General features: G+C 46.3%; 3 protein-coding genes and 1 non-coding gene across 20 annotated transcripts in view; all 4 read right to left on the reverse strand.

Annotated features, from left to right (window-relative positions):
• Positions 1-657: 657 nt before the first annotated feature.
• Positions 658-55,764, reverse strand: LOC119433470 (ERI1 exoribonuclease 3). 4 transcript variants are annotated; one of them, XM_049659129.1, is made up of 8 exons: positions 55,679-55,764; positions 55,082-55,192; positions 54,859-55,009; positions 41,421-41,537; positions 37,976-38,121; positions 28,555-28,627; positions 19,647-19,743; positions 1,249-1,451 (listed from the first exon to the last, which is right to left on the reverse strand). In XM_049659129.1, exons 2-8 carry the CDS (start codon positions 55,165-55,167, stop codon positions 1,387-1,389), a joined length of 735 nt encoding a protein of 244 aa, XP_049515086.1. In that variant the 5' UTR covers positions 55,168-55,192; positions 55,679-55,764; the 3' UTR covers positions 1,249-1,386. The 4 variants fall into 4 exon arrangements, with proteins under 4 accessions (XP_049515083.1, XP_049515084.1, XP_049515085.1 ...); XM_049659126.1 differs by lacking the exon at positions 19,647-19,743 and having other exon boundaries at positions 658-1,451; XM_049659127.1 differs by lacking the exons at positions 19,647-19,743; positions 54,859-55,009; positions 55,082-55,192 and having other exon boundaries at positions 658-1,451; positions 55,679-55,752.
• Positions 15,904-16,102, reverse strand: LOC119434192 (U2 spliceosomal RNA). Its single transcript, XR_005188577.1, has one exon. It is a non-coding gene; the product is annotated as a U2 spliceosomal RNA (small nuclear RNA).
• Positions 55,765-96,990: 41,226 nt separating the features above from the next.
• Positions 96,991-242,075, reverse strand: LOC119433033 (histone-arginine methyltransferase CARMER). 8 transcript variants are annotated; one of them, XM_049658447.1, is made up of 15 exons: positions 241,796-242,075; positions 224,152-224,286; positions 215,845-215,948; positions 209,777-209,881; positions 207,382-207,492; positions 196,604-196,781; positions 196,455-196,545; positions 195,869-195,898; positions 175,112-175,193; positions 149,252-149,427; positions 137,080-137,390; positions 136,875-136,934; positions 121,563-121,724; positions 121,380-121,492; positions 96,991-100,108 (listed from the first exon to the last, which is right to left on the reverse strand). In XM_049658447.1, the coding sequence occupies exons 1-15, from the start codon at positions 241,926-241,928 to the stop codon at positions 99,998-100,000; spliced, it is 1,902 nt and encodes a 633-aa protein (XP_049514404.1). In that variant the 5' UTR covers positions 241,929-242,075; the 3' UTR covers positions 96,991-99,997. The 8 variants fall into 8 exon arrangements, with proteins under 8 accessions (XP_049514404.1, XP_049514407.1, XP_049514406.1 ...); XM_049658450.1 differs by having other exon boundaries at positions 136,871-136,934; XM_049658449.1 differs by having other exon boundaries at positions 96,991-100,114; positions 136,871-136,934; positions 241,796-242,074.
• A 7,401-nt stretch (positions 242,076-249,476) lies between these two features.
• Positions 249,477-288,358, reverse strand: part of LOC119433352 (dnaJ homolog subfamily C member 5) — a 163,394-nt gene continuing 124,512 nt past the window's right edge. For all 7 annotated transcript variants that reach the window (XM_049658454.1, XM_049658457.1, XM_049658455.1 and 4 more), the window contains 3 exons: positions 274,393-274,512; positions 259,161-259,223; positions 249,477-249,666 (listed from right to left, as the gene is read on the reverse strand). In XM_049658454.1, the coding sequence (XP_049514411.1) occupies positions 249,532-249,666; positions 259,161-259,223; positions 274,393-274,512 (318 nt within the window). In that variant the 3' untranslated portion in view covers positions 249,477-249,531. The remainder of the gene's footprint in view (positions 249,667-259,160; positions 259,224-274,392; positions 274,513-288,358) is intronic.

Here is a 288,358-nt window from a genome sequence, read left to right on the forward strand (position 1 = left end):
CGGGAAATTGTCAAAAAAATGCGCTTTTTGCGAGTGTGCAGACGATTGCCCGTCTTACATCTTAGTTGCAGTACTCAAATGCGTAAGGAAAGAAAAGGGGTTAAACAAAAGGGGGGGTTAAGTCGGCGTAGGGGGGGGGGGTTACAACCCCCGAATCCCCTCCCCCCCCCGTCGGTGCGCCACTGCCGACATTGTGTGCCTCACTTTATAATTACTTGCATAATTGCTTATGCTCGAATGTCAAATTGCGAATCGCCATTCGAAAACTAATAAGGTTTCCAACTCGCTACATTTTACATAGTTATTTTTTCCGCGTTTCAAGGTTGTGGCACAAAACGCTGAATGCGAAGTGAAGGCAGGCACGCGCGCAAGCGACAGCATCACTTTCAGATGGGATTTCAAAGAACGAATACTACTCTATTCAATGGCAGACTCGAAAAAGCGACCAAGTAAAAAAGCAGGTTCTGACCTTTGTTTGCAGTCTTTTACCGCTCTCTCCGGGCATAATAGGTCACATTCATGGGCACAAGATGGATGGCAATCTCTGGAAATGGTGAGCAAGCAGTGCGAAGAACCAGGGGTATCGAGGGTCTGTTGGGTAAAGTCGCACCCGCGGTCGAAGCCAGCAGACAATAAGACAAGTGAAAACTTAAGGAAAATTAAAGTTTTATTATAATCCAATCTGCTAGAGACAATAATCTTAGTAATGCAAATCAACGTGAAAGATGCGGTACGTCCGCATATGGCGTGCGAGGTCTCTCAACTCGGGCCCATATACACAATACTCGCCCTGCGAGTGCTACGTACGGCGTGCGTGACGCAGACTCTGCCACAGGCCATAGATGAAGACCACGAGTGTTTGCTGCGCAGGAATGGAGGAGGACGAGCTGTGCCGCCTGTTGTGCCCGCGCGGCCGCCTTGAGCTGCCGCGCGAGCCGTACAACGAGGTGTACCCAGGCGTGCTGCTGGGCGACGGTATGACGGCGCTGTGCGTGGGCCTGCTGCGACGGATGGGCGTGACGCACGTGCTGAACGCGGCATGTGGCCGCGACGCCTCGCTCTGCCTGGTGAACACGGGGCCCGCGCTGTACCGGGCGGCCGGCATACGCTTCCTGGGCATCGAGGCACTGGACGTGTCCGTGTTCCGGCTCGACCGCTTCTTCGACGAAGCGGCCGACTTCATCGAGCGTGCGCTGGCCGAGCCCGGGGGCCGCGTGTTCGTCCACTGCCACCAGGGGATCAGCCGCTCGGCGACGCTGGTGCTCGCCTTCCTCATGCTGCGCCGGCGGCTCAGCGCCCGCGAGGCGGTGCGGCTGGTGCGCGCGCGGCGCGAGATCGTGCCCAACCGCGGCTTCCTGCGGCAGCTCTGCCTCCTCGAACACCGGCTCACGCAAACCGGTGGCCACGGGACGCCAGCCAACCGACCAGCTGCGCCAGGTTGCGGCAGTCGTCTGCGTTAGATGAAAGCACGTGTGCACCCCAAACACAATTTACGCTGCCAACAGGGGAAAAACAAAGGTGACCTGGCGCATATGTACTTGACTCTATACTGCAGTATCGTTTCCCTCTGTACATTAAACTTAAGGTGCAAATTGTATCGACCATTCTGGTCCGAAGATGTTGTTATTCCGAAAGAGAGACGGGTGAGGGAAAAAAAAAAAAAAGGAAACTCCGGCATTTAAGCGTAGAATATAGGGTTCAATGTTCTTGGTTGAAACCAAAAAACAAGAAATATTTTTTCAGGAGTTCAGAGCGCTAAGGTAGCGATCACCGCGCAGCTGCGAGCCTAGATACGTTGCGATGCAAGGAGCCTCATAGGGGCCTGGCGAGATGAAGGTCATGCCTAGCGCCCATGGAGTTTATCTTACGTCTTTATTTGCTGCCGTGTTGCTTATTGCTGGCGATGATAAGCAGGGATGGGATGAGCAGAGGGTCCTTGCAGCCATCACGCTGCGGCCACTACGGCGGATGAATTGTGCAAGTTCAGTGATGCTAACGTGGGATCACGCCCATACATTGCGATTTCGTTTGTATTATTCGGTGCATCTCTGTACTGACATAATGTTACGAATAATGTCACATTCTTCTCGTGCTCGAACGTCGAATGCACGCGCCCAGTTCTTGCATATATAGTAACATAGCCGTATAGCAATGTCCCCTTCCTACGGCTACTTCCCGGAGACTTTCTTAATCTGTGTATTCGATGCAACTGTACAGTGTCCAAGAGCAGTATCTGCAGTCATACATGTTTCAGCTATTCCAGTAAACCAGGTATTCAAAAAACTGTAAGCTCGACGCGAAAAACATCCACCATAACCGTCGCTGAAGGCTTGCCTAGAAAAATTTATTTACTGTACAGAAAACAAAAAAAAAAAGGTATGCCGAATTATGTGAAAACAAAAGCCAAAAACGCTGAACCCTAATAAGTTATGCTAAAGTAATTCAAATTACACTACAGGAATAAAATATATGATGCCTTTGGAACCTTAAACGCAACTGGTACCACGGCAGGTGGAATCAAATTTTACTGACATATTATTGTAGTTATTCCGAAAGAGAGACGGGTGAGAAAAAAAAAGGAAAGTACGGCATTTAAGCGTAGAATATAGGGTTCAGTGTTCTTGGTTGAAACCAAAAAACAAGAAATATTTTTTCAGGAGTTTAGAGCGCTAAGGTAGCCCCAGGTCTATATATAAAGCTGCAGCGATAGAGTAAATGGTGAACAATCACAAATGTCGCATATTTGTATACTGTTTCAAAGGGCTGAAATAAAACAAGCTTTCTGGTGGAAAAGAAGGAATAGCAGTTTATGCTGGTCATTATACATTGCATTAATTTAGGATTTTTATGCTAGCTTGCGTGACCTTTGCCAGTCACGGTCCTGCACTTCGTTTGCACAATTTTTGCCTATCATTTGCTTGTGGCAGAATACCGGCTGTCCCTGTATTTTCACCCCCTCTGCATTTGTGTTCAAATACGTATGTATGAACTACAAACATCCTGTTGAACAATAAGTTAGGTTAACTGCATCAGTGATGTGATTGGCAGAGGCCATTTTGGAGCAGCTTCTTGGAGCAACCAAAAGTGCGCCTTGGAGCAGAAAAGCGCGCTTTTGAAGCATCTGAATGCATATTTCCAAATGGAAAAATTGCCTTTCAGAGAAGCAAGAGAGCTTACAGAAGGAGGAAGCCTAGTTTAACAGGAAACAAGCACATTTTTACCAAGAATCATTTAAAGTTGTGGCGCTAAAACATGTGAATCCCATGCATGATGACGAAGTAATGACGACGGTGGTGTGACGGCGATGGCATCATGGCAATGGGATGACAACTGTATGAAGAAGATGGTATGAAGAAAATTAGATGATGAAGCTGGGATGACGATAATACGACCACTACAGCATCACGATGATAGTATGACCACAAACCAATCTAATCTCTGCTTTAGCTTTCTAGTTTGCAGGAGGCTGGGCGCTAAACTGGCGAGAACTGTAGAAGTGCACATGGAGATGGAAATTTTGGGAACTCGACTACGGAAGAGCTTTAGGAGTGTGCAATGCTCGCTCGTTAAGCCAAACCAGCTGAAAACAGCAATATGGCAGCAGTGCAAGGAAGAGAAACAAGCTCAGTAGCATGTGCAACGAGTTGCCCCATTTAGCAAAATTCTCAGCCGTCATGTACCCAATTGACGAATCCACATGTATGTCACACTGCAAAAAGGCTTTGCTGTATCAGCAGAATGCTTTTTCATAAAGTGTTAGGAAAGTTGTCTGCTCTCACCTCCTAAGCGCCATTTCAGCAATGGCTCGAGCCAGCACATTCCAAGCACATAGCAGCCCGACTCTTGCACCCACATTTTACTTCCTCCATGTGCACACATGATGAGCGTGTATGACAAAGGTCACTTATTAGATAAGTTTGTTTTTTAAAGTAGCAGAAAACACCTTTTGGAGCAGCTTTGGAGCACATTATCAAAAATGTAGCAGGATTGGCCTTTTGGGGCAGTTTGGAGCAATTGGAGCAGCAATCACATCACTGCTGCATGCACACAAGCTACACCAATCAAATTTCATGACCTTGTTCTTTGGGAGTTGTAATAATGTCTCGTATTACATAACTACATCATTAAGGTCGTTTCTATTAGCTTCAATTAAGACAAAATACTGAAGAACGTCTTTTTTTTCCTTTTATGTGGCTAGCCGATTCGTCCGTCTGTCACCTATACGTCGAAAACTATCGTCATCAGCAAGGGCTCGAGCGTCGTCTTCTTCCACAGCTGGCTCGTTGGCGCCCCCTCGTGCCACTGCTCCCGCATTCGTCGTCGTCTTCCACAGCTGGCTCCGTTGCCGCTCATCATTCCAGCGTAGAATTTCACTTCTCTCTTCGTAATGTAGAGGCCGCATTTACGGTGGTATGAGCCATTGCTTAAGGGAGTATGAGCCATTCATTGTCTTACGTGATGGACAGATTTCATTTTCAAGAATCGTAAGTGGCAATACGACAACGGCGGACTGCGGGCATATACCGTCAGTGACGTCATTCACTCCGTCGCAGCCGAACGTGTGTGCAACCTCATTAAGAAACACATAGACCAATAACTGAGAAAGACTTTAATGTACCGTAGGCATTAACCCAGTGATAAACACCGGGGCCGCATATTTCAGCTTCGCTGGTTAACCATCTGTACGGAGTGCTTTGGCAGTGATATTTTTTTTTCTTTCTTTCTTTCGTCGCGAATATAAACGTCCGGCAACCTCTTAATAAAGGATCATCATCATCATCATCAGCCTATATTTATGTCCATTGCAGTACGAAGGCCTCTCCCTGCGAACTCCAATTACCTGTCTTGCGCTAGCTAATTAAAATTCATGCCTGCAAATTTCCAAACTTCATCACCCCACCTTTTCTGCCATCCTCGACTGTGCTTCTCTTCTCTTGGTATCCATTCTGTAACTCTAATGGTCCACCGGTTATCCATCCTACGCATTACATGGCGTGCCGAGCTCCATTTTTTTCTCTTAATGTCAATTAGAATATCAGGTATCCCCGTTTGCTCTCTGATCCACACCGCTGTCTTCTCGTCTCTTAACGTTCGGCCTAACATTTTTCGTTCCATCACTCTTTGTGCGGTCCTTAACTTGTTCTCGAGGGAAGAGAGAGAGAGAGAAATTTATTTACAGAAAGTTTCTGCCCCACATGTTGGCACCGGTAGAATGCAATGATTGTACACTTTTCTTTTTAACGACAGTGTTAAGCTCCCTGTCAGGATTTGGTAATGCCTACTGTATGCACTCCAACCCAATCTTATTAATTCTGTAAATTTCCTTCTATGATCAGAGTCCCGTGTGAGTAATTGACCTAGATAAATGTGCTCCTTTACAGACTCTAGAGGCTGACTGGCAATCCTGAATTCTTGTTCCCTTGCGAGGCTATTGAACATAATTTTATTAATCTATTGAACATTATCATTATTAATCTTCAACCCCACTCTTACACTTTCTCGGTTAAGGTCCTCAATCATTTGTTGTAATTTGTCCCCGAAGGTTGCCGAGATATTCGCCGTTGATCCTCACTCCTAAGCCTTCCCAGTCTAAGATCTTGAATACTTCTTCTAAGCATGCAGTGAATAGCATTAGAGAGATTGTGTCTCCTCGCCTGTCCCCTTTCTTGATAGGCAACTTTCTACTGTTCTTGTGGAGAACCAAGGTAGCTGTGGAATCCTTGTAGACATTTGCCAAGATATTCACATATGCCTCCTGTACTCCTTGATTACGCAATGCCTCTATGACTGCTGGTATTTCTACTGAATCAAATGGCTTTTCATAATCTAAGAACGCCATATAGAGAGGTTGATTGTACTCCGCAGATTTCTAGATTACCTGATTGATGACATGGATATGATCCATCGTAGAATATCCCTTCCTGAAGCCAGCCTGTTCTCTTGCTTGGCTGAAGTCAAGTAATGCCCTGATTCTATTGGAAATTATCTTAGTGAATATTTTATATAATACTGAAAGCAAGCTAATGGGTCTATAAATCTTCAATTCTTTAACGTCTCCCTTCTTATGGATTAGTATAATGTTGGCGTTCTTCCAGCTCTCTAGTACACTTGAAGTCGTGAGCCGTTGCGTATAAAGGGCCACAAGCTTTTCAAGCATGATATCTCCTCCATCTTTGATTAAATCGACTGTTATCACATCTTCTCCAACAGCTTTTCCCTTGGTCACGTCTTGCAAGGCCCTTCAAACTTCATCACTAGTTATAGGAGCCTCTGTATCCTGTTCATCACTACTTCGAATGAAAGTATATTGGCTGCTCTGAGCACTGTAGAGGTCAGTATAGAGTTCTTCAACTGTTTTTACTATGTCATCGAAATTGCTGATGATATTAACCTGCTTATCTTTCAGTGCACACATCTTGCCTTGTCCTATGCCAAGTTTTCTTCTCACTGATTTCATGCTGCGTCCATAATTTACTGCTTCCTCAATCTTTTCCACATTATAATTTCAAATATCCCTTACTTTCTTCTTGTTGATCAGTTTTGACAGTTCGATGAACTCTCTCGAGTTTGCCACTTTCATGCATTGTCGTTTCTTTATTAGGTCCTTTGTTACTTGGGCGAGCTTACTTACTGGTTGCCTTGGTGCCTTACCTCCCACTTCAATTGCTGCTTCTGAGATCAGCCTAGTTATGGTTTCATTCATTACATTTATGTTGTCTTTATCTTCCTGTTCTAAAGCTGCATATTTGTTTGCGAGCACCAGCCTGAATTGGTATGTTTTTACTCTTACTGCGTCTAGGTTGGCTTGTTTCTTCTTGATTAATTTTACACTCTCTCTCTTCAAATTGAGACAAATCCTAGACCTCACTAACCTATGGTCACTGCTCTTTACCCTACCTAACACTTCTACATCCTGCACTATGCTTGGATCGGCAGAGAGTATGAAATCTATTTCATTCCTTGTTTCTCCATTAGGGCTTTTCCAGGTCCACTTCCTGTTGCTGTGCTTCCTGAAGAAGGTATTCATTATTCGGAGCCTATTCCTTTCCGCGAGTTCTACCAATATCTCTCCTTTTGCTTGCTCACCAGCCTGCTTTTTCTCCACTTTTACATTGAAGTCGCCCATGACTACAGTATACTGAGTTTTCACCTTTCTCATTGCTAATTCAACATCTTCATAAAACTGTTCTATTTCTTCATAATCGTGACTAGAGGTTGGGGTGTAGGCTTGTACTACCTTCATTTTGTACCTTCTATTCAGCTTTATTACGACGACTGCTACCCTCTCATTAATGCTGTAGAATTCATCAATGTTGCCCGCTATGTTGTTATGGACTAGAAATCCTACCCAAATTCTCTCTTATCTGGAAGACCTCTGTAGCAGAGGATGTGGCCGTTATTCAGCACTGTATAAGCCTCACCAGTTCTTCTAACCTAAGGCCAATAATATCCTAGGGAATGCCTGATAATTCCTCAAATAGCCCTGCTAAGCTAGCCTCAGTCGAGAGGGAGAGCGTGTAGAACAATGCCAGGTTCAGTTTCCAGTGGCGGCCTGCCTGGACCCAGAGATTCTTAGCACCCTCTGCCGCGTCGCAGGTCTGACCGCCGCCTTGGTCAGGTGCTCCGCAGCCACTGGGGACTGAGGGCCACGGGTTAATTGTAGGAGTCATGAGGGAGGTAGCGGCCGAATACTGCAACAGGAAGGCCAATTCCTATTCTGGTGAGGGAGTGACTTTGTTGAAGCTTAGTGGGCCTTCTTAATTTGGTTGCACCTGGACTAGTAATGCTCCACTAGCTCTTGGAAATTTTTTTTTTTTTTTTTTTTGCCGGTGTCAGGCGCTACTCCATGCCTGAAAATGTAGTGGACTGGAGGAGGATTCGAACTTACGACCTTCAGATGAGAAGCCGTGTGTTCTACCTCTGCTCCACGCCACCACCTCTTTCATAATATTAGATGTTAATGCAACGGGCCTTATGTTGTCCATATGTAATCCTGCTCCTTGTTTAAGTAGGGGGGAGAATCTTAGCAAGCCTCCAATCTGGAGGACTCCGACTGTTCTTTAGGGAGTAGTTGATGATATTAAGTAGGTCCTGTGGAGACACATCAAATAATATTTTTAGCATGCTCGTTGTTATACCTGTATACCAGCAATGGTTTACAGAGATATTAACTAATCCACAAGGTTACCTTTATAAATAAATAATGAATGGCTTCATATTCTCCTGAGCCCTGAGTTTGTGAACAACCAGCTTAGTTCCTAATGTTCCCTTTGTGCTTTTACTAAACCATGCTTTAGAATAAAATGTGCAGAGCAATGATAGAAACTTTCAGTTGTTGTGAATACCAGGAAGTTAAAACTGTTTCACATTAATGATTAGAAGGCGGTACTTTATTCACAAACTATTCGAAAAAAAAATACAATATTAGATTCAATTTCTTTATGACACTATTTGATTTTATTCAATTTGCTTCAGGCACTGGTGTTTCATTTGTACTTGATTTGGTCTCAAAAACTCCTATTCCCACACCCCTAGAATTTTTTTAGAGCTACTTTATGGCTGAACATTGAACAGTGCTATGGTTAACCTCGAGAGAGAGCACAGACCCATGTACTAAATAGTGGACTACTGAGGGGGCATATAACAGATGACTAACCAACTATAACGCCACGATTTTTCCAGCCTCTTCAACAAGGAAGTATTTTTTTGATGCAGCATACATGAACTGATGGGCAATAAAACACAGCACTTATTAAGTCAGCATCACAAAGAAGTTGTTTCTGATATCCTGCTGTAACATAACAAAGGATATTCCATACGCATAACATTATGGGCAGCCACCTCTTGAAATCACATTCACAGTCATTTTGTCTTCTACATTAGTGTAGTAGTACGACCAATCTATGTATATGAAGTCAGATATAGACATTGAATTTATAATTGACACTGATTCAAAATCAAAAGTTGGTGTGACTACTATCTAGCCTTCCATGGAGCCCACTTGAGCCCTCTTTACTAAACCATGCTTTAGAATAAAATGTGCAGAGCAATGACAGAAACTTTCAGTTGTTGTGAATACCAGGAAGTTAAAACTGTTTCACATTAATGATTAGAAGGCGGTACTTTATTCACAAACTATTCGAAAAAAATACAATATTAGATTCAATTTCTTTATGACCCTATTTGATTTTATTCAATTTGCTTCAGGCACTAGTGTTTCATTTGTACTTGATTCGGTCTCAAAAACTCCTGTTCCCACACCCCTAGAATTTTTTTAGAGCTACTTTATGGCTGAACATTGAACAGTGCTATGGTTAACCTCGAGAGAGAGCACAGACCCATGTACTAAATAGTGGACTCCTGAGGGGGCATATAACAGATGACTAACCAACTATAACGCCACGATTTTTCCAGCCTCTTCAACAAGGAAGTATTTTTTTGATGCAGCATACATGAACTGATGGACAATAAAACACAGCACTTATTAAGTCAGCATTACAAAGAAGTTGTTTCTGATATCCTGCTGTAACATAACAAAGGATATTCCATACGCATAACATTATGGGCAGCCACCTCTTGAAATCACATTCACAGTCATTTTGTCTTCTACATTAGTGTAGTAGTACGACCAATCTATGTATATGAAGTCAGATATAGATATTGAATTTATAATTGACACTGATGCAAAATCAAAAGTTGGTGTGACTACTATCTAGCCTTCCATGGAGCCCACTTGAGCTCTCTTGCATCGCCTTTTGCTCACAAAAGGTATATAAATTTAAAGAGACATAAAAACTGTTTATAGTGAAGCCTTGATACATATAACAAACTCATATTTGCCACGATAGCAGTTGTAAATTTGCCAACATTGCAAATTTTGTTAGGTTGACACATGTGTTTTGTAGCAGTAAAAATGACTTCAAAGGTTTCTAAAACAATCCTGGTGAATAGCACCTTCTTAGTAAGTATTTATGAGCACAATCCCACAAGAAACATGACCATATATTGCAGTGTCAACAGCTCTGGCCAGAGCAACAGACGCGTGGCAGAAAGCAAACCTTACACATGCACCATATCTACACCCCATCTCACAAGTCATTTGCAGCACTGCCGAAGGTACGAGGCGTACACAGGTAATATCCTTGCGCAGCGGAATATACTTCCGAGCATACCTGTCTGACTAATGGTGGGATTAGAAGTTGTATTTTGCTTGGTACATGTTATGTTACAGTGATACATGACACATTAGGATCTTAGCGCATGCACGTTGTATACCGCGAAATACTGTGGTGGCGAGCAGACAACATGACTCGAATGCAGACATATCAAGGGGCATTCAGCCTTCTTATTGGCGAAGGAGCCCTGCAGCTTCTAGAGTGCTGCAAACGACCTGCGAGATGCAGTGCAGTGCTAGCAGCCGCAATCAGAAAGCATTGTGCATATACGTAAGTGTATTACCATCACAGCCCAACAATGCTGGACCACCATCACATTTACTTACAGCCATTTGACAACATACCCAGCGAATTTCATCGACATCCGTTGACATCGAAAAATCGCCGGAGTTGCCCTTAAGCGCGGCAGGTTTGTGATAAAACTCACAGTGCATGTCAAAACTACATTTACCGACGGACAAGCGGTACAGGCCATTTGGGGACAAACGACGCATCGCAGCAGGAGCAGGCGTCGCACGACGAAAAACGCGACTACAGCGCCAATAGTTCCAGTGAAAGCCGCTGCGGCCACGTCGGCCACTGGAAACGTTGGCCAGTGCATAAGGAGCTGTGAAACTGAAGAACGTTGGTTTGCTGATCGGCCGCTTGCGGCTTTGCTTGGAGGACATCGTGTTGCCAAGTGGCTTTGCCGAAAGTAGGAGTAGCGGCATTGTTACTTTGCGCAATTGGAAGTGAAGCCCTAGGCGGCAACTAGCCGTGATAGGCTAACCCGACGCGGAAGTGAATCCAAGTGGCGAAACTGCGTCGCTGCCGCCAACATCCTTGGTTAATGCAGACTGTCAAAGCTCAGATGATGATGGTGATGATTTAGTAGCAAAAACTGTCTAAACGGCTTTCGCTTAGCCTCAGGCCGCTTTGACGACAGAGTATTATGAATACCCTTGCGAATTTTTCGAGATCGCTTGTCGTTTCGAATGAGTTGAGGCTTAACAACAGAAATGATGATGATTTATTGGCATCACCTTTGAAATGGGTGAATGAAATGCTTTTCATTCAAGCATTTTTGTATACATCTCCTTAAGCGAAGCTGTTAAGGGCTAGGTCCCCCAGGATCACGTCCGCGGTGTATAAAAAAAAACTATATCATCAGCATTCGCTCGAGCGTCGTCTTTTTAATTGCACGGCCACTCCTCCCTCCTGGCCGGCGAGCCCCCGCTATCTCTCTTTTCTTGCACCACTCGACCTTTTTTTATGCCGCGTTCACCCCTGAGTAGAGTTGGCCCGGCTGCGAGGCTAGCACAGCAAGCCTGCTGGAAGCTGCGTCCGACTAGAGTTGAGCCCTGCTGGGAGGCTAGCGAGGCTAGGCCGGCGACGCTGCTTCTTTGCTGGATGGATGCTATGAGTGTCAAACGGGGTTGTGGGTTGCACCACCAAGCGTCCTTCCACCTCGAAGTCACCCAGTGGAGCCATATGAAAACGCCGGGTTGGCGGCGTTTTCAAACTTAGGATTGTAAGAAAGTGTGCGGTTTTCGCTGGATATTACGTTTCCTTCTTCATTACGTGACGTAGGTCACCCTGGCAACCACGTGAGCACGTTAGCGCTTGTGTGCGCGCCGCGATTGGCGTAGCCATCTTTAAACACTTTGACGGTACGGTGATCGCGACTGTGTACGTTCCCCCTGCAATGCCTACAAAAGACATTTATTTATTTATTTATTTATTTATTTATTTATTTATTTATTTATTTTACATACTTTCAAGGCCCGTAGGCGCTACAGAAAGGAGTGGTACATACAGAGAAAAAGAATGCAGAACAATGAGTAACATAATTGTTAGATGGCATGGAAAACAGCAGTCTTGAACCTCGATGTTTCTGTAATAGTGGCGACCGATGCGGGAAGGTGGTTCCAGTCATTGCAGGTGCGAGGTAAAAAAGAGTAATAGTACGCATTCGTACGACAAGATGGCATGAAAACTTTATGAATGTGATCGCTGCGGGATGAAACGTAAGAAGGAGGTGTTAAAAGTTTATCTTTTAATACCGGGTTGTGGTAAATCTTGTGGAAAAGGCAGAGGCGACTGTATGCACGACGTACTGAAAGATCCGGTAGGTTAAGGGTTTGCTTTATGAGTGTAACGCTAGCATGACGAGAGTGATTAGATAGAATAAAGCGGGACGCACGGTTCTGAATGGCTTCGAGGGAGAGGGTTAGTGATACTTGAGAGGGATCCCAGATGGCCGAGGCATATTCTAATTTTGATCGAACAAGTGTTTTGTAGAGCGTCAGTTTTAAAGATGCAGGAACGGCATAGAAGTTCCTGCGCAGACAGCCTAGCGTACGATTAGCGTTAGAAGTTATATATTCAACATGTTTGTGCCATGATAGATCGTGAGTGATATAAAGGCCGAGATACTTATAAAAATTAACTTGACAGAGAGGAGCGCTATTGAGAAAATACATGCGTGTATCAGTATTGTTAGTGCGGCGTGATATGCGCATATATTTACATTTATTTACGTTTAGTTTCATGTTCCATGTACTGCACCATATGGATAAATTGTTAAGGTCTTCTTGCAGTTTAGTGGAATCAGCGGGATCATTAATCTTATGATATATTACGCAGTCATCAGCAAATAGGTTAATTGAAGACGATTTGACGCAGTCAGGGAGGTCGTTAATATAAATTAGAAAGAGCAGAGGCCCGAGGACAGATCCCTGCGAGATCCCTGATGTAACCGATAAAAAAGCAGAGGAAGCGTTATTGGCAGTTACGTACTGGGTTCGATTGGAAAGAAAGTCTTTAATCCAAGCTAATACTAAAGGATCAATGTTAAGCTGGTCGAGTTTAAGGTTTAGTAGATCGTGCGTTACGGTATCAAAGGCCTTAGCATAGTCCAAGAAAATGCAGTCAACATCAAAGCTATTGTCAGATGCAGCAAAAAGATCATTAGTAAAGCAAGCTAATTGGGTTTCGCACGAGTACATTTTTCTGAAGCCATGTTGACAGGAATGAAAGAATGAATTGGTCTCTAAAAATTCAATAAGGTGAGAGTAAATGACGTGTTCCAAAAGTTTGCATGGGATGCTTGTCAATGAAATGGGACGGTAGTTCTCGGGAACATGCGCATTGCCTGACTTCGGGACTGGAACCACCTTACCTTTCTTCCAGTCACGCGAGAGCGAAGAATACTGCAATGACTGAGCAAATATCTTAGAAAGAATAACAGATGAAAACACTTCAGTGCATTTTAATATTTTTGAATTAATACTATCCGGCCCACTGGAAGACGAAATCTGCAGATTATCGATTAGCCGGTTAATACCAACCCAGTCAATTATTATGGGATCCATTACAGGAAAGTTCGAACTCGGTGCACTCGGTAGAATGGCGATGATATTAGTACTGAGGAAAGAGACAAACGCCTCATTCAAAACGCTGCAACATTGATTAGGTGGAATACTGGAGCTTTCAGAGTAAGTTAAATGTACAATGTTTGTTTTAGTGCCATTAACAGCACTCCAAAACTTGTGTGGACTCGTTTGAAGAAACGAGGGCAGTGTAACATTCAAGAAGGTAGTTTTAGCGTTGCTAGTCATTTGAATGTACTCAGTTTCCACTTGACGGTACGTTGACCAATGCGCGGGGAGATTTGTTTGCTTGGCCCGACGGAATAGCCGTTTCTTTTTGTTGCGCAGACGTTTAAGAGAGTTGTTGAACCATGGCGATCGACTGTTTGAGGGTATTCTTCTTTGAGGTACATAGCTGTCAATTAAAGATAATAGTTTATTTTTGCATCAAAGCGTTCATGATAGACATGTTCATCGTTCGGTTGGGTGATGCCCAACGACGATACGCCCATTCTCATTGCAGGGGCAATATTGACTACAGCAGACCCACCATAGTCACAGCTTCACTGGCTTCCATCTTCACAGTAGTGGAAGGGCTCTGAATTTTTTTTTTCTTACAGAACACCGTGGCACAGCTTACTCATCTGATACGACGGGTGGCCAATCGCCGCAATGGCCTCAAAGAGCACGACACCTTGTGAATGGTACAAGCTCTCCTTTACAGCCGCATTACATACGGAACTCCTTACCTCAACCTAAAGACAGCCGACAAACAAAAGCTAAACCTCCTAATATGAAAGACCACGAAGCTCGCCCTAGGACTGCCGACAACCACCTCCACTGACCGATTGCTTTGCATGGGAGTTCCCAACTGCTGGGAAGAACTCGCGGAAGCTCACCTCATCAACCAGATCGAGAGACTCAAGCTCACAACCACAGGCAGAGCAGTCCTCCGACGCACAGGATAGCAACCAACCTAGAACTCGATGGCGAACGTAAGGAAAAGATCACGTCGAAGCTCCGAGAATGTCTACAAGTTCATCAGATCCCTCGGAACATGCATCCAGAACACCATCGAGGCAGACGGCTCGCCAGGGTAAACGCCATCGGACACAAGCACCGTAACGACCCGCAGGCGTGCTACGTGGACGCAGCCAAGTATCCGGGCCGAAACGCCTTCGCCATCAGCATCACAAACTACAGGGGGATGACAGTGGCGTTGGCGACAATTCTCGCCAAATGCGCACACACAGCTGAGGAGGCCGCTATTGCACTCGCCACCCATACAAGCGAGGATGCCATAGTGGTCTTCACCAACTCTCAAACAGCAGCACGCAACTACATGAAGGACAGGATGGATCTCCATCAAAGCGATCAACATACTGAAACGTGGTGACACTCCTGTCCCATACACCTGCATCATGTGGGTTCCGAGACACGAGGGACTCAAGGGGAATGAAGCGGCACACACCGCGGCCCGCGCAAGCGTCAACTGCGCCTCCCCACACAAGATTATGGACATGTCCCACCCACCCAAATCAGTGGAGGAAATGGAAACAATACCACTAACTTATCAAGCACTACTGCAGCACTATCGGCTTGGACGCAGGGTATACCCTCCACCACATCCAAAACTAACGAGAAATGAAGGCACCGACTACAGGCGACTCCAGAGCAATACCTTCACCCACGGAAGCTTACTGCATCATTTCCACCTGACGCTATACAGCTACACCTGTCCACACTGCAACGTGCCAGACACCTTGGCGCACCTCCTACTGCAATGCAAGAGCATCCTAGCAAGCATCACAGTGACACAACCAGTAGCAGCAGACGCAGACCCAAACCTCCTCGCTGAAACGTCGGAGGCTCCGATCTCCAAGCCGGACCTGGTAGACCAGCACAAACTCGTTGCCCGGGCCCGGAGGGCGATCCAAGCCAGAGGGTTCCTGGAATAAGGGACCCTCCCACCTCAACTGACAAGTCACTGCTCCAAATAAAGGTTTATTCATTCATTCTTCCGCAAAGTTTCTCTACCTACATTGTACCATTAGATTACCTATGCCTGTAACATATCCGGTCATATCGATCTCTTCCCTGCTTTTTTCCCATTAATACTCTAAACGTCTCTTGCTTATCTCGAATGCTGACTGGTTGATGCTGCCGTCCACTTTAAATCCTAGCGCTTCTGGAACGTGTACGTTACCTCCGGGTCTCACTAGGTGAATCCATTTCTTCGCATTCCATTGCGCCGAGTGGTCTCCGGATTTTTGCTGCAGCATACACATGCATCATCTTGTTGCGAATATTTGATTTGGTATGTTTTACAGCGAAGCTGTATATCGCTAGTTTCCAGCGGAGCGATGTCCGTAGACCAAAAACTGTGGACTGATCTTGAAGATCGTGCAATACCAGGCCAACCCACAGCGGAGGTGAAACAGGCTCAAGCACCCTGCCAACTAGCAAAAATAAGTTTAATATCTTGGGTCCAACTAAAACCTGTATCAGATATTAAGCTGATAATAACAGATACCACACATTGATCCGCGTCGGCCACGTCTACGTTGCAGCATACATGTGTACGCCATCCCGCATATTCAAACTAGTGCCTACCAATCTGAGTGTCTTCCGACTCCTGACATCATGCTCTACGTAGGCTCCTTTTCTCAGTTCTGCTCTATGAAATGGGTAGGCCGCGTGTTGTACGGTCTGAAGAAGAACAGCGTGCCTTCCAAAAACGACGGCGTGAACAGAAAGGGTCTCCTTCCGCGCAGCAGCAGCGGAAGGAGACCACCGACGATGAGCGGGCAGCGGACGCCAAGCGTAAGCGTGCTGCTCGCCAGGACCGCGAGGCGGAAAGAAATGCGAACCGTCCATGTGGCCCCGATCCTGCAAACTTGGAACATTTCACCGGAGCAATGGTCAATCACCACATACACAGCTTCACTGGTCATCGACCTTCACCGAGTGGAATGGCACTGAATTTTTTTGTTGTTAGGCAACCAGCTCGAGCCTTAACCCTTTAATGACGACATATATAAATACCCCGAAAAAATGTGCATTTGCTATTTAAATGTGCAAAACACTGAGAATAAGTATAACCAATTAAAAAATATATTTTGCGGGCACTTTTTCAGCAATAGAGGGGAAACAGCAGGCAGAAAACTGGTAGTGGGCTTCACCTCAAGCCACCTATGGCTTCGTTTGGAATTTGTAGAGACAGCTCTCATCACATGTAAACCACAGGGGTACATTTTGCTTGCTTTACATAACGTCTATGACACTCCTGCTGCCGGACATCTTACATCGGTCTACCTCTCCTGACAGTGCTTTGAAAAGAAACTGGGTCACGTGGCAAACGTTTTTCTTCTCTTCCTCTGTTCCTACCCTATACCAGCAAATGACGCTCACAGCCTGTCATTCAGTGTTAGCCAAAGACCTTTAGCCACAAACTTCGTACTCAATACCAAAACTTCGTGGGAAGAAAAAATTTTTTCATGGTATGCTGCTCGTAGGCAACACTCGTCAATAAAGGGTTAAATAGCAGAGCACTGCCCCTTTGTGTTATCGTACAGATTTTCCCTTCTAATTTCTTTCCTCCCATTCTTGTAAATCTCCACGGTCATTTGTTTCCATTCTTTGCATCCAATTCACACTCTGTTTCTCTCACTTTCTCTCTGATGACTCCCCCTGGCTGTCTTTTTACACTTTCAATTACCCTATAACTTGGTTCCAAACTTTCTTGACCTCTTCCTCCATTTCACGTTTTTTTTCATTCCACGCTTTTCAGGTACAGATACTTGTGCACTTTAGCTGCCCATTTACTTTGATGAAATTACAAGCTAAAGAGAAATTAAAGTGGACGACAAAACAACATGCCACCAATGGAGGCCAAACCCAACATGCATTACGTGTAGCACTACCAATTCTGCTACGGCGATGGCTTGTTCTCACATTCAGATGCTTTGGTATGGTTGTGATAAACAGTGATAAAGGCACACTAAAGCCAAGGAGGTTATACTAAAACTTCTGGAGTGGCGGTCGCCCATACCCGCCTATGTGTCTAGGTGAAGCCTCGAGAACCGATCGGCGGCCATCTTGCTCAGGGCAAAAGGAGGCGGAAACTGCCTAGAACTGCCGCCACATCGTGAGCGCTTGCGCGTTCTATTACAAGTGATGAAAGGCCCCTTTTTTTTCTTAGGAGGTGAGGGAAGGGTGGAGTGGCTTTAATATACAGCGAATTTATTTTTTGCTTGACACTTTCCCTTTTAAGAGGGGTGAAATTCTATGACATGCAAGTAGGACAGTGGAATGTCAGTTTGCGTTATTTTTTTACACAGTTGACTCACTGCATGCTCCTAAAGGAGCACTGTATGAGGGATGGTTAAAAGGGAAAATAAAATTTAAAAGAAGGTGTGAGAAGAAATTATACAATGGTAGCGGATATAGACAATAGATAAGTCAATAATGCCATGAAGGAAGTAAAAAGGATGTTTACACCTTCGCCAGTGCTAGCTAAAAATGCATAGTACAATTATTGGTGACGCATAATGGAAATAATTTGCTTAAACGTGCTCTGAAGTATACACGTTACACTCACCAGAGAGTGCCCCAGCTCCGCAATAAAAAAGGTTTTTTAATAGACATGTCGTCAACCATTATTGCCGCAATCAGAGGCTTGTCTCGGCGTTGCACTATGTTCTTGATGAACTCGAATGATTCCGAAGTGAAGCCAGGGTTACCATTCACCCCTTGTACCATTCGCAAAGAGTGCGCTGGTTTGGCAGAGCATTGGTGAATTTAGCTCGCACATGATCATAAGCTCTTGGTGAATACTAGTACAGAATGAGCACAAATGCTCGAAGTTTGGGTGGATATTGCTTGTTCGTCTTTTCATGGACTCGTTCGAGCAGTTGCTGGATATCCGAAGAAAAGGATGCTTGGAAAACTTCCAAGCCTTTCTCCGACAAAGGGTTCTGCTCCTTCAGCTGGTCAACGAAGGCATGAGAAGCATCAATGTGCTTTGATAGTCTACGCTTGCTCTGCTGTAGTGTTTTCACTTTCTTTTTCGGCTGGTGCACCTCGCTTGCTGTTTCCTCAGCTTTCTGCCTGTACCACTCTTTCGTCGGTGAAGACTGCAGGGAGCAGACTTCAGCATCTCCATCAATAAGAGGTGCTTCAGTCGAAGGCATTTCTTGACTTTTCGGAGGGGCTCATTTTTTCTCCTACGTAAACAGAAGCAGTTCGCAATAACATCAGAAATTGTGGCAATTAAAGCGCAAATGTGCATATAAGTATAAGAAACTGAAAGCGCAGAGATGTATAGCCGGCGCTACATTTGCTACTTTAAAGAAACAAGCGTTCAGTTGTACGCATTGTACTCACTGGCTTCTGTAAGTGAGCTGGAAATGCTGGAAACACGGTAGGAATGCTACCCGCTCGTAGCCTTGTCGTTTGTCCTGTCCTGTCGAAGCAGTCGGCTTCAAAGTGCACAGAACGTCATTCTTCTTTAGCGCCCAACCATCCCGCCACACAGCACGCTCCCACGCATTGCAGTGTCTTTGGTGAACCTGAGTGTTTTATGACGCCCAGAAGCAAAAGGAACTTATGTTTACACGCGAATGCTTTTGCACTCAATAATAAGCGAAAAAAAAAAGAAAGTGTGCGAGCAAGCGCGAGCAAAGCCCGCTTACTTACACGTGAAAAGTTATCCCCGGCGTTTTCTCCACGAGATTCGTGCGGCCAAAAGCTGCGCCAGAGCCCACCATCGCCTTTAGGGTTGATCACAGTCATCTTGCAAAGACACCAGTGGCATCGCACTCACCAAATCTAGACGCACTCGCACAAAAACAACATGAACACCACACACGCCCGCAAACGCCATATTGCGCCCGTCCGCTTTGTACCCTGAGCAATATGGTGACGCGTCGGCGTCAGCCGCGGAGCACCGGCACCACTCCAGAAGTTTTAGCATAACCTCCTTGACTAAAGCTAGAGGCTTTGAAGCACATTGATATACACATCCTGCTGGCTTTGTGCACATTAAATATATGAAATGGCAAAAGGCTGCTGGTAAGGCGCCAAGAAGGAATGAAGCCTGGTAAAGCAAGTAGCCACTCACCGATGCCGCTATGGTGGCGTCCCAAATGAGGCAGCCCACAAAATCGCAGAGCATCCAGCAGGGTCTTGGGCCAGTGACCCGTGCACTCTGAGAATGCCTGCACCATTGTTGTATCGCCATGGAAATACAGCCATGTACTAGAGCAGCACCGCTTCATGTGAGGCTATGAACGCAGCCAGAAACACAGGTCAATTTGCATTCCCTGTACTTCAACCACTGCCATACTCACTGGATTTAAAGGAAAATGAGGTATTGCTTTACCTTGTTCTTAGGTCAGGAGTATGGTGGCCATGGCACCTCTGGTTCATGGGGAACCAAAACAGTTAAAGAATAGAACAGCAAGAAAATGGTGATAGGAGTGATAGACGTAAAATAGCCTTTCTGACATCGCACTGCATGACTTGGAAGTTAAGAGATCGCCCTGCATGGTTCTCTTCTTTCGTCTCATGCAATCTTGAGCTAGCACACTCACCATGCTTCCCCAACAAATCCAGCAGTCAACTCTACTAACAACCTGCTAACTGCAAAGATGACTGCCCTTACATTTGAACAAGGCAAGAATAGATAGCCATTTGCAGTAGCCTAGAACAATGAAAACTCTACATCTAGCAGGGTACACACAAGTTATTTCCATGAGGCCGACTGCTCAGCGAAGAGTATAGTGCTTCATAGTAGCCGTCAGGCTTCAACAGAAGACACAATTATAAAGTGCCCATAACTACTGCAGCCACACCTCTTACGGCTGAGTGCAACCCACCGGATTGGCTTTGATTTCGTGCACAGGAATTTGCCCCATTCGTATCAAAACAAACTGAGTTTTTACCATTCGATGACTAGGATGAAGGGACAGGGTTCTCACACAAAGTTGTTGGCCAGACAGCAAGCGAGGTAAATAGTGAACCACCACTAGTGCTAGTATTTTCTTCTACTTTGACAAACACCGATTGATTCATGGGGTATAGCATCCAAAAGCAACACTGGGGCTATGACAGATGCCACAGAGAAGGGCCCCAGATTAATTTCTCCATCTTGCAAAAGCAGCTTGTTTTCCCTTTGTTGTAGAGCAAGTACAAGGAAGAATTTTATTGGGGAGCGGCAAACTACAGGGAAACAATAGTTGAGCCATCTTCAATTTAACAAAACATTAAATTAGTATTTTTTCATTGACCTTAAATGACTCCACAAAATGCTAGATCATTTTCTTTCATCCTTTTCTTCTCAGGTGAAGTAATTTTGCTGTTCAGTTTTAAGTGACCAAAGTCTTGCACAAGGATTTCAGCAGCCTCCATGAACACAAGCACCAAGCAAAATCATTCTTCTACCCCGACACATTGCTGCCAACCCTGCTCTGCAATTCACACTAGGATAAGTACATGAGTTACACATCACAAAAGAGGCATGAGCTTCTGTGCAACAGCTGTACTTCATCTCGCAAGCTGGTTGCAGCACTGTGGAAGCTACATGAATTCTTAGCCAACAAGAAGGCCCCTCGAGATGTGCTCATCCGCGCCACGTCATCTGCTCAGCGTCTGCTTGCCATCCACTTACATGCTCCATGGTTGGTGGATTGACTGAAAAACGCCGTAACCATAAGCGGCATTTACATGCACGTGACAGCAGGCCTTCGCTTTACCTGTACACTTTCCCTGCAGTTACCTTGACCAACACCACCTAGACTTTTTTTCAAGGCCTCCGCAAGCCTACGTGACGTCATCAGTGTGAGATCTGCCTGGAAGCTGGCTTCACTCAAATGACCGGGACGCGTTCGCGTTTTGTCGTTCCGCGGCCCGGTTGCACTCGTAGCATTTTTTTTTCGGAGATTTACACCTAGAAGCAGGCCCGTGGCCAGGGGGGGGGGGGGCTAGGAGCCCCCCCCCCCCCCCCCATCGAAATTCGGATGGAGGGGGCTGTTTTACCCAGAATAGTGAAAATAGGGGTTTGTCAAGGACTTCAACAGGTGCCCCAACCCCCGAAAATTAATTTTTGGCTACGGGCCTGCCTAGAAGGAATTTTTGTTAGCAACAGGTGTAAATGTTATAGACCCCCGACAAAGCCTTCAGTTTTTAAAGGCATTGGAGGGTCTATTTTGCATGCTTTAGTAAATGCACCAGAAGACTTTTGTCAAAACAAGACTGCATGTTTTATTATATGAAATGCTTTTAAAAACAAACCAACAATGAAATAAAACCATTCAACGAGGATTCATGCAAAGTTTTTCACATACAATATTTTTATAAAAAGTAAAATAAAGCAGACATGACATTACCTGTAAAATCTTTTCAACACTTTGTTGACTTATTTTAAGTACATGTAGTTGAACACACACAGAATGGGTTAAATATGATTTACTTAAATCTTCAAATGATTCTTCCACATAACAGCTCGAGCGTCAAAAGAAAGGTAACGTTCACAGCAAAACGGAACTTGTGACAATACTTAAAAAAATTGTGGAGATAAAGCTTTTAAGAACATTTTTAAAATGATCTTGTTGAAAGTGTTGAAACTGGGAGCTCAAACGATTTGGCTTTGTAAACACAAAGGACACATTATCAGTCATGTGCGAGAGATTACGCCTGGAGTGTCTTCAGTTTCCGTTTAGCTGCTTTGGCTTCAGACAGCTTGTTGTTTTCTCGTTTGCAAAGGTTATTTAACAAAGTGTTTGCTGCTGCACTAAGTATGTACCCATCACTACATGCGGCATATGGCCATTGTCACAAACACCAAAGTCTTCATTCCACTCAAGGAAAAGTGTTGTCATTGAAACAAGCAGTTCTTTCTGCTTTTCACAGCCATAAAATTTGGCTGCATGTTTTTCACTTGTCAGTTTCTCGAGAACAATATTCATAATCAGTACGGCGTTCACAACGACAGCTTGGGGAAACTTAAGTCCACCTCTTGTGATGCTCGTTATGAGCTCGTCTGCCTCAATTGTGACAGTCTTACTCTCAACAACCAGGTTCTCTTGACAGAATGCACATGTAAGCTTCTTGAGTGCAGCATATGCGCAATAACCAGCGACATAAGTTATAGCTGGAAGTGTGTGCTGCTTTGCAGCAATGTCCTCTTCTCCAACTACAATCTGGAATTGCTTTAAAGCATCACGAAATTCATCAGTGGAGGCACATAGAAGAATCTCGTCACTCTCTGGCAGCTCGAGGACCTTCTGCAGCCTCAATTTGTGCTCCACTTCATACATCTGCCGTATGGAGATATGGTACTGTGCGCCACTTAACTGTCGGTACCTGCCAAACCTGTCCTCAAGGCAGTACTGGAATTTCCCCAGTAAAACGTACTTGAATCCAAGCTCTTTAAGGCAGTAGCTTGTCACCTGAACAAGAGCAAGAGACGTGTGACGCAATGCATTGTGCGTCTCATGAGTGAAATGACCAGTGTCATGCTTGAGGCTTTTCCAGTAGTCGAGCCAACTGACTATTTTGTTCAAAAACTCGACTTGGGGGCAACAAACTGCCTTTATGGGCTCTTGGAAGTCATCTCGAAGGCGCCTCCCTTTATCCGGCGTCTTAACATTCACTATGCGCCACCACATTACGACAGTGCTGATAAAATTGGCCGTGCTTTTGGCATGCTGCAGTCCTGCTGCTTGTGCACTGTTGAGAGCTGCGATTGTGAAAGTGTTAAACACCTTGAGAACAAGTTTCATGTTTTGTCGCTCTAAGTTCGAAGGTTTCAGTGCCTTCAAAGACAATGTTGGTGCAAGTCGTACAAGCTCATTTCTCTCTCTCTCATGAAGCTCTAGCAGCGTGTTGAATGAAGCTGTTAGCACGGACGGCTTGTCAGGTAGTCCATTGATGTCTGGAAAAAACATACATTTACCACTGTTACGCTGGTTAAGCCAATTGTTTCGTATGCATTTTAAAACATGAACAGAATCTAAAATAAAAAACAGTGGTCTTGATTGGTCTGATGGATGCTTGTAGACCGTATCAACCTTCCGTGGCTCTGAAAAAAATGACATTGCCTTCCCATTGATGGAGTTGTTGTCTGAAACAACCGCGATTACTCGAAATCCTGTAGCCTCCAGCCCATTAATGAGCTCACGAAGAAATTGATGCAGCTGTATTGCATCTATTTTCGCCACTGGAAGGATGTGCACTACGTCTTTGCTTGACGACAGGAGGCTTTGAATCATAAACACATATGCAGTTTTTGCTGCGTTTTGACTGTTTGTAGCCATTCCTACTAGACCACCACCTTTGTAGTCAATGTATGGCTGCAGATGAATTTCATCCATGACAAGCGTCACAGTTTTTTCGTGGTCATCCATTCCTACGGCCAGCCTCTTTGCATATGACAGAAATAAAGCATCTTGTTGCTCAGAGCATGGGTTCACACGGTATGACCCACAGACACGTCTAATTGTGTCGGGATGTGGAAGTTTCAACTTTGATGTGGACCTAATAAATCTGTAAGCATGTGGAGATATAGTGAACACAAGGCTAGCAAATACCAGCAAGTCCGCAGGGTATCTCGAAGTTCTGCTCAGTAAAATGCCGACTTGTTGTTTTACGAACTTGACAACTTCCACTTGCCACTCGTGTGGGAAACTTTGTGACGCTAGACAATCTGCAGGCGTTCTTCGCTGTTGGAGAAGTTTCCTGCCAAACTTTGCACAGCAGTAAGGACCTTGTCGATTTCCCGCAGATCACACAAACAAACAGGAAGCACGAGGGTCCCGAGCTTGTTAAGCTGCACGTCACCAACAAACACTTTCACGATCAAATCAGCTGACACTGTCACAGAAAACCGCACGGTTGGAGCTTCTTGAGAATCGAAGTTTAGGAAGAGGACTTTGTCGTGAGTAACAAGTTTTGTCCAGAAGGTGTTTGTCTGGAAACTTGTCAGAGCGGTGAGCAAGTCCTCAAAAGTATCATGTTATTCTTTTTCTTCTCTTCTTCGTGAGCTTCAACGGACTGCCTTATTGCCTCCTGTAGTGATTCTCCCTCTAGACGAAGCCGCTTCTCTTCAGGGCCTTCCCGGACAACAGTAGTGGGACGAGAAAGATACGAAGGGCAGTTTGGAAATAGGCTGGGCTTAGCACCAGACTTGAGTCGTCTCAGCTGGAGAGGAACTTCAAGTACTCGTCCGGTTTTCTCATCTCGATAGGTCGAAGTGGTCACGAAATCACTTGTAAGAAAGTGCTTCTCACACACCTGAAAAAAAAAAAAATGAAACAGAGCTTATAGCACAAAAATCAAGCAAGAAAAAGTTAGTGGACATTAGTCAACTACATATCACAAAATGTGGCTGTATTATTAGGCATTATCATAGTAACAATGCCTTGTTAGGCGGCCCAACAGGCGAGCGCTGTTTATTTAATCTAACTCTCATAGGATTCGATCAGGCGCTGCAGTCCGTTTAGAGCGACTCAGGTCATCAGCTAGGCGTGAGATTGCGAGGAAAGTATCTGTTTGTCAAGGTTGGTCGCGCGAAAACAAAAATTAGGCAAGCAGCACGATTACTAACACTGCGTGTCTCATGTCCTTCGTAAAATATGCTGCAAGTGCCTCGAAAGCTTAGCTCACAAATAATGAAAATTGAAAGGTTTTTAGTTGCGTAGCTGAGTGAGTTTACACATGCGTAGGCACCTGCGACAAGTGAAAGAACGCACTTACCACGGTGTATTTTGTGGGCGCAAAATCCTTGCGCGGGATCGCTCTCGTCCATGCGGTTCTTTGGTCGGCGTCCATCGGAAACCGATAGCTTTAGGTCCATGAGCATAGTTAGAGTTGCACCCCGGTGCACAGCAGCATCCAGGCATATTGCGTAGTTTACCCAACCATGCTCACACAGCACAAGAGAAAGAAAAAAACAGCGTGAGCGGTAACAATGCCACTAGCCTACAACCACAACAGCCAGCAGAGCGAGCGAGCACGTAAGATCAATGTGGCCAGACGCACTGTCATGCGCTGCCAACTTCGCTCGGCTGTGCACGAAAATGCTTAAAGCGTGAATAAATCAAGTAAATAAGTGCATCATTTGAAAGATAAAATATTGCAAAGCTCTTTTTGTTAGATAGTAGGTAATAATTTCTTTCAGTTTGCCTTCTGAAAACTTGTTTCGAAGCAAACGAGATTGTCTGTCTATTTGGCGAACAGAAGCCGCAAGCCATTCCGACTCCAGCCAGTCGAGCGTTGCTTTCTCACAGACCTCACAGCAGTGACGTCACGCTGTCGAGACGGAGGCTTGCCGAGGCCTTGAAAAAAAGTCTAGGTGGTGTTGCCTTGACCCCTCCTTAGCAAGCAGTATGGGTGAATACCCTTACAAATGCTCACCTGGACCACAGAATCTGCTCGGCGTCTACTTGGCATTTGCTCGCTACTGTCATCACGCACCACGCTAGAGCGGGGTAGTAAATTAATGACGCAGTGAGCAATTAGGCTTTTATAGCGTGCCACATCGTCAACGCATCACCAATGCTAATGCTGTGGCGTCATCTGCTAACTAGAAATCAAACCTGTTTTATGGCTCAGTGCAGTGTTTGCAGTCCTAGCAGCGTGAAAACAAACAGCTGATCTCAATAATTACGACAAAACATACCTAATAATTTGAACTCAGCTTGAGATAAAACTTGGCAATGACGGATTTTGCCGCTCGTTTCTTGCCTACAGGGCGGAGAGCCAGTAGCAAGCGCAAATTTGGATCGAAGCAGGTGGGCGGTGCTGTATCGGCACTGCCATGTTGCCAAGGTTAGGGTGGCTATTACGGTTACCGGCAATAACTGCCACAATTTTTCTCGGTATACGATGTGCACGCGCAAAGGTCCTAACATGTCACATATCGCTGTACCGTATCATGTAGCGAGCAAAAATAAAACTCTCTAGTGTAGCCACTAATCAGGCAGTTACACCCGTAACTTTATACCACTGTGCAAGGATATTGCCTGTGTACGCCTCGTACCTTCAGCAGTGCTGCAACCAGCTTGTGAGATGGAGTTATTTACCCTTTCCATGCCAATTGTTTTTGTTTTTTCTTTTTCTTTTTTCTTTTCTTTTTCAGCAAGCTATCAAAATTTCCCGAACTGATTTTTTTGTGAATCACTTTTGTTATTGCATTATATGCAGTTCATTTGTTATCTTCTGTTGTCTGTTACTGTCTTTTTTTTTTTCGTTTTTTGAGTGGAAAATAGGCAGGGCCAAGAAACAGTCTTCACGAAGCGTGACATTTCTCGGAACAAAAGTCAAGCGTGCTTTTGTTGTCCTTCTCGCGACGTGTCATTCCTGGCACTATGAGAAAAGAAAACTGCAAAGGCGTCAGCAGCAAAGTGCTTTCGTGAGTTGCCGTCACCAGCAAAGACGTCAGTCCCAAATGGCGCTTTGCAATCACCAGTACAAAGCTGAAGCTCCAAACATGGCTCACAAGAGCTTTCCAGGTTTGGCTTACTCCAGTCGTCTCGTCTCCCTGACATTCGTTCAAGGCAAGGAGGTTTAAAATTTGGTGGAGTGGAGGCTCTATATATATGCCAATGTTAAGGGGTGAAGCTTGGCTGAGCAGGCGGCGGCCATCTTGCCATAGGCAGGAACATCGAAGAGCCAAAACTTAATGTACGTGAGGAGGTCTTCCTGTCCTGTGCATATTTTTTTTAACTTGTAATAATTAAAGCACAGCATGCAAGTATCATGAAAAAGCATTTTTATATCAACAACTGGCTTTCCTAAAAGTGCATTAAGTGAATGGTATATTTGCTTTTGCAGCTGTGCCATATTAAAGGGCCATAGCCTTTAGTGATTCTTGAAGCTTTGAAAGCTTTGAAAGGTGAATAAACTGTTTGCATGAGGTCAATAAACAACCCAGAACACCACGATTCCATCACTAAAAAAGGTGGCCATTGTCCCTGCTGTTGCCTAACTCCACACCACTATTTTTAAAACCCCAGGAGCACCAGACTATTACTGCATTCCTGCCAACCGCACCCAGAAAAAAAGTTTTCTGTTTTTTCTGGCGTCACCTAGCAGCACAGCATTCACACCAAAATGATAAAATGATGGCCACTCATCTGTGGCGCTCAGTAAACGATAGGAAATCCCTGGACGAGTGAGACTCGTTGTTGGCAAGAAAAGGGTTAAAGGCCTCCCATGACGTGCAGCAGCTCTACAAGGTCACTGGCCTACCACTGATCAAGAAAACGTGGCAGTTTCGCCAAAAGGTGAAGCATCGATTGCAATAGCAAATTAGGATAGTAGTTTTATTGGCCATACAAGCGTAAACATTCGCCTACTAACTAAATTAACAGGCATGCTGTCAGGAGCGGACAGGCTGACATAAACGCACCTCACTCGATGAGCAGGGCCACTCGCTGTCAAAACGCTGGCAGGAGGAATTAACAATAACAGCAGCGAGCGAATTGACCTTTGTGCTGCCTCTCGCTTCAACATGAATTAGGTAGCGAGAACACAGCGCACACGAAGCTAAAAGCCCTCGGCGCACGTAGACTCTCTACTCATCGCAGATCGCTTTCAAGATCGGGACCGCGCAACCCCGCCACTGGCTCTGTAGTCATCGCAGATTGCTTTCAAGATAGGGCTCAGCCGCACCATACGCAGCTGCCGCCGGAGTAGAACCTACCCCCCCCCCCCCTTGTGCCTTGCGCGTAATGGAAGACAGCATGCTTCCTCCCCGCCTTCGTCCCTTGCGCACGCGCGATCAAGCCACCATCTTCAGCTCTCCCTTGCACGCTTTTACTCGCACCTACAGCACACGGCACGCGGCCACATTGGACTTTATGTAGAACATCACAGCGACGACGATGGCAGAAATGCACCTGGAGTGCTCATGTAATTGCTATCACAAAAAAAAAAAAGCTCTGGCAACTTTGGGACTCCTGCCCAGGCCAGGAAATGGAAGAAACCAGTGGTCCTCACCCTGGAGTGACAATATCCACTGAGCTCACCTTCTTTAAGTTGATCCATTGAGTCATGTATGGTGGCACTGGTATGCCCAGGTAGGCACACTGTGAGGGAAGCCTGCAAGCGTCGGCAAGAGTGAGTACCAGTCATTAAACAATGACAAAGGGAGTAGCGCCACTTCCTGGCATAGTAATTTTTGCGAACAATATTTACACATCTATCCCAACTCACACGCAAACGTACGCCCACTCTATCAGCAACGTATTAAAAATGTGTGAATGGGCGCATGCTTGAATCAATGTGCCAAAGCATGGGTGACAGCGACTACACCGACAGCACAAGAATTAATGGTCGAAGCTGAATGTTTTGCGACGGTCCACAGAAGTAAGCTAGTTACCAGCAATAACACATCTTTGCTAGAAGCTATTACAAAGTACAGAACAGCTACGTTCCAAGCCTTGTGCGCTGTTGGGCTGCTAAGCACAATGTCGCGGGATCGAATCCGGGCCATGGCGGCCGCATTTTGATGGGGACAAAATGTAAAAACACCCGTCTACTTAGATTTAGGTGCATGTTAAAGAACCCCTGGTTGTCCAAATTATTCCAGAGCCCCCCCCCCTACAGCGTGCCGATATCAGAGCGTGGTATTGGCACATAGCAGCCCCGTAATTTAATCAATTTTTTAAAGCGCTGCGTGCAGAAAGTACAAATCTATTGCAACTGAGCACGCCTGCGAGCAATTGGGTAGAAAATAATCAGATACTGACCACACCAACGAACTTCACTGAGTCAGAAACATGCCAAACTGCTGCTTCAAAGTATTTGCCAAATAAAGAGCAAAGAGCAAAACACACTGATCCTGATTCAGTTCATAAGAGGAAAGTTTGGATACCTTGGAATACATATTTATGCTCGCATTTAGAACAAGCACCATATACGCTGCTCGCATCATTTGGACAAAGCTGAATGAGCTCTGAAAGCGTTTTTACATGTCCTCTGAAGCTGTAGCCAAAGCTTCCTGTCGTCCACCCAGTCAGCATCTGAGATCTCCCGAAACAAAGGTTTCCTGAGCCGCACGGGTCATCACCTACATCCACTATAACCACGAAGGCAACAGAGGCAGTTGAGGCAAGCAATGGACGTGTCACCTCGTGATCAAACATGGCAGTGCCCACGGGATTGCCGCGAAAAGGGTCAATAGAAGTAAACATTAAAGAGCGAAATTCAGAGAAAAACGAAAGAAATCGCAGTCAAATTGCAAGCACCTGACTACAGTTATCACTCGATATGGGCAAAAATGCCTGAGGTGATCTGCTACGTTACAAAAGTGTTGGCGGCGCCACCGTCAAGGAGGAGGTGCAGGAGAGTGAGAAAAACGAAGCCATTCCACTCTGTGAATGTGGGCTACTGTCATATGTAAGAGGCCGCCTGCGACGCGAAAAGGAAGAAGAGCACGAAAAGCACGGCGCAGCCCGAACGGCACGAGCCCTCGAGGCGCGTGACCCGAGCTGTAATCAAGGGAAGAACGGCGCTGTCCGTGGATTATCGACGTGGCTCTGGGCCAGGAAGGTCGCATCATCAGCTACGCTCTGGCGACGGGAGACTTGAGGGGTCCGGCTGAGTCCATGACGTTGGCCGTCTAAGGTGTGGCCGTTGACCTCGGCGAAGTTCGAGCGAGGCTCCTGGGACTGGCTGCAGCCTCTCACGGCGGGACCGGGCACCCCAGAGAGGATCGCCCTTCTGCGGCAGACCTGCACGTTCAATAGTCCTCGGAACACTACGTCGGCACTCACGAAGAAGCTGCGACGCATCCCCACGTTAGGCCTATCCAGGTGGGCCTAGGCAATGCCGTGCCACGTCACCGACGAAGTGCGAGACGCAGGCATCGAAGATGAACAAAGCGACGGGACGACGGCAAGGCCAGCAACGCTTACAGTATCGACAAGAATACCGACTTCTTGGAAGAAGAGCCGACAAGCTTCGGACTGGGAAATACGTGCGACGACAAGCACAGTAAGACGACTCTTCTTTGTAGCACCGCAGACATAGGCCAGGGTTGCCTGACTTTTTGAGGATTAGACGCCACAGACTAACGTAGGCAGAAATTGGAACACGTTTAGTGTTTGCTAAGTAGTCTTAGGTAGTACAAGTGTTAGTATTTATTCACTGTGTTTTAGCGTGATCAAGGTTTGTTTAAAGTTTGGGGGTTTTGGTTATAATTAAAAATTTGTTTGCTGTGTCGCCACGCGTTCTTCACCCCCTTCTCTCATTACACCTGCACGCCCCCGAGATCGGTGAAAAAAACACACGACAGCTACCAGCGGAGTTGTAAAAGAACTACACAAAGATCACTGTGCGAGTAACTACAAAAATGAACGTTCATTGAGAACGCAGAACTTGTTCTCTGTTTCTTACTTCATGTCACTCACTTTGTGAGAATGGCAACGATACGCGCTATGGCCATTAGCGCTCAATCGGCGCAGCTAAACCAAGCAGCTGGCTAAGTCAGGAGCTGGGTAGCATTCAAAACCACATCACATTCACGCTTCACGACATCTCGAACGTTACCAATCACCATCAAATTGTTCTCAAACCAAAGTCTATTGCACACCGCAGAACTAAATCCGAAATGTCTGTCCAGAAAGTCCCCCTGAAATTTCGCATACGCACCCATGAGCTCGTCCAAGTTACTGGCGTGGTACTTGCGTTGCTTCGCCGCATTCTCCGCTTCGCCGCACCCGTCTTCCTGTCGAGCCCACCACTTACGGCCACCCTCTCGGACACAATCATAGAGTTTCCTACAACAATTACTAGAGGGATTTCTGGTGCTGCAATAGTTCAGCCACCATGGGAATGATGGGAAGTACATAAATTTGTCTGATCTGCGTGCTTGCAGATTCAGGTGTTCTTGTGGCTTTGTTTATTATGCTTTATATGCCTTCAATGACGTAAATTTCAGAGCAATCTATACTTTTAATGTGTAGAAGACACTGCGAACACACACAATCGTTACTAATTGCAACGGTTCAGCTTGTCGAGATGGCCAAATAGAAACGCGCGAAGCGTCTCAACGCACTGGCTTCCCCACAACAAATTCGTAAAGGTGTCTTATGTCGCTTCTCGATGCATGCATCCATGGCGTAATGGTTTCAATATCAGGCTTCTGCGCTAGAGGTCCTGAGTCACAATCCTGCTGTCCAACAATTTTAATAATGTTTACTTAGTTATTTATTATGCAGTACTTTGTTGAAGAGGATGAGTTTATAAAGTCGCGAAGCCGTTTGAAGCCAGCAAAACGAAGTTTAGGCAAATCCATGCACTTCCCATAATTCTCATGCTGGCTGAACCGCCCCCATTACAGCTTGTGTAGACACAGGCACCACAGTTCTCTCTAGTAATTATTTTATGAAACTCTATGGGCACGATCTCAACTGCTACTCGCCACCCGTCTCCTAGCTTTCCTCTTGCTACGTCAGGTGTCAGCACATGCCTTACTGGTTTGCCGCGCCTCCTCATAGAGGGTGGCATTATGTAGTATTGGGTGGTTTCTTAGCTTTCTTCTTGCTACGCCAGGTGTCAGCACATGCCTTACTGGTTTGCTTTGCCTACTCATACAGGGCGTGGGAGTTTTGAGGCATGGACATTGAAAAATGTATAGGAGGGTAGACATACAGCTCCGCTGTAAAACAAGCGCGGAGTGGGGGGGGCGGCAGAGATGGCACTACTTTTAAACACTGAGGGACTACTAGATGTCATTTGAAAGCACAGACAGTAAGCTTTTTAATGAAATATCGTTCAGATCTCCTTAATGCATTGCAGAAAGCACAGTGTGTCCATGAATATTGTCTAAAATGCGGAGCACGTGCCACCGGAGTGGGACCACCACCTTAATGCCTTCAAAGGCATTCTACCACCCTGCTCCACTGATCCCCCAGCCTCCTCTTGCTTAGTACTGTCCCCATGGCAGCTTCCAAATCGCAATGCTTCCTGTGCGTGTGGCTTAAGACATTAAGGTATGCCTCATAAAAATGAGTTCATTCATTTCCCTGGCTTGCATGCATACAGAGTTGAGGCACTATACTGCATGAGACGGTACCCAAGCCTGCATGTATGTTAGTTAAGAGGGCACTGATGCTGCAACTTGTTTCTTCTCACATTCTCCTTTAGCCGCACGTATACAAACATGACAGAAGTATCTTTGCTATGAAAGTGGGGGAAAATGCGAATACATTGACAGTCAACACAGTAAACAAAAATATGAAAGTGTCAATAACTGAAATGCATGTCAACCCGGGTAGTATGCAGCAGTTCAGGCAAGCATCAACTGAGTTGCTGCCCACCTATTGTTACTCGGTGCTTTCTAATTAAATTACGAGCTCTGGACCCTAGCAAAACAGCATATTGACGAACTATATAACATTAAATGCAATGTGCGGCCAGTGTTAGCGGGAACACGAGAGCCCCTGGCATCACTCTGCAGAATGACACCACCGTTGCCTCGTGAAGTCTTGCGGTGCAGGCACAATTAAAGCGACTTACAAAAAGCATGACCCATTGTCTGCTATGGCTCCTCCCCTTCACCGCGCACCTTGGTATCTCGATCATGTGCACTCGCGGTTCCGAGTTATCCATGCTGCATGTAGGCACATAAAATATGGGAGGAACTGTAGCAGACAACACGCCGGGAGCGCATATCACTTTGATTGTGCCTGTGCCACAAGATTTCACGAGGCGCCAGTAGTGGCGCTCCACGGTGCATTTCCACAGGCTCCCGTGTTCCCGCTAGCAGTGGCTGTGCCTTGTACATCGAAAACCCCTTTAAGATGCACTCCTTGTTGGGCTGCAATGGCACCAAATAATGGCACTATGCAACACTAATGTCTTTCTACTCAAACTTTCCACGTCATGACTGGAACAAAAACTAAATCTGTTACAACAGCTTTCTAGATGGAATAGAGTTTTGATGGCAAGCCAATATCTGCATTTTTGTGAACTGTCGAATTCACCAGGCAGTATTTTCCGTCATGTTAATTTTCAGACAGTAAAACACGTTGTGGGGCTAGTTGGTGTATAGCTTTCAAAAGATGAAGCGCCGACAGTAACAGCACATTAGGAAGGAACAAAGACAGGACAGGCGCTACTTGCAACTGTTTATTGTGGTGAAAGGTGGTTGAATATATAGCCATGGGGAGAGGGGGGGGGGACGAAAAAGGCGGAACACTGATTGTATGAATGCGCACGCGTGAGAACACTGAAGATATGCACGAAGAAAATGGCGAATCTAAAACTTATCTAAAAACACACTTTCATTTGTGTATATATTCAGAGACGGGGATCTGACACATGTTTCCCCTCTCTTCTTAATCTGGTTGGCCTCCAACAATTCACGTGCCACAGAGTCTTTACTTTTAAACAAGATTGTAGTATCTTGAAGCCTTGCTTCACATGCTTGTTTATTTTCATTGCCGCAGGCCTTGCAATGAAGAGGCAAGTTTGTGTGTAGACCTTGGACTACAGAAGCTCGCGAACGATGTCCAGAAAAGTCGGGAAAACTTTTTGAATGTATTTTTTACTGCAAAAACGCACAAGGATGATATACCGTTCAGATGTATTGTGAGTGAAAGAGGTTCCTGGCAAAACAACGTTAGCCGTTACCTTCTCAAGCAGCTTAACACCTTGATCATAGATGACCCATTCATGGTAAGGAATAGCCTTGACATCATAGCTTTTTTACGTGAGACTAAGTCGCTAGGATGCTTGTTTTCTATAGATGTTGTTGATCTTTTTTACTCTATTCCGCTAAAAGAACTGTTAGCAGCCGTCCTGAACTGCATTGAGATGAACGGGCAGGTGTCTTTTCAGAATACCGCGGGAATTTCTGTGGATAACTTCATAGCACTCCTGGAGTTTTATCTGTGTTCAACAGCTGTTTGTTTTCAAGGCCAGTTTTATGTGCAAAAGAAAGGAATTTGTATTGGCTCGTGTGTGGCTCCCGTACTGTGCAACATTTTCCTTGCGGACATCGACAGAACACTATCCATGGTGTTTGACGATGGCAAAGTGCTGAAGGTTTTTAGGTACGTTGATGATTTTTAAATTTTACTGACGGAACGTTCTCCCATAACTTACTCGCATACTGTGCAGGGCATTTTATCTGAATTTAAACGGCACGGCAAAGGCTTATACCCCTGTCACACGGGCACCCGCGAACTCCTTTGAACTCCGTCGTCTTTATCTCGAAGGAGATGCGCTCGCTGTCACACGGTCTCCCTTTCGCCAAGGGAGTTTAATGGACCTTTTCGCGAAGGGAGTTCGGCAATGACCATTACGGCTGGACGGAGTACTCTCGTTCCCAGATAGCTACAGCTGCGAAGAAAACCACGTTAATAATATCGTCGGAACTGGCTCACTTACAAATTTTAGCCTTGTTATTTCTTTTGCCTTTGGTTATACACCACGTAATTGGAGCTTTATATTTGTTTTTAAGGACATGAGCGCCTGTACTCTCCACACCATGCATCGCCATCCCGCATGGGAAACTGTCGTTCTGCCATTTTGTTTGTTTATCCGCGCGCGAGACGCACGTGTCCATTTTCGTCTGTTTATCCGCGTGCGAGCCGCACATGTCGTACGGAGAAACTGCGCTATGAGCGATCCCGGCGCCTCGTCTGCTTCGCTCGCACCGGCATCGGAGCGTCACAGCGGCAGCAACCCTTCGCAGCCACGGTCAACGTGGACGGAGGCGGAGACTTGGGTCTTGATCCGGCTGTGGGAGGACCACCTCCCGCAACTCCGAGGGGAGAAACATAACGCCAAAGTGTATGACGCCATTGTCGCAGCTCTTGCGCAGAGCGGCATCAAGAGAACTCGCCGGCAGGTGCAGACCAAGATCGACAACCTGACCCAGAGATACAGGTAAGCAACGTGCACTAAGCAGAGAACGAGAAAAGGGAGGCGCAGGAAAGCCCTAGTTTGGCGGTATTCGGAGATATGTAATAATAATTGAACATCGCAATACGAGCGCGCGGAGCCCTTTTATTTTATTTGCGGGGACGCGCCGTGCGGCGTTTTTCGTAGCTCGGGCGGGCGTGTTGGTTACTAAACATGCACAGCGCGAAATGAACAGGGACAAGACCGACACGCACACGGCGCCAAACTCGGGGCTTCTGCACAGCGCACCTCTACAGTTTCGTCTTATGCTCCCAAATAATGCCATATCAGATACATAAAATAGCTTGAGAATGCTTTGGATTTGTGCATAATTCTGAGTTCCATTTTCTATGAGCTGAATCAACAAATATGGCACATCAGCATGCGTAATAATCGCAGCTAGTTTCTGTGGCTTTGCTTTTATTTGCCTTTAAACTTTACCAAAATGAAACGGTAAATTTTTAAACTTCTTTCGCACACTAAACTATCCTTTCGTTGCATATGTGCACATGTTTTTCGTCCTTTCAAATAATTTTCTCCGTCTCTTTTTTTTTTTTTTTTTTTTGGTTTACACCATGGTGGCAAACATCACGGCAACCACGACGGCAGAAATACGCTTGAAGTGTAAATATACGGCACCCATACGCTTGCGTGTGACCCGCTTTCACGGAGCAAAACATCACTAACTTTTTTTAAGCACTTACCGAAAGAACAGGTGCGTTTTATACACCGGTGTGATTTATATTCATTTTTTTTTTAACTGCCGTTTTGAGGGGGATCCGTCTTACACAAAGGTGCAAATCGTAGACCGGAAAATACGGTAATGTTATTGCACCTATATTATCATAAATAATATAACAAACCTCCACCCAAAGGCACTGAGCGTCAGTGGTAAAGTTGATCCACTATAGCTCTCTTTAGCTTCACCTCGCACGCAAGAGTGAAAGTGGGACAAGGCAGTCCCACGGGCGAGGCGAGGAGTGAAACGAACGATAGGATGAGGAAAGCAGCGCAAACACTGCCAGCAGTGCCAGCACCGAAGCGCTGCACGGGTCTATCACTCCGCTCCGTTCGCAGTTTCACGCGGTGATGCCTTTTCTTTTTTTTTTTTTTCGTGCAGTTCTGCAAAACGGTACCATGTGTGCTCGCGCCGGTGTGTTATTTCTGAAATGGGGAGCTTGTCAGATCGACGCCGATCTACCATAGAAAGGAGGTCGCAATGTCGATATCAGAGTGCATCACTCACGAAATTCAAGAATTTTCAAGGAAGGAAAAAATTCCAGGACTTTCAAGGGCCTTGAAAATGCACTTTTCAATTTCAAGGGTTTTCAAGGATTTCAATGACCTGTACGCACCCTGTAATAGTTGATTACTAGAAGGAAAAAGAAAGGTAAAAGTTCAATTTTTTTAAATTTTGTACCGAAACTCCAGCACCTCTATGTCAGCATGACGTCACATATTTCGAAGTATTTTTTTTTTTCCTATTAAGGCCACATCGGCTCAGTAAAGGTTCCCAAAACATGTCATGTTAAATCTTTGGCTCCTTTAGAACACTATGTAGTTTCTTTTTACCCAAAAATAATTAACTGACTCCATTAAAATCTATGACGTCATGGCGAGCAGGTGTGGGAACTTTAAGGTGGTGATGCCACCAGTTTTCCTTTTTGTGCCTTTTCTGGCTTACCAAACCCTTTCTCATGGTAAGAGTGGCATTTCTGGTATTGTAGAAGGGTAATCCACTAGTACAGGTGAAAAAAAATTTCTCTATAGTGTCCCTTTAACAACAACTTTGTTCTTTTGGTGTCTAAGTGACTTTTTAGTGACTTTATTAGTGACCAAAAATAGGCAATGAATTGCCTAGGTAAATTTCTCAAGAGATTTTGGCTAAGTTGAATGCCTTGTCCCAATTGTATCCTGAGGGGAATACATGTGCACCTCCATTTGTCACTACTTCTACAGAATGAAGAGCTTATTCATGAGCGATCTAGGTACATCAAAGCTGCTAAGCAAAGCAACATCTTGAAATCTGGTATTTCTGGAAATCGGAGTTTATTCTGACTTTTCACATTTCTAACTACTGACTTGCCACTGCAGGTTATATTAGTAAATAAGATAATAATGAATATAGACAGAAACAATAAAAACAAATCAATTACTTGAAATGAAATCTAAAGTATGATCATCATCACTTGAGGTATTTCACTAAAGATGGAATAGTGACTTGGCAACTTTCAACAAAAAAAAAAGGAAAGTTACCAACACTGGCAGCCCATTTTGGAAATGTTAGTTGCTACGGAGTCTGCATTCTTGCAATTATCAAGCCATCAGAATGATTTTGGTGTTGCTACTTCTCTCGCCTTTATTAATTAAGCAAGCCCATATCACGCATGCGCTGAAAAGAATAAGCTTGGTTCCTACGTACGGAGGGATTTTACAATGTCATAAGAATATTGTTGAAATAAAAAAGTAGTCAGAACTCCCGTGTGACAGTCCTTATCTGAACACAGCAAGTTAAGTAGTAGACTACGGACTCACATTTTCTGCAGGTCCCAATCCCCAAAGGTGATGAACACTGTCCGGGCTTGGAGCAAGCCCTGCTCCTGCATCCAATCATCAAATTGGCTCAGCACTTGTTGCAGATGCGGCTGACCATCCACCATGTCTTGCACTATACCTGTTAGCTGCACACACACAGAATGTGACATTCAAACACGCTCTCCCACAGAAAGTGGGCCAGCAATGCTTCTTAAACAAGTTGCAAAACTGAGACATGAAAACATATGAGGAATTTTATTTGGCAATAATTCTACATATTTCTTTTGTATCAGCACAGCACTACAATAACGGAAAAGTGTCCCCAAAGCCTTTCCTTCCTTTTTCATATTTTGTAGTACAACACATACTTTAAGCACTGCCAGCTAAACACATGCTCCGCCCACAATCACTTGACCTGGCCGTACTTTTTCTTTTGCAGCTCATGACTCACTCATCTTGTTTCCATTGCTATGCCTGTCTCTGTCAACACTGCTGTTTCACTCAATCCCTGCAGCACCGCAGCAGCTAGAGCTTCTATAGTGAAAGACAAGGAGCTTGTACCAAAGAATCACAGCTAATAGATTTCTTCTTGTGTGTGATGTGCACCCAACACAAGAATGTTGAAGATAAAAAGTATGGGTGCCAGTCATACACAAACTTTTAAGATGGCAGATGCCCAAGGGGAGAAGCAAGGAACCATATTCGGAACTGCTGTGTCAGCTGATCGTTGATGCATGGAAAGCAAATCAAAGGAATGGCTAGAAATTGCAGTTGCAATGAATGCCTTTGATATAAAAGAGGACATGATTTTGAGAGCAGCTGTGCTTTAAAGGGCTTCTCACCATGCCCTGTTGTAAATTTCAGTTATACATTAGGAGTTGTAAACTGACCATCTAAGAAGTATCCTACCCCCAACAACATCTTAAAAAGGTTTAACAAACAGCAGTGATAGAGGTAAATGAGATTTAAAAGCAATGGTCCGAAGAAGTGAGCTACCCTTCCTGCATTGGCCCGAGGAAAGCAACATGCAAAAAACGAAAAGGTTTCTGCCTTTTTCCATATTGCAGCCAGTATCGCACTTGTGTCATGAGGCCTACCTCAGCTTTTTATCTCTCACTCATTTCTCTCTCATTGGGCATGTGCCTAAACAGAATACTCGGCTCTGGATGTGTGATATTTTTTGTGTGTGCCCATTATTAACATTATATGTGCCTACTATTAACATTATATGTGCCTACTATTAACATTATATGTGCCCATTATTAACATTATATGTGCCCATTATTAACTTTACCGGGTGCATGAGGTATTTGAGAACACAATGTTGGCTTCAGGCATAGAAGAATATCTCCAGCAAAAATAGACATATATTCACCAAACTTTGGGAAATACTTCTCGTACGGTTTATTTCCACAATTACTCAATGAATCCGCCATCCGCAGCAATAACCGATTCGATACAGCTTCGCAAACAGCTGCATGCATGGATCAGGTGGTCCTTAGAGACGTTGGCCTTTCAGACAGCAATGGCAGCCTTCAGCGAGTCTTTTGTATTATGTGGCTTTTTGTTGGCCTCTCTCTCAATGATGCCTCAGACATAGTAGTCGAGCGAATTTAAATCTGGAGAACTAGGGGGCCACAAGTTGGGAGTGACACGGTCGTAGAAGTTGTCAGCCAGCCACTCCTGGGTGACGCAGGCGGTGTGGGCGGGAGCCGAATCTTGCTGAAAGACATAAGGTCTTCTTTTCAAAACAGTCTCTATCCAGGGCTTCACAACGGTGGCAAGCACATTCCATGTACGCGGCAGCATTAAAGCAGAGTCCTTGTGCAAAAAAGTGGGGTGGCATGACGTCACCCTCATTGCTGACGGCGGCTAACACCATCACAGACGACGGAAATTTTGTGCGCATCACTGTAGGCACCTCATCAGCGCTTGCGCAAATCCACCTGTCATTGCGGTTAGCTTTTTGGTCTTTGTAAAAGTTCTTTTCATCTGAAAAAAAAAAAAGCAGCATTCCAGGCTCCTCAGGTCTCTTCAGCTTGCTCAGCAAGCGCTTGGACCGGAGAAGACGATTCTCCTGAGTTTTATTGGACATGAATTGCCCCCTCCTCATGACATAAGAATGGTACCTCAAGTCCTCGTGCACAGTGAGCCTGACAGTCGACTCTGCAACTTGGAGCTCCTTTGCAATGGTCCGCATTCACTTCCCTGGGTCGTCACTCATGATGACTTGCAGCCGCCGGAGAAAATCAAGGGTTCTGACAACGTCTGACCGCTGACTGTGCTTTTTCCTTTTCGCCACAGATGCCATGTCTCCGCCAGAACACATCAGTTCTGTCCGCACCTTGTAAACGAAAGACTTCGCTATATGTTCAGAAAGGTGGCAATTTCCAAGTCACTGTGGTGTGCGGCCAGGGTGACGAGGACTGCAGGGCGTTTCATTTCCTGCGTCAATCTGTACGCTTCCATCTTTGAACAAACTGCGCAGTATGAGTGATAAGGGGTCAACCAACAATAAGCCGCATGCCTAGATATATATGATGAGCCTGCTGGTGTCTATGGCGATAAGGAATAGTGTTCTCAAATACCTCACGCACCCGGTATACGTGCCCATTCTTCACCAATCCCGTAGAATTGATGTGACACAAGGAGTATGTAGCCTTACATATATAAAAGCGATAGTTTTAATTGCACACAGAACCACATTAAATTTAATAGCATTAAAGCAATAGCTTTCTTCCGCTACTTTGCCCACTTTGAATGGACACTGCCTCATCTCGTACAATAAAAACCACTGAGGAGTGAAGAGTGGAGAGAAAGCGCAGGTGCACAGGAGGAGGAGAGTGAAGCATCCGACTGGTAGGCACGGGTGCGCGAGAGATGTCACGCCCTAGGGGAGATGGAGGAGGGCGCGCTTCAGCTGCAAGTGCACCATCCGCAACAGCCACCTCCACGTCAAGCACGTGAGCACTTGATAGAAAGCCATTGCAAAGAAGTTGCAGCCAGGATACTAGAGATTGTGGGGGTTGTCATGGAGTTTCAACTGAGGTGTTGCAATTACAACAAGATACACTGTTTCATGGTAACATTTGGCATTGCAGTTTGCAGCGAGATTACCACTTTGTGTGCCTGCTGATGTACCCACAAGGTTTCGTGATTTACGGATGGCATGGGCATGTGCAGAAGTCTACACAAGAAAGCTATCGCTGACTTTGAAAATCATCTTCGATGGTTTTTGCCACAATGTTTTTCCAAATCATGAGCCTGGCATTCCAGCATAAAACAGTTACTTCTACATCCTTTTTGCAAAAGATTCCCCTACAATAAAGCAGGAGCATCCTGCGTGTGTAGTAGCACAGCAGCATTGAAAGCATATTTTTCAGTAAAAATGTAGTTAAGTTACAATCCATAATTTACAAGCAAAAAGGCAGCAGCAAGCGTTTACCTCTATGCAGAATGCAGTCAGCTGAGGGTGTGCCTGCGGCTGGACATATGTGTGGAAAGTGGCCTCTGTCTCAAAGGTGCGGCCATTAACCTTGAGCACTGGAAACTCGATGATTTCCTGCAAGAACGTTAAGGACATGAGAAACAGAAGCCAGCTGTGCAGAACAACTTGACTGGAAACAGGTACATTAAGTAGAAAGCAAACCAAGTCCTGGGAATGCATTGTAGCACATAAGCAGCAGCTGCCTTTGTGATGTTGCTGTTACATGCAAGACACACCAGTCATAGCACAGTTCCATGTAGCCATTCTCCTGAAACACTTTTCATGAAATGCAAAGACTTAACAAATTGTTGACGGCAAGAAAAGTTGTTGGCTTCACAAGAGCATGTGCCTATGCCTTCTCAACCTGACAAACATCAAATAAGTTCACTTTTGTTCATTGATTCATTCATTCATAAGTTGTTCACAATGCAAAGGTACTGTGAAGGGGCACCACATAGAAAAGTTATTTGATGGCTTGGAGGCCCCTTTGCCAATGGCAACTTACATGTCATATGAAACATCAAGCTCAATACTTGGAGACATACACACACTGACTGCAAAAAATAAGTTGAAGGAACTATTTACAGTGACAATGGGTGCATAATGATTAATGGGTGTTTATGGCGCAAGGGCCAGAGAAGGCCAAAGAACACGAAAAAATGGTATCATGTAGTCGATGGTGTAGTCAAGATCAAAGGGTACATATATGCGATGTGGCTGTATAGTGGCCTAAAGACATTCGCTGTATAGTGTGAAAAATATATATGTAAACAAAGATATGACAATAATAAATAGGGTGTTAAATGATATGTTGGACGTAAATAGTAGATATACTACAAAGGGGTGATATACTAAAATGCGACATTGTCAGTAGCACGACTGCCTCATCAGGGCCCTTCGAAAGTAAAATCGGGAGGCGTGCGCTATACAAAACGCTGCCATCGCAACAACAGCCTCTCAAGAGAGGCCGTGCATCGAGTTCTTTGGGCTGATAACATGTAGCAAGCGATTTTCATTGAAAAAAATCAGCAGTCCCTCCCCTGTCGAGGAAATAGGGGTAAGCGAAGCTTGTCATGTGTTTCTTCGGTATTCCTCAGAACGAATTGCACTGACGAGTACCACGTTATGCTTGAACCACAAGCAGTCACACGCACTGCAGTTGGCGCCGAAGTTCCGGTTGAGAAACTCGCGTTGAAACCTGGCCGTCGCACTGGGGAAGTTGGCGCTAGTGTTGTCAAGGCGTGCACCACCGTTGTCGGGTTCCTGGGGGGCAAGACGACGCTGACGTTTCGCCTGGGCTTCAGAAGCCCTCACGCTAGAATCGTCACGAGTTCTCGGCACCGTTGCTCAAACACAGCCTGCATCTCGGTGGAACGCACCACGCGAGCCTTCCCATCCGGCTGCCGAAACTGATCTGAGGCGAGGGAAGCCATGCGGAGCACCCACTAACCCCCTTTCCTTCACTTTCCCTACCTGCTACACACCAAACGACCCTGATTGATCGCACACATCACGTGATCCGGCACCAGAGCAGATTTCCCCACACCTGCTCTTTCTTTCTTGTCCCTGGCTCATACCCGCATATCCAATGCGGGTATGCACCACACGTGAGTTTTTGCATGACAATAACACCACCAAAACTTGTGAGCCAATAAAGCTTCGCTTAAAATCTAAACTGATTTCATGCTGAATAACGGTAGCAAGGGATAAAGAAAGTAAGGGATATTCGAAATTATAACGTGGGAAAGATTGAGGAAGCCGTAAAATATGGACGCAGCATTAAATCAGTAAGAAGAAAGCTTGGCATAGGGCAAGGCAAGATGTATGCACTGAAAGATAAGCATGGTAATATCATCAGCAATTTCGATGACATAGTAAAAGCAGCGGAAGAATTCTATACTGAACTGCACAGTGCCCAAAACAGCCAAGCTATTTCCATTCGAAATAGTGATGAACCGGATACAGAGGCTCCTTCTATAACTAGCGATGAAGTTCGGATAGCCTTGAAAGACATGACCAGGAGAAAAGCTACTGGAGAAGATGAAATAACAGTAGATTTAATCAAAGATGGAGGAGATATCACGCTTGAAAAGCTTGCAGCCCTTTATACGCAATGCCTCACAACTTCAAGTGTACCAGAGAGCTGGAAGAACGCCAACATGATACTAATCCATAAGAAGGGAGACGTTAAAGAATTGAAGAATTATAGACCCATTAGCTTGCTTTCAGTATTGTATAAAATATTCACCAAGATAATTTCTAATAGAATCAGGGCAACACTTGACTTCAGCCAACCAAGAGAACAGGCTGGCTTCAGGAAGGGATATTCTACGATGGATCACATCCATGTCATCAATCAGGTAATCGAGAAATCTGCGGAGTACAATCAACCTCTCTATATGGCTTTCATAGACTACGAAAAAGCATTTGATTCAGTAGAGATACCAGCAGTCATAGAGGTATTGCGTAATCAAGGAGTACAGGAGGCATACATGAATATCTTAGCAAATATCTACAAGGATTCTACAGTTACCTTGGTTCTCCACAAGAAAAGTAGAAAGTTACCTATCAAGAAAGGGGTCCAGGCAAGGAGACACAATCTCTCCAATGCTATTCACTGCATGCTTAGAAGAAGTATTCAAGCTCTTAGACTGGGAAGGCTTAGGAGTGAGGATCAACGGCGAATATCTCAGCAACCTTCGGTTTGCAGATGACATTGTCCCATTCAGCAACAATGGAGACGAATTACAGCAAATGATTGAGGACCTTAATCGAGAAAGTGTAAGAATCGGGTTGAAGATGAATATGCAGAAGACAAAGATAATGTTCAATAGCCTGGCAAGAGAACAAAAATTCAGGATCGCCAGTCAACCCCTAGATTCTGTAAAGGAGTACGTTTATCTAGGTCAATTACTCACAGGGGACCCTGATCATGCGAAAGAAATTAACAGAAGAAGAAAATTGGGTTGGAGTGCATACGGCAGGCATTGCCAAATCCTGACTGGGAGCTTACCACTGTCGTTGAAAAGAAAAGTATACAATCATTGCATTCTACCGGTGCTAACATATGGGGCAGAAACTTGGAGGTTAACAAAGAAGCTCGAGAACAAGTTAAGGACCGTACAAAGAGCGATGGAACGAAAAATCTTAGGAGTAACGTTAAGAGACAGGAAGAGAGCAGTGTGGATCAGAGAACAAACGGGGATAGCCGATATTCTAGTTGACATTAAGCGGAAGATATGGAGCTGGGCAGGCCATGTAATGCGTAGGATGGATAACCGATGGACCATTAGGGTTACAGAATGGATACCAAGAGAAGGGAAGCGCAGTCGAGGTCGGCAGAAAACCAGATGGGATGATGAAGTTAGGAAATTTACAGGTGCAAGTTGGAATATGCTAGCGCAAGACAGGGGTAATTGGAGATCGCAGGAAGAGGCCTTCGTCCTGCAGTGGACATAAAATATAGGCGGATGATGATGGTATATACCATCCCCCCCCCCCCCTGCTAACCATTTTCTATTTCCAGCTTTAAGGAGAAAGCAATTATATTGACACTCCAGGCAAATTGTCGCGGTTGTCGTCGCCATGATGTTCCGCATTAAATCCAAAAGCCATGTACATGAGCGACCTATACCCTGTGGGTGCGGGAAAAAGCACGTAACAGTGAGCCGAAACGGATGGCGGCTTGATGGGCATTATTTCCCACGCGCTCAATATTCGGGTTAGTTGTAGGTCACGTAAACAAACGCGAATGGGAAGGAGAGCACGCGTCTTCTCCTCTAGCCCTGCCGTAGCTGTGAATGACTGTGCGCGGCTGACGCTTATGGGCCCGCATGCCATATCTAATTGTTGGTAATCATGGTTGGTGCAATGATAAAGGGCAACCAGGTATGGCTGCTAACTTCATGCGCTCTGTCTTCCTTGCTGGGCTGTCTATCTGCGCCCATAGTGTTGCAGAGTTAAGAGACATAGGTCATCGCAGATCACTCACAGAGGCCGTCAGTAGTGGACATAAAAATAGGCAGATAATGATGATGAATCTAATTTTCAGAGTTGCGGTGAATCGTGGCTGTATGAACCGTTCGCCTCCGCTGCCAGCATTCTTCACAATGCTTGCGTTGTGAAAGCGAGTGCTCGAGGTCATCCAGTGAGGTATTTACAGGCTTGCATGATACGTGCTTACTATGTCCCTATGCTTACTATTTTAATTTTAGGTGAATGTTTACTACAATTTATATGGCCACTATAGCCAACGTACAGACTCGTGTAAGGGCCACACTTTTCTGTCACGATTTTGACGAGCCTTTCATGGGACCGGGCCATTTGACCTCATTTTTTCAACTACGAGCATGAAATCCTCCGTTATCCTCCGCGATCGCTTCCTCTCGACATCCAGTAGCGACGCGCAAAAGTACGCTGCGCGAGACAATTCGCTGTTGAGCCCGATCAGAATTAGCGCACGGAATGCGATTGCTTCTCAGTTGGTAGCTAGGTAGGTCGTAAACTTTATTGAGGTCCTGAAGTAGTCACCCCCCATTTTCATGGAGGGAGGACCGTCTTTTTTTTAATATTGGCTGTCAAGTTATCGGTGCGGCCCTTACACGGGTGCAATCCTTACACGGATTTACACGGTAAGAATCGTCCTTCGTGTAATTGTCTTCTACTTCGCTATCACTAATACTGCTTCGCCTTCTCGGCCAAACTGCACTCTTTTTTTATTTTTTTAGTACTCTGAGTCCGAGTATAAGCGCTGCTGCGCATCACTTCTAAACTTCTATTTATTATGATTTTGAGTGAATCTGGCTTGGCATCATTTTGGTTACTGAGTGAATTCTATATACAAGGTGTTTCAGCGAACAGTTTCCAAAATTTTTAAAGGTGGCCTGTGGCAGTACAATTCTAGTTCATGAGCTCGTCTACTCAAAGAGGCGGGCATTACTTGCACAAAAACATTAAATGCATAATCGACTAATTAACAAAATTAACCAATTAAGTTTTAGCTTAATTTAGCTTAACAAAGGCACAATTGAGAAAGCCTGCATATGCCCATTATCGGTATACCTGTCCCACGAACCACTTCAAGTATATCTACGCTTACTAACACGACACCATTGCCATCTATTGACGTCGGTTCTACATGAGTGGCCGGACAGCAGTTTCACAAGTGCACTCCGCTGCCATCTACCCCACATAACATCAGGCTATGTCCTTCCATATCGCCCCGTCAAACCACCGTGGGTGATGATTCAACCTTCGCTATGCATGCACGTCCCCAGCATACTAAAGAAATCATTAGTTCCCGTTAGTGGACTACAACTACTTGCTCTGACATACATCTGGTCAGAATACCAGACCTATGTTCATGTTTACACAGACAGCTCCGCGTCACCAAAGGCATCGACAGCAGCTGTGGTGATACCAGCCCAGCAGATGACTCGAGGTTTCATTCTAGGTCACAATTCAACATCAACCGCTGCAGAGCTTGTGGCTATTCGGGAAGCGATTCGCCACATCTGCGGGGAAAGACCTCAAGAATGGTGCATTTTCACGGACTCAAAACCCGCGCTGCAAATTTTGGGATGCTACCTGCGCCACACTGCATATCAAGTTCTTGCACTGCAGATCACCGAGCTACTTTCATGCACTCAAGAAAAACACCACCCCATAGTGTTCCAATGGATCCCGGGACAATGTGGGCTCAATGGTAATGAGATGGCCGATGCTGAAGCAAAGCGCGCCCTCAGCAATGGCCTGCGAACTGTAGTGCCGTTCTCTAGACCAGACATCACATGCCTCCTGTCGAAATTAATGAGGAGTGCGACGTAAACATACTGGGCCCAGCCAGACGCTCGTCACGTCCGCCTTAAAAGGCTGGATCCCGATATGCAATTTCCTGTTCTGCGTGAAATTCCACGCCCTCATAAATGCCCGATACACAGACTGCGATTAGGCGTCTCTTTCACGCGCTGCACATCACTGGACGGACAGACTCCTCGGACTGTTCAGTGTGTGGTGTTATAGAGACTATAGACCATGTGCTCGTGGTGTACCCTGAGTATGCGCGCGAAAGACTGACACTGGCAGCTACCTTGAGACGTTTATACAATAGACCATTGTCGGAGGACCTCTTGCTAGTAGGCGCATGGCCACAGAGTTGGCAGACGATAGAGACAATGCGTGCTCTTTCACGTTTCTTAGGCGACACGGGCCTGGACTCACAATTGTGATAACATTTACGCAATGTGTCCTTTCACCTCGTTCCTCCCAATATCATCCCCCATTGTGACCCTCTTTCTTCCCCTCTTCCCCTTCCCTTACGTAGAGTAGCAGGCCAGATGTTCCATTTACCGGCCGACCTCTCTACATTTTCAAATCATTGAACTACTACTACTTCTTAGCTAATTACCTTACGGCCCATGTTGCAATTTACAAATTCTAGCCGTGGAGTGCGGATCCACCTTGAACTAAATCTCAGGCTGATAAGAGTCAAGATATTAATTCTCTAACTTTGTCGAGAAATACATTGGCGTACCAGTCACTTTCTCAACAAAACGTAGTGTTATGCATCAAAGCACAAAAGTATGAAAAGAACAAATTATGGGATTTTATGTGCCAAAACCACGATCTGATTATGAGGCACGCCGTAGTGGAGGACTCTGGAATAATTTAGACCATCTGGGGTTCTTTAACGTGCACCTAAATCTAAGTATACGAGTGTTCTAGCATTTCGCCCCATCGAAATGCAGCCATCGTGGCCGTGATTTGATCCCGCAACCTCATGCTTAGCAGTCCAACACCATTGCCATTAAGCAACTACGGCGGCTAAACACAAAAGTAACTGGAACGCCAATGCATTTCTCCGCAATTAATATCTCGAAACTGTTGCCATCCTGAGAATTAGTTCCTAGTGCATCCGCCTTGCGAATTCCACGGCTAGAATTTGTAAATTGCAACACGGGCCATAAGGTAATATGTTAAAAACCTAATTGGCGATTTTTTAATTTGTCGATTATGCATTTCAATTTTTTGTGCAAGTAATGTCCACCTCTTCGAGTAGACCAGCTCATGAACTGGAATTGTGCTATCTGCTGCAGGCAACCTTTAAAAATTTTTTGGAAGTGTTTGCTGAAACACTCCGCATTTATGGCCTCTTCATGCAAGAGGCGATGTTTCCATCCCTAATGCGTAAAAGTTGTAAATAATTACAAGAGCTTTTTTGTCTTTTATTTTGTCGCCAGTCGTTAGCATTGCCTACTGGAATGAGAATCAATATTGGGACACATATGACTCACGTGCTTTTCGCACGCCGTTGATAGAAGACTCTGCCGAAGGGGTCACTGAAGTCTGCAGGTTTTTTTTCAGGGTCAAAAAGGTATGCAAAGTAATCTGAAGTGAGGTGAACATAAATCAACATACTCATTCTCTAGGTATAGGCTATCCATTTAGTTGGCTACCTCCTTCTCTTTAAAATATATAATAAACTTTGTCCTGTGTATATATTAAAATATGTTGCGTCTGTGCATGGTGTTCTCAGCGGAAATTAAAAAGACAAACATGTTGAAGTGAAGAAACACGGATGAGGTAGCCGCCGCTGGTGCTTCTAATGCGCTTGTCCTCCTATTGTCAGGATTTGCCGAAATAAAGCGAAAGTATAAATTAAAAGCCGTGCACGCCCGCGCCAACAATGGTGCCGTAAGCTTTTAGCCATAACAAAAGTGAAAATGTGGAGGCAACGCAAGAAAATTATCAAATTATGTGGGTAACAGAGCTCGGGTAATGACATTTTAGAGGCAGGGGGGGGGGGGCTCAGCCCCCCCCCCCCTCGGGAAAAATCCGGAGGGGGCTCAAGCCCCAGAGCCCCCCCGTAGTTGGCACCTATGGTCGACTTGCTAGGTCCCTTCCCTAAGTCTACTTCCGGTCGTCGCTGGATTATTGTGTGTGTGGACTATTTGACCCGGTACACTGAGATGGCGGCGCTCGCTTCGGCTACAGCAGCAGACGTTTCATTGTTCCTGCTGTACTCAGTCATTCTCCGCCATGGTGCTCCACGCATTGTGATTGGTGATCGTGGACAGCAGTTTACTGCGGACGTTGTTGAAGAACTACTACGTTTTTGTGGATCTGATTACTGGCATTCGACTCCTTACCACCCGCAAACAAACGGACTCAATCGTACACTGACCAACATGCTTGCCATGTATGTCTCCACCGATCACAAAAACTGGGATTCAATCTTACCATTTGTTACGTACGCTTACAATACTGCCAAGCACGAACTCACCGGCTATGTACCTTTCATTCTTCTCTATGCTCGAAACCCCCAAAGCTTTATCGACACCATCCATCACTGGTCCCCACATGATGACTACTTATTAGGCCAGACTTTATGTCGTGCCGAAGAAGCACGTCGACTGGCCCCGCCTCAGGACTCTCTCCTCTCCAGATCGTGCCAAGGCTCGTTATGACGCTCGACATATGCTCGTCACATATGCTCCTGGGGACTTTGGCTTTGGACACCTGTGCGGAAAAAGGGGCTGTGCACGAAGTTTCTGTCTCGATACACTGGCCCATACATCATACTGAAACGACTGAGTGACGTGACCTACGTCATCGTAAGAGTGACTTCGCACAACCGGCGATCACGTAACACGCAAGTCGTGCACGTCGCCCGACTCAAACTGTACCACCATCGGGCTATGTAACTCACTCGGAGAACTTCATCTGCCCCCGGAGAAATTTTCACGCTGCTTTGTAACTCGCTCGGCGAGCTTCGTCCGCCCCTGGAGATATTGTCACACAGCACGGCGCAGCCGAAGGAAGAGGAAGTAGAAGTGTGCGTGAGGAGCTGGCAGCTGCCTGTTGGCCTTGGATGACCGTCCTGTCCCTTGTGCTACGCTATTCACCTTTCAAGCTGACACGAACAGACGACATACAACTATTCCAATATGGGCTTTATTTCTTGCGCGCCATCTGCCACCTGTAGCAGACGACACACGCTGCAGAACTGTTGTATTGAACGCAGCACCAATTTTGCGTCATGACGCAGAGAAGTGGTGAACTATGCTCCAGATGTGCCGGTTGGCACACCTACCCATCTAGCCACCGTACTGGAGACGTGCTGGCGTGCCTTGAAGGCACATGACCTTCTTCGCGGCTTCCGGAATCTGCGTGCAGCGCTCGCTCAATCATCTTGAAGGCTTGTATCATTGTTGTAGTTGGACTGGAGTGGCACGCACACTGCCGTGTGCCCAGTTAGGTCACACTTCCATGCTTCGTTACTTCGCACGCGCCTTCTTTTACCGTGACCGGGTTCGAAGCGCTCTTTGTAACAGTATAGCGATTTAGAAAACATTCATTACATCTTGGAGTGGTTTCAATAGGCAGGGTCAGAAAATCGTAAATGCACCGAGATGTGGTCATTATAACCGATAGATTGTTTTATCTGGGATCCTTATAGGTGGGTTCGACTGTATACCGTATTACCCTCACTTATGGAAAAAACTGCATTGCACAAACCGGTATATGCACAACTGACAGGTCATGGGAGCACATTAACAAAGTAAACAATGTGGAGGCTGGTGGTGTCCTTGCCCTCCATTAATAGAGATGCAACTGCCAACCCAGATTAAAATAAAAATTATCAGTCAAAGCAAGTGCAAATGAATCGCTTTATTATGGAAGCTAGAAACATAGCAGCATTTGGTGCCGCATGTATCAGTAAACCATCGATTTCATTATCAATACAGAAAGCTTGAATATGTTCGCACACATTGGACGGATAGCTTCTATAATCAGTGCGGCCTCAAAAATGTCTGCTTGCGGTTTCTCCGCTTTTGTTTATTTACCCACCAGTGTACACGTGTCCAATGACATTTGTCCTGGGACATTTTGAGGGGTATAAGCCTAGCTATGAAAACTAGAAATAAAACTGTTATTGGAAGTTAGCACTGTGTGTTGTCTAATGTGCCTTTCTGCGTCCCAGTCGTTGTGCCAAAAATGTAGATGAAGGCACATAGTCAAAAATCAAATACCTAGAGTTGCATTTTCTGTTCCCTTGCAAAGCGCAAAAAACAATTCTTTCACTTGTTTCTTTGTGCGAGTGCAAAGAGTGCTTTGTCCTTTTTTTTCATACTTTCACACTTATAATAGATACAATGCCGCAAAGCACACCAAGTTCAGCCGCCCTCAACCACTACTGAACTAAACTTTATCAACACTTCATGGGATGCATGGGTGACAAACTCCCATCAATGTTTTCATTCTAACGAAACAAATAGACTGTGTTGCATATTTATGCAAATCTTAAAGGGCCCCTCCCCAGGTCTGGGCATTGCAAACAAACAAGTGGGACACATAGATCACAAGGTGGTGTGCGTGTCTGCAAATTAAAAAAACCGCTGTTTGGCACGAAAACGGTTGAAATTCCAAACACAAGGCACTCTTTCTCTTAAGGGAGCCGTGCTTCAAACGAGAATCAAGGTCACATGCACAAATGCCTCCACACAAGACGCACTACTTGAAATGTCCCCAACCATGACACGTGACTTCAGTCAACTCCAGACATACACACACAAGCGGGGCACACACAAATTATACCGAGCCTTTTGTTAAGCAGAGCTACTGACTACTAGTAAGTATGATGGATGCCTTGAACGAATCATGGTTTCAGAGGCAGCATGCGCATACATACGTAGCGTAATTCGAATCTATTCTTTCTGCAGGAAGTGTTTACTTCCTTATTATCGTGCAGCCGAGGATGTGCGAAGGCGAGCTTTCTGGATCTCTTTTTCTTTCCCCCACACAGCCGGCGCAGCCGCTAATGCGCAAAAGTGAGTGCCATCTGGTGGTGCTGCAAGGAACCCAGCGGCGCACGTGCTCCGCTGTGATTAGTTGGCCTATTCGACAAGGGAACAGCCACGCCGCAGGCACGGTCACGAAACCCGATGAGGTTCGCAAAGAAACACTGCACTTCTTAAGAAAAGGAGACGAGGCTCATCACATGAGCATGCTGTGGTCCTTCGGCTCGGGTATGAGCAAAGGCAAGGAAAGAATGCTGCTTCGAGGAAAAGAGGGAGAGTCTCTCTATTGACAGTGATGCTCGTTTCCTGGCGGCATGGTAACAGGACAGTTCCAATTCCGTTTTATTCTTCCAATAATCAACAGATATGAAAAATTATTTCAGCCTAACGCTCCCAATACGGCGGCTTACAACTTGTAGTTTAAAGCAAAATTTGCAATGAGGCCTCTAAAGGAGCAATGACATGACATTTTCGACTTGTCATTTTTTTTTACATTAAATGAGGGTCCAAACCCTAGAAAAAAATACTGGCAAGTGTCATAGTGCCCCAATTTAGCGTAACACTTGTTTCTATGAATCAGTTTTGATACCCAGGAAGTGCAGGTGTCAATTGGCTCACACTGTTGCTGTTATTGTTATGGCTGTCACACACATGAGTGCAGCCAAATGAAATTTTCTATGTACTGCTATAAAAGCAACTGCATTCATACTAAAATTTTTATGTTTTGACAATATCTTAACGTTTCACTACCTACATTATAAAATTGCACAGACCCAAGGCAATGTTGGCATTCAAACGAAGCAATGCTTTTATGGTATGTTTAGGTTGGTTCTTAATGTGAGGCAAGGTCACTCTGAAGTACGTACACAGCATTCATTGAAGATGCAAATGCTTGACTGAAATACAGAAACTGTGAGTTGAAAGCCAATATGTTATTTTTTGCACAACTGCTGTCTCCAATTATACCAGTGGTGTCTTACAACCGAATTATACGAGTGGAGTTTTGAGAGTAGCAACTTTAGAGTGCGTATGCTCGAAGAGGGGGGCACAGAAACGAGGCCGATGCAAGCACACACAACCATTGCACATGCTTGCATGAGTTCTTCATTGTCTTTGTGCAAAGAAGGAGAGAAAGGATAAACATCTTTATTATATAAATCTAGGTTTGGAGAGTTTTGGGCCGCGACCTGGGCCCTCACGATCAGCTGTTGCTGATCCTCGAGGTCGAGGCTGGCCAAGGCTCTCTCCCAAAGCTCGTTGGTGGGTTAAGGGTCCGGAGGGAGTGCGCAGTGATGCCGGAAGGATGCTGAAGGCGGGCCGGTGCGTTTAGTAGTACAAGCCGCACCTGTGCATGCTTATAGCATGCAACCCATGAGCAATGGCATGGCCGATTGCACACCCAATGCGAGACATGATAGCAAACTGTTTGGGAGCATATTGAAAGACAATATTAGCTTGAGACCATAGGTGCCCTTCATGAAATAAGAAGATGCACATGTTTTGGGGTTTCTGACGATCAGTGGCACTACATCTTGTCTGTGTCATTGTCGTAGCATGGAATTACAATCAACGGGCAAACTGAACTAAATGCTGCTGTTTTTTGGTTTCCGTTTCTCTTTGCGCTTTTCTTTTTCTGAGCAGCAGGGGTATTCTGCAAGAGTCCACCGAGTGGACTGTCCACTTTGGCTGTCACCGATTGGCTCCAGCAGCACAAGCGAGAAGGAGCCCGCCAGTCTCCTTGGCGACAGCTGCTCGCTCAACCAAGGTCTGGTTTTGACAGACTACGTGGTATCAGGAAGGACACTTATATATAATTCAAGAAACTGCTATTCGTATTCAGCCACGGGCTCAAGCTAGTTTACTGCTCTTGCATGTATACACATACGACAACCAACAACCGCCAGCACCATTAGACCTTTAAGTTAGGTCCATTTGATTCGTCTGCACCACTGTGAACCAGTTCACGGTGGTTCACGAGAAGTTCAGAAATTGTGCAGCTTGATTTCTGTGGTGCAGGCACAGCGCGACACTCAAAACGAATGCCAAGGTGCAGACGCGGTACAGGCGTTATGTCCGACTAATGTGCACGGAGTGCGTAAGTTTGAGAGGTCCTGAACTGCAGATATGATCGAATTCTGGGGCGTAAATACACACCACACTTGCGTAGACACATCAGACGTGCATAAGCGGGGTTTTAACGGCGCTCGCACCCATGTGCTGTGTCGTCTGCTGTGCTGCTGCCGCGCACCTGTACGCCTGCACCAAGGCGGCACCAACAGCGGAGTGGGTGCAGCAAAATCATGAACCAGCCCTGCACCTTTTAAAACGAACGGCGTGATTCAGCAGGCGCCATTGCTGCACCGCTGAAACGAATGGCAAGGTGCAGCACCTCGTGAACTGGTTCATGCGGTGCAGGCGAATCGAACGTACCTCTAAAGGTACGTTCGATTGCAGTTCACGAGGTGCTGCATCCTGCTTCTCATCAGACGACATTTGCTGACGCATGTTCATGGCGCGACCCGGAAAACCACTGAAAAATGCTTCTGGAAAGGCTTTCAGTGGTGCCCTAGTGCACAGCTAAAGTTGATTACGCGCACCTGTGGTGTTGGAATTCCTTTCTCCGCGCTGCAGGTTGCCTCAAAGTCCAACACCAGAAAGTAATCGAAGGCCTGCTGGGGCAGTGTAGCGGCAGCCGAGAGGTACGTTGGCGACGCCAGACGGGACATTTGTCTCGCCGGCAATAGGCACCTACGGAATCGTGCATCATTGTACTTCCAATTGGAACAACCGCATCCGGGCGATGAAAGGCGAGGCACTGACCTGCTGCCGTCGGACCTCCGGGCCGCGTGCACGGTCTTTTGGAACAAAAGCGATGCGTACCGGGTGGCAGCACACCGTAGGGCCATTCGTTTCACACACACAACAGCAGACCTGCAACAGATGGTGCCTGGATAGCATGGTAGCATGCATCAGTAGCGCACCCAGGATCTCTGCCAGGGTTGACAGTTTGCCAATACCATCTAAACAGCACTAATTTCGATTTCTTCACGGGAAATTGTCAAAAAAATGCGCTTTTTGCGAGTGTGCAGACGATTGCGCGTCTTACATCTTAGTTGCAGCACTCAAATTCGTAAGGAAAGAAAAGGGGTTAAACAAAAGGGGGGGTTACTGGCATGCATGGATGTCCATCGACAGAATGAAAGGCTTCGAAGTTTGCGCTGTTTGTGCCTGCGGCTTGCTAGTTTCAGCTGAAGCCCAAACGCCCCCCTATGCAGCAGACGAGAGCGGTATGAATGAGCTTTACTTCCAGCCTTTTCCAGCACGACTGCCATATTCCGGAAGCTCCTCTAGAGCAGCAAACATACCAAAATACAATGAGTACGAGAGATTATTAAAATATATATATATATTATTTACCGAGCCTCAATCAGTGGTGTCCAAAAGACGTAGACAATAATGGTCGAGTGCACGGTCGAGTTCCAACTTCCAGCGTACTAGAAAAGTACACTAGTCGAGTGGGCAAACAGCGCTCTCCCGCTGAGGCGCCGCGTGTGGAAAAATTGTGCGAGGGCGCTGTGAGCGAACTGGAACTAAAACGTACGCTTGCGGACGCGCATAAGCTCGCGTCTACGGGCCTTGCGGTTGCCGCGCCTAGCGAGGAATGGCGGTTTTAATTGGCGGTTTGCATCCACCATGGAGGAAGGAAACCCCAGGAGAGGCCCTGGCCAGCACGAGCGTATTGGAGAAGGTGTGGCGGAAGTCACGTGCTGTTTTTCGCAAAGGAGCACTGGGATGGGTACCCCAAATGTCAACGTTGCCATGACAACCGCGCTCCTGAAGCTTCGCTGCTGCTCTCGGTCTCTCTGAAAAGTGAGATAAGATTTTTCCGCCGGTGTCTTTCCCGCAGCACCTTTTGTTCGCGAGAAAAGCTGACTTTGGAGTGTGGTGCGTAAGCTTGAAAGCTGTGTTTTGGGTCTGTGAGTGTGAGTGTCGGCCAGCAATAGATACACTCAAGCAATCACGGCGCGGGTCTTCGTCGTCTTCTTCAACGTGCCACGGAAAAACATAGGAGCGCGTCTGCTTCACTAAACCTGCTACAGAAGTGTCGTAAGCTTTGTTTTGACGCGCGTCGGCAGCACACACTTCCGGCCGCAAGTTCAAAGTTCGCGCCCATCTGCTCCGGCGAGCTGCAGAACCCCTGATTGGAGGCGCAAAGAGAGGTGGCACACCAACATGGCTGCACTTCCGGCTTCAAAAAAGTGACGTCAGGGCCTCTCCTGTTTTGTTTCCTTCCTCCATGGCATCCACAAATACGCGCGACAGCGCGCGCTCACTGGCCTCACTTGTTTACACCTTGGCAGACGCCCCTTCGTATTTCGTTGTTGGCAGTGCTTCAAAATGCTTCGATATCTATAAACGTAATTGTTATCTTTTTGGAGCTGTTAGATCAGCACAAAAAGTGAAGAAGAAGCACTTTCTTGCATGGTATAATTCTGCTTAACTGAGAGTTGAATGTACCGCGCCGTCGCCCACAACACAGAAAAAGAACCTCCCTAATCACGTGACACACTAGGTACTTTGTGGCGCTTTAGGGGAGCGACTAAATCCCCACCAAAACACACCAGTGTTGCCAGATCTCGTCTTGTGCGGTTCCTTAGATTTGCGAGGCGGAGATGTCCCTGGATGTCCCTAGTGAAGTCACGAGACTGCGTGACGCGCTCGCCTTCTTATCGCCTCCCCCTCCTCGTACGTGCGTGCGCCTGGTTTAAACGTTGGTGCACGCAGGAGATGAACGTGGGCGCAAGGTTTACACTTGCAGCTTATTCTGAAGAGAAATGAAACTATGTTGCATTTATTTATGAGAAATCTAAGTTAGCACGTGTTACGACAGGGTGGGTGAGCCGCAGCTAGGCGACTGGCCACGGCCGTATGGTGTTGAGCGATCGGGCAGTGACGAGACGCTCTCTCGCCTCGTTCTTGACGCCTTTTATGCGGTCCCCCCCCCCATTCTTAAAATTATTTTCTGTTACGTTAGTCACTGTCGCATTCTTCAACATTCACCTGATATTTGAACGGCGTGGCGGCACCTAGCATTCCTATATTTGTTTCTGCGTAGACTTCAAAGCCATTCACCTACCTGCCCTCCCACCTGTTTGTAGTGACGGTTTCTTAGTTTCCTGGCCCAGCCCACCCGTCCTTGACATATCTTGCTGTGCGTAAATCAGCGTTCTGTACGTCGTTCGATCTTGTCGATGCTCAACACATTTAGCAAAGGCAGTTGCTAAGCTTATGGTGGTGCAGTTTATTTTGCAATCAGCATGTCATCAGCACTGCATGGTTCCAGCTAGCAGGCTGACCTGAACCGATTATTGTAAAAATTTTGCACGTCTGAGAAAACTCGATCTCGGTTCCGTTTGTGCCTTTGCATATTTTTCATTTCATAGCAGGACACACTGCGCGACTTATCGATTCGCAAGTTCAAATAAAGTCAGCCTATAACCTGCATTGACAAACGCGCTGACGATCTACAGGTGCATTGCAACAGTCGCCTTACTTTTTGCAACAGTCGCCTTACTTTTTCGACCTGCCACGCGGACTTCCCGTAGCTCTCACCGACAACAGCTTACTGGTTCAAGAAAACGGAAAGATCAAGTTTCTAACGTGACTTTTTGGAATCCTGAGGTTAGTGGGCGCACAGATGTGAACAGATTGCGCAATTTGAGAACATAGAAAGAGCCTGAAGCTTTACCGCGGAGCGAACTAAATTTCTGGTCAAATAAACACACACACACAGGTTAATGCGACTAACCGATTCCTTATCACGCGCAATCGACCACTTACATAGACAAAAAGGGTCAACAATCGTCGCGATTCATCCAAATGATCGCACATGCCACACAAGACATAAGGCATCGCCATAGATGAAGTTGTTGACAGTCTTAACAATCCACCCGTGAAATCATGTGAGTGCTCGCGAGATAACGCTATCCTGGCTAAAACAAACAAACAAACAAAGTAAATATTATAAGCAGAACAATGCGCATAGGCGGGTCCATCATTAATCATATGGGCAACAGCGAATAAATATGCACAGTGAGTTTCACTTCGCCTGTTCAACTGGTCGACTTGACTAGGGATTTTCGGCCTCCATTCTGGGTACATGAAAGAGCTAATTTTGGTGAGCAGCCCAGAGTTGCCAGCATGATGTTTTCTATGCCGCTAACCTTGGGCGATGTTGTGGTCGGTATTTAGTCTCGCGCGCGCTTTAGGGGCAGTTGGAGACCAACTTAGGGAACCAACATCCGGGAACGCAGGATCACGTGGGTGCTGCCTTCTATTGGGGCTCTATTCTGGACACGCATGGCTACGGTGTCTAGAAGGGGGAGGTGAGAGCAACGGCGGCGGCGGAGTGTTGCAAGCAATCATGACAGCAGCGGCGGCGCTGCAGTCGACAGCAAGATCGCTCCCCGGGCGCGGAAGCACGGCGGTTGGTGCCGCGGCTGTCGAAGCGGGCGTTTCTGTTCCCATTTAGCGGTCGCATATTTGACATAACTAGCGTTAAGCTAATGCATATCGTGCCTTGTTAGTAGAGGAGACAATAAATGAATAGCAGCTATCCTCTGATGAGCGGTTAAGTGTTAAAATGCATTAGATTCGGGCACGTCACGGCCGGCACAAATATTTTTCGCTCGTCTCGGTCGCACGCGTTCTACGTGCTTTCCCAAATCGTCGGGAGTGAAAAAAAGAATGATTTCAGCTAATGCGAAGACGATTATGCTAGTGGTGTGGGTAAAAAAAAAGCTGCACCGATTTCTAGGCTCGCAGTGAAGAGCTCCTTAGGTCATATTACGGCGACGACTGCATCCTGCTCGTCAAATTGGTTATGGTTAAGACCAATATATGATGCTTTAGAAATCATTCCACATAGGAGTTAAGTAAACAAACTTACTTTAGTCGCTGATGAACAAGAACGGCGGGGACATGAAGAATACTCAAAAGGACGAAACAGCACTTGATTATATTATCCATTATACAGGGTGTCCCAACTATCATGCAACAAGATTTAAAAATATCCTAATGCCCCGTAGCTGGACAGAACCAAGGCAATGTTCTTTGCCGTCGCTTGTGGATACTCCGATTATTTTTTGCATTCCGCTTAATTACATAATCAGTCTTAATTAATCATCTTCTCCAATATTACAACGAGATGAAAAGTGTCAATGTGAAAATTGTAGAACAACTTAATAAACTACCGATACAACTTTCTTTTGCTCAATGCGTGCTACATAAAAGTGTTTTTCCGAGCGTGAAAGAAGCCAGCGAACACACGCAAAGTGCCTCGAGCGGCCAGTCTCGCGGCAATTTTGCGTGTATTCGCGGGCTTCTTTCACGCTCGGAAAAACACTTTTATGTAGCACGCATTGAGCAAAAGAAAGTTGTAACGGTGTTATTAGTTGTTATTGTAACGGTTATTAAGTTGTTCTACAATTTTCACATTGACACTTTTTATCTCATTGTAATATTGGAGAAGATGATTAATTAAGACTGATTATGTAATTAAGCGGAATGCAAAAAATAATCGGAGTATCCACAAGCGACGGCAAAGAACATTGCCTTGGTTCTGTCCAGCTACGGGGCATTAGGATATTTTTAAATCTTGTTGCATGATAGTTGGGGCACCCTTTAGATGATTCAACTGGGGTTCGAAGTGCAGCTCGGAGATCTTCCAAGTCCTGTTTAAGGCCTTATATGCACGGGGCCCGGGCCGCTGCCTCGCTTGAAGTGCCTCATCGTCATCAGGCACCGAGAAAATGGATGTTTTTTTTTCTTCTGCTTTTCTAGCAGAAACATAGCCTGTTATGCAGCCCGGCGCAAAACAGTGCGTCTGTCGTTTCATGCGACTTTCCATGGCTTCTTACGGCATGGCAACGTGTAAAACTATTGTCACCACAAGGAGGTGCAACTGCACAGCGTGAATGCAAACAGAAATGAGCCGGGGAGCTAAAAGAACTGAACAGAACCATGCAAACCGAGCGCACTCGCTAGCTCCGGCAGCAGCCAAACTACAGCGGAGGCATCTTAGTGTCGACGCGCCCGCCACCACTCGGCATCATGAATCACTGCAACACGCGCCGCGCTCTCCGACGGCTGCGTTGCTCCCACCTCCCCCTTCTAGCCACCGTAGCATGGCGGCTGCACGGCCGCCATTATCCGCCATCTTGGCTGTCTCATTGGCTGTCCAGAGGTCACGTGTTTTGAAATTTGTGCCGGGAAACGGAAGTTTTGCAAAATGCTATTTTGCGTTTTCGTCAGAATGACGAAACGTGACGTGGAGCTGCAAATTTTATCGACTAATACTTTTGCGTGGTCCTTAGCACCTATATTGCGACTTTAGCGCTTTAAAAAGAATGTGTACGGTAGCGTGCAGAAGCCCGTGGAATGCATCTGCAATTTCGCGAATATGTGGTGGCGTTTCAAGATAGCCGGCATGTCAGTTGTTGATTGGCTGAAAGAATATCCCGTGAAAAGCGTCACAGGAAGGGCCGTTTCGTAAACGTCAATTTGACGTTGCGTGACGTTGCACTGGGCCGCCATTGCACAGATTTTCCGCCATAATTTGGTAGTGCGACGAGCCGCGCGAATTATGGTAATGAGCGGCCATATGCAGTGTCAGTCGAGAGGCATGCGTATCGCCGCATTTTCCCTGTCATTTGGGGCCATGAAAATCTTTTGTTCACAACGCGTGCTCATAGCATTTGCATCGCTCTCGGGTGGTGTTGGCATTTGTGTTTTGAACCATCATTTCTATTAAAAACACGTTTATTTGAAATAACATTGGTTGAAACTAGCAAACTTTCTGCGACATTTCGCACTTTTCACTATTGTGTTTGTATTGTAATCAATATTAATGACTTTTCGCGTCATCAGAGGCTATGACAACGGTGACTTTTTAATTTACAAAAAGAAATGTACGCAAGACGGCGCCTTGAAGTTTCCTCTCGCGGTGCGAGTAAGCGGCGAAGTGCACAAGAGATGGCAGTGCCGGCGTTTGCGTCGCTCAAGCGTATAACTGTGGCGCGCGCAACGCTATCGATGATATTCGGCCGCTTCTCAGCCAGACGAGTCGGGCTGAGTCACTTGCGGATCACGAGATAGCGATAACGCGGCCTAGAGCGGGCGCAGTTCATCACTGGCAGGTCACGTATATTGTCTCAAGGTAGAAAGCAAGCGCGTGCGCGCCAATATACGATGACTCATTCCGTTTCCCGAGGACACGCATCCTAGCTAATGAAGCAGACGACAGCCTGTGCGCATGCAGACGACGGAAGCGAGAAACGATTTTGATCGAATAATCGTACGCTTTGAGCTAGCTGCTTTATTTTCACTGGGGAGGAAAACTGTTTTGCTTTATCAACCACGCTATGTTCAATGCCTACATTACAGTTTCTTAGGCGAAACGTCAAACTTGCGTCACGTTACGAAAGCGAAACGGGGCTATCGGCGCCATTTTGTAAGCGTCGCGCCTACGTCACGCCTCGAAGAAAATGGCGGAATGTCCAGAATAGCGGCTCCGAGCCGCTATTCTGGACATTCCGCCATTTTCTTCGAAGCGTGACGTACGCGCGACGCTTACAAAATGGCGCCGATAACCCCGATTTGCTTTCGTAACGTGACGCAAATTTGACGTTTCGCCTAAGAAACTGTAATGTAGGCATTGAACATAGCGTGGTTGATAAAGCAAAACAGTTTTCCTCCCCAGTGAAAATAAAGCAGCTAGCTCAAAGCGTACGATTATTCGATCAAAATCGTTTCTCGCTTCCGTCGTCTGCATGCGCGCAGGCTGTCGTCTGCTTCATTAGCTAGGATGCGTGTCCTCGGGAAACGGAATGAGTCACCGTACATTGGCGCCCACGCGCTTGCTTTCTACCTTGAGACAATATACGCGACTTGCCAGTGATGATCAGCGCACGCTCTAGGCCGCGTTATCGCTATCTCGTGATCCGCAAGTGACTCAGCCCTACTCGTCTGGCTGAGAAGCGGCCGAATATCATCGATAGCGTTGCGCGCGCCACAGGTATCCGCTTGAGTGACGCAAACGCCGGCACTGCGATCTCTTGTGCACTTCGCTGCTTACACTCGCACCGCGAGAGGAAACTTCAAGGCGCCGTCTTGCGTACATTTCTTTTTCTAAATTAAAAAGTCACCGTTGTCATAGCCTTTGATGACGCGAAAAGTCATTAATATTGATTACAATACAAACACAATAGTGAAAAGTGCGAAATGTCGCAGAAAGTTTGCTAGTTTCAACCAATATTATTTCAAATAAACGTGTTTTTAATAGAATTGATGGTTCAAAACACAAATGCCAACACCACCCGAGAGCGATGCAAATGCTATGAGCACGCGTTGTGAACATTAGATTTTCATGGCCCCAAATGACAGGGAAAATGCGGCGATACTACAGTGTACTACACTGTAGCGATACGCATGCCTCTCGACTGACACTGCATATGGCCGCTCATTACCATAATTCGCGCGGCTCGTCGCACCACAAATTATGGCGGAAAATCTGTGCAATGGTGGCCCAGCGCAACCTTTGACGTTTACGTCAATTTGACGACGTTTACGAAACGGCCCTTCCCGTGGCGCTCTTCACGGGATATTCTTTCAGCCAATCAACAACTGACATGCCGGCTATCTTGGAACGCCACCACATATTCGCGAAATTGCAGATGCATTCCACGGGCTTCTGCACGCTACCGTACACTTTCTTTTTAAAGCGCTAAAGTCGCAATATAGGTGCCAAGGACCACACAAAAGTATTAGTCGATAAAACTTGCAGCTCCACGTCACGTTTCGTCATTCTGACGAAAACGCAAAATTGCATTTTGCAAAACTTCCGTTTCCCGGCACAAATTTCAAAACACGTGACCTCTGGACAGCCAATGAGACAGCCAAGATGGCGGATGGGCTGGCGTGTTCGTTCACGGTAGAGAGGCTAGAAGGTTTGACCTAACCTTCTAGCCTCTCTAGTTCACGGCGTGAAGTTGGTTCTTTATTCTATGGCGTGATCGTTCTGTGGCCCGCGCCGACCGCGCGTTGTTCATTGCGTGTGTGATTGTGCTTGCGTTGCTTGTGTATTGGTTGTAGGTTCTGTGTTACTTGGCGGAAAGCCGTGATTAGTGCTTGTGTGGCACTGCGGCTTTGGCCTCAGTGAGCTCTGGCAATACAGAACGCGCGTTATGTAATCCGTGTTCCTTGACAATGCGGAGGTGGTGACGATTGAAATGTCGAAGTGGCGTCGCCGTGTCCGCCTTTGCATAACGGACGTCGAGGAATGTGCTGCTCTCTACAAGTCACAAAAATGTGACTGCGTCGACCGCCCACGGTTCAGCGCTGAATGTGTGGTTTGAGTACTGTGCTTGAAACGAGTGGTGCAGCTGTGGTGCCCTAATTTCGCACAATTGAGACGCGTGCTTTTGTGCAAAAAGGGCAACAAATCGTATCTTAACCCGCTGAGACGATGCTACAATGTCAACAATGCCGTGCATGTTTATTATGATGGCAGTCTCTACAGCAAGCAAGCGTGCACTGCAGCTATGCTGTGAATATAGCCTCAACTCGAATGTGGCGTTTGCAGAACCCTTATTTTTGTTTCTGCTTGCAAACAAGCTGTATGTTGTTAGGATTATCACTCACTGCTCACATGAGACATGGGAGTCCATCGTGTGGGTTGGGGCTCAGCACGAATGTGTGGTGAGGGGGTGTGGAGTTGGTGGCTGTGTCACGTGCCTCACCGAATTTTGTCATTGGAATAAGCTCAATGTAGAAGGACACACCCTATACCCAATGGCTCACTTTCACGGATATTGCCTTTCTTTCCTTGAAATTTCCAGCCTCAGGACGCGCCTCGCATTATATTCGGGTTCGTGACACATATAATCACAATAAGGAGAGACCAAAAGCTGCTCGTTGCATCATATTTGTGGTCGTGTTACTTACATGCAAATCCAGTACTTTCAGTGCCCATTGACTGACTGAGGGATGCAGGACTTTGGCAGCGGTAGTAGCACCAAAGCAGCTGCCCAAATGGTATACCCTATAGTGTGATTTCTTGTGCACATGGGTGTACTGCGAAAACACGTGAAAGGAATTCCACAGTTGCTGCAGCATCACATCTGGATCTGTGGATTACTGAGCGGTTGTTTGATCACATGTCTGAATTTCTGTTGTCACTGAGCAGTTCTTTGATCATTAGCTTAGGCTGTCTGTTTTCTACATATTATATTACAGCAATGGCGTCAGAGTGGCTGCAAAAATGGGATTTTGCTGTAAAATCTTAGGTTGGTTAGCTTTTCTGACTGTTACATTGCTCTATTTGCTGCAACTGCTGCCAAATGTTGCTTTACCATGTCTGGTGAATGCCTTAAACGTGAACCACATTTGGATGATGCTTGTGAAAGTATAATATACTCTTTGTATGTAAAGAAAACTATCACACCGGTAGGTGTGGTGGAGTCACTGATGAAATAGAAGTTGAAAAATGAAAGTTCTCGCAAAATTTGGAAGTGTTCATGGCGCTTGCCATAAAAAATGTGTAACAATCCAAGCAAACATAAAGATAACCTACCTATCCTGAAGAATATTAAAGTGATGCGTCAAGTTGTCAACTTAAAGCTTGATATACTAGTGCCGATCAAGGAAAGAGTTGAGATTATATAGAAGGATTCAGTGCAATTCATGTTTAATCAGCTTGGCAATCTTGTCAAAACGATCAAATAAAATTGTGACTTTTAAGAGATTGCCATGATAACGTGATGAGGTTGCTGGCATTATTTGGTGCTTGGGAAACAAAGCATCACAGATATGTGGTGATTGAGCTTCTCAAAAAAAAAAAAAAATAGGTGTGCCACTAAAGATATCTAATGAATTGAACACATAAACCACTGAAAGAAGTTGAGTGTGCAAAGGCAAATGGCTACAGCTATATATTTGTACAGTAATAGAAAAGTTGTAATCGGGCTGATGGTGCACAGGTGATGGATGTATATTGCATGTTCGAGGGCTTAATTTTTCATGAGCTACTCATTTTTGTTTGCATGTGCCTTAGTGAGTGGAATGCCTGACTGCAGACTCCCGTCATTATGTACAATTAATGAAAAGTAAAGTAAATTTTTCTATGGAACTCTTTTAGTAATTTCTGTTCAGTTGCAAATGACGCAGTTGTCCCTACTCTGCACTGAATAGTGAAGGGGGGGGGGGGGGTGAGCGCATGCAGGTACCCTATTTACTGGAGCTTTGGGGTGCCCTCACCATGGCTGCTCACATGCCCATTTTTCTGGCTGTAACAACCTAGAGACAGTGCACAGGTGTTTTTAACGTTCCAGGATTAAGTAAACTTGACGTCACTATGCACAAAATTTAAATTATGACAGCCCAAGATGGCAACTGCCATGAACTGAATATAAAATTGCCTATAAGCATGCATTGTGCAATTGAATGCCTGTGAATTCTGTAATGCCACTTTCATGAAATTGACTGGCATGGTTTGGTTGAAACTGAAAACATGTTCGATCCTCAGTTGTAGCAGACTCACTTCACTATAACATATTTGATAATGCAGGTGCAGATTGTGAAGGAATTGAAGCGGCTGTTACTCTTGATAAGAATCAGTCATGCTCATTAGAAATTATAGCTAAGGCTATATATACATTACTTCAGTTGAGATCAACTAATGTTGAGATAGAAGCTCAGCTGTGGCACATAGGTACAGGCGAATAAATTTAGAAAGAAAAATTCTGGCACAACCCATTTCACGATGATGCCGATGCTAATACGATAGCATTGAAACAATGTAGAGACATTGTATTGCCACCACAGAGATCAGTCATGTATGAGCCGGGCTCCTCTCACGAGTCCCTCTGGACTCCTCCGCCTGTTAGCAGGGTTGCCGCTAAGTCGGTGATTCAAATCTGCCCAGCACCTAAGAAATTTTTTTTTGTCATTGGTGAGCGGCCCGGCCCATACCTCGTGACCTATTTTTGTTTCAAACTGGGTGTCCTCAGCACAGCAGCCCCAGTGCTCTACCCATTTTACCATGGATTACCCAGTGACCCAAGTTTACTGAAAAATGGATAAAGACCCGGGCAGACAGGAAGATAGGATATTCCACACTTTTCAGGGTCTAAGAACGATAATTCTAGGCAATATACACAACTGGCCTGTTATGGATACGTTGCCGGCATTGCAGGAGAACAATTTACAATTTAGAGCTTCTATTGGTAAAACCACAACAATATACACAATTTTGATTTCACAAGAAACAGTAGTGCCATCTGGTTTATGTATTCATCTACGTCACAGGCTCCAGAAGGAGTATTGCGTGGAGGGGGGAGGGCATTGCATAACAAAGGAGCGAAAAAGTTATACAACGTTAGAAATATAAACAGCGACACAAGATCAACGCAATAAATTGAAAAGAACAGAAATTATAAAATCGTGAAGTAAAATTCTACCATTAGAAAGCTGGGTTATACAGTGAATAGTACGATTGCATAATTACATAAAAAAAAAGTTACATACACCAGAAATAGAAACCACTTGAACACTACCCAAACATACTGATTTTTTGTCTGGAGGTTACAGTATTGTTAATGTCAGCAATGTTATCGAGAAGACCATTCCAATGCCTAATGGCATGTGGCAAAGCAGACAAGTCAAAGGCATTAGTTCGACCAAAAATGTGCTGGACGCTAAGGCGATTGTGCAAGCACCTAGATGTGTGGGATGGACAAACAAGAGGCAAGGTGGACGACTGCTCACTATCAATTATTTTATGTAGCAGACAAAGTGACACTACATTCTGGCATGATTCCAAGGATGGTAGTGACAATGACAACATAATGTTAGATACGCTCAAATATTGGTTGCAATCCCACTGTGCAGCACAGTTTTGGCTATACTCAAGAATGTGGATTAGATATGCCTGGTGAGGTGACCAAATTGAGCCTGCCAATTCTAGTTGGGGCAAGAATAATGTTTGATATGCAAGCTTTCTTGTGAAGGAAGGAGCAGCATGAAGGTTGCATTTTTTGAATATTGATGATCAAAGCACTTGTGTATATGGAGGTTAATCGATAGTACATACAACACTGCCACAGTGCAGTCGAGACATTGTAGTAGTGAAAAAAATTCAGAGCACTTATCAAACAAGGACATGTATGCAAACAGCAACACAACACACATGGAGATGAGATGCAGTGTAACGATGCCCTTGTAGCCTACAATGTGTGGTTACTCAATATTTAGAAGCAATGGCACTACCACTAGGGCAACTAGAAGTGTTGTGCACGGGTGACGAGTTGACCGTAGTAGCAGCAGAAGGCACAGGCTGTGAACTTACGGGGCAATCAGCTGTTGCGACAACAATGAACTGTAGACTGCCTAGGTCGAAGGGAACACAGTACGTTGGCCTGTTGGCTCTTCACTGATGTTGCGTAAGGGCCTATAATTTGTGCAGAAAGCATGTGGCCATCCATGGCTCAATCACAGTTGTATGGTTGTGGGTGCCGATATTGCTCTTAAATTTTCCAAAAATGCGGGCATGACCAACTCAGTCTGCAGTTTCACCTTTTCTGTCAACACCAAAGAACACTGCCAATGGTGCAGTTTTTTGGTAGGCTTAACATCTTTTAAAAGCACCTTAAAAGAACATTGCCAAGAATTTCTCATTAAATTGACAAAACACAAAGAACAAACCAGCTTAGCTAGCCTCCCCATTTTGCAAACAGAATAGCAGCTCACTTTGAAGAAAATGGGCCCATATTGTCATCATGCTTACTGAGGGCATGCAAAGCGTGGAATGCCAGATTGGGAGTAGTACTGGGGCACTCCTGACAATTATCTCATGGTAGACATTGTCTTATAACACATGCTAAGCATGCATATATGCTACATGTTTTTAATGTGAGAAAAACTGCAAAGCTGGCCGGCAGCATATCGCAGCACCTTCGCCATCGGCGTCTGTCAAGCAAGGACTGGTTACGTAAATATTATTGCGTCGACGCTACCGAATAGGGCGGGCACAGAGGCGCCGCTCCAGGGCGCCGGTTCGCGAACTGGCCGTTGCCAAGACGCCGACGCGAATTGGATATTTCGAGCGTCTGCACAGCACGGATTTCACGGCGTTCTGCCACCACAGCTGCACCACTCGTTTCAAGCACAGAGCACAAACTGAGGCCTCATGGCGTTCTGCCACCACAGCTGCGCCATTCGTTTCAAGCACAGTACTTGAACCACACATTCGGCGCTGAACCGTGGGCGGTCGACGCTGTCACATTTTTATGACTTGTAGACAGGAGCACATCCCTCGACGTCCGTTATGCAAAGGTGGACGCGGTTCGCTGAACTGCGCTGCCGAGGGGCTACGCCACTTGGACATTTCAATCGTCACCACCTCCGCATTGTCAAGGAACACCGATCACACAACGCAGGTTCTGTATTGCCAGAGCTCACCGAGGCCAAAGCCGCACTGCCACACAACCATTACTCACGGCTTTCCACCAAGTAACACAGAACTTACAACCAATACACAAGCAACGCAAGCACAATCACACACGCAATGTTGAACAACGCGCGGTCGGCGCGGGCCAGAGAACGATCACATAGAATAAAGACGATCACGCCAAGTTGGTTCTTTATTCTATGATCACGCCGAGAACGAACACGCCTTCGCACGCCGTCGTCGCTTGGCGCCACCATCGCGCCTTCTCAAAAGCACGATTATAATCGTGCTTACTACTGGAACTACAGACTTGCACAGATGTCCCGCTTCTATGGGAGCAGCTTGCGCCCACTTTCGTTCAACCGGTGGCGCTTTTATAACCTGTTCGTCTGGAGAGTTTTCAGTTATTTGTACATGAGGAATGTTGATACAAAATGGAGGAAGCTGACCAGAAAACTGTCAATCAAATATTTGGACTGCAGGAGGGGTGCAAACCAGGAAACAGCGGTTAAGGAAAAGGTTAAGGAAACAGAGAGGGGTCTGTGGAAAACAGGGATGCAGACGAAATCAGCACTGGGCACATACCGAACTTTCAAGCAAGAAATTGCCAAAGAAAATATCTACGATAATTCTAGGGGAAGCTCTTTGTTGTTTGAAGCCAGGACGGGAGTATTGCGGACTAAGATGTACCGAGTCAAGTACCAAGGTATAGACACGTTGTGCTGTGCGTGTGGAGAAGAAGAGGAAACGGCTGAACACCTCATACTTTTCTGTAAGGGGCTTAACCCTACAGTGGAAGGCAACGGGGCTGATTTTTTCAAAGCATTGGGGTTTAGGGACAGTGAAGGCAAAATAGACTTTAAGCGGGTAGAAATAACCAAACAGAGGTTATCTGATTGGTGGATAAAATTAAGGCAGGGGTGAAATTTCACCCACCACAAAGTACAAATTATGTTAATAGCCATGGCTAGGTGGCGTAAGCCACCGCCCGATTTAAAGGGTACCTTCCTGCACATCAAGCAGCAGCGAATCAGCGGCCACCGAAATGGACAGTCCACTAGGTAGACTCTTACAGAATACTGCCCCTGGTCTACAGCCTGGTGTACTGAGCTGCAGCAAGACTATCAACATCCTCCTTCTTTGGGAGAAGCAATTTGTGGCATTCCCCCATCACACTCCAATTTCAACAAAAACTTCCTGGCACCATAACCACAAATATAAAAAAATGAGCCGGTCGTCACATTTTGCTTGAACACATGAGACATGGTCTGGTACAGGGCCCTGCTTTTGATACCCTGCAGTGGTAATCATCAAGAAGGCTTTGAATTATGTCAGTTTTGCCAGGCTTTGGGCCTTCCATCATGTCTAGCTCAATTAGTGCTGTAAAAACACCAGGCTCGGCATTCCCATTAGCAACAGATCTGGCAAGCCAATAAATACTTAGGCAAGACACAGTAATGAGAAACTGTGTACTGGATGGGTATTGCAACCGTTTGACTGCCGTGCTATACCAAAGTGATTTTCAACTGGGTCCTGACTCAGCTTTGAGGCCATTAGGTACTTGCAGCTAACATTCTTTGTCATGTAGGTCAGCAACGACAGAACGCTGGCAACTGCGACTGTCAGGCCAACAGCAGTAGATGCGGACAGGAAGCCACCTCGACCACCTGCATGCAGCTCCGACGTTCGGTCAGGCATGTCAAAAACGAAAGATGCTTTTCCAGAGAAGCAGATTCTGGCCGCAGAGCGTGGCTTGGAAATCTGGATGTCATTATTTCAATGATGTCTCAGATCATCTTGCAACAAAAATGCACCAAGAATTTATTTTCTAATATCCACACTGTTTACGATCGCTTGAAGATTGTGCTGGGGCGCTGTCACATCCAGGCTGTCGTTGCCATCCGCACGATCATCTTGGGAGGATGAATCATGAAAGTCGCGACGAGACAAACGCACCTTCTTCGTGCGTACAGCTGGGCACACTGCAGCGCGTTTTCTCTCTTGTCTTCTCTGACGCATTTCCTTTGAGAAGAAGGATGCCAAATCGGGCAGGAGCGTGGGCACCGCGGCGTCGGTCAGCGCAGGTTTACCTCGAGGAATCCTTACCTCCTCACCGTTGATGAAGTGAACATGGTGGCGCAAAATAAAATGCGCTTCAAAGTGCCTCTCCCACACAGTTGAAGTCTCGGAGAGTGGCTTATCTTAGCAATGAAGATTCCTTTCCCATTGTCTCCGCCTGTCATTGTGTTTAGGCACTCCAAAAAGAGACAACGTGCGCCCATTTACTTCTCTAAAACCAGGATACCCGCTCTTGCATCCGGGCGCATAGCAATGCGCATCGCTTTTTTTTTTTTTTTTTTCTTCTCTTACGTTATCCAAAAAGCGACAACAGGGCAGCATCGAACAGACAAATGGTCACGCTCGGCACTTTCAGTAGCTTCACTTGCAAAAACACGAGAAGCACGCTAGCTCGTAACACCAAGAACGATCGACGCGATAATGCGGTTGCAGCTACGCGGGCAACGCGGGCTCCAACCGGCACGGTCTCCTCGATGGATGGATGGATGGATGGATGAGGCTGAACCCTTTAAATCGGGCGGTGGCATACGCCACCTAGCCATGACTATTAACATAATTTGTACTTTGTGGTGGGTGAAATTTCACCCCAGCCTTAATTTTATCCTCGGGAAGAGCACACCAGCGCCCCTAGCGGGAGTCTTCGCTCTTGACTTCACGCTGCCTGTGCGCCCAGCCCTCCGCTCTTTCCACGAAATCGTGTGCCTAGGTGCCTAGGATCGAGTCACGTGAGGGATTTTAACACGAAAGTGTTTTATGCCGGGGTCCACCAAGACTTCACTGACGTATTTCCGTCACGGAAATACGTCATAGAACATAATACAAAGAAAGAAACCAGAAGAAAAAGTTCCACAAACATGCAAAATTTGGGAATCGAACCCACGACCTCTCGGTCCGCGACGAGAGATCGCCGAGCGTTTAACCCATTGCGCCACAAACGCATTTGCAGAGATCTACACAGACGCGCCTTATATATCTAACACTCCTCCGTGTACCCGCGCTCTTGTTCGGGGCGGTGCCGCCGCCTACGAGCAGAAAAGAGAAGTACTGCATTATGACACTAACGCGCACCGACAGTGAACGCTTCGGTGGTCTCACCACTACGACGCCTCGATGCCAGCATTCGAAGGGACGCTGGCATCAAGAAGCACTACCAACGCCACCTAGGTGGCGTTGGTAGTGGCGTTCACCGTACTCAGCACAGCGGAGCGCGGCCTCCGCAATTAGCTCTGAAAATGTTTCTGAAGTTGATCGCGGAGGCTGCAATTACGACGCGCTGTACGCGCTGATTTGACTCGGTGACGATTCAGTTACGTGCTTTGTCTTGCGCCTTGTATTAGTGTGTCAGTTACGTGCTTCGTCTTTCGCGTTGTGCTAGCGTGTGCAGCGTAGTGCAGCTTCCATATGCACGACGGTTGCTCATGGTCATCGACGTTGGTAGTCGTGATGGAGGAGACGTGCCACCAGGCGTCAGCGTGGGTGCATCAACGCCTAAGGGCGCTTTAGCCACAAAACACCAATAGACATTATATATCAATGTGCAATAAACATTACACTACTTCTGTGAAGACACGTTTCACTTTCGTGTTCTATGCCGATTCCTATATAAGAGGGATCAACCACATTTTTTTGTACGACATTTAGACGCACGCAGCTGCGGCGAAACTACAGTGTACTCTTCTAGTACACTGTAGGCGAAACGCATGTCAGTCCTGGCTATAGTGAGCTAGAATATACTCTAGTGGCACGATCGGAAGGCCGCGCCGCCTCTCTCGGCGGTCGGAAACGCCACGGACCGCCGCTACGGTTTCGCGTGGCGCTACTGCGCCTTTTCCTAGGGGAAGCGCGGACGGGGCATCGGAGCGGACGGTACGTGTGGGTATACAGCTGCCCGAGACTCGCGAGCCGCTGCGTCGGCAGCCACGAAGTGACGACTGCACGTTTACCGGTGTGTTCTCCAAAATTACTCGAGTGCCGTGCGGACATTTAGAATTGCGAGTACATGTACATGTACAGCTTCAACAATCTTGCCTTACTCAGTGTCAAAGGGCAACTGTGAGCCTGCAGTTCTCCATGCCCTTTTGCCCACTAATTCTGGCACCGAAATGTTTTCATTTGGTAAACAGCACCTAATTGACAAATTTGCAGAAAATGGCAACGTAGCTACCTCACAGACGTTGCTCACAGATAGTGCGCCAGATCATGCGTCATGTGTTACAGCTGCCAGTGATAACCGGCTGATGTTTTACATAGCAGCTGTACGTAGCTCGGAAGTGCATTCTAAAGACGGGCTGCGAAGAGTGCCTGAAACTTCTAATGCCAAAGAAGTCGGCTGAAAATTCGAACCTAGCACAGTTAACACGCATGAAGGACATTCGATGGAGGCGAAATGCGAAGACACCCGTTTCATCCTCCTCCCCCCTCCCCTGGGTGGATGCCTGGCAGGCGCTCCGCGTACGGGTTTGTACATATCTGCCACGCCTAGCACGCCACCCAGGGCGATCCCCCTCTTTCTCTTTACTCCTCTCCCCCCCTTTTTTTTTTCTTCAAGTGCAAATAAAGATTATTATTATTATTATTATTATTATTATTATTATTATTATTATTATTATTATTATTATTATTATTATTATTATTATAGATTTAGGTGCACGTTAAGAAACCCCAGGTGGTCCAAATTTCCGGAGTCCCCCACTACGGCGTGCCTCATCGTGGTTCTGGCACTTAAAGCCCCATAATTAAATTAACGCATGAAGGACAGTGGTGGCCTGCTTTACCCTTCTAGCCTGCTATATAAGTTTTTCTTGATCTAGAAAAAAGCTTTCACAACGTGTTTCAATTTGCTGAAGCTACACTCTGACAGCATACTGGACATCCTAAGCCAACCTAACGCGAAGCAGAAAAACCAGCTTGGTTGTCCTGACCATTCTGAGGGCATTGCAGCTGAGGTCACAGTTTTTACATCACCACTCAGCTGCACTTCCTAAGTGAAAGCCTAAACCAGAGTAATGATAAAAAACGCGAAGCACCCAACGCTTAAAGGTCAGTAGGTGTTGAGTTGCGCTCATGTCTATCTGATGTGTAATTTCTGCTGCGAATCGTTGGAATACTTTCGAAAAGCTGTTAAATAAGTTAAATAAAGAGATGTCCTTGTTTTCACGTTCGATGCTGCGCACTGTATCCTGTACAGTAACCTCCTACATAATAAGCCTTCACCACAACTATATTGAATTCAAAGCCAAACGCATATGTGCCTATATTGAGGAATTAATCGCGATCAGTGGGTAACGAAGGCTCTGAGTGCGGGTGCTAAATATGGAAAAAAATATATATACTGGTCGTCATGGTATATACAAACAGCTAAGCCACGCAGTGACTAACCTGACTATTTTATGTTTGCATTAACCAGAAAGCAAACGCGCGTTAGAACAGCAGCTGAAACTACCGAAGGAACCCTACAACGCGGCCGAAACTGCTAGGAAAGGTAGCGGTGGCGCCATCTCGCGGCGTCCGTGGAAAAAGAGGACGCCGGAGCCCGGCCGGTCGCACCACTAGAGTATATTCTAGTTCACTATAGTCCTGGCCATGGATGGATGGATGGATGGATGGATGGATGGATGGATGGATGGATGGATGAGGCTGAACCCTTTAAATCGGGCGGTGGCATACGCCACCTAGCCATGGCTATTAACATAATTTGTACTTTGTGGTGGGTGAAATTTCACCCCTGCCTTAATTTTATCCACCAATCAGATAACCTCTGTTTGGTTATTTCTACCCGCTTAAAGTCTATTTTGCCTTCACTGTCCCTAAACCCCAATGCTTTGAAAAAATCAGCCCCGTTGCCTTCCACTGTAGGGTTAAGCCCCTTACAGAAAAGTATGAGGTGTTCAGCCGTTTCCTCTTCTTTTCCACACGCACAGCACAACGTGTCTATACCTTGGTACTTGACTCGGTACATCTTAGTCCGCAATACTCCCGTCCTGGCTTCAAACAACAAAGAGCTTCCCCTAGAATTATCGTAGATATTTTCTTTGGCAATTTCTTGCTTGAAAGTTCGGTATGTGCCCAGTGCTGATTTCGTCTGCATCCCTGTTTTCCACAGACCCCTCTCTGTTTCCTTAACCTTTTTCTTAACCGCTGTTTCCTGGTTTGCACCCCTCCTGCAGTCCAAATATTTGATTGACAGTTTTCTGGTCAGCTTCCTCCATTTTGTATCAACATTCCTCATGTACAAATAACTGAAAACTCTCCTTGCCCACCGCTTTTCTGCCATCTCTCTCAATCGCTCCTCAAATTCTATCTTGCTGCTGGCTTCCCTGCCCTCGAATGACGTCCATCCCATGTCACCCTGTACCCCCTGATTTGGTGTATTTCCGTGTGCTCCTAGAGCCAGTCTACCTACCCCTCGCTGCTTAACTTCCAACCTTGCTCGAACCTCTGATCTCATGCACAGGACCGCATTGCCGAAAGTCAAACTAGGGACCATCACCCCTTTCCAAATCCCTCTCACCACTTCGTACCTATTGTAATTCCACAGTGCCCTATTTTTCATCACAGCTGCATTTCTGCTACCTTTAGCCGTCACATATTTTTCATGTTCCGTTAGGTACTCACCCCCATTGTTTATCCACACTCCAAGATATTTGTACTTATCCACCACCTCCAGCGTAACCTCCTGTATCCTATGCTCGCTGCCCTGATTATCATTAAAAGTCATGACTGCCGATTTTTCTTTACTAAACTTCAAACCTAAGCTATCTCCCTCTTTACCACAGATGTCCATTAATCTCTGCAAGTCTTCCTTGCTGTCAGCCATAAGTACAATGTCATCTGCATACATCAGTCCTGGTAATGACTGTTTAATCCATTCTCCCTGCTTGAAATAGGAAAGGTTGAAGCCAAGTCCGCTCCTCTCTAATTTTTTCTCTAATCCTTGTAAATACAGCATGAACAACAGAGGTGACAGAGGGCACCCCTGCCTAAGCCCCTGCTGTATCTCTATAGGCCCAGATACCTTGTTTTCCCATTTTATAAGCACCCTGTTACTTTTATAGATATCTTTTAAAAGATTTCTTACTCCATCTTCCACCTCTAGAGTGCCCAGTATGTCCCACAAATCTTTTTGGATTACACTGTCATAGGCTCCCTTGATATCCAGAAAGGCAAGCCATAGGGGCCTGTGTTCCTTTTCTGCTCTTTCAATACACTGTGTCAATGAGAACAGATTATCTTCTAACCTTCTTTGTTTTCGGAACCCATTTTGTAGTTCCCCCAGCACCTCCTCGCTCTCCACCCATGCCTGCAGTCTGTCCTTTATAATCTGCATCACCACCCTGTAAACCACTGACGTCACTGTTATGGGACGGTAGTTGTTTATGTCGGCTTTGTCCCCCTTTCCCTTATATATCATGCTCATCCTGCTCAGTCTCCACCCGTCAGGGGCTTTACCGTCCATTATCATTTTGCTCACTGCCTCTCTTAATGCTTTCTTAGATTTTGGGCCCAATGTCTTTATCAACATAATTGGGATGCCATCAGGACCTGTCGACGTGCTACTAGGAACCCTCTTCTCTGCCCTTTCCCACTCGCTTTGTGCCAGTGGAGCCACTGCACTGACTAGTCCATCCTCACCTGATTGAGCACATGCTATGTTTCGTTCTTTAAATTTTTCTGTCATCATTGTTCTTATATGTTCCATTGCCTCATCTCCCTCTAGTCGAACACCTTGAGCTGTAACTATAAACCTCTGCTCTAGGCTAGTCTTATAACTCAAGGAGTTGAGATGTTTCCAAAATTTCTTCGCTGCTTTTCTATCCTTTTTGTTTACTTCTGACAACCATTGGCTCCCCTTTCTTCTGATCTTCTCATTGATCAAATTGGATGCTTCCCTTCTACAGTTTAAGAAGTTGTTCCATTTTCTGCCTACATCAGCTTCTGGTTCACCCTTCTGCTTTGAATATCTGTGTTCCCTGGATGCTTCCTGGCGTTTCTCTATGGCCTTCTTAACCGCCATTAAAACTGACGCCAGCGCCGCCGCTCGGGCTATCGGAGAAGCTCATATTTGCGACCACGGCCGCCTGGGCGGGGTCCGCGGCGCGCGCCGGTCCAGGCGGCCGCCTGGGTAGTACACTGTAGCCTGGGCGGGGTCCGCGGCGCGCGCCAATCCAGGCGGCCGTGTTGCGACATTCGTGGAGCCGCCGCATCGCATAGCCTCCGCCGGGGAGTAAAAGCCCACTGCCCCCTTCTAGTACACTGTACTAGGGTGGCTAGAATTGGGAGGTGTGAAAAGCGGCCGCGGAAACCGGTCCCCAAAGCGCGCCGGTGCCGCAAGGGGCGCTGTACGCGGGGGCGCGGGGCGTGCGGGTATGCGCAATAGTCATGGCTAGGTGGCGTATGTCACCGCCCGATTTAAAGGGTTCAGCCTCATCCATCCATCCATCCATCCGGGGGCACTGTACGCGGGATTTATGGAAAACAGATGCAGACGAAATCAGCACTGGGAACATACAGAACTTTCAAGCACGAAATTGCCAAAGAAAATATCTACGATAATTCTAGGGGAAGCTCTTTGTTGTTTGAAGCCAGAACGGGAGTATTGTTGTTGTTGGAGCCAGGACGGGAGTAGAGTGGAGCAGACGGCGTACTGCGTAGCGCTGCTCGCGCCCGACGAATCTCGCTCGTGCTACTTTGTGCGCACCAGTTCTGAGTAATAAGTGTTTTTTTTTTTCTGAGCTTCTGCACTAACATATGGCACACTCTAATCGCGCAGCTTGTTCTTCTCGGATGCCCGTGAAAGCATGCGCGTCGAGAGGGGACGGAGTGAGACGTGGCGCGCACCAACGATAAACTGGATTTGATGACGCGGTTCGACACGGCACAAGAGCACCTGATTTAGAAGCGAAAGTGTATCAGAGAGCTACACATTCATTCGGATCGTGTTAGGCTCCTCCTTTCAGGTGCAGAAATGTCAGGACACGGATCTTTCTTTGCATTCCGCAATTTTGCAAACATTTAGCCAAGGGTTGAATGCACCACCTTTTTTTTTCTTTGCGGAAACATGTTCCGCTGAAAAAAAAAAAAAAACATCAATAGTGCAAATGAAAGAATATATTAGCTTATGCATTATAGTTACAGCTATAGAGAAATTAACCAAACTTTTATGTCAGGAAAAAGGTTTATTCCCGACTCTCTATTCAGAACATTTCCAGATAGCAACTTAGCATTAATTTTAAATCCAATGTACTTTAGTGTCATGCCGTTTTCCCCATTACAATTATGAATCGCTGCAACTAATTCAAACCATATTTTTAATGTTTAGTCCCATTGTTAAATGCTTGCCTGCTCCTTTGCAGAAACATGTATTTAGACCCGTTACATGCCACTGGTCTCAAAATTGTGTATACATTTTCTCTGCACACAGGAAAATTGAAATAAAAGAACTCCAGAGCCCTTCCACTATTGTGAAGATGGAAGCCAGCGAAGCTGTGACTATGGTGGGTCTGCTGTAGTGAATATTGCTATAGTGAATTTATATATTATCTTTATTGATTATCTTAATTGTTACGGGGGAAAAGACGTAAGCAATATATTTACAGGATATTTACAATAACTGTAGCGGCTGACAAGATGGTAGTTGTTGGTGTCGCCTAGCTCGCGAGATAAAGCGCATCGTCTTCTTTGGAGTAATCGTACACGTCTTCTTCATCAGCCAGTCACAATATTGAGCGTCTTCGGCATGTTCGTCAAAGAGCAAGGACACCGGTGTCTTGTTTTCGCCCGGCGCGATGGCCAAGAAGTGCGTTTGCTGCGTCATGTCCGCCCGCGACGCCGACGAGATCTCTCCCGCTCCTCTTCTCGGCGGCTCATGCCCACATATCCAGCAGCGCGGGTATGAGCCACACGTGATTTCTTTCTTAGCTTCTTCCTTTCTTTCGTGCTCTCTTTCTTTATTGTCCCTGGCTCATACCCACGCATATCCAGTGCGGGTATGCGCCACACGTGATTTTATTATCGTTAATCGTGACGTAACTGACGAGCATGTGATGTTATTGATCTCATGACCTATCAGTCATGTTACTCATCCGTTTTGACACCGGTGAGAGCAGCATTCCGGGCAAGTTGGTAATCCATTACTCAAGTATTACTTGAGTAATGGATGTAATGTAACGGAGTAATGGAATACAAGTATTACTTGTGTCCATTACTCAATAATAATTGAGTAATTAGACACCTGTATAAAGGCACAACTGGGGGGAAACCGCCACGCACATAGAGCCGAAATGCTGATGATGCTAGTTTTCTTTCTTTCTTTTTTTGTTTTTTACACGCGGACACGATCCTGGGGGATCGTGTCCGCGATAGCTTTGCTGTAAAACACATGCATGCAGGAACAAGTTTATTTGAACTTTGCAGAACTTTCCAAGAGAAGTTTACTTTATTCTCTTGGAGTTGCCTGTCAGATCTCGGTATTGCGCGAGCCCACTTTTGAAACACGTCTTTTCACGCCGGTGCTGGGAACAAATACTTTTTCGGCGGACGACCGGTACCCAGAATTCTTGTTGTTGTTGCCTCAAATTGCACTCAGGAACGAAGCACCAGCGTTCAGTTTTCTTCTTCGTTTTAGAGTGCATCTTTACTACAGCCAGAGCATGGAAGGACTCTGCTACAGCTCACAAATGCATGACCCACGTAAATAAAAATCACGTAACCGATTAAAAAAAAAAAAAAAAAAAAAAACGACGCAGCAGCAACCCCGTGATGCTGCCGCGGCGGTGGCGGCACGGCCCCGATGATGATGATTTATTTGCATCCCCTTTGAAACGGGGCGGCGACAAATAGTCACCTAGCCTGCTTGATTTAATCAGGTATACTATACATGTTCTTTATCTAGCATTTTTGTATACCTCTCATTATTATTTTTCTTTTTTAAAAATTTACCTTGTGCCGCTGCCTATGATTTTAAGAGATCAGGTCGTATCCATCTTTTCATTGCTTTTTTTCCACCAGTACTCCAATCGTCTCTTGCTGATCTCTACGGCTGATCTGTTTATGTTTCCTTCCACTTTGTGCCACTGCTTGCTGCAGGGCGCACCCCGCGCGCAACACTACATTTGCTAGTAGGTACAGCGTTTGACCGCTGACGCCACGCTGCGCCGCTCGCATGTACCGCGTTTCTAGGTGGTTCCGTTCACCGAGGGCGCTCGAACGCAATGATATGGTTTGCACGAATGCAACCCATGGAAGCGTGGCTGTATGGCTGAGTGGTTACGGCGCTCGCTTCGGGATCTTGAGTAACCCGCTCTGGCTACTTTTTTTGTAATATCACCCTTTTCCCCTTTTTTTTTTCTCTCACTGTTTGCCAGCGCGGTCGCTTGAACCCCGGCGCCACGGCGGCAGCCGTGGTGCCGGGCGCCGACGCGAAGCGGCGGTCGTTGGGGTGTTGCGCAGCGCAGCGTAGCAACACCCCAAATAAAAAAATACTGCTCCAGTCAGGTAGACTGCTCCCTCCCTGATAGTGAGATTATATTTGGATCATCAAAACAGTGATGCGTTTATAATACCACCGATCCCAACAGCAGGCTAACCACCAGCCCAGCGTTTTCTCCGTCAACGCCTCCTCCGTTCCAACGGCGGCGGCTCGAAACATGGTACGCGCGAGCGGCGCAGCGTGGCGCCAGCGGTCAAACGCTGTACCTACTAGCAAGTGGAAATACGCCACCCCGCGCCCCCTGCAGCAGCGCCCCTAGCGGCAGCGGCGCACCGGACCCTGTCTGGCAAGGGAAACGCGCCGCGCTTTTCACACTTCCCAATTCTAGCCACCCTAACTGTACCACGACCTAATGGAACTAGCCGCACTCGCTGGCGCGCGAGACTAAATACCGACCACACATCGCCCAAAGTTAGCGGTATAGAAAACATTATGCTGGCAACTCTGGGCTGCTCCCCAAAACTAGCTCTTTCATGTACCCAGAATGGAGGCCGAAATTCCCTAGTCAAGTCGACCAGTTGAAACTTGAACAGGCGAAGTGAAACTCGCTGTGCATTTTTTTTCGCTGCTGCCCATATGATTAACGATGGACCCGCCAATGCGCATTGTTCTGTTTATAATATTTTCTGTGTTTGTTTGTTTTAACCAGGATTGCGTTATTTCGCGAGCGCTCACATGAATTCACCCGTAGATTGTTGAGACTATCAACAACTTCATCTTCGGCGATGCCTTATGTCGTGTGTGGCATGTGCGATCATTTGGATGAATCGTCTTGGTGGCGACGATTGTTGACCCTTTTTGTGTATGTAAGTGGTCGATTGTGCGTAATAAGGAATCGGTTAGTCGCATTAACCTGTGTGTGTGTTTATTTGACCAGAAATTTAGTTAGCTCCGCCGTGATGTTTCAGGCTCTTTCTATGTTCTCAAATTGCGCAATCTGTTCACATCTGTGCGCCCACTAACCTCATGATTCCAAAAAGTCACGTTAGAAACATGATCTTTCCGTTTTCTTGAACCAGTAAGCTGTTCCCGGTTAGAGCTACGGGAAGTCCGCGTGGCAGGTCGAAAAAGTAAGGCGACTGTTGCAATGCACCTGTAGATCGTGAGCGCGTTTGTCAACGCAGATTATAGGCTGACTTTGTTTGAACTTGTGAATCGATAAGTCGCGCAGTGTGTGCTGCTATGAGATGCAGAATATGCAAATGCACAAACGGAACCGAGATCGAGTTTTCTCAGACGTGCAAAATTTTTACAATAATCGGTTCAGGTCAGCCTGCTAGCTCTAACCATGCAGTGCTGATGACATGCTGATTGCAAAATAAACTGCACCACCATAAGCTTAGCAACTGCCTTGCGGAATAGATAGCATTACATTTGCTAAATGTTTTGAGCATCGACAAGATCGAACGACCTACAGAACGCTGATTTACGCACAGCAAGATATGTCAAGGACGGGTGGGCTGGGCCAGGGAAGCTAAGAAACCGCCACAACAAACAGGTGGGAGGGCAGGTAGGTGAATGACTTTGAAGTCCACGCAGAAACAAATATAGGAATGCTAGGCGCCGCCACGCCATTCAAGAATCAGGTGAATGTTGAAGAGTGCGACAGTGACTAACGTAACAGAAAATAATTTTAAGAATGGGGGGGGGGGGGGGGGGGGGCGTATAAAAGGCGTCAAGAACGATTCGAGAGAGCGTCTCGTCACTGCCCGATCGCTCAGCACCAGACGGCCGTGGCCAGTCGCCTAGCTGAGGCTCACCTACCCTGTCGTTACACGTGCTAACTTAGATTTCTCATAAATAAATGCAACATAGTTTCATTTCTCTTCAGAATAAGCTGCAAGTGTAAACCATGCGCCCACGATCATCTCCTGTGTGCACACACGTTGAAATCTGGCGTACGCACGTACGAGGAGGGGGAGGCGATAAGAAGGCGAGCGCGCACGCAGTCGCGTGACTTCACTAGGGACATCTCCGCCTCGCAAATCTAGGGAACGCATGTGTCTGGCGCGTCATTGATCTGTGGCTAGGTAAGGCAAGGAAAATAAGTCGCAAAGCTTAAGTTTATTTATACGCAAAACGTTTTAGTTTTCGCGGCAAAGAATTAAAAAAATAAATCAATGCCTGTTACCTTAAGTTCACTTTCTTTTTTTTTCGATGCTCGCGGCAGCTAACGTTCGGTGTCAAAAGTATAGCGTGACGTCTGGTGACGTGTTTCCTGTTGCCAGTTTTTGCCGAGTGTCCCTTCTTCAAGTAATAGACAGCGCCAGAATATACACAGGACCAAACGACGAGTAACGAGACAGACACAGGGCGCACTAACAACTGAAGGTTTATTCACAAAAAGCGCAGAATATGTATACTGGCTGAACATGAATAAACACAAAAGGAAACTGTCACTTGCATCACATGGCCAAGCCTACTGCGCGCGAAATGGGGATCTAGTAAGGAATCTGATATCCTTATCCGAGAGTATGACGGAGGGCATGCTAACACAGGACTCATCCAACTTTTTTATTTCCAGGGCTTCAACAATCTCCCTTGTTAGTCTGTCTGCTGATTTGAACATGATGCTGGTATTTTCCATTAAGTAGCGCAGTCGCAGTCCCAGAATGAATGCCTAGATGTCCTGATATTGTCTTTGTTGTGTTGTACTATGTTCTTTCAATCTCTCATTTAGGCACCTTCCCGTTTGGCCTATGTAAGACGCACCGCAATTCAAAGGAATTGAATAGACCACGTTTTTCGCGCAGTGCACAGGCTTATCTCGATGATTCGTGGTACATACAGATGCCTTGCTTCCTTCATTAACCGCTCTGCACATTTTTGCGAGCTTTTCCGGTGCGGTAAAAACAACTTTAACTCCTGCCCTTTCCGCTACTTTCTTCAGGCTATGCGAAATAGAATGTATGTAGGGAATGGCGGACACATTCTTCGTGCCTTGTTGTGCTCCCGCATGGTTGGCGTTATTGCCTTGCTTCTTGAGTCTGAGCATCTTTTCTGCAACTGCAGAGAGCAATGTTCGCGGATACCCCGCTTCAGTTAGGCGACGTACTTGCTCGTCGAAACTTCTTCTCATGCGATGAACGCATGATTTCTTTAGGGCATTGTCAAAGGATGAGTGAACTATACCGCGCTTTACGAGCTTTGAATCAGAAGAATGAAACATCAAAATTGGTTTCTTTGCTCTAGGCTGGAACTCCCAGCAGACATGTTTGGATGAGAAACGCAGCCCTAAATCAAGAAAACGTAAATGACAGTCAACTGGAAGCTCGTAAGTTATTACTAAAGGTGCTAGGCACTCACTAAAGACTGAAATTATCTCGGAAGACTGCTTTTGCAGGTCTTCTTCGTCACATTCTAAGACCACTAAAAAATCATCAACAAATCTAAACACACGTACGTAGTACATGCATGGCTGATAGGCGCGCTGTTGCAACAGCCTGTCTAATTTCGCTAAAAAGATGTCACTCAGAACGGGAGCAATGCAAGATCCAATGCAGATGCCGTCCTTCTGTAAAAAAGTGTCTCCCTTCCATTCAACATGAGTAGAGCCAAGGTAGGTGCTTAGCAGCTCCAAGAACGAGCAGCATTTTGGAAGGCCACCATCCCGTAGCTGTCTATGCAGTCTGCTACGGTAGTTAGAAGGGCATTTTGTGGTATCGAATAATACAGATCTTTGATATCTATTGAAAAAGCATTCATCTGCATTCATCGGCTGCCGCATTTGTTGCTTCATGTTGCGCATTTGTTGCTTCAGAATGCGGCCGCCACATTCTCGCCCGAAACTTCACAGAGTGTCAAAGCCTTGACAAACACTGTGACAGTTTTTTCCATATGCAGACATGATTCGCTGTAAATTACCAACCCAAACGGAAGCGCCCAGGAATGAAATTGTGATAGTAGCACTGGTTTCATGAATTGATGTCAGCGCGAAGCGACGAGAACAAAGGGTGAGTAAGCGGGAGGGGGGGTTTGAACCCCCCCCCCCCCTCCCGCTTACTCACCCTTTGTAGCGTAGTAGTGACGGTGAAGCAAATAGTCGTAAAACTGTCAATGACGAAACTGATTCTTTATACGAAACTGAGTTCATTTATACGCAAAACGTTTTAGTTTTCGCGGCAAAGAATTAAAAAAATTAATAAATGCCTGTTAACTTAAGTTCACTTTCTTTTTTTTTTTTTCGATGCTCGCGGCAGCTAACGTTCGGTGTCAAAAGTATAGCGTGACGTAGGGTGACGTGTTTCCCGTTGCCAGTTTTTGCCGAGTGTCCCCTCTTGTTGAATTTCTTTCTCTATGGTCATACTATCAGATTACGTAAGCGTCGGTGACAACAGACAACGGATAGAAGCATCGATAACGTTCGAGAAACTTCGGATAAAACTTTAAATTCGGAAACATGCAGACGCGTCCTGTGCCTAGCGATAACGTTTGACATTTGTTAGTCGGTGAAAAGCGGTCACTGGTGAAAGATAAACATGTACACTTGTCAATATTCATCCTCACGTACCGTTTACACAAGTCTTATCCGGTGTCCCCCAGAGCACGGTCCTCGGGCCACTTCTGTTTTTAATATATATAAACGACTTACCCCTTCATGTATCATCGAAAATGCGCCTCTTCGCCGACGATTATATTCTATACTGCCCTATAACAGACTCGTCTGATATCTCTATCCTCCAGATACGATTTTCATCATAATGAAGAGTGGTGTAAAATTTGGCTAATGTCTCTCAACGTTAATAAAACTGTACTAATGTCATTTCACCGTCGTCGCAACTTTTCAAGTCCTGAATACACCATTAACAACTGCCCTACAAATCTCGGTGACTCGTTCAAATATTTCGGTGTTCATATTTCCCGCAACGTAACTTGGACCAATCATGTTAATCTAATTACTAATTCTGCAAAGCGTGTCTTGGGCTACATCCGTCGCAATCTCGCCCTTGCACCTTAATTCCTCTGTTCAGCTCTTGGCATACAACACACTCGTCCGTCCAAAACTCGAGTATGCAAGTGCAATATAGGACCTTTTCCAATTAAACCTAAATAAGACATTCGAAGTAGTCCAGAACCTACTAGATTCATCTAGAGTGATTATTCCTACAACTCTCTACAATCTACATGCCCTGGCTCACCGCTCTTTATCACAAGTTCTTGACCGCCTAAATACGAGCTCTTCGTTCCCATCCATCGCATGTCACGCAACACCCATCCGAACGCAGTCAGCCCTCCACGTTCCCACAAAACATTTCATCAGTCGTTCTTTATTCTTACTGCGCGTGACTGGAATCGCCTTCCCGGTCATATCGTTTCGATCACCGAACCTGCAGAATTCAAATCCACCATCGAAGAAATCGCACGCATCGACAGGTTAGCGTCGATGAGTGCGATTATCGTGTATACTGCTGCGCATTATTTTTTACTCATGCCTTGTATTTATTTGACCTGTATTCACCAATTTTTACTAATTATGTTGCATCCCCTGTACCCACCCCTCATGTAATGTCACGGGACCCTTAAGGTATAATAAATAAATCATAAGTCGTGATTACACAAATCTAATTCGACAGTTACACCTATAAGTGGTGTGATTAGATTTTTGATGGTGATAAAATACGGAGACTGCAACGCTATGTAGACTACCTCTGGACAGAGATTCAACAGTTCCAGCATTTGACAATCCAACGATTTCATGCAGTAAGGCCCATTAATCGTTGGGCACGGCTTCTTACAATACCTTATCCAGACACCTCCTCTCGCCTGCAGGTTAAATATAGCAAGCCAATTGTGTCCTATGAAACTGTCCTACTAAAACTGTCCAATGAAGGCAACAACAAAGCGCTGCGCGTTACAGAAAACCCAGATGCTAGGCAACCACAATCTTGTGCGCAACATATACGTTACAACACTGTCCTACTACGCCATATTTTCAGCGGGGGAGGGGGGGGGGGGGGGGGGGCACGCACTTGGGACAAGGGGAGAGTACTACTAGCACAGAAATTTCGAGGGGAGGGGGTGGGTGGGGGCACGTGACCGATGTGCCACCCCCTGACTGCGTACAACACCACAGGGCACACATCTAGCGAACTGGCTAAGCTCCCCGTTTTTTCCACTTTTTAAAGCAAAGCTTTCTTTGCCGCTTCCTTCGACTTTACCACTGATTCTGCTGCCGTCTTGAACGCCGCGTCGGGGCGGTGGTTCAGGGCGTGTATTTACATTTAAGGAGTATGGCAGAGAAGGCAATGAGAGAAACTTATTTGGACCTTTCCATCGCGTCGCATGTGAAAATTAGCCTCTTGACCGCTGCAATTATCTGCTTCAAAACACAGTGCACTTAAACAAATTTGCATGCCAATGTAAGCAATATCTGTAACCCTGAAACAATCACAAGATTCTAAGAGCATGTACTGGAGAATCCAAATGCAAGATAAACGGCCTTTAGAGCTCTACAAGATGACTTAAGACATTTAAAAGCACCTCAAATGTCTGGGTGCACAGACACTAAATTCTATGCAGGCCAAGGTATGAATGATATTTGCCACTGCTACACAGGAAACGATCAAAGATACGGATGTGATTCTCTTCAGCCCCAAAAGGACTAAGCTAGCACAGATACAGAACCCTGGGATTTAGAAGTTGCATTGGGGATATTAATATGCAAGAGGTACAGAGCTAAGAAAAAGGGGGCTGGGGAATTTGTGGAGAAGGTGTGCATCGGTCATTGAGTTTCCCGTTATTAAACAATATGGTGAGGAGGAGAAGGAACAACTATATTAAAAACACCAGTCAATGAACGTCAGGAGAGAAATCCTTCTCCCTCGTCACCCCTAGCCGTCGGCTGGAATACCTTGAGACACAGCAGCAGCAAGGGCTTGACCGATGATGTCCTGCTGGACGTTGGGGTGAGAAAAACTAATTCAGGGGCTTCACATCCAAGAGACTCCACGGAGGTGGTGGGGGCTTTGAATTAATTTTGACCATCTGCGGTTCCTGAACATGCACACAATGCACAGCACAGGAGCGTTTTTCCATTGCCAGTGATGCTACTGCGGACATAGGATTTGGAGCAATTTTTGGAGCACCCGAAATCTTATTTTGGAGCACTTTGGAGCAGGCAATTTGGCATTTTGGAGCAGCTTGGAGCAGCTAATATTTCACATCCTTAAGTATTTCGAAAAACCGAGTGGCAGTTTACATTCAAAGACTTGAATAATTCGTATGTTCTTACGAGAACCTTGGTAAACATTTCCATCCATTGCAGATCTCGTGGAGAAAAAGACTCCAAGGAACACAAACATTACTTCACTCAATAATGCAAAAATAAACGCCGTCATAGGAATAACCTCCTGCAGCCTTTCTTTTTTTTTCAACACAAGCAAACACAGAATACTGGATCAACAAAATTATATTTTATGAAATAACACTATAAATACAATGGTGTGATTGTCGAAATGTGGAACTACTGCCCCTATCTTATAGCATGGATGATAATAAAATATTGCACCTTAAATCATATATAGCACTCTTGTTCATATGCAGCCTCCATAAACGAAGTTCTAAAACTGCTGCAGCTTTTTGTTGATGTCTGCAAGTCTTCTCATGTTCTCAGCAAGAGCAGCATTTGCCTCGGCCAGAAGAACTTGGCCGCATTCAATATCCTCCATGTTTTTGTTATCCAGGCCTCCTTTGATGAGACCCTGTGCTCGCTGGAGCATTGCTTTTGATGACTCTAGGCGCCCTTCTAGGCAATGTTTCTCTTCTTCAAGCTTGACTTTCTTATGAGTGACCGAGTCAGCAGAGGCGTTCCGTTTCCGTCTTTCCTTATCCTCAGCCTCCAGCTGAAGGCGATCCAAGTATTTTTTGTGTGAATGTTTGGCAGCATTTATCAGTTCTTGTGTTACAGGAACCTGGGAAACATCACTGTCAAAACGTTTCAGGTAGCTCTTAACATGTCTGATGCCATTGAGGGTTACAATTCCAAGGTTTGCACGATTGTCTATGATGCGCTTGTTCTCACTAAATCCCCGTTCACACTCTGCATTTCCATGTGGCAGGGAGAGCAATGCACGTATAAATACAGAGAGCAATGGATACTGACCATCAGCGAGCACATCAGCCCAATAGCTGTCAATGTTGCTGTTGCTGGAAGCAGCACGTTCATCCATTGGCTTACAGTGAAGAGAATGCCACTCATCCACTAGAGATGTTACCTGCTTGCCGTTTATCATATGGGGCACACTGGCAACAACATACTTTATGGATTTAACAGTCTCTTCTACTGTTACAAGGCAGGGCAGGATCTAGGAAACGCAAATGAAAAAGCAGCTTGTTGTCAAGTGGCAGCTGCTTTAAAAGGTGTTGCGCTGTTGCAATGTAAAATGCTCGAGCCCGAACCCTGAACGATTTTTTTTCTTCAGGACTCCAACTGTGCATCTCTTGCTCAGTGTCCAATCCTATCTCTGGAGCCTGCTTCAGCCCTGTAGGAGCAGCCACATCCAGGCATTTAAGCTCGGCAGCAGTCGCATTCTGGTAGGCGTCATGTCTCATGAAGCGACTCAACAACTTCTTTAAAAGACTGACGGACTCGGAGTGCACAATGTGTATAAGGGGTTCTTACCTTTGGAAAAGTGCTTGAAATCTATTGAACAGCTCAGCTGTGTTCCTCAAGAAGAGCATCTTTGCGAGCAATTGCTTATCAGCAAGTGCTGCTGCCAATCGTCTTGGCAGTGCAGCACTTGATGGCCTGTTGTCAGCCGCATTGTGAAAATATGCCTTCAGTGCATCATATTGCTCGAGCACACGCTCTAGGCTGCACTGAAATGTAAGCCACCTGTTGTTCACATGTCTTAGAAAAATGTGTTCCGGAATACCAAGCTCCTTTTGCTGATTGGTAAATTGCGAAGACCGGACAGCATGTTTAAAAAAATAGTACACATCCATCACTAACAACTCGACATCTGCACCAAAAGCTGTAAGGCCTGTGCCAAAAGCATTGTGCACCTTGTGGAGGTTGCACTCTCCAATGTCCAGAATATTTCGGTGGACAGCATCTTTCAGTTTCTTCACACTTTTCATTGTGTTGGGGCCGTCACTGAAGAAGCAGAGTAGCTTTTCCTTGGGAAGCTCTGTTATACTCCTTTCGACACAGTCAATGATTATATCTGCTGTCGCACGACCCAGGTTGAAGGACTCCAGGTGTTCGATGACAACTTTCTGCTGCTTTCTTGAAAAGTAACGCACAAGCACGTCCAGTTGTTGAACTCTTTGTTCGGGTTTTGGCGTCTCATCGATTTGAATAGAGTAGTACACTTCTGGCCAGCTAAGTTCCTCAATGACTTTCTTCTTGAAGTGCGGCCCTAAGCCATCTGAAATCATGTAGGATACTTTGGTCCTTCCACAAGAAAACTTTCCTGCTATTTGAGAGTCATGAAACATTGGAGGAAAGATCTTCGCTGCCACGTCCGCGTAAGAAAATGGAATTCCTTTAACCGCCAAGGACATGGCAAATAATGCTTCAGCTCGAATGACACTGTCATTCAATGTGCTGACTCCAGCACTTCTACTGAAGCTGATTGTAGACTGGAGTGACTTCGGCCGGTTCAACTTTCCATCAGCATCGCAGTGTTTTTTTCTAGCTGTTAGGTGCATCTGGGACGAGGCATGTCTTTTTACAGCAGACGTCCCATGCTGTGCACAGGAGATCACCAGGTCACATATGACGCACTTAGCTTCAAAGCTTTTCAGACCCCTTTGACACCAAGACTTGACAATGTCGCCATTGCTGTCCACTTCCTCCAGCACAGACTCTTTGAAGCTCGTGAGTCTAGCTGCAGTGAAGAAAAAGAAGCTAATTAGTCACAGGCTGCCTGAAATCCAGAGCATTTGTAGCAACAGCATGTATTGGTCAACTTCACGAAGTAAGCACCACACTTTTATTGCAGTTCACATGTATGTTAATTAAATCGATAGTAAGTAATGCGCACTCTGGCAAACATGAACAGATATCAGCCGATCACTGAAAATACTGACTGTCATTGCACTGGCGTAATGAAGAGGGGAGTAAAGGCATCGCGTTTCTCTCACTTGAACACAACTCCGAATCTTTAAAAAATGAGATTTGCAGCACTACACGCAAGGAAAGGTACCATTCGTCTTGGCTCCTGATTTTGCAGCAGAGCTGTATATCTCTAGGCTTCCGTGCATTTTTGTTGTCCTTAAGCGAAAACTGTGGGCCGATCCCAGAGGTAGTAAAAACCATTAGGTGCAGAAAGCTTCAAGCATTTTGCACTTAATAATAGTAATAATAATAAGCCAGACAAGATCGAATTGCTTTACCCAGCTCATGCTAGAAAAATTTGGTTTGAAGTGCCACACCAATTCAAGTGACTCAAACACTCAACAACATCAGTCTAAGATTTAAATTTGGCCAAGAAACTAAGGCTGTAATAGCCAAACAGTGTACATCTCAGTAATCACAAAGTTATCATATACCAGCAATGAATTGGCATCCCTGGGACCAGGGTTCGATTCCTTCCTATACTGCGAAATGTTCTTTCGAAAGCCATGATTTGGCTTAGTTTGCAGAAGCCTCCTCGAGAAAAAAATATTGCATCACTCGCGTCATAACGTAAAAGATGCCATGTGATGACGTCATGACGGCATCGCGTGCTCTTATGATGCGACTCTTCATGACGTCATGTTATGGCGTCACCGCTTGGTCACGTGGCTTTTGTTACCATTCGTGTTCGCGTAGGACGGCAGACGCCGGATTTTTCGACTCATGCGCCAAATAATTCTTTCGCATTAATAATGACAGTGAATACGCGTACCCTTGCCTAACCATGAGTCCTATTTTGCACCATCGCTGGCCATCCACCTCGAGTGGAATGGCTCCTAAATTTGTTATTCTTATACCCTTGTAAGAAAGCGCTTTCAGTTCTGGGCTCGCGCAGCCGTTGCATGCGCCGCAGATAAATTGCGAGATAGTGCGCGCGAGCCGCCAATGCGCTCACCCGCGCGGAAAGCTAGCGCAGCCGCTACAGCCAGGCTACTGGAAGGAGACGTGCTACGCACGCGCACCTGCCGCGCCCACGCGTACCACGGGCAGAATGTTGGGGTGTGATAGAATTTCATCACTCCGGTGCTTCGCACGAAGCTCACTGCAACGGTCAACTTTCGTCTGGAGCGTTATAAACATGTGAGCGATTTTCCACGCGACGCCAACAAGCTAAGCGAATCGATGTTGCTTAACTTTATTGCTTCCCAACGAAGTGCGACGGCATACTTTTAATGAACAGCGCGAAGAAGCTGGACGCAGAACGGAATAGGAAAACACAAATCGAGAGCTGTGTTTTTCTCTTCCGTTCTGTGTCCAGTTTCTTCGCGCTGTTCATTACGCAACCTTATAGTACAGCTCTGAGTACGATGGCGCTCGGCACGAAGTAGTTACACTGTAAAGAGGTCGCCTGCTACCGTTATCAAACAGAGTAGTTACTGCAGACTCGCACTTAATTAACCGTGGATGCATAACACTGCTGACGCATTTGAGCAGCGATTTTCTTGCGCCCGGTGCGCGTACAATGCGATTTTGGGGATTGATCCCCGCTACACCACCGCATCTTCCACAGCTCTAACAACACGGAGTCCTGACGTATTATGCGCTTCCGTGTCAGCAAAATGAAACTTCTTGTTACTTTTAAACCGTTCCTATAGTCCACGGATACAGCAATCAAGTTTGTTCATGTTCCGTTTCGAGATTCAACAGTGACAGGCAAGCAAAACCACGTACGGCCATTCTATGGAAATACATAACATTAGGCAGTAGAATAGGGTACCCAAAGTTATGCATCATACGCTAAGCCTTTGGCCACGCACGGAATTTCTCGGAAATAGCGTACGAGCCCAAAGAACCCAAACCCAATTCTATTTCTTTCTATTGTCGTGGCAAACCGCGCCGCCTGCGCATGACGCAAACGTGCTCTTCCAACACAGGGAGGAGTGATGCGTAATCGGTGCCCCACAGACTTTATGCGAGATCGGCAAATAAATGCCCGTCCTGCACCACAAATGTATGACTCGAAGCACTTACGCGCCATGTTTAGATTTCCGAAACAAAGCGATTACAAGCTCGCGGCGACGGTTAGTTTCGTCGCTCGCCGCAACCGTCAACGAACATTATCGGAAAGTATAAGGGGCAACATACGTAGATTATAGAGCTTTAGTATACACAAACTAAAAACATTCGTTTTGATTAAATCCAGTTTCCTTTTCACATATGCAACACCTATTGAACACAAATCGCCTATTACTAAAATATTACCGGTCCTAGTTATTCGCGGCTTTGCAGTTATAAAAGTCCCACGTTAATTTTTTTTCTAATAAATGCAGGCGATTTGACAAGCATATTCGTCCTAGCAACGTACAACACACGCGATGACCGCGGTCTAATCGTAGCACTTCCAAATACAAACCTATCTAAAACGAAACTACGCAATAAGTGAGCACGGTGTAAGAATAAGGAGAGGTGCTGACACTCTCCCCCCAACGCGCGCGAAAGCGTCGCTCGCTCGCGTCCAGATTATGTTCGGCTTGGTTGCAGCTGGTTCGGCGCCGTCGTAGAGGGCGCTGCGGTATGCGGTCCCAGCCTCGGCGGCAAGGCGCGTGCTGCCGCTGCTTCGTCTTCCTGCTTGCATGTGCGGTTGCGCTGTTTTGAAGGCACGATTTTTGTTCGCGTTTGCTTCATGAGCTTGTGCTTGGGTATTGTCGCCACGGGCCCTCGGCGAAGGTGGCAGCGGCCTTCTGAGGAGCGGTTGAAATGGCTAGAAAGTGCTTCGTTCCGAACTGCAATTCTGGATACCTGACTTGTGCGGAGCGTGTGCCTTTATTCAAAGCGCCGTCCGACAGCGGTCGTCTAGAGCAGTGACGCCGTGCAAATCTGAGGGCAGACCGAACTCTAACGCCTAACGACCATGTCTGCACCAGCCATTTTTCAGAGGATACGATATCGATGGCATATTGTCACGACGTCGAAAGCTCGAGGGACAAACGAAACGCACTTGTCGGCAGAGGCAGTAACAAAAACGGACGGTTTTAAAATAGCTCGCGCTAGTCACTGCTTCTTCTTCTTCTTGCTATGTTTTTCATAAGTGCCGATGTGTCCTATGCCGTCGTCATCGCCGCGCTAGACACGTGGCAATATTACGCGGAGCGCTCGATAAAAGGATTCCCACCTTATTTCCAAACTGTCCAAAGAACCTCACACGGTCAAATAAACCTCGAAAGCCGCTGCGGAAGAGAGAACCTCCTGTGTGCCGCAGTAGTTTGTGCAAATTTTGCTGCATGTAAAAGATATATACTGGGTGGTTTACTATCATGCACCAAGATTGGAAAATATTTAAATGTCACGTAGCTGGATAGAACCAAGGTAATGTTGTCTGCCGTCGCTTGGAGATACTCAGATTATTTTTTTATTCCGCTTAATTACATAGTTATTTTCAAATTGAATAATCAACTCTTTTATTGCTATAATTGGATAAAAAGTATGAACAGGAGAATTGTACAGCAGCGTGGAAAACTCCCAATATAACTTTCTGTTGCTCAATACGTGATACATAAAAGTGTTTTCCGAGCGTGAACGAAACCCGCGAATACAGCAATATTGCCGCGCGACTGGCCGCTCGAGGCACTTTGCGTGTATTCGTGAGCTTCTTTCATGCTCGGAAAAACACTTCTACGTAGCGCGTATAGAGCAATACAAAGCTGTATCGGGAGTCTTTGATGTTGCTCTACAATTTTCTCATTGACACTTTTAATCTAATTATAATAATTGAGAAGTTAATCAATAAATACGACTAATTATCTAATTAGGCGGAATGTAAAAAATAACCGAGTATATCCAAGGGAAGGCAACAACATTACTATGGTTCTGTCCAGCTACGTGACATTTGCATATTTTGAAATATTTGTGCACCCTGTTAAATACTGCTGTTTTCTGTGCAGATGTGTGCCTGATTTTCAAATTTGTTCCATCCTGGCTACTGAATTTTTTTTACAATGCGCGTGCGGTGTATATTACACGCTTGCATGTTTTTATACATTTTTCCATTGTGGGAGTGTATGAGACCGCAAGCTTCTGGGATGGTTATCACCTATTAAAATTATCGAGCTGCTTCATGCACAAGTTTTTTTTCGTATTGTGCCTTTGCAAAAAAAAAAAAAATAAATAAAAGGTCTATGGGATTATTGTGTGGTGGGTGTAAGTGTACTTGTGGACAGGCTGTAGCATGCATTGTCAAACAGGCTTACGTTGGCACATTCTCATATGCAATTTAAGAAAAAAGAAAGTCACCTCTTTTTTTTTTAGATCTTGCAAGAGCCTCAATGGACGAAAGCCCAATGAATAATATACACGGTCTATGTTAAGTGGAATTGGAATAAAAAAGGCATTTGCTCAGGTTTTCATCAGTAAACTGTGGTAGTGATGCTCTAATTCATGATAGACGCCTGCCTTCGTCCCGCCTAATAAATTCCCATTTGAAAGAGTTTTTACATATAGCTGATGTGCATTCTCATCTTAAGTTCTAGCCATGAACAGCCACTTTGCTCTAGTGCATTGCATATCGGAAGCTTGCGCCGTTTCATTTCTTAATTTATATCGCGGCCACATTGAATTCGCGCAACGATGATTGAACGGTTTTCTGAGTGTGAATGGAAGCAGCGATAAGCATGAAATACATTTTCTGGTGCAGTCACTATTTTCTTCTGATTGAGGGGTAGCACGTGGGCTAACACTTTCATTTTTTTATGCTTGGATGAGTGGCTAGACCGGACGAAACAAATTGCGCGCGCGAGGGTAACTTCAGTGGGCTTTGAGCGCTGCCCGATTGATCCGTGTTCACGTCATCCACGCCCTGCACAAGGAACCATGTTAGCGAAGCCTGGTACACTTATCACTTTAATGTGAAATAACGATTTTTTTTTTCGCGCTTTCAGATTTACTCACTTCACTATGAACGAAAATTTAGCGGAGGCAGAGGAATGCCAAGCCGCCGGCGCCGCTAAGCTGGGACCGCTGGCCGCGGCGCCCTCTATCTGCTCGCAGCAGAGCTACTCGGTGCGCCCGCGCGCGGCCGAACATAATCTGGACGCTCGCTCGCGCGCAGTGTCAACACCTAAATATTCTTCCACCGTGTAAGTGAGCTAAAACAACAAAATAGCAATAACTCACCTTTCTTCATCGTGAGCAGATGTGGCAGGCAAGCGTTGCGACCTGCAATAGCGCCTTAGGGCTAACGAAAAAACTGACAACCAGAAGGTAGGTGACAACCAGCGGCCGAAGCCACGTGCGGGAAACTCAGAACAAGATCAGCTCTTCCGCGAGCTTCGCGCGCAACGAGAATATGCGCAGCATGTTCTTTGAGTGGAGGAAGGGATAATAAAAAACCTGGAACGCAACATAACGTCACCCCCCAGCCAACCTCCTCTGACACTTTTTTTTTCTCTCTCTCCCAGAGCTTTCTGGCAGTGCTTCCAGGAGGTTGTTTCGCGCATGCGCTGTATTTCCTGAGAAACAGAACCACCGCAATTTTTACAGCGAAGCTCTTAGCCCCTACTTCGTTATCTTTCGCGGCAATATCGTCGCCGCGAGGGAGCACCGGTGGCGAGCCGTACCACGCCCCCGCTGTACTACCTACTAGCCATTGTAAATTCTTCGTTGCCTGTGCTTACGTCGCACACGCAACGGAGAACGCGCGCTGCATGCTTTCTTGAACTGTGAAGGCGCTGTTTGTGGTTGCGGCAATACCGGCGGAAAAGCTGGTGCCTCTTATCTTTCGGGCCGTGCTCGTGAAGCTCAAAAAACAGCCAAAAAGAAAGCGGTTGGCTACAGATCCGACCGTCGGACGCCCCTCTATCTTTGAAGCACGCTAGGGTAGCCCTTTATTTCCCGCGCTTTGAAGCCACGAGCCTCAGCAGAAACCGCACTTTGCCGTCGAGCCGCCTTGCAAGGCAGACGCGCCGCGTCTGCGCCGTGCGTGGCGCTGTGGGTTAATCGGGACGCACGCGCTAGTGCTGTTTCGACTCCTGTTTACAACTAAAAGCTCGCCCTATCATCACGTTGCACGTTTTAATTTCCCGGTGGTGTAACTGTCGGCGATAGGCGCCGTCAAACCCGAGACTGTTTGGCGCAGTTAGGCGCAATTTTCGTTGATTGTAGCAGGATGGCGCAGTACATCCCATTTGGCGCACTTTGGCGCAGTTGGCGCAGAAGTGGGATCACTGCCATTGCACACCCATCAGAATGCAAGTCTAGAATCAAACCTTTGATCTTGTGCTTGCGAGACAGCGACAGTGCACCCGCGGGGGCCTCAGCACAGGTGGACATTTATTTGCTCGGCATCCCTAAGGTGGCAAGTCAAGCCACTTACAATCTGGCTATGGAGTATTTTGCACGCAGAGGGTGATAAACCGTGAGGAAGCACCCCCTGCTCATCACTGCCTTCACTGTCAAGTCCACATCACCGCAGCAGCTGGGCTGGAGACTTCACGTTTCTCGGCGGGAAACATTCAGGTTCACCAAGTGCAATAAATCTGGTTGCACAGCAGGCAGATACACACGGGTGTATTGGCGGAGGTCAAGTAATCAGCCGCACCAGAAGCAATGAGCCGAATGAGCAGATTTATTGCAAGATTTACTCGAGTTCAATGAGCTCTTGGCGCCCTACACGAGAATGCCACACACAGATTTTATACAAGATACTTCACAGTCTCTGCCAGAGACAAGAAGCATATCACAGGTTCAATCCTATCCATTCCAGTGGCCAGCTCTGCGTGAGCCCACGGAAACACAGTCCCCCCACTGCTGGAAGGGATACTCTTCCTTTGTCTACAGTACATTGAAAAATTAAAAGGACACAACAGCAATTCGTTCCTAGGGAAATAGAAGGATGCTAATTTACAAATGTTTACAGAATATGTGCCCAACACGCACACAAGCTTCCAGCAGTTACTATGCAAGAAATGCTGCTTAGTTAGGCCTGGCATGGCAAAACACGCATCAAATAACTTGACTTTTTATGCCACCTCCTTCAATAACACGTTTGCATGAATGTAACTCAAGGGGTACCTCTGATGGGAAAAAAAATATAATACTAAAAAGTTAGTGCAAATTAAAATACATACTTTACCCGTAAGTGCACACTCAAAAACCATTTTTTGCATTGCACGGTGCATGATCTGCTGCAGCACTGCAGCATGCACCGGTGAAACAAAAGATGTGTCATGCTGCGCTGCCATCAGGATCACAATGTGCTGCTACCCTAAAGAGCCGTATGAGCAGACGCTTACCGTGGTTCCTTGGAACATTAGCTTTACTGTGCAACCAGATGGTTGAGCTCACCATATCTTTCAACGTGAAATGGGAGGAGGGGGGACGTCTTGTATTTGGAGCATGGTCCCAAATACGGTGCAAGACCAAGCTGGTAATTTACTTGCACGGCAAACATGTTATATTAGTGCAAATATGATATTACACAATTTGGAGGCTGGCACATCTTCATTTCAGACACGCTTTTGGCAATTAGTTACATGGACTCGAACCAGGAAAAGAATAGATGCCATTCTTCTGATACACAATTCGTTCCAAGCATTTATCTGGCAGCTAGCAGTTAAAACACTGCCAGGCTAGTGTCCCAACTGGCCAGTAACACCATTGAATTTTATCTCCGAGGAGAAGCTGATACCACCTGCCTTTGGCATACTAGAATGCACAGCAGCATGAGCAATGAGCCAGCAGGCGATTAATCTCGATTCAGCAGCTGGCACATCCAGCTGCCGTGGGTTGAAGCAAGACACTGAAAGTGCACCAGAACCCAGAGAGAAAAGGAGGACACGGAAAAACATTTGAGCACTGTTCCACCATACCTGGGTCAACTGCCAAGAAAGAACACAGCAAACACCATACAAATAATGAAAAGGAAGCTACACAAGAAAGTGTAGAAAAAGACATGTACATACACATGTACACTTGATGGCTCACAGCCTCCTTAAAACAAGAAGCTGTAACACAGCATTAGCCAACTCTACAGCGCAGCTGTGATGCGTGCACGCATATACATACATGAACATGCACGCAAACACATTAACTGTGTCGGAGGTTCGTCCAATGTAGAGGAACACCGTGAGTACACAACAGGAGCCAAACAAGCAGCGAGACTGGTAAATGGGATAGAGCCTCTGACAACTACATGGAGGAGGGGAATAGTGGCATTGTGGTGCAGCAGCCAGCATGGGCAGGAGGTGTGTGCCACAGACAGCAAAGGGCAACTACACATTAGTAGTCCACACTTGTGAAGATACTGTTATGTTGCTATAAACAACACTGATTACGAGTACTTGCACCAGGGCACACACTGTAAACCATACCACTGGAGAGTTGTGAAGATGAGGTCTTCAGTCACTACGCAAAAATTTACTGATGCTGCTGTACCCATGTTTTCAGCTTCAAGCTAAACTGAACTCTCTATACTCAAACATTTACAAGGTGGCTATCTGTTCTAGATATTAAAACTGCAAAGATGGCCGTTTCCCTCTGGGTAAGAGACTATAATAAATGGAGAATGGCAGGCCTAAGAGCACCACTTAAGCTGGAGATGGTTCAACAATTGAAGATACGACCATCAGTGTACACCCAGAATGCCCATTTTATGTGCATAGCAAGGAGAGCGAGCCACCAGTACAAGCAAGTACAGTGGATCAGCTGCCAAAGCCACAGCACAAATGCACGCTTGGTGAACTCTGCAGCTGACAGGAACAGAGTAAGTGGCCCTTGTTGTGCACACACAGTGTATTCGTGTGCACACGCACACACACACTCACTCACTCACTCACTCACTGTGGCAGTGACCAACCACCCGTGTGATGCGAAGAGCACCACCATGGTGGCTGGTCCTGTGGTAGCACAACATCCAGCACTCAGAACAACAGAGCCCCAAGGGAACAAGCAGCACAGCCCTTGGGACCAGAGCTATGCAACAGTCAGTGATAACCCACACAGATACAGCACTCAGCAGGTTGACAAAAAGGGCAGGACGCACAGCCCACCATCCTTGGGAGATGCACAGCTTGTGGCAATACGGATAGCGCATCTTCTAAAGGCAGTCAAGTGGCATTAAACTTTAAAGCAGATATCGTGTTTCAGGAATCACGCTGCATGCTAGCATTTTGAAAAGCTGAATCTCCAAATGATGGTAACCATTCAGGCTCTAAAATTATGGAGCATGAATGCTCCACTTACAGACTGCTACAAGGTGTGCCCCACAGCCAATCCGTATTCATTAGTTACAAGAACAGTGCACCTGCGCTCGAGTGTGTGTGCGCAAAGGCTTATGCGCTGCACCTGTGGTGGGCCAATTATCACAGCTTCAAGACCACCTGTCCACAGCATGCCCCCCTGTGCTCTGCTGTGCTGAATGTAACCCCTGCAACGGCACCACTGCAGCACCGGGGGCCTGACAGTGGAAGCTATGGCCGACCAACCATGTGGAGAGCACGGCGGCAGCGCAGACAAGACGCCGATGAGGCAAAATTTTGAGCCTTGTTCCACGACAACCAGTTCAGCTGCCTTCCACGTGGTGCGAGCACCGACTGCCAGCAGAGAGTATGACGCTCAGTTCTTGTAGGTGCCGGTGGGCATCAGGATGTTGCCTGGTGTGACATAGTCTCCAATCATGAGGCTGCTATTTACAGGGAACTGGGATGTGCTGCTGCTGAGGAGCACCTGTTGCTGCACGAGGGGGAGAAAAAACACAACTGCTCAGTTATCATTCAAGCTATGACAGGGCAGATGCCCCATACTTTCAGAAAAGATAACGGAAACTCTCTATAAACAAGCACAACCAAGAACAAAAGCGGCAACCAGAGTATCCTCATCTAAAATACACGCGGAACTGTCCTAATGAGCTCATTCGCTGCAGTAGCCACAATATAAGAGGGCATCCGCAAAGTAACTTTTGATAAATTTTGATTTTTTTCAAGTGACACATGTCAATGTCAAGCAACCTTTTTAAGGAATTTGTTATTCACAGCACTAAGTTTTGTAATGCTAATCTCACACAAGTACCCTTTAAATGACCAAAAGATAAATATCTTCTTTCATGGAGGAACAAAAGAGACTAGGAGGGAGCATCATGTGACGATTTTGAAGCTTAGTCATAAAAGCATATTGTTACTACGCACGGAGGCACATTGCCTCCGAAGCTCTTCAGATCCTAAGGAAAGCTGGTCGACAGCACTTCGATAGCACCGCGATCATGTAGTTCCCAGCGCATGTCGCCACCCCCACCGACGAGGGCCCCCCTAACTCGAATGAGGTGGCACACCGCTCTGCGCGAGAACTGACTCGCCACGCAGAGTCTGAGACACCCTCTTCGAGTTCGGACCTCCTGGTGCGAAACACGCGAGAATGCTTAGTAAGCTATAATGATATCACCAAGCACTACCAGTTAGGCAGGAGGATATTGCCCCCACCTCACCCCAAACTGAAATGTTGCCAGGCAGTCGTCTGGCGACAACTGCAGACACACACCTTCACCAGTCCGGTGCGATTGCAGCACATTTTCCCCACGCAATACCCGAGTGCTATTTGCAAGTTATGTCGGGCAACTAGAGCGACACTCTCACACATGTTGTGGGAGTGTCCTGTTATAGCAGCGAAAATGGCAGTAGCTCTGGAGGCTCTTGCGTCGAAGTGGGCCGCCGCTCTGCGCAGCTCCAACCTCAAGACACAAGAGTGGGCAGTCAAGCGGGCCCGGGAGGCGGCGACGAGGCAAGGCCTCGAAGTCCCCTCATGAAAACCTGAGCCCGGGTCATTAAACTTCGCCGGATTTGAATAAAATTGTTTCCATCCATCCATATTGTTACGAGATGCATCCATTGTAACGTCCTGGTCAAAAGAAGAAGAGGAAGTTAAGAGAGAGACGAAGAAGAAGATGATCGAATGAAAACAGTAAACAGTTGACCAGTCTCGGATCCCTTATTTTACATTTGGCGCAGCCCGACAGGATGTGGATAGAAGTACAAGTTGGTACTACTACAGCAGGACAACCGTACGTCACGTCATACCAAGCCAAAGATGAAGAACAAGTCGAAGTCCAAGAGACAGCGACGTCACCGAGCCGGATCTCGTCAGCCGAGGTATGTGGAAGATCAATATCAAAACGTCCGACTATGAAAAGCACTTCGGACAGTTATCAAGTAGCAAGCCCTTTCGATATGACAATAACCAGGACATTGCTATGCTTATGGAGCAGATGTTGAAAGTGCAGGCATCTCAAATTGAGCAAGATGGAGAATTGCTTGCTATGCTAACAGAGATTTTGCACGCTAACAATGGTCCCAAAGCTGAATTAGAGAAGCCGGACATGTTCGATGGGACGACCGCGTCGGCAACCACTTGGTTGAATATGCTTGTGAAAAGAACTGCTGGGTGACGTCACAGGATAAAGTGCAAAATATGAGGCTATTTCTTGTACACAATGCCAAGAAATGGTATGAGCTCCGCATAACAGACCATCCAGACAACGCCTGGGATTACTGGAGAGAGTTTTATCTCGGCTTTTGAACAGAACCCGGTCAACCGATGGGACAAAGCTATATTTTTCAAGCAATGCTCAAGTTCACTAATTGACTATTTCTACGAGAAGATATGGCTGTTACTGTTAGCAGATCCTACTTTGCCTGAGTCGTCTATTGTACCGTTAGTCATCCACGGTATGACAAAGGAATGCCAAAGGCAAGTGCAAATAAGGTCGTCCAAGACAGTTGAAGACCTACTGGGGTGTCTTAAGGACGTTTACTATGAAGCCCCTGGGCCCGTTGCACAGCACAACTGGATCCATCCAGCCAGAGTTCATCTGGATAATACAGCGACAGCGATGACAGCATCCACCAGAAGTGCAGCTCTTGACTGTTTCCCTAGCAACCGAGACGTCAAGGAGACAAAAAACGAATAAACGTGGGTGCACAGCCCCACCCTTGTAACCAAAACGAGGCTGTCTACTTGATTCGATTAAACGTTTTACAAACGGCACTGCTTATTAACGGAAAAGAAGGAAGTGCCCTAGTCGACACAGGAGCTTCAGTAAGTCTGATTAATCAAACCACGGTAAAGGCAGATGACATGCGACAAGGTAAAGTGGTAATGGTTAAGAGCTACGATGGATCATCTCGAACACTGCACACATGGACAAGAGTCAGTATACATTTGGCTGGGGAGGACTTCACAGTAGAAGCGCTGGTTATGCGTGATGTCGAATTCTTGTTTATACTATCAAGACCCGACATGAAGAACCTACGAATGAACATTTCTTGGAAAGATGAAGTGACTTTAGAGCCCCTGGTTTCAAGTGTCCAGAAACCGCCGCAGATGAGGAATGCCAAATGCGCTAATGACATATGGACAATTTTTCCCGAACTTATATACCTCGATACATATCCACCTGCAGCTTCTGTACCCAAGGTACCTTTTGAACTCCGCAACACGACTATTGTGCGGAAGAGAGCCTACAGGATTTCTCATGGAAAGAAAGTATGGCTGAAACAAGAGCTGCAACAAATACTGAACGCTGGAATAATAAGGCCCTCAACGTCACCTTTTGCATCTCCTATAACTATTGTTCTCAAAGAAGATGGTTCACTGCGACTTTGTACTGATTATTGGCAAATCAACACCCAAACAGAACTGTATCCATTCCCTATGCCTTTGATTGACGACATTATTAATGATACTGGAGGATGCCAATAGTTCTCACAAATCGATTTGTGTAAAGGTTACTGCATGTACCTCTCCAGGAAAAATCAAAGAAGTACACGGCATTTATAACACCATTTGATATATGTGAATACAACCGTCTGCCATTCAGTTAGAACTCGTGTGCTTGGTTTCAGGGCATGATGAACAGGGTACTTAAAGATTTCATCGGAGATTTCTGCAATGTTTATGTCGATGACATCATCATTTACTCCCGTACCGAAGAAGAGCACTGTTCCCACGTCTCTCAAATATTAGAAGCGTTGAGCAAAGCACAATTGAAAATAAACAAGAAGAAAAGTGAATTCTTTCAGAGAAAGGTGGTGTTCCTTGGCAGAGTCCTGGACGGCTTCACGAAGACGACAAAGGAACAGTCCGTCCAGCGAATCAAGGAAATGCATAAGCCCTACGATGTTCACTCCCTGCGTATATTCTTGGGATTGGCAGGACATTTTCGGGCATTCATGAAAGACTTTGCGGCGATATCCAGGTGTCTTACAAGGCTCACTCAAAAGGAAGTTCCCTTTGTGTGGAGCGATGAGTGCAACTGTGCATATGAAGAACTGGTGCGCACAATATCTTCAGATCCAATCCTGATATTACCTGATTTCGCCAAACCCTTCGAGCTCTGCACTGACGCGTCCAATTATGGCACAGGAAAAGTGTTATACCAAGATTCCAGCCAAAACACAAGCCACAAGTTAAAGGTCATTGGCTATTACTCCTACACCTATTCAAAAGTGGAAGTAAATTACACCATCACGGAAAAGGAGGCCTTAGCAGTAGTGCTGGCGTTACGATACTTCAGGAGTTCTTTGGAGGGCCGTCGGTTCAAGCTTTTCACGGATAATCGGGCTTTGACATACCCTCTGAGCCTTACACAACCGAAGGGAAGAGTGGCAAGATAGATTCGCAAAATTCAGCAGTTCACGTTTGATGTTAGCCACAGACCTGGTGAAAAGCTACCTGACGCGAACGCGTTTTCAAGGTTGCACATACCGCCAATAAACAATGACCAAGGGGCACACGTCGCAAGTGTATGGGAAGACACTGAAGAACTAAAATTAATCGACGGAAAGCATGATGGCTTTTGGCGGACTTACTGGAAGATTCAGAAACGTTTTACGTGGAAGAACATGAAAGCTGATGTAGAGAATTACGTCAAGACCTGTCATCAATGTCAGACTATCAAAGCCAAGTTCCGCCCAAAAGGAAACCAGATGGTCATTCCTTTGTATTCAGATGTCCCCTTTGAAGTCGTCCATCTCGATTTCGCTGAAATCAAAAAGAAAGGGGAGGGTGTGCGCTGGACTCGGTCTTTTGTAGTGGCTGTTGACCAGTGCACACATATGGCGGCGGCCAAGCCCGGGAAAGAAGATGCAAACAGTGTGATTGCACTGATGGAAAGAGAGGCATTTAGACACACCAAGGTGATTGTTTCTGATAATGGACCTGCATTCCCGCAGGGAGAGGCTCCGTCGGTGGGCAGCAGAAAAGGGTATCACTTTGAGATTTTCAGCACCAGACCACCCGGAAGGAAATGCCCTAGCGGAACGTCTCATACGTGACTTGAAGACCTTCATTTCTATATATGCAGAATTTCGTGGAGGATGGAAGTGTGCTCTTGAGGCAGCGGTTAGGCATCACAATCAATCTCACACAGCTGGACTTGGCTGTAGCCCTGTTTGCTGCCTTTCAGAAGACAATATTGCAGAACGCAAGAAGACGTCAGAAGGATACCATATGTATTGCCACCAGGTCACAAGCTGCGGTGAGCGTGAGCCAGTATTCAGGAAAGGAGAGAGGAAGAAGTTTTCGTTTCGGGGTCAGCCATCTTCTTGGCTAGTGCTCGTCTCTGCTGGTGCAGTCCTTCTTGCTATAAAGGCCTTCTGTTGCACGCGACAAACTGGTGGAGGTGCGGGGTAGTTCCAGCAAATGTCCTACACACCTCCTCGTAGTCCTGTCCCTGCAGTGACAACACCTGTTCACCGGGCCAGCCGAAGAGTCCAAGGATTGCCCCCTGAGCTTGGACCTCTTCCCGAGACTACGTCAGCGACACACCAAAGCAGTATGGAAGGCACTACTACTGCTGCTCACTATAGGCTACAGAAAGTGCCAAAAGTCTTCCATGGTTCCATCCTTGAGGACGTCGAAGACTGGTTGGCTCAGTTCGAACGCGTCGCGGATTTCAATGGGTGGACCGATGCGAACAAGCTAAAAAATGTGTACTTTAGCCTGGAGGATGGCGCTCGCACCTGGTACGAGAACCGAGAACCCTTCTCGTCGTGGAGCGACTTTTGTCGTCATCTGCGGGCAAGTTACGCCAATGCTGATCGCTGTGAACGTGCCGAGCGGGCCATTCAGTCGCGCATCCAAATGCCCAATGAAAGTGTGATGATGTACGTTTAGGACATGACGCATCTCTTTCGTCGCGCTGAGCCAGACATGGCAGAAGATAGGAAGCTCCGCCACTTAATTCGAGGGGTTAAGGAGCAGCTTTTCGCTGGCCTCGTTTGGAGTCCCCTGACGACTGTGGCCGAGTTCTTAATGGAAGCCACGACGATGGAAAAAGTGCTTCAGCAGCGGTCAGCAGTGTACGACCGGCAAATCAGCGTCGCGTCATCGATGGATCAGATCGGAGCTGCCGGAGGTAGCATCAACATCGACTCCCTCTGCGACCTCATCTGATCAGTGGTACGCAACGAGCTGCAAAGAATTCACTGCCCGCCTCAACCTATCCATATCCAGCCTCAACAGGAACGAGGTACAGCATGCTCTGCAAGTCCCGCTTGACAGTGAGGTCCCACCACCTGTGCCGACGGAGCTTCAGCGCGCATCATACGCGGAAGCTGCGAACCGGTATATTCCTGCTTCTCCACGCTTCGTGCGCCCCACAATACACTTCCATCAGTGCAACCAATCCAGCACTTGGAGAACCGCCAACCGCTTCAAAGAAAATCGGACGTCTGGCGCACACCGGACAGGCGACCGCTGTGTTATCACTGTGGCGAAGCTGGACATGTATACCGTGAATGCCCGTATCGCCACCTTAGACATCAGGGTTTTGCCGTTGACTCTCCAAGGTCAAGATTTGGCGAAAGACCAAGAGCCAATGAAGAATACCTGTCTCAACAGCGCATGCCACTGCCCTTGCGACGGCAGTCACGGTCACCGTCGCCGAGACGATTTCCCCCAAATTCCCGGAGCTCCCCAGTGGCGGCGCAGGGGCGTTCGCCAAGCCCTAGACAGGAAAACTAAAGACAGCGACCTTCGGGGGAGAGGCCGCTGATAATCGACGCGAGCAAGGCCTCCCAGCGACGCGACCAGGTACCGGCAGTGATTCGACGACAACTGAACTTGGAAGCCGACTGTCTTTAGATATACCTGTGGTGCTCGATGGTCTCCATGAAGTCACTGCGTTATTGGACACAGGGGCTGATTACTCAATCGTGAGCCGAAAACTAGCGACACACCTGAAGAAAGTAGTTACGTCTTGGTACACAACACAAATTTGTACTGCCAGCGGACATGTAGTCATCCCACTTGGTATGTGCACACTCAGAGTTAGCATTCATGGACGTACGTTTCTCTCCTGTTGCCTTGTACTTCGTGAATGTTCCAGAGACATCATCCTGGGAATCGACTTTCTACGGGAATATGGCGCTATTATCGACCTGCGGGAGCGCATCGTGACCTTCTCAACAGGGAGAGCAGCAGACAAAACCGACGACAGCCATCTCAACACGTTTCGCGTTTATGTCGACAACGTCGCGTTACCCCCGCGTTTGAGTGTCCTCGTTGATGTCGTGTGCGACAAGTTACGTGACGGTGAGGCAGTCGCTGAAGGCAACTTGTCGCTCTTGCTCACACTAAGTCTCTGCGCCACTCGCAGCCTCGTCACGCTTCGTGACGGACGTTCAACACTGCTTGTGACGAATTTTAGTAATGAGTACCGTCACCTTTTACGTCGCACTGCCATCGCTCTCGCCTACCCCATAACGGAGATTGCTGAATGTTTTACGTCTGCATCACTGGACAATGCTCTCCAATCGACACCGGGGGCCGCGACTGCATCACTTGGCAAAGTAGACATGAATTGGACTCTACTGGAGGAACAACGAATAGCGCTGCATGAATTGTTGCTTCAGTTCCAAGAATGTTTGGCCTCGTCCTCTAAGGTGCGTCAGATGCCCATCACAAAACACCGAATCATTACGTATACCGACGTCTCGCCCATAAAACAACAGCCTTACCGCGTTTCGGCCAAAGAACGGAACGCAATACATACGCAAGTCGAAGAGATGCTTCAGGACGATGTTATACAGCCTTCCAAAAGTCCCTCGTCATCGCCGGTCATCCTCGTGAAGAAGAAGGACGGAACGCTACGTTTCTGCGTTGACTACAGGCGGCTAAACAGCTTGACTAAAAAAGACGTCTATCCACTGCCCCGCATCGATGATTCACTCGACAGACTGCAAAGCGCCAAGTATTTTTCATCTATAGATTTGAAAAACGGATACTGGCAGATTGAAGTTGATGAGCGAGATCGCGAGAAAACTGCCTTTGTTACACCGGATGGCCTGTATGAATTCAAAGTGCTCCCTTTCGGCTTGTGTTCTGCACCTGCGACATTCCAAAGAATGATGGACACTGCTCTCATCGGTCTGAAGTGGCATACTTGCCTCGTTTATCTTGATGACGTCATCATATTTTCGGCGACCTTTGAGGAACACCTGAATCGTCTGCAGAGTGCTGGACGCTCTCCACGCCGCTAACCTCACGCTGAAGCCAGAGAAATGCCACTTCCGTTATATAGAATTTAAGTTTATCGGCCATGTTGTGAGCGCGGATGGCGTTCGGCCTGACCCTGACAAGACCACCGCCGTAGCCTCGTTTCCTGTTCCTCGTGACAAGAAAGCAGTCCGTTGCTTTCTGGGGCTCTGCGCATACTATCGCTGATTCATCGCCAATTTTTCTAAGATTGCCGAACCTCTGACTCGCCTCACACGAGAAGATATACTATTTGCCTGGAATGAAGAGCAGGACGCGGCTTTCATCGAGCTGCGGGAGCGTTTGCAGACACCACCAGTTCTTGCTCATGTTGACGAGGACGTAGATACTGAAGTCCATACCGATGCCAGCAACATGGGTCTTGGCGCCATCCTGGTCCAACACCAAGAGGGCACAGAGTGCGTGATAGCTTATGCCAACCGTACTTTTTCACGCGCAGAAGCACACTACTCCACCTCAGAGAAAGAGTGCCTTTCAGTGGTATGGGCGACCATGAAGTTTCGGCCTTACCTCTACGGTCGCCCCTTCAAAGTAGTGACCGACCATCATTGATAGTGCTGGTTGACCAATATACGAGACCCCGCTGGGCGACACGCACGATGGAGCCTTGGTCTGCAAGAATTCGATCTGACCATCGTATACAGATCAGGCCGCAAGCACGAAGATCCTGATTCGTTGTCGCGTGCACCCACTGATGTTTGTGATCCGGCCGCTGAAGATGACAGCGGATTCCTTGGGGCCCTCACCGCAACGGACTTGACCGTACGACAGCGCGAGGATGCTGAAATCCACGCAATCATCGAAAACCTCGAAGGACGCAACTCTCCCATACCTCGACCCCTTTCTCGCAGTCTCTCGTCCTTCTGCCTTCGAAATGGTGTCATGTATAAGAAAAACTCGAACAGCAACGGCAAACCTTACCTTCTCCTCCGTCATACCTACTGACATGCGCGACGACATTCTTCTTGCCTGCCATGACGAGCCCACATCTGGTGACTTAGGTCACTTTAATCTCAAGTATTAACTGGGCAAGTTTACCGAACATTTCCAAACCATTCAGTGTAGTCCTGCTACACATCCATTATATTATAACAAACAGTAAAACCTCGATAATTCGAAGGTCGCCGGACCGCGAAAATTCTTCGAATTAAGCGGATTTTCGAATTAACCGAAATGACTAATAAAAAAAGAAAACAAGCAAGAACTTGCCGCAAAAATAAATCACCTTTATTTTCCATGTCCGAGAAAAATTACTCGAAGTAATCACCGATGCGGGATTACTTGGTGCGCTGGTTCGCCGCCCCTAGTGCCATGCTCTCCAGCTGGCTCAAAAAACGTAGCATACAAATATCACCCGCACTGCACTCAACAAAGTTGCAGACGATGTTCACGAAATCGATAACTGCCGCGAAAGCGGCGTGGTGGTGCTTTACTCCAAAAATTTGGACTTGCTGGATATTGCGGACTTCAAAAATGCACTGTCAGGGTTCCGTTCCTGCATTTTCACACCCAATTTTTCGGACAAATTCAGACCCCAAAGTTCTATTTTGCGGACCAAATCACTCTTTCCGAGCCGCGCTAGAGTGACCTAGAATATGGGAGAGTGTCCAAAGCGCCGCGTGAATGCATGGGAGGAGCGAGGACCTTTTTGTGTGAACTCCCGCGCCGCGGCGCTGCTGTATCGGACCCGTGGGCTTTCTCCGCTGCGGAAGCCGCGCCAAGGTGGCGGGCGTCTGCTATGAGCCTGATTTTTTGGTTGCTATTAGCAGACATCGCGATAATTTGGAATATATTAAGTACCACGTCACCGCAAGGTAATACCGCAGTGACTAACCGCACAGAGAACGCGTTTGCCGGCTGTGAATATGGGTATTTTGTCTATTTCCTTCTAGCTCGCTTGGTCCGCGCTTACACGGCTGTTTGAGTAACGCATTCCGCGCGCTTACTTCATTTAGTTATGCGTGGAATGAGCAACGTGAACGTGCTGTAGAAGAAAATAAAAGCTGGATACCACGATAATAACCAAGACAACCTAGCAGATATGTCTAGCTCTTGCTAACGCTTTTAGACCCTATCGTTTCCTTTATTTTATTTCATGCATTCAATTTGCTTTACAAGACTGCATCCCACGCTCTGTCTTTTCTTTGTTAAGGCGAAATCCTTAACTGGGCTCTTGGGAAGCGGGATGTGTCTGTTGACCAATGCCGTGGTACCAAAAATAAATACAAACCGCGTAACTCTCGCGGCTCGTTCACTTGGTATATATACCAAAGTATAGTGTGGAAAGGCACAAATGTGAGACTAAGATGACTGATGGATCATGGCATTAGTAACTTGACATACTTGCACTCACGTCACGATTAACGATAATAATATGACGTCTGGTCATATGACGACGGCCACAAATCCCTTTAATGCTGTGGGTGTGACGATAAAAACGTGTTGAATGCCTATTTCGATCTCAACGTGTTGAACTTAACCATATATCATGAAGAACTGAGAGCACATGTAAAGGGTAATAATGATAATTTCTGGGGTTTTATAACCCAAAATTACAATATGGCTATGAGAGACGCCGCAGTGGAGGGCTCCGTTAATTTCGACCACCTGGGGTTTTTTAATGTCCACCTAAATCTATGTACATGGGTGTTTTATGCATTTCGCCTCCATCGAAATGTAAGCCGCCGTGGCCGGGAATTGAACCTGCGTCCTCGAACTTAGCAGTACAACCTACCAAAGCCACAAGCTATAGCACGGCGTGTATAGGTAAAGGGTACGGGAAAAATGTACGCGGCAAAAAACAAGACCAACCAAAATAAATGAATTGCTAACAGTGCAACATTGTATACGTATGCCTCGTTTCATAATTATGAGCAAGCGTCAGAAAACGAACATGATGGATTCCGTATGTGCAACTCATCTTCCGTCTTCAATTGTGTTACAAGAGCGCAAACACTAAGCGAATTTTAACATGAAAGTAACTTTAGGAATTTGTATTGCGTATGCTCGCTTGTTCGTACACAGCAAATATATACTTACTGTTCAATAACTACGTACTCATAGTTACGTAATGAAAGAGGCAACAAATCACCAGAACACAAACTTATCATTTTTTGCTGTTACTGAAGGTAACTATTTTAGGGATATGTAGAATCAATAGCGATATTTGTAGTGCATCAAAGACAGTAATTTTCAAGACGATTTTCCACTCAATATAATGCAAGCACAAACGTCGTCACGCGCCATGAATGCTTGTTAGTTTACGTAAAAACTCACACGTTACGCAATAACTATGATATAATGAGAAGTTACATGTTGGTAATTTCAGAGAGGATTCACGGATTATTAAAACAAGGCTATTGCAGTAATAACTTTTATATAACAAATTAGTAAATGGCTAGGCCAGTAGTAGCTATCTATTCATTTCAATGTAGAAAAAAAATATATATATATATATTTGTTTAGCTACATTGGCTGGATCGAATGATTTTCTTTCGAATGTTTGAATTTGAAAAAAAACTTGGCTCATGGTGAACATTAACACTTTCGTGACCGCGCCTATTCCCGTCGACAGTATGTTGTCGATGGTACAAGTTGAATTTTCGCGCCTCTCCGAGCGCTCCGGACAGCTAGCGCCATCGAGCGGGTTAAAAGAGAGACTATTTTATCGGTTTCGGTTTTGTGTTTCTCTTTTCCACCGCGCGGGGATTTTTAAAGCGCCTGCATAGTCGGGGTGACGAGCGCTCGTCGTTTGGCATCTACGTCGCGCGCGTCCGCTCCATGGAAACGGCGAGTTTCGACGGTTTCCGACGCATCTGGGCTCGAATTTGCGGATGATCGCAGCAGCACAGACTCGGAAGACGACTTCGATTCGTCGGACTTCATTACGGACGAAGAAAGTGCGGCAAACCGCCCCGGAACATCGACGGGTATCCGCCGTTCAGTTTTGCTTTCTTCTCGGACCGTGTTATCGCTGCCGCGTATCGACGTAAGGATTTCCGGCGTGTTCTAAAGGTCACAGTTCTTATCTGCAAGATGTAAACGTCGTTCGGACGGGATAATTTAGCGGCGGACGCGCAGAGACTCGAGTTTTGTCCACGAAGACGGCCGGGAGTGCACCTTGGAATCGCCCTCCGAAGTGCTGTGTGTACCCGTGTGCCTCAAGAACTTTTGTAGATACAGAGCTTATATTTGCAGGCTGATTGCATATATCCCTTTTCTTGAAAATGTATATTTCGATTTTTTAAAATATTTTTTTTTTGTGCAAAGCAGCATTGATGTTTTTATCGATCTTTCTCGTTCTTGATGCGATTTTTTTGTTTTAATAATTTTTTTCGTAGTATTTTTAATAAATATGCTGTTTGAAATTAATACCGTTGGAAAGATAATTTCTTCTTCTACAATTTGATACCATACACTTCAACGTGAATCATTTCCTGTGGCAGGAAAAAAAATAATAGCCAGACTACCCGAAAACTACCGATTTTCCCGCGGTCACGAAAGTGTTAAGGTACATGATGCGCAAAGTTGTATTGAAGAGATAGTGTACACCAAGAATTGTTCCTGTATGCAATCTCTGAAGCGAAATAGGCCAACAATATTGCGGCGTTAGGGCCATCTCTGCTCCTTCTCTTGTTTCCCTTACACCTTCTTACTGCGCTCTGTTCATAATCAAGTATTGTCGAGGCTAAAAAATGCATGAATAAATACATATGCATATGACTCTACACCACTACTGACCGTGAGTGAAAAGCGCGTAGTGGGAGCGAAGCGGTCACTGCACGCGTATTCACTTGTCACTGCACAGTCACTGCACGCGCAGTCAAGTATTTCACTTGACTGCGCGAGTAATTTACTTTTTCGTTACTCTTATTCTTGCAAGCATGGTGCTATTGCCCCCGTACCTATGCAAATAACGTTTCTTTTTTTAAGTTCTTTCCTTGCGCGGGCTCATTTAACGCGTTTCTACGCACGCACAGTTACCATAATACCGTTCTCGAACTCTAGCACCGGAGCTAGGCCGCGCTGATGAGTTTGATAGGTTAGTTTTTGCATTATCTTGCTTCCCAAGCACAAAGAAACCCTCAAAGATGGGTAAGCTACATGCAGCACCACACTGTTGAAGGTAAATAGAGCTTTGCGTGGAATATGAACGCAAAAAACTACAGCGCGTAGCAGACGACCCTCGCTTCCCGCGCGCTTCGCGAGCGCGAAAAGCCCACGGGTCCGGAGCAGCAGCGGCGCGGCAGTTCACAGAAAAAGGCCCTCACCGGAGCCAGCGCTTTGGACACTCTCCGATATTCTAGGTCACTCTAGCCGCACTACCCAATCTTGGAGGCCGCCATGTTGGATTTTGCACTGGCTTAGATTCCAGTGGCTCGCAGTATAGCCTCCAAGATTGGAACGTGCGCTATCAATAGAGCTCGCGCAATCCTCCAGTCTCGGAGGCCATGCCCGCTCTTCCTTGGCTGACAAAACGCTCCAGAGTACTGCTCTTTTACTTTTTTCTTAGTATATGCGCTCAACACTATCGTTGTAACCATTTATTGTGGGATGTCTTTTTATTGCGACAGCAATTATATGGACACTTCAAGCGGATTTTCGCCGTCGGCGTCGCCACCCTGAGGTGGCGACGCCGACGGGCGATAAAATCATCAAAGTCCAAGGGCGATAAAATCATCGCTGCGCGCGTGCGAGTGACAGCGTGCGGAGGACGCGCGCTTTCATGGAGAGCGAACGCACGGCGGAGCGCGGTAATACCGTACCGGCCGAGGACTGCGCATGCGCGCACTTTACCGTACGGAAAGACTTTCTGTACGGCGTACTTGACGGTAAGGAGTCTCTACCACAAACGGTAACATGCGTACCATGTTTTGCGAGCCGAGCCGGACCAACCAAAACATAGCGAGCAAGTGGCGTCGGTCACAGAGTCCATGCCGTGCATGTCCGCGTCTCGCGTGTGTTTTTCACCATGGTTTAACGAGTTAACTTTAATTCACTTTCTGCGACGCGGCGAAGTGACGGCACGTATGACAACCCTTCTAACCGAAAGCATAAACTTGAGCTGAACTGAACTTGTGACCGTACCCTTTGTAACAGGCGAGTAATATACTCACGCCGAATGAGAAAAAAATTAAGATTAATATAGACGAAAACCAAGCAAAGAAACAACATAAAGAGTGGAAAGAGAAAAAAAAAAAACACTTCGGGTTGGTGGCGCCATCTAGAGACGCATACTTTATTTACTTAGAGGGGGCGCCGAGTCTTTATTGCAGTAATAAACTATATTCTACTTATCTACTGGTGTAAAGTGTCGCCAGCTGTGCAATGTATACCAAACAGTTCTATTTTTATATATTGCTCCGACAAAAACACCTATGCAACAAAAAAAAGGTTTCACGTGTTGCTGGACAAAGCGTCACAAGATGTCGCCACGAGCTTCGTGACTGGCGTCCACGTTTGCCGTAACTGGCGCTTCCGTAAAGAATAATATGTGTATGGACAAGCAAAAGCTTTCTAGTATTCGCCAAAATTAATATTTCGCGCTCAGCACATAGTCCTTGCATACTGGCAAAGCCAGAAAGTTAGCCACTATCATCATTATCAAGTTACCGTCCGCATCAAGCACATACGCAGCTAAAATGTTTTCGGTCATCGCGGTACGTTCGTACGGAACGGTAATACGGTACCGTAATACGGCAATGCTAAAGCTCTCTTTTCTCCCTCGTGCGAAAGGCCGTGGGGGTATGGGAGGGAGGGAGGGAGGGGGGGGGAGGGACTTCTACTCTTCTAACAACTGCGTACTTAGCGGCGGAGCGGTTTCTCGCGCTCTACTCGCGCGCACCGTACCTTGAAAGCAATCTCCAGACGGCTCTGACCTTTTGTATGCGCTGTGCTCTCGCCGCTCAGTTTCCGTTGAAGCGATAGACCGCACGAACCTGCGCTCGCTGCGGCGGCCGCGCTCGCTCGTGCGCGCTGACACCACGCTTGTTAATAGTTTTTTTTTTCTGAAGTTTCGGTTGCTATTTTGAACGTGGCGTGTACACTGAGCAGGTGTCTCGGAGACCCATGTCTCAGTGATCGGTGCTACCTCCTGTCCCTTCGCGAGAGCTAAGCGGTGCGAAGCTCGTTTCTTGGATCTCCAACGGAGTTGGCCAACGCGGTGACGTTCGTGTCGACTATACACAGAGACGACGTCACTGCTGCGCAAATCCAAGCAAGTCGATCCCCTCCAAGCGTAGTATGAGGCAGGGCATTATTAGAGATCTTTTTTTTAAGCCGCACTAATAACTTTTTCTTCGGCCGAACGAGTTTTCCGGACTATTTTTCAGTCCCCACGAGCTCAAAAAATCGGTTGGCGACTGTACGGAGCGCCCTAACCTAACCGCCGCACGTTGCTACTAGCCGGAAACTTCGAATTATCTGAATAGAGCCGCGCGGGCCATTCAAATTATCCGGTAGAATTAGCATTGAGAATGACGGGACCGCTCAAATTCTTCGAATTAACCGAAATTTCGAATTAACTGAGTTCGAATTATCGAGTTTTTACTGTAGATGTATATTGCAATTTTGTAAAACATGTCTTGTCTTGATCATTTCTCAAGTCCGCAATATTAAAAGTTACCACAACGAACATTCACAACAGCTGCTCAGGCTTCTGCAGTATATATCAGCTGGGTTGCTTCATCAAATATTTCCAAAACATTCAGCATAACGTATTTTCCGATGTATATGACGCATTTGTTTTTCTTCTGAATTTTTCGACGGTGCGTCTTATGGAACGGTGCATGTTTTTTTTTTTTTTCGCGGATGAAGTGCCGTCAAAATCGGATCCGATGTTATGGCCACGCGAAGCGCACTCGTTGACGTAATTGCGACGGGTTCTGTGCGTACTATTGAGGTGTCGGGTTCTCGTGATAAAGTCCCCGAGCGCCATACGAAAACGATGGAGCAGCAACACAAACGGCGGTAGGCCGACCGCGAGTCGCTCTACCCCGAAGTCGTAACATCTACAGATAAGATACGGTGCGCACCGCTGCGCAAACTACGCAGTTGCTACAAAAGTACAGGCAGCCCCCCCTCCTTCCCGGGCTGCCTTCCCGCTTTCCTGCCTTGTGTGCGATTCGGCTCACTGTCGCACGCTTTCACTCGCACATACAGCATACGGCGCGCGGGGACGATGTTATCGCCCTTGGTCTTTATACGGAATATCGCAGCCACCACGACGGCAGAAATGCGCCTGGAGTGGAAATATATGGCACCCATACGTTTGCGTGTGGCCCGCTTTCACGGAGCAAAACATCACTAGCTTTTTTTCAATCACTTACCGAAAGAACAGGTGCGCCTTATATACGTTTTTTTTTTTCTCAGAAAAACTGCCGTTTTGTGGGGCAGTCTCATACAAAGGTGTGAATTATAGACCGAAATTCGGTAACGTTATTGCACTTATATTATGTGGGAATGCGCAACTCTCGCGCGTCCCCTGATGTTGTTTTCTCCGCATAGTTCACGTCTAGCGCCGGCGGTGGTCGTAGTGGTTGCGGCGCATTGCGAGAGATGGCGCGAGTGTCGCGATGCTAATGCCACCGAACGGCGGGGTGACTTGGGAGCAAAAAGTTCGAAGGCGCTTGCTCTTTGGCTTGGGATCGGCGACCAACACATACGAACGCTTCGCACGTATGCCGGCTCGCTTCGCGTGACCGTCTCGTGAGGCTAAGAGCAGGACACTGGTATGGATGAACACGGATCGTTCGAACGCGCCACCGTTCGCGTGAACGACTAGGTGATGGTGTCACAGCATGGGGCGAATATATTCGCTCGCTATCGGGTCGCGGTGAGTCGGACTTCCTTGATTTGTCGTGCGCCCATGTGAATGTTCTATTGGTAGTAATTCGGCTAGCGTGCATTAGTGTATGAAAGGCGCAATAAATGCCCCTTTGTTTGTTTGCACCACTGTGTTGTCGTTCCTTTGTCCCAAGAGCACGTATGAGACCCCACAATTATCATAAATAATATAACAAACCTCCATCCAAAGGCACTGAGCATCAGTGGTAAAGTTGCTCCACTATAGCTCTCTTTAGCTTCACTAGCTTCACCTCGCGCGCAAGAGTGAAAGTGGGACAAGGCAGACCCACTGGCGAGGAGTGTAACGAACGATAGGGTGAGGAAAGCAGCGGAGACACTTAAAGCCTCTCACACGAAGTTTCGGGGGCTTTATAAATACTGCAAGCTGAGCCAGCACCAAGCGCAGCAGGCACGGGTCTCTCGCTCCGCTCCGGCTTGACGCGATGATGCCTTTTTTTTTTTTTTTGTGCAGTTCTGCAAAACGGAACCATGTGTGCTCGCGCCGGCATATTGTTTCTGAAATGGGGAGTTTGTCAGATCGACGCCGATCTATCACAGAAAGGAGGTCGCAATGTCGATATCAGAGTGCATTGCTCACGAAATTCAAGGCCCCTTTCAAGGAAGGAAAAAAATTCCAGGACTTTCAAGGGCTTTGAAAATGCGCATTTGAATTTCAAGGATTTCAAGGACCTGTACGCACCCTGATGTATAATAACATTGCTAACGTTATTGTCATTCAAGACCTTTGGTATTGTTAAACCTGTTAAACGGCTCTGTTAATCATAGCGTTGTTGTTGTTTACATTATTGCGCTTGTCTAATGAGAATGTACCCACCACCTCTGCAATGCCACTTACGCCCTGAGGGTATTGGAATAAATAAATAAATAAATAAATAAATAAATAAATAAATAAATATTAAGAAGTATGCGATCAATTAGGCTCTTGCGGTAGTCTAATCAGAATGTACCCACCCCCTCTGTAATGCCACTTAGGCATTGCCTGATGCCTGCCTTGAAGGACATACTGACGCCTTGGTCAAGAGGCTGCGTAAGTGACGTACAGTTCAGTGGCAAAAAACAAAGTTCGGAGTTGCGTAGCGCAGCACTTGTGTGGTGGGCTGTGCCGATGTCAAGAAGCAAGCAGATCTTGCAGTTCTGCTTCTGTAGGTGGTCGTCCCAGTTTCGCAGCCATACTGCAAAGATATCACGCGTCATCCATGCTTTGCAGTTGGACACATACTGGACTTTCGGCTGTTGCTTCCTCTTAAAACATCGCGGCAATGAGCTTTTACCAACAAGAAGCACTGGCACCTTCTCAGAGCCATCCATGTTCGCACAAAGAAGCGCAGTAATTCTTTGTTTGCTGTGCTTCCCGCCGTGGCACAGCTGACCTCCGAGGGCTAGACCTTTGTTTGGCAACACAGGAAAAAAAGAGCCCAGTTTCATCAGCATTAAAGATGTTTTTTACTGGAGTATTTTTTCCTGCAAGGATCAAACACTTCCTTTCAGCCATGCCGCTGCAGACTCCACGTCGACGGATAGAGATCTTCCAACGACGTCGTGCCGTTCCTTGAAGTGCTGTAGCCAGCCAGCACTGGCAACGAAACCGTCATACCCCATAATACAAGTTCAACAGTCTCTTGCCTTTCTTTGCAAAATGCCTCCACTTACTGTCAGATTCGTGGCTCTGGCGTTTAAAAACCATTTGAATACAGCATCCTCAACTGGTTTGAATGCAGCTTCTTCCGGCTTCCTTTTACACCATGGGTCACAGCATTTGTTATCACTTCCCGTCTAGCCAGTGTGATGAACAACATACTGACCGCGATATTAATGTCTTGTGCAATTTGAGACTTCTTTGTACTGGACTCAACAGCCTTTATAATGGCTGCCTTCTCTTGTAACGAGATAGTCTTGCGCTTTTGCCTCCTAATTTCTTCATCAATATTGTTGCAAAATCGGTGATGCGGCCGTACAAAGGCTGTGAGAGTGCACGGTGCTAGCGGTGCGCAGAAACCGAAGTTAGTCGATGTTGAAAAGCACGTAGCGCACAAGGTAGACGTGAACAATACACCGACTACACTCCTCACCGACCGCCGACTGTGCAGTTGCTATCCAATGAGGGCTATCCGCCGCCTGGCACCGTCTCCCCCGCTGGGTGAGCGAGGAGGTTGGCGCAGCCGGGCGCGACGACGCGTGGCCGTGAGATCAAAAGCTTGCTAGACACGGGGGTTTTGAACAGCCGCGCCAAATGAGTGTCGAACTACGTGTAGAGCGATATACTTCACGCACCACGCTCGGGTATTTTTTGTCAGGTAGAGGAATGTAGTTCGTTATATCCATTGACAGGTCAAATGTACTTCGTTACAATGAGGTTTTAAATACATGAATCTCTATGAAGATGTTAAGGAGAATTTTATTTACTTCCGTTATATCCGTTATTTCGCTATATCACATTACGTTATAACGAGGTTCAAGTGTAGTCCCAAACATGTTTGCTAAAAAAGCTTGAAAAAAAAAAAAAAAAAGAAACCTGGGAAATTATGCACAAAAAAGAGGTTATATAAAAACGTCATTGCTGATTTGCACAGAAAAACCTTTAAAAATTTTCAGAATATACATTTTCAATGCAAGCGGCCTGTGAATATTTTAGCAAGTATTCTTCAGTGTAAAGAATTGCTTGATATAAAAGAAACGTTAACCCTAGTGACTAGCCTTAGTGCCATGCTGAGGTCGACTCCCTGTGTGCCCGCTGGCAAATGATTCCGACCGAAGGATCTTGACACCCGGCAGATAAGAACTGTGACCTTTAGAAAATGCAGGATATCTTTATATCAGCCCACAGCAGCTCTGAAGCTGTGCCTGGTTCTTGCAGTCGGCATCGCGTATACTCGGAATAAAAAAAAGTTAAGGCAGAAACCACCCTTGATTATCTGTCATGTGAAGCATTTCTTAAAGAAATAGACGAACCAAATGTGTGCAAGCAGTGGCGACGATGGTATGACTACATGACGACCATGGGATGATGAAGCTCAAGAACTTGCACGCCGATGCATTAGAATGACTAGAAATGAGAAGTTTCTGTGCATGAGCAGCGCTCAACGCTGACACCATCTTGAAAACTACAAGCGCTCATTGTGCCGGCCACACCTGTTTTATCTCCGGAGGGGCTTTGAAAATGTGTGCGCATTGGTAAAAGAAAACTGGAAACTGACTAAACAGTTTCTAAATAATTCAATAAATGGTGCAAGCTGTCCGAGGGCGCTCGGAAAGTGGCAAAATACGAATTTGCAACCATCGAAATCAGGCTATCGATTACTATCTATGGGAATAGGGGCGAACAGGAAATTCCTAAGGACACTCCTTTTTCATAAGGCCATGAGCAAACCGCTACCTTCACCACCATGTTCAGCATGGCCTAAAACAGAGCCAATTTTGTCACATTTTGACCCTACTGCCTCTATGGAAGTTTGTACCTATGCTAGTGACTAAAAAATAGGCTCAGTACTTGCCCAATGCAAACATGAACAATGTGCCATTGCCCATGCCAGCCACCTTCTACCATGAAAGTAGAGCTTTTCAACCACCAACTGTGAGTGCCTCGCTTTAGTTTGGGTTGGCATGAAATTCCACTACAACATTTATGTCCGTACATTTTCTGCCATCACTTACCACCATGCGCTCTGCTGGTTCTCATCACTCAAAGCCCCAACTTCACCATTGCCAGTGACCCGAGTGTTCCATTGATGTCCTATCAAAGTTGTGCCATCAGGATGCCGACTGTCTGTTTATTAATCTTGTCGACCCTTATGACTACCTGTCGTCGTATCGGCCTTTCACAAGGCTTTATGGCAGTTTAGCAATGACATTATGCCACTGGACAGTGCGTCTAATGTCTTTCCTGACTCAAACAATACTTCTCTAAGCCACCATTATTAGTGCGCACAAGACTGCACTCTGCGTGATGTTGAGGTCACTTCTACAATCAGCCGAACTATGAATGTGCTTCCCTTCCGCCAGCTTGGCTTCCCTACGCTGTAAACAGCCCATGTATAAAAATCTCTTACTTTCTACCCATTTGTCACCGTGTGACAATACAAAAGAATACTTATTAGAAATTGGCTCATACATTGGCAAGTGGTAATCTACCTAGCCATCACACACATAGCAGAGCGAGAAGAGATTATGGGGAACAGCAGAATGGAGCGTGTGGCACGAGCAAATGCTCACATGCGCATCACTGAAACCTAGCATGAAACAAAATATGCCCTGAAAGCTCTAGCAACAATGTTTAGGGCCTATTTTCCAACCCTCAAGCCACAGACGGGCCTCAAAGGAAGGATGAAGGCCTGGCTGTCTGACGCCATACTCCCTCGGCTCTTTCCTTCGTCCATGTGCTGCCCGACAATGCATGCCACCATGCAAAGTGGCCACTGCGTTTGCAGAGATACGAGTGTGGCAGAGTGCTGCTAGCAGTGTATGGCGGTGCAACCATTGCCACACACTCGCCAATAAAATTCACAATGTCCTTAATTGTGAAATCCCATGGCATCTCTTATGAAAGAAGCCTCAGATATTATCAGTTTTCTTGGCTACTGAAACCCACCTGATTGAATAAGGCTGGTGAGATGCCTCCACCAATTGAGCTTGTGGGCACGGCCTGAGCTCTCGAGTTGACCGTCTTGGTTGAGTTTACAGTACCGGGGCTTGGTAGTGACCCTGGAAGTGTGGGCATGGAAGGGGGGTGTGTCACGTAGAGAGGAAGGAGTGGGAGGGGTTGAGTTCTTACCTAGGGAGACTACGTTTGACAGGTGCACTCCGAGTGGCTGCTGCTGTGGCTGCGCCACCACTGCTGGCTGCACGTGCATGTCCACCACCCCGGTGCCATTCATGAGCGGCACCCCATTCATCACAAGCTGACTGGCTGCTGCACTGTCTGCTCCCACGCCAGCTGCACAGGTCTTCCTGTCACACTGCTGCACTTTTCATCATCAGGCTACATACAAATCACATACCCGTAGCTTGCGCTAGCTTCATGTATTTTGCCTAAAGTTTTGTAAACAAGGTCAGTTCAGCAACCACAGAGGCAGGCCCTGTCATTGGCACAACATATGTACCACACAGGCCCACATAACAGCATTGCAAATCAGTTCTGCCAAGTGGAGAAAGTTCCACGAAAGAGAAAAATGGTCATCCACCCTAGAGGAGCATGAAGCCACAGAGGGAAACACCCATACGGGTTTCTGTACCAATATTTTCTACAAAAAGTTCAGATGTCGTTATCACACACATAAGCCAGGTTGCTTTATTAACTGAATAGACTAAATTCTGGGGCTTGACGTGCCAACACAACCATCTGATTATGAGGCACGCCGTAGTGGGGGACTCCAGATTAATTTGGACCACCTGGGAAGCACACGGTTATTTTCTGCATTTCGCCCCCATCGAAATACGGCCACCGTGGACGGGATTCGATCCCGCGACCCCGTGCTCAGCAGCCCAACACCATGACCATTGAGCAACCACGCGGGTTGACATCATGCTTGTTAATTTAGTTAGTAAGTGAATGTTTACAAGTTTATACGGCTGATAAAACTACTATCCTTACTTTCTACACCTGTCTACTAATTTGCTATCGCAATTGAAGCTTTGCCTTCGGACGAAACTGCAACTTTTTTTTATTCATCGCAACTTTAGTGCATTGGGAGTTCCAAATGAAATCCCAAATGAAAGTTGTATTTCTGTATGAAATCAAGTGCGCGGTACTGTAAAGGATTTTTTTCTTCTCTTTTTGTTCATGGAAAATTTGTGCGCGTTACAACCAAGGGCGCGTTAGAATCAAGTAAATACAGTATTTCCCAATAGTGTCCATGGCAGAGCCCCTATGCAGAGTTTATAACTTTGAATGTTCAACAGTTGCCCGCAACACAAGTTTTCAAAGAATTCAAGCAACACACTTATTTTCAAGCAATCTTATGGGCCCATGAATCTTTTTTCCCCCCCTAAATTCAAGGGTTCTCAAGGATTTCAAAGAAGTTTACATACTCTGCATATTTCCGCTCTCGAGTACTCGCAGGCACCTAGCGCAATTTAATGGGTTATATAAAAGTTTGTTTCGTTTTTCTCAGTTTTGGTTTTTAACAGCGAAGCTGGTTAAGCCAGCCGTAAAAAGTATCATCATCAGCATTGGCTCGAGCGTCGTCTTCTGCAGCTGGCTCATTGGGGCCCCTCGGTTAGCGCTTGTACTCGTGGCACGAGCGCTGCGCCCGCATTCATTGTCGTCTTCTTCCACAGCTGGCTGCGTGGCCGCTAATCATTCCAGCGTGCAATTCCACTTCTCTTCTGTCGTCGTAATGGGGAGGCAAAGCTTGCACTAGGCCGCGCAAAGCTCGAGACACAACGAAGCTGGCCGATTGATTACGTTTCCTGGTAGTAACTAGGTTGAACTTCGCTATGTCGAGGTTGGACTTGCTTGTATCTAGGTTGAACTTGGTAGCAGCTAGTTGAGTTTGGTTATGCCAGGTATCTCTTAGGTCATGACGCAATCGGTCGGCCAGCTTCGCTGTGTCTCGTGCTTTACGCAGCCAAGTGCAAGCTTTGCCGTTTTTATTTGTTTTGTTTTTAGTTTCCTTTCTTCATCATGTGGTGATATTTAAAATGCCTCCAGAGTCAAGGCGATAAACACTGTTGAATAGATTGGAACCGCACCGACATGCTCTTTGCTGTTGCATTCTCCTTGACTGCTACGTTGCATTTTCACGGTCCTGACCTCAAGTCCACTGATTTCTATGTATTGGGTTCTCATTTGATGTGTCGTCATTCTGTAAAGTTCCAGCATTGTACATTCTGTTCCAACACGGCGGTACGTAAATTTGGCGGTGCAGAAGGAAATTCACTCTCGCTCATTGCTATGAAGACGATAATGTATGCTCGCAGTTAAGCCTGTCGAGCCCTGCCCATAGCTCAATATTTTATGTAATAAATAAACAAAACACAGAATGCACTTTTCACGCATAAAAGCTTTATTAGCGAGATGTATGTCATACAAAGATAGAAATTGCCAAAATTAAGAATGTGGGATAAAAGTGAAAAAGATTTTGTAAAGACACGCTTGTATTTATGAAGAAAAAAAATGTAAGAAAAATTATGATATATATAAAATGTAGGTTTGTGCGAATAGTGTTTTTTTTTTGGTTCGAAGCGAATAGTAATTCGTCTCGAATAATTTCAAAGTTAATACTTCGAATAGTAGCAAGTAAAAAAAAAAAAAAAAAGCAGAAGGCTAAGATCTGGGATTTATTAAAGGAAAGTAAACAACTTGATTATTTATGAAAATCTACAAAGTTTCGTGCAAAAACAATAGCTGTTCCACATGCTGGGGTTTTAGGTGCTCCCTTCTGCAGCTTACAACGGCTCCTGCAGTGGAAAAAAGCCTTTAACTTTTTGTCTGGGTGGCTGGTATCGAAAGATACCTACGGGCAGCTGCAAACAGGGTTGGGTAAAGGTGGCTGCCCTTGCTTTTCCACTACACAAGGGGGTCCTTGGACCGAGAAAGAAGCGGGGCCTTCAAGTACCCAGCAACCTCGTCCGAGATTGTACGGCTTGACTGATGATGTGCACGTGAACTGAAGTGCGTAAAAGCAGTGCAGAGAAGGTTCTGTTCTCACTTGTTGCTGTACCGTGTTGATCAACTGGCACAGTCTCTTCTGCTGCCGTTGTGAGTAGAGTGAACGCCCATTGCTTTGCGGGTCGTTCAGCATAACAGACATCTTTGTATCTAGGATTGACCAACATTGCCAATGCAGGAAGGCGTGACATCTTGATATCAAGGAACCTCGTCTTGACGCTACGCAAAAGGCTTGAGGCAAGCAATACTGCCTCAACACCTTCGGAAACATGTTCAGCTAGAACCACCTCGGTACACTGCAACAGTGGAATGACTTGTGACAGCGTGGGATATTTGTCCCCAGACAGTTCAGTTGTGGCATGGTCAAGTGGCTTCAAGACTTGCACTGGTGCATTCATAAGCTTCCACTCACTTGCGTTCAAGTTTGGAAATGCGTCAGACTCTGAAAGTTCTACAGTGATGACCGTACGGAGCTTCACGAGCCTGGCCATCATGGCATGCTCACTGTTCCATCGCGTCGGGACGTCTTGTATAACCTCGAGAGGGTCCAGCTGCATGTTTCTCTGAATTTCCTGAAGCCGTCCTCGGGCTTCGGCAGTCAGTTTGTATCTAACCACAATCACTCTGGCTTTATAGCACAGAGCTGCAAAAATTCTGACACTTCGTGCAAAAACACTAGCTGTTCCACATGCTGGGGTTTGAGGTGCTCCCTTCTGCAGCTTACAACGGCTCCTGCAGTGGAAAAAAGTCTTTCACTTTTTGTACGATACTGCTTTATCGTATATACCTTCCATCAGATTACACACCTGCAACGAGAGTTTTGTTTCCTCCTTGGTGCTTGGCTCAGCCACAAGTTCTACTGACAGTGCCAGGAATTCGAATGAAGGCCAAACTCTCATCACCAGCTCTCAAGCAACTTTTGCTGATCTTGCTGTACGAAAAATACAGTGATCATACCCTTCTATACACTGATGGTTCAACCACCATGGACGGTTGTGCAGGATCAGTGTTCTTTCCTGCGAAAGTCTCCACCTTGAAGTTCAAGACATCATACCAGACGACATCGACCAGCCGCGGAGCTTGCTGCTCTTTGTAGCGCACTTCGCATAATTCGTGAAGAATTGCCTAACAAATAGAGTGGTTTCAGTGACTCCAAGGCAGCTCTACATTGCTTTCTTTGCGCCTTACTCCGTAAACCCTACGAACAACTAGTCCTCAAAATCCGAGAGCTCCTTCATCGCCTCGTCGAGCAAGGACACGACGTCACCTTTAAGTGGCTCCCTAGCCACTGTGGCGTAATGGGCAATGAATATACCGATGAAGCTGCTCGATCTGCTCATGAAGACGGCGCAAAGGAACCAATCCCACTGTCAAGAACAGATGCAGCAGCGAAACTTCGAGTGCTTGTAAACGATGCCACACAATCGTTGTGGAACACACCTAGTTTGCAGCACACACATCTGCATCGACTGGACCGCTGTCTTCGACTTCGACCTCCACCTGGACTATCCCGACCCGAAACAACGGCAGTTTGCCGATTGTGGCTTGGTGTCGCATTTACAAAGTCATTTGCTTTCCGCATCAGATGGGAGGATACTGCTGCGTGTGACCACTGCGGTGACGAGGAAACATTTAAGCACGTACTTTGTCATTGTCGCCAATACAGAGCACATAGGCAGTCGCTCGCGACTGCGCTGGTGCGTCTTGACGACCGGCCGCTTTCGGAGCAGACGGTCCTAGAACGCTGGCCTATAAAGTCGTCACACAACAAATCAGTCAAGGCACTCTTGAAGTTTTTCCAATCGAGTGGACTCTCTGACTATATTTCTCACAGATGTTTCCACATTCCTCAAATTTTTTATGCCTTGTATTTTTTGTGACTGCTTTTTCTCTTCCCTATTCTTTCCGCTTTCATTTCCCCTTCCCCCAGTGCAGGGGTAGCAAACCAGAATCTTTTCGGGTTAACCTCCCTCTCTTTCCCACCATGTTTCTCTCTCTCTGACACTTCTCTGTTGGCATCACCGACACACAACTGAAGGGTGTGTCCGAAACACTGCACACCATTCCAGGACGACCGCGCTACTGCAGCAGTAAAGTTCCTTCCATTATCTGTAGAGACGAAGATCGGCACAGTATCGTGGGCTGGAAGTTCCCACTCCTCGATAACAACTGCCATAAATAGCTCCAGGTTTGCTGCAGTGTGAGAGTCGGTCATCTCCGTGCGAGCCAATGAATGCACGTGTTGCACGAATCACTGTCCATGTCGTGACAAGTTACACAAACGTAGCTGTCATTTGCCCACGTTGTCCAACCATCATCAGTTGTGATTGAAAGCGACTCCATTCCGCTTGCAAAAATGTCCCCGAGCTTCTTTTTCACCTTCTCTTTGCTTGCTTGATGCATAGAGGTCTGGAATAATGGCTCTCGCGAACGTTGTCCGAGACGGCACGGCATAATCCGGCATAGCGAACTTCATCATGTCGAGGAAACCCGGTTATTCGACAATGTTGTAGGGGTCATACCACGAGCTACGAAGCGAGCTATCATTTTTGTGATCTGTTGGGCTTTTGGGGCCGACGCTTTCATTTTCGGCTTGAAATTGTCGGCTATGGATGGCTGTTGACCACTGGCCTTGCTTGCCCCCTTGAGCTTGGATGGCCTTTAGCGTGTGTCCCGCTTCTCTTGGTAGTGCTTGTGCAAGCCAGGGTGTTTCCTTAAATGCATTGCTAAGGTTGTTGTCGTACTTGTCTGGGTCTTCAGGACTGCCTTGCATTTAAGACATCGAGCTTCGGTTCCCAGTGGAATCTACAAAAAAGTTCCAAATTGGATTGCTGGCCACATGCAAGTCTCCCATGGTGCTTTCTGGAGTGGTCCAAGCAGCTGGGATTGATCAAATGCCGCCGCGGCAGAGACACAATTGCCCACTATACACAATCGATCACACCACCACACCCACGAGATGCGTTTTTGTACACCTTTGTTCTGAGTATAGTTCTGTTTTCCTGGCTTGGTTTGGATTGGATTGGTAAAAATATTACTGAATCGAAAATCGAAACTTGCGAAAACAATTTTTCCTTGCCGCGTGTGGCTATTCTCGTTCAACTATTCGAAAATATTGAATGTTCGCACAAGCCTAATAAAATGTATTGCCATCTAATAGGCACTATTTCCGAAAAAATCAAAATTTTTCATTGAGCAGGCATTCTGCTACAAAAAGTTAACTGCAAGCACTACAGTTAGGCGTGCTGGGCTGCGGCCCCCGATGTTCTGAGCTAGTTTACGTCATCGTCGCACTCCGAGTCAAAGTCCGACGAAAAAGCAGCATCCTCAGACTGGCTGCTGCACGATCCATCGATCTCCCTCCATCTCCCACCAGCTGGTAGCCGGACTTTATTCCCTACCACACTGGTGAACGGAGAGACACAGCTACGGTGCGAGGGCGCACGTTGAAGCGGTGACGCGCCCTTTTGACCTAATATACCCTCTCGTGCTCACCCACCTTCTGACGCGCCTAGTCAGCTTTCTCCCACTAGCAAGTAGCTGGACCTTATTCCCTGCCACGCCCGTGAGTGGAGAAATGTAGCTAAGGTGCGAGGGTGCACATCGAAGCGGTGCCAGGCTCATGTGGCCTGGTATATCCTCTTATGTGTTGCCCAAGCCTCACCTGGCAAATGCCTCTTTTTGGGCAGTCAGCCAGGCGGGCAACTTTCTTGGCACGCCCTATGCCGGAGGACTTTCCCGTCCTTTCCCTTGCGTCGTCCAGTCTCCTCCCTGCGCCTGGCTCCACTGTGCCTCCAGTCTTGCTGACCACGAAGCCAGCTGTCCCGGGTCCTACCATGCCAGTCTGTTGCTGACCTCAAGGCCTGCTGCTTCTGGTCCTTCCGCCATGACCGACTCCCGCCTTGGGAACCCCGAACTCGAGCAGCCTTGCCTCCTGCTGCCTTGGCTGCCGGTCATCCCGGCCTGCTGTTCCTGCTAGAGCGCAATCTGGAGGGCCCTGTGACCTCCGTGGTGGCTGCTGCGCCAAAATGGCAGCCACGCCGCATGCGTTCCTGGCTGAACCATGCTGCTGCCTAGCCCCGTCCTTCCTGGGCTGCCGACCCTTCCTCCTGGCAGTGAGCCCTTCCTGTGTGCAGAACTCAGGTGGCCAATGCAAGCCCCTGGTTTCGCATCAAGAGAAGCAATGTCTTCCGTCTTTCCGGACTGCTGTGGCCCCTGCTCCCTGACCTGGTCCTGATGAAGACGCCGACGCCCTCTTGGACTTTGCCCCGTTGGCTTAGCCTAGACCTCTTTGGCTGAGTCGACCTTGCCACTTGACCTCGGTCTTTAGGAGGGGGGAATGTGGGGATTGAGGTGCCTTCCCGCGCCTTGTACCCCAGCTCGCGCGTGGCACTTAGCTCGATCTCCGGGAACCGCCGCTGTAACGGCAACATGGCGGACTCGGCTGGCGCGCTGGACCTACTTTCCCACGCAAACCATGTTTCCCCACCGGGACTGGACTTGCCCCGCGAGAACACGTTACCAGGATGCGCCCTGATTGGCCTCCCGGGTGGCGGCCCCTGGGCACCCTCTCTACCCGAGCTCTCGTCCGCTGAGCGCTTCCTTCCTGCGGCAGATGCTCACAGGCCCGCAGCACCAGTCCCATGTTTCCCCATGTTAATGGGAGACACGGGTCGGTCTTCTGGCCCAAAAAAATCTTTTAAAAAATAGACTTTTTTCTAACAATTTTCTTCGCAATCTAGACGTCCTAGAGACGACATTGCTGCAATATTATAGCATTCTGATGAGTACCTATTTTGTTACTGCGCTCTAAAGTCAGCTTCATCACCGGTTTTGCTCGCAAACGCCCTTCGAAAAGAGGCGAATTCAATACCTTCGTCTACGCCAACCGCAGTGGTGCAACAGCCAAAATAGGATTTGGAGCAATTTTTGGAGCAGGAAAATTTTGATTTTGGAGCAGGAAAATACAAATATGGAGTAGGTTACGGAAAAAAAGACACTGTTTTGGAGCACTAAATCCGAAATTTGGAGCAGTTTCAAAGAACGCTTAGGCAAATTCGGCAAATCGCACCGGTGCGCATCGGGCGCCCGGATGAGCCATTTCATCGAATCATGGTCGTACCCGGGCGCCCCAGTGGGCACGCGAGTGCATCGGGGCGAACTGCGGCTGGCGGTCGGTAGTTCACGGACCGCCGGCCGACGGCGAGATCTGCCTCTCGCACGGCACAAAGGAGTTCCCTGCGGCACAGTGACGTGACCACTCGGTGACTGAGGAGTGGTCGCGGCTACGCTCTGGCATCGCCGGCAGCTTCACCGCTGCTAATCACTCGCCACCGATATCGTCGCTAGGCCTTTTTCAGTTCACTTCGAATCTGTAGCCGACGGCGCTTCAGAACGAATCGCCGACGCTCCCAAGCAGCAATGTTTTGTTACCGTCGTTGCCGCTTTACCCTCTCCTCACAATAATTTCACACGATGAAGAAAACATGCTGATATTTGCGGCGCTACCAGCTGCGATGCGAGCATGGCCGAGCCGCGGTTCGCTGTCCGCCGTCGGTACTCATAAAACGCCATAAAATTTACCCCGCATAATAAACGCACCCCCCAACGTTGCATTGGATTTCTGGGGAAAAAAAAACTGAGTTCATTACGCAAGTATATACGGCAATTCACATTAGCAGCGTAGGTGAGGGCAGGGGCGCGATCGGATATCGTTGTTCGCAGCGCGCGTTCACTTTCGCTGTGCACGGTTGACCTAGGCCAAGCCCGGCGAAATTGAACGCGCGCTGCGAACAACGACCTCGATCGCGCCCCAGCAGTACACTGCACGCAACTTTTTCCACCAAACACGTGGAACGTACACATGCATTTCTTCGCGAATGATTCCCTGTCCTTTTTTTTTTTTCTGGCGATATGTCGCAACGTTCCGGTGGTAGTCGCGACCGAACCCTTGCTAGTTTTGTGCATTGCGTCGCCTACAAAGCTCCTGCTATCAGTGTTGGGTCGCTTTCTGTACCGTACAAGCGAGTTTGCCATTCTCATAGTGGGTTCCGCAGGCCCCTGCTCGGAATTCCACGAGCCACTGATAAATTTTACGTGGTGCCGCGCTCGCCAATTAAGTGGCTAAAACGGCGAACAAGAGGTGTGCTCGATCCACAGAACTTCCATTACCCATGCCCGAGTGTCAAAAAGCACATCACAGCGTGTAACGGCAAAGCGTGAACTGCGCAATAAATCCGCAAGCAGCTTGTAGCCACCATAGAATAAAGACCAACTTTCGAATACATGGTTTGCACGTGACGTCACTTCCGCCTCAATCAAGCGCCGGGGTCCATGCTGGCGACCCATTCTTCGTTTCGCAGTTGTCCGTCTGTGCGGTCCGTACTGTCAAGTGCCTTGCCTGTGACGCCTGACCGCTCCTGATACGCTGTGGATTGTTGTCTTATCCTTTCGGGACTGGTGTCTCCTCCCCAGAGGAGTGAGGCATTCAGTGCAGGCTATTACTGCGAACTTGTGGGATCGGCGCACGTACGCTATGAAGAAGAGGTGCAAATGTGCGTATGGACCCGTACACCCTGCGACTGGGCGTCGACACAACGATCGACATGAGTGTGATCCCTGAAGTGACCCACGGGAATATCGTCAACTATCTAGTTTACTCTTCCAGCCTTGTGACGTTGGAAGAAATTAAAGCTTTCAAATCAATGGAAGCACACAACTATTTCACAAGCGGCTGGGTGAGAAGCCTGTCTGAAATGAGTCTACGAGACGAAAAGGTGCTTCTCCTCGGAGAGTGAGCTCAAGAACCTTTTTTTGGCACGTTTCTCGAAAATTAGCCTGCCATTGTTGTGATTTACGCGGAGTCAAAAATAAATCGTGCATCTGAATGTGATGGCACTGTCATGAGTCACCGGCAAGACATATGATAACGCGAAAAAAGACGAAGACGCTGGCCGAAGAAACAGCCAAGAGACCCACAGGCGAGAAGCACGTGAAGCGCGAGAGAAAAAAGAAGAAATGAACAAAAAGGGGACGCAGGCGATGATGAGCTGGCATTGCTGACGTGGTCGACAAGCAGTTGCATCTCCAGCTGTGCTCTGGAGACGGGAGGCAGCAGCTTCAGGGACCATGGACCGAAGAGGGGACGTTCGCGAGTTGGCCAGCGACAACTCCAGCTCCTGAGCCCCGACTGCGTCGCCGTGGCTGTGTTCCGCGGCCCCGGTCCAGCCCCACGCTGCCGTAACCAGTTGCTGCCCTTTGCCACGAAGGCAATCGCCAACGCCACGTCAGCGGCACGGTTCAGCCCGGTCCAGCCCCACGCTGCCGTAACCAGTTGCTGCCCTTTGCCACGAAGGCAATCGCCAACGCCACGTCAGCGGCACAACGGCCAACTGGCCCAGACCGCGTCCTGTGCCACGCGGGTCTCTGTAGAAGACCACAACCTCATCACTCTCGATGGGGGTCGACGCCCACGCTGCGCCGGAACCACGCAGGCCAACATCCTTTGCCACGCTGGGCCGGAGTCCGACAGCACGACTGGCGACGGTCAGAACGTTCGTTTGTTCGTGACTTCGCGTTGGTTAGTCGAGCAGAGGAACAATATGTAGTTGAGGGCTAGTTTGTTTTTATATGTATAGCTAGTTTTTGGAGTGTTTGTGTATGTATAGTGTTTATAGTGTGTCAGGGTAGTTTGCTGTTTGTTTTTCTTCAATATCAACTTTTTTTCTGTTCGAGATAAATGTTCTACGTATTGGCTTTCTGTCTCACTCCATTTCTGGAGCGCTGAAATTCGTGACAGGCACCGTTTTTAGATGATGGGAAAACTTCAAAGATGCCCGCGTACCAAAATTTACCAAGCATGTCTGCAAACCGAGGTTCAAACTCAGCCCCGATTAGTGTGATTTCCACTGTAAAAATACAGTAATGAAGATAAACAATGCCTGTTCTTTTACACTGCTCTGTTTGCGGCCAGGTTATCTGGTGTGCATACGCCCGTCTTTCTCTGCTGTCGCTTTCTCTGCCGTCGTTGCTCGGGCACTCGTAGTGATCCGCATCTGCTTGCCTAATGCTGTAGCCGAGATGCAGCGACGGGGCCCAGTCTGGGTTCGTGCTATCGAAAAAAATCGGATGGCGTCCCTGCAAATCAAAAACATTCCCTTCTTCTGAGTGTAGCCCTTACTTCCCACAGTTTCGCGAACATTTAGTTCCCGGAACAAGCCTCTTACCTGTCACGAAGTGCACTCTGCACACACGTAAATTGGGGTTCTGGGGGTCCAGATCGGCTCGATTAATGCGAGCCAGCCACAACGTGCGCCGATTTGTGCCGAGCGACTTAGAGCGCTCGCACCTGTCTACGACGATCCTCGGAATTCAGAAGAAGTTTGTGTTAGTAGGCTTCTTCTTTCGCCTGGAGCTGTCGCTACGGTTGGAGCAGCCAACGACTGAGCAGAAAACCATATTGCAAGCTGCGAGTGGTCGCGAAACAACACGATGCGAGCTGACAAAGGCGGCGGTAAGCAAGCAGTGGCCCGGCAGCGGTGCATCAGCATGGCCGACAGGAATCTCACGGCGACCGGATGTGACGTCGGTGCAAGCCATGTATAAAGACCCAACCTTCGAAGACGGGCAGTGCGCTAAGCTTTCGCTATTGAATCTCGGCGGCCGTAACTTACCAACATACACATTTCTTCCGTTTGTAGATAGGGTAGGTGCCGATAGCGTGCGCACTGACGTACACGTCGGAGGAATAAAAAAATAAATGCGCGGAGCACCACAAATGCGCGTTGGTTCTTTATTCTGTGTGCGTCGCGAAAGAGCAAAAAGGGCTCTAGCGTCCAAAAACGAAGCGGCACAGCCCGCATCGCTAGGGTCCTCAGCGGCAATCGTACACGATACGTGACTGACAGAAACGCCGGAATGCTTTGTGCTTATTTGTACCCTCAAAACCCTTATTGTTGCATTAATCGCCACGCGTAACATCGCGTTGGCGGTTAGCCGCGTGCTTCCATAAGTGCGTAGTCGCCATCTGTGATCGCGTCGATAGCCACCACAGTTTAATCCGCAGCGGTTGCGGCAAACAGTAGTTTCGTTTTGACTCGGTGCGCGCGTCGGCTGCGTGCCTTCATAACTGCGTAGTCGCCATCCATGATCGCGTCAATAGCGACTGCGGATTCGTCCATACTTGTTGCAGCAAATGGTAGTTTCGTTTTGACTAGGTATATGCGTTGGCCGCCTGCCTTCTGAACCGCAAGGTCGCCGTCCATGATCACGTCGATAACGGCCGCGGTTTCGTCAGCAGCGGTTGTGGCAAGCAGTAGTTGCGCTTTGACTCAGTGCAAAAAATGTCAAAGATTAAGGGCACCGGCTACATCGCGATGGACGGACGATTTGTTGGCGACCAGCTCCCTAGCCAAAAAATAACCGGATGTGCGCGCGGTAGTGAAAAGCGTGTCTGCAGATGAAGACGCGGGCCGTGGCCACGCTGTGAAGGGAGCTTTCCTTCCTGAGAAGGAAGGAAAGCCAGGGCACCAAGTCTGGCTACTATTGAAGGTACACACTTTCGAAAAAAAAAAGGCGGAATACTCGCACGCCATTGGCACCTTTGTACCACGTGGGGTAAATCCTGATTGCCGCTCGCACTCTGCATTGCTCTGTGGTATCAACAAAATACCCAACGTCCCTTTGACTGAGCACTACATTAAAATACTTGAAGACACTTTTTGCGCTAGTGCTCCTTACCTTTAAAGCCATGACTGACTGTCGGCCTACGCAATGCCAGAGCGGCTGACGCCGAGGAGAACAATGTAGAGTCTAGTGTTGCTAGTGGCGGAACGCGGCATTCGCTCGCTAGGTTAATGAGGCTAGGGACACTAGGGCACCCAACAACCTCGTCAGCGTAAGGAGCGGCTTTGTGGTTAACAAAATAGTGCATGTATAGGGTTTCCCTACTACTCTCTTAACTTTTTGCGCGATGAACTTACAATTGAATTGGATTTGGTTGGATTCTTTTTGCCAATGTGGCCTGACAAAGCGCTGGATGCGGATAGAAATGGGACACAACTGCAATTTGCAAGCGATTTTCCTGTCAACCGTACAACCGGAAGAAACTGTCCAAATCCGGGAGTTTCCCGGGTAATACGGGTGACCTTGGCAGGTATGGAATGAGAAACTTCTAAGCACCTCAAGGAACCTGAATGAACGTAATAATTTGCTAGTTTTAGTATACCAAAAGTACCAAGTCAAACAAAAAATCTGCAATATATAAAATATGCAACTGTTTCCTAGTTATCAGCTTTGGTAAGTCACATCATGCAAAAAAATACTATGAACGTTTGTTGGCATCAACACTGGCCATAGTGGTCGCCATGCTATGCAGGAAGCAGCAGCTTCGCAAATGTGAAAGCGGGTAAGTTGCTATTGTACAGGAAGCATTTGTTTTTACAAACAGTAGTAAAATGAAATCTAAGAAATTTGTTGCATTTAAGAGAGAAAGTAAAATTCTAGTGACTGTTAGCAGCAGAATTTCAGTTTATGGCCTATTACTTTTTTTTACAAACATTGCCGAAAATTGCAAAGTATGACAAAAATAGCAGCACAAAGTTTACATAATTGTACCTATGCACCAAGAGCAGATATCACAGTTCGGTGAACTGCATTCGTTAACATTCAAAGAGGACAAATCTGAAATATTAGATTATATATCTTATGTGAATCTGTTACAGTGTTTACAAGGGTTTTGCACAAGTCCTATTCACGTATGGGTGAGCCATGTGTATGGCAGCTTTAGGCGTACTATTACAGGAAAATTACAGAATTGTGATATCATTTTTGATTGCTGAGATACGGATTTGTTTGTAAACTTGATAGTTTTTGTTCTTGAAAAATTCAGGATTTTCAACAACATTTATTATCAGCCCAAATTAAAAATCTGCTTTGAGCAGTCATTCACGCTTTGCGGTCCGTTGTCGGGCCCTGAAAAACAACACGGCCGTAGCGGTCAGCTGTCGGGCACCGCCCGACAAAGGTGTTTGGGGATTAAATTTTGTGGTTTTTCTCACTGCGATTTGTGCGCATTCTTTGTATACATGATGCACCATCTTTTGAGGGATAAATAAACTGTGTTTGTTGAAGTTTACTTCTGTTTGCACTAGGGTGCAGCACAATGTTCAGCATGGCTTCTGGATACCAGGGCATTCTCACTTGCGCGCGCAACAGCACATTCGCGCGGTTCGCTGAGAAGCATGACCACTTTTTCATCACGTGCGTTTTAAGGTGGCGCATTTAGTGAAAGCTTCTAGAGGTTTCCATTGTCAATAGCTTTATTTTGAGGCGCACACAGCTGCAAAATCATGCTGAGAAAGAACAGCGACACCTGCAGTACCGCTGCAACCTCTTCCAATAGCTGGTGGGTGACGTGAGGGCTAGAGCCAAAAAACGGGGCCCGTCTGTGCGGAAGGATTGCGAGGAAAGGCTAGATGGGAGGAGCCATTTCATGTACAAGCTCCCAATGCGAAATAGCAAAGACTGTGCTGTTTGTAGCGATCGAAAAACAAATAGAGGCAGTTTGTGGTTGTGGTCCACAGTTTTTGGTTTTTATCGCGGCGCTCTAAACTGGCAAAATAGTTTCGGACCGGAACAGCCGGAAAGTGGGTAAAAGTTTCGGGCTGCAAAGGGTTAAATTTTACCTTTTTTTTTAATGCAACAGACGTCAGAAAATTTGGTGCAGTGGTTGCCGAGAAAAGCAATTTCTCCTTTTCCAGGATATATCAAAGGAGTCCCCATGCTACAGCTCAGACTTAACTGTGCATACAACCAAAGAGCAGACCTATAGCCTGCTCTATGCACGGTGTCAATATGATGTGGAGATAGCGCTGCACACCTGTGGCTGATGAGGTACTTACTTGCAAAAGAAGAGTGCGGCCGAAATAAAAAATATTTTTCAGAAATATCCAGAACAGTAAATGTGGCCCACGCACAAAAATATGTCCGGTGTATGCCCGTCTAGCAACCATTGCCCTCATGTGCACACTGATGGTCACTACAAGAGTGTGGCAGGGGCTAGTAATGCTGACAAAGTTTGGCTAATTATTCACTGAACCCCTCCATTATGCAAATAAGGTTCTGGTGTGCACGAAGCCCAATGTCACTAGGGACCTCAGCTGCTGCTTGAAATGCATTGGCATTAATGCAGTTTATTCCAGAACAATAAAAGATGTGAAGCTGTGACAAGTATGCACATCCAGCAATGATTAAGGCCCCAAAAGGCTAATACAGAGCACAGTAAGAGAATACGAACTACCACAACTACAGCAAGAAAACTTCTGCTACAAATGGCATTGAAGAAACCCACTGTATTGGTGGCACAGCTCGTCTGGAAGGGCACTTCAAACAAACTGCAAGTAGAGGCCAGCAAAAGTTCAAATCCTTACGTTCTGTGTGGTGCTCATAGCAATTAGGTTAAGGTTAAGTACCTACTGCATAAAGCATAGGCACCATAGTCGGCAGGTTCACCATTAGGCTTGTACGAGTAGAAACCTGCAAACAATCAAGCCACACCGTGTCATTTTATGCCATGACTCATGGCAGACGTTAGTTTACAACAGTTTGTGCTTGCCATCCTCAACAAGGGCCTGCAAGCACCCACTGGCCTTGGTCGGACACAACCAAGAAGACACGTTACCATTGGCATCCAGGGTGGCCCAGTAGGCCTCACTGGGCGAGGTCTCGTGGCAACCGGGTGGTGGCTGTGGGGGCTGCCCAGTGTACCGGAAGAAGGGATTCTTCAGGTCCAGGCTGTTCGATGCCCGCACACCTCCCTCGAGCTCTAGTTCAATGTCTACGTCGTAGCTCTGCCGCCGATTGGAGCGCAACACCACTCGACCCCCAAGTCGTTGACCTCGTTGCACAAATAGTGGACTCTCCAGCAGGCAGCGCACCTGGTACCAGTGGGTCAGGGGCTGCGTCGGACCCGTTGACAGCCACACAGTCTGCCTGATGGGGAAAGGCACATCCTCATCAAAAAGCTCTGCTTGGTTTGCTAGCTGGCACATTTTGTAGTACAGGGTTGTATGTCGATCAGTTTTGACCATCTGGGGTACTTCAATCCTTTCAGATGCCAATAAATTCTGTTGACTAAAAACTTACTTTCACTGCATTTCTTGCATATTCAGAACCATAAAAAGTATACAGCTGCAGATTAGACAAAGAATGTTCAATTCTTTAGTGACTTTTGCCAAGTTTACAGAACATGGGCTCCATGCAAAAACTCACTACAGCAACATTACATGAGAACATCAACTATTTCATGTCTAGCAGGCTTGAAAAGCACCCATCCAGACAATTGAAAATTATGCCTGATGCAAAACACTGTGAAAAACAATGAAAGGAGTACACCCACTACATACACCGACATACTCGCACCGAGCAAGTACACACAGTCGTCTACATTCCCACTCATTTTACTAAAATATTTCGAACCCGTTATTCAAACTTGCAACGCGATTCCAATCAGAACAGTTTCAAGATGTTTGCGACACATTTTAACTAGCATTACTTTCATCAATGCTATTGCTGTTGACGCACTTTCTTGGCGTACACAATTGTGTACACAGCATCTTAAAGGCTTAAGTGCAACCACAGCATGGTTTCTGTTCACAATGCAAGTACTGCCAGGAATCAAACTTCATTTAAGAGAGCGCAGCAGGTCTTCACGCTCCAACAAGCACCTGGTCAAGCCTTCAATGTGGTTTTCTTCAAGGCTGGCCAACACCTACATGCAACAATAAAGGCTGGAGCACATGGAGCGAATAACCGGCGTCCGAGCGACGAACTTCGTCGGGCGGTGAACGCCCGACAGCCGGCGTCAAAAAATTTGACATCCACCGCCGATCTGCCTGTCCAGACATTTTCGTCGGGCGAACGCCGCCGCCGGAAGCATCTAGCGCGCAGCGGTGTACAACAGCCAATCAGGAGGCACTAGTTCCGGTCGCAATGCATGCTGGTGTATCGCGTGCGCGCCTTTTCGTGTCGTCTGCAATAGCGTTGGTGTTGCCGTGTCTGCATGTCTCTGCACCGATTAAGTAGTTCCCAGCATGATCTCTCAGGAATCGCATTGTATTTGTACATCCCATATCCGCTGATCTGCGGGGAAACAGACAAGCAGTGCAAGCTGTCTACAACAGCCTTCAACAGAAATCTTCCGATCTCAGAGGCCGCATGGCGTTCGTCACGCCTATCTCCCGACTACCCCAATAGATGGCGCTGGCATCAGATATTTATTTCGTTAGGCTTAGATGTGTTTGAAACGAGAAGCGATTTTGAAAACTCCTGAAGGTTATCCATAATACTCTGTCGTCAAAGCGGCCTGAGACTAAGCGAAAGCCGTTTACGCAGTCATTTGCTACCAACGAAGTGAATTCTACAAGGACAACGCTAAATTCAGTTCGAAGCGGACGGCCGGGACCACCACCAACATGGCGGCATACGCGCGCCGGCGTTTGCCGCATGTATCCAGACACAGCAAACATCCTGCGTCGTGTCGCCGCGTCGTTACTTGGCATGTGAAGTTAGCCGAGAAAGTTCGCTCCATGTATCCCGGGCTTAAGGTGGCAACGTTATCAGTGCCTATCCATGGCATCAGCAAAGGTCACGATGCACACGCTATGAGTGAAGTGATCTACTAGTGTGACCACTGACCTTATGTGAGAGAATACCAATATTGTTGGCACGGCTCCATTAGAATCCCAGCTCCTTTATGAGCAATGCACAAAGCAAGTTTAGCTTTCACCCTTTCTGCATGCTCCAGGCCAGTTGCAGATTTCACAGTACTTCCGCATTTCTCATACGCTCATCAAAGTGCCTGCAGAAGTGCTTATGAACCTTCTCAACCACTAGAGGAAAATATCTTATCCTAGAAATCATTAGGTAATAAGCTTCAGGCTGCTGCATCGTGTACACTTCTTCCTCTGAAAGCTTGAAGCACGTCTGCCATCAAACCCCAGACCATGATACCTGTGCTTTTAAGCACACAGCACTGCTGTCGGTAGGTTCATCGTTTAAACTCCTATACATACAGATTTGTGGCACTGCCATTAGTCTTGTGCTCGTGGGGATGCGCGACTAATCTGTTGTTTTCCCAGCATGGCTCCCATCTCCTGTAATCTGGCTTCGCCATGTGGCTTTACGGCTGCAGTCGGTGTGGTTGCGGCACATTATGAGAGATAGCTCGGCCGGTATTTCGTAGCGATGCCTTTCCGATACTGATGCCTTTTCGTGCTTGGTCAGCGGTCAGAGCGACGGTCCGCTCATACTATCAACGGGATCAGCTGGCCAGGAGCGGTGGATGATAAGGGTAGCATAGAAGAAAGCATAACGCATCACTACAAAAAACCGGTCCTCGAGTGTTGCGTTGCTGACGCAACCTAGCGCCGGGGGTTATTAGGGCGCGAAAGGGTGAGGCTGTCCCTCTTTGGCTGGGGATTAGCGAGCGATGTGGACATGCCACTTGTGTGGTGCCCGCGGAGCATCGGAGTGGGGAACCGGAATGGACGAACACAATCATTCGAACGCGCCCCTGTTGGCGTGAACGCACACGAGAACGACTAGGCATTGGTGTCCAGCATTGGGCGAACATATTCGCTTGCTATACGGTCGCGGTTAGTCAGACCTCCACGATTTCTCGCGGGACCATCGGCATAGTCATTCAGCTAATAATCCTTAGTGTATGAAAGGTGCAATAAATGCCCTTGGGATTGTTTGCACTACTGTCTTGCCGTTCCTTTGTCCCAAGAGCACCTGTAAGACCCCACATCTGGCTGCCCAACGTGAACCTCTTGGGGCATCGGACGATAGTTTTGACAGTTTTGCAAGGTTTCAGACAACCTTTGTTTGAGCCGAAGCGTAGGCCTAGCGTCAGTATGAGAACCACGTGAGAGCGAGGCTTAGCGCCCGTGGAGCACTGGCAAGCCTGAAGTGGGTGAGTACGGAAGCCTCGTGGGTAGTCAGAGTTTCTTAAGTCGCGGCCTCTGCAATCCTCGGCACAATCTCGCGGGGGGGGGGGGGGGTTCACGCGGAAGCTTGCGCGAGTCGTGCCATGCTGCGTAGTATGCATGGCCATGCTAACGATGAGTGCATTTACTTCTCTCTTTCTCTACGGCGCACTGCACAGGCAGCCACAGCTAGGCCTAGCCTCAGAGATCTCCTCAGTGCAATCTCGAGGGTCTCGCTCAGACCGAGCGTTCGCTTCATCCTCTCCCTGCGGCGCACCGCATCTGCTGGCAGCCAGCTGGGCGTTACCTCCGAGATCGTATTAGCATTGGTGCAATCAAGGAAGCCACAAGCCAACCGAGTCACACCAGCGTGGTGAAATTTGCTAGCCCCCTCGATCACACAGCAGAGCGCTGGGTTGTATGCCCCGTGCTGCTCGACTGCGACAAGCCAAGTTGATAGCGTTGATTACTATTCATTATTGTTGAATAAGTAGATTGTTCCATTTTGATATACGAACAAAAAAATACAATAATGAATATAAAGAAGTACTGTTGGCTCGCATTCAACTTTCAACGAGGTTAGAGTGTAATAGGTACAGTAGAGTCCAGCTACAACGAAATTCCCGGGACACGCGCAAAATTTTGTTGTGGCGGGACTACGTTAACGCGAAATTCGTATGTTATACGTATGCCAAATGGCAAAGCCGCGAACGAAACCAAAACCATCGTCCGGGAAATCTCCTTGATGGCTGAGGGCAAAGGTTGAGACGTTGAGCAGTCAAAGTGTCAACTTCACGAAAGAGTGCATTTCACACCGCTGTTACAGCATTTTTCATACATTGCGGCTGACGCCTAACCCAACACGCGTCTGGCCGATCGCGAAACTCATTTTGCGGCACATACACCGTCGCAATGAAGAGATTTGAATTACCACGATTTCACTGCATATTTATCACAAAGGTGGCAAGCTTGGCAAGCTTGCGCTTACCGGAAGTTTTATTTTCAGAAGTCGGCCAGCCTGGATTTTTTACGCTTCACGGCAATCAAAGGCGTTACGTAAGTCTGTTAAAAGAGCCATCGCAATGTCATCGTCGTGGGTTCTGATAACTTTTCTGATGAGGTGAGAGGATTCATTATTTTCACAGCAGTCGCCGGAGTCAGTGTGTCTAGCAGATTGTCATTTTCCCCAGACGAGATGTTAGCATCTTGTTAACAACAGCGGCTGCGGCGCGACCGCTCGGGCGCTATCTTGAAAGCAATCTGCAACGTGCACAAAGTGAGCGCCCGCGCAGGCCTTATCTTCAAAGCGATCTGCGATGTGGGCAAAGTGCAACTAGTGTCGGTAGAGTCGTTTTGCGCTGTGCTTTCTACGTTTAGATTGCGGTGAAGCGAGAGACGGCAGAGGTCGATTCGCTCGCTGCTATTGCCGTGCCATCTCACTCCAGCGTGTTGACACAGACTTTCTGCAGTCATCGAGCGAGACGTGTTCAAGTGTACCGGTGCACGTGTGTGGTGCTTGGTAATTTAGTTAGTAAGCGAATGTTTACAACTTTAACCGGCCAATAAAACTACTATGCTTAGTTCGTATAGCTGTCTAGTCGACAGCTATACGCTATCGCAATCGATGCTTCGACTTTCGGGCGAAACTGTGAAATTTTTTTCTTCCACTTTCTGCCTCGGCGATCACGTGTGCCTTCTCCTCGAGAGAGAGAAATTTATGCTTCTTCGTTGGCGAAGCCATTTCCACCGGACACAGACAACAGAAAACGGCAGCGATTGTGGTGATCCCCTGCAGTCTCACGCAGGCGCGTGATGACCACGCGTGGCAATTCAGTCCCAGTTTCGTTCTCGAAAAGTTCAATGAAGTGGAAATACCACATAAAACGCCTTCGTTATGAAGGTACTCTTTTTGTATTACTTTCTATGGGCAGCTGACGGGGTATCAGAAAATCTTCGTTGTGGCGAAAATTTTGTTGTAGCAGCATTCATTGTAGGGGGATTCGACTGTAATTCAAACTACAGCACCAGAATTGTGTTGCAATCCTTCCTGCATAATATACCATGACATCTAGTCTATAGACCTAAACCATGTTTGTAAACAGCGGTAGGCACCGTCGATATATTTTAGGCCCTATAGCGACGTCGCGTAGGCTCCGCCCAACGTTTGGCTCCGGCCACGTTTGCCACCACCGCTTGCACTCGCGGATGGGGCATTTTTTTTTAATGGGGTGGGGGAGCTAAAACCACGATTTCATTATGAAGCACACAGTAATGGGGGCGCCGGATTAAGTTTGACTACGTGAGACTCTTTAATGTGCACCCAGCACGTTCTTGCATCTCGCCCCCATCGGGATACGGCCGAACGAGACGCTAGGCCTAGCTCGTTGACCGTCGCAGTGACGGCCTACAGCGCTTGCGGCCTGGCCTGCTGCTCATCATTGTGCTCTTATTTTCGACAACACGATTAATGTGGGCTTAAATGAATCGGTTTTGTCGGTGTCGTTGGTGCGAATAACAAACGAAACTTAGTACTTGCAAGCCAGCCGAGCCGCCTCGCTGAGACGGCCGGTGCTTCGGTTTCCGCCTGCGAGACGAAATGCCGTCGGGTCGTTGCTCCATATCGCGCCAGTGGTTTAGTACTGGGCGCTGCTTTACAAAACACGCGCAAATTCGAGATAGTTTTTCTATTAAGAACTATTTTATGTTAAAAACAAGCTGTAGCCGATTTCTACGTCGCCGTGAGCGGCGATAGAAGCGATCGCCTCGGTGATGGGACCGGCAAGGTACCAGCCCTACGGCGACGCCGCCTGTGTAGGCCCGCGCAATGTGAGCTAGCTGTTGTACGGGGCCGTCCGATCATTCCGACTCTCTACTACACTGTACATTTTGTTTCGCGCTCTAAATTTAACTGACACGTTTAGGCGCGTTTATGATTTCCATACTGCAATAAACGCAGCTGTGACCCTGCTGCCTGCGTATGTGAACGTGTGACAGGATATTTCACTGCTGGTGGCTCAATTCTTTGAGATGAAAACAAATTCGAATGTGACGTGTTTTGTGGGGCATCTGCTCGCTCGACCTAAATTCAAGGCTAATCCTAATCTAGCTTTCCCACAGTGCGGCAAGCAATTATAATGGCACGCTAATAACGATCCTAAGATCGTAACGATCCTAAGATCGGCTAATGCACGCCAATCAAAATAAAAGAGAAGCTTAACGGTTACGAAATGTTTTGCGCATAATGGATGATCTGGTATCATAATCCAACTTTCGCTTTTTACCGCGGCGGCCCATTGCTTGCTACGGTTTTCATCAACAGGAAACCTATGAAAACTTTAGTCTCTTGCGTATTTCGACGCAACTCAGCTCATCCATATACTGCGTTTCTTTCATTGTAAAATCGTAGAATAAAGACCTCACAGATGGAACTGCACAACCACCCGCGAAACCCAGCGGCTGCTGTGGTAGGCGCGACACGGGCGGCGGCTCGGCGGCGGAGTGCCTACCAAGCGAAACTAAATTCAGACGACAGCGCCACCGCATTTTCGTGACGTAGCGCCGTGGTGTAGGTCTATATGCAATAAATTGCAAGCCCCGAAAATTCCAGCAGAACTCATAATGGATGATCTAACAGATATTAGTATTTCAGAGGACTTTTCTGAGAGCGTGCGCAAAAAGCGGAAACGACTGTGGGATTATGCTAAGGCTAATCGAGTGAAGACTGACAAAGTAAACATCAAGTTCACTACTCTTTATATAAATAAGGTGAAATACGTCTATGATGAATCCCTAGACCAAGTTGTGCAAGCAGACTGACAGGAACTGAAAGCGGATAGGTCTGTGCTTTCTTTTCTTATTGTGAATTGCAGAAGCATACGTAATAAATGTCATGAATTTTCTAGCCTTGTTGATATGTCTAGACCAACTGTCGTTCTTGGATCTGAATCCTGGCTCGATGCTGACGTTGAGGATAATGAAGTGTTTCCCAGGGGCTTTGTTTGTTACCGTAAGGACCGAAATCGTTTCGGGGGAGGCGTTTTTATTTTAGTGGATGCGACAATGTGCTCCCGGGAAATTGATATTGAATGCAGTCAAAGTGAAATGTTGTGGGTAGAGATTAGATTGAAGAACGGCAGGTCATTATCGGTATGTTCGTTCTATCGCCCACCAGGAAGCAAAGTTAATATTCTAGGTGAGCTTACCGCAGCAATGGAAACAGTGAGCACTGATTACCTAGTTATAGGCGGTGATTTTAATCTTCCAGAAATCGATTGGTCTCTAGCAGATCCCAGTTCCAGCGCTTGCAGCCAGTCAAGTAAAGAAATGTTGAAGATATCTTCGAGTCTTCGAGTTGTCTTCGAGTTAACACAACTAGTTCTAGAGCCGACAAGGGCAAAAAATGTTTTAGATTTATTTTTCACTAACACGCCAGAGGCGGTGAGTTTTACAACAGTGCTGCCGAGCATAAGCGACCACCAAGCTGTATTGTGCGATATGAATTTGCAGTATGTGAGAGCTGCTAACAGTGGTCCACGGCGTATCTACAGCTATCAAAAAGCACGTGTCAGTGATATGACCCTGGCTCTAGATTCCTACTACGATGTGTTTGAGACACAGGCTGAATTCATGAATATGGAAGAGCTATGGAATGTATTTAAGAACAAGTTGCTTGAGATGTGTGAAAGATATGTACCATCATGGGTTATGACTGCGCGGCGCAGCAAAAGTAAGCCGTGGTGTTCGCGACACGTGAAATGCAAGGCCAGGCAGAGAGCGCATGTTTACGCTGCTTATAAGAAAAACCCTTCGTTGAAGCTTAAAGATAAACTCAAAAACAAAACTGAAGAGATGAAGGCAGCTATGCAGACAGCCAAAGATAAGTACTTCAGCACGTTCCACCTGCGCATACAGAAAAGACCGAAAGAACTATGGCAATTCTTTAAAATGAACAATAAAGATGTATTATCAATACCAGCCCTTGATAGCGACGGTGCTACCGTCCATAACGACATTGAAAAAGCCGAGTGCTTTATCTCGTTTTTCAGTTCTGTGTATGCTGCTTGTGTTGACACTCAAAACACTGTGGCACGATCCACCCCAGTGTTGGGTGAGCCCATGGACGATATCATGATCGACCAACGAGGAATAGAGGCCGTTCTCAAGACACTGAATTCGTCTAAAGCAACTGGGCCGGATGCTTTGTCACCGGCACTGCTTTCTTTGTGCCCACGGAAAGTGTCCAAATACCTGTGCGTAATTTTTACTAAATCTTTACTAGAAATCTCTTTACCGGATGACTGGAAATTTGCCAATGTCGTCCCTGTGCATAAAGGTGGACCGCGAAGTAGTGTTTTGAATTACCGGCCTATCTCGCTTACTAGCGTTGCTTGTAAGATACTTGAGCATGTACTTTACAGTAATGTTATGAGCCACATGAACGTGCACTCTTTGCTTAGCCCTCAGCAGCATGGATTTCGTAGTGGGTTTTCCTGTACAACACAGTTGCTTGAGTTAACGCATGATTTAGCAGGAGCTTTGGATAAGGGTTTTTCTGTTGACTGTTTGTTTCTAGATTTCAAGAAGGCGTTCGATGCTGTCCCTCACTCTTTACTTATAGAAAAATTAGAAATGTATAATATAAACAGCACGGTTGTTAACTGGATAAAAGAATACCTAAATTTAAGAAAACAGAAAGTTGTGCTTAATGGGAAAACATCCCGTGAAGTTGTTGTGTCCTCTGGTGTGCCCCAAGGATCAGTCATAGGACCGCTTTTGTTTCTCATTTATATAAATGATATTTGCTCCGGAATTTCATCGCAAATGAGGCTATTTGCCGATGACTGTGTTTTGTACAGGACTATTAGTACTACCCATGACTGCAATGTCTTACAAAATGACCTGTATAAGATAAATGAGTGGTGCAACAAGTGGCACATGCTCATTAACTTGAAAAAAAAAAAAAAAAAAACCGTTCATATGCGTTTTTCGAGGAAAAGAACAACTCATGGCTTCTGTTACTCTTTAAATTCAACCACGACATTATCAGTTCAGGAGCACAAACATCTTGGCGTTTATTTCACACCTGTTCTTTCTTGGAGCCGTCACATTGATCACATCACAACTAAAGCATGCCGCGTTCTAGGTTTCCTGCGCAGAAATGCAAAAAAGTTGCCACTGGAGACAAAGGTATCATTGTACAAATCAAATGTCCGATCTGTTCTGGATTATGCGTGCGCTGTGTGGGATCCGTGGTCGGCACGTGACGTAAACAGTTTAGAAAGAATTCAAAGCATAGCCATTCGTTTTGTTTGTTCAAATTATGCCAGGAATTTCAGTGTTTCAAGAGCAAAAGAAAGCCTCGGTTGGGAATCGCTGCAGCAACGCAGGAAATATCTAAGATTGAAATTTTTTCACAACATATTCCACTGTCGAATAGGTATAGACCCCGGGAAATATTTTTTTTCAAGCCTGATTATGTTTCTGAACGGCTGGACCATGAAAATAAGGTTAAAGAAATAGCGTGCAAAACTGAAGCGTTTAAAACGTCATTTTTTCCCAGAACCATAAGCCAATGGAACAAGTTACCATCCGATGTCGCAACGATTTTTGCAAATGATGTATTTTCAAACTGTATACGCCCACTGAAGTAAGATAGTGTTTTTGTGTGTATGTGCGAGTAAGAAAATGTTCCGGTTACATGTTTTGTTTTGCCTGCTTTATTTATTGGTTCTTTGTTTCCTTCTCCCCGCCGCTGTAATGCCTACGGGCGATGTGGGTATTGTGATAAATAAATAAATACAAGATTACTGTCAAAGCCAGCATTAGCTTTCCGGCAATCCTATTGTGTTTTGCACTCAGAAAGCACTTGCCCTCACCTTTTTCCTGCCACTCCTATGTGCATGACAAGGCAAATCAAAAGAGTGGCTTGCTGGACAAGTTGGTACATGATATTATGTAAGGGAACGTCATCAAACGGAAAGGAAGAGCAGGAAAAATCATGAGGCAAGACAAAGAAACAGGAAGGGCACCCACCCTTCCTGTTCCTGTATGTCTTGCCTCATGATTTTTTCTGGTCTTCCTTTCCATTTGCAGGCATCCCCTTACTTAATGGCAAATCAGTTCTGCGGAAGGTGGAGGAAGGTCCATGAAAGGGAAAATTGTCATCCACACGAATGTAGTACGAAGCTACAAAGGAAACTTTAACAGGTTTAACACTCGGGTGGACGATAATTTTCCCTTTCATGTGCATGACATCACCGCCCAATCAACAAATCATGCGCCTTTCTCTCTCCTCCACGCTTGCACTTTCCTCTCTGCTTTTCACAATCCTTATGGGTCAGTAGCAACTCCAGTAGAAAACCTGACACAGTCAAATGTATCTCTAGCAAGTAATTTGTGCGTGGGCTTATATCTCCACATCTACACATAACCGGGTGATGGTTCATTTCGCCTCCAGGGCCAACTGCCTAAAAGGCAATGGGCCAGGAAAATCTTTTGGGCCCACAGGCCATGCTTGAAACAATTTGGGCCGGGCACGGACATGCCGCACCTTGCACCTCATGTTCACACCGGGCCCAGGCCAGAAAAAAAAAAAAAAAAAAAAAAAAAAAAAAAAAAACGCCTGTTCAGTACTCTACTGCCAAATGAGACTGGAAGCCCCTCATCGCCTACTGCATTTCGTTCAAAGGTCAGGAGCTGATATGGGAAAGGGGAGAGCCCCCCCCCCTAACACAGGCCCAACGTCTTTCTAACAAAAGAGAGACATTACCACAATTTGCCACTGAGCAGCAATTTTATTTGTTTTGTCAAGGATGAAACTATGCGACTAGAAAATTTGTTTCTGGAGAGGGAAAGCGAGGAGCTTATTTCTATAATATTCTTACATTGATTGTAAGTCACTATTTGCCATTATGGTTCGGCGGTGATTCAGCGACCACCAAGAAACATACCTTTTTGGACCAGAGCCACAACGATTTGGTTATGCGGGTCAATACAACAGCCACAGATACCACTTCACAAATTTCCTTGCCACAGTATGAACATCCAGAATCCAGATGCAGCTTTAAAAGAGGCCGTAAAAAGAGGCCGTAAAAAGGGGCCATGATATGATAATCGAACTATTCTCAGTTTATCATTGTAACAGAGTAAAAGGGCCAATATCGTTACACACACACAAGAATAAAGTAAAATACTAAGCTCTGTGCATACTTTCTAGCCCGAAATTTCAATCTCAAATAGCTGCCTTTAAGCCCCTACCCACTGGCTGCATGCAACTACAACTTTGGCATGGATTGTGCGACATCAGAAAATGCATGTGTCAACGCTGTGTCACCTGCTCCTAAACAGTCTAAAACCACATCAGACAAGTTCCGTATGCTCTGGCCACCCAATGATGCACAAGAACTTCGGCGCTAGATTGTGCCCGCAATTCTTTCACTTGCACAAAAAGAGCAGCACAAACTAATGAACGCCTGTGGAAACTGGCATAGGCTGACCACTGAGACGCACATGCTTTGAAACGATGCATGGCGACCATGACGTATTTCAAGCTCCTGCAACCGCTTGTGGTGCTTGCAGCACTAAAAAGCAGTGCCTTTGAGATCGTCTTTATTTACTCTGAAAAAGCCGTTGCTGGAGGTGTGATTTCATTTCACCACTAATTTGTGTTGCCATACTGCTGTTCAAACTTCAAAAACATTTTCTACCGCACCGAATACGCTGAAATTTTGCCACCTTGCTGTGGGACGCATATGGTTTAACATGCACAATTTGAGCTCAAGAATTTCGGTGTCATGGTTCCTTTAAATAACCTTGCCCTCAGCAGCAGCAGATGGGAACCACAGCCCCTGGCGGCAGTGCACTCACACGGATCCGGCGAAGGCCACGTCAAACCAGAAGGCCAGCCCATGCAGCTCTCCCGACTGCATCAGGCTGAACTGCAGGGGTACCTCGATGCAGTGCAGGTCACTCTCAGTAGCACGCTCAAAGTCTACAGTGTGCCGCAGGGACTTGGCCAGGCAGATGCGTACATCAAACGTGTCCTGCATCCAATGGTACCTCTGAATCACAGCTCCCTCCAAAAGCCATACAATACAAGCACTAGTGATAAAATGCAATTACTATACCATAGAAGCTCATTGATACAATCTCATTTCGTACGATTTCCCAGCACTAAGATTTACAATCAAGAACACAAAAAATCACCCAATACAGTTACCCAATACAACACAATCTGAAAACTGTGATCGTATAAAACGTTTTCTGGCTGCTAGATCCCATGTGAAATAGAAAAGGTGCGAGGTACACACAATCGAGAGTAATAGGCGCCCGCCACAACAGCTTCTCCACAGTACGGACCTACCCATGTCACATGAAAATGACAGCAGGTACTCAGTTTGTTCTTCCGGTACCAGCAAATCTCCTTGTGGGTCATCGCATGTTGCATTCACAGCTATTGCTGCCAACCCTACTGATCTTTACCTATCTGTTCGACAGCATGAGTGACATTGTGCCATTGGAAAGGTACTGCACATTTTGAAAGGGATGCGGAAGGCGAATACAAAGTCGACATGGACTGTTAAAATACCATTCCAGAAACCTTGCAGCACTTGTTTCGTGCCAAGATTTTGTTTGAGAAAATTGCGACTGAAAGGTCTGCATACCTAGAGCGAAATTCAAAACACCCGCCCGCGAGGGAGGCCGGTTACTGCCGTCGGTAAGTAAAACGGCGCCCAACAGACGGGCTACGGTTATTTGGGCAAAACGCAAACACGCGGCCATGGAAAAACCGAGACAAGACAGCATTGGCTAAACCACTGCAGCTGCTCTTGGTCATTTGGTATGGACAGTTCGGGAATACCACGACATCGCATGGAAGTGGCATTCCCTGCTACTTTGAGTTTGTGAGAGTTTCGCGAGCTAGCCAAACCAGCACAGCACTACGCGATAATGGAACTACTCAAGCACAAAAGTGCAGGTGGTGCAGAGTGGAGAAAACGAAATATTTCGACCGCCCGCGTCATTGTCAAGGGTAACGTCAATGAGTTCTTTTTTCTGCAAGTCACATACAGCTTTAGAAGTAGCATTTCCTTTCGTCTTATAAGGCAATACAGTGATATTTTTATAACCAGTGTCAGAATTATGATGAGGAATGCCCCTGTCATCGCGCTAGTACTTGAATGTCCCGTGGGAGCCTCTAAATCATGTCCAGCATGTATTTAAATTTCTCTATTACTTAAGCTTATTACTTACCGGAGGTAACATCACGACGCTCAGAAAAAAAATCACGACCAAGACGGAGTGCATGATTGGATTAATCCATAGAATCTCCAACAAGAGGAGCGGTCTAAAGGAGGACAATCTCCTACGGCTATTCCACGCATTCTTAATGAGTTACATAATTTACGCGGCTGCAATGCACAAGTGGTACTCTTCTGAAAAGCACAAGCTGGACACGCTCATCCGTAAAATCATCAAAAAAGTGATAGGAGTACCAATCAACGCCAGCACGGACCGCCTTCTTCAACTAGGTGTACAATATACACTCGATGAAATCATCGAAGCTCAGGAAACGGCTCAAGTATCACGACTCTCTAGCACCCCTGCGGGGAGGGAGGTTCTCGCGGTCTTAGGAATCGGCTACACTGTAGCGATGGAACGCACATTTGAAATGTCAGATTACCTACGGGACAACATTAAAATTGTTCCTTTTCCCAAAAACGTGCATCCACAACACAATGCGAGCAGGCGCAAAGCTAGGGCTGTGGCATTGCTGCGGAGGATAAAAGCCTCGCCTCACACGGTCACTTTCGTTGACGCGGCCCAGTACGAGCACACATCGGACTTCGTCGCAACGGTAAACAATCAAGACGAACACGTCACTTGTGCGGCCTTCATCAGAGACAGCACCCCGGCTAGGGCAGAGCAGGCTGCGATCGCTCTTGCACTTCTCAACGATGAGAGAGCCGAAATATTTACTGACTCGAGGGCGGCAGTTCGGGCATTTGCCTCTGGTGCCATCGCCAAGGAAGCTCATCGAATTCTCAAAGGCAAAGTCATCCAGCCACATACAATCACGTGGTTCCCGGCCCATCTCGACTCCCTCCGCAGCCTAAATGACATCGCACACGTCCAAGCGTGTGAACTAACCCTCTGCGCTGATGCCACTGCAAGTCGAGGCTCCGTCGATTCTAGGCTCGTCGAGTTCCGTGACACTCTCTCCACCTTCAACGAGGTTACCAAACACTACTACCTTGGTAGAAGACTATACCCTCTCCCACACGGGACACTAACCAGACCTCAAGCTGTCACACTACGCATGTTTAGATGGGATCATATCCCAACCTGAATTTATTTCACTACATCAATCCAGACCGCTTTAGTCCAGACTGCCCTAGCTGCGGACAATGTAGTACTTTGGACCACATGCTCTGGGATGCCCCTCATTACAGAGGGGCCTGCATCGATGCACTGCAGAGGAGTGGAGCTCTGCTTTTCGGAGCTCCGACCAGTCACGCCAATTTTGGGCTGTCCAGAGAGCCCACGATGCGGCGCTGGAGCTTGGTCTCTCCGTCCCAACAGGGGTGCGGCCCGCGGCTTCGTCGCCTCCCTGAGAGGGGGCAACGGAGCTTCTCACGACCTTCATTAAAGTTCTTTGTCTGTCTGTCTGTCTATTACTTAAGCTCTGTCCGCAATAATAAAAGCCAACAGGTGCAATGATGGCGACGCTACATCAAGCAGGCACACGTCGTCTTCCTCCTCTTCAGTGTAGTCACACTGTGGCGGCTGTTCCGTATCAATATTCACACCGGAGACGTTCTCGAGCCCTAATCTATCACTTTAGGTTGACTTAACATTTGCACCGTCCTCCCTGCTGCAAGCAGCGCATAGTGAGCGTCACGTTTCACTCTGGTGGCATCGTATTCCAGTGTCGCCCACTAGCTCGATTTCATTTCAGTTTCCGGTCACCATCTTAAAACGCTATGCAAGCAATAGGAGAACCACGAAGCGCTTCTACGGCCACTGGAGACCCACCAGCTCGATGCACATTGGCGCCTCTTGCCGCAAAAATTCTCGCCGGGTGAGCACGTCAAAACTTCCAGCCAGACAGACGGCAGCTCATGATGTGTGGTGTTAACGCCGCAAAGGCCAGATGTGACCAAAGAGCACCATGACACGTGATGATGTGTTGTCAATGAATTATGACTGAAGAGGAATATGAAGTGCTAACTGTAGGTGTTACATGGCAGTAAATAGGCCTAAACGTTTGTCACTGTAGATGTCGTTAAATACAGTGGAATCTCGATGATACGATCACAGCTAATACGAATTTCCGGATGATACGAATTTTGCTGTGGTCCCGGCCGAGCCCCAATACTTTGCAACATGCTAGAGCACAGTTGTTACGAATCGATTTTCGACCCGCATCGGATGATACGAATAAATGCCGCCCCACCGACGGCCGCGAAAGAGAACAGCGCGCAGTCACGTGCTTTCTCCCTTTCTCTTTTGGTGCAGGGGCGCGGAGGCGGCGCCGGACAGCGCGGAGGCCGCGACTGGGCGCGAAGAGTTAGAAGCGGTGGCGCTTTTGTTGCTTTTGTGGTTTTAAGCGTGGCCGCCACAGCGAGCGAAGGTTCGTGCGGTCTATCGCTTCAACGGAAACTGAGCGGCGTAAGCACAGCGCACACAAAAGTCAGAGCCGTGTGGAGATCGCTTTCAAGATATGGTGCGCGCGCGACAACGCCGACAGCCGGCGCAGGCGCAAAGTACAAGAACGCATTTGTTGCCTTCCCGCTTTGCTCCTTTCGCGTGGGAGATTGCGTCACCAGTTACCCTTACGCCTGGTTGCAAGATACGCATTTGGTGCCGCAGCACAGCGCCACCCCCCCTCCCTCCCTCCCATACGCGTCACGTTTGCTCTCCACTGTGCGTTCGCTCTTCGTGAAGATGTGCGTCCCCCGCGCGCTTTCACTCACACATACGGCGCACGGCGATGATTTTATTGCCCTTTGACTCATGCTCCAAGTCTCATGCTCCTCCTCTGCATCGCCCTCGTTGATTTCCTCTTTCATCGGTGGGCGCACCTCGTTGAGAAGTGCGCTCGCTACCACACTTCTCGGCGAGATTTTCCCGCGAAAGCCGCATTATAACCGGTATTTCGTCTCACGCAGCTGCACTGTAAGCGGTATGCGTATACATGGGAGGGTAAACGGGAGTCGGAAAAGGCTGCGTTGTAGCCAGTTCTGCACTATAAACGGTTACGTTACAAGTGGTAATAATTAATTATGGGGTTTTACATGCCAAAACCACGATCTCATCATGAGGCACGCCATAGTGGGGGACTCCGGAAATTTGGACCACCTGGGGTTCTTTAACGTGCACCTAAATCTAAGTACACGGGTGTTTTCGTATTTCGCCATCATCGAAATGCGGCTGCCGTGGCCGGGATTCGATCCCGCGACCTCGTGCTCAGTCTATACTGTAAATGCTTTTTACGGGCATGTGTCTGAGTGAGTTCACCTCTGACTCTTTAATTTAGCTAGTTTTAATTGCGTTTCGATGATGCGAATTTCGGCTATACGAATATTTTTTGTGACCCCGTGAGATTCGTATCATCGAGATTCCGCTGTATATAGCTACCAAAATAATGACAATGACTAGTGTGCGCTATGGCAAGTAGAATTTTATAAAGAATACACGATGCACTAAAACATCAGTGACAGTAGCAATAGTACTCCCAAGAGGGCCCTTAAAGGCAAGGGCTGATAGGCACGTGCTACAGATATCCTGGCAAAACGATTTTAAGGATGCTTGTTTCGGCTAAAAAGTTTAAAAACTGTTTCCAAGTCAAAAAGTGGTTCACTGCTCAGAAAAAAATGTTGGGTGCTGAGTCATGTGCGCACGATTTGCAGAATGGAAGAACTTATATGTGCGATGTCCTCTGAGCTACTATAGCAGCACATTGGAGAAGAAGATGGATAACTGTATTTCCACACTATGGAGTGTTATGGTCTCACAGAAGTACTAACCAACACGGGTTCGAGCTTAGCGAGCCACAGGGCTGTGTCAGGAGTCGCCTCCAGCACCGCTGCGCGCGAGCTCAGGCCGCAAGGGGGCTATCGAGCAATGCACGCAAGAACACAGTACAGTAAAATCTCATTACAAGAGACACTCTGTTACAAGAGACATTTAAAAATGGTTTCGTTGGTTTTCCTATGTTCGCCATGTTGACAACATCACATACAAGAGACATGGTTACAAAAAACACTCGGTTACTAAGGACAATGTTTTTAGGTCCCTAGAGTAAATTCTTTCAGTCAAGCTCACGCAACGCGGCCAATGTCGTACCAACCGGTATGCACTGCAATTTTCATTCCCTTGCCTCGATTTTGTTCCGTTCTGCAGCCGGCTGTTATTCCTCGCATGGTTGCAACTACAAATTGCACTGAATTTTCTGTGATTATGCTTTTATAATCGCTGTCGCGCTCCCACACCGACTCTGCAACAGAGTACCATTCGGTTGGATTTCCGTCACAGCATCTGCGGTGCTGGTCGCTTTGCATGCCGGTAGTTGGATTCCAGAGCCATTGCCATGTTTCCATGAGACAGCTCTGTTTGCATCAAAGATCTGTTTAAACATGCTTTGATGCTGATGTATAATAAAGTTGTCTAGTGTGACGCCTCAGTGTTTTTAGAATTTTTGGTTACAAGAGACATGTTTCCCGGGTCCCTTGAGTGTCTCTTCTAACAAGGTTTTACTGCATTGCCCCGAGTTGACGGAAACCATTTATTGTCTCCAGTGGCACCCAACACTGTACAAACGCCCGGTCCCGGGACGGTAGGGAACCAAAGCGGTCCCGCACTAAGGGCGAAAACGCAGACAGGGGCACCGATTAACCCTTTTCGTGGAGCAGTTTTATCTAGAGGAACGAGATGGCACTATGCGGCGCGCCAAAAGTTGCTTCAATGCGCACGAATACGAAACCATTACTGCTTCTGCTGCCCTGCTACTGTGTGATCAGCTGTTGGAAATGCAACTGGATATTCGCTAATGCACTGCGCCCAATTCATGCTACAAAATGGGCAACAATAAAGGGAGGACAAGTGCGGTAGTTAGTTGCAAAAACAGTGATTCGCATATAAGGAACGAAATCAACCTGTGTCACCGCTGCTACATAAAGACCTGCCTGTGTTGTCGTCCCTTTGCAATACACGGCTTTCCATGAGGATAAAAAAAGATAATTTATCCCCCAGTACTGTATAGCTAACGTCCAAAGAAAAGACTTCAACTCTGGAACGTCGGTACTTACGAGTGAGTACCGCTCGTAACAAAAGGAAGTAGTGCCACTTACTGGCATAGTAAGCTTCTCGCACGCAAATTTATGCCCACCCTATCGCCACGTATCAATAATAGTGAATGGGCGCACACTTCAATTATTGTGGCGAAGCATGAGCGATGGCGACTACACCAACAAGACATGAATGTTTGAAGCTGAACGTTTCGCGACAGTCCACAGAGTAAGCGAGGGACTAGCGATATGTCTACAAGCTACTGAAAAGTACAGAACATTTACATTCCAAGCTTTGTGCGCAGCAATAACAAATCTATCGCAGCAGAGCACACCCACAAGCAATTAGGCTGAAAATAAACAATTAGATAGTGATCGCACCGTGGAACGGAGGAACTTTACTGAGTCAGAAAGATGACACGCCACTGCTTCAAAATGTTTGCCAAATGAAGAAAGAATAGCACACTGATCCTGAAAATTCATAAGCCGAAAGTTTGGACAGCTTGGAATACATTTCTAGCCCCACTTTTAGTACAAGCACCGTAAACACTGCTCGCACCGTTTGGATAAGGCGTAATGATCTCTGAAAGCACTTACATGTTCTCTAAAGCTGTGGCCAAAGCTTCGTGTCGTCCACACAGTCACTGTCTATGATATGCATGAGAATGGAGGTTTGCTGTACCGCACCGGCGTCACGTGCTTGCATTGTTAACACGGAGGCAACGGGGTTAGCAAGCAATGGACGCATGGACGCAAAAACAAACAAGGCAGCGCCCACGGGAGCGCCGAGAAAAAGGTCAATAGCACGTCACTGCAAGAGGCCCGGCGGCTATGCTGCTTGCTCTATTGATAACCAATCAGCCAACTCGCGAGGGCTAGGGCAATCTCCTTCAGCTTGGGCCTTCAGCAAGTGCGGCTCAGTGTGGTATGACCTCGCGCAAGCGCTAGGCACCACTTCGGCTTAGCGTCAGGAAAGGATCAGCACAAAGAACACGCTCCCTGCACGGGCAAAGGTACCGTGCGCAACTCCAGTCCGAGCCACAAAGGTGTCGGTGGACGAGACGAAAGCATGGACGTACCCAGTACTGGTACCGAAGAGCCACGCTCAGCCGTCAGCAGCTGAATGCGGCCGGGTCGCGGCGTCAGCATCCTGCCCCCACCGAAAACCGTCGCAAATGGAGCGCCACCGCTGAAACCGGTTGCGGGTGGGAACGGCGGGAAGGCGTATAGCAACAGCAGAACAGGTGGAGCAGCCCGTGCAATGACACCAACGCATTCCTCAATCCCCAGAACATTTACAACATGTCTGAGGATTACTTCCAGTCAGGAGGTAAGAGTGAGTACTGTAAGTGTGTCCTATTCTTAATCTACAAACAAGCACTTCCTTGTACCGTGCTGTTCTCTTGGTTATTAGGTTGCCTAATTTTGGTTTAACCATGTGCAATTTATTTGATTCTTGAGTATCACATTGTCCTTGCCAATGCTTCCTCAGCTTAAAGCACCGAAGACTTTAGGCCTCTGACAGGGATACGGATATATTTGCATCTGTGTCGCTAAAAGTTATTGACATAGTGTTTTCGTCAGCAGCTACATTCCCTTTTATACGTCTGAGGCCAGGTACCCAGCATAAGACAATCACTTGATTGCACATACTATACGCAGAGCACAACAAGCTGTACAGTTAATTAAAAATGCAGTTCTCATGTTTTTGTAAACTAATTAGGACTCTGCCTACACTCAATGAGTCCGAGCACACAATACCCTTGGTAAAATTCATTAGCGTTATACAGTGTAGACCGCTTATAACATAAGTCGCGGGAGCTGTAAAAATCCGCGCTATAAGCAGTACCGTGTTATCACCAAAGCATGCTTTTTTCGGCTTTTGCTTATGCCAAACAGGCAACCCACTTTTCAAACACAATTTACTACATATTCCACCCACACACACATGCAACACAATTGCAACACAGCACAGAAACCAAGTTCCCCTGACAAGTGCGGCATCAGCAGAAGAACGCTGTTATTTTCGTCTGGAGACTGGTCTCCACGCGCACGCCCACACTCCCACTCCTGAAAAAAAAAAAAAAAAAAGAAAAGGAGTGCACCGCGGTTTTCCGCTGCACTACGCGCACCCTGCTTGGGCGCTACTATCTATTGACCCTTTTCGCGGCGATCCCGTGGGCGCTGCCATATTTGATCACGTGGTGACGCGTCCATTGCTTGCCTCAACTGCCTCCGTTGCCTGCTTGTTTATAATGGAAGTGTATGACGCCGGCGCGGCTTAGAAAACCTGTTTTCTACGAAGATATCGAAGATGGTGACTAGGTGGACGACGCGAAGCTTTGATCACAGCTTCGGAGAACATGCAAAAGCGCTTTCGGAGCCGATTAAGCTATGTCCAAAGGGCGCAATCAGCGTATAGGGTGCTTGTTCTAAAAGCGGGGCTAAATATGTATTCCAAGCTATCCAAGCGTTCCGATTATGAATTCAGTCAGAATTAGTGTGTTTTGCTCTTTGTTCTTTATTCGGCAAATATTTTGAAGCAGTGGCTGTTAAGTTCCTCGATGCGGCCACTATGATTATTTTCTGCCTAATCACTCGCGGGTGTGCTCAGTTCCGATAAGATTTGTTCTTGGTGCGCACAAGGCTTTAAATGTAGCTGTTTTGTACATTGTAATACCTTGTAGCAAATATATATTACAGCTAGTACCTCGCTTACTCTTGTGGACCGTCACGAAACATTCAGCTTCGACCATTCGGGCGCCATAGGTGTAGTCCGTCATTTATTGTGCGTATACAGTGCGCATATATTCAAGTGTGCGTCGATTCACTTATTCTTGATACGTCGGCGATAGAGTGGGCGTAAGTTTTCCTGCCATTTGGGACAGATGTGTATAGATAATACACGCGAAACTTACTATGACAGGAAGCGGCGCTACTCCTACTGTCATTGTTTAACAAGTGGTACTCACTCTTGCCGACGTTCTGGATCTGAGGCCCTTTCTTTGAAGGTTAGCGATACAAGGCTGGCGGATGAGCATATTTCTGTATCCTCGAGGAAAGCCGTACATCACGAAGTGCCATACATTACGAAGTGCCGGTAACACGTTCGGACAGTTGCACCAGCGGTCCGCGAATTTGGCCACACAGATTCATTCTATTCCATAACACGCCAGTCACTATTTTTGCAGCCAACTACTGCACACTTCTTCAATCCACATGATTCAGTCTAGCATGATTGAAGCACAGTGTGCTAGCGAAAACGCAGTTACATTTCCGACAGCTGATCGCACAGAAGCAAGGTGGAAGCGGTAATGGTTTCATATTCGTGTGCGGTCGCTGAGGAGAGGTATGGCGCGCTGCCGTGAGCGCCATCTTGCTTCTCTAAAACAAACTGCTCCACGAAAAGGGTCAATATAGTTATAGTTCACTCTTGACACTGCTATAGTGATGAAAACACGCGCCCTCCTTCCTCCAAAGTCTCCCGCCCTTCTCCCTTTTGTTTCGCTTTTCGCCGCTGGTCTCCACGCGCACGCCCAGGCTCCCACTCCTCAAAAAAAAAAAAAAAAAAAAAGAAAAAAGAAAAAAAATACTGTATGCTCTATGCTGCTGTCTGCTGCATGTGCGAGTGAAAGCGCACTAGGGATGCGTGCTTTCACAGAGAGCGAATGTATGGCGGATGGCAAACGCGACGACTCTCGTCGTGCGGAAGGCCGTGGGGGGATGGGAGGGAGTGAAGGGAGGCGACGTTTAGCTGCGGCACTCGATGTGTATCTTGCAACCGGGCCCAAGGGGAACTGGCGACTCTATCTCCTACACAAATGGAGGAAAGCGCGAAGGCAGCACGGGAGGGAGGAGGCGCGGCTTTGTCTGCAAGCCACTGCGTACTTTGCGCAGCCGAAGGCTGTCGCGCGAACCGTATCTTGAAAGCGATCACTACATGGCTCTGACCTTTGTATGCGCTGTGCTTTTGCCGCTCAGTTTCCGTTGAAGCGATAGACCAGACGAAACTTCGGTTGCTGCTCCTGCCACGTTTGCTCACGCCTGTGTTCGTACAGTGCTTGGCTGCGGTCGTCGAGTGCGATCTATTCATGTTTACCTGTGTGCGCTGACACCATGCTTGTTAATTCAGTTAGTATGCGGATGTGGCCAAGTTTATGCAGGCGATAAAACTACTATCCTTACTCTGTATACTCTACTAGTAAATTTGCTTCGCCTTTCGGGGGAAACTGCCACTTTTTCTTTCGCTTTTCGCCACTGGTCTCCATGCGCGCCCGCACTCCCACTCTTCCACGTTTGCGTGCCCGGCAACCGTGCGGCCTGTGCTCAACGCCTCCTGGAAAAGGCCGTTCTCTGTGTGCCGATTGCTACGTACGCAATAAACAGTCCGCCTATACATTGAGTTCTATGGGAGATATATCGGTGGTAAAAAAAAAAAGACGCTATAACCGGTCCTGAGCTAAAAGCGGTTACATTATAAGTAGTCTGCACTGTATATTTAACAGCCGTGAGTATTGTGTATGCTTACGGTTTAAAAATGCTTGAAATAAAAGTAATCCACCCGATATTAAAAACAACCATCCAAGCGCTGGATAAGCCACAACAGTAGAAGAATTGGAAGCATAGCATCTGTATAGAATTCTGTGCATTCCCTTTACGTTTGAGAAAATGTGAGCGCATTTGGGCCTCAGGTAACACCTTTGATATTTCTACGAAGGAGGTGTCGGATTCGATGGTCTGCCATTCCCAAGGCAGGGATAGGCGTGAGCCATCACAGGGTTTCGAGGACTTAACTTTCTTATTCCTTGACGTATGTTGATGAAAATTCCCAAAGATATCGAAAATGTCTTCCTAGTGCTCCCATTCAGAGCAATATCTAAAGAATAATTTCTTCAGATGAACTTTTCCCCTTTGAATTTCTGGGCACTCTGGGAAGCTTAAAAATTCATGATGATGTATAGTGTTTAATGGCGCAAGCGCCAGGTATGGCCAAAGAGCGCCAGGCCAGTATTCATGAGTTGACAATGGAGCAATCACTTGCAAAAGAAGCTTAAAAATTACAATGGAAGGCCTGTTGAATATTGACTGTACAGCTAAATGTGTGGTGTGCTGAATGTTGTGACATTTTTGAAGTTTTTTTTTTCTTTCTTCGAAACACAAAATTTGTGGATTGTCATTTTTTACGGTACCTTCACATCAGGCACACATTTAGTGTGAACAAACAGCCACATCATAAATTTAGAAAAAGTCAAGCTAAGAAAGCGAGGATGTCACGACCAGCACATTTGTAGTCTTTGGTACACTGTCATGAGCCACAAAATGAAGAAAGAAAGAAGAAGAAAAAGCAGAAGAAGAGAACAAGAAGACAGGTGGAGTCGATGACAGAAATAAAGAAAGAAGAAGTTAGAAAATAAGAGCGTCTCAATTAAAAGGAATACAACATGAAAGCAAAAGAAGAAGCGCAAAAGTGCACGTGCAGCTACGTGGCCAATGAGAGAAGGGACACGTAGCCGAAGAGAGCAGCCCAGCTACGCTCTGGAACGCAGGCAGGCAGAAGGAGCTGGAGGCCGAACAGGACGGGTGAATCGCGGAGACGGCGGCAACCCAATGGAAGCTGTGCTTCAGCTGCGCGGCCACGACCCGCGAGCTGAGCGAACGCCCCATCGGAAGCCGCAGCTACGGGCTGACGGCGCTGCTTCCCGGATTCCCTGCGGCTACAATCCGCAGGCTTGCGGAGTTGACCGGGTGCTCCAGGCGCGCAGGTCACCCCACCATCCTGACCTCCTGACCAGCTCAACCGAGGGCCGAACGTCGGAATCAGCGACGCCGACTCTACGACGCATCAGCGGGCCCAACAACGTGTTGCCGGAAGCAGCGACGACGACGTGACGTGGCCACGTCAAGGGACTTCATGTAAATATTTTGAACTGTTTAATACGTCGTGTGTTAGGACTTAAGATAGTATTTGTAATTAACCAGTTTTGTATATAGTTCGTTGTATGTTAGGGTTTAGATATTAGTTTGATAACGCGTGTTTTCTTAATATTGTTACGTGTGGAAGGACACAAACGAAAGAGGCTATTTACAGGCTATTTACACAGAAGCCAGACAGCCAGGCCCACAATCGCTCGCACCAAGAGCACAGACACACTTCGTCGTCTTTCGCGCGGCGGCTCGTCTCTTCAACATCTTTCGATGTTATCGTAATACTACCCCCCCGGCGGCAAAAGCGCCGTCACGGTGCTGTTAAATATCCAAGGTGCTTGGAGAGGTGTAGGGTTTGAGCCGGGCGACGTGGACAATATCACTGGTGGTCACAGCGGAGGACGTAGTGGGCGTGGCTAGAACGATTTCGTAGGTGACATCGGTCACTTGGCGGAGCACGCGATATGGGCCTGTGTAACAGGAGAGCAGTTTTTCACAAAGGCCAACTTTACGCGATGGTGACCAAAGCAACACGAGGGTGCCGGGCGCAAAATGCACATCACGGTGACGGAGGTCGTAGCGTTGTTTCTGTTTTTCTTGAGACACTTGCAGACGAGCACGCGCAAGTTGGCGAGCATGGTCAGCACGGGCGATTGCATCACAGGCATAATCGCTAGTTGAAGCTGTGGGGAACGGGAGCACAGTGTCTAGTGGTAGCGTCGGTTCTCGGCCATACAATAGGTAAAACGGGGAAAAGCCAGCAGTTTCGAGACGGGAAGAGTTGTATGCAAAGGTAATGTAAGGTAGAGCGAGGTCCCAGTCACGGTGGTCGGCGGAAACGTACTTCGATAGCATGTCTGTAAGCGTGCGGTTCAAACGCTCAGTGAGGCCGTTCATTTGTGGGTGGTAGGAGGTGGTAATTTTGTGCTGTATTGAGCAGGCACGCATGATGTCGTCAATGACTTTGGACAAGAACGTACGGCCACGGTCGGTGAGCATTTGACGCGGAGCACCATGCATCAAAATGATATCGTGGAGGAGGAAGTCCGCGACATCAGTAGCGCAACTGGTCGGAAGAGCGCGTGTTACGGCGTAGCGGGTCGCGTAGTCCGCAGCGACGGCTATCCACTTGTTTCCTGATGTAGATTCCGGAAAGGGGCCGAGAAGGTCTAAGCCAACACGATGAAAGGGCTCGGCAGGGATGTCGAGTGGCTGCAGGTAACCAGCGCGGAGCTGGGAAGGCTTCTTGCGTCGTTGGCAAAGTTCACAAGCAGCGACGTAACGCCGTACGGAACGGGCAAGGCCCGGCCAGAAAAAACGGCGACGTACTCGGTCATAGGTTCCAGAGACGCCGAGGTGTCCTGCCGTTGGGGCGTCGTGAAGCTCTTCTAGAACGGTTGAGCGGAGGTGTTTAGGGACTACAAGTAGGAACTCGGAGCCGTCCGGATGAAGGTTACGACGGTATAGAGTACCGTCGCGGAGTACGAAGAGGCATAGAGTAGTATCGGCCGGAGAGTGTTCCAAACGGTCGATGAGTGCTCTGGTGTAGGCATCACGACGTTGCTCGTCGGCGAAATGAAGGAGCTGGGATACTGAGAAAACGGAAGCAGCACTGTGGTGGGAAGCAGCACATTGGAGGAGTCAGAGTCGTCAACAGGGTAATGCGACAAGCTGTCAGCGTCTTGGTGCAGGCGGCCAGACTTGTACACCACGGAATATGAAAATTCTTGTAGCCTCAAAGCCCATCGACCAAGCCGGCCTGTAGGATCTTTGAGCGATGAGAGCCAGCAGAGAGCATGATGGTCAGTGACGACAGAGAAAGGGCGACCGTAAAGGTAAGGGCGGAACTTCGCAACTGCCCAGACAACAGCAAGGCATTCTCTTTCCGTAATGGAATAGTTGCGCTCCGATGGTGATAGGAGGCGGCTTGCGTAAGCAATAACGCGATCCTGGCCACGCTGACGCTGGGCTAAGACGGCACCTACACCATGACCGCTGGCATCTGTATGCAATTCTGTAGGGGCATCAGGGTCGAAGTGGGCGAGAATGGGCGGTGAAGTGAGAAGAGTGACGAGACGAGAGAAGGCGGTGGCTTCTGAAGTACCCCACGAAAATTGTACGCCTTTCTTCAAAAGATTAGCGAGGGGTCTAGCAATTGCCGCGAAATCCTGAACAAAACGACGAAAGTACGAGCATAGCCCAACAAAACTGGGAACGTCTGCGGCTGTCTTCGGAACCGGAAAGTCTCGGATGGCGCGAGTTTTGTCGGGATCAGGCTGCACTCCGGAAGCGTCGACGAGATGGCCCAGAACAGTAATTTGGCGGCGGCCAAAACGACATTTGGACGAGTTGAGTTGCAGCTTCGCCTTTCGAAATACATCAAGTATAGCTGTTAGACGCTCAAGGTGAGAGTCGAACGTTGGCGAGAAGACGATGACGTCGTCGAGGTAACAGACACGTGGACCATTTAAAACCTTGGAGCAAGGAGGCCATCATACGCTCAAAGGTGGCCGGGGCATTGCATAACCCAAACGGCATTACTTTAAATTGGGATAGGCCATCAGGTGTTACGAACGCGGTTTTTTTCTCTGTCCATGTCGTCGACAGCAATCTGCCAGTATCCAGAGCGAAGATCAAAAGAAGAGAAATAGCTGGAACCGTGAAGGCAGTCAAGGGCGTCGTCGATTCGTGGGAGCGGGTAGACGTCCTTCTTAGTAATTTTGTTCAAATGGCGGTAGTCTACACAGAAGCGCCACGTGCCATCCTTCTTCTTAACCAACACCACAGGTGACGCCCAGGGACTCGAAGAAGGCTCAATGATGTCTTTATCTAGCATTTTGGTCACTTCATTTTGAATTACTCGGCGTTCCGACGCAGAAACGCGATATGGTCGTCGGTGAATAGGCCTAGCATCGCCAGTAGGAATCCGATGCTTGACCGCGAGCGTCTGGCCTAAAGGGCGATCGTCGAAGTCGAAAATATCTCTGTAGGCCGATAACACTTTGGAAAGGTCTTCAGCCTGAGTAGAGGACAGGTCCGCCGCAACCATTTTCTTTACGTTGGGATCGGCGCCCGAGGCTGGCGCGAGGGGCACGCCAAGCTCGGAAGAACCATCGGCTGATAAAGCTGCCACTTGATGGTCGCCGAGGCAGTCAACGTTGGCAAGGCAAATACCTTGCGGGAGAATTTGTTTTGCCAATCCAAAGTTGAAGATAGGCATGCGAGTGCAGTTATTAGTAATGGTAAGAATACTGTGAGGCACGGTGACGTCATACTGTAGTGGAATGTCGGGCAGAGGAGTGACGAGGTACTCGCCATCAGGAACAGGTGGGGAAGACAACAGTTCAATATAGGCTATTGACTTTGGTGGTAGGCGAATAAAGCCTTTGGGGCGTAAGCGGCACTGGGGTTCATCAGGAGGTTCTGCGAGAATGGGCAACTCAAGGGGAAGGGTGCTGGCAGAGCAGTCAATAAGAGCAGAATGTGCAGAAAGAAAATCGAGTCCGAGAATTAGGTCGTGGGGGCAATAAGCAAGCACGGTGAAGAGGACAGGAGTGTGGCGGCCGGCGATGCTGACACGTGCCGTACACATGCCGACGATAGAGACAGTACCGCCATCCGCGACGCGGACGACGCGTGCCGACGCTGGGGTGAGGAGCTTTCCGAGTCGTCGTCGGAAGGCAGCATTCATAATGGAAATATGGGCCCCTGTATCGATCAGTGCAGTGACAGGATAGCCGTCGACGTCAACGTCAAGAAGGTTTTGGTTCGTAGGCAACGTGAGCAGAGGATTTGAGGGCAGGGTCGACAACGCAGCTTCACCTCCAGAAGCTGCAGTGTCTAGTTTTCCGGCGGCATCCGGGAGCTGATAGGCGGCGACGAAAATCGACGGGGTTGGGGCGAACGAGACTGGTGGCGTCGAGGTGAGGGCGAGCGGCTGTAGCGACGGTTCGGAGCAGGGGCATCAGCGACAGTGGGTTCATGGCGGGAGGCATAGGGAACAGAAGGTCCGAAGGTGCGGGGATAAGCGGTGGCGTATGTCCGAGGAGGAGGTGGCCATCGGTTGCGGCAGTGACGAGCGACGTGGCCGATGCGACAGCAGTGGAAGCAGATCGGCCTGTCATCAGGGGTACGCCATTCGGACGGGTTGCGGCGAGATGTGGCAGAAAGGGAACTGCCGAGGGCGAGGAGGGCCACTAGAGAACTGGGGAACGCTAGGTTGAGACGTTGAACACACGGAGTTCAGACCCATGTTTTCAAATTCCTGTCTGACGACGGCCTGAATCATCGCAATCGTGGTAGCTGGCGGATCAGGAGGCGTCGTGGAGAAAGCTGAGGAACAGGCAGCCTCGAGCTCGCGACGAACAATTCGGGTTACGTCGTCACAGGTAGTGGCCTGACGCGGTCGACCCTCACATGTCGACGTAGCAGCAGTGTTGGGTAGCCGCGTGATGTGGGGTGTGATACGGCGGCTCTTAGCGTGTTCAAGGCGACGGCATTCTTTTATGATGGCGTCGACAGTCGAGACGTTGCCGAAAACAAGCAAATTGAAAGCGTCGTCGGCAATGCCTTTTAGCACATGGGCCACTTTATCTGCTTCGGACATATTATCGTCAGCTTTGCGGCATAGAGCCAAGACGTCGAGGATGTATGAAACATACGGCTCTGTAGAGGTCTGCACACGAGACGCAAGAGCCTTCCTCACGGCAACCTTGCGCCCAAGAGGGTCGCCGAACAGTTCCCGAAGCTGGTCTTTGAAAGTGTCCCAACTGGTGAACTCGTCGTCATGCGTTTGGTGCCACACGCGTGGGGTGCCGCCGAGATAAAAGATGACATTGGCGAGCATAATGGTTGGGTGCCACCTGTTATTAGCACTGGCGTGTTCATAGAGCTTGATCCACTCGTCAACATCCTGTCCCTCCAGGCCACAGAACACACCAGGGTCGCGATGTTGGGCAACCGTGACGATAGGCGTAGTCGGGCGAGCCGAAGCCGTTGCAGAGGCGGTCTCGTCACCGGGGGGCATGGTGACATGCTCGATGTACCGACCACTTCGGAGTTCCGTGGTGAGGACGGGGATCGCTAACCTCCACCAGAATGTTACGTGTGGAAGAACACAGACGAAAGAGGCTATTTACAGGCTATTTACACAGAAGCCAGACAGCCAGGCCCACAATCGCTCGCACCAAGAGCACAGACACACTTCGTCGTCTTTCGCGCGGCGGCTCGTCTCTTCAACATCTTTCGATGTTATCGTAATAATATTTTCTTGTGTTCATGCCCCATAAAGGCTTTTCTTAACCCAAACGCTCCTTGCGTCGTGTTTACCACCCTGACACCGTGACAAAATATTGGCGAGCCTGCCAGGATTCGAACCTGGAACCGAATCTCGTTAATTCGAACGCACTTAATTCGAACTGACGCTGTGGTCCCGTCAAAGTTATGTGTATTTCAATGGGCAAAAACGCTCGGTAATTCGAACGCAAAAGCATTTACTACGGTTAATTCGAACATACTGCGGACCGACAATGCTCTCAGCAGCGCGCCCAGGAACGTGGCGGTGCCTCCAACCGGCATTGCTCCGACACCGCCATAGAGCAAAAGCTTAGGAGAGACCCCTTAATGCAGCGGCGGAGGCCCAGTCCGGCCAATGAAACTGCCCACGCCGGTAAATGCTCACTTCCCAATAATGGCAGACAACGAAACTTCAGGGAGTGGGCTATGCTGGCGCTGGCACCCACGCCGGCAAACGCTCACTTCCCGATAACCCACAAAACGAAACTTCAGGGAGCCTGCGCCGGGCCGGCTGTACCGACCAACGTTACCAGACTAGCTTCAGTTGTAAAACTCGCCGCCCGTGCGCTTAACGCCGCTGTAGCTGCTCCTTGGGCAGCCGCCAGACGGCGGCGCCATTCCATCGCGCTCCACTGCAGACGCCTCGCCGCAGCCTTGAGCTCGTGCGGACGAGCAGCAAGCGCGTGTTTCACGCTCGCTGGCATTCTCCCTATAGTCCGAATTAGTGATACCATGCGAAAGCGGTATCCACCCTACAGCAATAAGATACCGTAAAACCGGACTATAGGTGGAACCGGAATATAGGTCGACCCCCCAACTAACCAATTCTAAAAATTAAAAAAAAAAAAAAAAACGCTTTCAATGGCAAAAGTACCGAAAGACACCCTTACCTTACAAATTCGACTCAGCCGGTTGCACAATGGTGAGAGTATTTATTTAAATGCTGCTCCGTGCCGTGATGATAAGGTGCTGACAAATACTCAGGTTGATCGCACGATACAAAGCCCACGAAAACCTGGCGGGTTGCCGTGGGCTTCCACGTACTCAATCGCCTTTTTCTTGAAGGCGACGGTGAATTGCCGTCGGCTTCCGCTCATTTCAAAACAAAATGTGAAAAAGCAGCCTGAATGCGATGGCGAAGGCGGCTGTTTACTTCACCTGCCCATTGTTGCAAGACTTCCCTAGTTTTTCCGCCAATGTCCGGTATATAAAACAAGGGTAGACTTTTTGCAATGGTTTTTTGAAAAAAAGTAGACCTATATTCCAGTTCTTACGGTATATTGGGCTAGTTGGTTCATAGTGAAAGAAGGGTAAACTGCACGATAGGAAGAAACGCATACGACGAAGCGCAGAAGCAAGTGCGGCGAAAAGGGCCGATTGAAATGGACGACCGCGATCAGTGGTGACGACAGAAGGGCATCCAAAGCGTGATACCCAGCCGTTTGTGAAAGCCTTAGCCACTGTCGGTGCTGTAATGTCGGAAATGGGAAACGCTTCCGGCCATCTGGTGAAGCGATCCACACATGTCAGTAGGTAACAGGCCCCTTGTGATGGTGGAAGAGGGCCGACGATGTCGAGATGGACATGGGAAAACCTGGCGTCGGGAGGCCGAAAGGGGGATGGTGCCGTGACCGTGTGACGGTGAATTTTAACACGCTGGCACTGAAGGCAGGTTCGCGCCCAGCGTCGGACGTCAGCATTGATGCTTGGCCAAACGAAACGAGATGTGACTAGCTTCTGGGTCGCACGAATACCCGGATGGCTCATGTTGTGCAATGGATCAAAAATTGCACGACGAAAAGCTGTAGGCACGAAGGGCCGAGGAACACGAGTAGACATTTCGCACGTTATTAATGAGGTAGAAAATGGAAGCAGGCACTCCGTGAAAGATGGAGACGTGGATGAAGAGCCAAGACTATGCAGCTCAGGATCGTTCCTCTGGGCAGCTGCTAGCTCTTCCATTACTAGTGGTGGCTGGGTCGACAAGGCATCGATGCGTGAGAGTGCATCAGCGGCGGCATTTTCCGGCCCGTGTACGTGTCTGTGATCCACGGTGAACTCGGAGATAAAGCATAGTTGAGGGATCTCCCTTGCAGTGTAATTGCCGTGATTGCGATGGAAGGCAAACGTCAGGGGCTTGTGGTCTGTAACGTGTGGTCTGTCTGTAAGTCTCGGCCCTCCAGTAAATCGTGGAAATGTTTGATGGCGAGGTACACCGCAAGGAGTTCTCGGGCAAATGTACTGTATTTTTCTTCCAGTGGTTTGAAAAACCAAGGGGCTGCCAACCTGATGCGTGCTGCCCGAGAACAGCGCCAACTGCCACACTCAATGCATCGGTGATGAGACGAATTGGGGCATCAGGAACGGGATGTATGAGCATGGTAGCGTCTGCCAGAGCCTTTTTGGCAGTGGCGAAGGCAGATGCGGCATTGTCGGTCCATTCCAGTGGCGCAGCCGGGTCTTTTTTTATGGCTAATAGGTCGGTCAAGGGCTTTAGGAAAGTGGCACACTTAAGAAGAAAGCGGCGATGGAAGTTTAGTAGGCCCAGGAATTCTCGGAGTCGTTTCATTGATGTTGGGGGTGGAAAGTCTAGGATAGCCTTCACTTTGCTGGCGAGCGGTTGGATATCCTGTGGAGTGACAAGGTGGCCTAAGGACTCGATTGTAGCGACGCCAAAGACGCACTTATTGGGATTAATGACGAAACCGTAATCATCCAGACGATGAAACAGGGTGCACAGGTGGTCTTCATGCTCAGGGCCCGATCAGCTTGCGACCAGGAGGTCATCAAGGTAGGCAAATACGAAATCGAGACCTCGCGTGACCTTGTTCATAGTGCGCAGAAAAGTCTGTGCTGCGTTGCGTAGTCCGAAAGGCATCCTTACATATTCGAACAGACCAAATGGGGTGGTGATGGCCGTCTTTGGAATGTCAGCGGGTTCTACAGGAATCTGATGGTAAGCCTTCGCTAAGTCAATCTTAGAGAAGATCGTGCACCCAGCCAAATTTAATGTGAAATCTTGTATGTGAGGAAATGGGTAGCGGTCTGGTAAGGTGTGGGCATTGAGAGCGCGGTAATCCCCACATGGTCTCCAGTCGCCAGGATCTTTCTTCGGCACTATGTGGAGTGGCGATGCCCAGTTGCTGGAGGAAGGCCGCACAATGCCAAGTTCAAGCATGTGCTCAAACTCACGGCGAGCGATGGTGAGCCGTTCTCCAGATAGTCGACGAGGCCGTGTCAAAACGGGAGGTCCAGTGGTCACAATGTGGTGAGTGATGGAATGCTTCACCGGTGACTCTCTGGTGTGCGGCTTCGTGATGTTTGGGAAGTCAGCGAGTATTTTTGCATACGGCGAAGCGGGTGTGAGAGCTCGAAGGCTCGTTGACGAGGAAGTGCAGAGTATACCGTTGATGGATAGGCGCATGTTGAGATCGATGAAGCGATGAGCATGCATGTCCACAGCAAGGTTGAAAAAACTGAGGAAGTCAGCTCCAAGAACAGCTTGCGAGACGTCAGCGAGGATGAAAAGCCAGCGGAACATACGGCGTAGTCCAAGGTCAACTGTAAGAGAGCGTTGCCCGTATGTGGGAATGGCGGAGTTGTTGATCGCTTGGAGTGGGCAGGTCTGTTCGTTGCGACGTCATACCGGCACGGCCGGTATGACGCTAACCTGGGTTCCTGTGATGACGAGGACGCAAGCGCCAGTCATCTTATCGGAAACATAGAAAAGGCGGCATGACTTTCGACCAGTACCACTTGCCGCCGTCAGTGGCCGGTCGTCGCATTTCACGACCAGGAGCATGGGCGAGTGCACTTGCGAGCAGAGGCCCCAAATCGGCGGTGGTACCAGCACATGGTCGAGGAAGAGCCGTCCCATGGCGCGTCGGTTGTCTGAAGTCCCGGAGAGCGTGGAGACGTCGAGGAGCGACTGTGGAATTGGGAACTGGATGCCGATCGGCGATGCGCAGGTACGAAGTCATCGAGACGTCTGACAATGGCGTCCAAACGGTTGTCGATGCTCGCGAGTGCGGGGTCTGCAGCGGTGGCCGGTGGCGACGTGGTCACGGCGTTGAGGCTATGTGCCCGCGAGTAGTCTGCTACTCGATCAGCCATTTCAGCGAGCGTGTCTACTGGACCATCTCCTGCAACGACGAGGACAGGGAACATGCCCTGCGGTAAGCGCTGGAGGAACAACTCTCGCAACAGCTTCTCCTCTTGAGGGGCGGAGGTCCCGCCAATGAGCTGGCGCATGTGTCGCAGGAGCTGGGATGGGCGAAGGTCACCAAGCTCTGTGGCCGTGATGAGCTGTTGGAGTCTGCTGTGTTCAGACCCGGACTTGCGGGAAATGATAGCTTCCTTCAACGTGTCATAGAGATGGCTGCGAAGTCTTATCTGCGAAGTCTTCGGCTACGTCCGGAGGTAAGGAGGACACCAGATGCCAGTACCTGGTCTGTTGGCTGGTGATTTGCCGTAGACGGAAGTGCGCCTCGACCTGCAGTAACCATGTGCAGGGGTTGTTTGGCCAAAATTGTGGCAGGTTGACGTGTTGGATCGCAGCCACCGCAGCACTGCTAGGTCTCGCGTCTGCTTGGGCGTCAAGACTGGTAGGCTGGGTGGAAGAGCCGGCAGGATTCATGCGGGATGGTTGGGGTTGCGTGTTCTTTATCGGGTCACCATTAACTGTCGGAGCTAACACGAGAAAGATCCAGCCCTGACAGCATTGAGTTTTCGAACTGATTTTTTATTCTCACTCTGCACCTGCCGCGTGGTCGAATGCCAACTTCTTCTTTCTTGACGGGCGCCGCATTCTGAGGCGCTACAAGCTATTGATTGGCTACCGCAAGGTATAGTGGCCACGTATTTGGGCTAGGCTAAGCACTACTAAGTCATCCTCAGCCTTTTCCAGAATTTATTGTTTAGTGATCGATTATCGATTAGCTATTGATTGGCTATCGCAAGGTGATGCGACGCGCAGCTGTGCGCAGTGACGTCATCGCTAGGCGAGTTTTTGCGAACACTACGCGGAGAAGCAAAAAGCTCAAACAGCTCCGCTGTTAAATATTTAATGATGTGTGCACTCAGTTCCTGAAAGCGGAAGGGGCACCCAACACAACTCAGCGTATTCTGTGACAGCTCTTCTAAGATAGCCTAGAACAGGTCACCAAACATCTCTCTTCATATGCGTTTTTTTCTTTCCCCCCCCTGGTTGTTTCGACAGATACGAGGGCAGGTTCGGAAACACTTTCGGCACCGCACCCTTGGCAAGTGTCCACTTGTCTCGTGGCACCTCAACCGTCTGCCCATTGATAATATGCACAAACACTTTAAGATGTCCTGCTCATGAAAGTGTAAATCACACACCATGGATTTCGCAAGGAGTTTCCGGTCGGCACGAGGAATCGCTCTGTTAAACACCGAGCGAAGTGTCGCATTGCTGGGAGCACACAAGAAGTGGCACGCCGAACTGTTGACATCGTTCAATAGCTGCTTATTGCAGTCAGGAATGCAGCACATCGGCATCGTCTGCTAATATCCTTAACAAACGCGGCGAAGGCTACAGTTTCACGGATGACATGCTTCCTGAAATCCGCCGTCAACAACCAACCACAGAATACACCAAAGCTGTACCGCGTGTAGCCGGCTAGTGGGGAAGAGAAGCTGGGTGCAACGGCAGCACCATGAAGGTGCGGGCGGGTGGCTGTTCTACACAACGCCGCCGAGTTTTACAACTGAAGCTAGTCTGATAACGTTGGTACCGGCGGCGCTGGCATGGTGGCAAGCGCACACGGACACAGTCGAAGGTGAGGGAGCTGCGAGGGAGCTGAGAGAGAGGGCGAGGGAAGCCACCGAAGCGGTGGAGTTGCCGGGGCCAAATCTGCTTCCCTGCCGCCCTCCTCCCTCACCTTTGACGGTCTCTGCGCGCGCCCGCCTGTCGCCATGCCGGCGCCATCCGCTCCCAGAAGTTTCGTTTCTGCCGTTATCGGGAACTGAGCTTTGGCCGGCGTGGGCGGTTGCGCTGGCTATGCGCTTGCACGCGGCGATATTTCACGAGTCACACCGTTAGTGCATCGTGCTATGATGCTCGGAATACTTCAAAAATACGCCCTTCCTTTAATACGAACAAATTTTCGGGCCCCTTCGAGTTCAAATTATCGAGCTTCAACTGTATATTTTATGATGCGGGGCTTTTTGGAAATGTGGCTTCTAGTCTGGTGTGCCTTCGTTGCAGTAAACAGCAACAGTTCCATTTTGACTCAATGCATGTGTCGGGCGCCTGTCTTCAGAACCACAACGTCGCCATCTATGATCGCATCAATAATGGCCGTCGTTTCGTCCGCAGCGTCAAACAGAAGTTTAATTTAAACTGAGTGCAAAGCTGTCTAGGATGAAGAGTACTGGCTACAGCGCGATGAACGAACATTTTGTTGGCGACCAGCTCACTGGCAAAAAAATAATTGGGATGTGCGCGCGGCAGTGAAAATACATATGCAATTTTTGGGCCCGTTTCATTGGGAAAAAAAGTGCACATTAGATTCGAGTAAATACGGTAGGCATGCTTTGTGAATTTGCCAAAATCATGGTAATTGGGCTCTATTAAGTGTAGTTTTGAAAATTGCATAGTTTCTAAACTATACAAGGTGTACGTAGTTGAAATTTGGTGTGAATACTGTGCATCTTTGGTGGAATGAGGCAGGAGGATTTCAGTGTTGGTTCTTTGCAGCTGCCATAAGAAATTATAGAGTATGTTCTCGATGCTTTGGGAGGGTAGTAAAACCTTCGCTGTTTCAAACAGCTGAGCGCATCCAGTTAAAGCTTTGTGGGAATGAGGTGTGTGTAAAGAATGAGGAGCACCAATAAATTGGTAATCAATTGCCACATGTTTCTAGGGGTGGCGTAAGCCGGCAAAATAAACGAACATCGCACAGACTAACTCGCAACATCTAATTTTTTGCTTAGAGCCCTCGCTTGGACTCAGACCCAAGCTGACTCGTCTGGGTCTTACTCATACAGTTTCCGATCGATTTTTTGGACTCCAAAAATTCGGACTTGTTGGATATTCCGGACTTCATAAATGCACCATCAGGAATCCCATAGAGCAAATGCATTTTCGCGACCGATTTTTTAGATGAATTTAGGCTCCTAAGTTCGATTTTCCGGATTAAACTGCTCGTTCCGAGCGACGCTGCCCGTTCATGAAGGCTGCCATGTTGAATTTTCCGCTGGCTTGCCCAGGCTTGGCTTCCAGTGGCCAGCTGTATAGCCTCGAAGATTGGGAGATGCACAAAAACGCGCGCCATTCTCCTGTCTCGGAGGCCATACCCGCTCTTCCTTAGCTGACAGAACGCTCTAGGGGATGACACTTTTTCTTTTTTCTTTCTCTTTTCGATCAGCACTATCGTCATGATCACTTTGCGGTTGCTATTTTGCACGTGGTGTGCGCGCCTCAGAGACGTGTGCGGCTTCTCATTTGTGTGATCGGCGTCACCTCCTGTGCCTTCGCGAGAGCCAAGTGGTGCAAAGCGTAGCCTCCGAATTGAGCTCCGGCAGCGCGCCGGCGCATTACTGAGCCGGTACAGAGTTAGCAAGATTATACTTCTCCGCTGGGCTACGCGCCGAATGGGAATGAATGAATGAAATTAACTTCACTAAAGGTCATCCCGAATGGGAAGGCCGGAGCGAATGACGTGCTCCCGGAGCTGACCGCGGAGGCCAAGTGCGAAGTAACGGGGCCTATTTTCTTCGATCTCAGTGGCGATAGCAGAGATCGCCAACGCAGTGACGCTCTTGTCGACTGTATGCGGAGACGACATCAGTCTTGCGCAAATCCATGCAAATCTCATCACCTCCAAGCGTAGTATGAGGCAGGGCATTATTAAAGATTTTTTTATACCACTCTAAGCCTAATAAGTTTTCTTTTTTAGGGTGAACGATTTTCTCGGACTTCGATTTTTCGGACTAAAATCGGTCGGTGACTGTACAACTTCTACTTAGCTTGGCTCACTGAACAGGTCGCCCTGAGTCTGAGTAAGTTTGGCAACCGTAAGCTCCGACTAGCTTGAGCTGCTGCAAATAAATTTAGCGTTCTTCTGAGACCCGGAATTTCAAATGCTCTTGAAGCTGGTAGTACCTGGCATCAATCCCTAGTTGGCTATACACCGTGCTGGTTGTTGTGTGGGTGCTGTGAAACTCTCCCCAGTTGTGGGTGCATAAAACTCACCACGACAGGCTGCCTGAAGTACTCCTTGACTGCTGCCTCCCGCAAGCTGGACAGGTCCACGCCGTGGAAACTCTGCTGGTACCTACGCAACAAAACCCCCACCATGTCAAGACTGCTTGTCCAAACCAAGCACATGTTGGTGTCATGCAGTCCAACTGCAGATCGACCACAGTGAAAGTGAAACATTGCTGTAGTTGTTCTCCATATCTTCCTCCCTATGTATTGCAGAGTGCAAGGGCAGCTGAGTGAGTCGGAGATTGAGCATACTGCGACGTGTTCAGCTCCATCTGGCTCAATACGCCATGCTGTCAGCACAGTCGGTGCAGCTGGCACAATGCCCACATTGCCAGCAGGTGCCACTCAATTTGACTTGGGCCACAGGCACATCAATGTAGTCTCCAGCATAGGTGCCACAGAAACACTGGTGAAGATGGATACCTGCATTCATGCCAACTTCAACCCAAACAATTCTTGATGATGTCAACGCTGCTCTATATCCCGCCACTGAGATCCTGCCATGCTCCATCTTTTCCTATGATATGGGTCAATCCACACCAAATTATTTGTGAGCCTTGTGTTTTTTGGACCATTGTGGGTTTGAACTTAAAATTTTGCTTGCACCAGCGGCTGCTATAAAATACATATCTCCCTTCATTTACCCTCTCAAGCACAAGCCCTTGTTATAAATATATTCTTTCATACAGTTTATGCATCAAGAATTGCCCAATCAAATACTCAGGCTTTTGAATTCTGTGAAAACAGTCTGCAGTGTACCAAATGTACATTTTAGGTAACCAACTGTCACCGTGACACACTGTTTGTCAGCTGTCTTACGAAACCATGCACTCTATTCAGCACTTTTCATCTAGCATGCCACAGAGTTTGTGCTGGCATCGACTTTATCAGCCATTAATGCAATGCAGTTGCTGTGTGTATTCGTTATTGCAATGGAGATATAACGAGTAAGCAGTTGCCATCAATGTGATGACACGCCTCTAATGACATCAGTTTACTGGCGCTCAAACAGGCGCCAACACATGGCTATTTAGCATCATAATCGAGCAACGCAGAGAAACGTGAAAAAGCTTCAGGTTTCAAGTGTCAGTGTGTCCAGCAACAGCTGCAGCAGTCAAAAAGCCGATTGCGGAGTGCAGCTGCTCCTATCACCTCAGAAGATTGCATCAAACTTTGTAAAAGCAATGAAATGGATTCTTTAAAAAATCCATTTCATTTCCAAACCTTATCCATCATGCCGAGTGTACATTCCAGACTACAGTATCCCAGATACATATCACACTTGAAGATGATCACAGAATAGTTCGATATATCGATAATTCACAATATATTATGTGCCAATCTGAGACCTCCATGGACAATTTCTCAAAATCATGAAAGGCATGAATTTACCGATTTGCTTCCAAAAGGCCCTGTCGAACTTATTATTCTCAGATGAATATCACAAGTCACTCGTGCTGCGGAATGGCCTTTGATACTGTATACTGATTGAACACAAAAGCATGGTTTGCCTAACGTGGCTCAAAGAGCTTGTTGCACATTTTATTTAGGAAAAGGCAGAAATGGATGTACCACAGAAGTAAATCAGCCTGTTAAATACGCACTGTGCCGCCATCAGCATGCTTGTACTGCGACTCGTGTAAACATGACTGGCCTTGTGTCCGTGTCAATACTGAAAATACGCTTGTGATAATCCTGAAAAACTCCTTTGTTACCACTACAAATATGCTGATTTTCGGTGCTTTCAAGTTTTGACATTTTATTTCAAGACGTAGTAGTCGCAACGTATACTGCCAAACATAACATTATAGACTGATGACTGGTGTTTTGAATGGATGTATAGCAGCAATAATTGCTGACAATTTTGGGGGATTCTTATGTGAAACTTTAAAGAAGCACCTCACGGAACACGAATGAATGTAAAACTTATTTTTTTCTAGTACGAGTACTGAGAATAAAAATTACATAAAATATGTACCTGATTCCTACTTCTCAACAGCATTTGTTTTTACTCATTGCAACTAGTTTGTTTTTTACTGCATTCTACAGGCTCGCAAGGCAATGGTTGTCAGGTCAAGGGGTATGCAGAAGCCTCCTCATTGTAGATCCCCGCGTTGGATCAGCTTTTCTGTGCAAGCAAGGTAGTCTAATGAACTGGCACTGGAGCCTACACATGCTTTGCTCAGTTTCTGTGCAGTGCTGTACAGTATGTGGAGTGTTGCACAATAAATGTATTGTAAAGTAATAAGGGCACTTGCAAAGGTGGTGATCAAAATGTAATAGATTAGACAGCTATTCAAACTTCGATCGAAGGTCGGTCAAAAATAGACTGTGTGCTCTTGTGTGAGTGAAAACACCCCACGAAGGGAAGGATTGCTCGTAATAACTTGTACATATGCGGTCGAAGCACTGACGGATAAAAGCAACCAATGGCGGAAGAAATAAAGTAGCACTTGATATCAGTCAAAAACAATTATCAGAATAACATGGGCTCATCAGCACCTACCGTTCTTTGAGACATCATTAAAACAGCTTATATGTCAGATCGTAAAATTGACAACCTGAGAGAAGCTCCTGTGTCTTCACTGCTGCTGTCAATTAAAAATTATTTTGCTGAGTCGACCAGAACACAAGTTTTGAGTCTTTTCATCGAATAAGTACAAGGAGCACTGTAGGCTAGTTTCAACGATACCTCCAATCGAAGTTTTATTTTCACAGAATCCCACATCTGCCAAAATATTGTCAAATCTGACGAATAGTTAAAGTTCAGTCATTGTTTCAGATGGTGCATTATGTCGCTAGAAGAATTTCAATGGAAATGTTAACAACGCATAGAAAAATTGTCAAATTGATTGATTTTTTGTAGGTGCAGTAACAAAGAGTTAAAGGGCCAATCGTCATACGTGAGCAACCAGCCAGGCAGACTTATGTCGAGTTTTGGAACTGACTTCTTGTTGGAACCAGTCGTTCTTGCTTTTTGACCACCCTAAAAAGTCCATCATATCCTTTTCCGTGCGTATCATCGCTCCGACATCTCGCGGTCCCTTTGTTCTTGGCCCTTCCCCTTCGGCCGCGGCATTGGTTACTGCCAAAACTACACACACACTGTTAGTTGCTAACATGGCTTTCAGCTTGCAGAACATTTCATTTCACTCCCACTCACGTGCAACCGTGCGAGCATGAATAAAACGGGTTCAGCATGAACCCCCAAATCGAACGGCGATGAGTTGTGCGCCAATGCCGCAATGTATCTTCCTGCAAATGTGCCGATGTGGCATGCTGTGGGTGCTAAATTCAAACTGTAATGTAAATATCCCTAAGTGGGAGTTGGGGGGGGGGGGGTCAGATTTGTTTTCGCTGCTCGTGGAACTCTAAAATGCTGCTTACAGAAAGCACTTGTCTAGACAAAGACTAACCCAGCAGCACCAATATCTCAACGGCACGGCTTCACTCTGCAAAAGACAGAATGTCAGCCATGCTTTCTTGTTAAACGCATATCAGACTCCCGTGGGAGGCCATTCGCATTCTGTAAGCAGCGTGGCGATCTACTCTTGCCGATACCATATGGGCGTAGTTTCCATGAGCCATGGTTCCATATCATACCTGCCAAGTTTGGCGAAACGAAATCCGGGAGATCTTCTGATCGACGGGGGGGGGGGGGGGGGGGGATAACATGCCCCCCCCCCCCATGTTGATATCTTCAAGTACTCCCAGGTGAACTTCATTAGAATTCTATTTACAGATATACAAATGACCACAAGAACATTAAAGTCTCACTTTTGCAAGCATTTTGTTGTTGCTAATTTTGCCTTAAAAATTCTAAAAAATTTCATTTCTCGGGTCTTACGTCCTACAACCACCATCTGATTATGAGGCACACCGTAGTGGGGGACTCCCTATTAATTTGGACCACCTGGGGTTCTTTAATGTGCACCCAACAGACGGCACACCGACGCTTTTGCATTTAGCCACCAATGAAATGCGGCTGCTGCGGCCGAGATTTGATCTCGCAAGCTTGTGCTTAGCAGCGCAATGCCAAAGCAACAACGGCGGGTGTTCAAAAATTATTCAGATGACCGATTGTAAGAAATTCCATTTCTTTCACATTTTGCGAGGTTGACGTTTCCTAGCGACCTGAACAAGCAACACATGGACGAGCGGTACTGCATCCTTGTATTTTTCACAATGTTAAATTGCCGTTCGCACTCTGCATTGCTCTCTGGTATCAACAAAATACCCAGCATCACTTTGGCTGAGCACTACATTAAGAATACTTGAAGATACTTTTTGCGCTAGCGCACCTTGCTTTTAAAGCCATGACTGACCGTAGGTCTATGCAATGCCAGAACGGCTGACGCCGAGGAGAACGATGGAGCTAGTTGCCGAAGGCAGCATTTGCTGGCTAGCTTAATGAAACTAGGACCACTAGGGCACCCAACAACCCAGACAGCGTAAGGAGCGGCTCTGCGGTTAACGAAATAGCACATGTATAGGGTTTCCCTTACTTTTCCTAATTTTGCGGAATGAACCTCTAACTGAATTAGATTGGGTTGGGTTCGTTTTTTTTTTTGTTTTTTTTTTTTTGCCAATATGGCCTGACACAGTGCTGGACGCGGGAACAGGACACAACCAATTTCTGGGAGACTTTCCTGTCAACCATAAAACCGGAAGAAATGGTCCAAATCAGGGAGTCTCCAAGGTTATCCGGGAGACTTGGTAAGTATGCCATATGCGCAGCAAGGAAAATTGAGAGCTCCATGCTCATTTTCCCTCCATGGAATGTACTGCTCTTTAGATTCATTCTCTTGTTTCACAGCATCTGCCAAAACATTGGCATTTAAATTTGGTCAGCATTCAATATTTCAGACAATTTCAGACAATTCCAGCATGATCGCTTCCTTGTTAGGTGAACCGCACTTGCAGGGGCGCAGTGCACCACAGTACAGTATAGACCCCTTGTAACGTAACCACTTATAGTGCAAGACCGGATATAGTGCGGTCTTTTCAGACTCCCGTTAATTTTCCCATAGCACTCCATGTATACACGTATCGCTTATAGTGCAGGTGTGGGTAACGAAATACCGGTTACAGTGCAGCTGCCTGGGAGTAAGGAAGTCAACGGAGACGGCGAATGCTCCCCTCAAACAGGAGCCCCAAGGAGTGCTCGAGGAAGAAAGAGAGACGAAGTGGAGGAGAAGGGCACGTGGTGCAAACAGCCAGTGAGGCTGAAACCAGAATTTTGAGTGCGAGTCGTGAAATATGACGGTGCGGAGCGAGGCCACGAAACTGCCAAGGCCGGCTGTCATGAGCCAATAAAGGAAGGAAGAAAGAAAGAAGAAAAAGCAGAAGATAAAAACAGAACAAGAAGACACGAGGACTCAGTGGTAGAAATAAAGAAGAAAGAAGGTATAAAATAAGAGCTTCCGAATAAAAAGAATACATTATATGAAAGCAGAAGAAGAAGCGCAAAAGTGCGCGTGCAGCTACGTGGCCAACGAGAGAAGAGACACGTAGCCGAAGAGAGCAGCCCAGCTACGCTCTGGGACGACGAGAGGCAGAAGGAGCTGGAGGCCGAACGGGACGGGTGAATCGCGGAGACGGCGGCAACCCAATGGAAGCTGTGCTTCAGCTGCCGCGGCCACGACCCGCGAGCTGAGCGAACGCCCCATCGGAAGCCGCAGCTACAGGCTGACGGCACCGCTTCTCGGATTCCCTGCGGCTACGATCCGCAGGCTAGCGGAATTGACCGGGCGATCCAGGCGCCTCGGTCACCCCACCGTCCTGACCCCCGAACCAGGCCAACCGTGGACCGAACGTCGGACACAGCGACTTCGAGTCTACGACGCATCGACGGGCCCAACGACGTGTCGCCGGAAGCCGCGACGACGAGGTGACGTGGCCTCTTCGATGGACTTAATGTAAATATTTTGGACTTAGGAATTATATTATCTGATGACTTTGGGGATTTTCTAGATTTAACTCGTGTTGTAAATGGTTTGTTTTGTGCTGTTTTCTTTGTCGCTTGTTTTTTCAATTATAAATGTTTGTCTTAAACGAGCGACTTGTCCCCGTCTGTCTTTAGTCCACCGAAATCTGTGACAATTTGGCGAGCTTGCCAGGATATTCCACCATTTCCGGCCCTGTCACAGATTTTTGGTGGTCTGGAGATGGATTGGGACAGCATATTAGCTACGGTTCGCGAGAAAAAGCTTAGCAAGGAGCAGGGCCTCAAACTAATCGAGGATAAAATGAACCGTGTCCGTGCCGCTCGATCTTTGGAACTTGAAACTCTTCGGCAAGCATGTGAGAAGAGGGGACAGTTCCAGGGTAGGGAGACAGAGATGCCAGAGGCATTAAAAATAATACATAGCAATCGTAGCATACCCGAAGAGAAGCCTCGCACAAGCGAACTGTTGCTACAGAATAGCTACCGCTGTAAGGCTGAGGATGACCATACCACCGAATTCTATTGTACGAGAGAGCAAATGGTACAGCACCCGAATGATGAGTGTATTTTCGATAGGGCAGTATACGCACCAGAAGGTCGTGCTCATGAAGGCGAACTATCCTCAGAAACTACGAACCAAAAGGACACTGAAGAAAGAGGGAGTAGCGCATCGCTGCACGCGGTGTGTGTTGAGACCAGGGCAATTGACGATGTCATGCAGGAAGGGAGAGTACTCGACCATGGCAAGGCTTTTGAAGAGATGGGGACTTTCGACTGCAGAAACCCCTGTGAGCACAAGCTAGTGACCTGCAAGCAAGATGTTGCTGAGCCAGACGACCAAAGATGCCCAAGTTTTACGAGTGACGAGAAAGTAGTGTGCATTAGGCAGGCGATGACAGCAGACAGAGGGATAGAGCGCGTAGAGAAAACAGAGAAAGAGAAAACAAGGAAGCGAAAGAGAAAGAACAGATTGAGAAAATGCTTCGAGGAAAAGAAATGGAGAAAGTCAATACCCAAAAGGAGGAGCCGAAGAAAGCACCAATGGGCTACGCTTTATGGTATTGCTCATTGCAAAGCAACCATGAAAGCGGCCTTTAACTGTAGGGTGAACAGTCGTAGAACATCTGAATGTGACGACTACAAAGAACGTCACAAAGGTCCAGAGCAAGAGCGACGAGTACTTAAATGCAGATCGCGAGTATGTCCTCATGACAAGAAAAAGGTGTTGAGTCACTTATTCAAGTTCGAGTTGAAGGACAAAACCAGCAGCCACACTAATCGCTCAAGAAGGCGTGCATCACGAAAGTACAGACGGAAGATGAAGAGATTGCTGAGAGCGAGATGGCGCGCAAACAAGCATGCGTTCAGGAAGCTTTGTCCATCAAAGAGAATTTCAAAGCCAGGCAGGAACCATGCACGTGCAGGAAAGAGAAGAATTAAGAAGGGAAGTAGGCACCGTAGGAAGTCTCGACAGCGACGCAAGAGAAAGTCACTACGACAATATTGAGGGTATCAAATGTAATTCCAACAAGGAGACGACACGGATTCTTATGCGGTTCGGATTGATAGTTAAGGTGATTGGGATTTGGGAATACCACTGCTGTTTAAGACGTAAAATAGGTTATGCGGAAAGAATCAGAGGGTACCTTGCATTTAGGGGCGGTTTTTTGTTAGCAAGATATCTGCTCAGAAGAATCTAAGAAATGGTTGCACAATAGTTATGAAAATTGTTCCCATGGCATGTATAAATATCAGTAATACAACAGTGTTCCTAAATGTGATCCTATGTTGCCATCGTAGCGGTAGATGAATTCATAAAAATGTATTTAGGGTAATGTTGCGTGAAAACGCACATTTGGTTGTAAATTATTGGTAGGACGAAAACCACTGATAGTATTTTGCCATTTGTAGAGTTTGGTAGCGCAGATTGTGAAGTGGCGGAGTGGTTAAGTATAGTCGCGTGAAGGCTGATCGCTAACTGTGAGTAGTGTTGTAGGAGCGGTGTTTAGTGATGTAGTAAGTTTAGTAATGTTGGTTAAGTGGTGTACGTGTTGGTGTGAAGCAGTGGACCACTGGGTGCTACAGAGACAAGTGGTACAGCGGGGATTTGATAAAGTAGTGTTCGACAATGACTTTTTTTGTGTTCAATAGTGAACTCGACGATGTGTACAGTGCAGTGAATAAGTGAAGTGAAGTGAAGTGAAGTGATGTGTGGGGAAGATAACCAGTGGTGCAAATGACAAAAATGGTGGAAGAGAACAAGAGTTAGTGCTGGAACAACATATGAAGACGACGATACAAGGAGGAAGAAGCAGTTTTTCAAATGGAAAAACTCTTGAAGGTGGGCATATGTCATGAGCCAATAAAGGAAGGAAGAAAGAAAGAAGTAAAAGCAGAAGATAAAAACAGAACAAGAAGACACGAGGACTCAGTGGTAGAAATAAAGAAGAAAGAAGGTATAAAATAAGAGCTTCCGAATAAAAAGAATACATTATATGAAAGCAGAAGAAGAAGCGCAAAAGTGCGCGTGCAGCTACGTGGCCAACGAGAGAAGAGACACGTAGCCGAAGAGAGCAGCCCAGCTACGCTCTGGGACGACGAGAGGCAGAAGGAGCTGGAGGCCGAACGGGACGGGTGAATCGCGGAGACGGCGGCAACCCAATGGAAGCTGTGCTTCAGCTGCCGCGGCCACGACCCGCGAGCTGAGCGAACGCCCCATCGGAAGCCGCAGCTACAGGCTGACGGCACCGCTTCTCGGATTCCCTGCGGCTACGATCCGCAGGCTAGCGGAATTGACCGGGCGATCCAGGCGCCTCGGTCACCCCACTGTCCTGACCCCCGAACCAGGCCAACCGTGGACCGAACGTCGGACACAGCGACTTCGAGTCTACGACGCATCGACGGGCCCAACGACGTGTCGCCGGAAGCCGCGACGACGAGGTGACGTGGCCTCTTCGATGGACTTAATGTAAATATTTTGGACTTAGGAATTATATTATCTGATGACTTTGGGGATTTTCTAGATTTAACTCGTGTTGTAAATGGTTTGTTTTGTGCTGTTTTCTTTGTCGCTTGTTTTTTCAATTATAAATGTTTGTCTTAAACGAGCGACTTGTCCCCGTCTGTCTTTAGTCCACCGAAATCCGTGAAATCGCTCAAGAAGGCGTGCATCACGAAAGTACAGACGGAAGATGAAGAGATTGCTGAGAGCGAGATGGCGCGCAAACAAGCATGCGTTCAGGAAGCTTTGTCCATCAAAGAGAATTTCAAAGCCAGGCAGGAACCATGCACGTGCAGGAAAGAGAAGAATTAAGAAGGGAAGTAGGCACCGTAGGAAGTCTCGACAGCGACGCAAGAGAAAGTCACTACGACAATATTGAGGGTATCAAATGTAATTCCAATAAGGAGGGCGAAATCCGTGAAATCCTGGCAGGCTCGCCAAATTGTCACGGATTTCGGTGGACTAAAGACAGACGGGGACAAGTCGCTCGTTTAAGACAAACATTTATAATTGAAAAAACAAGCGACAAAGAAAACAGCACAAAACAAACCATTTACAACACGAGTTAAATCTAGAAAATCCCCAAAGTCATCAGATAATATAATTCCTAAGTCCAAAATATTTACATTAAGTCCATCGAAGAGGCCACGTCACCTCGTCGTCGCGGCTTCCGGCGACACGTCGTTGGGCCCGTCGATGCGTCGTAGACTCGAAGTCGCTGTGTCCGACGTTCGGTCCACGGTTGGCCTGGTTCGGGGGTCAGGACGGTGGGGTGACCGAGGCGCCTGGATCGCCCGGTCAATTCCGCTAGCCTGCGGATCGTAGCCGCAGGGAATCCGAGAAGCGGTGCCGTCAGCCTGTAGCTGCGGCTTCCGATGGGGCGTTCGCTCAGCTCGCGGGTCGTGGCCGCGGCAGCTGAAGCACAGCTTCCATTGGGTTGCCGCCGTCTCCGCGATTCACCCGTCCCGTTCGGCCTCCAGCTCCTTCTGCCTCTCGTCGTCCCAGAGCGTAGCTGGGCTGCTCTCTTCGGCTACGTGTCTCTTCTCTCGTTGGCCACGTAGCTGCACGCGCACTTTTGCGCTTCTTCTTCTGCTTTCATATAATGTATTCTTTTTATTCGGAAGCTCTTATTTTATACCTTCTTTCTTCTTTATTTCTACCACTGAGTCCTCGTGTCTTCTTGTTCTGTTTTTATCTTCTGCTTTTTCTTCTTTCTTTCTTCCTTCCTTTATTGGCTCATGACACCGGCCAACGCTCGCTTCCCGAAAACGCCAGTGAACGAAACTTCAGGGAGCGGGCGCCGCCGGCACGGCATGGGGAATGGCGCACGCAGAGACCGTGGAATGTGAGGGAGGAGGGCGGCAGGGACGCAGATTTCGGCTCGGCAACTCCGCCGCTTCGGTGGCTCCCCTCGCCCTCCCTCGTACCTCCCTTAATTTCGACTGTCGCCGTGCGCGCCCGCCACCGTGCAGGCGCCGGCACTAGAGCCGGCCCGGCGCCAGCTCCCCGAACTTTCGTTTTCTGCCGTTATCGAGAAGCGGCTGTTGGCCGGCCTGGGACAGCGCTGCTGCTTCCCTCTGCGCCGTAGCCGCAGCGTGCAAGGTCAAAACGTGACTAGAAAGTAGAGGAAGCATAAAGGAGAAAGAAGGGTTCACCGCCATTTTCTACGCGTGGCTACGGTAGCGTGGCTGAGACGTCGGCACGTACACGCATGTTCCAGCGCAACGCAGAATCGGCGACCTTGCCATTTGAGAGAGGTTGAAATTTCTGCCGAGTTCTTTTTTTCTTTCTTTTTTTTTGTTTTGTTCGCGCACTACATTGAGAGGTCTCTCCTAAGCTTTTACTCTATGGCGGTGCCGGCGCAATGCCGGTCGGAGGCGCCGCTGCGTGATTTGGTTCGAATTAACGACATTCGACTGTAAATTGAATGCAAACGTTCTAGCCGGATCCCTCGACTGTCGCATACGCGTGGCGGCCCGGTGCACATGTATTGCATATGTGCGGGCCTTGAAAATTGTTGCTTTGGTTATAGTGCGGTACCGCTTATAGTGCGGATATTCGCGACTCCGGCGACTTACGTTATAAGCGGTCTACACTGCATTTAATAATATTAAATGTGGCTGTGAACGAGGACTCGATGTACAAGTAATACACGTAGTACATCGCTATACTTTTGCATAGAACTTTCAAGGGTATTTCACAACTGTTCAAGATAGACAATAGACAGTTTTAGTTTAGCATACGCACACTATTTCTCAGATTTAGTGTTAGCCTCTTTGCGTGGTTTGCGTAGTTTACATAAAACATGGTGGCGGTCCCCGCTGCCCGCTTCAAATTGAACTTGGCGTTGCTTTAGTAGAATTCGCTTCGTTCGTAGCAAATGACTGCTTAAATGGCTTTCGCATAGCCTCAGGCCGCTTCGACAACGGTGTATTATGTATAACTTTCTGGAGTTTTCGAGACCACTTCTCGTTTCAAACGGCATAAAGCCTAAGGAAGGAAGCCTTCCGAGATGTCAGCGCCACCGATTGGCGAAGTCGGGAGATAGGCGCAACGACGGCATATGGCCTCCAAGATCGGAAGATCTCGCAAGCCAACTAAAACTGTAATAAACGTGCGCTGCTTAGCGCACGCTGTAATATAGCGTATAGTGTACACTATACTATAACTGTCTAATATTTGATATACAGTAATCTCTCGTTACAATGAAGTGAGCGGGATGGCAAAAAAATTCTTTCTAAGTGGTATTTCAATATAAGTGACCACTCGAGAAAAGCTGAAGCAGTCGAGCTTTAATTGCGCCACAACTGCGAGGAAGTCTAAGTACAATGTATTCAGTGAAGCAAAAGCTAATGAGCGTCACAAAAACTGACGTGATGGAAAGCAGCACAAAAGAGAAAAGCAAAAAGACGAGAGCACTCACTCATTTCACCCTTCATGTTTTCCCCCAATTGCTTGCAATACTTTCCACCATTTCTACACACAAACTAGTCGAGAAAAGCAACCTGCCAACAAACACCGATTCCTGTTTTATGCCTAATCTCACCAAATTTTACCACAGCACACTTGCCCATGAGGTTCTCCCATAAATGATCAATTTCTATTATCGCGATGGCATTTATCCTCTTTGCTACCGGTGTTCACATTTGTTGACACTTTTTCTAAAGCTAAGTACTCCTCGATTAAAAGTTCCAAGGCATTAAAATCATGCACCTTTCTCAGCCTGGACCACGGTTTAACCATCATTTAAGGAAGACGCTAAAATCAAAGAAGGAACAAGACAAAGAGCCGCAAGCTTTTCAAGCATGATATCTCCTCCATCTTTGATTAAATCGACTGTTATTCCATCTTCTCCAGCAGCTTTTCCCCTGGTCATGTCTTGCAAGGCCCTTCTAACTTCATCGCTAGTTATAGAAGGAGCCTCTGTATCCTGTTCATCACTATTTCGAATGGAAGTAGCTTGGCTGTTTTGGGAACTGTACAGGTCAGTATAGAATTCTTCCGCTGCTTTTACTATGTCATCTGAATTGCTGATGACACTACCATGCTTATCTTTCAGTGCATACATCTTGCCTTGTCCTATGCCAAGCTTTCTTCTTACTGATTTCATGCTCCGTCCTTATTTTACAGCTTCCTCAATCTTTCCCACGTTATAATTTCGAATATCCCTTACTTCCTTCTTGTTGATCAGTTTCTACAGTTCAGCGAATTCTATCTGATCTCTTGAGTTGGACACTTTCATTTTTTGTCGTTTCTTTATTAAGTCCTTTGTTTCTTGGGAGAGCTTACCTACTGGTTGCCTTGGTGCCTTACCTCCCACTTCAACTGCTGCTTCTGAGATCAACCTAGTTACGGTTTCATTCATTACCTCTATGTTGTGTTTGTCTTCATTTTCTAACGCTGCATATTTGTTTGCAAGCACCAGCCGGAATTGGTCTGCTTTTGCCCTTACTGCCTCTAGGTTGGCCTGTTTCCTCTTCACTAATTTCACTCTTTCTCTCTTCAAATTGATAGAAATCCTAGATCTCACTAACCTATGGTCACTGCACTTTACCTTACCTAACACTTCTACATCCTGCACTATGCTTGGATCGGCAGAGAGTATGAAATCTATTTCATTCCTTGTTTCTCCATTAGGGCTTTTCCAGGTCCACTTCCTGTTGCTGCGCTTCCTGAAGAAGGTATTCATTATTCGGAGCCTATTCCTTTCCGCGAATTCTACTAACATCTCTCCTCTTGCATTCCTGGAATCGATGCCGTAGTTGCCAATTGCTTGCTCACCAACCTGCCTTTTTCCCACTTTTGCATTGAAGTCGCCCATGACTACAGTATACCGGGTTTGTACCTTTCTCATTGTTAATTCAACATCTTCATAAAACTGTTCTATTTCTTCATCATCGTGACTAGAGGTTGGGGCGTAGGCTTGTACTACCTTCATTTTGTACCTCCTATTCAGCTTTATTATGACGACTGCTACCCTCTCATTAATGCTGTAGAATTCATCAACATTGCCCGCTATGTCCTTATGGACTTAGAAATCCTACCCCAAATTCTCTCTTATCTGGAAGACCTCCGTAGCAGAGGACATGGCCGTTAGTCAGCACTGTGCAAGCCTCAACAGTTCTGCTAACCCTTACTAAGGCCAATAATATCCCAGGCAATGCCTGATAATTCCTCAAATAGCCCCGCTAAGCTAGCTAGCTAGGCTAGCTAGCTGAGACATATACATTGTGCAAAGAGCGGAAGAAACCTCAGTAAGTACAGGGTTTCTGTGTTCACGCAGTGACATTAAGGCTTTTACAACACTTAGTGAGTCTGTAAATATAATTGTTTTTTGAAGTTTTAATTTCCTTATAGAGTAAAATCTCAGTGACACGAATTTCACGGGGTCGCATGAAAAATTCGTATCATGCAAAATTTGTATCATGAAAACATACACAAAATCAAGAAAAAAATGAATTTATTTTTAGCAGAAAAAGTTCCTAATACGTTCCTCGCTGCTGTGTTTTCCCGGCTGCTACGTCGTGTTTTCAAAGCTCCGACCTAAATAACGCCGACTTTAATGTATTAAGTTCCCCTTTATATGTCTCCAATCTGTAATGTTCCTGCATCTTATGTTGCGTTTGAATGTGGCGGTCACGTAAATTGAGCGGTGCAGGCAGCTTGTACATTGCAACAAGCAACCGGCATGTCGCCAATACGCAGCCGCGCGGGCCCAATCTTCAAAACAATCTGCAATGTTGACAAAGTGTGCCTAGTGCTGGATAGCTTAGTATGCGCTGTGCTTTCAATGTTTAGTTCACGTTAAAGCGAGAGACAGCTGCTGCTGCCGCACATCCTTACACCAGCGCTTTGGCAGCAAGCTTCCACGGTCATCGAGGGAGATGTGTTCTTATTTGTGTGTTTGCTTAAGACACCGCGGTTGTTAATTTAGTTAGTAAGCGAATGTTTGCAAGTTTATATGGCCGATAAAACTACAATCCTAACTTCGTACAGCTGTCTACTAATCTGCTATCACAATCGTTGCTTCACCTTTCGGGCGAAACTGAGACTACGATCCCTTGAAAAACATAACGGGGTTGTACTATCTGTGTGCGTTTTCTTCTTGTCCGAATCATCAATGATCGCCTTCTGGAATGGGTAAAAGTGCGTGTATGTGATCTCACGAATGTTTTCGCATGCCACTGAACGACTCGGCACGCCGAGTCCAGGGAGCATTTTGGCCGTTGTGGCTTTTGCAGCGATTCTCATCTTCTTCCTCACTGGTCAAAGCATCAGCGCATGAAGCTGTGATGTGGTCAAGTGCGATCAACAGGGAAATAAATGAGAAATTGCGCAGCCGCGTGACGTAGCCGGTTACTTGGCGACTATGTATCTCGCCCAGATCCCGCTGTGCAGGCTTGCCTGTGCCAGTTGCTCCGCTGGCTCGGCCACCACCACCACCACCGCTGTTGCTCATGCCTTGGTATGATCCGCAGCGGCGTGGCAACGCGTCCGGAACAGCCGATGTTGTGCGTTTTGTGAGCAATGTATTTCAGCTAGGGAATGTTAAGAATTCGTATCACACCGAAATTCGTACTAGCCGTGATCATATCACCGCTGGTACGAACGTATCAATATCCCTGCCATGGCGGCCGCATTTAGATGGAGGCGAAATGCGGCCTTGTGTTGTAGTGCACGTTAAAGAACCCCAGGTGATCAAAATTAATCCGGAGCACTCCACTATGGCATGCCTCATAATCAGAACTGGTTTTGACACGTAAAACCCCAGAAAAAAGAAAGTGATTGTATCACTGGGGTTTTACTATATGTTTTACAGCCGACAATAGTGCATAGGCCGCCCCAATAAAGATACTTGTTTCCATGTGCAAGACATCGTATTCGGAGAAGGATGGTCCAATTGCTGCATAAAACACATTCGCGTGTGACTTATAAGTGTCAGTGTGAAACTGCACGCGTACTTCGACTGCAGTTGTAGGAAATGCATTCAAATATGTGCCTCCGGGGCATGTTTTGACACCTCTACGAATGATGTATATCGCATCATAGCTTGCATCATGGTTTACCATCGGATTCAGAGAAGGATGGTCCGAACACTGGCATGGCGCTCTTTGGTCATAACTGGCCCTTGCGCCATAAAACACCACACATCATCATCATCAAGGATGGTCCGATTGCTGCATAAAACATACCGGCATGTGACTTAAAAGTGTCAGTGTAAAACTCTATGTACAAGTACTTCTACTCAAGTTATAGGAAATGAATTCGAATTTGTGCCTCTGGGGTGTGCTTTGACACCTCTACGAATGATGTTTATCGCATCAGGGCCTGCACCATGGTTTACCCAGCTTTCATAGGAGGGCGCCATATGACGGCTGAGGCAGCCGTTAAAGAAAATGGCTACGTGCAGAGCTCAAGTCGCCAACAGATTTTTCGGACTCCAAAAATTCTGACTAGTTGGATATTGCGGACTTCTTTATTGCACCGTCAGGGTTCCCAGAGAGCTAATGCATTTGCGCGACCGATATCTCGGACGAATTTAGGCCCCAAACTTCGATTTTCCAGACTAAATCGCTCGTTCGGAGCCACACTACTATGGCAAGAGTCCAATACGGCTGTGGACGACACGAAGGACGCCGACAGGAAGACGCAACAGCGTAGGCTTAGCCAGTCGCACCAGGAACAGCGTCTAGCCCGAGCCCCACTTCAGTAGTGCTGGCGATCTGGCTGCGGAGCTCTGCACAGCACACTTCTTCCTTACACTAAAGTGTACTAGAATACGGTCGAGTGGGACGAGCGGCTGGGGCGGCGCATGCTTTGCAGTGAGGCGCCCGACGTGGAAAAATACTGTGGCGGCGCTGGGATCAAAGTGGATTGGGCCGCATGAAGGTAATGCCGTTGGAAACTGCTGGCGATACTGCTCTGCAGAGTCATTCGTACCACTTCGCCCGCTGGTATTTGCGTTCAGACCGCTCAAATGGTGTTCATAATTGCATATGACATGTATTTATGCCTTAAGAATTCCTTGCTTTCTCTTCTTTATTTTATTTCATTTTTTAATGCCTTTCGGTGATGTGCTTGCAGTGCGGCCGCAGTGTCGGCTTTCATTCTACTATGTTATTGTACGGTTGCATTTGGAAAGAAATATTTTTCTCGTTCTTCAAGAGCATGTATCTCTCGTGTGTATTGTTGCGCATAGTTTTTCATGAGGAGGTCTTGCGAAACGCACACGGAGAAACACATGTAACCTTCCTGCTTGCCGCTTCAAACAATTATATATATACAGCATATCTGCCCCATCCGGCGCCTTGTACTCAGATTTACGGGAAGCATTGTTATAGAAAAAAAAAAAAAAAGAGTAAACTGCAGCACAACATTCCATTCAAGTTTCCGCCTTCCTCGTGTAACAGAATGCGGAGTTTTAGTTTAGTTTTAGTCAGTCATTTTATATGCTCATCTTTGGCTGTATTGGTTTTTTGGCTGTAATGGCTGTAATGGCTGTACGTGGAATTTTTTTGCCTTGTCAATACTTTAAAAAGAAAAAAGGAAAGAAAGAAAGCTGGCGCAGTAGCCTAATTAGTGGCTACATAGTGGATACGGCGTTGGGCTGCTAAACTACATGGAACTCACGGGTTCAATCCAGGTCGCGGAATTCGACGGGAGCGAAATGGAAAAACACTCATGTACTTCTATTTAGGTGCGCGTTAAAGAAGCCCAGGTGGCGAAAACTAAACCTCATAATCATATCGTGGTTCTGCCACGTAGACCCAAGAATTTATTTAAATTAAAAAAGAGACAAAAGCATGTGGCAGCGTTCCGTCGGCTTTTTTCTAGGGGTGTAAACAAAGTAGTTGTAAATTATTCTAGAGTCTGATTTCCGAGAAAACCATGTTACGCTTATCCTATATTTCATACATAAATGTAATGCCGTTCTCAAACGTATGACCGCTCAACTGAGCAGCTTGTATACTATAAACGGCTGCTTTCAGTTACCCGGTGCACAATCATAACGATGATAATGAAACAATTAAAGGAACGGCATACCTCACATACACGTAGAGATATGTGCAGATCTGTTGCGTTCGTTGAAGATAGGTGTGGTACCACATGGGGCACCCAGTTTTAATGGGTTGCAAACATGGTGAGATTGTCAAAAATGTTTTCCTCGCCTGAATCAAGTTAGCAGATTTACAGGCTGCCGCCAAATGGGGGCGTTTATATGGATGACAGCTAGGAAATTGTTAAGCAGGACTTATTAACACCCGTGCGTTAATTCTCTCAAGAACTGCGCAACAGCCGCGACTCCCCGCAATCATTCGGAATAACAGTTCTCACTTGCATCGGTCACACACCTTTGAGACTTCAATGGTGCTGTTATGTGTTACATTCGAACGGAAACGACTATTCGGCGTCATACAGTAAATCAATAACACTCGCTTATATATATTGTGAGTGCTAACTGTGCAGTTCATCGTCGTCTTCATGTCTATATACCCATCCTCATAATCATCATCATTTTGTCGGGATGGTGTTCGTGGGCTGTCTCACGGTGTGTGACAATAGAAGAGCTCTGCCTTCGTCCCGGGCGTCGTCTCACAAGTGGTGGAGCGTGCGTTATTATCCCCATCCTCTTGCTCTAGCGGTCACCCCTGGAGCTCCGCTCTGGTCGACGGTTGTGCTCGCCAACACCAGTCATGGCACAAACCACCACATCCACTGCTGCTACCACCTCAGCTCCCCCAGCTGGGCCTATTTGGTCCGTCACCGCACCGCAACGCGACCCTCAGGTTTTTTCTGGCCTTCATGGTGAAGACGTGGAAGACTGGCTTGACCAGTATGACAGGGTGAGCGCTTGCAACCATTCGGATGAGTAACACAAGCTCCGTAACGTTGCCATCTACCTGAGGCAGGTCGCCCAAAACTTGGTTTTTCAACCACGAGCGCGACTTCCCTGTTTGGCCAGCATTTACTATATATATATATATATATATATATATATATATATATATATATAAAAGATGGTTTTGCCTGCTATGAATATTATTTATGTAAATGAGAGTTCTTTGTGCAGTATTCACTATTAAGTGTGTTTGTTACTGCAAACACGTGCGCTTATTCCGGTCGGGAGTTCTCACTAGTGCATTTAGAATATTTAATATTTTTTCCCTTTTTCCATCTGCAGCGGCATTCTCGGTCAATCACTATATACTATCAATATCGCTAGATTTTGCACGACTCGGCACCAGATGTGTCGACATATATGACTGCCAGCGTTTTTGCTGCTATGCCAAGCTTGCTATCTGCGCAGTGCAGGAATGCAGTCAGCCATACACTTTGACAATTCCGGTAGCAGTCACATAAAATCTTGCATAAGTGATAGTAGTATCTCTAAAAGTTACCGCTCTAGAATACCGCCCGTGTGCTTGGTATCTGTAGCAAGTGGCATTGACAGCTGATAACCTAATAAATAATTTTTTTTCCTAAAAAGCAAAATTAAGTTCTGTGAAGGTAAATTTTGCACATCAATACCAACGGGCAACCTTTCGTGGCTATAAAGCGAAAGCTACGGGGGCAGAGATCCTCCAGCACATCACTGTATTCGTATGCAATGTAGTCAGGGCGAGCTCAGCATTGGTTTCAATTTCTTCAACCTCGCACAACTTCTTTAGTTTAGTGAAGGCACAGACAATTAACTTGGCGTGAATCAGTATATGTTTATACCCATCCGATATGTACCCATCCGATATGTACAGAGTTCCAAACACTAAGGAACACAGCCTGTGTCGGAGCCCTAAAGCGGCCATATGACTTCAGAGTCGGTTGGGGCTCCGACATGCACCCGACTCTGGGGTCGATAGACCCGCTGCCGCAGTCAACTTGGTCACTCATCTGTACTACATGCTAAAGCTTGCTTTTTCCAGACGTGTTTGCCTAGTTTCCACGTAGATGCTGCAAACACTTGCTCTGATTGCTTCAAGAGTCTTTTGTTGCTGAAGTTAGTCAACCGCCTCTCAGAGGAGTTGGTTGGTGGGACAGCAAGTGGTGAACATCACCAGAAGATGCAGGCGCCATTTCGCCTTTGAGGAATGCAAAAAACATGCGACGATCTCGGGCATGCGAAAACCCAAAACAGTAATCTAAAAATACTTGACCAGTAGCTGACTGGTGAATGTTACACGTCAGTTCAAATTAGATGCTGCAACAAACAAAAAAGATTGTTTTCTATTTTCCACGTAAGAAAGCGCGAAGAAAACTGCAGAGTACTTCCAGCAGCGGTGAAAGAGATGGGCTTTGGTTATGTAGCCTTCGCTTCATAGCCATGAAAAGTTCTCTGCAAATATAGTACAGGCGCTACGCTAAGTAATCATTGTTGCAAGATCGCTTGGTATGATAGTTCGCTGCAGCAAGGGTTATGACCAATACCCCACTAATCATGTGCAGCATCACACAGTCACCACCGCTACACTCGACAAAGCTGCGGACAATGTTCAGGTACTCGTAACCGTCATGCTAAAGCGGGCACACGAGTAGGCCCATCATCGCCCTTGCAATCACCTACTGGCCCACTGTTGGTGATTTACGTATTTCATGTTAGCATACAATGTTTGTTCGTCTGCATCTATGTTCAAATAGTCAGCATGGACTAGTTGCCCAAGTCTGCCACTCCAGTCGCTGCCTTAACAGAATAGCAGAAGCGCGCACATGGGCGAGCATTTTCATCGGGTCTGGAACAATACGTACACAACACACAAGCAGTGGAGAAAAGATGACAACACATGCGATGCTGACGACGCAACCAATATTTACATAGAAAAAACCAGAAACAGAAATGCAATAGCACCATGTTCAATCAGAATGATGACAGTCTGACTTGCTTTTTTGTAGCAGATGCAAACACAAAATTAACTTGCACGACCTCACAACGTAGGCACTTCACACAGCTGTACGGTTCATCCGTGCCCACGTCGCACAATCACACTTGCCCTATCAGTGGTGCCCGAATCACGCGACAGCCCTCTCAGATCCGATCTCAAAGACCATGCATTTGTGTACTGCAGGGCCGCCATGTTCCTGACACGGATTCCGAGACATGCAACACCACAATTGTGTCACCGCGTGCCGGTGGTTCTGAAGGCCACAACCGAAAACTACGAATTATTTGGATGGTGCGCACAGGCTTCTCAATCTATCCAGCATAATTCGCATTGCAAATTACAGGACAGCATAAATTCTATGAATTAATTGAATTTTCAAGTAATCCGAGATCGAATTATCGAGGTTTTACAGTACTTGCCTATCAGCCAAGTGAAGCATGGTGTCCTCACTGAAAAAACACAGCAAGCTTATGTTGACACTTGCAGCACACTAGATACAACCTCGCACAACACCCATTGAGTTCAGCGGCCAAAAGCGCAGCGCTGGCACCGACACACGACAGATCATTACCAGAGCACGCTCCCGTTCCAGTGCAGCCTATGCATGTCACAAGCACAGTCATGCGCACTGTAAAGTTCAGTGAATGCCAAGCTGAAGGTTGCCAGTTCAATACCCAGCCATGATGGTCACGTTACAAATGAAGTGAAACGCGAAACCACCGACATACACGCAGACATCTCAGTGCATGTCACCCATGGGCATCCAACGACATTACTCACAGCGCGGCTGAAAATGCACAGGGTGGCTTCAACTAGTTTACTTGGGAGTAGTCCCATGCAGATTTGGAATTGCACACTATGTACCAAGCAGTGTGGCAATACCTCCCTTTAAATAACCCAGTCCATGCATAGCATTTGGGACCACCACGAACTTCGAATAAAGCAATAATTCAAATAGAGCGATTTCATTAAAAAGGTACATTAGGCCAAGAGTAAGCCACTGACCAGAAGTTGGCTTTGTTGAGCTGCTCCATGTAGAGGCAGGTGTCCGAGAAGGGAGCGATGTGCAGGTCCCCACGGGTAGGGAACATTTTACCTGCACAGGAGACCATTGTCAAAACTAGGGGAACAGCAGGGAAGGGGAAACTGCCAACCTTGGGGCTTGAGCCACTTCTTGGCATGCAGGTAGGTCTCCAGCATGCGTTCATTGAACAGCATATAGCCCATCGGCTCCGATACGATCACATCCACAGGCTCGGGCAGCGTGATCTCTTCTATCTTGCCCGGTATCACCACCACCTTGTCAGACACCTTGTTATGGTACACCAGGCACTGCAAAACATGGTTCACACATTTGAATCACTTCCAAAATGACCACTCACCACGAAAAGCTGGATGGTCACATTACATGTCTAATAATACAACCTGCAGTTGAACTCAAAAGACACTTCTATGAATATCCCAGGGCACCTCCTCACCCCTCCGACGAATAAAAGCACAATACTATATTTACTTCATTCTAATGCACCCTTAATTGTAACAGGCACCTGTTCGTGGTCAGAAAATAAAAACAAAGAATGCAATGACCTCAACTGTAAAGCAAGTCCGATTTTCATGTTTCATACAGATATGGAACGTTTTCTAACTGGAAATATGAAGATTTATTCTCAATGGGCCAATTTTGCGTTGAATCAAACGGAATTTGCCGAAGAGATTGTCATCAACACAGTGGTATGGGACCTGTGAGGCAGTAGGCCTCAGTCATCATCGTTGTCGGACGACTCCTCGTCACTTTAAACTGTCCAAAGCACTTCATCCTCGGTGCCATCCTCGACATTCAAAATCCCACACTTCCTGAAGGCTTTGCTGACCATGGCAGACAGGATCGTTCATCCCGCATCTTACGCCCATCTGGCTAAGTCTTATAGCGAGGCACGCTTCATTGCTAGGCATGAATGCACAAAAATTTTCTTTTCAAGATAATTTTTAATTTGGTATTTTTCAAATCCCCGTATCAGCGTGCATCTGCTGCTAATAAATTAGTTCAAAATGATACGTTGTTGAGGAAGAGAACACTGTATTAGTCCTATGAGTATGACCCATTTTTTGCCGTTCGCCCTTCCGAAACTGTCTATCATAGCCAAGCCCTCTCAGACTTGTTTGGAAGAGCATCTTTCCAACGTGATTATCTTCCAAAAACGTACCTTTAATGCGGCTTCATATCCTTTATATCCTTTACCAGTTTCATACGATAATAAAATTCGCTTAAGGGGAGACACGGGTCTGGAAGGCCGAAAAATTTCTGAAAAATCTATTTTTTGAAGTATTTCTTTTCATAATTAATAAGGTGTAAAGAAGCTGTTCCTAAAATACTATAGCGATCTAATGCACATTTGTCGAGTTATTCGGTCTCAAAGTCAGTTTCATGACCATTTTTGCTCGCGAAACCACCTCAAAAATGATCATATTCAACACCGCAGCGCCGGAGAACCACGCCAAGTAGCGCGGCCATTTTGGTCTCATTTGAAAGACGCATTCTTCTATTGTCTGTTCCTAGCGGAAGAGCGCTTTCCGTCTGGCAACAGCACAGCTATCGCGCATTAAAAAAAAACTAAATACTCGCACATTATTGGTGCGTTTCTATCACGTGGGGCAGTTCCCGATTCCCTATTGGATGCCAGTGGATTCGTCTGCTAGACAGCGATGCGCAATCCGCCATTTTGAAAAGAGGCCTAAGTGATGGCTGTGCGATCGGTGCGATGGCAGGCGGTCATCGGAAGTTCCGGACTGTTCATGCGTTCGGGAAAAGGCGAAAACGGCGTTCGAGACCACGCAGCATATCACCAGCGAGACCTTCTGCCGCCGAGAACACGGAAGAAGCGGGCTGTGCCGGCGCTATCACGAACGCGGCACCCGCGATCGCGGATGCAATAACCGCGACCAAAGATCACACGCGAGCTGTGCGCGTCGACACTCCCCTGGTTTCCAACGCTGAAAAAGTGGCCATTGAGTGTCGTGCGAGTGATAAACAGCAAGACCTTTCGTCGACGTCAGCCACACAACGCAAGCGGTCTTTTTTTCGAGACTCGGAAGGAGCCGCAACGACTGGAACGCCGTTCACCGTCGTAAGCTTAGCGTTGGTGAAAGAACTGCTTCAGCGCATGAAGTGCTGTGTGTGTGGCGGGCCTGGCAGCATCTCCAAGGAAGACCGGGAGTATGGCATCGCCGCGAAACTTGTGCAGACTTGTGATGAGTGCGGAGAACTGAAGACTGTATAGAGCTCGCCGAGAGCAGGTGGGACGCGGCGCGCGGCCCTTTTGAAATCAACGTGCTCGCGGTTCACGCGGCAATGAACACAGAGAACGGACAAACTGCTCTAAATGATATCTTTTCCACCTTGGATATTTCGCGGAGAGGCATGCACACGAAGACCTACCAAGATTATGTCAAATTGAAGGTGAACCCTGCCTCTCAGAAGGCTGCCACGCTCGTTATTGACGACTGCGCGAGCACCGTGAAAACACTGTATGCTGATCTGAACTATGGAAATCCTGGGAACATCGCTGTTTCCTTTGATGGGACTTGGTTGACCAGAGGCCACTCATCGCATATTTGTGTTGGGACAGTGATCGAGCTATTTACGGGATATGTGCTTGACTTCGTCGTCCTATCGAACTTCTGTTTGGGGTGCCAGCTAGGACCGAAGGAGGACGACCCAAGGTATGCCGAGTGGCTAGCTGGCCACAATTGCCAAAAGAACACCTCCAGTAAGCCAGGCCAAATGGAGGTGGAAGCGGCACAAATTATATTTGGCCGCTCATTAGAAAGGCATAGGCTCCGCTACACAACCATGTTATGTGATGGAGACAGCCGGGCCTTCAACAGCCTGCAGTCGACGTCCGATTTCCCGGACGCCCGAAATTCCGGACATGCCTGATTTCCCGGACTCATCTGTGGCACCGTCAAGTTCCCCATAGAGTCAATGTATTAAAAAGTCCGAAATTCCGGACGCTTATAGCCTTCGCCATCCGATTTCCCGGACTTTTTACTGTTAACCGCCGACCCAAAGTCACCACCGACGCCGCCATTTTGGTTGTTTTCATATCCTCGAACCCACCATACTCGCATCGCAGGTGTGGCCAGCAGCACCGCTGCACCACGCCGCGGCTGCCGTAACCTCGAAACCGCACGTGTCAATCCGTTGCCAGCCGTAGCTTAGCCAAGCCAAACCTCACTGTGTTCGTTCACGTGTTGTTTTGTCAGCTCTGCGGTCGTGTCTGCGGTTGATCGTTTGCTGCTGCACGCTATCTTCAGTGATCACGTTTCCCGACCTTCAGCATCCACCGAGTTCCTAGCTGTTTCGTGCTGTGTTTTTCGTCGAGCGGATTCGCCGAGCTCGGAGTTGACGCGAGCACTGATGACACTGTCATCGGTGTACAGCGGCAACATGACGTTGACTGAAATTAAGGCAGACATGATCGCGGGCAAGCGGACCGTGCAAAAGAAAATAAGCGACTTCTTTGCGCCCAAGTGGGGACCTATGAGATAGCGCCGGCCACGTCCTATTTTTTTTTTTTTTTTTATAAACGGCTCTTTTCAGAGCCACCTAAACGATGCATTGGCTGAATAGCAATGGAAATCTTGTACTCCGGCCGTGACCCTCTCCGTCAGCGAAAAATACCTACCAAAAAGGTGCGTTTTCACGTGCATTCGTTTTTCCGGACTGCCCGATTTTCCGGACGTTTTCGCGGTCCCTTGAGGGTCCGGGAAATCGGACGTCGACTGTATATGGCTTTGTGCCAACAGAAAAAGAGGACTGTGTCAACCATGTGCATAAGCGCATGGGCACAGCTCTTCGAAACCTTCGGCAGAAACAAAGAGCTGAAGGAAAGCCAAGCCTTGGCGGTAAGGGCAAACTCACGGGCGAGCTGATCACGAAGCTCACTACATATTATGGATGGGCTTTGAAAACTCATCAAGGAAACATCGAAGCCATGCACAATGCTGTTTGGGCAACTTTTTATCATGTAGCATCTACTGATGCAAGCCCAAAGCACTCACATTGCCTAAGTGGTGAAGAATACTGGTGCAAGTACAACAAGGCTGTTGCCAAGCACGAGACTCCTCCAAAGCATCGCTAGAACCTGCCGGAGCATGTTTTTGATGCCTTGCTGCCTGTGTACACGCGCCTCTCTGACAAAAAATTGCTGAAACGTTGTCAGAGAGGCAAAACACAAAACCCGAACGAGAGCCTGCACTCTGTCATTTGGTCGCTCGTGTCGAAAAACAAACATGCCTCCCTTTTCACTGTGGAAGCTGCTGTGGCCGAAGCAGTCACAAGGTTTAATGCAGGCAAAGGGAGAGCAGATGCAGCAATACTAAACGAACTGCACCTGCAGCAGGATGCCGTAGCATCTGAAAGATGTTCAGAAAAGGACAGTCGCCGACTAGTGGCATCCGAGAAGAAGCATGCACATGCTGAAAACTTCAGGCGTGCCATGAAAAGAAAGCGCACCAAGGAAAATGATCATGACTACATTCCTGGTGGCTTCTAGTATCATTAGTACACTGATTCGCACCTTCTCCTGCTGAATAAAGATGCTCGCCATGTTCCTAAACTTCCTTTCTCGTTTTCTCAAAACAACATTTTTCATCACATCCTAGGCCATTGCCCGCAGTATCTTTTGATGTAGGTGTCGGATTTTGATAATTCTTGCAGCATTTGAAAGTTTATACATTGATTAGTGCAAGTAAACCAAAAAATTTTGATATTTTTATTTAAAACACTGATTTAATTAACAATAAAATTAACAGTTTCAGATTTCTGATGAGTATTCTTGATAAGGCCATAACTCTTGAACCAATGAAGCTCAAAATAAAGTTATGGATTTCCTGCACGCCCTGCTCTCTATACAGTGCTGTCATACCAAATTACTAGCAATCTTTTATGAGAAAGCTGTCAAAAGGCTGGGCAGAATGTAAGTTTATGGAACAGTCAATATTACAGCTCTCTTCCGCAGAGCGCTTCCTCGCCGCGGCAGATGCTCACAGGCCCGGAACGAGTTGGTTACGTGGGACCTTTGCTCTCGCGACTACTCGATATCGTGCTAGGTAGACCGCTACCTGGTTAGCCCTAGTGCAGCGGGCACGAGAATTCGATCGGTCTTGCGGTGAGCCTCTGCCAATAAGCGTCTGTTGTCTGTTGGAGCCTTCTCTGCCCCATGTCGAAGAGTCATGCCCTTTCCTGACCGTCGCTCGTAGGGTGAGCCTAGTGCAACCCCGTCTCCACAGCTGGTGCAGACAATCTGTCTCGTGCAGCACATTGCAAACAGAGAGAAGTGTGGCGCAACTGCCTCGCTAATTGGGATATCGCGACAGGCAGCTCGTGGGTGACGCAAGGGCGCAATTGACAGCAGCCGCCGCAGACAGACCTCCGCTCATGCAGCGCTTTGTTTCCATATGTCTGAGGCGCGCTACTCTGGCACCATCTCGTAGCCATCGTCGCTGCAGAGCCGGTCTTGTACCGCACAATGCTTTTCCTTTAGTGTTTTCGTCATACCCTCCTCCTCCCCTCCACTTTGCTCTTCACGCTGACCTCGAAAAAGACTAGAACTGACCTGTAATCAGCGCTGGCATACTCATTTGATGTTCCCTTTCATAAGAGTAGACCATACTGTATATCTTGATTTCTATGTATTTATGTTACTGATAGCTTGCTACATTCTTATGGAAAGCAGGAGACTCCAGAGCATGTGCAGCACCCATTTTCTTGCCCAAAATTTGTAAGCATTAAATTTTGTAAAACATTTTCTGATATGTGATTCGATACTCGGCTTTTCTTTCTTGAATCGATTGGATTTGAAATCATATATTCGGTATTTGCACACCCCTACTAATTAACCCGTGTAGCACTGTAAATATTTTAATTTTTCTTTATTTGATTAAAAATGAACTCTGCTTTCTTCCATTTCTTCAAAATACGAATTTAGGGCTTTTTACAGTCTTTTGGAAGCAGTATCTAAGCCATCAGGGCAACTACAATCATATTTTTGTTACCACAAATGCATATTGCACAAAGAGGTAGGAGCACATTTTCAAATTTTGGTACTTATCTTTTTTATTTTCTTGGTGGTACACTGAACACTGAATTGGCCACAAGATTATGAAGTGCTATATAATTGTGAATACTCGTCATTTCAAGAAAGCAACAATACCTCTGTGAACCTTATGCTTCCTGTAATCTAGCAATGTGTATAAAGCAATATTTGGGTGACTTAGTTCTTGCTCCGTTGTTCCTGGAAACAATGGTAAAATATATTTAATGAGCTCCGAAACTAACTGTCCTATTAAAAACCAACTACTAGGGATGCGTGAATATTCAGTATTGTCAAATATTCGATCGAATAATTCTATATTCGTTATTCGCTTCGATTCGAATTCAGGTATTTGATATTTTCGAATTATTCGGCGCTCCCGAAAAGGCAGCCAGAAGCCACGGACGGTCGGTACACATCTCGGAGGCTATGCTTCATGTCCTGGCTGCCATATATCAACCATAAATCTCGAAGGCTATACGTTTTTGCATTAAAGAGCCGAATATTTGCGACGCAAAAGAGCAGAAACGGCGCTAGCGTACAAGCGAAACAAAAGCGGCGGAGTCCGCTCCGTCAAAGTCATCAGCGGAAATCGTACGAGAATGACAGCAACGACGAAACGCTTCATGCATATTTGTGCCTTTATTGCATTTACTGCCGCGCATAACAATGCGCTGGCCGCGGGATTTCATGGTTGCCATCCATGATCGCGTCAATAGCTGCCGCGGTTTTTTCCGCAGCGGTTGCGGCAAAAAGTAGTTTCGTTTTGACTCAATATGCATGTCGGCCGCATGCCTAAAAAGCTGCGTAGTGGCCATCCATGATCGCATAGATGGCAACCACGATTTCGTCTGCAGTTATTACAGTGAACGGTAGTTTCGTTCTGACTCAGTGCGTGCGTCGGCCACGTGCCTTAAGCACCGCAAAGTTGCCGTTCATAATCGCGTCGATAGCGGCTGCGGTTGGGACAAACAGTTGTTTTGGTTTGACTCGGTGCAAAGCTGTCGAGGTTGAAGAACACCGGCTACATCGCGAAGGACGTGCGATCTGTTGGCGGTAAGCTTACTGGAGAAAAAATAATCGGGATGTGCGTGCAGTAGTGCAAAGCGTGTCGCAAATGATGGCGCGCACTGCGGCCGTGCTGCGAAGGAAGTCGCGAGGCCTCGATCGCCACTGCGAGAGCCAATCAGTCACGAGATAACGAGAATTGCAGCTTCCGCACTGCTTTCGTGCAAAATAGCAAAAGGATTTGCTCATCCATTACAATAATAAAATTGTGCTGACGTAGTAAGCATTTGCTTATTGTTTTCTGGATACCCTGATAATTCTGCATTCGGTTAATTCGGACATTTTTTTCCGGTCCTATGAAATTCGAATAAACTAGGTTTTACTGTAATATGTGATATATACTATTCAAACTATTCAATTTGAAATTATTCGACCAAATCACTATTCGCTTCGAACCTCAAATTCACTATTCGTCCATCCCTACTAACTACAGATTTGATATCGGCACAAAAAATTGAACAAGGCTGATGCAGTTTCATAAATTTGATAACGGAGACTTTAAAGAAGGCTTCTATACCTTAAGACGGACATGGCCTTCGAAATCAACTTTCTTATTTCCTCAAGGGTTTTGATGAAGATTGGCAGAAGTAGTGGTAATGTTTGTGACGTTATCATAGAAATTTCAGTTATGTCTTAACAACTTCCTTATTTAAAATTTTTTTTCACCAGCTGGGCTTTTCCCAAGCCTGAACGACTTACAATATGACAGAAGACTCGTTCGAAGCAGTATGCATTCCAATGTGGATGGTTAAGGCCGTGACATTCCTAGATCTTTTTATTTACAACATTATTTTTTTAGGTCGCATTTTTTATGATATGACTGTATAATAGGCACCAGACTGTGAACTGCTTGAATCTTTCAGAAAACGATGCACTGGAAAAGCAAGAATGTCATACCCTGAACTGCACTTGAAAGAATATACAGTGCAGTCCACATATAACGATACAACATATAACGATATATCAGTTATAACGATGAGTCGAGCTAAAAGTATCAACTTATGCATTAGGGCTATGAGAAAAAAAACCATATATAACGATATATTATTCACTGCATATCGGATATAATGATTGAAATTTTGCTTCTGGGCAGTGTTTTTCATGCAGAACAATCGTGAAAATTGCATTCTTACGTCACCCTTAACCGAGACGGGGCGAAAAGTTTGCCTACGCGAGTTTGTATCTGCCGCCAGTAGCGCGCGGGCACATGCGAAAGCCACAGAGAGCATCGCAAGTTGGTGTAGTATGCACAAGATGGCGCCAGCTGCTTCGCCCCCACGTCACCGGCGGTCGCGCGAGGAGAGGGCGGAAGAAAGGCGATAAGCGAAGGCAACGCCCCCTCTGGCGAGGGGCGCCTGCGCTCCCTGCCGCGCGCTCTCTCAACGAAAGCAGCGGCAGGTGCGCCCCTTGAGACGAAACTGATTTTGAAAAAGGGGGGAGAAAGCGATAAGCAAGCCGAGCCTGTGCGGCCTAAGCTCCCTTTACAATCTCCCTCTCTCAGCGAGCCCGGAAATGCACCGCGGAAGGTGCGCCGACAAAGCGCAAAGCTGCATCTCTCGAGACGAAGCTGCATATTTTGCCAGACTCGAAGTACGAGCTCGCGCAGTGGATGATATCGACGATTATGAAAACTGGGAGCGCCACGATCATGAAGGCTAGAAGCAGTGTCCATGCCGATCAACAGAAAAAGCGGTGGTGTCCGAACTCTGGGAGCCCGTCACTACTAACGATGAAATAGGTAGTGCTTCGATGGAGGAGCTTCTGAGTGCAAATAGTGCTGCCTCGTTCTGCGAAGAGAACTCCGACGGGGCGATCGTTGTCACGACAGACGGCGGGCGTTGTGCGACGGAGGCGATGACAGCAGCAGCAGACAATGAGATTGACAATGGCCCGTCTTTGACACCAAACCCGAGGTTCAACCAAAGTGCAACGTCGTCGATCGAGTTGCTCATAGAATTCATGCACGCTAAATTATAGCCGCCAGTTCTCACAGCAGATGGACGCGATGTACAGGGCGGTTGTGAATCGGAAACTAATTCCGAGAAAGCAAGTGCACATTTCTATTTCAGTGTGCCTAACGATTAAGACGCTATTTAGAGGTATAAATAAATGTTTTATTTTTCACAGCCTACTTTCTAAAACGTCGATTTTTTTTTCGCAAGTGGCAGTTTCAGTTTCGGGCTGCAAAGTTATATTCGGGATTTTTTTTTTTCGGTGATCAGTTATAATGATCGGATTTCTAGTTTTTCTCGATATCGTTATAAGTGGACTGCACTGTAGTAAAAGAAACGGAATTGAAATAGACCTATCAGTCACAAAGACATCAGCAGGCCATGCTGAGCAGGAGGCAAGAAAACAAATGGCTTTCAAAGTTGTACCTTCGATTTACAGTTATCAAAAGGCACCAGGGCTGTAGTCAGTGATGTCCTGTCAGATGTGGGGCTTCTGATAGTTTACCGAGTGTTTTGCGGTCATTCTGAAGGGCTTTGCTAGCCTTTTTTTCCCTCCAAGACATCCTTCTCTGCTGCTCTGAAAAGCTACCATATTTTGAGAAAACTGCGTTGTACAAACTTTTTCTCCTTAAAACCTATAGAGGGCCTGGATATTGTGAGCATAGCTAAAATTAAAGTACTGACACAAAAATTTGAAGTCGAAATAACTCGTGAGATTGATGTGGGTGGACACACACACATCGTCTACAAAATATCAGCTGCGAATATAGCTTATATTTAAAATCAATTTTAAAAGTATGTGCGCGCAGCCACCCGCAAATCGCATCACCTCGCGACATTGACATCAAGGAAGGATCGTAAATAACCGAGAAAATGCTGCGGGACCGGCAAGCAAGTTTCTCCCCGCTCCGATCGTCCCGGTGCTTCTTTTTTTTTCTCTCCCTGGTCGAGACGCTGGCCTCGTTCGCTGCTGCAGCGGCACAAAAATCGGCTTAATTGTTTCTGACACAAGATAACTCTTAGAGTAAAGTGACCTCGAAAGTGTGCATGTTATGAAACGTTGTGCGATATGGTTAATCGTTGGCGTGATTTTGGCTCGCAAGCGGTCAGCACAGCCGCCGCAAAAATCGTCTCTACGAAGCGGCTTGCCTTGCTAACGTGTTTTCTCATCGCTACCAACGCCGTCGGCAAAACTAATTGTACTGTCAGTTATGAGCGTCATAAATGTGCAGACGTTGATTGTGTTGACGAATATAGGCGATTTATTACGAGCTGCGGACGGATCGCAAGGGCCGTCGGCCCCGGATCAGACGGCCAGCAAGCTAGGCCTATACTGTTTCCCAGCAATCGCCAGCTCGCCTGTGTGGATCAAATCAAAAGTGGTTGGCCACGTCTAATACGGTGGCGACTCCCGCCTGGAGGAAATAGTCGCCACTGGACGATGAAAACGAGGACGGCAACGACATCACAAAGCTCATGCAGGCATAGTATACGCACTGGCGACACAAAGCTCGCTCGCCTGCGAGCGTGCTGGCTTGAACACGTCACAGATTTGTGCGATCACGTGCTCACTGTGTTTACAATCCCTCTTCTGCCATCTCGTTGCTCTCAGAAACCGAAACTTGGACTGGTCACTGCAAAGAAGACTCCAAATAATTACCTGTTGCCCTCTGAAGCAAACGAGGTTTCGCACCGTCATTACTGGGTCATTAGCTACTTATTACAGGAGAAAAAACAAGATCGAAAATTTTTTAGTCAGTACTCCTTTAAAATGTGACATTCTTGGTCACACCACAGCTATATCCCTTAAACACCCACCTCTGCATGCTTAGCCATGGAACTGGCCTCAACAGCAAACACCTTGCGGGCACCAGCCTGCACTGCAAAGAAGGACAGGATGCCCGACCCAGCACCAACATCCAACACCACCTGGAAGCAAGGAGATCTCTCTGCAGGTTCCCCATCCAACAAGACATTTAGACACACATCTTGTTAAAAAACAAATGTTGAGGATGCAGCAAGGTAAATGCAAAACGTAACCCCACTGGCTGCTGCTGTAGGTGGAGGGGGGGATACAGTCTTTTCAGTAGGGAGCAAAACTTGTGTTCTTGGTGCCTGGTTTGATCAACTAGAAGAGCTCAGCAACTTTGTTGTGTGTGGCAGTTCCACAAAAATGCACTAAAACACGCCCGGCGATGGCCACTTAAATGTTATTCTATGTACAGGGCACAAGATTTAAAGGGACACTAAAAGAGAAAAATTATTTCAGCTGCATTGCTACAATAGGACATATTTTTTGCTGCAGATTACCATAAAAACCCGCGTATAATGCGAGGTTTTTTCTAAATTTTACCATGTAAAATTTCTGCCTCGTATTATATGCGGATCCCAAAGTTTTCAGCGTAAAATTTGCAGTTTCGGGTTGGTTTTTGCTCACTGCTATCATCATCAAGACTGGTAGCGGAGTATGCGTCATCTTGCGGTGGCGTCGGTAGGCTGCTGCTGCTTTCAACGGGCGCCATTTTGACCACGCTAAGAATCGGCACGTTCGCTAGTCTATCTCGCACGATGTCGGGACCGCGAAAGTAGTACCCAGCTGCCTTTAAAAGGAAAGTTATTTTAGCTGCCGAGGCCATTGGAAATTGCGCCGCAGGGCGGCACTTCGGCGTCACCGGGGGCAGTGTTCACGGCTGGGATGACATCCCAGTTGCAAAGTTGCAACGGCGGCAGATAAGCGCATTTGGCCTTGGCAACGCCGTCGCTTCAGTGGCAGTGGCTCCCCTCGCCATCCCTCTCATCTCCCTCGTAGCTCCCCCCACCTTCGACTGGCTCCACACGCGCCCGCCGCTGCTACCATCGGCGCGGCGCCAACTTAGCCCTTTCCTTGAAGTTTCATTTTCTGCCGTTGTCGGGAAGTTGGCCAAGACGTCGGCTCGTACATGCGTGTTCCGGCGCGACGGTGAAACGGCGACCTTGCTATTTGAGAGTGAAATTGCCACCACGCGTTTTTTTTTTTTTTCGTTTTCTTTTTCTCCGCGTGGCATTGGGGGGTCTATCCTAAGTTTTTGCTCTACGGCGGTTTTTAAGCAATGCCGGTCGAAGGCGCCGCCACGTAATTTGGAGCGCTGCTGAGGGCATTGTCGGTGCGCCGTATGTTCGAATTAACCGTCGCAAATGCTTTCGCGTTCGAATTACCAGGCGTTTTCGCCCAAAGCAATACACATAACTTTGATGGGACCACAGTGTCGGTTCGAATTAAGCGTGTTCCGAGTTAACGAGATTAGATTCTCAATGCTTTCTGTGGGTTTTCCTCGCTCGCATTATATGCGGGTGAAAACATTTTTTTTTTTTTTTCGTTATTGCTATCCCCAGATAACACCTCGTATTATATGTGGGTCCGTATTATACGCGAGTTTTTACGGTAAGACACACACAAAAGGAAAAAATAGACGACAGCATGGGCGGCACTTCCAACTGATTTTTTAACGCAAAAGCCTTATATGCCCTATGAAGTGGAAAATCCGGCAAGCGTCCAGCATTAAAATCCGATGGCAAGAAAACGTGTGTGACCAACTGATGATGTAGAGTTCCAGGTGCTGGACCTGCTGCGGCTCGCGCTGCGAGCCCCCACAGTGAACAGTCACGACGTCCGTCCGACGCCGTGGCCCACACCCAAAAAATTGACTTTGCAAAATTCGAAAATTGAGTTGACCCACATCCACAACTGACCTGGCCCACTCCCAAAATTGACACGGCCCACCCCCAAAATTGAGTTGACCCATGTTGAAAACCGACCTAGCCCACCTCCAAAATTGATTTTGCCAAAATCGAGCACATAGCAAGCGAAAAGTATAGCAGGGAAGAGCCACAATGCTTTCGCATTCAATGCATGTAAGGCGACTTAATTAAGTGCCTCTAACTTTTTTGGGTGCTAACCCAGGAGTAATTACAAACACATGCATAGGCTGTTCGCAAACTTAGGCTATACAGAGGTCAAACAATGTCGTCTCTGATTGGCAAAGCACAACCGACGTATCCCTAATAAAGTTTGAGTTTTTCTATTTTATATAATAAGCTTCCATAAGCTCACAAGCTGTCCGATTCTTACTTCAACCGAGAATCTTAATCATTTGCAGTGCGCTGGCAAATTGAGAAGATAACATGCAAACCTAATCACTTTATGCACTGCATAACAGAACATCTTGAGGTATACCTTGTCCTTAAAGTCCTCCATGTTGTTGAGAATGGCCCTCTGGTAGGTGGAGGTGCGAATGTAATCTTGCATCATGTTCTGCTGCTGCGACAGGTAGCCGTAAAACTGCAACCACAAGCACAACCCAATTACAGCACACATACCAAGGATCACAACTGGCATGCAAGGATTCAAGATAAAACATTTCAGCTTTCAAGCTGCAATGGTAGCCAACAAAACAAAACATTTGAGACAGCTGCACCACTTGCAATGCATTCTTCAGCTTCTACCTGATAGCAAAACCCACTGACTTTATACGGACAGTCTAGATTAAGATGCTCGTTTTTGCTATCTATAGGATTGTGTTAGCATTACACATGCACTGACTACACAGTCAACCATACATATTCTGCAATACATGAAATTCATGTTAGTTGCAGTGCTTAACCTGCATCTGCACTAACATCTGCCTTACCTGTATTCATTATGCTAATTTTATGCACTGCTCAAGGTAGCCCATGCAATCGTGGCTTTGGTACTAGACAAAGGGCAAAAAAGGGTCGTTCAATGTGATGTGTCCCAGACTTAAACATTTTTCTTTCTTTTTAATCCTGCCTACTTTTGTCATACGCAGAGTCACTTTCCAAAATATGTTAGCAGGAAAAATTTTTATGTAGTAATGAACATAAACACATGCAGTGCTAAGCAAGTTTGTTGGTGTGCTTGAAACAATGCTCAGAAAGAGTTATGAAAGTTGCTTTTAAGTGTGTAGCACTGCACTTCCTTGCTTGTAAAACCTAAAAAATTCATCTTCGATATATAGCAGTGTTTATTGGCAACTCTGGTAGGAAATGGTTGACAACTTTTGACAAAAACCTACGAAACTGACTAGTTTTACGAGCAAAGTAATGACTAATTTGTTTATTCTAATCAGTCAGACCTCACTAAAACAAATTCGAATCCGACTCGGATATATCTTTGCTATATCCAATATTTGCTATAAGCATATATTTGTTACACACTGAATTCAGCAATAAACATGGTAAAATTAATTTCGTCACATCAAATACAGTAAACCCTCGTTGTTATAAAGTGAACAGGACAACGAAAAAAATTACATATAAGCGGTAATTCGATGAAAGCGACTACGCCACAAAAACTAAAAAAGCAGAGCTGAAATAGCACAACCTGCAGAAGTCTAATACGGGTGGTGTAACGCAGCACATTTTCAAGCCAGATCGGGATCAAATTTCTTGGTCTCAATTGGCTCCCCTTCTCGCAAGCTGCGGGAGGGAGCCAATAGGGTCCTGCTTCGGCTGACTTTGGGCACGCCGGGCACGCGGAGGGATCCGTGGAATAACATTTGTCTTTTTCATTGCACACCAGTTCCACAGCGCCGTGGCTACCATGCCATGGTGGGCCAGGTACGCCAACAGAGAGAGTCACTTGCTCACTCAGCACCTGAATAAGTCCCCAAATAAAACTAAAGGTAGTGACATTCCTTTATCTTGCCGCAACAGCCAGCGAGCAAGGGCAGGTGAGGAGCTCCGGGGCTTATCTGCATCTCCCTGTTGGTGTAGCGGAGTCGCATGGTTGCACTTGCGTCGTTTCCGGGAAAACAAGCGCACGCTCATGTGCTTGCTTGCGCGCTGCTGGCCACGCCTCTTGTTTTCTTGATTTTTTGCTTTGACTTGTGCCAGTGCCATGACAGTTGCTACTGATTGCGAAGTTTATTCACAAAGCTTAGGCATTGACCACCGCCATGAATATGCACCCGCTCGCCACTGATAACATGCACGCACAAGCGGCGTAATGGCGCAGCTGGCGACGGAGAGGGTCGCTCGCTCGTTCAGCGCAAAAGGCGTCGAGTGCCACCGTGAGTGCGCACGCACCCCTTGACAGATCGCTCTAAGCGGAGCAGCTTAAAGGCCCAACCGCATGCACGCGATATTCAAGCGACGCGACAGGCACACCCTGTCGCGCTGTCGTGTCGCGGCGTGGAGCAACCACATCAACGCGACATCGTGAAAAAGAGTAGCGACGGATTTACATTGTTGTGCGAATAAATGTTATCGTGCGCGCGTAAAGAAACCTAAATTTTATCAAAAGGTCAATGTTTTATGTAGACCTAGCTAAAATATGCTATCATCCCCAGTGAAAATCCGTCCCATGCCGCCAGCGTAAGGTGCCGTGGCGCCATCTGTTGAGTAAAACTTAAAACACTTTCTCGGCTCTCGGTGGCGTCTCAGACCTAACAGCGTCAAAACAAAACAACCGATCTCAATAATAACGACAAGCGAGCGCCGATACTTAGTCTTCAGCTAGCGATGAGGTGAAACGATAACTGATTGTACTATTTATTTTTTGTTGTCACAGCAGAGAGCAAGTTGCAAGAGCGAATTCAGATCGAAGCGGGCAGACTGATTGCTGCCATGTTGTTGTGCAATCGCTGTCCCCAGCGGATGTCGTCGCGCTGACTTCCGGGCGACAAGCGATATTTTCTGGCTGGCCAGAAACCGGCGACACGACCAGCGACGGATAGCCCTCCGCGACGGCAAAACCTGTCGCTGTCGCTCGAAAATCGCGTGCATGAGGTTGGGCCTTAATGGTATGCTTCGAGTTATAATATTAATATTATTAATATTAGTATTAATAATATTAATATGATTAATATTTGAGTTATAATATTATATTATTTAATATTAAATGCATTTGGGTCAGGACTGGGAGAAATTTCGAATAAAGCAACAATTCGAATTAAGTGCTTTCGTTATAGCAGGGGTTTAGTGTAATTCGTAATACCCGTGTTCTTTATATCGATCGTCGGGTTGTATAGACGTTTTCACGAGGGCACTTCCGACGGCGGTCTGGCGTGGAGAGTATGTGTCAGTGTTGCCTGTTTGGTCTGGACTGTGAGCTTGCCTTGCGCTTGCATTGCGGAGTGGTAACTTCCCTTTGATGTTTCCGTTTATTTTTGTCACGAATGACTTACGCTCGTAAATAATGGCATATATACTCATCAAAAGGCTACAGGCCAGCACTGTGCAGTTTATGGGTGTACAAACAACCAGCGGAAAATAACAATTTTGGGGACTAAGTGTGTCCACAACACAGCACTCCGCGAGAACACTGCCGCGATGTGGTATGTTCACGCTTCGCCGGTTTCCTGCATCACCTGAGGACTTGGCATTTCAGTCTAATATGAACCAATGCACACATCAGTAAAATAACGCATTTTGGTAAACTCTTTTCAGCACATTTCGCAATAGGTTGCGAGAATTGTCAGCTCTTCGATGCAATATTTTCTTGTATGTAGTGGCAAAGGTTACATTTGCTATTCTTTCAAACACGACTTCATTCCAGTGCCTAATACGGGGGTCACACGGCGCACTTTTGATCGTGATGGAGCCCTATATGGGTCAAATTTCTTGGTCGCGATTGGCTTCTTTGCTCAATCTGTGGAAGGGAGCCAATAGCGGTCGAACATTCCGATCCAGATCGGTCTCGATCGCTATCAAAAGTGGCTGTGTGACGCCGGTATAAGACAAATTGGAGCACTCTGCGAGAGAACTATATAGTCGGTAAATACACTTCGCAACGATCTGGAAAAATCGTGTCCTATGGCTGATGTATGCAGACCCTGTGTCCACCAAAACATTGTCTCTGCGTTTACACGCACCTTGCGCGGCCCTGCCCATAAAGGTAATTAACTTCAACAGTGTGGTGCTGCATCGAGCTCACCCATCTTTGAGCGTTGTCTATGTGCTTGGGCAGCAAGAGAATGCCAAAACGAATGTGTCAACCTCATCAGCGCGGCCTAGCGCCAGTGGTAGAGTTCAGGAACAGTAATGCGCTAACTGTGGTGGTGTAGAAACGCGCTAAATGAGCCCGTGCAAGTAAGAACGTAAAAAACGGTATTCGCATGGGTACGCGGACAATAGCATCATGCTTGCAAGAATAACAGTAACGAAAAAAATAAATTATTTGCACAGTCGATCAAGTGAAATACTTACGTGCGTGCAGTGACCGCTTCACTGACCTCTAAGCGCTTTTCACTCACGGTCAGTAGTGGTTTACAGTCATATGCATATGTATTTATTAGACAATTGTTAACACTCGACATTACTTTATTATGAACATAGCACAGTGAGACGGTGTAATGGAAACAAGAGAAAGAGCAGAGATGGCCCTAACGCTGAAATATTATTGGCTTATTTCACTTCAGAGATAGCGCACAATAATGCAATACCTTCAATACAAACTTCGCGCACGATCTATGTTAAGGTTCACCGTGAGCGACGCTTGTTCCAAAGTCAGACATTCGAAAGAAAAGCCATTCCAGGTAAACAAACGTAAAAAAATAGGTAAACAAATATATCTTTATAACAAGTCCTGTTATAATGTCTAGTGGGATTCACATTAAGTATAAATAAATAAACACTAAATACAAAAAAAAAAAAAATCTAGCACCTGGGCTGTATCAGTTGCACTGGCATCTGTGATCAATGTCGCGCGTCGGTTCGCTGCAGGTGCCGCGCTGCTCGATCGCCTCGCTTATGCTTTGACATTTGGTTATAAGGACCCTATGATTATTTGAAAAAAACTATCGGCCTAGATTAGAATAAATAAGGTACTATGCATGCTCAAACCTCAGGAACTGAAACACAAAATTGGTAATCCACCAAGGTAGTAGACAGCATGCACAGGTTCTCCCAGAAGTGTTAAAGCAACCTAACTTAGGTGACCGACCTTCTGCTTGCAGCATTGCAGTCACCAAAAGATTTCGGAAGGCGTGGATGCAGCAAGGAATGGAGGTCATCAGAGATGGTGGCACCATATGCACAGATACTATATTTCCATTTATAGACTGAGGTCTACCATCTTGGTAAAGTCAAATGATATGTGCAGAGAAGTGCAGCTGTGGAATATATTCGATATTTTCTACAAGAAATGAGGGTAGCACTCTGTTCGCATTTCCCTAGCTACTAGCGATGGTCGATTAGCTGTTTTATTTGATTAACAATTAATCATTCGTCATTTTAGCCTTTAATCGATTATTGCTTTCAATGCAGGGTTTATGATTGATTGATTGATTAATTGAAATTTTTGCCGGGCACATTTAGAAAGGTTGATACACAGTTATCTATTTCTGCAGACCCTATTTTAATGTATGAAAGGTGCAACGAAGTTCGAAACACAAGTTTGATAAAGTATAATATTAAACTTGTTAAAAACTAAATGTAGTTGGCACTAGTGGCTTTTGAAAAGATAAACCATATATGTTATAAAATGGCACTTAGTTCAGAATTATATAAGATACATGGCACTAGTGAATCCCTGTACAGTACGATTAAACATGAAATTATGCAAGAAATTGCAATATGCACAGGGCAAAAGAAAATTACTGGCTTAGGCTTTTCAACCACATGTTCCAAGAGTGAAGAAATGTCAATTGGCTGGGATGTTTGGGTGAAACCAACACCTTCTTCGAATGGCCATGCATCCAGCATGCTTGGACGCTATAGATTTGCTGGAATCGACACGAACTCCATCACTATGTAAATAGATGCTCCAAGCCTGCACACATGCTGTGCCACGTCATTGGTGGAACTGGGAGTGGCACGACGATCAACAACTGGGTTGGCAATAGTATGCCTTGAATTGCAAGGGCATTGCAAGCCTCCGGCTTTGAGGGCGTGGTGGCAGGTGCAGTGTGGGGGGAAGAGAGGGGAAGCACTCGGCTCGGCATCACTCGGGACACGAAAAAAACAGGCGACAATCGCTCTACCACAGCTGCACAGTCACTTGCTCATGCGCCGCCGTTCCGTTTGGTTCTCGAAATTTTTGCGCCACTCCTGTCAAACTTTTGAAAACAAATTAATTCAATAGGTTTAATTGATTAAATTACCAATGGACATCAATGAAGATTAATGGTTTTGCGGGATACATTCAATCGATTAATCATTCATTGATATTACCAAGCCTACTAGCTGTACAACGACGTGGCTGTGCTTGACATTTGCACCGCTGGGTAGGTGCACAGCATGAGAATTTGCACGGCACTGCACTGTTGAAAAAAAAGTGCCCACCTGGAAGTACTGGGTGGCTGAGGCTTCGTCAGTCCTCTGCCGAAAGGTGGAGTTGCTCTGGCCCGTCTTGAAGGCATCCACTATCCGATGGAACCGAAGCAACTCTGCACACAGTCCACATAGCACATACCATTGGCTTGGCATGGGCCCTCACGTGAAAACTGAGTTTGTGCAGAGCAAATAGACAGGACATATAGGAACACCAAACAAGCTATCAACGCTTCTATAGATGCAGACGTGTGATCGAACAACAAATACGCATCAAATATGGCTATTCAGAAACTGCAATTTTTTATCAGTAATATTTACACTAGTGGGGCTCATCCAGCTTTCCGAATGTGGGCTGCTTACACTACCTCTTTGTTTTGTTTTTGCATGCCTTAAAAAGATAGTCTTATCTAAGTATGGTGTACGCCCGAATCCCGAAAGATTTGTTCCCAACCTTTAGGTCATGTTTGCGCATTCTCACATTGAAGCAGCACCCCATCTGGCCAATTTAATACATCCATCCACAACTTCGCAAAATCTCATACACCACAATGAAAAATCACTGTATCTATGTGTGTGCTTTTTAGTACAAGATTCTTGACGTAATAGTTCAGCGGAAACCCGCTAGGTGGAGAGATGTAATTAAGGGAAAAATGAGACATCCACCCAACTGTAGCAATTGCTACAAAGGAAACCCAAACGGGTTGGTTCCTCGAAAGAAAGCCTCGCAGTTGAAGAAAAATTCGTACTGGTCCGGGACTCGAACCCGGGACCACCGCCTTTCCGGGGCAGCCGCTCTACCATCTGAGCTAACCAGGCAGCTAGCAGATGGCGGAGCCAAGTCGAATTTGTCAACAACTCGAGTTGTTGACAAATGGCAGTACATTTCTGGTGTCTGCTTCATATGTGCACTACGTAGAGACTACATTCCAGAAGAAAGCCATACACTCAGGTTACGGGCCTTTTTTCCCACACAGGCACGGTGGGAGAAATGCCACCCGCTGCTATGGTTGACTGCCCACTCCTTTGAGGAGGGGGACTCCAGGGTCCATTTGGTCAAAATTTTTCCAATCCTTCTATTCTTTTTCACAATCCTCAGGTGTTCCTTCATCATGTGTAGAAATATTAGAAAGAAACGTGAAGTAAAATATGAGAAAAGCGCACTTTTCTAGTGTGCTGTCACCAAAAATTAATCGATAATCTGGCTTTAGAAGGTGCCATTGCACCCCGGATCGTGCAGCAACGCTGTCATCTTAGTACCTTTGTAAAGTGGAGAGATCCGAAATTCAGGTAGCCTCAGAACCATATTTCACCACGCAAAAATAAATATTAGACAAGCGAGCAAAAAAGATGACAAACTAGTGTCACAATTTGTTACTGCTGCCACGTGTGCACAAGAAGCACTCCTACTGGCGGATCCAGAATTGAATCACTGATGCATCTCTTGTGCACCAATTTTGACGGCAGCGAGCTGCGCATTTCTGTGTCACAGCAATATTTAGCATTTGTGGTAGGCTGTGTCACCACGCTCATGTTTCTTATGTTAATGCAACCAAAATGCAAAATTTATGTACAGCCTCACACATTTTTAACCTATATCTCATGAATATGCACAGGTGCATAAACGATTCTCATGTGCAAGCATTGATGATTATTGTGGTTCATTGGCGCAAGGCCCAGATGTGGCCAAAGAGCGCCACGACGATGGTAATGGTTTGTTAGTGGTATATGAATAGTCAATTATATTAACATTACATGTGGCATGGCTGTAAAGGGGCCTAAAAACAGTCGCTGTAAAGTGCGTAAAATCTATACGTAATAAGATTATGGCAATGGCTAATGATGTGTACTATAGACATGAACAATACATTGAGAAAGAATGATATGACTTACAAAAAAATATTACAGATGCAAGAATTGGGCAGAAGCACAAGTGCCTAAACAGAGCCCTTGAGACACAAGAGCCTGGAGGCATGTGCTATAAAAAAAAAAAACTATCACAGCAACATCCTCTGGAGAGAGGATGCGTTACGAACTTACTGGGCTAATAACATGTAGCACAACATCTTTCAAGTATGCGAGGACTGCTTTGGTGTTAAAGAGCGGTTCTTTACCAAGAAACATGGCGGGATGTAGAGGGACACAATAGCGATATGCTAGAGGAAAGTGTTGCTTTCTCTTTCGGCTTCCCGACACTCCAGGAGGACGTGGAGGACGGTGAGCCTCTCGCCACATCTGCCACAGGTTGGAGGGTCATCACCATTCAATAGGAAATTGTGAGTACCATATGTGTGTCCTATTCTGAGACGACAGAATAGGACATCAGTTCGCCGTGTTTTACTTGTACAGGGCCAGAACCCTAACTGTGGTTAAATCAAGTGGAGCTTATTATTTGTTTCGGCGTCCCACAAGCGTTGCCAGTGATTTCGCAGTTTCGTTCGCAAAAAAGGCTTGAGATCTGTGGCAGGAATAGCAGCGGTAAGATTAGTAGCTTGAGATGTAATTGATGAGGCCACTTTGTCTGCCAGTTCATTACCCTCAATGCCTCTATGGCCAGGAATCCAGCATATTGTCACATGTCTACCAGATGAATAAATATTGCACAGGTATGTGTAAAGCTCAATAAAAACAGGATTTTTGTGTATTCTTATAGACATCAGTGCCTTTATGACACTTAAGGAGTCCGTAAATATTATTGCATTCTGTTGTTTTAATTTCTTAATGTGTTTACTGCAGACAGCACTGCATAGGCTTCTGCAGTAATGATGCTTGTATAAGGGTTGAATACGTCCGATTCAGAAAAAGAGGGGCCAATTGCTGCGTAAGATATGCCAGCGTGCGACTTTGATGCGTCGGTGTAGAATTCAGTACACGAATACATAGATTGGAGTTCACGGAAATGCATTCGAATTTCGAGGTCTGCTGCGTACTTTGTAACTTTTACAAAAGATATATCCCATTCTATCAGCTGCCACTCCCAAGGAGCTGGCAGTTTAGCTGGAGGCATTACGCGATGTTCGAGGAGTGGGACATCCACTTCAACGCCAAGCTCCCTCACACGCAGTGAAAAAGGCTGTCTCACAGAGGGTCGATTATGGAAAAGTTTAGTACACATCAAATTGTTAATGGTCTTAGAACACGGATGTTCATGATTAGAGTGTACTTTGAGGAAATATGTGAAACTGGTGTATGATCTCTGCAGATGGAGTGACCATTCATTCGATTCTACATATAAACTTTCAATAGGGCTTGTTCTGAAAGCGCCGGTGGCCAGGCGGATACCTAGATGGTGAACGGGATCTAGCATCATTAGTGCGCTTGGGGCGGCAGAGTGATATACTACAGCCCCATAATCTAGTCGTGAACGAATCAGACTCTTATAAAGGTTCAGTAGACACTTCCTGTCAATGCCCCATGCTGTGATATAATCTTCATTAGGTTCAATGTTTTTATGCATTTTGCTTTGAGATATTTGATGTGCGGAATGAAAGTTAGCTTGGAGTCAAGTATGATGCCCAAAACCTTGTGGTTTCTGTTCACAGGTATTTGCTGTCCACACAGTCCTACAGAAGGTTCTGGGATCAGGCCTCTCTTTCTTGTGAAAAGAACACAAGAACTTTTGTGGGGTTAACTTTGAACCCGTTTTCGTCTGCCCACTTAAACACTTTGTTCAACCCCTGCTGTACCTGTCTCTCGCACACGGCCAGGTTACAGGACTTGAAGCCCATTTGTATACCGTCCACGTAGACAGAATAAAAAATAGCCGGTGGTAATGAGGCACGAAGTGTGTTCATCTTCACGAGAAACAGTGTGCAGCTGAGCACGCCTCCCTGGGGTACACCAGTTTCCTGTATAAATGGACGCGAAAGTGCATTACCTATTTTAACCTGGAATGTACGGTTGTGTAGGTAGCTTTCAATAATTGTTAACATATTACCGCAGATGCCATTTCAGACAGATCACGTAGAATTCCGTAACGCCAGGTTGTATCGTACGCCTTTTCCATATCGAGAAACACGGATAAGTATTGTTTATGTATGAAGGCATCACGAATATTTGCTGCGATGAGCACGAGATGGTCGGTTGTAGACAGTCCTTCTCTGAAGCCAAGAATTTTGTTGTACTCAAGGAAGTGCAAAAGGCGACGGTTTATCATTTTTTCAAACAGTTTGCAGATACAACTTGTGAGGGCTATTGGGCGTTAACTTGTTACTAATGTGGGGTCTTTACCTTGTTTCAAAATTGGAACGACAAGGGATTTTTTGCCTGCAGTAGGTAGGTACCCGGTACCCGGCAGGATTGAAAAGAGCGATTTTCGTTATTCGAGTATCACTGTGAATGTGTTTAATCATGTCGTACATGATCCTGTCGGGTCCAGGTGCAGAGCTCCGACATGCAGTCAAGGAGGCTCTCAATTCGGCGATGTTAAAAGGCATGTTATAGGGTTCGTTCTGTCTGCATTTGCGGTCAATAGCCTTGCGTTCTGCGATTTGTTTGTGCTTAGGAATGATTCGGAATAATTATTCGAACTAGACACGCGCTCGAAGTGTTCGCCAACGGCGTCAGCTTGGTCTTCCAAGCTGTTCGCTTCGTCATTCACTAGCGGCAACGGATGGATTTCTTTACCTTTAGCCTCATTAGCCTGTCCCATACTTTTGCCTCTTGTGTATACAAATTGATACCCGAGAGAAACTTCTCCCAACTTGCCCTCTTAGCCTGTCTTCGGGTCCTTCTTCCCTGGGATTTAACATTTTTAAATTCTATTAGGTTTTCAGCCGTAGGACATTCATGTAGTTTGCCCCAAGATTTATTTTGTCTCCTTCGTGCCTGTCTACAATCGTTATTCCACCAAGGGACCCGTCTTTTGAATGAAGTGCCACTTGTTTGAGGAATGAACTTCTCAGCGGCGTCAATGATAACAGCAGTAAAATATGATACGGCATGATCTATAGTAAAATTATTTATAAACTCTCGTGATAAGTACGTGGATTCCCTAAAGCATTCCCAGTCAGCTGAGGCCAGTTTCCAGCGAGGGACATGGGGAAGAGGGTCATGTTCGGTTACTAAGTTTAGCGTTACTGGGAAATGATCACTTCCGAATCGGTTTTTAATTACATGCAATTCTAAATCAGGAAAAAGTGAGGCAGAGCCAATTGACAGGTCTATTGATGAATATGAACTATGATGGATATTGTAATATGTTGGTTCCTTCTTATTGTAGAAGCACGCACCGGAGTTAACAAGGAAGTTTTCAATGAGTCGACCTCTCGCGTCGCATCGCGAGTCTCCCCAAAGGGTATGATGAGCATTAAAATCATCAGTGATGATTGTGATGAGGCAGTAAAATTCCGTTTTAGTGAGGTGATGGTTGGGTGGTATGTATATGGAGCAAATCGTTATAAGCTTGTTGAATAAAATTGCTTGCACAGATACAGCCTCGAGAGGCGTGTGAAGGACAAACTGTTGGCAAGCAACAGACTTATTTACAACTATGGCTACACCTCCGGACAAGGCAGAAGCGTTCTCACGATCTTTACGGAAAATGGCATATTGCTTTAGAAAGTTGGACTGCGTAGGTTTTAAGTGTGTTTCTTGGACACACAGCACCTTCAGATTAAATTTATGTATGAGTTCTGTGATGTTGTAGAGGTTACGAAGTAGTCCTCTGATGTTCCACTGTAGTATCTGTGTGGCCATGTTGCAGACAATGTTTGTGCTGTGCGTCTTGTGTAAAAACACTAACTTAACTTACAGAGCCCTTGTCGGGCCCTGTGATGTGGGCTTTTTCTTTATTGGAGCGGTCGAGAGATTCTCGCCGCTCCTTAGGCGCTGGCTGCGCCGTCTGGCTTGAAGATGTGTCCATCGGCTCATGCGGCACGCTGGACACCCGCTCTTGAGAGCGGTTCGTTCGCGGTGAAGGCCTCATCTCGAGACCTTGGAGGCCACCAACGCGGAGGTCGATGGCCCCTTCTGGGATGGCGGAGCAATGCTAGCTGCAGCCGCCGTGGGGGCAGATGGCTTCACCGCCGGCTCACTACGCGCGAGTCGGCCAGCAGCCGGAAGCCGCTGCGGCGCTGCCCCCTGACGCGTCACATCGGCAAAGCTGGTTTTTGGCAGGTAGGACACCTGCCTTCGTGCCTCTTTAAACGAAATGTTTTGTTTGACTTTTACTGTGACTATTTCCTTCTCTTTCTTCAACGACGGGCACGACCGCGAGTAGGCGGCATGCTCGCCATCGCAGTTGACACATTGCAGTTTGTTTTCACAGGATTCGGATGCATGTTCGTGGGCACATTTCGCACAGGTGAGACGGCCACGGCAGTTCTGTGAACTATGGCCAAATCTTTGACACTTAAAGCAACGGAGAGGGTTCGGAATGTAGGGCCTCACTCTGATCTTTATGTACCCTGTCTCTATGGTATCGAGCAGTACACTTGTACCGAATGTCAGAATAATGTGTTTTGTTTGGATCTCTTTGCCATCTCGCCTCATCTTAATTCGTTTTACATTGATCACATTTTCATCTTTCCAGCCTTCCAGAAGTTCAGCTTCGGTTAGATCATCATCTGAGACAACACCACGAGTGGTGTTCATCGTGCGGTGCGGGGTCACTGTTATCGGTATTTCGCCAAAAGACACTAAGGTATGCAACTTTTCATGTTGTTCTTTTGTCGCGGAGTTCCAGAAGGAGATCTCCACTTGCCAACTTTGTAGCCTTGTAGCCTGGTCCTATGGTTTCAGTCAAGCATTTCGCAATGAGAAAAGGTGATGCAGCTGTTGCGTTCTTGTCTGGCTTCTCACTATGGATCACGTGAAAGCATGGAAAAATCTGTCTTGTGGCCAAAAAATTGAAATACTTCGGTGCGCCCCCGTTTCGGACGGCGATCAGCAAGTGCAGGAAAGGAGTTATCCATATATGGTGGATTGTGTTTCGGCGGTGGCGCCAGCCACCCACCATGGAGCCCAAGGGGACACTGCAGAATCTGTAAAGAACAGGTCCTGCAAACGCCAACTGTACGCCACAGCTATAACCAAATACATATACCCAAGGCAGGATATAATGCACAAGGTTAACCCTTGCTGCCCGCGAAGTCGGAAGTGAAAGGAAAATGAAGAGAGGACAGGAAAGATTGAAAGGGAGAGAGAAAGGTGAAGGTTGGAGGGAGAGAGAGACAGGAAAGGGCAACTACCGATTTTCCCCGGGTGGGTCAGTCCGGGGGTGCCGTCTACGTGCAGCGAAGGCCAAAGAGGTGTGTTGCCTCCGCCAAGGGGCCGTAAAGGTCCAAACGCACGACATCGGCTCAACCCCCAGGATCCCCTTTTCCCCGGACACGGCTAAGCCGCGCACGGTTAGACGGAGGAGGGGCCAACCCCCATGTGCTCGGGTCCGTGGTGTCACAACACACCAAACGCCTGCTTACGCAGACGCCCTTGCGGGACGAGTTCACAAAACTGCGAAATGTGCAAGCATTGTCTGCTGCGCTGTTTCCTTGAGGACGATGCATGCCCATAACATAGTGTGTTGGCGCGATATAGGCAAAAATGCAGGAGGCTGTACCACTCAAAAGAGAATGATCATATTGAAATGAAAAGGAATAAAAAAATATATATATCTGCATGAGCTCTAAATTTCAAAAATTTCTGGGGAGCTAACTAGCTGCCCAATATAACGTAGCCAAGCCAGAGAGACATGATAAGGCTCTGGTAGCATTTGCTATAACATGTGTGATGGATCTTTTGGAGCAGGACAGTTTTGAGCAGAAACATTTGCCAGTTGGGGTAAGGAAACAATGCTTTGGAGCAGTAACCTACTGCTCTGGTTGTGCGACAGGCCAGTGACGGGCCAACGGGATGTGCCCCTGCCCAGCCCTTGCATTATCTTAAGTAGAGAGTATTTTAACTAAACACAACACAGAGCAAACTTAGGCAAATTCTTCGTACCACTGGTGTTTTAAAAGCAAGAAATAAATTTTTAGCACAACTTTTTTTCTGGCTGCTTGATTATTCGAAGCAGGTGCATGTCGGCACAGGCGTGGTGCAATACCTCAGATTAGCGACAATTTGGCACAGCATGTAGCAGCATTTTTTTGTGGCGCAGTTGCGCAATTAGCGGGGGACTTCCATCACTGCAATGTCATTAACACTTCACTATACCCGTCACTGGGAAAGGGGAAAGACCAATGTTTTACTACAAAGAGCAGGCATTTAAATGAGCATAAAACCGAGATGTGGCAGGGTCTCTAAGCAAGCAAATCTACAAACTACTCTGTAATCCACAGCTGCCTTTTCATGAAAAACAACCCAGCGCAGCAGGCCCACCTTGGCTGTTGGGGAAGAGCGCCAGCAGAGTTCCCTTGGTGTGGGTGATGACAAAGGCACGCTTGCCCACCCGGGCTGTGTCCGTGTCCTTGAAGACCTCCACCTCATGCACAGCCTCAGGCCCATTGCTCTCGCCTGCACAGGGGGACACCGCACTTGGCCACACATACATATCCAGGCAGCACTGCTTCTATCACATTGTTTCTACAAGGAGCATGCAACACCAAAGCTATTGAGAGCAGTAAACTTCAAAGCCTTCACTTGGCAGAGAAGTGATGTTTATTATTGGAGAAAATGAAAGCCAGACTTTTTCTTTTTGAATTTCATGCTGGCACATCAGTGTCCCAGATTTCAAGGTATTTTCTTATGTCTGGGCCATTCCAGGTGCCGGCAATTGAAGTGTTCTTGAAACTTGATTCCTTTCCAATACAATGAGACCTCCTCTAGTTTCAAACAATTAGCTTGACACGAGTAAATGTAGAAGTTCATGATATCACAGAGAGCAAATATTGCAGGACTACTTCGGGGCAGCTGTGTCCCCACCTGTATTTCATTAGTCTTGTTACCACTGCTTTCATGGCAAGAGTGGCTGCACCGCTATTGAACAAGTGCAACTTTCATAGAATATGAAACAAAAGCAAGAAAAAAGGGGAGGAGGGAAGTTTGTATGTGTTAAGTACTTCAAAAGAACAAAAGTGACAATAAAAAAAGAAAAACAATATTCTGCATTCACTAACTAGTGATTCTTTTTCTTGTAATTCATGTGTGCATTTTGTACATTGTGTACAATATCATTGAAAGTAATTTGCAATGAGTTACACCCATTGTTAATTGCTGCAAATATCCAGCTAGAGTTTACTGATCTTGGTCTGAATAAATGCCCCGACACATAATTCAATCAGTGGTGAAAATAAATGGCACCACACAAGGGAATCAAAGGCATGGTCTTCAGGAAGATCAGAGAAAAAAAAAAATGTGATCCAAGTACGGACCCCCCTGCAGTACCACAAAAGACGGGTGCAAGAGGTGCAACAATATTGCCAATTACAAAAACAGTTTTAGTGGGATAAATTGGAAGATGAGACATCATACAACTCTTTAATTTTTCAATAGGCTATGCAGCGTTTTTATTCACTTACTTTGTAAAAGTCAATTAAAATGTTTTTTAAAGTAAAAATAAAAGATTTAATCGATACTCTACTTACTTCTGCCATTATTTTGTTGGTTAATTAACTGTGTAATTGTTGATAGGCAATGTCAGAATCCCATGCTGGACATTAAAAAAAAATGTTGCTTCTTAAAAATGAACTTGGTGCTTGCAAATGAAATAAGTTGATAGTTATGCTGAGCTTTTCTCTAGGTTTATGAACTCGCTCCAGCTTTTTTTTGCCATGCTGCTACATCCAGCTTCGCAATGAGGAGCAGCATAGCAGACAACGGATCTAGTGCCAAACCACAATGTTGTGCTCCCTTCTTTAGCTGAACCTTTAGCTGAACACGACACTGTTGGTGAACAGGAAAATAGCATAGGAAGCTTCAAGTTGGTAGATCCTTTGATGTCATTTTATGTGAAGGACAAATATTATTTATGCTCTGTTATCATAAGTGAATCATGAATCTGGAAAACAAACCAACTTTTGATGTAAATAAGAAATATGCATTGTATTGAGGACTCGGTATCGTATCTTGCCAACGATCAACAGCCGGGCAAAAGGTTTGTTGGCCCTGAAAAGGGTTGTTTGGTGATAAGAGATGCATTTGAGTAGATGACGGAAGAGTAGTTCCAACAGGTCCTTGTCTGTCCAAACGAAGAGAGCATAGCTTGTACATGACACGTGACACTGCCAAAGGATGCCATCAGGCCAGTGGCTCTTCAACAGAGAGAGAGAAATCACTTTTTTATTCTGGGATAAAAAAAATGCATTGATGCCCTGAGTCCAGGGCGTCGCTTGCGGCGTGCTTCAGCGCTAGGCCAATGAAGTCCGCAAGGAATCGTTGGTCGTGAAGGGTGGTTGCGGCGGTCAGTCACTCGGAGGAAGGGGTAGATGGGAGGGATTAAGGTTTGGGTAAGGGGGGTAGTTTTGGATGGCATTGCCATAGGATATGTGATGTGTTGGGAGGAAAAACACAGTGGCTACAGCGAGGGAGGTGGGCAATTGTTGTGCACGTTGTAATTCTTGACAACAACAGCTTCCAGCGATGAGCTGGTTGCGAGCAATCAGCAACTCATGCGAACAGTTCCACCACAATTATTCATTTCAGGTGCTGTGGAGGACCGAACAATCCACCACCCGCCTCGCTGTCGCGGCAGAGAAGACGGCAGCGGCTCAGGAGGGCATCCTGGAGAAGGTGCGCTCCCTGACACTAGTCATAGCTGGGCACCTGCAACAAGGAGGAATTAATTTATTGTTTATTTTCACCTTTTCAATTTCATTTTAGTCATTTATTGTTTTACGAGTTCAGTTTATCTTGTTTATTTATTGTTCTTTCAGTTTTATATCTTCACTTTCATTTTATGCACTTATTGTTACTTCATTTTAAGTTTCATTGTTGCCTTGTATGAGTAATGCAGGAGGATTTTTTGGACGAACGGTATAATGCTGAATATTAAAAACCAGTCAAAAGACGAAGGACAGAGAAGAGACGTGGCACACACGACGACTGGACTAACAACTGACACAGTTGTTAGTCCAGTCGTGTGTGCCACGTCTCTTCTCTGTACTTCGTCTTTTGACTGGTTTTTAATATTCAGTATGTACCAACTGACCCAGACTACTACTCTACAGGTATAATGCGTGCACCCATTTTTGTATTGTAGTATTTTCCTCTTTCTATTTATACTAATCCAGCTGCAACGCCACCGTGCTTTCTTTTATTTACACATTTCGAAGACACTGGAATCATTACAAGTAGTTGTCGATTTCTGTGTATGGGTTTTGTACTGTGATATTTATATTGCTTCACTATGTTTTGTAGCTTACTGCACTCATTATGAAGTGTTACCGCATAGTGTTTGCACTGTGATATTTTCATTTTGGCACAGTGATGCTAAGGTACAACTACAATGTGGTCTTTTTTCAGAGCACCAAACTAGTCACTCTTCAAGTTGCATAGTTTCACAAATGAAAATGGTCATCATCATTGCACCACGCAGGTGATTGGTTTCCTCTAGTTTTCGTTCCAAGTGAGCAAGAATAAGTTTCAAGTGTGACACGTTCTGGGTGCTGTGAGATTGCAGAGCTAATTATTCATGTTGTATGTAATTTATGTTTCATCACAGCTGGTAAGTGCACTCACCTTTCTACAATTATGATTCACCTGTTTTTTAGCATCACACTGCGATTGCTGTCGAGAAATGAATGCTTCTGGTCAGTGACTCATAACACTGAGAAGGGAATGGACATACCTGTCAGTCATACTTTCTTGCAAGGTCACTTAAATGTAACTGCAAGTTTTATGTGCCGTGGTGAAAACGAATTGTGTGATGCTTCATGTTGCAATGTTCTCACATGCTTTGCTACGTGTAGCGTGCTGTATGTACAAGGTTCATGATGTACAGAGGTCAACACTCATGTCTAGAACACACTTGCGAGGACCAAAGCAGCCACGAAAGCTTAAGCTGCCATCAGGTCGATAAAAATCAATGGGAACTGTACATTTAGTCACGCAAGCTCACATACAGCCGATTTTGTGCCACATGTCGTCATCAGATTCGCCAGCGCAGTCCTGCAAACATGATTCACGCATTCTAGAGATGTGTGTTGACCTCTGTACTTGTCGTCATAGCATGTAATAAAGTTGACCTTTGTATTTTTTGTGCTTTTACGTTAATTTACGTCTACCCATTTAGACATGTGACAAGTGTAATGTCACAACACTCAGTGCTAGATTTTTTCTTTTGTGGTTGAATCCACATTCATTACGCTTTACTTGCTTGCCTCTTCTGCGTATTCATGCTTGCATGGAAGTTTTCATACACCTAGCACAAGAGGTGGCTAGCAAGCATATTGCCTCGTTCCTACCAATGTACACCGAGCGCCCGAATGCACAGGATGCGGCGGTTGCGATCATTCTAGTGTGTTTTATGAAAATTATGTAAACCTGTGCAAGAGTCTCCGAGGTTTATGCAAACCTCGAAGCCTCTTGCACAGTGAAGAGGGTACAACTGTTTCCGAGTCCACAGCTGTGGCATTCTTTTTAAAGGATTCTTTGTATAACTTTACTTCGTTTGTGTTTAAATTATCATAATCTGTCGGATGTTTTGATTTGGAAACATTGACCATCCGTATGGAGGGGTACTTGATGTGTATACAAATTCTTTAATGTAGTTTCCACTGTACAAACAGAGCCCTGGGATAGCCTCGGGGCATTGCAATTTGTATAAATAAATTATGTATGTGTTATGAAAGCTCACCATTCCTGTGACATCAATATTCCTGTTACTATCAATAAAGTTGTTACCAACCAAAGTGCTCTGCCCTAGTTAGGAGTACATATTACGAATACTTACCAAGCAGAGACTCGCCAGGCTGCAGTTGTGCGGCGAGGTGCGCACACAGTGGATTATGCTGCCACATCCAAGAGTCGTGGCCCGAATCAGGTAGGCGGGGGTCCATCAACAAGGATGCAAAGTTCCGAGTTGCACACCTGCAATGAGGAGCAATGCAAAATAGCGCTGCAGATATGCTCAAAATCCCATTTTGCCATTCATATGCAGAAAACAATACATACATTTACGCTGGTACAAGCAGCTACACTGTTTCAGTCATAGGCGTGCACAGTGTTTCGCATTTGGGGCCCTTTGTGCGCACGCCTATGGTTTGCACAAAGTGATCGCTAAATGAAAACTTGGCGCACGATATTGCGCAAGAACACCCATACACGCCAAATCCAGCCCATGCAATTGTAAGTACTTCCCTGTTCAAAATGCTTCCATCGTATCTTCCCTATAGTGTATCGATTTTGGCTACGACTGCTGCCCATGCTCCTAAATACCTCCAAAATGCACAACTACATTGTGTATGCACGCCAGAACGAAAACACAATTTTGGTACGGCAAACGGTTCATGCACAGAAACACATAGCACTCATCATTACCGCTGACATGTCGGACTTAAACATGCTCGTACACAGTTCCCCGCATGTCCTCTTTTAATCGTTACATTACTAGTTATGCCAGCTTGGGCATTAAACTGAACAATTGCTACTATGGGTGAGTAAAAATGGCGACTACAGTTTGAAGTAAAACATTCCAACGGTACTTACAACCATGACGTTGAGGGCGTAATAACCCTTCCTCGACATGAAGCTCGCCGTGTCGGCCGGGCTGAGTCCCTCTGGCTTCATAATGGCGACCAACGTGCCGTCGACGCATGCTAGCACGCCTGGAATGGCACAGCGTCGCGCGAACGCCGCCTTTGCCTCATCCTTGGCAGCCGGTGTCAATGAAAAGTCCACCAACTTTCTCCGGGCAGACACGGAAATGATGGCCTCTGTCACGTCCTGGATGGTGTTGCTCGCGGCCGGCTGCGCCATGCCTATTTGCTCCTCGCAACCAACGCTCCTCTGGAAGCTTCCGGTGCCGAAGAATCGCAGCGCGCACAACACCTTCCTTTCTGTGGAAAGGCCACTGGCTTGCTGGCATCCAATGATGGGGTCAAGCTCGTCGCACAAGCTACGCACTGTTCGTTTGGACAGAAGAAAATACTGCCGGAACTCTTCCTCCGTCAACTCTTTAAATGAATCATCTACCTCGGGTCATCGTCTCTGCGCGACTGCAGCAGCCGCACAGGTGACACAAAAAGACACGGCAGAGAAAGAAAACGCCATTTTCTCCAACTGTTGGGATTCCCGATTTGGATTGAACCGGATATGAAAGAGGCTAACTGTCCCAAGCGCTTACGTTTTAATCCAATCCAAGCAATCTGGTAGCCGTTCTATTCCATTCTATCGAAACGGACGGACTCGGCAACCGTTATGTTGCGTTCATCGGTTAGCAGACACGGAATGATTGACAGCAGCAAGACGTCACGGCCCACATCACAACTGACGTCATGGCGGTTGTTGCGGTTCAAATTGACCAATTGTGTGCAGCTCGATGGAACGGACCGCCTCCGTTCCATTTTGGAACGCGTACAAGATCGCGCCTCTGGATGACTGGCTGCGGCACTACGAAAGAGTAAGCCGCCATAACGGGCGGAGCACGTCAGCGCAGCTTGTGAACGTTACATTTTTTTTCGCCAGTAGTGCTCTACTTTGGTTTGACAATCATGCATGCATGCTGACCCCTTGGGAAACTATTGTCCAGGAATTGAAGGCCTGCTTTGGCGACTCGAATTCCAAAAAGAAGAAAGCGGAACACACGATCTCGCGCAGAGCGCAATTGCCTGGCGAAACGTTTACAACGTATATTGAAGAAATATTGAAGCTATGCAGAACTGTAAACGTGAATATGTCCGATGAAGACAAAGTGGGACATCTGTTAAAAGGCATCACCGAAGATGTCTACAATTTTCTAATCACAAAAAAAAATGAACACTCCTTCCAAATTCCGGCAGCGATGTCACACGTTCGAAGCTCTGAAGACCCAAAGAATCTTACTGAAGTTCGGACGCTTGGACAACGTAACCACAGTTGCAAGTATGGACGTCGCTACCTGCCAAGACATCGCCTCGATCGTGCGTCGAGTGGTTCAAGATGAGCTAGCACGACTTCATGGAGTAGACAATGGTTATCAGTGCGTGTTTGAAGAGTGCTTTCCCGATACACCGCCATCTTGGTCGTGAGTACGTCACATCGAGCGCTCTTAACCACTCTTAAACAACACGAGCTTTCGGTCCCTCCCGACGAATCTCAGTCGCCGCCACTCCTCACCAGTGCGTCGTGATACTGCAGAGTACTACCCTACCCAACACCACGACGAGTTCCTGCAGAATACTCGATGCCACGACATGCTCCTGCGGAATCATACCCAGCACCACACGCACCTGCTCCATTTAGACCAAACCGCGACCTCCCTGTCTGCTACGCCTGCGGTTCCGAAGGACATACTGTGCGCTATTGTCGCCGCCACCTGCAGCGAGCGCCACGTTTTTCAACGTATCCAGATTGTGAGCACGAAGACACGCCCACGCAATTTGGAGTCCATCCTATGTGGCAACAGTGGTCATACCAATCGCGCAATGAGTCTCCTGTCTCCAAGCGCAACCTTACGCCGGCACCGACCCAATTGCACCGTTCGACATCCCCCACCGTCATCGCTCGCCTTCCCCGCCGCAGCTGGGAAACTAGCTGGTGCGGCCGATGGAGGTGCGGCCGCGGGATGGTCAGACTCGCCAATTCCCGGGTCTGTTGTTATGCTAAAGAACAAGGTGTGTGTGTGTGTGTGTGTGCGTGCGTGTAGACGGTGTACAAACTACTGCTCTTGTCGATATTGGTACCACTATTTCTGTCACCAGCCTTCGCTTCAGAAAGGACAGAAAGTTATGTTTGCGTGGGATCGCAAAGAAACTATTCGTGGAGTTGGCAGTGAAATGTTGGCGTTTGTTCGGTTTTGGTTGCAATTGGAGGACAGAGTTTCAGAGCCGAGTTCACTGTGTTGGTCCACGCAACTCATGATGCAATTTTAGCCATAGATTTCATACATGGATGCAGTACTACACTTGACTGCGGGACTGGAGAGATCTTATTATGGAGCAAGTTAACAATCACCATACTTGATGATTTGCTTACTGATCAAGCCGACGTGTTTTCGCTGTCTGAAGATTTGTTTCTGCCTGGTCGGACAGCCATGTTCGTTCCAGTGTGTTCTTCACGTGTCCGGATGAGATCATGCAGCTGTCTTGTCGAGCCAGACCACAACAACGCACTTTTTCCATACCGCGCCCATTGGCATCATTAGCCCTCTATCGATGGTTTGCAACGCCGCTTTCAAGACCTTCAGCGCCACTCACGAACATATGCACTATCGCACGTGAAGGAGAACTATATTTTAGTTTTCTAAGCAGTTCATTTTTTTCCCGCCAGGCGGCTATTTTTAATCACACTCCGAAGTTTCGCGATCGTCAAAGAACTAACAGCATTTTCAGCTAGGATCAGGGAGGAAGTGGTGTTAATGTTTTGTAAAGTTCATAAACATACTTCTGTCTTTTTTCCTCCAATGTCAGACATGTTATTAAAATGTGATTCATAGTTAGATTCTTGTCATTGATTACAAACCGCTTGATCTTTATTTTTCAATAAAAAGTTATGTGCGAGATGTGTGTGTCCGATGCAAATGCGACATAGAATAACTTCCATGAAACGTTCCTGGTGGTATGATGTCTTCCACTCCTGCAGTATGGGCTTTACTATTTGTAGCTTGTTTTTAACTTGACAGCCCCAATCCTTTTGCCATTTTGAGGTGATTTCAGCAAGGACCACCCAGACACAATTCTTGAATGGAAGATTTATTTCTGTTAGTTTCCCACGGGCTGTCATTGCTGCGCAGTTGTCCGCGTTTTCATTTCCCGGGATTAATCTCGTTTGGAACCCAAAATAGATTAATTACTTTACCATGATTTTCACTTTTGCCGAGCATTCTCAGGATGCAGCTGAGAAGAGGTTTGCAGTGTGATTTTATACGGCGGGAATTAAGTGAACTGAGGGAATCTGTATAGACAACTGCTTTTTTATCATCTCCTGTTAAATTTTTTTCTAAAGCCATAAGCAGGGCATATACTTCGGCTGTAAAAACTAAAGCAGACTGTGGCAACCTAAAACAATTTTTACAATGTTCAGATACAACAGCGCTTCCGACATGTTCATTTGTTTTGGAACCGTCAGTGTAAAACTGTGTAGTGATTGTATTTTTCTTTTAATTCTGATAAACCTTGCATTATGTGTTCAAGCAGTGTTTCTTTTTTCTTGTGGTATGTCAGAGTAAAATCACAAAAATGTGCGAAATCATACCATGGGGGCAGTATGTTCGGTCTTTCGACGACCTTGAGAGCCTCGCTCGGAACATTGTAGCTTTGGCACATTTCTTCGAATCGAAGGATAAGTGGTCTCACGCTGTGTGGTTCGTTGGCATAGTCTATTCTGTTTGTGATGTAACAAGAGTGTGGCATATATGATTAGGTAGAGCTGTAATTTTAAGCAAGTATGAAATTGTGAGCAAAGCTCCTCGTTGCTCTAAACAGGATTTGTTACTGTCGGCATATTGGGGGCGAAGACTTAAGTAGTCGCAATCTGTTGGAAGCGCCTCGTTTGCGTAGTATGAGGGATAATGCGGCGAGCTCCTCGTAGATTTGGCTGTCGGCGCTCAATAAAAACACGACGCGGGAGCCCTCCTGGCCATTTCTGTTAGTAGTGTCTAAACGAGGAAAGTTTCTTACAATCAAAATAATAATCTTGGGCAAACAGAGAGCACAGAATGGTTTACAGACGCTATTTCTTTACCGAATACGCACAGTGAATGCCCATTGCGCGCGGTCGCCGTGATAGAGTCACCCGAACCAGCTTCTTGCGTGAAAGGCAATCGCTGAGAGCACACTATCTGAAATACATTATAGTGTGCTGTCTGTATAACCAAATGGCGCATAACAGAATGAAGCCTCAATGCAGCGATCGCACGGGTTCGCAGCGACCAACAGCGCGCCTGCATGCATGTCCGCGCACAATGTTTCACTCTCACTGCGAGCGCGTTATCGCACCGTTCACTGAGCTTTAGGCCGCAGCATATGAACATTTAACAGTACACAAGCTTCGACACTATAAGGCGACTCCGTATCACGATCATTCATTTTTTTTTATTTTCCTCTAAATTCTCGGACGTTTCAATATCGTTATTTCTTAAGTTGTGGCACACTGTACGTTTATCAGTCTTCTCAGCGAGGAATTTCCCGCTGCTTCTTTTTGTTAATCCAGTACATTCATTGTTGGTGCTAACACAAACATGAGCGTATGCCAAGCCTTTTTTCAATGTGCCATTCTCTTTCCATTCTGGCAAACTTGCCAGTATCTAGCATCAGCATGTTGATAGACCAAATCTTCACGAGATTAACTGGGCAGCGCGGTCAAGCTTCTCAGTGCGCGCTTTCTGCGCACTCACTGAACATTGCAGCCCCAACGCCATAGCCAGGGGCGTAGCCAGAGGGGGGCTGATGGGGCTTCAGCCCCCCCAAATTTTTTCGTGCCAGCATGCGCCGCCGACCAAAACTACCACCTACGCCGGGAATCATTCTGGATTCTGTCTACAATGTCTTTTTCACGCTCGAAAAGACATTCGGCACGAACATTGCGAACTCGGGCTGGATTTCGTGGCAACGCCCTTGCACCTGGAGTCACGTAACGCAAGGAGCCCCATCCGAGCACAAAATTCAAGGGCTTTTCGATAGCGAGCGGGCGCGTTGCGGTATCTCGCAGCGGCCGCGAAATCTACGGAGCACATGAATTTCATTTACGAAACTTTATGGGTATACAGTTCTCATAAACTTTCGACGCAAAAGGTGTACCGACATTTCAAAAAGCGTGCTTTAGTTTTTTCAATTCTGGAACTTTATGGGCTTATTGCTCTTATAAATTTGGGCCAACAATGCGTGCACTCGAGCCCTCGTGTCCAAGCCGTTCTAGAAATGAAAGCACGCACTCGCAATCTTCCACACACACACGAAAATACTAAATATCACCATGACTGTAAGCTAGCAGCTGATAATTTTCTCCAAACATTTTCAGGAAGCGTGCCCAATGTGATCGATCAGCTGAACCAGGGCAGACAAAGTAAAATATGAGAAAACAGAAGAAAGTAAATGGCCTATAATTGAGGAAATTCTTCTTGCGGGCGACAAGGTCTGGCTCTCCGTGGCCACAGGGACAGTGGCACTATGGATTTAAGCATAGCCCCCGCTGAAAATACACATATTTTCAGAGCGCTTCTTCGCATGCGAGCTAATTGTGGAGATACATATCCAAATGGTTCTTCAGATGAAGAACCATTTGGAAAGTTGCCCCAGTAATGCATCGTATTTAAGTCCAGATGCACAAAACCAAATTATAGAAATTTGTGGTGAAATTATCAAAGAAAGCCTAGTTGCAAAAGCGGGCTGCTTCTCCATACTTCCTGACGAAACGACGGACATCGCTGGTATCAAACAGCCTACTGTTTGTGCAAGGTACCTAAACAAGGATGCCAACGACATCGAGGGAGTGTTTTAGGTTTTAGCACCGGAATAGATGCCTTCTCTCATTGCGACTGCAGGTTCTATGTAAATGTGTACAAACTGCTGCAGATTCTCGTCCCCCTTCCAGTGATCACTGCTAGTGCAGAGAGAATATTTTTTAACAAGAGTTTACTAAAAAAAAAATAACACATTTTCGTACTGATTTCTGCATTATTCCTCTATTATTCTACCCACATGGCGCTGTCGCGACCGCCACGTGGCCAGAGTACATATCACGATTTCTGCTATCATAGTTTCATACTTGCCTAGATCATCTGTCTTTCTGTGCGCAAAGTTTACTATCTGTGACTGTGCAACATGTTTATTTGTCTTGTTTGACGCATTATATACAGTGACATTTGCTTAAATACGTAGATTTATTGGAGACTTAGACGTATATTTGAATATCTTGTTGCAAGGTTTTGTGTATACAAGCAGTGAACTTTGTTTCCAGCGGCTCTTTTTTGCCCTTTAGCGAGTTGTACCTTCGCATTTGTATATTCCATTCTACCTTCGCATTTCTAATGTATATTTTGCAGAACTCCTACTTTTTATTTGTACTCACTGTTGTGAGTATAATATCGGTGTAATTACAATACACGACCGGTAACAGCTGCTCCTGCGCAATCTATTGCAACGAGGGACAGCGTCATTGAGGTTTTCTTCCTGGCCGTTGCATATGTGAAAAAAAAAAACGTAAACAAGGTTCTTGAATGAGAAAGATTTATCAAAATATTTGTGCTCAACTTAATCATTTCATGGCCTTTACATTTTTCATATCAGCTGCATGCACTGATTTGCTGGTTTCGAACTGATATAGTTCTGTAATTCGTGTGGTATTTCTTTTACTTATTTCTTTTTAAATTTTCAAGATAGCAGAGGAGGTGGGGTGTCGATACAGGTAGCAGTACCAGGCTTTGACGTCATAAGTGAATTTAGCATTGTCACTAGAGACTTTGAAATTATCTGTATTAAACGAGGTAAAAGTGTGTTTGCCGTATTGTACAGACCACCAACTGGTAATGTTGCCACGTTCTTAAGTTTTCTCGACTCTCTGCTTTCGCGTGCCAACGAATGCAAGTGGTTGCTTACAATTGGGGGTGACCTGAACATTGATATTCTAGCGAACTCGGGCCGCACCATGTAACTTTTACTCTTGCTACAAGGAAATGGCTTTGAGAACATTATTTCCACTCCAACATGCATAACTAAATCAAGGGCATCTCTGCTTGACCTTTTTATTACTAACGCTATTACTGAAAAAGTTGCATCTGGTGTTGTAACTTCAGACATTAGTGATCATTTGCCAAACTTTTGTATGCTTAAGCAGAACAATGATTTACAAAAACATGCATGGCCTGAGACGACTTATCGTAAAATATCGCCACAGACATTAGATATATTTAGGTGCAAAATTGCCCAGGTTGATTGGAGTCAAACATACGCAATACCGACAAGAGCTATCATACCTTTTTGAGCATTCTGAAAAAGCATTACCTTGTGTTCTTTTCCAATGCACACATATCACAAGCAAAAAAAGCTGCGCAAGCCGTGGATAACGTATGACCACATCAAGCTAATCAAACAAAAAAAATAAAACTTTTCGAGTCATTCCTTTCATCGCGAAGGATCAAAAACATGAAGAATATAAAATATTTCGAGATAAGCTCAATACAATTTTAAAGAAATCTAAAGATGAATATTAAAGTTGTATGTTTGATGAAAATTGCCAAGATGTCACATCTTGTGGAAGAACCTTAACGAGGTATTGAACGGAAAAAGAAGTAAAACAACAGTTGAAAATCTGACGATTGGAAACTTGAAGGTAGCTGGGACGGACCTTGCAAATTCTTTCAACGACTTTTTTGTCGGAATCGGTAGTAACACATATTGTCCTGAAGCAACAAATCATATTTCTAGATTAAAACATTCAGCATTTTTCCACCCAACAAATGTGCACTAAGTAACCAGCATTTTTCAGGGACTCAAACAGTTGCAGTCAAGACGCTGATGAACTTCCAAGTATTCGGGCCTGTTCGTCATTCTCCAATGCTTAAGTGGAGTGGCCGACGTCATCACTAAACTGACTGCTGATAACCGCTGTTAACGCAAAACGCAAGTGGTGCACGTCGCACGGTTGAAACCATACCATCAACGCAAACTCGCTCGGTGAGCTTGGTCTAACCCGGAGGAAAATGTAATGCGCACCGGAAGAGCATAGAAGAGAACGAAGCGGCGCAAGGTTTTGGTGATCAGCTGTTTCGGGCCCTCCCATGTCTTCCCTACCCCTTTCACGGTAATAAATAAACCCATTCTACACCCGTAACAATATAATAAAAAGGTCCTTCAAGCACCATTCTGTGTATCTAAAAATAAATCGCCTGGTCGTCAGGAAGAGGAGATTTTTTAAATATGTAAATTCATTGCAGGTAAAAAAAAAGACTTTCTCAGTTACGACAAAGTTCGGAAGCTTGAGGCCAGCCACTCAACTCTGATACCTGCACCACAAAAATAACCATCAACAGTGATATTCAGCTCTTGTGCGATTCTGTTTGTCACCAACCTCGACATTGTTTAACTGTAACTTCATAATATTGTCTATTTGTTAAGTGCACTTACAAATTTCTTGGACCATTTATTCGGAAGTTCAACTATAACATTCAAAAAGTGATATGTAGATAATTTTTTTTTCCCTAGCTAAGTGTGGTAATTGCAGGGCTGTGTAACCTACCCAAGAACTAGGGCATGATAGCCATGAGACACAACTGCTGAACTTCACAAGTGACCCAATAGTTTAGTCCAGCAATCGCTTTGCCCTCTTTGGAATGGGCTTCTGTATACATTAATGCATGCACTATTTAAGTGCAGCCAGAGAGCACTACTAAGATCACCCAACTGTCAAAAATTGGCAGAATCTTGTTCCAAGTGGTCAAGCATATGCTCACCCTTAGCATGTCCATCAACATCGAGGAACTATTCTGTTCTGTTCAAAACAACAACTTGTTTTCAGCTGTCTGTTTTGTTGCGGGTTCCAGAGTGTCTTGGGTGCATGCAGCAAAGAGTTTTTCCAATAAACATTCACAGTTGTTAGTAGCACTTCTCCCGTCTGTCTTGATTCCCTTTGGTACAGTCTGCTGCGTTTCACCGCAGTCAAATATGCTCATCTAATTCTCTGTCATTGTTCTGCACAGACCATTATGCATTAAATAATACTGTAAAATATCTACGAGAAACCATATTTTTGCTACAGGACTTTAACTTTCCCAAAATCAAATGGGTTCCTTGGTATCTATGGTCTATTTTCCTTTTCACAGCTTATCACTTATTCAGCACAAATGTATTCAACAAGCATGAAGATACAACTCATATTTACTACTGAACTGGTTCACGATTAAGTTTTATTACTGTGTTTCAGTGATCACTGTTTCATTCAGTTTGTAATTAACTGTGCCAGTGAATGCAAGAAATGTCAGCCAAAGTAAATTAGAAACTACAACAGGGCAACCTTTCTTGCCATTACCAGTGAACTTGCAACATTCCTACATGACTACAGGCATAAATTTGATGAGCATTCAGTATAAAGTAACTAGGAGCTCTTCAACATTAAGGTTAAGTATTTAATAAGTGCACACCACTGCATACTGTTTCGTGTGGAACCACTGTGTACCATATCATGTGGAACCATTGTGTACTCAATTCCAATTCAGTCTCTAAAAAAAAAACGACAGCCACACTGACCCCCACCCTTATGCCATGATAAATGCAGTTTAATTTATCATTCATTATTGATGTGCCTTGCCATGCACTTGCACTTAGTCCTGTTCTCAAAATGAAGTTGTGCAGAAAGTAAAGTGCGATGCATTGTACCATTGGACTAGGGATGAAAGTTTCAGCACTGAATCTGGCGATATACACACCTCTGATCGAAAGTATGCAAAGCAAAGATTCTGTGTGGTGGGGGGGAATGAAAATGAATTACTTGGCAACTCACAACTGACTGACAACCTGAAACTGACTGATGCACAGCAACACAGTAACGTTTAAAATGCCAATTCTGAACTGCAGTCCTCAGTTTCAGGTTGCCTGCCAAGGTATCTAGAAATTTTTTTCCCTTTTCTCTGTTTCCACGAAACCCCTGGTCTGCATTATATGACAACAGATATTTTAAAGTCCTACATATAATCTGGACAAATTTTGCTAGTGCAGAAACCAAGAACTTTGTTACAGATATATCCACAATTTGTGTACACAGATCATGAATTCGTCCGATCACCTACCAAAAAAAGAAAAAAAAAAAGTAGTTTTGGTTGTGCAGATGAATTCAAGAACTGCATTTATCGGCAGAGTGAACTTAATTGAATTCTGGGGTATTAAGTGCCAAAACCACGATCTGATTACGAGGCACACCATAGTAGGGGACTATAGATTTATTCTGACCACCAAGGGATCTTTACCGTGTGCCCCATGTACGGGACACAGGCGTTCTTTCATTTCACCCCCATCGAAGTGCGAGCTGGGATTTGATCACATGCCATCGTGCTTAGCAGCACAACACTATAGCTGCTAAGCCATCGCAGTCGGGCCAGGCCCGTAGCCAGAAATTTTTTTCCGGGGTAGGGGGGGCTACTTGCTGAAGATTGACTATTTGAGGTAAGCACCTATTTTTCAGTAATTAATTTCGGTAAAAATCACAGTATGTAAATTTTGACTTTTTAAACACTATTTTATTAATAGTTTTACATTTTTAGTTTCAAGATGGGTCTTCCTAATAGTATGATATTTTTATAGGGACGAATCGTTTCAATAGATTTCATTAATAAAATAAAATAGCGTTACTCAGAGCCAAAAATAAAAACTCGAAGAGTGGAAATATTCGTTTTATTGAGGCCCACTCAAGAAGAACTTCACGTTGTGTCTGCCGTGGAACGGTCGGCAGTGATCGCGTCAGGTGTACTCAGCGCCGTAGAACATGAGTACGGAAAGATAAAAATTTAGAGGGGGGGGGGGGGGGGCCTGGGCCCCTGGCTACAGGCCTGCAGTAGGTACTTATTGGAAGAGTGCGCTTATCTTTCATCAGTTCTGTTGTTTACATTCTTACTGCATCGTGTAGTTTACTAGGCAAGTTACAGTGCATTAATGCCCCACTTTGTGACAAATTAGTTGGTACAGAAGAGCTAAACCTGATAAAACATCCGCAGAAGAAAAGATGCTGGTGGTTCTTTGGAACTTTGAACTTGATTCAAAGGAACAGCTCTGCTGTAAGAGTATGAAGTAGCACATAGTGAAGGTGCATGGTAATAGAAGAATCAGCATAGAAGTCGATCTGAAGAACGCATGTTTTCGGAAGAGCTACAACACAGTCTCATTTCAGTGTGGCAAAATGTGGAAAGAGCAGCATTTCCAAGACTGCCAGCTACAGAATTCCACGGAGCCCAAGACTTGTGTGCGAGCAGAGTATGACTGCCTACACTTGTAATATGAAAGACATGCAACAGAATAAACTTAGTGCACTCATCAGAGCACTTGCTTAGCAATAACAAGACCACAAAACGTGTTTGCGCGTGTTGCCATGAAATGAGGGTAAGCTTTTCAATTAAAGACTGGCCTATATTGATTGGTCTGATAGAAACAAACCTGACACCATGTCGATCTGCACAACCGTTAGTTTGGCAGGAAGACTAGTAATGTCGTTACTCATTTATGGCACTGCTTGCTGCGGGAAAAAGCAAATACCACTAGACGCCCGGCAAATGTGCTTGAGGTGGTAGGATGCGAATACTTGACTGCGATCGCACTGAACGTCTTTACAGTTCCTAGAGTGTTTTCGGTAGCAGCCCTTTCACAAATGAATTCTGGTTATTCAGGTCAAACACGCGTATCTTTTCTTTTTTTAGTTATTTTTTTTTTCGAATGGCAAGTACTCTGGACATTCCTGACGAAAGCAAAGTTCACCAACGTTTACGATCGCCGCGAAACGCACATGCCCGCACGGACACCTTTCCACAAGTGAGACTCATCGGGCAGGAAACGGTGGAAATAGATGCTCGACCGACATGCCTGCAGCGTCACCGACCGCTTGTCACGCAAATCACGTCAGGTTCGGCGTCGGGTACTACCGGTGCATTTGGGCAGCATGCGGCACTCGGAGAAGTGAAACTGCGCCCGACGGCCATCGGAGCGCACCACGCGGCCCGACATGTCGCGCACTTTCGAACGCGCACGCAGGCCTTCGGTGCGGCCACAGTACGTCTTAGCCGAAACGAGCTTTTCGAACAGCCAAGAATCCGTAAAACAATTGGACGGGCCGATTAAAGGGCCTTAGGCCTAAATAGATTATAGAACGTGCGACATGTATGCGCCTTAGTAAACAATGCGCGCGGAGACAAAGAAGCTCGATTTACAGAGCCGTCGAACAGCGCACGGGATCGATGCACGGTTTTACTCACGCTTCTTGAACTTCACGATGAGGTTATCCGACTCGTCAGCCACTGTCAGAAGTAAAGGGATGGGAAACTTCTGAGTTATTTCACCGGTATCGGACAGACTGGATAAAAGCACCCCTTCAAACGTGGCCGCCATATTTACAACTGCCAGCCACCGCCAGGTGCAGGTGCGCGATCTCTACGGGTAAAAGAAGAAAAGTGGCGCGTTTAACGAGGCAGGGCACGAGACTAGACCGCTGGATTATCGAAATCCTACCACGCGGATGCCATATTCCTCTTTTTTTTTTCTCTGTTTTCTTTTTTCTTTTTTTTTTTCTTTTTTACTGTGACATGACTTCATGCATGACTTGCACATGGGCTCCGAGCGCAATTTGCGACTGATAGACGTATTCAATACATTGCAAGTTAGCTTAACCATGCATAGACAGATGACAGAGATGACATTGCTCTCACTTCAGCTATGGTGCGAAAACAATTTTTTTTCGACCTCCTTGGCGAAAACGTGCCTCTTTTTGCGATGACCGCCTGGGGTGACAGCCTGAGGTCATTGCTGGCAAGCGGAGCCATGTACAACTAGAGTGTACGTATTCTAGTACACTCTAGGTACAACACAGGGCCTCCGGGATCGGCTGTTATGGTTGTCGCAGAGGTCATGCATGTCCGTTCAAGCTCGCCGATGGCTTGCTGCGGTTTTTCCCAATGTTACTAGTAACGTCGGTTTTTCCTGCCGCGTTCGCACATTCTTTTTATGGGCACGGCAAGCGCTAGGTTTGAAAGTAATTTTCTTTATTTTTTTTTTCTGTACATTGAGGTTCCTGCACGACGATTAAAACAAATACGGGCTTCTTCAGATCGGGCACATTCGGAACATTGGCTGTATTCTTGCCCTTCGGCGCTCTTTTTCGGAGCGAAATGTGCAAACGATGGCGGCTACCTTCATCACAGACAAGGATAGACATGGAGGAAGGAATCCCGTGCAACCCACCAGGCACAGTGCAGGTGCTCCTTCCGGGCTTCTCATCCTCGTGTGTTTCGAAATACTTTGATAACAAAAAAAAAAAAAAAAAAAAAACGTATGCGTGCTTACCGGACGGAAAGAGCACACGATCAGGAACACTGCATGATATGAGATTGGAAACGCGGAAGCTTAGACGGCGTTATTGATGTATCCTAACAGTTCGTATTATTTATTTTTTGCAAATTAAAATAATTTCAATTGATGAGTAACAAGAGAACAAGGTGAGAGCAGGAGCAAAACTCAACAATTTCAATTGAGTTTTGAAAGCGTTTTAGTTTGTAAATGGAGAAAGTCTCGCACAGTATATTTAAATTTCGCGCGCAGGCACGCCGGTCGATTGCAACGCCACTCTGGTGGCGTCATTCTTAATGGTTTCGGACATATAGTTTCTCACTATAAATAGACAGTTTTAGTTTAGCGTTAGCGTAATAGCGGGGTTACGGGAAATAGCGTTACCGTTCCGCAAACGAACTTTGCAGAAAGAGAGTTTTAGTATAGCGTGATAGCGTAGTTTACGTGCGGGACGCTATTCCATTACGCTTTGAATTTCGCATATACATAGGGCACCTAAGATATGTGTGTGTGCGTCCGGAAAGTGCGATAGGCAGCGCAATGGAAGCCAGGAGCGGGTTGTATTTTTACTTCACATGTCCGTCGATCTGCAACGAAACAGGCAAGCAGCACAAGCTGTCTACCATAGCCTCCGAAATCTTCTCATCTCAAAGGCCATATGCCGTCGTCGCGCCTATCTCTCAACTTTAGCGACAGATGGCGCTCGCATCTCAGAAAAAATTTCTCTCGTTAGGCTTAGGCGCGTTCGAAACGAGAAGCGATCTCGAAAATTCCTCAAGATTAGCCATAACACTCTCTCGGCGAAGCGGCATGAGACTAAGCAAAAGCCGTTTACTCAGTCATTTGCTACGAACTAGGTGAATTCTCTAAAAACAACGCCAAATTCAGTTCGAAGCGGGCGACCGGGACCGCCGCCATGTTTTACGTACACTACGTACACCACGCTAACACGGTAACGTTACACGGTAACGTTAGCTCTGAGAAATAGCGTGCGCACGGTCACAGCCTCGGCTATGGCACGGTAAACGGCATGGAGGTAAACGGTATGGGTCGGTTAGCGTTCTGCGCCTGCGCACTTCGATCCCGCTATTCCGGTACGCCCGCTATTCCGGTAACCACGCTAAACTAAAACTGTCTAATATATACAGGGTGTTTCAGCGAACACTTTCAAAAATTCTTAAAGGTTACCTGTGGCAGATAGCGCAATTCTAGTTCATTAGCTTGTTTACTCGGAGAGGTGGACATTACTTGCACAAGAAATTGAAATGCATAATGGAATAATTGACAGAAATTCACTAATTACGTTTTTAACTAATTACCTGATGGCCCATATTGCAATTTACAAATTGTAGCCATGGAATTCGCAAGGCGGATCCACTCTGAACGAATTCTCGGGATGACACCAGTTTCGAGATATTGATTCCCGAACTTTGCGGAGAAATGCATTGGCGTTCCAGTTAAGTTCTTAAGAAAACGTCGCTTTATCCATTGAAGCACAAAATTAACTGGAACGCCAATGCATTTCTCCGCAAAGTTCGGGAATTAATATCTCGAAACTGGTGTCATTCTGAGAATTAATTCTAAGTCGATCCGTCTTGCGAACTCCACGGCTACAATTTGTAAATTGCAATATGGGCCATCAGGTAATTAGTTTAAAACTTAATTAGTAATTTTTTGTTGATTAGTCGATTATGCATTGCAATTTTTTGTGAAAGTAATGTCCGCCTTTTCGAGTAGACCTGGTCATTAACTAGAATTGGGCTATCTGACACAGGCCCCCTTAAATAAATTTTGAAAGTGTTCGCTGAAACACCTTGTGTATATATATATATATATATATATATATATATATATATATATATATATATATAGTGTGTGTGTGTGTGTGTGTGTGTGTGTGTGTGTGTGTGTGTGTGTGTGTGTGTGTGTGTGTGTGTGTGTGTGTGTGTGTGTGTGTGTGTGTGTGTTATAGTGAGAAACTCCATGGTTTCGGATATCCTACCACGAATGCATTGCCCTACGTTATCCCACATGGACATTTTTTTCTGTTTGCATGCAGTTCGTTTTCATGGACATGTTAAACATGAACGTTTGAGTGCGGTGGAGTCGCGCGCGGGGACCCAGGGGACCTGGGAGGTACCAAATGCCCTGTCAGAATAAAGTTTTTTTCCTCCTCCATGCAGTTCGTGTGTACGTCGTACTTTAAAAATTTTCTGACGCAATTTACTTTTAAAATTTGAGTTAGTTATCTTGAGTTAGTTCAATAAACATTTTGCACTTGGCGAAAGGCCTACAAGAACGAGGAGTATACAGTTTAGGGTCCTTATTTTTAGGGTTTTTATTCTTTGAAATTCGGGGGGAGGGGTAAAAAAATTCACGCAAAAACTCCACACGAAACTCCATTGGAATTGTCCAAGTATGAGTATAAACAGTGCCGCTTGCTCATCTTCGCGCATTCGTCTTACGTGACGGACGGACGGACGGGTTTCCTCATCGCTGGGTTGGCATATAACGATTACGCATTTAAAATCTGGTGTTGAATTTTAAGAGGAAACTGCGAGGAGGAAACTGGAGTTTTGTTGTCTGCTAGACTTGCTTCTGGATCAATTTTCGGGTAACCTTTACAAACAATTGTTACAAGGGATATGATATTCTTTTGGACACAAACGTTGTTTAAACAAGCGAAATCACTCAAAGGAACATGTAATAGCAAGAAAAGCTGCTCACAACTCGCGTGGTACTCATCTCTACACATCCTCATTGTCAGTCAGGCATTAATTAATACTACATTTGAAAGAAACCACATTACCAAAACAATAGCGAAAGGTTTGGTGATCCCTTCTTTATTTTGTTCTCTGCAACCCCCGAATCCCCCCCCGTCGGTGCGCCACTGCATCCTAATATAAGCTCTTGCAACAAAATGGATGAAATACCAATTAGACGATTCAGCCACCCTTCTTTGAACGCAACATATTTGTGTAAATATCCTCTCGTCACAGCTATTGTTCGCAATGCAGAGGAAAATCAGCGCTGCATTCATTTACTTCCTAGCGCGCGTTACAGCCATTTATGCGACATGCGGGAAATGCGATGCAATGTCTATGTAAATTCGTCTACTAAAGAAAGCAACAAGCTAGAATTCACTCAACGCCAGCTGATGCTCAATATTTTATATTTTTATAGTTATGCCAGTTTTTGCTTTAATGTAGGCATATACCATATTCATGTTATTAATATATTGTTACGGGGATAACGTTTATTTAGGAAGTATTACTATATACAACGTTTGTACAAGCAGCGGTCGCTATCTATGCGATCATCGATGGCGACTACGCAGTTTTTTTTTTTTTTTTTTTTTTTTTTTTTTTTTGCGCGCGGCCGACGCGCGCACCGAGTAAAACCGAAACTACTGTTCGCCGCAACCGCTGCGGAGAAAACCGCGACCGCCATCGACGCGATCGTGGATGACGACATCGCAGTTACGAAAGCCCGCGGCCAACGCGGTGTTATGCGCGGCGGTAAAAGCAAGAATACAGGCTTCACAGACACAAATAGGCTCGAAGCGTTCCGGTGTTGCTGTCATCCGCGTACGATTTCAACTGCTGGCTGTGGCGATGCGACTCCGCCGCTTCGTTTGGGTAGGACGCTATAGCGCCGTTCTTTGCTCCTTTGCTTTGCAACGACAATTCGTGTGATGCAGCACGGGGATGCTTTATCTGGCATTAAATCCCACCAAATACAGAAAAACAAAGTTCATACTGCGCTTGAATGGCAACACTGATTACTAAAGGCCTTTTTTTTTTTTCTTTAATGGGATAAAAAAAAAAAGGCGTCACAATAAAATGCTATTCATGCCAATCAGATGTAAAAATCCAGTCCAAATGTTACCAAGCAGGCTCTGTCTGGTATATTGCTTCTTCAGAAATAGCACGTATTACATGGTGAAGAAAAAGAGCAAGCCAGTTCTTCCAAGCCAAAAGGCACACTGTGATAAGTGCTGCCTAGAGTGTACTAGTACACTCTAGTGCTGCCAAGCAAAACTCTTGACAATAGTAGACTCTCTTGCACACTTTCATGGCCGACACTTCTAGTACACGTTTTTTTTTTTTTTTTTTTTTTGCACTTGCCAAGCACATATTTTCAGTTTTCCACGAAAAAAAAAATATACTTTCCTGTGCTGCTGTTAGGAGCAAGACATTATACACATTTGAAAAATAACCTAGTTGGAAGCTACATACATTGTCATCAACATCTGTACTACCTAAAAGTCCTAAATGTCAAAATGTAACCTTGATGTACCTGTTGCACATATTCATATGTAAAAGAAATATAGTCTTTATCTTGATTGATGTTTATTCAGGAATGTATGCAGCTAATGCAAACATTTTAAAGGAGTACCTACATATTATTGTCTATTATTGGCCCAGTGAAGTGGTAAAGTGCCACACAATGACCATGTTGCCAAAAGCTGGCCGCACACTGCCAAGTCGGCCCCCCTTCCATCATCCTTGAAGCGGCACTTCTATACATTCAACAAGGGCAAGTCTCACCTTCTCCTCCTGCATTTCTGGGAATATCAGGCGCGCAATGAAGCAAACTTCTGGCGAGCGGTGCGCTCATGATGTAGGTGTACTCATCAATGGTGTGGCCACCACCTTCGCTTTCTGAAGCCACACTGCCCTTGGCACACATCGCGGACTGGATGCATTAAAATGTGATGTAATTATTTGTTTTACCCTCGAGGCATTGTGCTTTCATGACTTAATTACTATGGAGATGCCTATGCATTACAAAAATAAAACTCTTTAAGAGCTCACAATGACAAACAATTAAGATAATAATTGTGAATAAATCCAAGTCCACAGTCTTGGCTTAACTCCACAGCCTATTTCAAACAATTATGCAGGATGTGGGTTTTGTTTTTTAGATGTCTTGCGTCAGAATTGACATAACTTGTCAATCTATTAAAAAATGGCAAATAATCTAGGTGAATATTTTAACTGATCAGAAACCCCAAAGCCAACATGTATTCTGGGTATGTGAGGTATTTGAGGACATTGACAACTTCAGAAATAGGAACAATATTTGAGACAAGATTAGATATATATTTGTTCCAAATTATTTACATTGTTTATATTACCACTGTTGCCTAAAGCTGTTCAATAAAGCCATCTTCAGCCTGAATAAATCACTGAATTTGGCTTTGATAACTGCTGTATGCTTGCTGATGTTGGGAGTCCTTCCACAATAGCAGCCTTAGGCTAGTTTTGAACTTTGTGTGGCTGCTTGTTAATGTACAGCTCAGCGAATGCAAACAAAGGATTTCATCACTTTTAAAAAGGTGGCGATCTCTAATGTCGCTATGGTCAATGTGTAAGCAGACTAGTACAACCTGCTGCATTCCCCCCCGTGTCAGACTGGTAGCTGCTACCCTGGAATAAATGTAAAAGAACTGAAAGAGTGGTTGGTGAAGACAAAGTTAGCTAGGCGCCTGGACAAAATGAGACTGTTAAAAGGCCCCTCACCATGCCACATAACAAATTTTAGTTATACGCTGGAAGTCGTTACGTGCCCTCTTGTGAGTGTTATACCGCAAGAATTTTTCAAACTGGTTCATTAATAGCTGAGATAGAAATATTTCAGCGCCATGAACACATGATTCCAGGAAGCGAGCATCACCACCAACAAGGACACTCTCTCCACTTGCCCCATCTAGCCTCCGCAGGTTCTGCGTTCTCCCATGCCGGAGCTGGAGGGTTGTGTGACGCATACATCATGGGCCCCGCCCTCCCGCTTCTTTATTTTTTCCTTGCTCGCTTTTTTGCTGCGTGGCACACTTCCGCTGACGGTCGCGTGCACGAGCTGTTGCGTTTGTCTCAGTTCGTGCAGTGCACGATTTTGCGTGCTGTGCACGAGAACACCTGACCAGCGGTATAAGACAGTGCTACACGAACACTGAGGCAGACACAAGCGGATCACAGAGCATGATCGTGTGCTGGAAGCACGGTAGAAAATGACATAGTTTTGCTCTCAGAGCACGCAAATGCACGACGTTGGAACAAGCAGACAAAACGGAAGTACATCTCTCTGGCTGTGGTGCAAAGTATAAAACAAAAACACGCAGACATTCGGTTTGCTTGTTTTGTTATCTACATAAACTTTAATTTGTCTATTGAAGCAACAGGATCAAATAAATAACTGCTAATGCCTCGAATAATTCTCGAAGTCACGTGTCACAGAGTGACATCACAGTATATACATGATACATGTACGTAGGCGCACTAGCTGATATACGTCATCCCCCCATCTTGGAGCACAGCGCCCGTGAGAAGAAGAGCAAACAGCGTTTAGTTTGAAATTTCCGCTCTTTCCACGGTACGTAGCGATGCAATTATTAGCAGAGACGATCGTGAGTGCGCATCGTGTGCACTGCGCTTGTCAGCTCAAAATGGCCAGACAGGTGAGGGGCCCTATAATGTCCTTGGCGATACGAAACTGTGTCCTCAGATACCTTGTGCACCCGATATTTGGCCAAGCGAAATGGACACTCTTGCTAGCCGTTGTAATACTATGAGTGAGGAAGAACACGCAGTGTCTCAATGCTTTGTTTTAATGCAACATATCACAGAACGGGGACTTTCATGACACACTAGTAATGTGTGTTGTTCACTGGCAGAACTACTTTTGTTACATCACTGCTGACGTGACTGCTTGTAGTTGTGACAACCAGGGATGGTAGGGTTGCTGGCACGTTGTGTACAATCTCATGTTGAAAGAAGTACCTCTGAAAAGTCAAGGGCAGTCACTTGCTGAAAGCCATTGGGAACAAAGACACTGCGCATATCTGTGAATAACATAACAATTTTGTACTCTCCATAAAAATACAACTTACCTGAGCAACGTCCATGTAAACATGCTGACTAAGAATGCTTAGAAAGACAAAAGAGGCAATGCACACCATAAATAAATTTAGTGACGGCCACAAAAGCAAATGCTTAATGACCATTGTAAGTGAACACAGTCTACATTTTGAATTCACAGAAAAAAAAGAAAGAAGCAATAAATAAATAAATAAATAAATAAATAAATAAATAAATCGAATGAAACTTTAATGGAGTACTGACAAAAATTTTTCGTTATATTTTAGCATTCCAGCAGCCTTGAGGGGGGGGGGGGGGGTATTCGATAAGTGTCCACCTTGTGGACATGTCCATTTCGTCTGCTGCTGAGTTTCTGATTGGCCGTTATCAAAGCCAAACAGCTCTCCATGCAGCAGCAGAGGAAATGAACATGTCCACTAGATGGACAGTTACAGAATACCCCCTCAGCGCAGAAAGGCATAATACATGTTCTACCACCACTGGCGAGCAAGAGGAACCAGTGTTGTCGGCCAGTGACAAGGTTGGCAAATGTAGGTACAAGCAGGTGGACACTCTCTTGGCATGACCTTTGCTACATGCACTGGTTCAAGCGCTGGAAGTGCTGCTACATGCTGCTCCAAACTTATTGTTGTTAGTAACTGCTCCGAACCTGCTCCGAAACGGTACTGTAAAATTTGATCTGGTGCTGATTAGCAACTGCTGCTGTGGCAATTGTGATAAGTGACTGAGTACTTTTACATTGTGATGGCCAGCTTTATTGGCTTTGATCTCATTTATGCCACAAAAACTGGCATTGTAAATATATAGCTCATTTAGCTGTATTTTTTAACTTGACATGCAGACTATTTTGGTGAAATGTGAAAGTCACTGAGAAAACGTCCATCTCATGCCGATTATCAACTGCTGCTTTGGCAATGGTTATATGTGACTGTGGTTACTTCTATAATGTGGTGATCAGCTTTACAGGTTTGATCTCATTTCTGCCACAAGTAAGGTATTTTAAATATATAGCTCATTTTACTGCACATTCGATAATCATCCATCTTCCTAACTGTTTGTTTATTGCAATTTGTGCGGATTATTGTATAGTAATACTTATGAGATGCTTCAGTAATGCTTTTAACTCCAGGAGTTGTATGGCATATTTGGCCATCTGCTCTGAAAACACCAAAAGTTGCTCCAAACTAGCATTTTTTTCTGCTCCGAAAATACTTATGGCTGCTCCAAAGTGGCATTTCTTCAGCTCCGAAATTTGCTCCGAAAAGTAAAATGTCGCTTCCAACACTGTGCATGCTTTTTTTACTAGCACCTGTAGGACACCTCCACAGGTGCATGTAGCAATTTAAGGCTGAGGAGGTGTGGGGACCCTCGACTCTTTATATAGTCCTGTGACTTTTCCTGCAAAACAATCACATGCCAGTGGGAACTAAGTTCGTGACAGCTACGAGCACTACCACTCCACTAATGGTGCAACCTGATGGCAGGAGAATGTAGTGCTACTAGCTTGTATGGCCATACTAATGGGCAAGTACTATACGTCCTGTAAAAAAAGCATCCTTCCTTCGAGAACAAAATAGGCTTGTGCATTGCAGAACCAAATGCTCCACCCATTCTTGTGCTGCCCTGCAGGGTCAATATCTGTTATGAATATCTTGGGCAGGGTCTGTGGCCAGGGTTGCATACTGCTGCCACCACTGTTGAGCCATATTATTTATTCTGCAATTACCAACTTTTGTGCACGGTTAAGCCCCTTGTATCGCCAAGTACCAACACACACTTCCCCATTACTGCACAAGACTTATTTTTATGTGGGCTTGTGTACGCAAACGGAAGTAATATTTTCACAACTTGACCTTGGAAGTGCCCTTTGTCTTGATTTCTTTTGAGTCACGGCATAAGAAAACAAACAAACAAAAAAACAAAAAACAAGTTAGCCCATCTACTGTCATCCAAAAAGTGAAAGGTTCCCTAATATTCACTCTTGCTTTGTGCTTCTCATGCCACAAGTGCAGATGGTTTTCACAGTTGCTATTCTGACACCACTCAAGCAGGTTGCCTGCCCCGTCTTGGCTACTAGCCACTTGTGGGTATCGGCTGACAAACAAAGAACTTTGTTAAGAATGACAGGCTTATGATAATCTCAAACTTCCAGGACACTTGCACCAGAAGGTAGCAGTTACAAGTGCTTTGGCCTTGAAGAATGTAGCTGGCCCATTGAAATGACTGCGTAAGTTAGACTCCGTGTTGTGGAAGCCCTCTTCAGTGAACCTGGTTGTTGCACTGATGTAAGGATACCATGTGGCCCAAGTCAAGGCTATGCCACTTGTAACTCTTACAACTTTGGTAATGTTGGCTGGGCCCAGATTTCTGCAGATTTCTTTGGGTTGAAAGTGAGCCAGAGCAGAGCAAGGTGGATTTTCAGTCAGAAGGACAAGATCATCCATGAAGACAAGGCCTAGCAGTGTCCACGTTTCTGGCATACCTCCACCGGCGAAACCCACCCGTAAACCTACACCACAGAGGATGGCAGCTTGCCCCATGCTTGCCCCATACAACATTTAGAGGAGTGGTGACACTTCTGCTCTATCCTTTTGCGGACTGTGTCAATGTCGGTGTCTCCAAGGTGTGAAAGCAAAGTGCAGTTGTTGTATAGGTAGCTCCATTCATTCCGGAAGCACTGCAATACTACTGTCCATGGGGCACAGTCATGTGAAACACTGTTCATTGCCTTGTCAAAAAAGGTCTTAGCAGTCCTTGTGTGCAATGCACAGCCTCAGCAGAGAGAGGCTCTCTTCTCAAGGCATACCAAGGACACTCCCAAATCAGCCACCAGTCATTGCTGATCATAAGGGTTGTGTTCTCAGCAGAGATAGAAGCTAACAAAGGAGTGCTGGCCAGTGGCCCTGCCAAAATTGGTGCAATGGATGTGATCTGTGCGCATGCTAGTGTGGCCATACATTAAATGCTCTTTAGCTTCGGAGCACTCACCAATGCCTCAGACCATGCTTGTTCGTTAGCTTCACAAGACTAAGCTTCTATTTTTACTGGCATAGACGAAAATTCTCATATGTGCTTCATCTCACAGCACTGTTCTCACAAATTATGCCTCACTTGGGCCTCAGAACTGGGAGCAGGAGAACATTTTCTTGGCATTAATAACTGACTAGCCAAACTTCGATTCTTTAACAATGTCTTTTTAAAGGAATACTTTATTACGACGTCACATTTTCATGAAGAGAAATGCTCTTTTGTGTCAATTTACAGCTTCATTGGTTCTCATAGGTGTTCTACCATGGAGGACCAAGCAGCTGATCTGGTTACTACACACCGTGACCTGTTCTCTTCGGGCTACCCCAGTTCGTTTATCCAAACTATCGAAAACTCCTTAGCTCATACAATGCCACAACAACCCCAGCGACAACAGAAAGAAAAAAGTATTCCAATACCATACGCCCCCGGCATAAGCGAAAGCCTGTCCGGAATCGTTCGGTCGTACGAAGTCGACGTCGCACATGCCCCTACGTGCAAGCTCAGACACGCAATGGTGACAGTGAAAGACAGAAAAAGAGAAGTTCCCGGGGGTCGTGTACAGGATTCCTTGCGCTGGTTGTGAACACGTGTACATCGATGAAACGGGCAATTTCGGGAAAAAATTAAAACAGCACAACTATGATGTCAACTCTTAACTAAAGCTTACAGCGCAGACACCTAAGACGAACCACAAAAGGAAGATACGACACACACTGGCAGTGTATCTTCCTTTTGTGGTTCGTCTTAGGTGTTTGTGCTGTACGTTTAAGTTCAGAATTATGTACCAACTAGGCCCAAATGAAGTTTTACTGAGATTCCTTTTTATGATGTCAACAACAAGCACATGGCAACAAGCACATGGCAACAAACGACTGGCTGAGCACGCAGTGACCACTGGCCATGGCACTGACTGGGATAACGCGAAGATAATTGGAAAAGAAAAGAACAAGACAGCAAGGCTTTACCTGGAATCTCTTCATATCCAAATGACAACACACACGCTTAATCGCAACTCAGGCAATCTGCCCCCGATATACGAGGTGTGTTCAAAAAGAAACCGAACTTTTGCTATAACACCTTTACTGCTTATGGCACAACATTTTAAGTGCTGTCCCCTTCAAAGTAGTCCCCTCTACTGGCAATGCACTCTTCCCATCTTTTCTTCCATTTTTGCAAAGCCTCCTGGAATGCACTTTCTGGAATGGTGCACAGGTCTCTTCTTGCATTGTCCTGGATCTCCTCTACGGTTTGAAAACGACATCCTTTCAAGATGGTTTTCAGCTTGGGGAATAGGAAAAAGTCTGCTGGGGCTAGGTCCAGAGAATATGGTTGGTGGGGCACAACAGGAATGTGGTGTTTCACTAAGTAGCTGCGGACAAGGAGCAACGCGTGAGCCGGGGCATTGTCATGATGGAACATCCAAGCCTGATTTTCCCACAATTCAGGCCTCTTACTGTGCACAGAATATCTCAAACATGCTAGGATTCCCTGGTAAACTTCTTTGTTTATCGTCTAACCAGATGGCACAAATTCCTGATGGACAATGCCTTTGCAGTCAAAAAACACAACCAACATCACCTTCATTTTTGACCGACTCATGCGTGCTTTTTTTGGACGAGGAGAACCCACTGCGATGACTGCACTTTCGTTTTAACATCATAGCCATAAACCCATGTCTCATCGCCTGTTATGATGTTCTTAAGAAAGTTTTCATCGTCACTGGCAGCGGCGAGCAGTTCCTGGCTGATTTCAACACGGGTCTGCTTCTGTTTGTCAGTCAAAAAACGCGGCATGAATTTTGCAATGACACGACGCATCCTAAGTTTGTCACTCAGAAATTCATGACATGATCCTATCTGATACCCACTTCATCAGCGACTTCTCGAACAGTCAAACGTCGATTTCCACAAATCACAGTTTGAACTCTCTCGACGTGGTCATTATCTGTGGATGTGGAAGGTCGTCCAAGCTTGGGAGTGTCATCGACCGACATTCTTGCGTCTTCAAAACGCTTGAACCAATCATAGCACTGCGTGAGACTCACACAGTCCTCCCCGTATGCTTGGCTAAGCAATTGAAATGTCTCTGTGAAAGTTTTCCCAAGTTTGTAGCAGAACTTCACACACACATGCTGTTCTTCCAATTCCTTCATTGTCACTTTGGCACCAATCCGAAGAACAGCTTGTTCATGTGCTCACTTCAGTGGCTGTAGCTCGCCAACACACCTCGTACACCCTCTGCTTACGTCACATCAAGAAGCGTATATAAACAACCTTTACATTAAGTTTCCTTCATTGTAAACAAGCGCCCCGTAGCGGTGCCGAAACGTCTTTTGTTTTTTAACGATTGGCCGGCGCTCAATATTTCCCGCCACATTATCAGTTTATTGAATTAAAGAATGATAATTACCTGCTACATGGCGGAGTAATCAAGGCCCCGTACTGTGCTTAGTGGGACAAGAGTTAGGCAACCCAAAAAATTTAATTCTGTCTGTACTCCTTCAAGAGATCACTTTTAAGCAATCTCAAAAACATATTGAAAGGCACTCATCAGCAAGGTCAAACACATTTTATTCAAGCAGGATGCAAAGGAACACTCAAATGCCAGTGCCCTCTTGCTATTGTATGAATAATGCTGTACTTCTCTTTACAATTTACACATCCTAATCTTTTTTTTTCTTTTTTTTTCAATCTATTTATGCTGTTTTAGGTGCAAGCATTTTACTAGCAATACTCTGTTTGAATGTTCCACTTCTGCATGAAAGCAAGATTTGCCACAGCAGCCCCAGTAACTCATTTGTAGGGCTATGTGTGTTGTTGGGTGCAACCCGCAAAAAGCACAGAGTATGCCAAGTTTATTCTTGTCTGAGCTCAACATTCATGTACTTTTACGGATCGTCTGCATTTTGCAGAAGGCCTTAACTAATATGAACAATTTGCTCCTCTAATTACAACATGCTCAATGTAAGTGAAGACTCTGCTTCCTTCCAACTTAGACCTCAGCTTCCAATTCACAGAGAGACCTGAATTCCCTCGAGCAGCAGTGTTCTGCCAACCCTTACTTCATCGAATATTAACTTAAAACGTCGCCCCACCAGGGTTCGTCAGATATTTTGGTTTTACACTAGAAGCTGCTAAATGCCATCCAGGCAGCATTCTCCCACAAGCATTTCTTAATGTAGGTCACCATCTTCAAAAACACATTTTTTGAAAAAAAAAAAAATTGATTTTTTTGGATTTAGCATAGTCAAGCTCCCTGTCTATTCAAGAAAACTTTATTTAGAGACACGAATTATGTTGTTATCTTAAGCCGTTCAAAACTTATGACCATTTTCCTAACACCTCCTAGACGCATCCGAAACCGAAACTGAAGGTTTCTGATTCCACAGCATCTGCCATCTCGTCATAAATGTCTCTTCGTATACATATTACGTAATACTAAGTTTAAGTACGTTCTAAAGCTTTTGTAAGCATTTCGTGGGACATAATGCTTTTAATTTATTTTAAAATTTCCAGAAGAGGGCTGCGGGGCGCTACGGCACACTGTTGTTTACATTGTGTGCGTTTTGCATTGGTTTGCGTCTGCACTATCTGTGCCATCTGTGCTTTTTCGTACGCCATTTCGAGCTTGCAGATTTAGTTCTAGCCGTTCAAGGAGAAAGTTATAGTACTCCATCAAATATGGCAAAGTACAGGACAAAAAGGAAGCGTCAACTGCAGTGACTGTTGCCGTGTGAGGAAGGCCGCACGTGAGACAGCTGGAGACGGGCCAGAAAAAAAAAAAAGTGCATGCTTCGGCTTGCTCAAAAGGAGATAGTGCCGTTTCTAAGGAGGGCCCAAGCTATTAGCTCGTTGGATCTTAGACATATTGAATGTTTTTTTATTACGTTGAAATTCGGTTTAAATATTTAAAGCCATTTTTCTCAAAACATAATTTTTTGCATCCTACAGTTACACAAACAGTGATAACTTTCCTTATAATAAATATTTTCACATAAAGTTTTGTGTGCTATTTCTTTATATATGGATCTGTGCATTCAAGCAGAATGACTGAAAACGAGCAGTAACTTTTTATACTATGGCCAATTGTGTGGAAAACAAGCCTGTGGGATATCAACTTTATCAGTCTTTTAATGATTACGCACCTTAGCTTAGAGATAGTGATTGTGGTGGTTAGATGCACAGGTTATTGTCCTCATTATGTACCTGCCAAGTCCCGTTTGAATCACACGTACCATTTTGTAGTTATGACTTGGCACAACATGCATATTTTGGCACATTTTTATTTATATAAATTTTTTGTTCACATTTTTATCAATTTCATCATTTTAAAGTTTCAAACTACCTAAGCTTTACAAGAAAAAATTTAATTGTAACTTTTGGACTAGAATTGTAAATTTTTTTTCTCAGAGGTGGTGACCTACCTTAAATAGAGTACTATACAATGGCACAATGCTTTACAGTCCCGATCGTCACTCTAAGCACTGCAATTGCCTCTTTGCATTGTTCCAACCTGGTGAGGCGCACTTCAAGATTTGATCAACAAATTTCGTAGAAAAAAAAAAAGGGAAAATGTGATATATGTACCCTTCTTAAAGACTGTTTCTATATCAGCTTCCAAATGCTTACCGTATTATACTGCACAATTATCCACAGCCATATTAACATGCTGTGTTACATCACTAGGCTATTTATATTTTTTTAGACCTCAAGCTAGCTGTCTGATTTTTACTCTGACCTCAATATTGTTGACCTCAATATCATGCCTCTATCGCACCTTTGTACAATATGAGCGTTGCGTTTTTCCCAGCCTATCACTATATAGTTAAAGTTTAAGACATCCTTCTGCAGCATATGCTTTCCAGTGCTGATTAATACTGATATAGCCCCCTCAGCATAACTTCGTTGTACCAAGAATTTATAACATATCCCCTTTTTGTGAAATTTCATTTGGAATGACTTAAATCTAGACTTACAAGCAATAACTTCTTTAAGACTATCAAATGCGCAAGTGAGTGAAAACATTTGCATTTAGTTATAAATAATAAGTAATCACATCATGATTTCTCTTCTTGCTCACTTATATATCCACAGCCATTTAAAGTACTGTTGACATACTTGGGTGGTCGTTGGAGAGCGCTTGGGCAGTGCCATGAAAGTGGTGAAAAACGAGAATACCTGGGTGTTGGAGTGATGACCTTGATTCTTTATGATCAGCGGAGTCCGCTTATGCTAGCAGCAACACTTACCACCATATTCAGAAATGCATCTTGAATTGAAGCCCACGCTTGACTTGATCTAAGTGACGCCTGCCGGGAGCACACCAAAGGAAACGCAATCAGTATTCTGGGCACGTTCACGACACGCGTCCTTTAGATCAAGTCGAGCATAGGCTTTGAGTTGAGATGCACCTCAGAATACAGGTTCCTCTTCTACATGATTCACAACATTTGTAGTGTTGCCAGAGCGCTCTGAAATGGCCACCCGAGTATGTCATGTGTTACGACAGCAGAAGACATCTTAATGCGGTGGTTTCTAATTCATGTGCTGTGCATTTTTGTTTCTTTGCAATTGAGCTGCACAGGACATTCCACCTAGGATATATGCTACCGTGGGATTTGCCTATGTATGTACAATCTTTTTCAAAACTATACAAGCAACATTGCCCGCGACAGCCTGGCTAACTACAGGCTGTTTAAGGAAGTTCCTGTGGTATGCCACAAGTTCCAGTGCCCTGGGAAATGAAAAGAACTTCCATATTCAATAAGCAGAGGTCTGATGTGTCAGGAGTGCCAAGGCAACCATACCACGCAGCCAAACAACATACATTGTGAAGGTGCACGTACTTTTGACCAAGGCAGTAAAATGCACGTGCATATGCACATTGCTGCGCTGTTTCAATAAAGTTGAGTTTGAAAACTGACATCCATATTTCAATGTGTGCAAAGTGCAATTACTTTATCATGTTTGCAGCATCCTCAGTGATTTTTGTGAAATTAAAGAGCATTTTCCAAAAGGGGCCATAAAATATCAACACAGGACATTTTGACATTGGAAACCACAGCTGCCACAGCTATTGATATGTACTCCCCAATAATTAGGAAGCAAAATTTTATTTTTTGTGATAATCACTGCATAAGCTTGGCGTAAATAAGGGACCCATAAAAAAGTTTTGAAGCCTAGCACTGTTGGTCAAATGGTTCTTTTTCATTTCCTCTGGGCAGGAAACAGTGAGGCAGAGCCGACGGAAAAAAATAATTGGTGTGGATTACAAGTGGAATAAGTGAACTGTAATTGGCGCACCTGCAGCATTCATGGTAACCACTCAGCCCCTGACCACACGTAAAATCACATCCAGAGGTACTCACCACAAAGCCAAGAGCCAGCAATGCATGTAATGCAAAGACAACAGCAGACGTGATGATGGCCATCTGCGCAAAAGTTAAAACGCCGGACAGGAGCTTCCAGTCAAGTTGCGTTTCTTGCACCATTCCAAAATAATTCTGGAGCAATCACAAAAAATCATGTGCGCGTGACTGCTTTCTTAACTCGCTGAGGCTAACAATACTACAAAACCTACATTGACATTTTTATTTTTTCAAGATATAAAAAAAGCCACACTGTTTTTGTTAGTACAGTAAAACTCTTAATTCGAATTTCACTTAACTGAAAAAAGTCTAAATTAACCGAATGCCAAATTATCGAGGGTATTAAGAGAACAAAAAAACAAACGCTTACTACATGAACACACTTTTATTTAGTGAATTATTCCACAAATCTTGTTTCTATTTTGCACAAAAGCAGTGTGGAAGCTACAATTCTTGTCATCTCGTGACTGATTAGCGCTCGTAGCGGCGAGGGCCTTGGAACTTCCTTCGCTGTGTGGCCACGGCTCAAGACCCATGAATTAATGCGACATGCTTTTCAGAACAGCACACAATTATTTTTTTGCCACTGAGCTCGTCAGCAACAGATTGTCTATCACGATGTAGCCAGTGGGTCTGATGTACGGTAGAATCACTCTACATCCTCGACAGCGTTCGCTGTGTTCACCGTGCATGCGCACTGCACTGAGTTACAATAAAACTATACACTGTTTCAGTAGTTCCGTACAGTAGAACCAAGGCTATGCAACCTGCAAGCGCAGATTCTTGCGCAGAGATGTAGTGCCAAAGTTAAGACCCCTCTGGATGACTAAATGGCCTTGACAAGTGGTCTTGTTGGCAGGTGTTTTCTTGAAAGCTTCTCTGCAGGTGGCAGGGCGGTTTATTGCACGATTTTGCTTTGTTCTCTAATAAAATAGTTATTGAGGCTCTATGATACTGAAAATAGAGTTCTCCACTTGCTCGAATGAAAACGTGCAGAGGACAAAAAAAATTAAATGCTACACTGCCGCACAGACATTAATTTGCATTTAAAAAGTACAAACGAATAATTGATTTCAGAGCAGATAAATTCATATACAGTTAAACCTGGATATAACGAAATTGACAAATTCCCAAAAAACTTCGTTATAAAGAGGATTTCGTTATATGCAGGTTCGGCACGAAAATTTGAAAAAGAAACGCTTACAATATTTACTGATTCTAACGCACACCCGTTTTCCGTGACCAAAAGAGAGGGGAAAAAACATCCTTTACAGTACCGAGCACCTCATGCTTTCATACAGAAATACAACTATCGCTCAAGATTTACTCCCAATACACTAAAGTTGCGATGAACAAAAATGTCCCAGATAGCATCGATTGCGACAGCAAATTAACAGACAGCTATACGAAGTAAGGATAGTAGTTTTGCCGGCCGTATAAACTTGTAAACATTTACTGTATAACTAAATTGGTAGACTAATGCCTAAGCACACGTACTACAGCACATGGTCGAAGCTACGGGAGCTAGGCTTGAAGTGCGTAGGAGGCGGCCATATTGAAATGCCGATGGCGATATGGTAGTGCAAATTTAGGGTCGTACTCGATTCTAACGCGCAGGCAATTTTTGGACCCATTTTATCAACATCGGCAACATCACTGGAAAAGGAGAGTGCCGGCTTGGCGGGTTGGGCCAGCTGCAGCAAGCGGCGGGATCAGGCTTGAATGAAGGGAGGGGGAAAGGTCACGCCCGTGGCAGAAAGATCGCCGGGTCGAGGGATGCAGGCCCGCCTCGCGCACGCTCGCACGCATGCACATGTGCGCTCGCTCTCGCCTCTCGTCTCGGCGGGCATTTAAAGCTGCTCTAGGACTCCCAGAAAATACCAGTACAGAACGTTTCGACAAATTAGGAATCCACAATACCTTCGAGGAATATGCGACGGCCACCCTCATCGCGCAAAAGGAACGGCTCTGCGCATCAACGCAGGGTCGGGCCATATTAACCAAATTGGGCTTTGCCCTCCGCCCCCAGTTCAGTGCAGAAGAGACAGTGCAGATGAGCCAGGAAGTCAGGCAGCACATAATAGTGTCCCCAATTCCGAAGAATATGAGTCTGAGATATCATGCAGGGCGCCGGAAGGCCCGAGCGAGAACCTTGCACCAGAGATTTAGAGGACAACCAGACGTGTACTACACAGATGCGAGTCAAACGGACAGGGACAAGTATACAGTGGTAGCCACGAACCAAAATCGTGTGATAGCTGCATCAGTCAGGGCAAAATCTACCAGCACAACAGAAGCCGCAGCGATTGCACTTGCAATTAGGGACGCGGAGAATAGGGACGTATCTGCTGCCATACTCACGGACTCACAAACCGCCTGCCGCCTGTATGTCTCCGGGACGGCGCCGCGCTTAGTACTAAAAATTCTAGGGAGTCAAATTACCGGATTCCACAACCTCACTTGGTGCCCCGCACACGAGGGCATGGAGGGCAACACAAGGGCGGACCGGCTAGCTCGCGTACTAAGCATCCGAGCTGGGGACCGACCCAGTGACGAGCCTCCCTCTACACCGCGCGACATCCTCGAACACCAAAGACGGGAGCGGAGGCAATATGGACGCCCTCATCCTAAGTTAAACAGTCAACAGGCGAGGAATTGGCGCCGACTTCAAACACACACATACCCAAACCTACATACACTTAGCCGTATTCACCAAGCACGATACACTGACGAATGCCCGTGGTGCGGGGACACGCCAACATTACCGCACATCACGTGGATATGCCCAAATAGACCGAAACATATAAACTCCTAGAATAGTTAATTGTTGGGCTAGTTGGTTCTGCATAACTGAACAAGTAACTCAGCGCAATATAAAAGACAGAAACAAGAAAGGGACAAACAAGGACAAGCGCTTGTCCTTGTTTGTCCCTTTCTTGTTTCTGTCTTTTATAGTGCGCTGAGTTACTTGTTCAGTTATATAAACTCCACACTACTAAAAACACAAGATTTTAACAGGCAGTGGGAGGCGAGGACCAGGACTGCCAACTGGCTCTCCTGGACCAAGCCCAGCGAACCGCTCGTGCCAGTGGAGCCCTGGACTAGGGGCCCCAACCACGGGACCTAAAATTTCATTTTATTCATTAAAGTTTCTCTCTCTCTCTCGCCTCGCAGTCGCCGTGAATTCGAGCGCCAAGCGTGACGCCGCCGCTTTGCATTCCGTCACGGCAGAGAAGGTGCTTCCAGTTGCTGCTCGCGCAAAAATGACAAAATTTGGGGCGAAATCTCTAGGTTGTCGGCGAGGAAAATTCATTATTTCGAGGGGGTCTCCCGCTGCCACTTCGTTACGTAGAGGTCTCAAATACATGTACTTCTATGGAGTAACGGCGGGGAATAGAAAAACTTCGTTATATCCAGGAATTCGTTATATGGAGGTTAGTTATAAGCAGGTTTAACTGTATGTAGTCGGCACAGCAACGACACTGTGGAGGACTCCCTCCAGGGTAATGCTTTGCCCTTCGTAAAAATGGCATCTGCAGACTTGCTTGTGTGGTACCGTTACAAGCTGCTTTGTTACGCAAAAGGAACGAATAAGTTGGCATCGAACATGCTTGGAACAGCGCGGAAGGTGTGCAGTAAATGTGCATGAATTCTAATTAGGATAATGGCTACGAATGTCAGTGAGCGCACCGTGTATAAGTGGATGTAAGTAAGTAAGTAAGTAAGTAAAGTAAGTAAGTAAGTAAGTAAGGAAGTAAGTAAGTGGTCCTGATCCCATCTGATGCAGGGCAGGTGTTTGTCAACGCCCCAGGAGATGTAGAAAAACAAGAAAGAAAATAAAGTGAGGCGTATAAAGTAAAGAGAGGAAAAACATAAAACACAGGTCGTCACAGTACAGTGTACTAGTACACTGTGTGACAAGAGGTGACGTAAGAGGTGACGTAAGGTTACAAGAGGGATCAAGAGATGGTGCCACCATCCCGTGCGACACGTTGGTCAAGTGCTTCTTCTAAAGGCACCGCTTCCGCTGTCTGTGAAATACTACTTCTCCTCTGTATTTCGAAATATCTTCAAGACGTATGCCTTTTTGGAGTCCGAGCGAATACGGAACGAATTTTCTACTGCTGCTATCACAACAGCTGATCTCACTGCACAGTTGCAGCATTAGTAGATGCTGCTGCCGCCTGAGAAGCAGCGGTCGCCGCTAGCAGACGACAGAGTGCGAAAGGGCACCTTTAAGATGTGCTCGCCCTCCTGATTAGTCGAAGAAGCCTGTAGGTTCCACAGTGCTGCACGGAACTACTGAAACACAGTATACTGCTCACTGCAACCACTGTAAAAGAAACTGCGGCCACTATCGACGCGATAATGGAGGGTGACCACACAGTTCTGAAGGCACGAGGCCAATGCGCACACTGAGTCAAAATTAAACTACTAGCCACAACCGCTACGAACAAAACAGTGGTTGCTATTGACACAATCATGGATGGTGACCACGCAGTTCTGAAGGCACGCGGCCAATGTAATGTTACGCGGGGCAGTAAACGCAAGAATAAAGGTTATAAAGCACAAATAGAAACAAAGCATTACACTAATCCCGGCCTTCCTGTACGGATCCTGCTGATGATTATGGTGATGGAGACTCAGCTTCGTTTTGGTTGGACACTAGCGGCGCTTTTGCTCATTTACGGTGCTGTGCGCTCATTGCACTCCCAGGGTTGTCCAAATTAACTGGTGTGCAGCCATATATGTCCTAATTACCGAGAGTATGATGCCGTTAATGCATATGCCTGCCAGGATTACAGGATGAGTCTGAATTATATGACCTTACAAATTAACGAGCGTCGAATTAACATGCTTTTACTGTCTCACCGTTTTTATTAGAAAGGGTATTGCCAACGCAACTATTATAAAATCTGTCATGTAAGGCCTGTACTTTTATTGTTTTATTTATTGCTTTTTCTTACATTTATAACCATCATTTAGGGATGAAGCTATTACACAGGTGGACCTTACACAAGAACGTATCGTAGCTCAATAAAACGTTGGTGGAATAGTTGGTTCATAATGTCTAGGAAAAAGATACTGCACAAGATACAGCCAAGCACAAGACAAATCATATATAGGACGAACAGGATGCTACATTAATGATCATGCAAGAAAGTGCGAGCTTTTGATAAGAAACAACGGTATTGTGCATTTACCAGCGCATTGTCGAGCTCCGCGACTTCGGGGGATAAAGATTCTGGGCAGAAGCAAAGGTTCCACTGCCAGAGCACTGATGAAAGCACTGATGGAAGCCTCCATTGGAAATGCATGTGTAAGCAAAACGTCTATATCTTTGTTTAGTAGCGAGGAGAGGTTCATGCACGGCATGTTGCGGTGACGTAATCATTTGGCTAATGTTTTACTGCTCCTTTTAAGTAAATGTGTACTGCCTCATTACAAACGTGTGATTATATCCTCATATTGATGACTGACAGCAATAAAATTTAGTTTAAAGCTTGCGCTTGTCTATGTTGTTACCCACTTGTCTGCTTTTTGTGCAGTATCTTTTTCTCAAGCAGCATATACGGTAAATGGTGTTTTTTTATTACCTACAGCCTTTTATATATTCATGACCAAATGAAGGTCTAAGACATTGGCCTGGCAGGCACTTACCGCACCCAGCTTTATCATTTCTTTATCACTCATGCATAATGGTTATTTCATGTAGTGGATATTTGTGTGTAACCATTAGAAAAGAAAGCTGACGGTGAAAGGAAAAAATTTTGTCCACCTGAGAGGTGCACGTAGTGGCAATCCTAGCCTGGGGTTAATTAAACCTGCCATATTCAGTGCCCCTGTGCTTCAAATTGTCCATTCATCCGGTCTCGCTCTGGTCAGCTCAGATGGCAGAGCGACTGCTACGGGTGAATTTTTTCAACTGAACTGCGAAGCTTTCCTTCTGAGAAACCTGAATTAATTCTGTGGTTTTATGCGCAAAATTCTGATTTGATTATGAGGCACATCATAGTGGGGGACTCCGGATTAATATTGATCACCAGGGGATCTTTAGTGTGCTCCCAGTGCACGAGACACGAATGTTTTCGCATTTCGCTCCCATCGAAATGCGGCCGCCGCGGCCGGGATTTGATCCCGTGACCTCATGCTTTCCAGCGTAACACCGTAGTCTTGTCTTCAATCAATGTTCTGGGGACTGAAGTATGCGCCGGCACCAATGCACAAACATTCACCTGTTCTGTTGTCCTTGCCCCTCTCCCTTCCACTCAGAGCAGTTGTTGGCAGTGGTGCTTCACTCGCGATTGCTTTGTGGTGAGGGTGCTCACGTCGTGGTGCGCTGCCCATGCGAAGCGGGGGTGACTAGACTATCCGGGACCAGCCCTGGATACATACATGCTTTCCTCTCGTCCGCCGACACCTTCGTGACTAGGACTTAAGCTTGCGCACGGTGCCTTTGCCCATACGGCAAGCGCGTACTTTATGCTGATCCTTTCCTGATGCTAAGCCAAAGAGCGGTGCCTAGTGCTCGCGCGTGGTAGAACTGTGCCGAGCCGCACTTGTCGAAGGCCCAAGCCGAAGAAGATTGCCTGAGCTCTCGTGAGCTGGCCCATTGGTTATCGCGAGAGCAAGTAGCATAGCCGCCGGGACTTCTCCTGGTGGTGTGTCCCAGCGGGAACCTTTGTTCTCGCAGCAACTTGCTATAGGTGCCCCTGTCTGAATTTCACCCTTGGTGCGGGACCCCTTTGGTTCCCGCGCTGCCTCGGGACCGCACGTTGTGCAGTGTTGGGTGCCACCGGAGACAATAAACGGTTTCCGCTAACTAAGGGTAATACTGTGTTCTTGCGCGCGTAGTGCTCGGTAACCCCTTTGCGACCTGAGCGCGCAGCGGCGCGCTAGAGGCGATGGCTGACGCGGCCCTGTGGCACGCTAAGCTCGAACCCGCGGTGGTCGGTACTCCTGTGAGACCCCAAGACCCCACAATGTAAAGCCAACAATGCCATAAAGTGAGCATGTGTCACAATCATATGAAGCCAAGGTAACTACAGGGTGTCCCCATGACAGTTTTTAACATTGGGACACCCTATCATGCTACTTATTTTGTACTTGCGCACTGTAATACAATCTGAAACCAAGGAAAGCATAAGATAAATTACTTGTTTTAATTGAAATGCACAAATGATAAAGGGAAAGAAAAGTGGACAGAAAAAGAACCTGCCACAGGAGGAAGCCGAACCCACGTCTTTGCATTACTAGTGCGATGCTCCTACCGATGCGATGTGACACGATAACCTGTCTACTCTATTGGGTATTATGTGTACTAAATATAGACCTGGGTGCTTGTCTTGTCTTGTCTCATTAATGAGAATGCTTGTACGGACAAAACTTTATCAAAACATTTATGCCACATTAATATGAAAACTCACTGTACAGACGATGAACACGGTGAAAGTGAGCATGGCCCATAAGGTCCAGGTTCTTTTTCCTCATAAATATGGACAGGGTCAGTATGAATGCATGGAAACTTTAGACTTTTTTTAAGGAACGATAGTGCACCGCATACTTTAAGAACGCTAGGGGTGTGCAAACAGTGATTTATGAGGCCAAATAGAATACGAATCGAATAGTTCCAGAAGCGAATCGAATTGAACAGTTTTTGAATAGTTTTCGAATAGTTTTCAAATAATGAACAGCTGTTATCGCAAGAAATATAAAACAATGTTCACATCGCAGTACCCTTAATGTTAGCAAGTTTGTCATTTTACATAGTACATTATCAAGTGGTATTTATTAAAAGCACAAATGGAGTATTAGGAGCAAACGAGTAGTTTTTTTGCATGCACAGGACTCTTCAGAGAGCGCGAATGACCACTGTATAGCTAGCTAAGTATGACTACCTAAGCGACGTAGCCTGCTCCACTAACTATGCAAGTTCTCATATTTTAGTGTCTATACTCTGCCCATGGGGGTGAGAATGTACTGTATCATTGTTCCGATTTTATGTTTAATTGGCTGCAGTTGACGTAACGTTTCGAAACAGTAAAACCTCGGTGATACGAATCTCGCGGGGTCGCGTGAAATATTCGTATCACCAGAAATTCGTATCATCAAAACATACACAATATCAAGAAAAATGAATTTATTTTTACCAGAAAAGATTTCTAATAGTGGAATCCCATTGATACCTTCCTCGATGCTGCATTTTCCCGGCTGCTACCTCGCGTTTTTGCGGTCCCGACCTAAATCCCATTGACTTCCATGTATAGTCGAATCTCGATAATTCGAACTCGCCGGGGGCCAAAACTTTGTTCGAATTAAAAGGACTTATTTTTGAAATATTCGTGCACCATAGCACGACATACGAACGGTGCGATTCGTGAAATATCGCGGCGCGCAAGCACATATCGAGCGAGGGCCACGAAACTGCCCGCGCTCGCTTCGCGATAACGGCAGAAAACGAAACTTCAGGGAGCGGGCGGCGCAGGCATGGCGAGAGAGCGAGGTTGTGGTTGTGAAGAGGCGACACGGCGACGGCGCGCGAATGCGCGGGGACCGCCGCAGGTGAGGGAGGAGGGCGGCAGGGAAGCAGATTTGGCCTCGGCAACTCTGTCGCTTCGGTGGCTCCCCTCGCCCTTCCTCTCAACACCCTCATAGCCCCCTCACCTTCCGACTGTCTCCGTGCGCTGTCTCCGTGCGCGTCCGCCGCTCCCACCGGCCCGGCGTAGCTTAGCTCGCTCCCTGAAGTTTCGGTTTCTGCCGTTAAAGCGTTGGCCGAACTGGGCCTCCGCCGTTGCTTCCCTCTGCACTGCAGCCGCAGCGCTGGCTGAGACGTCGGCACGTACACGCGTGTTCCAGCGCCACACAGAAACGGCGACCTTGGCGTGACGCCGCGGTTTTTTTTTTCTTTTTTCTTTTTTTAAATCCGCGCGGCGTTGAGGGTCTCGCCTAAGCTTTTGCTCACCGGCGGTGTCGGAGCAATGCCGGTCGGAGGCGCCGCCATGTGATTTGGCGCGCTGCTGTGCGCGGTGCGCGGTTTAAGTTGCAACAAGTGACCGGCACGTTGCAGATACGACGCACCCGCGCGGGTGCCGTTACTGCCGTATCCTGAAAGCGATCTGGGACGTGCGCATAGTGCGCGCCCGCGCGGACCTTATCGTCAAAATGATCTGCGATTTTGACAAAATGCGCCTAGTGCCAGTAGCTTTGTACGCCTTCGATGTTTAGTTCGCGTTGAAGCTAGAGACAGCGCAAAGGTCAATTCGCTCGCTGCTGCTGCTGGCGTTTCCGTTGCTTCACCTTTCGGGCGAAACTGCGGCTTTTTTTCTCTTTCTTTCGCGGTCCCTTGAAAAACGTATCAACGGGACGTTTTCTTCTTGTCCAAATCGTCAACGATCGCCTTCTGAAAGGCGTATAAGTGCGCGCACGTGATCTTGGCAATGTTTTCGCACGCCACTGAACGCCTGAGCAAGTCGAGTGCAGGGAGCGTTTTTGCCGTCGGGGCTGCGCCGCGGTCATCGTTGCAGCATTGGTGCTCGTCTAATTTCTCGCTAAGCATCGGCTAGGCTGTGATGTGGTCCGGCCCGCTCGACGTGGGGACCAATGAGAGACTGTGCAGCCGCGTGACGTAGTCGGTTGCTAGGCGACTATGGATCCCGCCCAGATCCCGCTGTGCCGGCTTGTCTGTGCCGGTGGCCCCGCTGGCTCGGCCGCCGCCGCTGTTGCTCACGCGTTCGTATGATCCGTAGCAGCGCGGCAACACGTTTGGAACAGCCGATTTTTTTCGTATTGTGAGCAATGTATTTCGGCCGGGGAATGTTACGAATTCGTATCACACCGAAATTCGTACCAGCCGGGTTCATATTACCGGGGTTTTACTGTATTAAAAAAATATTTGCATTAACGAATACTGACCATTTGAATTGACAGAACTGAATAGGACACTATCCTATACCTTATTCGAAAGTTTCGAACATTCGCACACCCCTAAAGAACAGCCTTGAATGATCCACTTAAGGGCCCCTAAGGACTCTGGTGCTAATAGTGACAGGTGTGTACGAGTCTACAATGAACGTCCAGCAACAAGGAATTTAAAATGAAGCTCTCTTTGCCTCTTCCCCCCACTTTGTGTAGTGCTGGCAACCTGCTGTCTTGCCAATTATACAACTTGAGACCATAGGTATGTGCAACTGGGTATGCTTGGCACCTGAACAGACAACAAGTGAGTCAGTGGGCATTCTTGGTCAATGAGTAAGTGCTCCTGGGTAGGTGTGCTCGAGTAAACAAGCAGAACAAGAGGCAACAAATGAAGAAGTCTGCATTAAAACCAGACGAGCGCGGAGTGAAAAAAATAGGACATTCACTGAGCAAGGAGCGTTGAGCAGGGAAGAAGAAGTGGAGACCTTTCCATGCACATTAAAGAAAACTTAGCTTAAAACTGATTCCCACATATACGTTGTGGGGATTGAGGAATGCACCAGCGCCATTGCGCAGGCTTCACCTGTTCTGCCGTCCCGACGCCTTCCCATCAGTTCCAATAGCAACCAGTTTCAGCGGTGGCACTCCACTAGCGATGGTTTGTGGTGGGGGCGGGGCGCTGACGTCATGACGCGGTCGCGTTCGGCTGCTGACGGCTGAGCATGGCTCCCTTATCTCCAGAACAGCACAGGGTATGTACATGCTTTCCTCTCATCCGCTGACACCTTCATGACTAGGACTTGAGCTCGCGCATGGTGCCTTTGCCTGTGCGGGGAGGGCGTACTTTGTGCTGTCCTTTCTGGACGCTAAGCCGAAGAGCGGTGCCTAGCGCTTACGCGTGGTCATACCACGCCGAGCCGCACAGACCGAAGGAGATTGCCCGAGCTCTCACGAGTTGGACCATTGGTTATCGCAAGGGCAAGTAGCATAGCTGCTGGGACTTTTCCTAGCTTCGTGTCCCAGCTTGAGTCTGTGCTCTCGCAGCGACGTGCTATAGGCGCCCCTGTCTGTATTTTCGCCCTTGGTGTGGTTCCTGTGCCTCCCTGGGACCGGGCGTTTGTACAGTGTTGAACGCCACCAGACACAATAAACGGTTTCCGCTAACTCGGGGCAATACTGTGTTCTTGCGTGCATCGCTCGGTAGCACCTTGTGGCCTGAGCTCGAGCGCAGCGGCGCGCTAGAGGCAATGGCTGACGCGACGGAAGGGAAACCTGTACCCATCCCTTAATTATGGTTTCCCACCTTTTCTTCCAGTTCCTACAGGTACAGGTTTACCTGCTGCACACACTCCAATTGAGCCTCCTGTTTCACCCCTGCGACCAGGTTCATCATTTCCAGAAGAAATTGCTGAGCTTCCGTCAGACATTCCGTCCCAGAATTTGGCTCCTGAAGGAACTTGGGACTCCGACACTCAACTATCCAGCTCATCTTCAAGTAATGATTCTTCTAGTGCTTCTCCACAACCAGAATTAGTTCTTCGTAGGTCGAAGTAAACAACCTCCAGCCTGGCATAAAGATTATGTTCCAAAATAATTCTGCCTTGAATGGCTTGTAAACGTTCATTTCAACCTTTTCCATTCGAACAGTCCCTTTAGAGATTTCTTTCAGCGTAAATATGCAGTGTGCACACCTCCAAGGTCACTACGGTACATGACCGTCGTACGAATTCGGCTCTTTACGCCAAAAAAAAAAAAAAAAAATGACTTGCCCATGACATTTGTTAGGTCAATGTGGTTTCCATAAGAGAGGTTTTTTTTTCCTCTGAACAGTTTCCTGCAGCATAAGCATGCGTTAAGCACATCGCCAAGTCTACCACAGTCGTGGACCGTCCTTTTCATTTCGGGCTCAGAGCGAATGAGCCGCACATCCTTGTATCCAAGGTGGATACATGAATGTCTACATTGTCTTTCTCTTAACCTATCATGTTGTGTGAATTTGTATGTAATGTTATAGACCAAGCCTCGCTTTGTTTTTCCCAGTATGGGCATTCAGTGTCATTGATTTCACAGTCCTTACATTTTGTAAACTGGTGTGTAGTGCGATATATCTTTCTTGCGAGTGTACGAATGCACAAAAGACTTGTCGGCTTGAATGAGCTTGCTCTGAAAGCATTTTTACCCGAAAGCTGGTAGGAAACAGTTGTACATTTGATTGTTCATGCTGCATATGCACTACAGTAGGATGACAAAGAATGCTAGTACGTGCTGCTACATGCAAGAAACAGAGCTTAATTACAATGTTGTTTCTGAATGAATTTCTTATGTTTTCCCACAAGAACACATTATTATGGGCAATTTGTTAAATGAGCAGTTTCACAGAGGAAAAAAATGTTCACATAATCAAGCTCCAACAGCAGTGCAAGCACTGCAAGGTGTGCAGCAGTAATGCCCCCGTCTGTTCTCAGACGTACCATACATCCTCTACCTACAACTGCTGCTAAGGCACTAATTTTTCCATTACTAACATAAGTATGCATTTGAGATAGCCATTTGCATTATGCATCTTTTAAAAAACTGTCTTTGTTTTTGTCTTCATAAGGACCAAGCATACTCTATAAATAACAGCAGCATACCTTTTGAAGGAAATTTACAGAAGAATAAAAATGGGTTGGAGTGCATACGACAGGCATTACCAAATTGTGACTGGGAGCTTACCACTGTCATTGAAAAGAAAAGTGTACAGCCATAGCATTCTACTAGTGCTAACATATGGGGCAAAAACGTGGAGGTTTACAGAGAAACCCAAGAACAAGTTGAAGGGCAACTCGAGCGATTTTTTTCACCATGTCAGGGTAATGGCATTTTTAGGTTCCCGAGACACCCCTGTCAAGCGTCTGATAGTAGAATTGTTCCGCCAATTTGAATATAATTTTAGATAAGCAAGAAAGTACAATAACGAAACAAAAACCTGACTGAGCAGGCAAGCAAACATCTTCATGTGATGTCATGAGCAGCACACCAGCGAGGAAGGCGTGCAAGGCATGCTGGTCCAGCCAGCATGGAGAACAAAAGCGGTAAAGAGCAGACAGACGCTCAGCAGATTCGTGACCGTGCCAGACCATTTGCACAACGTCTACGAGTGACAATGCCAGCTATGCCAGCGGAGCTGTCAAACAGTGACAGCTACGATTCCAACAAATTCAATAGCCATGAATCGCCGTTCGCATTCGACCCGCCACAACGAGAGCCAGCACTCTGCGCAACACATCGCGCTGCAATGTGAAGACCAAGGGTAGCGCTAACCACTGATTTGATATGTGCTGCTTGCTAGTTTAGGTGTTCTAGCCCTTCTCAGGGAAGCGTTTCGCATACTCCCTATAAGATGTCGCTGCTGTCGCATTTGTATTTTGATTTAAAGAGCGCACAATTTTACCGGAAGAATGTGGCTGAGTGTCCAAAGCACTGACCGGTGCATTTGTTTACATCTGCATGGTACAGCCAACCGCTCGTCATTCGCTTGAAATATAATGCAAACCGCACATCAGTGACATCAAATAGGGTAAGAATATAGCAAAACATGCAGATTTTGCGCATGTAAGCCCTTTGTGTCGCATCACTCTGAGTCGCGCTGGTATGAGTGACCAGGCACCTTCGAAAACAGCGAGCGGGTGTCCATAGCATGCATTTTTATTCTGCCTACTTATCATTCTTCGTACTCTTTTCATTAATAAAATTCATGTGTTCCATAAAGTTGAGATCGATTAAGAATTTTGACATATTATCAGTTCATTTCATGAACGGGTAGCTTTTTTGTACAAACGCCGATGCCAGTACTGACACTGTTGGCAGCTGAACAAGGTGGTTGTTTAAGCTGCTATATCGATGTTAGGAGCCTCCGCTTTTTGCCCATTTGGAACAAGAGGCAAACAGTACACCTTGGAAGCTAAATAATTTGTCAGCATGACAATACATAAAAATACATCCATGTGTGTAGTTACATTTAATTTAGAGAATGGCAAAGTATCAATGTTGATAGTGTGCCGTGTCATCACTTTTTGCTTTTCATGTTGCACTGTACGAAATGAAGAATAGTTTATTTCAAATCTGCATGATCAAAACTGAACTACAAAAGCAGTTTTCTTCACCATAATGGCTTAATTAGCTTCAGGTCAGCCACTCAGGTCCGCCGGTAGTACATGCACGGACTCGGCAACTGATAGGCCTAACCTCGGCTGAATGCGATCGACATCGCCTCAAAATGTGTGCCCAGCTGGCGAGAGCTGAAGTTCGTGCAGCCAACAACACCATTTGCCACCCATCACTTGCTCGTCCACACAGAATGTAACTTCTCACGCCGAACACTAGCTCACAATCGCCAGCATCTCAATGCTGTCATTTGTCATTAATTTCCAGCATGCTCTCCATATGCTGCCCTTTATGTCCAAACATAATGTCTCCAGTAGCTGAGGGGCAAGACAGGTGGTTCAGGAAATTAACAAAATTCATTCGTAAAAAATCTGCGACACTCTCAAATCTGATTATTTGAGGACATGCCTGAAGTGTGCAGAGGAACATACCCAGGAACCTTTACTCACATCCGTTGACATTGAAAAATCACCGGAGTTGCCCTTTAAGGACCGCTCAAAGAGCCATGGAACAAAAAATGTTAGGCGTGACGTTAAGAGACAGGAAGAGAGCGGTGTGGATCAGAGAGCAAACGGGGATAGCCGATATTCTAGTTTACATTAAGAGGAAAAAATGGAGCTGGGCAGGCCATGTAATGCGTAGTATAGATAACCGGTGGACTATTAGAGTTACAGAATGGATATCAAGAGAAGGGAAGCACAGTTGAGGACAGCAGTAAACTAGGTGGGGTGATGAAGTATGGAAATTTGCAGGCGCGAATTGGAATCAGCTAGCGCAAGACAGGGGCAATTGGAGATCGCAGGGAGAGGCCTTCGTCCTGCAGTGGACATAAAAATAGGCTGGTAAGGATGACGACCTTTTAAACAGGTGAAGGAGGAACTTTTACAAAGCATTTGCGGTGTTAATAGAACATTGTGTGTCAAAATGAATAAAATTTAGGGGCATAAGTTTCTTGGCCATTAATAGGCTAGCCAAAACAATGAGCTTTCAAACAGAGGATGTGGTGATTCGCAAGAAAACGGCAACGTGATGTATCTGTGCAACATAGCAGCACCCTGCGCCTTGGCATTTCTGAGATGATTTGCTATCTTGCGAGTGCATCCATGACACGAACATGTGTGCCCCTCAGCATGTGTGGTTCATCGACACACAGGGGCCTGCTGTTTCTGACCTTGCGGGAGTCCTCCCTGAAGGAAGGCCACAGTGTGGTGACCAGGACGCAGCCAGAGAGCGAAGCACCCACGACCACCAGCGTCCACCGCAGCCAGGTCAGGTGCACGGCCCACAGGATCTGGGCAAGCAGGTATTGAGGACAAAGTAAACACAAAAGGGCAGAGTACAACAGGAGCAGAAACCTCCTGCAGTTGCTCACCTAGGCAGCATGTAATGTGCTGTTTACAGTAGCGATGTCCGATTGGGGTTACCAGCTGTCACCCAGCTCATAAGAATATGTGGGACAGATAAGTTTTTAATTTCTCACGACAAAGTGCAATTATCGAGTGCATGTTTTGTTAATTTCCTTGTACATCTTAGAAGAGCTTGCAAAACAATGCAACAGCCATTTCAAACAAGGTAACACAGGTCTGGTGGAAGAAGCAATATACGCAATTCACCCACCCTATTGGTATGCAAGGTGACAAGCACTTCAGAGGCACTTGATTTATTTCAGCAATTACCAATAATGCAGGCATTCTGTCAACAGCTGCCCAGTGCATGTTGCAACAGCTCGTGCAAAATAACGACATTTACACAGCCAATTTGGGAAAATGTGAGTAAGCAGTAGCACAAAATGGTAATGACGTGCTAGTAGCAATGAAGTGCAGAACATGACATTGTGGCAGCAGAAGGTGAGACAAAACACAATTGCTTCAAATTTCCGGTATTTCATTATTCACAAGCACAGCACTACACGCACACATAGTGCCTCATAAGAGCAATTTTATTAAACCTTCTTTTTCGCTAAAGGTGATTTAAACAGGAGCCTGTACGTTGGGAGCCTGTACGTTGCTGATACATAGATTACTAAGGATAAACACTACACAAATCTGCACCAAGGTGTTCACATAGTAAATGAATACTATCCAAGACACAGCAAGAAAAACAATGGCTAAATCATAACGCAACAAACTAGCAAGGAAAATTGCAATAGCAAGGAAAAAAAGATCACATTACCTTGGGTTTTGAATCGTGCTGAAAGGTGTTACCTAAAATTGCAGCGCATGCACTTTTCAAATTAAAAGTGGTATGAAGTATTCATTTCACATAGAGATATTTTTGTTTTACTGAGCTCATGGAACACACCTGTGTTGATAAATTACACAAAATAAAGACACCCAACAAAGCTTCTTGCCAATAACACATTTCTTAGACCAGTACTTAAGTACACTAACGTCATTTGGTTCCCATCTACAAATAACTTAATTAATAAACTAGAGAGTGTGAAAGAAAAGCGGCAAGGTTTATTTTTAACAAATACCGCATATCTGATTCTCCCACCGAACTAATGGAAAAAGCCGGAATACTAACCCTCCATAACAGCGCCAAACTCACACGCCAGAAAATGATGTTTCAACTTTTTCACAATGCACTTCATAATGATAGCACCAAATACCTATCTAACCCAGCAACTAGACCCTCACATCATAAACACCCCTATTTTTCTTCAGGAATACCGGTTCAAAACAAACTGCTTTAATTTTTCCTTTTTTCCACAGATAAGGGAATGGAATAGTCTTCGTACTTATATAACTACTTGTCATAATCAAGACAAATTCCTATCAATATTTAAAAACTACCTACATGTTTCCCAAATAGTATAAACTATTTATAACATTTTAACCTTACCGTTTGCTTTGTATAAAGACGTTGATTAAATCCTGTGTGACCTATTCATTCACTACGCGCGTTTTTATCTTGGCACACATTTTGTAACTCCCGTATTGATGCTTCATTCATTATACATGTTATACCCTATGTGCTTGTTAAATGATTGTACGCGAAACTAACCCCTTTTGTAATTACTCCCAATTCTTATTTGTGACATGTTCAACCATTTTACACCTGCGTAATATGCTTAATATGTGTATGCCTTTCCTGCTAAAATCCCCGTTGGGATTGGCAGTATGTATGAAATAAAAGAAATAAATTGGTTTCCTGTGCCATTTACTGAAGGACGGGAGATGTGCAGACCTAGGAGTAATGCCTCAAGCCACTCGTGAATTTGTGGGCGGATCGTGGTTAGTGTCAACACTGAGGAGGGCGCACCTACACATTTCATTTGAAGGGTTGTCACTACAGACATGTATGAACATTTGCATTTTGCATTTAGCAACCGCTGTAATGCTCTTGGAGCGAAAGCAGGTTTATGTAAAAAATTATGTAAGAAATTTTGAAAACAAGTCTTTCTTAGCGAGTTACCCTCACTTTTCCATATCGGGTATCTGGGTTTCTAGCCTTTTTCGTGGACCAACCCGGGAGATAATACAGTCTAAAAATATGGGTCTATCCCAAAGGTAGTCTAAAATGTGGACCAATCTTGGAAGATATTGCAGTAAAAAAATTTAGGCAGTCCAACGCTCCTTATACTTTCCTCACGTGAGGGGTGATGCCATGGAGTGCCGTGACTGCACCATTCTCACCCTCAACTCACAAAGACACTGCCTTTCAGTAGTGCACCCAGGATCTCTGCCGGGGGGGGGGGGTTAACAGTTTTCCAATACCATCTAAACAGCACTAATTTCAATTTCCTCACGGGAAATTGTAAAGAAAATGCACTTTTTGCGAGTGTGCAGACGATATTCTCATAATTGCAGTACTCAAATGCGCACGGAAAGAAAAGGGGTTAAACAAACGGGGGGGTTAAGTCGGCCTCAGGGGGGGGGGGGGGGGTTGCAACCCCCGAAACCCTCCCCCGTCGGTGCGCCACTGCTGCCTTTGATCAACTTCCGAACGAACGATCCGAACGAGCGGGCACACCTACTAGCACGAGAACTCGCATTCCACGTATGCGGTCCACTCCCTCGCTTCAACCCAGCCTGGAGGAGCGTAGACAGCAAAGACCAACTTGTGTCATACCACGACATCACTTCTAATCATAGGTTAGGACGAATAATTTTTCCTCCTGCTCCCCCAAAGCTCAAAAAAGCACAGGTCGTCACGTACAGACAGTTGCAGACTAGAACATACATTACACCAACGACACTTAAGCAGGATCAATCCTGACCTTGCTACAGAATGCCCACACTGCGGCCACGAATACAACAACTTCGAACACATGCTCTGGCTGTGCCCTGCCAACGCGGGCACGGACTTTCCTGACCAGTCCTCCTGGGACTCAGCGCTCAGAAGCACAGAGCTCATCGCTCAGCTCAAGGCTGTCCATAGGGCCCGGGCCTACGCCAAAAAACTGTCTACCGGCCCCGACCTGGGTGGAGCCGCCGGATTGATTGGCGGGGCCTCCGGCCCCGCTTTAATTCTTTCTCCTCAGGAGCTCAATAAAGTTCGTGCTCACTCACTCAACAAGAGGTTGAATCGCCTTTCAACTTTTTTTGCCAGTGATACTCGTCCGAGCAGGACAAAAATATATTTTTTTGCAAAATGAAAGTGAAGCATAATGCTAACTTTCTATAGGAATTGCTTCACCTCAGCTCAGCTAATGTAATCATGTGCACTCCTCTTACGGCACCCACAATCTCATGGCTAGACAGCAAAGAGAGGTTAAGCATTCAATTGCGTCGAGAACAGTGCACAGACTATTCCTTCCTATAGTTGTTGTTCGGGATGCGCGCCCCAATGTGGTGTTAACTCACTGGAATCTAAGTACACGGGTGTTTTCGAAATGCGAAAGCACCTGTGTACTTAGATTTAGGTGTGCGTTAAAGAACCCCAGGTGGTCCAAATTTCCGGAGTCCCCCACTAAGGCGTGCCTCATAATCAGATCGTGGTTTTGGCATGTAAAACCCCATAATTAAATTTTTTTTTAACTTCTGCAGTTTGCTCCCGCATTGCTCAAGTTACTACTCTGTGCACAGGTAAAAACACTGTTCTTGCATTCTCTCATTAATGCTTTTAATTAACTGCATGCAGGACACTCTCTTAAAGGCCCTACATCAAGAGCAAGCACTCGAAACTATGTGATAAAGTCCCACCGTTTTGTCGCTGCACCCATGCACTTTTGCAAATCATGTCCAACAATGCGCTAAGTCTTTTCCCCCTAAAATTTTCTGTTTGGTCAGTCGTCACTGTTAGAACCATCCAGGAGCATTTTTCACGTCGCAAAAGAAAGGAACCTGCAACCACGAGCATGCGTAGACGCGTTATGTGGCAACGGCAGTACCGATCACATTTCTTGCTTTGTAATTCCGAAACGAAAGAAATGATGCAACATGTTTTTTCAAATTACATTATGTACCGATCACATTTCTTGCTTTGTAATTCCGAAACGAAAGAAATGATGCAACATGTTTTTTCAAATTACATTACGTACCGATCACATTTCTTGCTTTGTAATTCCGAAACGAAAGAAATGATGCAACATGTTTTTTCTAATTACATTAGTTTAAGTCAGTAGGCTTAATTTTGGAAATTTTAAAGAAAATCAAAGATCGCCTTTAAAATAAAAAGGTTTTTAAAATACTGCTAATTTAACAATAGTGCTAAACATGAGCACAGCAGATTTTTTTCTCACAAACTAAGATTGATTTGATCTTTCTTGGCCCTCAGGCAGCTAAATATATTATTTTGATCAAGATTAAAGATGGCCAGTGAACAAGCCTCGCCAAATTTATTTTATTTAAGAAGGGTGTAAGATTGGGCTTGTTGGTAAATCATGCTCACAATCATAAATCATAAATAACGATGCTTTCTGGAAAGAAAATCAACTGTTGGAAGTTCAGCGCTCTGTTCTCTCTTCTGTCCCCTCTGCTGCCTTGCGCTGTCAACCTAGCTTGAAGCATTATTTTATTTACTTATTTATTTATTCCATACTGCTAGCCTGGGTACCAGACCTTAAGCAGGAGTGGGCATACATAATTTTCGATGACAAAAAGTTGCAACATAAAACGTCACAAAGACATAGCGAAAAAAAAAATTGAAAAGTAACTGCACACAGAGAAAAACCTTGCATTTTCTACAAAGAAATGTATCATTATACAATTTTTACTACAGGAACAAAAATCAGGATCGGTTCCTCAGTGCATTTATAAATAAATAAACTGTTTCACATCCTACAACATCAGCTGGTAAACAATTCTATTCACGGGTTGTTCTTGGAAAAAAAGAATTTTTGAACGTATCAGTGCGATTTATAAAATCTATGACTTTCTTAGAGTGACAAAAGGCGCACTGCACTTTCAGATGCTGGTTTTATAAATAATGTCTTGCCAAGTCCAATCTTTCCATGAAAAACCAAATAAAAGAATTTCAACCTTTCCGTATTTCTTCTTCTTTGTAGTTGCTCGAGTTCCGCCCTTTGCAAGAGGAGTTAGGGTGATGTGACATCTGAACACACCCAATAAATTTTCAGAAAAAAATTACTTAACATGCGTTCTGTTTACCTGAGCACTTTTTCTGACCAAATGCCTACCTGTTACTTTATGCAAACACGAACTGACACCAATTACAGGTCTATTAATCGGCAGACAATGTTGCTAAAATACCAATTAGCCATACTATAGCCATGCTGACACCGACAACGTTGACAGGAGGATGTAGTCGCAGTATGGCTGGCTTTTCTTCTGACAACACAGGCAAAAACAATTGGGCTGGTTTCCAGGAGATGGATCATTGTGCTAAAGCTTTGGAGAAAGGACAAGAATTGTGCTTGAATATCAGCACTTGTATCTACTTGACTTCATAGCTACTTCATATAAATACAAAGAAGGTTATGAAACGAACAAACCCGTTTTCGTTATGTAACGAAAAAGTACCCGTTAGCTGCACATACATTCAAGCCCACATACAACAATCTTAACTAGAGCGAACTTTCGGCTACAATGAACAATTTATCAACGCTCAAAGTGTCTTGCAAGTAGTCTATGAGACAGCTGTCTCCTTATAAAAACCTAGTGCCCTGCTCCGTGCAGTTAGAACAAATGGAATCAACCGTAGAGTGGCACAGCTTAGACGAGCTGAGAGAAGTGACTGGACGGTGCTAGTCACACAATGCAGCTAATCAGTGCAGTGCATAGGTTTGATCTTTTTTATTCTTTCTTAAAGTTGTTTTGGCTCGAGGATGCGCTGCCGCAGCGATTGTGTCACACAAGAAATCACGACTGTGCTGCGCATCGCTTTTTAATGCGAAGCTGTTAGGGCTAGGTTCCAGGAGATCGTGACGAAAAGTGACGTGACTTAGTGGGAGAGGAGAGGAAAAGAAGAGCTTAACCATGTGAGAGCTTGCAGATGAAACAGAGAATGGGGAGGGGGGTTGATGTAAGTCGCACAGTCCAATACTCGCATGGGAGGGAGAGAGCCTGAGGTGCGCTAACCAATGGCGGTGTACGAAAAAAGTAGGTCAACGGAGGAGTGGGGTGTGAGAGGAGTTCGCGTTAGCGTTGGTTGTATATGCGGAGCTTTGGTCAAGGACTCTTGTCTGGGCACATCGTAGAAAAGTGTGAGGAATGCGCTAGGAAAGGCATCGCCAGTGGACGCCGACACGTCCCGTCCCCCGCAATTAGCTAGGAAGGCCGTCGCCCATGGACGCGGAGCCACTTCTTTCAGAGCCAGGCATTGTATAGCCATCGTCTAATTGTTAAAAAATACCCCATTGCGCTACTCAGAGCCGGCACCGAAGCCTCTTTCCCGAGTATGTAACGAAGGGGTCGGTTTGTCATTCTGTAGCCAAATTCAACATAGCAAATCCCCAATATAGCTAAACCCCAACATAGCAAATCCCACCAGAGCACCAGTTTCGCTAGACTTCACTCTTCACAGGGTGGAAAGCTCTGACTTTTTTATTTTCATTAGAGGTTTTGAACTCAGTCTGGAGTTGCTGACAGCCAAAGGTGTGACTGGTTCACAATATCAGAAGAAGCCTCGACATCAAAGAAGCTTAACCCTTCAATTGGCAAGATCCTTAGGACTGGGCCTAGAATTTTTGTTATTGCTTTATTTCTTCTTCATATTGTACAAATACATGCCAAAGAAAATATGAAGATGTTTCTCCAAAACCTAAGCGAGATAAAGTAGGTAAAACATATTGTTGAGCTACCAGTTAAAGGTAAATGTATGGCCCAAGACTGGTGTTTCGTACTAGCTTTGACAAGGTCAATGTGTGCTCATTAGATGCACCTCAATGGAGATAAAACATAAGGGCTTGCTTAAACAAGGGAAACAATTCTCGCAGTTGTGAGAATATGACCACTATGTGCCCTACGACGAGAATGATGAAGCCGGTGGGTTTGGTAGCCAAACATCTGCTCCTGTTGCTCACAGTCGACATTTCTGTGAATACCGCTGTTGAGCAAGTACTTAAATAAAGGTAAGCTTAGAGGCACAGACTAATAATTGGATTTGCCTAGTTCTAGCAGATATTTTTGTTAGGTCAACAATATTGTTAAGCTGCCAGCTAAAGTGATTGACATTTGCATTAAAGATGCAATTTTTCAAGAAATAGCCAATGGTGTTAAGGTGTCTTCAGATGTTTCAGAGAGTATGTCTGATGAAGCAATTATTCGACAACTGCAACAAATACCAAACATGGAGGCCTCTAGTGATGAAGACAATGAGCAGAAAACCAGTGAGCCCCCAACTGCATCCTCAGTTGTCTCGACATTGACTGTCTAAATGTCAGAGCCTCACCCAGGAGTGCCACTATCAGGTAGACACTACTGAAACGGACCTCAAACACAAATTTCTGGGAGTAAGCGCAGTATGCAGCGTTTTTGGGAATAAAGCATTTGTAGTGCACCTTGTTCCGTTCTCTATTAGCAGTTTTGAGGGCAGTCCAATTAAAATAAACATCAGATATAGCAAACACATTTTGCGCAATGAAAGTGTTCGTTGTAACCAGGCTCGACTGTACAGTTGACTTCTATTTAAATCGTGAAATCAACCATAGAGCGGCAGAGCTTAGACAAGCTGGGAGAATGCCAGGAGGTCAGGAACATCCAGTCCAGGAACCAACTAGCCCAACAACTAACTATTCTGGACTTACATTAATTTGAGCCTGACTGGACCAACAAAACTGATCGAACTATCTGGTGGGTTGAATTAAATAAAGTGCAGAAAAAATGCCACTGCTGATTCATTTTGCAGTATTTACCCGATTTTAACACGTCCCCAAATCAAACATATGCCCACTTTCTATGCACCTAAAGTAGAAAACTAACGTAGAAATGGCATTAAAGCTCCTAGACAATGTAAAAATCCAACGCGCACCCAATTTTTTAGCTAGAAAAATGGGTATGGGTCGGAAGTTAGCTTCGCTGCACAATTCTTTTTGCAGTTTCGCCGCAATACATCCATGTTTTGCGGTAAAGCATACAAACGCCGCAAAGGCGATTTTGATTTTGTGTTCGATTGCACCGTGCAGGCAATTTACGGCCAATTTTTCCTGGAAAAAAAAGACGGCATGCATTAAAATCAGGCAAATGCCGTAACCAGACATTGTGGGCTACTAAGAGCCGGCCGAAAATAGCAGTTTTTGACAGGAGATGATGTGTGTTCAACATGAAGTCGAGAGTTGGACGGAAACCTGTCTGGTCCGGGAATATGCTTGACAACAATGAAAACGGACACCGACCACGAAAGTTTAAAAAATATATGTAATAAGATGTTTCGGCTCCCACACGGGAGCCTTGTTCACAATGAAGCTGAAGCTGGAAATGGTTTTGTTATGTAGGCTATAAGATGTGACGTAAGCAATGTGTGTACACGTGGGGAAAGTTGACGTTGTTGCGATTAAGTGTGTGTTTGTTGGTCTGAATTTCCAGGGATTCAAGCAAAAGCTGGGGAGTCCAGTTCTTTTCTTTTTCTATTATCTTTGCGTTGTCCCAGTCTATTTCATGACGAGTCGCTTCTGCGTGTTCAGCCAGAGCATTTGAAGTTACGTGCTTCTTTCTTACATCATACATGTGCTACTTGAGTCTTTGCTAGAAATTGCCTGTCTCGCCGATGTAACTTCGATCGCAGTCAGCACATGGCATGCCATAGACATCACCTGAGAATTTTCTTTTGGTAGCTTGTCTTTTATGTTTACAAGGGAGTGCCTCAACTTTTTTTGTAGGAACATGCACTACTTGTACACTGTAGGGGCATAGAACACGCGCCAAGTGCTCGCTGATCCCAGGGACATACGGTACAGGAGCACGATTCTTAGGACACACGAATCTTAAAGCCTACATAATCAGACCATTTCCACCTTCACCTTAATTGTGAACAAGGCTCCCGTGCGGGAGCCGAAACGTCTTGTTATATATTTTTAAAACTTTCGTGGTCGTTGTCCGTTTTAATTGTTGTCTTGTGTTCAACATGAAAGGAACTTTATGCACACAAGACGAGGACAGAGAGGATGCTAAGACACACGAGCGACAGATTGTGTCACAGATTTGCCATATATGTGGTTGCTTGCTTCGAGATCAAACACTGTTGTAAGTCTGCGCTCGTGTGTCTTAGCCTCTTCTCTGTCTTCGTCTTGGGTGCACGAAGTTTTTTTCATGTCTTACCTACATGCCCGAACAGTCACCTTAGTATGTTCAACGCACTCACCGTCTTCTAAGCTCCGCCGAGACAGACGCTGCCACTCAAGGGGTTGCTATTGGGGTCACCATAGGGGTCAGGCGTATGCGTGCTGACTGGTCAAGTTCGAATTATTCGGTGAAGGCCAATTTTAGGATCGAAATAATGAAAGCTTGGGCCCATAGAAATGCGTGGGAGTCATACGAGGCCTTTGGTCATGATCAAATTAACATACAAGTTAAATTACCCAGAGTCGAATTAACAGAAGTCTACTGTATATAGATTTTCACCAATGTTGTCTCCAATGCATGAAGGTTATGGCTAGCACACCGACACAGTTCATGTACATGGTACAATCACTACATATGTACATATTAAACAATTCTAGAAAGATGGGTGCCTTTCAAATTTTACATTGGTCATGGTGACTTGAAATAAAATGTTTATGCGACAAGGAGCACACAGAAGGAAGGAAACGGATGCAGTATCGACTGGTGCCAATAGCAATCCATCACCATTGTTCAATTTAACCACTCACACTAACCAGTGCTTCTCCAAGTGAAAGTAGTCTAAACAGTTGAGGGGATTTGTTTCTTCTACTATTATGCTATGTCATTTACTTTCAGTAAAGCACTGTTTGTGTTTCATGCTAAGCAAACAAGCTCTGGCTCTGTCAATGACACAAACATTGTCAACCACAACAGCACACATGTGGAATGGGTCGTGGTTTGAGACAACAGAAGCTGTAAATGCATGACAGTTGCCAGGATAATAACATGTGCAGAGGTAAATGAAAGAATTCATTTTACAGATTCTGCTGCTGCTGTCATTCTTGGCAGCATCGGCTGTAATGCTCACGACTCAAGCGCTCTTTTCTGCTCGTACAGGCTATCTTGTCAAGCAAGATCTTTATAGAAGACCACCAGAAGTTGGCGGTTCTGCTGGATCAACTGCACGTGTCATTCAGCAGGCTATCTTGTCAACCAAGATGTTCACAGAAGACCACCAGGTGGTACTGGCTTGTCCCGGCATCGCTACTTAAAGCCTTCACCTAGCATCGACCATTCTTGGCAGCAGCGGCAGTAGTGCTCGTGCACGACTCACGCACGCCTTTCTGCTCATACAGGTTGCTTGTGACAGCATCTGTCGTTTTCTTTGTTATCCTGTTACTGTCGCTGCTGCCATTAACTGTTTTTTTTTAGCTACTTGTATCCTGGCATTGAGTTTCCAGTGTTATTATATAGTTCAGTGCTGTTAGATATGCCCACCTGTGCTGAGCTCGTTGAAAGAAACAAAGAACTGGAATCAAGGCTTCTTAATGAATCGGATCGTATGACTGATCGCATTGTTGACAAGATTGTCATGAAAATGAAGAACACTGGGGTTGATGTGCTGGAGCTAAAGAAGCACGTAGACAGCCTTGAGTTCAGTTTAAAATTTTTGAATGATCTGGTTGAGAAGCTGCACAGTGAAAAAGCCTTGCTTGTGGCAGAAAACAAAGCCCTTGAATCTGAAAACTGTTCACTTTCTCGCAGGTTGTTAGAGCTCGATCAGTACTCTCACATTAACAACATCCAGATCAGGGGTATGCCCTGTACTCAGGGCATGGAGCAAGAAACGTTTAGGAGTGGAAACTCCGCTAGTTGCGGCGACCAGATAAGGTCACAAGCCCACGGAGCCACTATCATGCTGGCGGCACCTGGCGGCCAAACAAAAAATTATCGCCGTTTTGGTTGCCAAGGCAACCGGTCGCGTCTGCTCCCGTTCGGCTGTGCGCTTCTTTAGCGCTGGTAGCCCGGAGAGCGATTGGTGCTACGCTTCAGCCATTTGACCACAGCAAAAAATAGAACTCATCCCTTTCGATGACCGATATCATAAGATTATCTGTAGCTTCCGGTTGTACGCGGTGTTTGACACTCACGCGATGCCTTTGATAGGATGGGTAAAAGCGCTGCTGGCATTCGTCGAAGGCAAACATGCCTTAAATTTCTTCGAGTATGTGACCAAGCTGAGTTTCATCTGTTGGAGGACAGCGCGGGCGTCGTACGGCACAGCGTTTACGACTACATTGCAGCCTAGAAGGCAACAAGCGCCTACCACTTGGTCGGTAGAGCAAGAGATTACAATAGAAAGGGTGTATCGCTTTATATCGTCCACCATTCATTTCTTATACCGTTTCAGCGTACTGCGCACACATTGTCCTCTACTTTTACCTTAAAAGAAGATGCGCAGGTAAAAATATACAAATACAAATGTCCACGTCGCTTAGGGACAACACAAATGCACTGTGAACATGTACTACAAAGAAGGCACGCAAAATATCCTCTACATATAACTTGAAACGACCGTTCACTTAACCACACGCATAAGTGACACGACAGAAACATCCGCACGCACATGGAAGTTCACTCACAAATGTGCATGGCATTCTAGCACTCAGTTTGTGCACAGCCTCGATAGCTTTTTTTCTCTTGCGACACTTTCACACTGTTCCTGGCTTCGCAGAGGCAGTGTTGTCTCATGCGCATAGCGACGTAATACCGCAGTATCTTTGCAATGGCCTCATTCTTGTGCTCGTGGCATGGGAAGGTCAGCGGGAAATTGTCGAGAACGTGTTCAATGGTGCGCCAGAACACATCGCAGTCGTCCATGCTCTTCGAAAAGAAATTCTCAGCACAGCAAAGCATTTCGTATAATTGTGAGTTGGGGTGCGTGAGACCACCTCGTGTCTTGCAGTGTGTTAGCGCTGCCTCCGGCCTACTTGTGGTTGTGACTGAGAGAGACTGCCTGCATTTTGCACAGGGAAGGAACTTCGTCATTCTTCGGCTGACGAACCCTGTTACATAGTACAGGATGGCGTCAACAACATCGGCACTGCTGGAGTCATGGCGCACGATGTCGTCACAATCCCACTCTTCAGTTTCAATGAGCCCGTCGAGCTTTGCTTTAAGCATGTCTATGTTCGACCCGTCGGATTTGTTTTTCTTGAATGTAGCTCTAAAGGCAGCAAAATCAATAACAGGTGCTTCTTCTCGTGCTTCGCAGTTGCCGAACTTGGGCGGTTTCAGCAGACTGTACACGGCGAGCATTCTGTACAGCTGAAGGAACGTTGGCATGTCGGGGTGGTCGTTTTCAGCGGCTGCCTGTCGGACTTTTCCGAAGAATCGTTCTAGAGGGTCTTGATTGAATTTGGCAGTGAGAACATATTTGAAACCGCATTCTGTTAGCAGATATTCTGTCAGGTCTAACGTAGATAAGATGGATACTCGGAGGCCTTCCGCTGTTAACGGAGTCAGGAACATTTCTTTGGTGATAACCCCAGAGTTGAGATCGCGTTCCCAGTCGTTGAGCCATTGCAGCGATTCCTTCATTACAAGAATGTCCTTGCCTTCTTTGCGCACTGCGTCGCCGGGGTGTCGCCTGTTCATTGCATCAAATAGGTCATTGATGCGTTTGTAAACTCCACAGTACCTGCCGCCTCCAGTGCATTGAATACGTTCCGCTCGGTGTAGTACTTGATGGCCGAAGCCATAGATCAGCTGAATACCTGCGCTGCGAGTTTAACCCGCATAAGATCCATGTTTGAGGGGTACACGTGGCGGCTTGTTATTTTGGGGCATACTTTCAAGCCACCGGCATTCTTCAGATCTTCCTTGTGGACAGCTACATAGAACCACCATTTAACCCACTGTCCTTTTACTTTGAGCAGACGTTGCTTTAATAGTCTATTTCTAATGCACTTAAAGAGGTGCGGGCACGTCCAAAAATACGTACACCTTTCTGTCTTCATCCATCGGGTGCTCAAAGAAGTGCTTGGATGTGTCCAGTTTCCCACTGACACCAAGCTCAGTCCACATTTTCCTGTTGGTGCTGGCGCCATCACACACAATGCCGTCAACAATTGCGCCTGCGTTTTCCAACATCACTATCGCTTGCAGCACCAACTGGCTCAGAACAGTTCCCTTTGCCGCTCCCCTTGATGCAAACACCCCGATAGGTTGTGCATAATTTTCTCCGAACGGACAAAACATAAACATAAGTCCGTGGTTGGCCAAAGCAGACGTTTCACCACTACCCTCACCGAAGTCGACGAGGCCGATGTAGGTTAGCGTTTTTGAGTCCACACATTTTCTTTCCCTTACCTGCACTTCGTCGAAGAGAAGCATGCCATGCCTTTGGAAGCTAGGTTTCTCATCTAATTTCTTTTTCAGTGCCGCAAAGAAATCCAAATCGAAACCACATTTCATCCCTACGGTAGCGATGTATTTCCTTACGGTTCTAACACAGGGCAAAGGCAATATGTCGCTTTCCCGAAGAAACCTGTAGCTTGATGGCGAACGAATGTGCAGAAGGAGACACAGTAGCAGCCAGTTGTCTGTGTAACGCTTTCCCTGTTTTGAGGTAGCTTTCGCGGCAGCTATGCACTCCGTTAATAGCATGTGGTGCGTTTCCGGGAGCCCCGC

Source organism: Dermacentor silvarum, chromosome 11 (assembly GCF_013339745.2).
Source record: "Dermacentor silvarum isolate Dsil-2018 chromosome 11, BIME_Dsil_1.4, whole genome shotgun sequence".
Taxonomy (NCBI): Eukaryota; Metazoa; Arthropoda; class Arachnida; order Ixodida; family Ixodidae; genus Dermacentor; species Dermacentor silvarum.

What these genes read in the sequence shown, in the direction of transcription:
- LOC119433033 (XM_049658446.1), bottom strand. Translation starts at nt 241,928, where the DNA reads ATGGCGGCCACGTTTGAAGGGGTGCTTTTATCCAGTCTGTCCGATACC. An exon ending in GAAGTGGCTCAAGCCCCAAG is followed by an intron (nt 196,546 to 196,603) that starts GTTGGCAGTTTC and finishes TCTCCTGTGCAG; the next exon opens with GTAAAATGTTCCCTACCCGT. An exon ending in GTGGCCTTCGCCGGATCCGT is followed by an intron (nt 137,391 to 149,251) that starts GTGAGTGCACTG and finishes TTTCCCCATCAG; the next exon opens with GCAGACTGTGTGGCTGTCAA.
- LOC119433470 (XM_049659126.1), bottom strand. Translation starts at nt 55,167, where the DNA reads ATGGCCCTACGGTGTGCTGCCACCCGGTACGCATCGCTTTTGTTCCAA. An exon ending in AAGGAATTCCAACACCACAG is followed by an intron (nt 41,538 to 54,858) that starts GTGCGCGTAATC and finishes ACGTTCTTGCAG; the next exon opens with GAAATCATCGAGTTTCCAGT. An exon ending in AATGGATCAACTTAAAGAAG is followed by an intron (nt 1,452 to 28,554) that starts GTGAGCTCAGTG and finishes CATCTAACGCAG; the next exon opens with ACGACTGCCGCAACCTGGCG.